Source organism: Chaetodon trifascialis, chromosome 17 (assembly GCF_039877785.1).
Source record: "Chaetodon trifascialis isolate fChaTrf1 chromosome 17, fChaTrf1.hap1, whole genome shotgun sequence".
NCBI lineage: Eukaryota > Metazoa > Chordata > Actinopteri > Chaetodontiformes > Chaetodontidae > Chaetodon > Chaetodon trifascialis.
Window position 1 is genome coordinate 19,210,301 of NC_092072.1, and position 244,188 is coordinate 19,454,488.

The 244,188-nt window shown below is 40.7% G+C and overlaps 4 protein-coding genes across 4 annotated transcripts; 1 reads left to right on the plus strand and 3 right to left on the minus strand.

Moving 5' to 3' along the window:
• Window positions 1-96,958: 96,958 nt before the first annotated feature.
• Window positions 96,959-148,816, minus strand: fam135b (family with sequence similarity 135 member B). Its single transcript, XM_070984457.1, has 20 exons — window positions 148,430-148,816; window positions 142,100-142,196; window positions 138,455-138,534; window positions 126,422-126,561; window positions 121,006-121,076; window positions 119,520-119,693; window positions 118,399-118,525; window positions 114,711-114,870; window positions 113,415-113,464; window positions 112,385-112,540; window positions 111,299-111,372; window positions 111,057-111,211; window positions 108,021-110,022; window positions 106,503-106,669; window positions 106,093-106,184; window positions 105,870-105,967; window positions 104,769-104,920; window positions 104,510-104,620; window positions 103,847-103,960; window positions 96,959-100,714 (listed from the first exon to the last, which is right to left on the minus strand). The coding sequence occupies exons 2-20, from the start codon at window positions 142,174-142,176 to the stop codon at window positions 100,509-100,511; spliced, it is 4,206 nt and encodes a 1,401-aa protein (XP_070840558.1). The 5' UTR covers window positions 142,177-142,196; window positions 148,430-148,816; the 3' UTR covers window positions 96,959-100,508.
• A 4,706-nt stretch (window positions 148,817-153,522) lies between these two features.
• On the plus strand, window positions 153,523-182,830 carry LOC139345858 (collagen alpha-1(IX) chain-like). Its single transcript, XM_070984719.1, has 38 exons — window positions 153,523-154,323; window positions 158,973-159,058; window positions 160,683-160,754; window positions 162,035-162,164; window positions 164,826-165,222; window positions 165,594-165,674; window positions 167,616-167,633; window positions 168,033-168,122; window positions 168,264-168,299; window positions 170,472-170,543; window positions 170,633-170,677; window positions 170,764-170,799; window positions 170,917-170,940; window positions 171,030-171,083; window positions 171,881-171,952; window positions 173,570-173,608; window positions 173,807-173,863; window positions 174,667-174,720; window positions 174,934-174,987; window positions 175,091-175,144; window positions 175,254-175,307; window positions 175,408-175,461; window positions 175,550-175,603; window positions 175,703-175,756; window positions 176,012-176,065; window positions 176,792-176,836; window positions 176,998-177,051; window positions 177,160-177,213; window positions 177,402-177,455; window positions 178,077-178,148; window positions 178,245-178,280; window positions 178,381-178,425; window positions 178,527-178,559; window positions 178,857-179,003; window positions 180,022-180,076; window positions 180,197-180,391; window positions 180,894-180,980; window positions 181,972-182,830. The coding sequence occupies exons 1-38, from the start codon at window positions 154,295-154,297 to the stop codon at window positions 182,172-182,174; spliced, it is 2,850 nt and encodes a 949-aa protein (XP_070840820.1). The 5' UTR covers window positions 153,523-154,294; the 3' UTR covers window positions 182,175-182,830.
• A 1,502-nt stretch (window positions 182,831-184,332) lies between these two features.
• col22a1 (collagen, type XXII, alpha 1) lies at window positions 184,333-232,063 on the minus strand. Its single transcript, XM_070985444.1, has 64 exons — window positions 231,973-232,063; window positions 231,310-231,876; window positions 227,464-227,544; window positions 221,929-222,040; window positions 221,173-221,296; window positions 220,562-220,837; window positions 220,299-220,379; window positions 219,237-219,353; window positions 219,078-219,122; window positions 218,915-218,977; window positions 218,644-218,682; window positions 216,942-216,995; window positions 216,785-216,838; window positions 216,636-216,689; window positions 214,282-214,335; window positions 214,145-214,189; window positions 212,540-212,593; window positions 212,372-212,425; window positions 211,799-211,834; window positions 211,155-211,184; window positions 210,694-210,747; window positions 210,495-210,548; window positions 205,903-205,956; window positions 205,214-205,267; window positions 205,041-205,094; window positions 204,854-204,907; window positions 204,220-204,273; window positions 204,048-204,092; window positions 203,890-203,952; window positions 203,486-203,539; window positions 203,230-203,271; window positions 203,047-203,079; window positions 202,809-202,862; window positions 202,125-202,178; window positions 201,982-202,035; window positions 201,837-201,890; window positions 201,640-201,693; window positions 200,924-201,028; window positions 199,988-200,032; window positions 199,360-199,437; window positions 199,231-199,266; window positions 199,092-199,145; window positions 198,724-198,768; window positions 197,970-198,005; window positions 197,772-197,885; window positions 197,408-197,461; window positions 197,044-197,097; window positions 196,840-196,893; window positions 196,609-196,662; window positions 196,380-196,433; window positions 196,204-196,257; window positions 196,005-196,058; window positions 195,870-195,914; window positions 194,230-194,283; window positions 193,376-193,429; window positions 193,153-193,206; window positions 190,454-190,525; window positions 190,321-190,356; window positions 190,190-190,234; window positions 188,105-188,284; window positions 187,911-187,977; window positions 187,596-187,778; window positions 186,737-186,814; window positions 184,333-186,645 (listed from the first exon to the last, which is right to left on the minus strand). The coding sequence occupies exons 1-64, from the start codon at window positions 232,061-232,063 to the stop codon at window positions 186,452-186,454; spliced, it is 4,869 nt and encodes a 1,622-aa protein (XP_070841545.1). The 3' UTR covers window positions 184,333-186,451.
• Window positions 232,064-240,430: 8,367 nt separating this feature from the next.
• Window positions 240,431-243,322, minus strand: LOC139346224 (uncharacterized). The gene is made up of 2 exons (XM_070985188.1): window positions 243,211-243,322; window positions 240,431-241,515 (listed from the first exon to the last, which is right to left on the minus strand). The coding sequence occupies exons 1-2, from the start codon at window positions 243,223-243,225 to the stop codon at window positions 240,712-240,714; spliced, it is 819 nt and encodes a 272-aa protein (XP_070841289.1). The 5' UTR covers window positions 243,226-243,322; the 3' UTR covers window positions 240,431-240,711.
• Window positions 243,323-244,188: the final 866 nt, after the last annotated feature.

The following is a 244,188-nucleotide window of genomic DNA, read 5'->3' on the forward strand; positions in this document are numbered from 1 at the left end:
AAAGTTTGACAAGGGTGCCATACATTTTTAAACCACTTATTGGCATTGCCTCAAAGGTAGCACCTCCCGCTGCCCTCCCCTTCAGCTGCTGTACAGCCACATTAGTGTCAGGCCCCGGCTCCCTGGAGGAGGGCTGCCGCAGTGGGCCGGCTGGGACTCAGGAGCCTAATTGGTGCCCGAGGACGGTTCCCTCTGCTGCTACAGCTGTGCTGCCGCTGGCTGACGGTAGGATCAAAACCCCGTGACTAGCCAGGGGTCAGAGGTCGCCTGGTGGCTGCTCAGCATTCAGGGCCAGAGGAGAACTCCGCTGTGACGGCAGGCGGATCAGGCGGTGCTGTCCTGCAGTCGGCATGAACTCTGACTGAAGCCCTCAGCTGCTCAGTCTGCCTCTGCCTCTGAAAGGAAAACACAAAGATAAGTGGTACTGACGCACGTATGAAGTTTGAAATCCCTCTATGAAATGCACACTGCCATCACTGTTGACTCATTGCTTTCTTTTTCCTTTGGATTTTGTCTCAAAAACTGTCACAATAATGTTTCCACCTGATGTGCTCGAAATAGATTCTTCCCGTTTGCTTGCAAAATATTGTTGCACCCTGCAGCACCTTTGAAAAAACACTGATTTTCATTAGGTCAGCATTGAACTGCCATGTCTACATGTTAATCTTTAGTCAAATGGTAAATACGTAGCACTTTTCCAGTCTTACCGGCCACTCCAACCGCTTTACAGCACAGGCCAGCATTCACTCATTCACACACACTGGTGGCAGAGGCTAGCAGGCACCAGCCCAACAGAAGCGATTCATTCACACGCACTCACACACTGATGGCACAGCAGTTTGCGTTTCAGCATCTTGCCCAAGGACGCCTCAGCATGTAGACTGCAGGGGCCTTCTGATCAGAGCGTGACCGCTCTTCCTCAGGATGAAGGTGCACTGAAGATGGCGTGAGAGATTGATGGAATTTTCCATTTCACATTTCAACTTGTGTTTAAGTTTAATCTCAGTTCCTGGATATCTGGACAAAGTAGGCCATGCCAGTTTACAGCATTGACTGGTGTTTCTTTTTATTTGTTCTTCACTGTTTTTTCCCTGTGCTGAGGAAGAACTGTTAGGATTGGCTGCTGTATCCTTTTTCTGTACTTTAAATCTAACAATTGAATTATATCCATTAATTTAGCAGCTTGACTGCTTAACATTTCCTGCACTGCCCACCTGCACAGAATAAAATAGTGATTTTAATGCACTTGGCAGCATCCTGCTGCAGTATGGTTTTATTTTTAACGCGTAGTTTCTCAGCACCACCTTTTTCACCTTGTTTGATTCTCCATTTTGTGTACCATTAAAGTCCAACAGGATGCCTCCCTATCTCTTGACAGGTCAGGTTATGGTAGGACTGTTCCAATTTTACTCCCACTGATTGTGTTGAATGGTGGCAACAACACAGTTGAATGAAGACATGGCCCGGCAGGACTTGTCTTGATAGTTGAACTGGCTGAGAATTACTCCACTCCTGCTTCCTCTTAAGTCAGGCTGAGGCCACCCCTGTAAGGCCGTATAGTGTCAAATTAAAGGTATGGGTATGGCCATATCAGCTTTGATATTGAGCAGTAAAATGATCCTGACAGGCCAGGAAAAGTTTATTTATTAATGAAGTATTTATCTATTAATTCTTCTTCAGCATTGTTATTCTGTGTTATCCTCATTCATTAACACCAGTTTCGGATGCTTTGTAGGAGAATATACATTGAACATACCGTTACATGTCATTATATCTTCCTATAACTACATTATGATGCTTTAGAAACGTTTTTATTGTTTATATACTAGTACAGGTATAAATGCTTCACAGTGGGCGTTAAAATAAAGTATTTCTAAATAGTAAAAAAGCATAGGCGCAAACATGATTGGATGGCAGCTTCTTCCAATGATTCTTGCTTTATTGATTATTGGGTTTACAGATAATGCATGTGCTGGATCAATACAGACCAGTGATCACATACATCATAATCCTGTTCACCTTTCAGACAGAAAAATCTGTTGTTATTTGGAACAATCAGACAGTCACTGGACAACATTTGTCTTTGTAAACCACATGGATCCACCAAAACCAACAATCGATAAAAACTAAAGCTGAAAAAGACGTTTCAGCCGGTCTTAAAATAATTTATTGCTGTGCTTAACAGTCAATGGCTTTTCTTGGAGTCAGCTAAGCCTTTCACTTACAGTGCATGATTATTGCATTCACTTCATGCAAGAGAGGGGGGTGATTAATTTTTGTTTATTCAAATAAACAGTGTCAGTGCAACGGTCTATGACAAACACTCAATTGAATTGCTATTGTGATAAACAAGTTACTGCTCAGACACCTTTTCTTTTTTTTTTTTTTAAATGAGGCTGGGAAAACAAATATCAAGTGCTGCGGTGACTTCATTTCCATAGAAAAGGTATGAATGAACTCAGCATCACCCCGACGACGACAGCTGCTTTCTCACTCCATTCTCCTCATGTGGAGAGAATATATCAGTTAAAACACTGAAATGATCAAGACAATGGCCTATAGTCACATACTGTAATTACATCTACTATGTACTATGTACATTTCTCATACAGTATGTCTATAACAAATACCTAAATGTGATGTTTATATTAGTTTTGGCATACCAGTATCCTATAAAAAACGAAATAAACTGTGCCCGCAAAAGATATCCCACTGTGCTCTGAATCCTCTGGAATTTAAATATTTCCCATTTAGTTGACAATTATGGGTAACACTTCTGACCTATGGGCAAACTTAAACTTTGGGGAAAAAAAAAAAATCATTCATGCTCTTTTAATCTCAGCTTTTTTTGATGCTTGGCCATAATAAATGAAGGATTAAACTACAAAGCAGGAAACAAGGATTTTGCTTTGGGATGTTATCAACTCCATATTTACATACTTCATATTAGCCACCTTAAAAAAATACCCACCTAAAATAATCAATCAGTTTAAGTGTAAGCTATATTTAGATTTATATTTTCAGTGCTTTACCTTCCTGTCAGATGGCCTTTTCCTTTGGCACATTTGCTCAGGCCTGTAACCATATTCCTGCATATAAGCACAAATGTGCCTCACACTGTATTATGCCGCCACAGGGTCAGACTTTGAGCAGTTTGTGGAAGAGACAACAAATACGAGAAAAAGACAGCAGCAATGACGGAATGCTGCTGACTGTGGAGACAGGAGGATACCTTAATGAACCAGAGTGTAGAGAAGAAGAGCTTCTGCAGATGGAGCCTGAACGAGCTTAGAGACAGAGAGGAAACCTCTGTGGAAGCTGCATGTCTTCACTGCTTGTTTGGTAAGTTATTTCATTTATTTGTAGGTATTAAGTGCTATTTTACCTGATGGCTGAGTACAGCAGTGCTCTTCAGCAAGAGCGGCTTATTTAGTGGTGCTCTGGAACAGCACGTGGAGAGTTGTTTCCGCCTGAGAAGATGTAGTGCCAAAGAAAAGAGCTGTCTGATGGAGAGGTGAGAATATTCGAAATATGGTGTACACTTACACTGATGTGGATTATTTTCAATGGGCCTTTTTATACGTGGCTAAAATACATTTTGCTCCTGACCTGTGGACAGCCACAGCAGCAGCTCATAGGTGAGGGAAGCCAAAGGAAAATCATACCTATTGATGGGAGATTCCATTTTGATCTTAGGCATCATAAGTACTCTTATTAATACCCCATTGCAGGAAGAGTGAAGTCCACCTGGTGGTTCAGCAGGTTAGAGGACGGTTGCTCTGGAAAGGGAGGGGACCACGACGATGATTCTCCTCTGGGCCTTCCTGGAGCTGACAGGCATCCTTAGGCCTTCCTGGGTGTGTTTGATCCCACATGGCGAGCCAGCTCCCTCTCTCTCAATACACATTCAGTTCCTAATGGTCAAATCAGTCTCTTCTTTCTTCGTATTCTGAGTTACAGTGTGCTGTGACCTTCCTGGCCACATCTTGGATATGTGGGAGTATTGACCGTTTATCAGATTAGTGGACGCCCATCCTGTTGTAAAGTGGTCATTTGTTAGCAGCCCTTTATTTAGTGTCATCTGTGAGTCCTTGCAGAGCCATTCCTTGACCCAAGGAGGGTCTTGTAAATGACCAGGCAGGGGAGAGAGTTCATTATTTCAACAGTAAAATAAAGGAATCTTGATCTCCACACTCCATTTTTCATTCATCAGCTGTGAAACATGATTCATTTTCTGCTGGAAGGGGAGAAACTGAATGAAAACAGGCTTTTCAGCCCATCTCACTCTTCTGCAGGGATAGACATGACAGTATGTTGTCAATTTGTGACACATTTTCCACAAGCCATATTATTTCATATTCTGTAATGAAACAATTTCAAGATGGTGAGAAAGACATTGGATTTTGGTTGAGATGCATTGCATCACTGACTTATGCAATTTCTGGGGATTGTGTTGCATACTGGACTGAAATGACAATGGAAATATCAAACCTATCGCCAGACAGGAACATCTGTATTGAATGAGTCTGAAAACATACAGGATTAGATCAGTCACAACTCTTTTTTTGCTTCCAGTGTTTTTAAAATGCTCACTTTCTACAATCTGTGCAATGTCTGTATGTTTGAGGCCGATTTCATCCTCCTCTGCTCTGTATCACACTGCTGGTAAGCCATAGAAGCCTATAAGTGATCTAAACAAATATGTGGGATTTGATTGAAATCCTTCTTGCAATTAAATTGAAAATAAGTAACATTAATACAGATAAAGACACTAACTTCTGTTCCACTGTGACTATAATGTTAAGGTTGACGTTAAGGTTTGACATTGTAGAGGAGTAAATTATGAATCGCTTTACTCAATCAAGTCATTTTGTTCACTTCAAAGATTCGCTGTTTCTGTAGAAACGCAAATGAACACATCACCATTCATCCAGTCTGATGTCCAGTGCTGCTGCAGACTCGTAACAATTCACATAGAAAACTGGATTTTAAAAATTTGTTTGCACATGTGCTGAACGCCTATATATGACCAGCTGAGTTACTCAGTTACAGTTAACATTAATGGTGGCTATGTGACCAGACACAAACTGTGATCTTCAGCTTAAAAGTCAGACATGCTGCACTCCAGTCCACCTCCCTGACTCTGCCATACCTTCCTTTTGGCTGCATATTGGGCACTCCACTTCCTGCACTGGCACTGAATGTTGGCCTTGGATGTAAATAAGGTGGTCTTGATTCCTCGGGATGCCGGCCTTGAATTACTTAAAGTGGCCAGAAAAAACTGGACGTTAAATCCATGACTAATTCCAATGAGAAGCATGTTTTGGCATAAAGTCAGTATTCAAATAAGTGTCAGACAACAGTTCCCCTTGTGTGCTGACTAAGTGTTTACTCTCAAGTTTTTCCTATCACACCTTTCTTTTCTTCTTTTTTTTCTGTCTTATTTACTATTTTCCTTTCAGTAAAAGCACAATTTCTACAGACAAATCCACTTCAACTCCTGCAAGGGCTTAATGACAGAGCAGGCAGACATCTGAGAGGAGACATTATCATCCCGGAGGACGAAAATGCTATTATAAACTGATTAGGTGGAGGAGAGCTGGATGGAAATCACTCTTGAATCTTTTTTTAACCATTAATTAGTGGTTCTGTCAGTGCGGTTCATTCTGCGGGGATGACTAATGTGTGGAGCTCTCCCACTGCTCTTCATGACCAGTTGGTACATTGCTGTCACATTTGCATATGTAGCTCTGACAGCAACGAAAAATCCCATGGCCTATTAACGTAGCTGGAGTTGTGTGTGCAGTCAGTGTGTTCAAGTACAGACTTTCTGATTCTCTGTCTGAATCAAGTTGACATAAAAGCAACAGGATAGCTGCTTTACATCAGTAATTAGCTGACTGTAAAGTCACTTACAGTAGGTTGTGCAAATGTACTGATGCTGACGAGGGTGCCTACATCCTCCACTGCTACACTGAGACATACCAAGTGTTATATCAGACTCTATTTCGTTTTAATTTAAGGTTGAAACACAATCTGCTTCTTATCCTCTCTGACAAACATACATTTCCCTCTGGACCCTGTCAGCTAAATTATGAGTCCGTGAGGGTTTGTAAGATGGCGCTTTACAGGCCGAGGCCCAATGAAAACATTGCTTAAGCTTACTGCACCGTATTCTCACTGCTGTCCAGATGTCTCATATAGAATTTTTTCACAGACAAAATCAGCAAACGGTGATTATTTTATGTCTGCAAAGTGTTTTAGTTGATTCATATTGGTAAATATTCTTTATTCCCTTAACTTTGACTTTAAAGACCCCTTGAACTCAAAAATGTTTTTCTTTTTTTTCTTGAGATGTTCAACAAAATATATTCAATTTTCAATGTTTTTTTTTTCTTTTCTTTTACATCCCTCTTCTCAAGATTGAAGGCTTCTCTACACTCTACACTTAATCTCAGTTGGTGCTGCCGTCACAAATACATGTTAATTACACCAGGGTGATGCACTCGTCACTGGCAGGCAAACAAAGGTGTTAGTGACACCATGAGGCGGCATGGATCAGTGAAATTAGATGTTGATCTCATGTGATTTCAGTAGGAATAATTTAATCATCCATTCGCATTCAGAAGCACAATTATATGTTTATTTTTCATATAAAACATGCTTCCAGACGCTATTCAATTATGAAATGTAATGTACTAATCAACAGCTATGTTTCTAATTAACTACACAAACTACTTAAAAGAAAAAAAAAAAGAGCTTGAAATGTTTAAAACAATATTTTTATCCATCTAATGGAAATTCCAAATCCAGAATTTCTATAAGTAACATAGCTTTTCGTTCGTAGCCTTCTTTGATTACCTCGAGCATCAGTGTGGCTCCTTTATATCTTATCCATTTTTACCTTCTTTACTCACACACTCAATTCAGTTATGACTCTTGAAATATATGGAGGTGCTGTTTTAACAAAAATTTGAACCAATCTTCAGTGCCGTGTCTCTACACTTGACTGTTTTCTGCATCATACTTGCTTAGTTTAAGGTAACATCAGTCTTCTTTTTGTTGTGTTTGATAATTGTGTCGAGCAAACTGAGAGAATAACCCTTCATATAACATCTTTGGTGATCGTGTCAACAGTACATTTCTGACTAGATTTAACAAAGAAAGGCTGATCTCTGACTCATAGTTCACCAGCTCAGACTGTTGTGCATGTCTATTACATTAGTTCTGTAGGAGCACTGTAAAGCACAACCAGCTGCTTTGAGTTTGAGCTGCTAATAGCTTCTCCTCTCTCTTTCACTGATACACTGCACCAAGTCACGAAGCAGTAACCAAGCTATTACAGAACTAAAGCATTTAAAACTTCTCTGATGACATGTGGTAGCACGACATTAAAATCTCTACTTAGAGCTGACACACAACTTCCGAATTTGCTCAAAATGTCATTAGTTGATTTAATTGCTAACACTGCGACCTGGTGAACATAGTTAAACATTTAGCTGCTAAACAGCCACATATTTCTCAGGAGATGGTGGAGACCAAAACGGAGCTAAATGGAGGGTGAATTATGAATTTCCATTTGTCAGCTGTCCAGCAACACCAAATGGAAGGTAATGCTGCTCCAAATACGCTGGATGTGGAAATAGTATACATAGTATAATAACATAAGGAGCAACATCATAAGGTGAAAATAAGTGGCTAAAAACTATGTATGATTAGTCTGTTTCTGTTGATTAATTGTGCTCTATATTGTAAAACTAATAACTAATTTAAAAGGTGAATCTGGAGTGACCTCTGTGTTGGTTGTTTCCATCTGAAACACTAGTTTCTAGCTCAGACACTGACTGGTACGTGACCGCTGTGACAGCAGAGCCCGGCGACCCCTGAGTCCCTGCACACCCTGAGTTTGTGTTGTCTGCGTGTCCTCAGCAGTCCCACCTGGCAGGTGAATGTAGCAGCATCTCATACAGGGACAGCTTTATTAGAAACCAGAGAGCTGTTTGAAGATAAGCAGGTTGCACATCATGGCTCTGCGCGCTGGCTAAGATGTTCCTGACAACCTGACAAATGAAACATGTTGCCTGGATCCTTGCAGTACTGTCTCAACATGCTACCACCACCGGAATCCAATGACACCTTTGGTTTAATATGTAAGGCATACACTGTAATACATCTGTGATGCTATGGTGGTAAAAAGAGATTTATGACACACAACAAGCTATTAAGGAGCTGTATGTGGTGGGGTAATCAGGGGAGGAAATGGGGTGGAAATTCTCTTCTTCATGCCACATTGATTCATCCTTCAGTGAGAGAAACCTCCCCATTATGCACACCTCATCTAAAAGGGCCCTAGGATGATCATTGCAGGCCCACAGTACACTGATCCCAGGTCTGCTGTGAGGTCAGCAGAGGTCCTCCCTGCAGCATCTGGACTCTCAGGAGGCTGCCATAACTGCTTGATCCATGGCGTGTTGATAATATCGCTGCATGAGCAAAGAGTGTGAGGTGCACCAACATGCATCATGTCTGTGTGAGCAGAGGAAGCACAATCTGCCTCACAAGACGAGGTTTTTGCATCATGTTGTATTGAATATGAACAGTTCTCATACAAGGTGCACAACGTCACACATAAAAGTCTTTTTTAAAAGATAATGTTTAGTGTTTTGTGTCTTGATTGCACAAAATGACCACAATATAGTTGAAACTGGGTAGGTTGTTCATCCAAAGCACTGACTGATTGCTTTGTCCAGTGGAGCCAGAGGGTTGGCCAAGGTGCTCAGTGCCACAGCAAATTCCTTTACAACGTAGTTTGCTGATTTGAAGAATGCTTTCACCCCCCTTTTGTCCATACTGGGTTTCCCATTCTCTACACATTTGACAGTGTCGACGGCTTTCGGCAGGCGAGTCTGTGGAGTGAGCAAAGATAAAAAAAATCTTGCAGGTGAATTTGGGAGTCCTGTCGGGCTCAGGGTTACAATAGCATTTGCTTTGATGAGTGAAAAGCGTCAAAATGGTTGAGAGTAAATGATCTAATGCTGTAAATCACAGTTTGCGTGCTGCACAAATTCCCTGATTCTGATTCACACATTGACATGGTAAAAAGCAGGATGTCCTTACAGTATAATTATGCACAATCGTATCCATGGTAACCAACACAAACCACGTAAACAGGTTAGCTTTTGATCAGTGGCAAACAACTGAAGTGAAAGGTGCCCTGCGGATTTGTCCTTTAAAAAAAACTTTTCCTTTCAGTTTTCCTCAGCAAAATGCATTGTGTGCATCCTTGAGACCTAACAGCCATTTTCTTCCCACTGAAACATTTGCAAATTCAGTTATTATATTTATTATTAGAAATCCATTGTTTACAATCCTTGCTTTCAATCCATGTTTCCTGGCTTGCAGTCTCTTCCCTGTCTTTGCTGGCACATCGCTGCATTTCTTGGTGCAGTACTTATTGCTGTGTTGGGGTATTACAATCTGTTCATTAGTATGAATATTTGAGTGCAGTACAACAAAGGTGCATTTTATGTCTTTAAAAACCTTAACATATACAACAAATAGGTCAGAAGTATATCTTTAAAGGTATCAGTACTACATGAGTGGTGCATTAGTCCTGTAGTATCTGATGTGTTATTGGTATTGTGCAGATTAATTTGAAATGCTGGTGGATGCTGAGTCTCATTCTTCATTAGTATAAAAAGTCTTCTATAGCACCAAAGATGATTATTCTTATCACAGGATGAACATCTTATTCAGAAGCTGGGTATGCATTCTGCTCATTCCATATTTCATTGACTCAATTTGCAGCATATCCCTCCAACGCAGAGAATAGCTGCAGTAAATACACTTTTCCATTTCACTCAAAAATTTAAGCCCTGTGGTAAAGACCATTCTCTGTCCTCTCTTTGATTTGACATTTCATTTTATTATTTTTTGCCACTGGGCTGGCTGCACTGTGATGGCAGGACGACATGGAGGGGTATTACTGACACAAAGTGGCCCTCGAGTGCATCAATGGCCAAAGCTCAAAGCAGAGCAGCCGCTGCGGTCAAGGTTATGATGCAATGAAAGCCATTTGCCTCATATTGCTGTGCTTTAGGCCACTGTGGAACAATTTCAGGGCAGTGCTGCTTTGTCCCAGACCCCTAACATGTCATTTAAATTCTGACTGTGAAACCAGATTGGTCAAAACCTGAAATCTACTGCTAATGCTTACAACCTCATGGGACTAAACTGACAATATCGATTTACAGTCAATTCACTGCCAAATGCGTCATTGTTGTAATTCTGATTAAGATCCTGTGGCTTAATTTGTTCTACTGTTGTTTCGTTCATCTAGTTGGGAGCCGTTTACTGCTTCAAAGTTTCTAATTAACTAGATCAAGAAGAGAAAAAACACTCTTCAAAGTGAATATCTTTAATTAATACTGGAGAATTAGGAGAGAGGGACCAGGAGCTTTATTGATCTTATACCAGTTTTAATTAACTAAGTGACTTATTTTGGCTGCTGTGTTACATTCCTTAAAGCAGCTTATTTATACACCACAACACGTGATACAAGTCTTGTTTTTCAGGTCAATCTCATATCTGATGAATGTCAAATGTATTTTAATTTCCTATTGTGTTCCATTTATGTTTACAGTGTGTTTTTTTTTCTTTTTTGATCAAAGCTAATGAGATTATGAGTGAGTATGGAACAACAGGGTTATATGGAAAAGTAATTAAAAAGTGTCTATTAAAGAAATTAAAAATCACATTGTCTCTTTATCTTACTCCCCATTTATATCACGACCTTTTCTGACACAGACAGGAGGGTCTCAACAATAATAGGCACCAGATATGTTCCATCAGTCTTACTGTGTGCACTTAGACTTTTAATGAGACATTTAAAATGAACCCAAACCCAGAACTCATAGAACTTTGTAGATAGACTGTCAGTCTTTATCCAATAAAAACTCATAAAAATACATGTGCACAATCTAATTTCACCCCTTAATTTCAAACAAATGGTTCAAACAAATGGTTAAACAATAAAACAGAGGTTTTTTAGAAGATCTATACACTAAATATGTCTCTTATGGATAAGGCTGGCTGTATTTTATATTCCTCTTAATGCCATCAAATCTCATAACGAGTCAGCAGCCACACTAGCACACTGAGACTGTACTTATCACCACAGTGCTTTGAGCTAAATACCAAACTCAGTATTGCTGACATGCTCAAAATAAGAATGCTAACATGCAGGTATAATGTTTTCCATGTTCACCATAGTTAAGCATGGTAGCATGCAAACATTTGTTCATTGCCATTAGACACAAAGTACAGCTGAGGCAGATGGAAGTGTCAGTAGTTGCGAAGGTATCTGGTCATAAACCAAAGTATTAGACACATTTGTTGGTACTAGAAGAAAAGTCAAGGGATCACCAAAGTTATTACAGTTTATCCTGAGGGGGGACACCAAACGTCAGGGCAATCCATTTAATGGAGAAAACAGAGAACAGTCTAACAGACTGACCATGCTGAGAGCTGCAGCGCTAGCATGGCCATAAGGCTCAGTAATTACCTGAAACAGGTGGGCACTTGAGTTTTTAGTGAATTGCGTTTGTTGGGGACTGTTTTCAGCTGTGGATTAGGACACATTTACTACACTGGTGAGTATTTTAAAGCAGGTAGATGTCACCAAGTGCAAAGATGCAGCACACTGATGTGTTTTTAATAGTTTCTGGACAATAATGGAGAGCTATGGTGCACAGGATTAAGATATATCACACTTTGGATGCACCTACAACATTTGTTAGTATGTGTTCATTGTTGGCTTTAGTCTTTTCATGGTATGTGTTGTCATTAAGAAAATGAATTCAATATCATGAGCTTTTTCTTACACATTTAACAACATGCAGGCAGAATGTCCTATAATATTCTTCAGATGCATGACTTGAGTGATTGTGATAGGTGGTAATGTGTGATTTTTTAATAAAAGGTCACCATCAGCTTTATATCTTACAGTACTGTTGATATGACACACATGGATAAATAGCAATAAGGTGATAAAGAGCATTTGTGGAACTCCTGTAATTCTGGTGGAGCGAGCTGTCTGAAGCTGCTACATTTGAGACTGAAATTGAATTTGTGGTCATGTTCATCATGTGGCTCCTGCAGAGATTCCCCTCTTTTTTAGGAGCCAGCCTGCTGAGATTTTTGTTAAACCAGAACGAGACATACAGCTGGACTCTGTGAGGGGTACCAAGTTGTAGCAGAACAACTCCAGAGATGTTCGTGTTTATTGAGTTTTCTATCATTTTGGGATTTGGGTAAATAAAATCAAGGGGGTGAACTGTAATTCTGTGGATCAGTCAGTGAATACCAGTAAGCATCAGGTCAATAATTTTCAATAACATTTAAAAAAAAAAAAAAAAGCATTTCATGATAATCCTATGAATGATGCAATTCTCATGTAATTTCCATCACCCCTTACAAGGGTGTATTGTGTGATGAAACTAAACTATGAAGTCCACCTGCGAATTGTAGTGTTCATTACATCCCTCAATATGAAAGGGATGGATGGAGTTAAAATATTTATTAAAAAATGCTTTTAGCCCCAAGAGTATAACCAGTAGTAGTGCTAAAAATGATTTGAGTGGTCATATTGTGTGATGAAATTCAAGAAGCTTTATCTCCTTGAAAGCATAAATGTTTAATGGCCTCTTCAATCATTAAATACTGTATTTTTTCAGCAAGTACACATCAAGGGTGGTTCTAAGCTCAGGAGGAGTCCAAAAAGAAAAGTGTTTATCATCTGAGGAGCATGAATCTGAATTTAAGATTTTGAATCAATTAGAAATTATGACCAGATGGTGATACAAGGGGTAACAAAGAAACAAACAACAACAAAAAAAAACAAAACAGAAAAACTATGGGGACCATGACTCTATTTAAAATACGATTTTCCAAATGCAATTTGACCAGTAGCTGTTGGAATATCTTGCTCTAGACCAAATTTTGTGCATGTATGTAAATCTGACCAATTTATGAGTATTCATGTTAGTCATGTGTTGTCTCACTGGCAGCAGGACAGTGAGTTTAGGGGGATTTACCTTTCACTCCCATATTGTACTTTTAATGTAATTAAGGCTACATTAAAAACTAAAGTAGATTTACTTTCATTATATTAAAGCTGCTGTAACTGAGATCTTTAGCAATGTATCAAATGACAATGTGAAAACAGTATGAGTATGTGAAAGGGATCGAATGCAGTAGTGAACCTCTACAGAATTACCACCTGAATCTGCAGCTCCTCCTCAGCTTTAGTGAGCTTTAGTGTTAGTTTCTGTTTTTTGGGTAGCTGCACAGCTGCAACTAAGTTTATTTATATAGCACCTTTCATTCAGGAATAGCAGCTCAAACTATTTTACAAGAAAGAAATCACATGCAGCAAGTGAGTGCTTTACATAAAAAACGGAAAGTACATAAAAATGGCTAAAAAATGAATGTAAAATAAAAAGGGGAAAAAAATCACTTGATAATGGTAATAAGGATACAATGAAAATAAAGGCATTGCATAAAGCCACAGAATAAAATAATAAAATATATTCAAAGCATCAAATCACAGCATAAAATTATTAAATATGGGTAAAAATGTATTACACAGAATGCAACATTTTACTTGATGTTTCTTGTGTGCTGTGTAGAGGTGTGGGGCTTTGTTTCCTGTCTTTCCTTTTTTGGCAGAGGCTGGGCGTGGTTCTCCAGGCGGCTCCAACACAGCTGGGACTCATCATAATCAAGCACAGCATAAAGACTGTGGACTGCAGAGGACTTGTTGCCAGATTGTTTCTGTTGCTTAGCACCATGTGTGCTCAATGCTAGTACTCACACCACCTGAGCTCTGTGTGTTCCAGCGTATATCTGAACGGCTCTGCACCTCAGTACCTCATGCCTCACCAGCTCTTCCTAGGATTCCTCAGATACACCTCAGAAAGCCAGTGCAGAGCAGCTAAAACTGGACTAATGTGCTCTGTCCTCTTGGTTCTGGTTAATATCTCTGCCACAGAGTTTTGAATGAGTTTTTAATGATGTTCACATCAGCAACAATGCTAGCTCTGATTAAGCTTATTTTGTTAGTGAAGAACGACACAAGTTCTTCACAGTTTCATGTGAAGAGAGAGAGAGCTGTGGACGGGTGGAGCCGGTCAATAGTGGAGAATGATGTTCCAGAGTTCAGTGCATTCTCTGTAATAATCTTGGAAAAGTGATCCTTTCTTCCTTGATGTATGGCTTTGTTATAGTCATGGCTTCTTTGTATATTATGAAGAAGAAGAAGAATCCCCTTTATTTGTCACACAGTTACATACATGCAATCACACGCTATGCAAATTGGTGAAACTTGTCCTCCGCCTTTAACCCTTAACGCCTTCCTCCGCGGCAGACCAGGAGCAGTGGGCTGCCATCCAACTGGTGCCCGGGGACCCAATCGCTTTCGTCACCATTGGTCAGGTGGTGATCTTCTTGCGTGTTTTTAGTGGGGGTATTTTTATTGAGGATACCCCAGGTGAACACGGGGAGAACATGCAAACTCCACACAGAAAGGCCCTTTTTCCTCGAGCAACAGGCACTGAAGGCATGGTGGAGGACACACCACCCACCCACAGCGGGATTCGAACCGGGACCTTCTAGCTGTGAGGTGATAGTGTTACCACTTGTGCCACCAAGCCACCGTGTGAACTGTGAGCCCATTCATGCAGGTCCCCTAACCCTAACCCTTTTCACTTATTGGATCACTGACAAAAAAGGATTTGTCAGCCAATGATTGGACATTAGAAAGAGCTCATTCCAGCTGTAGGGATTCTGTGATAGGAGACGAGACTGACTGTGGGTGAACATTGACAAAGTTCTACTATGTGATTGACCGTGCCACCAGCTTTAAGATCAGCATGTTTAAGAAAGCGGCATGACATCTGCCTCATTTCTGAGTGATGATGTCTGTGGCTACTGTTGTTTAATAGTTCACCAATTTGACTGAGCTTCAGTGTGGCAGCTTCATCTAACTCCTTGATTGTGATTGTTGTAAAGGCTGTGTCCCTAGATAATGTGATGAAAATGGGGACGAGGGGCATTGGATCCCTGACTGGGACATCCTCTGGATGCCTTGGGTGATGTGAAGCAGAGGGTCTGATGAGGCTTTCTGCCTGTGCAGGCTGACCTTAGTGCTTATCTGTGCTTTCTTGTCTTGGTACAGCATGCCAAGAGCATGGCGCAGGTTGGCACTGAGCAGCCTCCAACCAGTGATGTTTAGATGTACCCCATTAGGCCTAAAGCGTTCTTTACTCTTCCAAAAGATATTGAAATTGTCAATGAACCTTATCCAGTCACTGAGGCATTCTGATGTCAGCCATGTATTCAGGCCAAGGACTCTGCTGAAAGATTTGATGCCTTTCCCCAAGGTTGGAATGGGGCCCTATATGAATACACTTACTTACTCAATACGATCACTTCCTCCAGTAGCAGACAAAAGTCTTTTTTAGGACCTCAGAGCCAGGTTTCTTGATCCAACGTGAATAATAATGTTTTCTGGTCAGCTGGATGAGTAGAGAAGATACCTGGCAGCAGCTCTCTGAGGTCTCTGACAGATGTGTCATTTATGGTGAGATTTTCAGTCTTTGCCATTCTTACACGCCTGGTTATAGAGTCCCCAATCAGAATGGTGTCTGGCTTATGACGCTTGGGTTTACCATTATTATTTCTGGTCCTCGGCTTATCAGATGGGGAGTTAGCAAAATTGCTTGTGGCCTTGGGCCTTGCAGTGGTCAAGGGGCTATTTCTTGGGTTTTTGGCAGCCTTACTGCTCATGGAGTGATTAGTTTAGATTAGTTAGATTAGTTTCAGTGGCCTCAACATAGTTAGTGAGTCAGTGGTTTGGGAGCCTCAGTAACTGATTCAGTGGTGTTCGGACATGTCCGGGGCTTTATGTGGGCCAAATCTGTGCCAGGATGCTAAAGTAATACCAGTCTGTCTGTTTTCAGCAGCATGTATAGAGGCTGCTATTTGATGCACCGTTTCAGTCTTCTTTTCAACCCGTGCAATTCTCTCAGTCAGTTGATCACAGTCTGTGCAGCTCCACAGATTTTGTCATATTCTCTGTCCTGATCCCAGGTTTCCAGTCACAGACACAGCAAAAAGGCTCGCGCTGTTTGGAGGTCACGCTCACACAGTACCGAGAAATAATAAAAGTGATAAAAAATATGGTGGTAGTCATTCAAGTCTCTGCCATATACAAGTATCCAGGATCCACTTTCCAAAACTTGTGGCTGAGAAAAACAAGGATATCAGCAAAAGAATGTAAGCAGTGCAGGAAGGAAGCAGGAGAAGTGTCTGCTCTGTAGAAGAACAGGAAGTAAAGCAGCTAAAGAGCCAGATGTTTTCCACTGGAGTTGGTAGAGACCAAAACAGAGCTAAAAGAGTGGATATGATGTGAATGAATGTTGCTCCGTCACTGCTAAAACTGTAAATAAGTAACTGTTTGCTAACAGGTTTGCCATATCAACTCAATAGGTCGTGATAGGCCTATGTCAGTGTCCAGCTGATGATCCTTAAGAATTTTGTCTATATTGGCTCACAATTTACATCCAATACTACATCACTCCCAACTTAGTGGGTATTGTGCCCTTTATGTAGTGAGGCAGGTTGTAAGAGTTGAGGGTGTTGATGCTGAAGTAAATGTTAAGAGGTGAAAAAGCAAACCAAAAGATTTTTCCACCCCTGTAGTTCTCGTTACCTAGTTTGGGGATGCCTAAAATGTGAAATTACTGCATTTATTTCCTTTTAGGAATGAACAATGCTTCACAAACTCTTTTGCCTCTCCCTCCTCTTCAAACCTTTCAAACCATGTAAAATATGAAAAGGAGCTGCGTACTTTGAAATGCTTTTAGTACACGCAGGGGTAAACAACAATTAGGTAAATAAAGAGCATCGACAGTGATTGGGCTGACTCAGTGATGAGTGGTAGAATATCATAATCAAGCACAAATCTAAGCCATTTCTTATTTGACTTATTTCTTGCTCATATTAAAGGGGTTTGGTGTAAAGTATTACTGTTACTGCAGTTTTTCTTTTTGCTTGTTTTTGACTGGCAGTGTAAAGCTATATAATTGGATGCACTGTATTTACTTGGGCTTAATGAAGACCATATTGTCATGCAGACACAACTGTCCAGCTGTCCTGTTTATTTGTCATATCTCAAATCTACCTCCAATCACAGATGCTGGCATTGTGGACATCCATTAAATAGAACATCAGTAGAAACTGAAGAGAGAGACACCTGGCTCTGTTCAGAAAACTGAGAATTTTGAAATGTATTTGTAGATTTAGGTCACTGTGACAAGCTTTCTTGTCTTCATCCCTACAGCTGCCACACAGCAGTTAGCACACAAACAAGCTTGTGTAGTTTGTTAGATAGTTAACTGGCAAGCAGGTAGTGGTTGAGTGGGATTTGAGGGGCTCCTCGTTCAAACTGTCAACCATAAAGCTGCAGCGCTATGTTTTCAGTGGAGCTGTGATAGAATCTTTTGTATGTTCATGTTCTTCAACTAGTGCATCAGTGTTTTATCAACTGTGGAAGCCAAATTGCAAACAAGTCTCTTCTTTTGGAGAACCTCTTGGTTGGACACACAGCCTCTTATGCAAAACATGAAAAGAAAAAATATATAGGTTTCTATACATATCAAGTGGGCCCTCAGTCTACTGAAAACATTTGAACTTAGTTTGATTAACATAGCATTGCAATATTATGAAAAGTTGGATAAAGTCACTATAAATACTGTAGGTATGAATACCAGCAGTCTATGATACAGCCAAAGGAAAACAGAAGTTAGACATAGTCCAATTACACCAATCTCATGTCTGTGCATGAACTAGGAAGCTGGAGTAGGGGAGTTGATTAGCCTAGTTTAGCGTTGAGGCTGGACACGGGTAGAAAAGCTTGCTAAATTTGAGAAACATGCCTACTGAAACCTCTGAAGCTCACTAATTACTATATTGTTTAATCTTTGTTTAATCTGTACACAAACAGAAAAGTTAAAAGTTGTGCTTTTCCAGGGAGTTTCAGGCTATACTACCACTTGCGGCTGTTTGCCTAGAAATAGTCACAAAACAGACCTCCCCATGAAAGCACAATTTGTCATGTCATAGACACGCAGCTTTAGAGGTGCTGGTAGGTCTATTTTTTGAACAGAGCCAGGCTAGCTGTGTCCAGGCTTACGTTGTGCTAAGTTAAACTAATCACATGGCTTCATGTCCATACCGAACACACACTGACGGGAATATCGAGAGTATCAAACAAAATATCAAACGGCTCCTTTAGTGTAGGGACATGCTAGCATAACACAACTATGTTTAAAAAAAATGTAAAAAAATAAGTTCCCTGTTTAATCTCTGGGCCTTATCAAGTATATTACTTAAGTCCTAACATCGATACAGGATTTTGCTGTTTTTGTCTACTGGTGTGTTTGTTGCATATGAAAGACAGTCTGCTGCAAGTGTAATGAAGCTCTGTGTTGTTTCTCTTGTGCAAGTGTAAAAACACAGTGTATCTTAAAGCTGTCCCGACACACAGGGGAGTCCTCCATTATGCGTGTTGAGGTACAGTATATGATAACCTCCCCATGCTCAACCTGACCCTCTCTGCTCCCTAGATTGGTTATTGATCCTGTTCTCTTTCCACATATTGCCACATGCACGCTTTCCCTTAGTCCAGTCTTTTATGTGGGGACAGTATAGCCATTGTGTAGTATCTTGTTGCATGAAAAATGCTTAACAGGATGAGCAATGTCATCTTCTCCACTGTGTCCCCCCCATAAATAATGGTAGTTTCAGAAGCCCGTCAATTTAGCTTTGTAAAGCAGTATTTTCATTTATTTTTCCAATTCAATAGATCCTCATATTTCATTAGCTGAAGCAACGAGACATGTGGCTGTAATCCACAGCACACCGAAACCCAATCAATGGACATGATAAAGAGACTCTAATCAATCAATACCACTTTTCCTCTGCATCAATCAGATTACTGGAGTAGTATGTGATGGGGTTATGGTATTCTCTCACTCTTCTACAGAGGGGGTGGGCACATAGTAATGCAATCTGGTACAAATTCTACACTAAACACTGCATTTATTGACACTATATTGCATAATATTTTTAGCATTTCAAACTTTAATTATAACACAGTATCTTTTATTATCATCCAAAGGCAGCTATCTACAGTGCTAACCTTTAATGGAGTGTAGCTCTATTGTGCTTTCTCCCTCTAATGATTGTGTCTGTACTGAAAATGAGCTATGAGATTGTATGTGTGGGAGTATTCTTGCATTTCAATATCACTCTGCGCTGCACTGTAGTCACAGCACCCATTCAAATAAGGGAGGATATAGATGGTGATTTGATTTTGAGGGGGTTCATTCTCAGGCAAGCTGAAATTAAGATCTTCAGTGTTTTATGACTGAAGGTATCTGATGAGCAGTTGGACTTTGATAATGTGAGAAATAATGAATGATTTGGGATTAATGGATGTTTGTTGAGTAGCAGAAGCAGGTCTTATCCTTTAACCTCTCTGGCTCTTTTTCATAAGAGCAAAAAAAACAGCTGAAACATGTGAATGCCATCAACAGTCGTGAGGAAAAAAGGTTTTATCTGGATATGCTTCACATGCTCGGATAATGAGTGAACACAGATACTAGTGAGGGCTACGGTATCACCTTGCAAATGTGGGCGGTTTTTGCTTTGTTTTGAGCGAGAATACTCATATATCATTCAGCCATCCCCTCTGACAGGCAGCCAGCTGTGTCCATGTCAGTATTCTGTCAGAACAGCACTTCTCTTCAATCAATCATCTGATTACTCATTCCAACATTTCATGGATGAAAATGACGCAGTGAATTAGATTGGAATCGGTGACTCTGGTAGAGTTATCTGGCTCTGAGGGTCCCCGGGGGGGCCCGCAACTGGCCTGGCAACACTGGCTTATTACAAAAACATAATTGGGCTACTGTGACACTTCATGGTGGCCCCCCTCTGTTTGTTGGCGCCTCACTAAGACGATCTGTGATGAGGCGAAGCCTTGCCTTGTGTCTTTTGCTGTTGTACAACAAAATCAATGATTCGTAAACAGCACTCAGTGACCCGAAACACAGCCGCCGCGCTGGGTGTCAGATAGGCACCCCTGCCACTACGTTCAATATGATTATACACAACCAAATGAACACTGAAGTCATTCACTTCAGTGGAAATGTGTGACTTGAAACACACACTTAGGAGCCTCGACAGTGTTCAGTAATTATTTGATCTTGCAGTTCACAGCCTTTGGTAGCATACAGGCACCCAAAGGGTAAATGATAGCTCTACAGCACAGTATGGAGTTTCACACTGAGCAGCCACTGTGCTTCGTCTCTCCTCCTAGTGACTCTCAAAAGTCCTTCGCACATCCTAACTTGCCCTAACTGACAGACCTATAGACACACACTCACACAGACACACACTCTCTCTCTCTCTCCCCCTCTAAGACCCTGGAGGAGCAGTGGTCTGGCAAATGCTGCTCTATGTTGAAAGGGATTAGAAAGATTTGTAAGTGCTCAAGCTGACTCCTTCATGTCAGGATTGCAGCAATAGCTGGAGGGCGGCGGTCGAACTCTTTTTTGAAAATGGTGCAAGCAACTTTTTATTTTTTTGCCTTGCTTTTCTTGGCCGTCCTGCTGAGGCTAATGTGAGGCAGAGATGCAGGCTCTCAAAACCTCCTGGCGCTGGCATTCTTCCGGTGCAATACAGCTGTATTTGCTGTCATTGGCAGATTATTTTCTCTGTGGGGTTATGATGTTGTTAAGACACTTTTCGAGCCGTAAAGTGGCTACGCACAGTGGAAATGGCCTGTTCAGTTCTGACTGTATTATTCCTCCCTGAGGAACTTTGCGTTCAGTTAAGCTCTGCATATATTGTGCAGGTGGGGTAAAGTTTTATATCAATTTTTCAATTCTATGCAGGCCTGAAATAGTTGTCAAACAGGTGTGATTGAAATTTTCACTGCTCCCAGAAGAAATGCAGGATGTTATGAATGAAGGAAAAAATATATAATCTATCTTGCAATTGCAAAATGCAAGATTTATCTTGACTGAAGATCTCTGGTCTGCATCCAGCCTAAATCAAATGATTATACGTGCACCACAAAACCTATTTGTTTCCACTCACTCTAATGGTCCTACCCATGGCTCTTTCCAGCCCTGTGATCACAACCTTCAATTTCATACATGGCTCTCTGCAACAGCACAGGTTGTATGAATAGCATGGGTCAGGCACATCCCATCCAGCGTTTCATTATTCATTGTTCTCATTTTCCGTGCGAGATTCATTTCTTTCAGGAAGTCATCTAGAAAGCATTGAATGCCTATTTCCTGCTGGCCGTTGTGAGAGGGGGCAGCGGGAACAGCAGGGGTGGGGGTATGGAAATCCAGCAAATAGAGCAGACAAAAAAAGGCTGCCTCTACACAAATTGCCTGCATTTTCTGTTGACAGGAATCACAGCATGTCTTTGTTGACCATGGTTGTTCATTTATACATGCAGAGATATCTGTGCACCCTAATACCTGAATTACTTCATTCCCCCTTTACATTCTTCCACAGAAAACATCTATTTCTATATTTATGAAAAAACCAAAACAGGGTTGGTAATAATACATTGGCTTGGTCAGCATGCTTATTTTGTGATTGCTTCAAGATAACTGAATAGTATTAGGCTGATTTGCCACTTGTGCATGCTTGTCTACAGTAAAACTGATGCAATGTGGGGACATGTAGTTCAGATGACAATACAGGAACACATCAGCAGGCAGCAATGCGACAGTTTTATATATAACCCATGAATCATATGATTGTTTAATCAGTGAAACTTGTGCATACAGTGCAATTCAACTACTGTACAGAGATGTAGTGGCATGTTGTGTGCAATGTTGATGAGCAGCACTTGTGCCGTGGTGGTTGCCTAATAGGTTTAAGTAGCTTGTAGGTATAAGGGGCTACATTAATATTCACAAGGCAATATGGTCTGAACATTTCTGTTGAACCTGTTTATTATCAATTAGCTACTTCTGCTTCTTCAGTGCATTGATCCATGCACAGTGCTTTCATTGTCTTCACACCATCTAAACAAACCTCTTTTCACAATCAGTCTCTGACCTTAAAGAATGCTAAAACATCAACAAAAGCCACAAGATTTTTCTTTCAATCTTCAGTAATTCTCAGTTGTTTCAAATTTGAAATAAGCTTTTCTGATGTTTCATTGGAAACAGCTGAGTGAAGAAGTAAAACCATCTTAATCAACCTATACAATATGAAGTATGTACCATAAAGCTGTTATATCCATGCTTCATAACCTTGCAGTTACAGTAATGTGATTACTTAGGACTCTCAGGTATTTATCCTCTTGCAGGATCATACCTCCACCCAGGATCACACGAGTCGTTAGAGTCACATGAGTCAGGGTGTGGCTGACACAATAGGTGTTGACGGGTGATAATGGTTGGGTCATTGACCCGCCCACCCATCATGTGACACGATACGGTCATTTGATTCCTGGTGTGAATGGTTGTTGTGCTGCCTGGGGAGAGATCTCAGGACTGCATTGTGGGTCGTGTCTTAGCCCACCTCCTCTGCTCAGTGAGGGTCTTTCCAGTTTGAAGAAGAAGGCGAAGAAGAAGACATCTCTTTATTAATCACAACACAACATGCAGAGTTACAGGGGAAACTGCACACGCCATGCTTAAGTGAAATTGTTTTCTCCGCTTTTAACCCATCCCAGCAAGTCCTTCTTCCGCGGCAGACCAGGAGTGGTGGGCTGCCAACCAACAGCGGCGCCCGGGGACCAAGTTCCTTTTGTCACCATTGGTCAGGTGGTGATCTTCTTGCATGTTTTTAGTGGGGGGTTTGTATAAAGGATACCCAAGGTGAACTGGGGAGAATATGCAAACTCCACAATCGACCTCCTCGAGCAGCAGGTACCGAAAGGCGTGGTGTAGGACATAGCGGGAATCGAACCTTCTAGCTGTGAGGCGACAGTGTTACCACTGTTCCAATGTGCCACCCAACATGGATGGCTTCTTTCATTCCTCTTTCAAACCATCAGTCTTCCCTGTTCAAAATATGTACATTATGGTCCACAAAAGGAATGTCCCTTGTCCTTGAGATGTGGGTGGACTGCTGAGTCTTGACCTGAGGTGTTGACTTTTCTGTGTTGTGCCATGCACTTGTGAAGTGCTTGCTTGGTATCCCCAGTGTTGTTCATTGTGTGCTCAGTTTGAGTAAATCCATTTACTGCGGCTGTGGCTCAGGAGGTAGAGCGGTCGTCCACCCATCACTGTCAGTGGTTCGATCCCTGGCCTCGACAGTCCACATGTCAAAGTATCCGTGGGCAAGATACTGAACCCCAAAACTGCCTCCAATGCTGTGCCATCAGTGTGTGAATTCATATGTCTGTCACTTTGGATAAAAGCGTCTACCAAATGGCTAATTGTAATTGTAAATCACTCCAAATTGTGACACTGCCTGCTTGCTAAACCCAAATGTCTAGTTTGATATTTCTTTATATGAAAAACTATGATGCAATGTGTAATGACAATGAAAGTTAAGTAACAAGCGTTAATTTTAACACTTTTATTGCTGAGAAATTACTTAAGTAATGTAATTATCTTTTCAATGTCTAATGTGTAATGAGTAAGTAATTACAGTTTCCAAGTAACTTGCTGCACTGTGCAAGATACAAGCAGCCTGAGGCTTTTGTCCAGTCATCCTGTACTGTACAGATACTGGCTCAGGAGGTGGAGCGGGTCGTCCACTAATTGCAGGGTTGACAGTTCGATCCTCAGCCCCCACATGTCAAAGTGTCCTTGAGCACTGAACTGCCCTGCCCACAGCACAGTTCCCTAACAGCTCCACTGCCATCCATGTGTGTGTGTCCATGTATTTCTCATGTGGGGACATCAATCTGTTTACACAGTCACATTGCAGGGACTCGCCTTACTTGTGGGGACAAAATGCAGGTCCCCGTAATGTAAATCATTAAATTTTAGAGTGAAGACTGCGGTTAAGGTGTATTCAAAGTTCTTTCTCCTTTTACTGTAGGTAGAAATGCACTATGCTATACTGTAAGTGGAGTCCATTTACAGTCATTTACAATTACAGACTATTTGGGTTTATAATTCAAATGTAGCCTGGATTCTAGTTACTGCAGGGCATGATCCACATATGGGCCAAATGTAACTACATCAAACAAAGTGGACTACTGAAGGTACTGCATGTCCTTCAAAAAACAACAGGACATTATTAAAAAATACCTGACTATGTCAAAAATCTAAGCAAATGGCTCTCTCATTTTTTTGCTGTTAAAAATGAAGAAAAGGTCTTATCTGGGTTAGTAAAATAGGAAAGGAGCCATTAATGGACATTTTACATTATGGTTTTATGATTTTCTTCCTTCTAACCACCAGCTTCCCCTTCTAAATGGGGATGGGAAAAATGTCAGATGAGATGGAAAATGTTTCAACTATGATTTGGAATCAGTCCCATTGTTTTCAGGCCCGCCACCAAGTCAGACAGCAGTGTCAAGGTGAGAGAGGTTGACTTCCACTGTGTATGTAAATGTATATTTGCTGCTGCTACTGTAGTTGATAATTTGTCAAACCTTTCAAGCTTACTCGCTGCTGACTGTCATGTAACAAGAACAACCATGTTCAGCTGAAGGTAATATGAGTCTTCAGCACTGTGAGTTAGTCAAACAAATCCCGTGTTTGTCCATAGTGACACATACATTCATTGCTGGTCAATCCATTGTCACTCCCAACTCATCACCTGCTTGGACAGAAACCTCTTGGCATCTCTTTTTAAGGCACTGGGCAGCCCTTTAGTCTCATTTTTCAATGTGCATGGCTCCACAAATTAACTTAGCAATAATAAACAGGCAACATCCGGTTAGATTTTCAAAAACAAAAGCTTGGTGAGAGCAGTAACAAACATGTGGTTAATGTTACGAAACAGTCACACTTTGGTTAGGTTTAGGCGCAAAAACAACGTTGTTAGGTTTAGGAAAAGATTAGTGTTTAGCTATGTACGTTACTTCACTTACAAAACAACAGAAATCAACCTTCACCTTTGGTGGGGACAGGGGACAGAAACCCTGGTCTCTTGGGTAAAAGTGCCTAACACATCCAACCCCCCCAACATTCTCCATAGGTGGACTTTTCTCTCTCTTTATGCTACATCATTTGATGCATTGGGAGTGAGAACAGGCTGTCTATTGTCTAATACAGAAGTCTATTGGACTACGATGAACATCAGAAAATGATGTTAAAGTGTGCCCAGTTCCTTTAAAAGAGATGCCAAGGAGTTCTGACCTAGTGTCCGTATGTGAGGTGTTGGGAGTGAGAGTGGGAGTGTATTTTGCTGGTGTTGTGTCCCAAACCTACATGCAGCTACCAGGATAAATCATACGACATCAGCTCACCAAGCAATCACTGTCCTGGAAAGCACAAACAGGGCGGTTACAGCTGGATAAAATGCAAATGTTGATTGTCAATCCATGTTGGAACACAAACTTACACATCAAAGTGGGACTCCACACGCCCATGACCTCCATGTCCTTATGATTTTCCTCGCTACACAGGGCACGTTACCTCCTGCATTGGTACTGAACATTGGCATAGTAACATTTCTGTGGATACTGGCCTGAGAAAGCAGCGTGGTAAAAAGTGTATTGATCTGTCAAATCTGAGTGAATCTATTCACTTCTTTTAAACTACAGAGCATGACACAGCCTGCCTGGGTAGATGGAGCAGATGTGGGGTATTTTGGTGCCATCACATGTATGAAAGTATAGTTGTAGGAAAGGTAATGTGGTGACACGTAGGTAACTGATACCCCTTGAGAGCCAGCTTCTGGTTTGTGAACTAGACAACAGCATGGCTCTGATATCAATCAAAGTCACATTGAAAACAATCAGCTGATATGATACACCCTGTGCAGACCGCAGAGGAGATCGGAGGAAGAGGCTACTGACATGCTGCTGGTATCAGACGTGGTGTGGGATCCATTATCACATCTCCCCTTCAGAAGATGTCACCTGCCATTTTACACTACTCAGGATATTGATCATTTTGCACCACATTTAGAGGAAATTCCACCCAAGGTGACACTAGAAAACACCAGAGAGGGGCTAAGACTTAATCTTCTCCTTTGCAAATGAGCTCTTAGATGAGTTAATTTAATCCCTGGACTAAACAAATTACAGTTAGGATGTATCATGTTCTCTGCCAAGTCCTAATGGCCTCATCGTTGCTGAAGCGCCATGTGAGAATGGGAGAGTCCCTTAGCACTGCCTCATAAAACGCATCCACAAAAGACAGGTAAGCTTTCCATCCATTAGTCACACAGCTGCTCTGTCTAATGGATACACTATGAATAGACAGGAACTGCCGGTAACCAGTGTCTAAGAGTAAACACGCTTGATGCCTGTTTATCTAATGACTAACTACATAAAGATTATTTTACTAATCAGTAAATTGCTATATCACGGGGATGCCATAAACTACTACTGCCAGTCAGATAATGTGCTGAGATTCCTTCAGTGCTGACAGGTTTATTTTAGAAGCTGACTTCTCTCTCTTACAAAGTTGCTGTTGGTAATTGCAAACTATTATCCCATTAGTCACCAAAATGACACTGTGTTTTGCACACAGAAATTTTATTTGGCTAACCCACACCAAACCATGCTTTTATAATTGTGTTTTTATGATTTTGTCCTCTCCATAGTCCATACAGAAATACAGCTGAAAGTACAGATTGATTGAAATGTCTGCTAAAATGGTGCATTAATGTGTAAACTGAAATGTCTTACCTGATGCACAGTGAGATAACTTAAGGACTGGTACATTTTTTTTTTTCCCTCACACTGACAACACCTAAATCTACATTTCCATTAAGTGTATTGCATTACACAAGAAGCAAATTTAAAAGTCTTCTTAACGGTACCTTAATGTAATTCCGAGGCCTCCTCTACTCAGTATGTGAAAAGTGACTCTGACAGGCAGGGGTGGAGCACAAATATCTGGCCCCCCCTTACCCTCTTAAAAGAGTACTCCACTGATTTAGTAATGCACCCATATAGCACTGTCAGTCAGGATGGACAGTTAAAAAGAAAGGTTCAAAATCGATGCAGCTGAACCAAAGATATCATCCTTTTTATTCCATTCTTCTTCTTTCTTCTTCCTTGTCAAAATCTGGCGCCTGCATTACCCACAATGCATCTCGGCCATTGAAGGAATGGTCAGAGATTTGAGTGTATTATGCAATAGTGGCTAATGTAACCTCAAACTGCTAGGCTCAAGCAGAGATGAGGAGCTGGCTACAGAGGTTTGGTAGGATCATTTCTTTCTTCTTTCTAGCTCTACACATTCTTTTTGTTTTTTATTTTCAAACATGTGGCCTTCAGACCAGGCTGATTTTCAGCGACGGACTCTGTCTGGCCTTGATTCCCCTCTAAAAAAATTGCATGTCCCTTGATGCCCCACCCTTTCACTTATTTTTGAAAATTACAAGAATTTCTTTCTTTCTTTATTTTTTATAAACTGTCATGACTTTTATCAGTAACTGCTTTGATGCACTTCTACCAAGTGCACGCTTCTCTAACATCAACATTACTGTTTGAATTTTTCCAATACCAATACATCTGTTTTGGTTGCTAATATGTAATTAATATAGTTTACATAATGTTTGAATAAGAAGTAATTACAGTTATTTAGTAGCTTCCATGTCATGTGATGCAGTGACTTCAAGTATTACTACACTGGATAAGTAGGACACTTTTTACTGGATGTTAGTGCTTCTCCTGTTTATTTATTTTTTGGAATATTTTAATCAAAATTCTGCATTTTTCTTATCAATGTCTCTCATGTTATTTGACCCACCTGTTGGTATCTGTTCACTGCTCACACTGGAATGCTCCTTTTCTTCTTCTTTCTTGTCTTGATTTTGCTCCATGCCCTTTTGTTCATCTCTGTCCCTTTTCTTTGTCTGCTCTCAAGTTGGTAAGCAATAGTGAAATTGTGATTTTTCACAGAGGCACGCAGCACTCTGGGGTGTATGCCGTCCATCCCTTGCAGTCTCCAGCCTTTGCCACCTTTGTTTAAAGAAAACCTGCTTTCCCCACCCTGCCCCTCTGCCCTCTCCTGTAAAGTCTGCACCAGCAACGTGATCAATCAGCAATCGGCATGTGGGGTGTGACTAATGACAATGCAACAGTGAAAAAATTCTCGTTTTAAAGTTTCTGGCAGTATTGGGAGAAGTGACAGTACTGACGCTACCCAATCTGTACATCCTGCCCAACTGGTATTGCACTTGTGCAACTCTCTAGTTAGCTACTTCAGCTGCAGAGAGAGATGACGTGTTAAAGTCACAGTATTATTGATGAAGTGTTGTTTATGCTATTCATTACTGACTATTTCTCCATAGGAACAATTCCATACATAAATCTGATATTTGACAAAATATGTGAACTACATGTCCTGGCATGTGGCCTTTGCAGCCTCACAAAAAATGCTCCATGCAAGTCAAGTGGCCTTACCCCTAAAATTATGAAATTCCATGCCTGCTTCAGACCCAGCCCATACTGTCTCATGTGACATCACTTGGCAATTTTGTACACATAAGACTTTAAACAGCTTTTGTTTGGCATGCAGTCGTACTGTGTTCCACCTGTTAATGGACCTTAATGTGTAAAATCAATAGAGTTCCCCTTTAAAACAACCATACTCACAGACATACAAATAAGTGAATCAACAACTAAGCACATGCACCTATAGTTGTTTTTAGAGTAATTAGTAATGAGCAGTGCATACTACACTGAAGCAAAAGAAACTCCGTGACACTCTATGTTCACTGTTCCCTCAGATTGCTTTGTTTCTCCTTTTACAATTTTTTGAGCCTCACTTTACTTTTCTTGAGTGAACATGTTTGCCTGTAAGTTCTCTTCCTTGTAGGCACAGTGCAAAATGAGCACAATTACCACATTTGGAGTGGATCTGTTTTTGTCTGAACCTACTGGGGTGAGTGGACTAAACCATGTGCACCTTTCATGGAGAGGGGGAGCACTCAGTACTTGAGAGCACTCAGAGACAGCCACAAGTGCTCTAAAATCACCGATAACTGCTTTAAGATGCTGGCAATCTTGTCTTTTTACTGTCTGTACAGTAAATATGGCAAAGTAGATGAGTAAACTTATGCTGATTATTTGAATTGGCCACTTCAAAAGGATCTGCTGAGGAAGTGTGATGCTGCTGAACTTATAGATGGGTTTCTTAGAGGTGTCATCAGTGAGATGTGTGTGCACAAGGGGAGTAGAAAAGGAACAAAAATGACTGAGAGCTTATGGGTAGATCAAAATGAAGCGTTGTTTTTGTTTCTTAAAAGGCACAAATCACAAAGTAATGGATGAAAAATATTCATTATCTCAAGAAGGAACCGTCTTGTTAGCTCAGAGTGCAGAATCAGTTACCTCTGGTGATCTGGTCAGAGTAAATGTTAAGGTAAGACGGCTCATACTGCCTAGTGCTACTGTGCAGAGATTGCTGGTATGTGCTGCCTCAACGTGTCCTGATTGGACAAAGTCCACACACCAAGTACATCGTGGTAGAGGAATGGATCACTTGCAAGACCAGGAGACTAGGGTTCATCTCCTGTCTGAAATCAAAAATCATCAAGCTAACATATTATTGTTTGTCTTAGCTGACAATTGTTTTCAGTTTTTTGTTGTTTCATTATGTTCAGCATTTCAGTTAAAATAAGATTTTTTTTATTTTGTCACAGAAAAAAGCTTTGCTAGAGATGTGAAGAGCAACTGGAGGATTTTGACTCTATTTTACATGTACATGTATATGACATGTATGTACAATAGTACAACTCACTGGGCTCTCTGCTTGGCTTGGCCCAGACCCATATCCCATGTCCTCTTCATAGCAATAAATGACCTTGAATCTCATACCTGAACTTTTGTCTGTGTCTGCACCTGAGCTCACTACCATAGCTGCTTAACAGTACGATCTGGCCGCAACATGAATCCAGCAGACACAGCATCCCCTCCTCTGATGCCCCTGCCTCTGGACTCCCTCCAGTAAACTCTCACTGGAAAAGGTGTCCAGCTCGGACACCATGATCAAGACATTGTTGAGTGAAGTAACAGATGCTACAGACGCTACTAAGCCTGCAGAACCAACTCATAGTCCAGAGCCCACAACCAGCCTCTAACTTGTCACTGCCAGTTAGCAGCCCCTGTCTCCACCCTGTGAACCCTTTGCAGTTCCCTACAGGGGTGATTTAGGAGCCTGCAGAGCCTTTATAGTCCAGTACTCAATCGTTTTCAAACAACAACCTTTCCCATATGTCAGTGAAAGAGCCAAGATTTGTTACAGTACCTGATGTCCTGCCTCTGTGGAGCTGCACTTAACTACTTAACTGGGCTGTGTGAGAGAAGCAATCAGCGCTTTGTTTTTCTTTGCCCATTCCCTATTCATGATGGGATGAGACAGATTTTTGATTTGGTAAGGATGCTGCCAGGAGTGGCAGTTGAGTTTTGTACTCTCGCCGCTAAGAATGGCTGTGTACCATGACTTGGCCCTACAGTCAGCAAAGACCATGCCCTGTTGCTGCTGCCCCACAAAGACTACACCATTGACCTGCAGCCTGGAGTTGCTCTTTCTAGCACCTGGTTGAGCAGTCTTTCTCATTCTGGGATGAAGCTATGGATAAGGACAGTCAATACATGTGGCTGCAGGTATTATAAGACCCTCCTCACAGGTGTGTGCTGTATTTTTTATAAATTTTTTATTGGGGGGATGGAACTTTGAGACCAATGCATTGATTTCTGTGGACTGAAAAAAAAAAATACCCCTTGCCACTCATCTGTTTTGCTTTTGCCCCTCTCCAGCCACAAATTTCACCAAACCGGACCTCCTCAATGTCTATCATTTTGTATGCATCAGCGAGAGTGGGCTGAAAGGAAAACAGTGATCAACACACCATTAGGCCCCTCAAGTATCTGGCAATGCTAATTGGTCTCACAAATGTCCCTGCGTGTTCCAGAAGTTGGTGAATGACATATTAAGGGATATGATTGTGTTTGTCTATTTTGATCTGATCTTCTACAATGACCCTGAGGTCCACCAGCAACATATGAGTCAAGTCAAGTTGTTGTTAAAGCAAGGTAATGGTCCATTAACACACTGTTTGTCCCTGTCTCTGTCATTCTGATGTTCTCCAGTGGGCTCAATCCACCCATTTGACCTGTCACCATCCTCTTTCCCTACCTGACCTTCACTAACATCATTGGTAGTTTTTCCAAGGCAGCTCACTTGATTCCCAAATCCTCCTGAGAGACTGCTGACCTGCTTATTGACCATATCCTCCACATACATGGCATCCCCACAGACAAAGTCAACCACAGAGGACCCGAGGTCACAACCCAGGTGTGGAAATCTTTTTGCTCAACACTTGATATCAGCCTCTCTTCTGGATATCATCCACAGTCCAATGACCAGACCATCTACAATGTGCGACTTATGCCAACCCATCCTCCTGGAGCACCCAACTTCCCAGTGTTGAATATGCTCACAACACCCTCATCAACATTTCCTGAGGTATGTAACCTTTTGAGTGTACTGTTGGTTATCAACTCCCCTTGATCCCTTCTCAGGAGGTAGAGGTTCCAGTTCTCTCTGTCCAGGATCATCTGTCTTCTTCAGGCTTCCACATGGTCCCACTCCCAGGCCAACTGTCATTGCACCCCTAACCAAAAAGTATGGCTGTTTTCTGAAGACCACCACCTGAAAGTGGAATCTAGGAAATGTTCCCCTCAGTTCATTGGTCCTTTTGAAATTGAAAGCATCATCAATCCCTCTGCTATTTGTCTGAAAGGTTTCCAGCCTTTTTCTTGTTTACATTTGCTCATTGCCTGTTTCCTGCAACCAACCCAATTTCTTGTCTCCCTGCAGTTCTCTCTGCTCTGCTCTGCTCTGCTCTGCTCTGCTCTGCTCTGCTCTGCTCTGCTCTGCTCTGGACCCTGTCTCCTGCCCCTTCATCTCATCTCCCCTGCTGCCCTGTGCTAGACTCAGCAACTTCCCAGAATCTGCTCTGGACCATCTTAGCTCTGCTACCACTCACTGGTTTCTCTGCTTGGTTCGACTCCAACTCATATCCCACTGCCTTTGTACAACATTAAATTACCTTAAATCTTTTACCTGACTCTTTGTCTGAGTAGCTGGGTTGACTAGCTTAATCCCATATAAATGTAGGAAAAACACGTACAAACCATCACTCTTAGTGCAAACCCTTCTGAATAAATACTCTCGACACTGTCAGAACAGATGTGACCTGATGAGCTGATCAACATGTCTCAATAGCAGAACGCAGGGAGCAACCAAAGCTGTCTTTGATCATACTTCTCCATACAGCTGGATATATTAATGATTTAACATTTTAAAGACATTAAGAGTACCCAGTTTATGAAATAATGATAACATGGGAGAGCATTTTCTTCAGATATTCTCACTGTGGAATGATTTCCATCTTGTGATGGAAGCAAGACCTGTGCTGGGAAATGTATTTCTCTCACTTTTACTGCAGAACATATTTGCATTTAAAGAAGTTGGGCTCATTTCTAATATCACTCCTACTTCAGTAAATTTGAAGTAAGAGCACTTCTTCAGACTTCTCTCCTCCCCTGGTCATGAATGATGGAGAGGTTTTCAGAATGTGACGTATAGTCTAAATGGTTAAACTTTAGAGCATCTTGAAAACCAGAGTACAGTATGTAAGGCCCTCACCTGCACCTTTACCCTCAGGCAAGAATTCACAAATAGACACTTCACACCTCAGCCTGCTCAAAATGTCACCATCTGACAACTTTAAGCAGCTTTCCGTGTCTTTTTTTTCTGAACTGAGCTGACACCTGTCGCCTTGATTAAAGAAATAAATCAGCCTCTCATATTCTAAAAATATGCCGAATGAATGTAACTGCTGCTTCCCAGGATCTATAATTAATGTGGTCAGATCCAGCGCGAGAAGAGGAAATCTGATGTTACCCTCTCCTCTCCTCCCTCACTCCAGCGCCGTCCTCAGCAACCCAATAATCCCTGAGAGAACAAAGCTAGCTGTGAAAGCATAAATATAACCGTAGTATCAAAACTTCCAAATCTCTGCTGTTACTGTTCTGACAGCTGCCTGCACTAATTAGCCATCAAAGGTCTCCCTCTTCCACCAACAGCTAACACCAGTTCAGTATCATTGCTGCTGTCAGAGCACGTTTGCATGTCGGTGTTTGTGTCCCTTTACCAGTGGCAAAATGTAGGTGAAAGCAAGAATAAAATGTTATGTAATGATTAGCAAAGTTTGATTTGACTGTGCAGTTAAAATCAAATATGGACCACAGCCTTTGGACAGTCAGGAAGCATGACATGAACAAAGAAAGGATGATGAACGGTTACAGATGGTATTATTACAGGTCTATTGGGCATTTGTGGCAACAATGATATGTGTAACCACTATCTTTGTCATGGATTATTAATCGCCAAATGTGAATCACTGTCAGTCCAAGCAAGGCTAAAGAATATTATTTGTTTGGTTTGACTTTATCAAAGTGTCTCCCACTGTGACAGGTAGACCATATCCCTTACATTTGTCACTGATGATAAATATGGCCCATTTAATCCCAGTCGTCCCAGGGAAACCAAAGAGGAAGACAAACGACAGCAGAGCTCACTCACTCTGAGGCTGAAATCATGTTTGATGGGGTACAGGTGGTGATTCACCTAACTTGATTTGCTCATTAAGACCTCTGATGGTCTCAATGCCATCCAAGTCTGGGGCCAAGGGGGTGGGGGTGGCGTATTAAATCAGCACCGACTCAGCTGAACCCACCATGTCTCCCTGCGAAACCTCTCATCTTAAGAACTGTCACTTTCTATTAATACAGCCTGCAGACAATCTGATCAATTATGTAAATGGTGAATAACATATTAAATTCAGCATGAATTACTCATAAGTATGTCATGTTGACAGAGAGGCCCCTGTGTAACTACTGTAGACTGCTACTATCTAAAGCTAATAAAAGCATTTAGAGACCAACTTTGAATATGTCCTGTGTGATGCAGTCCAACTTTCAGAAATCAGAAGAAGCATTTCAAGTGTTACTTGTGTGCATTGGTGCCAGAACCACCGACTGGCCAGGGTGAAACACAGTGGGAATATTTTACCAAATACCCTTTGATAATAACAAGAATTGTAACATTATTCTGTGTGATTCAAGTACACAAAATATGGGAAATATGAGGGACAAACATATATTTGGTTTTCTACTTAAGTGTCCTGAGATGAGTGCCTTGTTCGCCTCAGGTGAAACATTAGAGGGGCTGCTCAACATAACTGGCCATAGCAAAATAATGGCACAGAAAATAGCCTACAAAAACAACAACTAAAAAACAGGGTCTATGGGGAAAAAAGGAGATGGGGTCCAGTATTGAGAGAGAGGCTGCATGTTAGGAACACCCATGCAGAATTTAGGCTTTGTGTTGCATGCTGCTCTTTATCCTGTAAATCCAGAGTTTTCTTATTTTGTTGAAACGGAATCTCTGTGCTCTATTTTGGTGTCAGCAGAGGCGCGCTGAGGTTATTTCCTCATCTGCACTGGTTTGGTATTTTAGTGACTCACCATGCGCCACAGTGGGAGGAGAGGCATGGCAGAGGGTGTGGTGATGCCACTCTAGCTGTGCACTACAGTCTTGGTGCCAGTAATGAGTGGGTCTCATTCCACCTGCACAGAGCAGGCCAACAGCTCAGCGCTTGCTTGTGTTCCACACTTTTTGGTCCCTTTATTTGCCGAAAACAGACTTGTAAATACTTCTCTGAGAGTTTTCCAACCAGTTGGCATGCAATCTTGAATGAATCCTGTTACAGGACTAATTCCAGCAATGCAGAGTGAAAAATAATGAGCAATTCTTACCAGCTGTGTCATCTAAGATCTACTCTGGTGACTGCCTTTACAGCCATCTGAAGGCAGCAGGTATCTGTTCCATCTGTGGCTTCTAACTGAATTGATGTTATGCATGGTCCAGCTGCTGGACATACTAGATACATTTTGTGCAACCAGCACCAGGACTGTTCCAAAACAACCACAGAAACCCCAAACTTTTGATTTGATTAATTATTCTACAGTCTAAACTGCAAATCAACAAGTTAAATGGAGATCCAGCACACTTCCATGAAAAGTCATAGGTGAATGAAAACCATGCGCTCCAGCCAGTCCTCCCCATCGTCTCCATCCAAAATGTGCATGCATCCACAACAGCCCTCCGCTAGAAATGTTTCCATTGGCACATGTCTAACTGTTGCACTGAATGTTATCCACCACCTTTTATGAAACCTGCTCAGTTTGCTCGCTGTTGGCTGCCTGTGCACCACCTCGCTCTTTCTTGATGTCAAGCTGCAGACAACAGTCAGTGCAATTAATGGATGGGTGAGTTAATGTCCCCCTTGGCCCACTATTATTCTCATGCATGTCCTCCCAGGCCTCATACTTTTATACTTGGCGCATTACAATGTGTTGACATGTCAACTTATGAGCGCTTAATGGCACACAACAAGATAATGTCACACATAACAATAATGTCAGCCACAGTGAAAAAAATCCCACTGAAAAATAGCAGATCCTGAAAGGGTTCTCAGCTGCATGGTGTAGACGGTAGAATGTCTCAGCAGTAATGAAGCATTTTTATTGACGTGCATAATAATAAAACACCACAAATTAACAGAAACCAGATCCAGAACGTAGCACATACATTTTCAAAAGATACGACACAAAACAGAAGACAGGTTAGCTGTGAGCTGGTGGATGTACTTCTACATTGAGGAGGTAAAAAAATATAATTTGTACATCTAAATTTGCCATACAGCCACAAATATGACTTTGTTGAATGCTGGCATATGAATGAATGTTGCCTATTTACACATACAGTAGTCACTGAAAAATGTTTGCATTTATTTGGAGTCATGTCTTTGGCCACCTGGCAAATGGAAATATAGTATTCACTCTCATGCACTCTGCTGTAATTTGTAAAAAAAACAAACAAAAAAAAAAACACGCAGCTTTAACAAGCATATCCTTTCTATTTTTTTTTTTTTTTTTTTTTAAACTTGGACAAAAAGCTCACTTTAAATGGTATTCTATACAACCTCTGTTATGAATTGGCTTATGGCTTTAGCCAGGTCCAGGTAGTCTTACCTTTAAGCTGCAAATTGAACTGAACGGAGAAAAACATAAATATTCCTGCTTGAAGTAGCAATTTATTAAAGTTTGTTGTGAGATTTTTTTTGCCTCTATAACTAAACTACTGATGAAAGCAGACCGCAGGAAAGTTTTTAAAAGATCATGTTCCGCAGCCAAGACTCAATATTGTGCAAGTTGTTCCATTCCAGCATTTTTCACTGCAGCTGTAACAAGATTACTGTGCAGGCTTAGTCATTGGCAGAGGGCACACACAGACACATATTCTGCTTATTTACAGGTACACCAACACAAATGAGATAAGTCTGCATCTGTTGGCCTGCAAATTGTGCCACTGACAGTTTGGCATGGCTTTGAAAGAAATCTCTCTCTCTCTTAAGTGATATTTTATATATAAACTGCATGTGCTCCTTGAATCGCTGACGTAGGTTTGATGGTGATGTGTCAAATAACTACAGCTATGATTACACAAAGTATAGTTAAACATCCTTGGAGAACTCTAAGAAGTGTGAGACTGTCCTCGTCAGAGAAGCAAGAACATTAGTCATTTGTTTGAACTATTTAAATAATGTACAGTGTATTTACCTTTGCCACTGACACCAGGCTGAAACAGTTAAAAATCACTGTTAAAAGATTCATGTGTTTTAAATGACAACATTATGGTTTGGGTTTGTTTAGCTCTTTATATTCACATAACAGTGATAGATGGAAATACACAGTAATTCACATTTTCTTGTACCAAATTTCTGGAGGAAGTTAAGATGTGAGCTACATTTGGATGGATGGATGGAAACCTTACTAAAGCCAGAATGTATCTACTGATTCCTGCAAGGGTGGACCTAGACCCCAGGGCTTTCTGCCTTTAGCTGGGTTTCCAGCTTTAGGTAGGGTTTCCATGCAAATAGAGCACATTTTACCGTCCAGAAATTTGGTACAAGAAAATGTGAATTAATGTCTGCATGAAAATGAAGATGGCTGGAATAATTCAGTGAAAGTCAAGAGTTGATTCATCAAGATAAACTGCCCCCAAAAGACATGTGTGCATGACATGTGAATGACGTCACATCTTGTGTGTTTTATTTTAAGTCTGATGCTTCACTTCAGCCAGCATCTGGCTAGCTTGGTTTACCACCAAGAAAAGCACACCTAGTGACAATGGTCACTCGGCAGGTTGCAGCTACATTACAAGAATCAGCTGTGACTTGTAGTTGCGTAGGTTCCAGTAAAGAAATGAGAGCTAGTGTTGAGGTGTTGTGTATCTGTTAGCCGTCCTTCTCCCAGCCCTCATCTTGGAGAATAAAGTAATTCCAGATGACCTCAGGGTGGATGAAGGCAAACAGGTACTCCTACTTTTTGACTATTCTCAGGGAAGAAACACACTTTTTCCAGTGCATTGTAACACAGTCACATCAGTGGTATCATTTTTGTAAAAGTTGTTTTCCTGATTTGTTGTCCAGCTTTCAGTTGGTTAAAGATATTGGGTCTTTTCAGTCTGTGTTTGCCAGTATTGAGTAATACATACAGTATGTGAGAGAGTACAATAAAATGTCTTGTTATGTAATTCATATATTATGGACTGAACTGTCTGAACTGAAGTGTCATCATTAAAATATGCTGTGAATAGGCATCATTTTATGGTATCCTTTCATACCAGCATGATATTGAGCTATTCAATAAGAATCCGTTCTTGCATTAAAAAGTCATTGCCTTTGATCAACAGCTCTATCAGCTACTGCAACTATCCAGCACTGTTTACTTTGTGGACATAAAAATGACACTTATTGCACATTTAAATGTTCTCTGCATTGTTACAGGAATATCTGTATTTAAGGTTGTTTGCATGTTTGGTAAACTAAGGTTTGCTTTCTGCTCAACGGCGCGCACGCATCAGTGAGAAGCTTCTAATCTTCCCTTCAGAAACCAAGGTGAAATTGGACTGTAAAATAAAGTAGTGTTGTTTTTTTCCCTTGAAATTACAAGGTTATTGGCATATCTTTTACAAATCCACAGCTCGAACAAATAAAAAAAAAGATCTACAATAAATAAACAACTTGCTTATTCCTTCCCAGTGAGTAAAATGTTTTGGTATAAAGTTGCAGTATCTGGAGTATTAAGAGCCTGAACATTAGTTCACCAACTGGCAGGCTGAAGTGAGAAATGTATGTGTGTTACTAACTAGTGAGACAAGGGAGTGCTATTTTGTCTTATTAAAATCAAAAGTAAACAAAGCCCAAATAACACTCAGCAACAACTACATCCTCAGAGAGCACAGATTTCCATCAAACGTGTGAAGCTTTTTTACTCTCTTTGGCATTTGCCCTTGTATCCAGCAGGGCTCCAGCAGCTCCTGTAAAGGTCCAGGGATGAACTGCTTTCCTCAGAGTGTGGATTCTGACAGCAGGATGGGGCTTTTGAGAAAATAAAAGCCATCACATTCAGATGTAAGATGACACTGTTCTCATTTGCTTCAGAGGTGAGAAATACTCAGGGCCATGGTGCTGAATGACCTTGGCAGTTGTGTCCCCAGGGAGAAGAGAATTAATAGCTGACCTTTAGATTATATCCTCTACTTCTTTCTCTTGGTTTTTCCAGGAAAGTATTTACTTCCTATGCAGCGGTTTAATGTAAAGGGAAATATGTTAGACACGCATTGAAATAAGCTTTCAAAATGATCCAATCACATGACAGGACAGTCTTTTTCTCGGCTGCCAGGATACTGCTGCGTAACAATTACAGGTGTAACTGAATCTGCTTTTGGATTCACACTTAAAGGTTTTTGAAATCGTCTTTATTGCCATTGACACTCATTGCACATAACATATTAACCAAGCAGCTACATACAAGATACATTTGACAAAAATGGGACGTAATAGCTTGTTGTGTCATATTGCTTTATCCTGCTTTGCCCAAGAAATCTGGTGAAAAGGGATGAAAAGATATTGATGGTAATGCCACTAGCACTGTTTGCTGTCATCACCTGTATTGTTTTGACATTGATTTCTAAATGATTTATGGCCATTTATCGAGGCTGTATGTACACTGTAAAGAATAAATTCCACTGATCAAATTTTTAAAGTTTGAATTGGGCTGCGTTATGACTCGAGACATTTGTGTTCAAAAAATCAGATGCTGTTTTGATCTGTTCAGAGCACATTATCTGTCCATGTCCAAAAAATGTATTTGTATTTGTTTTTATCCCTAGTAGCAATGTAACTTAATGAATAAGAGCTATAAAGCTGCAGTGATTCATCTTTTTTTTTCTCCTTTCCTGTTGGGAGTTTGGCTGCTGACGGCCAACCCCGAACCATAATGCTTCTGTCACTCACCACACTGATTCAATTTACTCTCATTTCCCAGTGTCTGGATGCCAAGGGCATAACAGGGATCAGATCAGTCCAGTGGCAAGTGTCTCAGAGCATAAAAGAAGCAGAGTTAACCGTTACAACATCAACTAGGAACAAAATACAGGCCGAGGCTGTTGCTGTTAAATGACATGATATGGTAAAATATGGCATCGAGTGACATTTATGTATGTGCAATATCATGTCAGCGGTGATAAAAATCGTTCTGTGAAACATATTTTCAGACTGGGATATCAGGCATCCTGGCCTCTCAAGTCCTCAACACTTCTCCCTCACATGATGTCAACATCACACCATGTCCAACACTCCACCTGTAAATATTTAACCATGTAGTTTGCTCTTACTTTCGATATTTTATTGATGCTATAGTGGTTAAAGTTGTGATGGGGTTAATCCTAAAATGGGGAACCTAGTGACACTGGGGTGAAACTGAGTTCACCGGCAGGTTTACACACAAAAAAACCCATTCATTATTTATCAAATACATTGCCTTTACTGCTTAGCTGCTTAGTCATACAGCCATACTTAATTTCACTTAAGGGTTTTTTTTTTTTTTTTTTTTTTTTTTCTTAATTCCCAGAGCTGGGGTGATTCAACTTTTTTGTTTTTCACTTCACCTTGTTGCCCTGCTGGTATTTTTCTCGATCTAAATTCACCTTCACTTAGCTAAAGATGTTTCATTACAGCCTCGTCTAGGAAATAGTTTGCCCTTTAAAAGAGAACTGGTGCACGGAGTGGATAAGGGTTCTGCTCAAATATGCCTCCCCTCCTCTCCACTTTTCACAGAGCACGGGAACATTTGCATAACATTTCTCTCGCCGGCGTGGGGCTCTGATGAGTCGGAGGTCCTGCTCGGTGAAGAATATGGCAAGTGAAGTGTGAAATAAAGCAGCAGATGAGACCTTGTTCTCTCGCGGTGGTGGAGAAGGCGAATGGAGACCACGAACAAGGGGATCTTATGGCGGTCATAACAGGTACCTAGATTACAAAGTGAGTAAATATCAAGGCATGAATTTGTTTGCAACAATATATCACACTCGCTTTAATCACACACTCCGTCTGAAGATAGAAATCTCATCAGGAATATGTTGTGGCTTGTAGAGATAAGAGCACACAACAAGGAAGACTGAATTTAATAGGTCACTGTATGTTGAGGGTAATTCATCAATTTGCACATTTTGCAACATTAGCAGAGATGATGTTAGACAAAGAGTGGCGTGACTTGTATATGAAATGAGTAATAAAGGAAATGAGAAATCTCAGCATGTTGCACTGTGTAATGTTGTCTGTATGAGTCACTTGACGATCATTTCTTAGCAATTATATCAGCAACTACCCACTGAACCCCTCAACTCCACTGTACTGCTATAAATATGCTTCTGTCTTCATAACATCATCTTCATTAAGCACATTTCTCTTATCTTCATCAAAGACCACAGTGGAAATAAGTTTTGGACTTTTTATTGCTTGTCCTTACCTAAGGTTGCCAACGTCAATGTAAAAATAAATAAATAAATTCATAAAGGACACCTTGCAAGTGGATTCATTCTTGGGGAGAACAATTCAAGCAGGGGGTCTGTGGGTCCTCCCCCAGGAGATTTTAAGCATTTCACTTCATTTCCTGCATTTTGATGAATTTTCGTGCACCAATTTGTGCTTTTTATGCATCAATTTCAAAGTGCTCAGCTGCTCTCAAGATGAATAAAAGGAAATAAAGAGTCAATACGAGTGAAGTGCAGTTGCATCAGCTATACTAAGGATTAAAAGATCAGATCATAGACATGGGCAGAATGTTTTTTTCTGTCAAAATGACTCCGTCGTGCTGCTCAGACATGGTAATCCCCTGCTGAATGTTGCTTCAGGTCTGACAGTCCGCTATGGGCAACGGGAAATACTCTATGGCAAACTGTACTGTTTGCTTTGTGCTCATTCCCGTTGACAGGACTGATCCACACGTGGTCTGCCTCCCACTCAGATCTGTATTTGGAAAGTATTTATCTTTTTACAGGTGGACTCGAACTGGACATATTCACCACAATTTAAAAAACTAAATGCACATCTGAGTCTCTGTAATCAGGGCAACAATGGTGATGAGTGACAGACAGCATGGCTGTCATTTATTTCTGCAAATTTAATACCACTCTGCTATGTCTTGTGAAACTCTTTAGGTTTTATTATTTCTCATGTCATTCCAAGCATGTGGAAATTATGTGTATGTTCTAAGAATGTTTAAGTTTAACTACGAATGTTTTCAGGTAAGCTTACTCGCCACATATTCCTGCTCTGCTCCACTGAACACACATCAAATAAAGTCAAATACAAATAAAATTAGTCACTGAAGGACAAATAGGAGAGTGTCATGAATTAAGTTTAACTCTTCTTTATCAACTGTTTGAAGAATAAAGATAAAGATAAAAAAAATTACACTAATTTAAATAATTTTTCTATGTTATTTATTTATGTTTTCAGTCATATTTTTGACTAAATTTAGCCATTTAGAGCTACCTATAGCTTATAGCCAGGCTCCATCAAGAACTGAGCTTTCTGATACAGTCAGCTCCAATGAAATGAGGGTGGAAATGCAAGGAAAATAAAAGTCTTGTGACAACCCAGGAGCCATTTGACATGTGATTGACCACATTTGTGCACCATAAATGAAAATTATGATCCCTCATCATTTGTTCTTTGAACTGAGAGGAAAGAGGTAGAGATTTTCTAACATTGTATAAGTGCAAGGGCCTCTTGAATAGGCACTGCTCTCTAATTAGTCACTGGTATCAATCACCCAGCAGTGGCAGGCTAATTTTTTCTTCATCAATTACCTTGAACATTTTAGACGCTGATCAGACGAGACCCGTCTTAAACCCACTGCCAAGCTGTCATTGACACTAATGGAATTTTAAATCTTCCCTCACAGTGGAGTTCTACTTAAGTGCAAGTTCCAATTATGGGGAGGGTAATTTAGCTAATCTCCTCGAAAAAGCGACGAGGCTGCAATCAATATCAAAATATGTGCCCTGGTTAGGAGCGAGAGATTTCCTTCCATTCTGACACAGCACGTTGCCACTGCAGAGATCAATGCAGACCACAAAATGACAGCTTACCTATACCGAGGAACAGATTGAATCAAATATGTTTTTTTGTCACAGATTTTTTTTGTGGTTGTTCTGTATTAGAATAAGGAGTAAATAATTTGAAAACAGCTTTATATCAATCACCACTAACGTGATGGGAAAAAGAAAGTCCCACAATGGAGTGGAAGGAATAGGACTTTTACAAACTGACACATTGCCTTTTGGTCATTTTGCTTACCCTCTCTTCTAGCAGCATAATCAAAATTTCCCCTGAAAAAAGTAATACAGCAAGGCACTGTATCTCAATTCTGAATTCTGACGTGTCCAGCTGTGACCCTGTAAACTTTCCCTGTAGCACTACCATCAGGCCAAAATTTCCACTTGTGCACAAGATATCTCATAATCTAATAGACAGATTGCCATGAAATTGCCTCCCAAGGGGAAAAACCCTTTTTATTCTAGTAAATCAATTGTCTTTAATCTAGTGCCGTCCTCTGAAAAACCATTTTTATCCACACTGGTGGTTCAACATTGTGTTGTAAGCCCAGACAACATACTAATTGATCATAGTATGTACTATTTGATGTTAATGCTCATGCCACACAATTAATTTTCCACATAACGGGGCACAGTGAAGCTGAGGAGGTGGAGGTGTGCAGCCTGAAACCCTTCATGTAACAGCCCACAGTCACAGTAAGAGTCCACTGACAGATCAAAAATATCATGCAAATGACCACAACAACCAGAGTGAATGCTTTCCATTTCCTGTGGCTTCTCAACAATAAAAGCCACTTCGGAATTACAGTAGGAACCACAGCAATTTAAGGCTAATATGTGTGCTGGTCACCAATCAGTGACAGATAGCTAAAGTTAGAAATGTTGGATGCAAAGATTCCTTTACTACACCTCGACACAGTCAGTACATGTGTGCAAGGTTGAATATTAATGCTAGATCTAAGCTATTGTTAAGCCGCACTGTAATGGCTCATAGACAATATTGCTTGCCTTAATTTATTGCTCTTTAGTGCAGCCTTTAACAAACGACTATGTCTCCATCTGAGTTTGAGCTGCGTGCTCTACAAGCTGCCTTGTCTCCTTAAGCAGAGCTCAATCATCAGTGTGCAGTTCCCTTTGTCTCGTGCCTTCGTATTGTCTTGAACATTGTAGCATGTCACAGACACTGCAGCCTTTAGGGACTGTTAGTAAGCCTTTAGATTCCTAGCCTTGTTAAATGACATTTTATATCATGGTATCAATAATTTACAACTTTTGGTAGTGAAATTTTATAGGCTTCTCAGCTATTATATTCCTTATTTCTCAACATGACAGCTACTGTAGAGCTTCTCTCTATGAATAGAAGCCATATCATCTCTCATCTCTATTTCTGCTCACCTCTTAAATTTAGCATCAGGTTCTTCTGATACGTACTTTGACGAGTGACTATCCTGTCAGATTTTGACGTTTTGTTATCAATAACCTCAGATAATGCTGTGACTTATGAATGTTTTCAGTTTCTGTCCACGGATGAACTTTTAATGAGTTATTCCAGGCTCATCCCGCTGCCCCCTGCCACACCATAATCTGCTTTAAATAAGTCCAGCCTCAAGTAGATGAACCTTAGTAAAGATGCTTGAATGTGACCTATTGCTGAAGTGTGAATATTTTGTGGAGGAGGGAGCCAATAGAAAGGAAATATATATATGAGATGTCGTTTGCTTCTAGAGGGGAGTCATCAGCTGTGTTTACATGCTCAGAGTAACTTAGCTACTGGCGTCATTCCACTGAAGGTCTTATACAGGTTAAGCTGTTTACGTAAACTTTTGATACCCTGCTATGGAGTGTCTCTGTTGCCATGAATAAACCAATGAGCACAATATACCCCTCTTCCTTTCTGACTGACTGATAGCAGTGTTTATACAAGAGATCCTAGCAGTAACAATATGTACAGTGTAACTTACTCACATGGTTTTGTCTGCCTGAGCTCGGGCAAAAAGCAGAATTGAATGTATGTTTATATGTTTCATAAGCCAGTTTATTCCAAAATCTTCTCACCACCATCTCCTTATAGTAGCTGCTCTGGAGCTTTCAGTCATATATAATCTTCAGAAGCAGATAAGAAAGTTGTTGTGGAGCTGTAGATCTTCAAATTAGCTTTTTCTGATCACTTTAAGAACATCTTGTCCATGCTGGCGCTAAAAGTTGAGCTTCAGAGCTCATTCTTGGTTTTGGAAAGAGCTGTTTACCGGATGGAGATTATGTGATATGATGGAAATCTCCAGAACAGCTAGTAAATGGACCTTCTGGTGGGATTATTTGTCAGATGCTGTTATCAAGAATGAACTTTGAAGCTCAAAAATTACGGTATTAATGGATTGTAACTGACAAGACAACAGCTATAACAGCTGTCTGCTGCTGGAAACCACACTGATGAGAGCAGCGAGACTCAACAGTCATACACAGATCAACCACATTAAGTGTCTCTTCCTGCTGGATGATTTTTTTTTTTTTTTTGCAGGAAAGGCTTACAAAACAAATGCAAAAGCTTTCATCAATATGTTCAGAATTGAGTGTGGGATTTGTTTATATGTGTGTGTATGTGTGTTAATTAAAAGATGAAAATCCATGAATTTCCTAGTCCTCTCCTGTTTTTTCTCCTGGCTTGCTGATTCTCTTTGTACTGTGGAGGACATTCACTCAACACAACCTAATAAGGTTGGGCAGCCTCTCCAAGCACGTCTCACCCTCACCTGGCTTGAGTGATGGCAGTCGGACTGAGGAGAGATGGGAAGCTCTAAAAGTAAAGTAAAGAATGTGAAGGGAGCCTTTCTTCAATTTTAAAGAAGGATGTTTTCTTTGAGATACACCAGCATACTTTATTATTTTACTCTAATCACAGGCATTTATATGCATCAGCAAAATTAATTCTTCTGGTTTATCTTCATGCAGTCTATATTATGCCAGCTCAGTGGCTTTGGTTGCTTGTATAATAGAAAAGCCAACATAAGTTCAAATTTAATTGCAAAGTCATCATCATTTTTTACATATTTTAAAAAATAAATACAAGGAAGCGTAGCTTTTATTCTACCTTCTCGCAGCCATACACATGAAGTAAAGTCATCATAATGTAGGAAATAAAGAATCTTAACATTCAAATTATTCCATTTAACAATAGGACCATAATAATAGATACTTAAGACTCTCTTGAAACAAGGCATCGTATGCAAGAGAACTTCACTTTGCGTCTATAGATGCAAAGTGATTTACATTGGAAAGGATAAAATGATCCTGCATCTGAGGATTTCAAAGCAAGCTTCAGTGGATGAAATGACAGCAGTCAGCTGGATGAGGTACACATTCTGTGCTCATTCAGGGGGCTGAATGGTGATTGAGTGCAGAGTGAGGGGGGTCCAGCAGAAAGCGTCTGCCCCCGGGCTCCTGCTGGGATAATCCAGCCTCGATAACAGGAATGAATTTTATTCTAATCTCCTCCTTATCTGTGCTCACTCCATTTGGATGTACGCAAGGCACATTTTCTCCTTTACGCACATAAGGTTCAATTCACAAAGTCAACATGAATGTGTTTAAAGTTGTTAATTAAAAACACACACACGTCGTGCAACCATGAGTACACACACAAGCATGAGACAATGCAGTTTGCCCTCTGTGTGGCAGAATTTCACCTGATTCTCATTGATTGTTAAGCTACGGAGGAGACTTATTTATGTACTTAACTATTGATTTGGCTGTTGCAGATCACAGACATAGTGAATGGCTTCATGCATTACTATTACTCCCATTTCAGTCACAGTGACACACATTTTGATTGTGTTCCCATTAGTAAATGTTGCCATCGTCATTATGCAGCCCTCACTAATTACCATTGGAACTGTGAAATTATTCATGAATTGAAGATGCCATAAATTAATAGCTCAATCTCAATGCAGTCTTTTCAAATTCATCTCATATTCTGCATTGCAACACATTATATCAACAGCCCTTATGTTGTTAACAGTGAGTGGCACTCCCTGAAAGCGGGATACACGGTGCTGCCCTTCTGTAAAATACACATGCAGAGAGAGAGAGATCCAAATAAAAATGTTCCCCATGACGACCCTGCTTTTTGTTTCTGGAAAGATGGATATATTCACCGGACCTGTCTGTGCAACACACTTGCTTTACAGCTCAAATGTATAAGTGTGCATTTAGCAGGACCTCGGGCCATAAATTAAATGCTGCTGAACTCATAGTCACATCTATGGGAGGTATGTCTCATGCTGGGACAGGCAGAATACAGAGAAAAATATCTCCTCAGTGTCAGCCGAGCAGTGACCGATGCTGGTATATCTCACAGGTGGATTCCAGAGAACAAAAACAGTGAAAGCCTCACTCACAAACGTGTAAAGGTATTATTACACAATGCCTGCTATCATAATCTCCATTATTCTATTAATGGAGACTTGGGCAGACTTCTGATTAAAATGTCAGTGCCACGAAGGCAAAACCTCACCGTGACCTCCCTGAATTTGAATTAATGAGATATTTAGAGTGTGGTTTTCTTTCCATACTGCCCCAAGGGCTACGTGATTATCCTAAGCTGTGGAGTACATCTGTGTCTATTAATTTTCATCTGACACTAAGTAGGCAGGCACATATTCGGTAGACATGCTGGTCACACATAGTGGAGTTCTGAACCCGCACGCTGTGGGTCAACAGTCAGTTTGTTAAAGCTGAGGAGCTCCTGAACTGATGGCTACTTTGACATTTCTGCACCCTGAGCATGGAGAAGTGTTGTAGCTTCAAGCTGACTTAATTAAGAAAATGTCTTGTCACCTTTTGTGGATGGGATTACTTGGCTGTCATATGACTCTTACTTGTGTTCTTAGGCCACAGTACTGTGCTAAATTAATGATATGAAGAGAGGCTTCAAAGAAGTTGCTCCATACATCATAGAAGAACTTTTTCACATACAGAAGCCCGTATAGCGAAGGAGAATACTGATACAGATCAATGATGAGGTAAAACTGAGGCTATGATGTGAATCTACAAGAACCCCAGTGGAAAGCTCAATGTCTCCTCCCTGGCACTTATAAAAATCACAAATCACTGGAAACAGGCTCACCAAAGGAAATTGATCACAAAGTGACATCGTAAATTTATTTCTTGGAAAGAGTGACATCATTAACTCCTCCATTTGTCTCCCTGCAGTGGCCCTCCTGCATAGCAAGCCTGCAAGAAAGCACTGAATTCAGACTGCCATCAGGATGTAGTGCCACTTCTAAGTCTTTACGCTTCTTTGTGATTCTTCTAGCATACTACAATTGTAAATGTTAATAACATATTAATGAATGCCTAGTAACAGAAATAAGTGCTGTGTGAGGAGATTCTTTTTCTGGGGATTGCTCAAAACACTTACTGTTTCTCTGGGTTTTTGGCTTGTACAACACATGAACCTATATATTGACTTTTAAAAGCATAATTTCCCTTAAAATATAAATTCAATGGGGAATTCAAGCTATACATTTTTTTTTTTTTTTTTTTTTTCTGACACTGTTAATAAATTGATTTTGGTCCAGAGGCACCACATCTCCTAGGTCTTACCCAATATAGAAGACAGAGGATGTGTCACACTGGAGGATATACACCCGCCAAAGCATTAGTAAATGATTTATAAAACAGCGTTCGAATCATCATAACATAAACCCTTTACTGAGTTTAGCACTGGGTACCATAATAAAATGAGAGAATCATGAGCCTGCAATGCAAAATGGCAAGCAACATCTCAAATCAATGTTCATTACAATCACATCTAGACTGATCTACAGCCAATAAAGATATAATTTTTATATCAATTACTCAACCCCATGATGAAAAAATTTCATTACTGAAATCTAAGCACCACTCTGGTGCAGACTGAGATATCTCAGCAACTACTGCATGGGTGTTTCATCCATGGTCCCCAGAGGATCAACCTCCTGACCTTTCCTGCCTGCAGAATGACAAATTTGGACTTTACAGAAATATCTCAACAACTCTTGAAATGATTGGTTTTAAGTGTTATGCAAACATTAATGGATCCCAGAGGATGAATGTCTTTATTAATGTTGCTGACATTTGTGGTTTGTAAAGGAAACTACTGCATGGATTGCTATGAAATTTGGTACAGACGATCATATTCCACTATGGATGATTTTCAGTAGCTTTGCTTTTCCTCTGACTTTGAAAATTTTAATTTGTTCAGCACCTTAGCTTATGACCAAATACATTCAAAACTAATGACATTCCCACCATAGACTGTAGTGGGTCATACTGAACATATCTACAAAAGGTTAACTGTCCAAATCACCATCTTTTGTAGTCCAAATCTAACCCCACACGGGACGCCCAATGCCCACCATCCACCATCCACCTCAATCACCTCCCAGCAAATTAGCATTTCACTGACTGAGGTTGTGTGTGTGGGTGGAGGGGGTTGTCTGTGAGCATCATTTTTTTTTCCTCCAAACCACATAAAACACAGCGCTTTTTTTAGTATGTAAAGGTATTTTTCAGGTTTGTGTAGTGAAGTCAGAAGTGGATTCTTGCTACAAACACATGTTAAGTATCAGATCTCTGGGGGTGTTAGTTACTAAAGTTAATTTCATCCAGGAGAGACTTAAAAGAAGAACAAAAGAGAATGAGAAATTTTGAAGTAAGAATAGACTTTGGTGCTTACACCCTGGCAGGAAGGAGATCATCATGGGAAGCGGTCCGATGGATTAGGTGCTTCCAATATGAAGGAAACTTCCCCAGAGCCTGAACACTGGTGCTGGTGAAGAGAATGGAGCTCATGACAGGGAAACCTTTGGTTGGAAATGGCCAGACATCCACTGCTGAGGTGGTGAAGGGGTGGAGGTGGGTTATACCAACATCACGGTGCTGACTTGCAGCTGAATGACAGCAAAGAGAGAGAGAGAGAGAGAGAGAGAGAGAGAGAGAGAGAGAGAGAGAGAGAGAGAGAGAGAGAGAGATGTTTAAACTTTGACAGCCTAGAGATGATTGGCTAAAGGTGAGCATGTCAGGTTGTGATTGGATGAAGACAAGAATGAGCTAGGGAGCTCAGAGGCAGTGTGAGACTGAGCAGGGTGGCTGAGGGAGCATGTGGAGAGGAGAGAGTTTAAGCTTTACAGAGCTTAGTTTACGTTTCAGTTACATTACTTCTAAAACTCTTTCCTAAAGTTATAAAATGTAACTTGAAATAAGGGATATGGCCTAAAAAGACCAAGGGTGACAGTGCCTTTTTTGTTACTCTGGAACAACAGCTATGAACAGCTCCTTTAAATCCCTCTTAAAAGCATATTTTTGTGTGCTTTCATATGATTTGTGAGTGAATTCACTTTTATCCGTTAAGTCACTTCTTAGAAAACTATTTTTATAGTCTCTTAACTTATTGATCATTGATTATTTTAATAATTTGATATTGTTTCATATTACTTATTTTGCTGTCATATCTGGCTCCTTTTGCTCTACGTACTACCATTTTTTGGTCTTGTAAAACACTGTTGAACTGAATTATACAGAGCTTCTTCTGATCATTATTATTATTACAAAAGGTTAACAGGATCATGTGTTTTTCTTTTGAACTGTTCAGCCTCCTCACATCACTGCAAATTCTAATCCATTAAACTTGTAAAATGTAAAGCAGCACAGTAAATGGGCCAAAACATGAGATTATGGTCATTTAGATAAGAGGGCTACTACAAATCAAGTCTTAAGTGGGCAGCACCACACGGTCATAGCAGAGATTCTCTCACTGTATGTTGTGCAAAGAGCAGAGTCCTGTGTCTTGTAAAATGCAGCAGTTCATCAATTTGGTATAGAGCTACAACACTGATGCGTGCCTGTGCTCACTTTCCTCATACCTATCACATCACATGGCCCTGATACCTTGAACAACCCAGTGTGTGTGTGTGTGTGTGTGTGTGTGTGTGTGTGTGTGTGTGTGTGTGTGTGTGTGTGTAAGAATTTTTTCTAAACTGCTCTGGATTTGAGCAACTAATTGTGTCAAATGTAGTGTGTGTGTATGTGTACTTTTACACTACGAGTTCAGTTTGTTTAATTTGATCTACAAAGAAAAAAAAAGAAATATTGAGAGGTAGAAAATCCATAAAAGCAACACAACTTTCCCCCGTTCAATGAAAAAAATATATATTTGGGACAGTGACGTTATACAATCTCTTTGTCTATTGATTTCTCTGTGGATGCCAACTCAGTTAATTTAATACAGTTCATTTTCTGAAGTGAGTCAAAGAAAGAGAGATAAAGAGCAGGAACGAAGTGGAGGGAGTGAGAGAGGAAAAAAATATAGCTACATAGTGATGAAGTCGGTTGCCACTGGTTTTCAATACCATACTGTGCATTTGATGGCAACTGCTGCTAGTTTGATTTAATACAGACTTCCTTTCAAACACATTGTTATTCTCCCAAATGTGTCATATTGCCAAAATGGCACAGACCAGAGTCAAATGCTTGAATTACAATGCACCATCGACCTGCTTTTCAGTTTGATTGAGACCTTGAATGATGCAAAGGTGGGAACAGTTCAAAGATGAATGTATAATTTGTGCAGAAATACAGATACAAGGCAAAAATAAAAAATAAAATAAAATAAACAAGGAAAAAACGATTGTAGCATGAAATCAAATGGGCAGCTCGATCCATTTACCTGTCTGGCTCACAGAGGGAGTGGGAAGAACGTGGAGACAACAAATCCCTATTGAGTTTTACATCAGTGATGAGGGAAATTAAATCAATTTTGCATTGCTGATTTGACTAATGTTCTGAAAATCCTTACTGGGATTCTCTGTACTGAATGTATGATATGTGTATTTCTACCATAATTATTTGTGTAAACATGCATGCATGCAATATAATGTCTATAAAAATGTTAAAGCTGCACAAATCAGGGGCACCCAGGTACCCCCCTCTCTCTCCTCCTTTTCCACACTGTAACTGTACTGTTACAATAAATAAATCAACAGCAACATCTCAAATCATAAAAACCTGCTGCACGAATCACAAATTTTTAGCGTCTTTCAGCTCATTTTTTTTTATTCACGGCTGAGAACTTAACCGCTTTGGTTGAGTCTCTCAGCTCTCATCAGCATTGTTTCCGGCTGCATAAGGTAGCTGTTGTCAGGAAAAGCTCGGACCTAAAGGTGGAGGGAATATGGACTTACAGTTTTGAGGTAGCCATAAACACGACTCCAAATGAATGCTAAGGTTGCTTTATGTCTGCTTGCTGTATACTATTAGCAAACACATTTTCACATTAACCACACCACAAGTCTAAGCATCAACAGCCATGCTTACATCTTTATGAGGTTCATGAATTTAAAAATGGCAATGACTGGTATAGTTGCAGTTACATACCATATATATACATTTTGAAAATGACTATATGTTTATCTTTAGTATGTTATGTTTGCCATGCTCATCATATTAGTTTAGTATGTACACATGCTAATATTGGCTGACATGCCTGAGGCTGAAGGGAATGCATTTCTTCAAGTTTTTGCTGTTCAACCGAACTAAAATTTTGATGTGATGGTGGCCCCAGAGGAAAAGTCAGGGAATCACAAATTACAATTCAGCCTGAGAGGAAGATGAATGTTCATACCAAAATTGATGGAAATCCATCCGGCAGTGAGGATATTTCATCCTGCACCAAAGTGGCGGACGGACATACCAACAGACCTGACCAACTGCCATCCCTAGAGCCAAACTAGAAAATATGTTTTTGGTTTTGTGCAGTAGTGGGTTGTGGAAAATTTAGGGATAGGGGCTGTGCCACATCCAATTAATTATGGTGCAATAATATTTAATGCAAAAAAGTCAAGGTATCAAAAATGCATTATTGCATTTAAATATTTCATATTATTTAAATAAGGCACACACAATACACACATCAGGAAATCCTTTTTTGGAGGCAAATTCAGTATGATATAAAACATGCAATCAAAAATGTTTATTGAGATGCCCCTATGGACCTTGTTTTGTCGGGGAAACCAATACGAAGCAATAAGGAACATGAAGCGCAGTTTAAAATAATGAAGTCCATGCTATTCAGACGCTTCAATGGATGTAAGTCAAGTGCTTTAAGGTGTACATACAGTAAACTACAGCAAATGTCTGCTTCAAAACTCTCATCTTACTGAAAGGCACATCCTGGTGGTGGAAGCTGTACAACACTTCCACAAATATTACATTCTACATAAAGTCCTCAATCATGAGCACTGGATCTTGGAAAACATGTTAGATCAGTCAGGAGTGCAAACTGGTGATGGGCAAAGAAAGTGACAACATTTTATTTATTTATTTGTTTTGCATTAAACCAAGAAAATGATCAATACATGGCAGCCAGGCCCCTTCCCATGATGCATGCTACATTTTTAGAAACAAGCTCTGTTCAAGTGATACATACAGTAAAAGCCTGTCAGTGACATTCAGACATACTATATGAGGCACTGCTAAACAACAAGAAAAACAAAGTCGCATCTATTGGAATTTTAAAGATGTACAATATACATGCCTACAACAGCAATGCCACCATAAACTCCACAATATCTCATTGTTCACAAGAATTAGCTACATCTTAAGATGTATGTCAAATTTAGCTAAACAGTTCAGCTACATTTACTGTGTTCATTACCTAGGGTTATGTTGTTCATGTTGGGATGGAAACATTACCTGCATAGAAATGAATCTGAAATTAACAAGTTCAGTGAATTAAACTGAATTACGCTGAAAAAGCACCTGTCTAGAGATGCAGTAATCACCCTTTTGGGATTAGATTTGAGGATGACGATTGATAATTTAATATCATACATTTGTATATCTGTATATCTGTCACATCTGTACATTATTGCTATTATTGTTAGTCGTAGTAGTAGTCGTAGTCGTAGTAGAAGTAGTAGTGTTGTGCTTTTTGTTGCTTAAGGATGTTGGTACCTATTTTTATTAATTTTATTATATTTCTATCAGCATATAATGCTGCAATTTGTCTTTTAAATGATACTTTTCATAGGCAGTAACTGCTTCTTACTACGTCTTAACAAAGCCTATATATACTTATGTATAAAACCAGTATATACTTACACACTATGTCTCTTATTAATTTAATTGCTGGTATAGCTGATAGCTGTCAGACAGCCAGTCATTGTGGAGTACAAGCCCATTGCTTAAATCTTTATGCAAGCGGTCAAGCTTTATTTTATTCAGGGTGATGATTTCTCTCAGCGTGCAGGATGTCCATAGGGTTCTGATTCGGTCAGTTTGGTTGTTAGATGCAATGTGAATGCAGACCTCTGTTTTCACATGTCATTGAAGTTGGAAAGGAGGAAACAAACATCCATACAGAGAGTGGATAATTTGATTAAGAGCAAAGGGTTTAGCTGTTGCCATCTATCGTGGACAGGAGACGAAGAGGCCACAGAGGGTACAACCAATCTGATCACTAAACAGAGCTGTGACAAATAGCTCTGACAATCCTGTCAGTGGAGCAAACACTGGGCCAGAATGTCTGAAGCTGAATGGAGACCCGCCAGGCCCTGCGTGACAAATCGTCTCAGACTGACAATCTGTCTGTCAGCCCACAAACTTTAAGCTGTCAATTAATATGGAGTCAGATTATGGAATAAATACAATATTTGTGCTTCTCTTATTTTTATCCCTTCCTATTTCCATCAAGGGAGTTGCACCACTTGACATACAAGCAGGCAGGCTGACTCATGTATTCTTATTAACTGAAATAGAAAAAAAAAAAACATTATAAAAACATTAAAACATTTTCACATGTGAGTAATGTATTTTCAGATTTCATTTGTTAATGTGTGTGTTTTTGTACTTTTTTTATTAAAAAAACACAAACATACACAGGCATATACAGGATATATATATATATATATATATATATATATATATATATATATATATATATATATATATATATATATATATATATATATATATATATATATATATATATATATGGGTAACATTTATTTTAAACAAATATGCTCTCTCTTTTAAACGTTTTGGCAGATCTTCATGGAAAATGTGGAAAGTGATGAGCCTTAACCACACTCATACAGAAGAGAATATGGAAAGATAATCAGTGGCCACAGGCTGAGGCAGATAACTGTATCACTGCTAAATGCTTCTGTATTTATGACTGGACTGACTCTACACCTCTATAGTGTGACTGAGCCACTCAAAATCTGTATCGGTGCCACTGAAGAACCAGTGGTGCTGCTTGAGAAAGGGATAAAATGAAAAAGGATACATACATCAAACTTAAAACCAACATCCATCCATCCATTATCTATAACTGCTTACCCTTTGCAGCGTCACAGGTGGCTGGATCCCAGCTGATACTGGGCAACAGGTACCCTGGACAGGTCACCATTTTATCACAGGGCTGACACGCAAAGACAACCTACTGGCAATTTAGGGTCACCAATTAACCTGCCGGTTGATGGACTGTGGGAGGAGGCAGAAACCCACACAGACACAGGACAATATATGCATACTCCACATAGACTGGCCTTCAAACCGAGAGGCTTCTTTTGTAACGTTCATCATCACACTTAGTATAATGGTCACATGGTTGGGAATGGTCCTGGTCCTGGTTAAAAGAGCCCATTTTGTTGACGTACAGTATGCATCCATCCTGACTTCCTCCATCTGCAGTCTTTGTCGCTCTTTAAAAACAGCATACTATTCACTCCTTTGATCCAGACGAACAATAGTCATATACTCATGGCCACAAGACAGCTTTGTTACTACATAATAAACACATTGATTATGTAGGACATTCTCATTAAACCATATATCTGACCAGTGCAACTAGTCTTTACTGGCATTATTATTTCCTGCAGAGTAGTTGCATTAAATGCATTGCTCAAGGGAAATTGTCACTGGATGAAAGTGCAGTCTGATCCTCGTTCATTGACAATGTAAGAAGCTGCTGGATTTGAGCCATAAACCAGTAACAAGCCTCCCACTCTGTACTGCAGGCTACAACCGGTTGAATCTGAGAGAAGCACACTGACTTTATGCAAATAGTCACCTTTCTGAAGCAGAACTATGAAAAAGTTATCACTTTACACTGTCATGGTGAGACATAGTTGCTTTATAATGCGGCAATTTAACTGGAAATGCCAAACACTTTAAGTGCATACAGTTTTTAAAGACCAGATAAAACCCTGAATATGTTTGACATATACATCTTTTACATTTAATGACAACAGGATCAGACTTTATTAGATACTGCTATTGTAAAGAGGTTGTTTAACAAACATCAAGATGCTCAGCCTCTAAGTAATTATATTCTTTTTCTGTGACTGCAGTGCCATGTCAGTAGTATTGTGAGAAAGCACAGGAAGACTCATTAGACTTTTACAAGTAAAGCCAATATATTCAATTGTATGTACCAAAGGACTCTGTGCTGTGCTGAACTAAAACAAACCACATAACATCATTCAGCAATTGGTTGACATTTAAAGGTTTATTTTCCCATCAAAAAGTATAAGTGCATATTTGAATTACGTGACTTACACACTCTTCTTTTAGTACACACACAAAAACATGCAGAACTACTTTAACGGTCAGTGCCCCCAAGTCACAGCAAATGTATTGTTTTAGTCACCTCTCGTAGCATCTAGCCATGCAGGTAATTTTGGTTTGATTTGGTCAGGTTTTGAGAATATCAGTCTTGGAGATTTCTGTTGACATCTCAGTACAATAGAGGTGAATGTAATTTTGTTGGTGGTGCTCACAGTATTGAAAATTTAGAAAAATTCAACATCTCTATCTAGAAATAATGCCCCAGTTACTCTGGAAAATCCCATTCTTATTGGAACTACTTTCTACTGAAGAAATAGTCTGTATGAAAAATGTTGGCAGCAGAGTGAACTTAAAACAGTAACACTATCTGGCTGGTGATAATCTTAAGAGACATGGAATGAATGAGATTAAGCTCTCTGCTCACAGGCTAAACAATGCCTACATACTCAGTCTTGCAGGACCAGAGGCTATTTAAAGAGAGTGGCCATTCACCAGCACATTTTTTTAGGCAATGCATGTGGTACATGAAAAGAAAACCCAAATAAATATGTATTCCAGATAATGGAGGCACAATCTAAATACAAGTTATCAAAAACTTAGCGAAACAATTTAGACATGTTGAGCTGTGTGTGTAAAATTAAACTATAAACTGTAATTCTGGTGGAACACAGGATAAGATTATTGTAGACAGACCAATTTGCGTAATTAGCAGTGACAGTGTCAGATGTTTCCTGCTGAGACCCTGATCGAACATAAGCCAAATACATCGACCAAATGCTGTAAGTAAAATCACAGAAATATATCAAATTTCAATCTGCTCCTCAACATGAAGCATATGGCCTCAGTACAAATGAAACACAGCAACAAAACTACAGGTAAACTGAAATGAATAGCAACAACTATCATCATCAGCAATGATGCATGCTACAATGCACAAGATGCATCACATTATCAGTAGAGAAAAATGTGAAAGGAGAGCTTGAGAGAGTGGAAGCTTTAGTGGAGGATCCTATGGAATGGGCTGATACACATTGACATGAGACGAAGGTCTGCCTTTGCAGAGACACAAATGACACCCTGTATGTGCTGCAGCGGCAGTGCAGATATCAGGTGCTGTTTTTTCTTGAGCAGATCAGATGATGCTTCATCATTCTGCATACCCTGTTGCAGAGTCAAGTTCCGAAACAACTTCTGATATTCACCAAACAAATATCAGCAGGGATAGCTCAGTGGATGATTTTGTAGTTAATGGAAAAAGAGCTGGAGAATGTGATAAAAAGAGTGTTAGGTTGTGTTAGATGAGTGAAAATCAGCCTAAACCCACTGAAATAGTGTTTATTTGTATATGGCATGAACCAGTGCCACGTACCACAACATTTATAGCCTAAGCTAATTTGCAATGCTTGTCTGTAGGTGATCATCTAAAATACACAAAACACAACAACATTTATACTGAGCACCACAAGACAAGCAATTGCAAACACTAAGACAATATAATCACCATAAAACTCAATGACAAGCAAGCACGTTTTGAAATTGAGTTTGAAATTATGCCAGTCATGATCAATTTTGAGTTTTGTGGATAAGAAGTTCCACGTATTGATCACCTGAATAGAAAAAGCAGTCTGTCCAGGTGAGGATTCATGAGAGAACATCTTATAGTTCCTCATAGATGCACCCTGGGTGACTGAGCCAGAAACCCTGAGAGCCACGATCCACCTAAGGAGTCTGGATATTTAGGCATTTATGAATGAGTTAAATACTGACAAATTTAATGTGAAAAGATAAAAGTGTAATGGTTCAATTATCAGACTCACAGAAGTATGGACTCACAAAAGCAGACGACAGACTGATACAGTTCAAAAGGTTTAATCCAGGCAAAGGTCGGTACACGGGCAGGCAATCCAATAAGGCAGAGGTATCCGAAACAGCAGGCAGAAGAATGGTCAACGAACAAAGAGAGGGTCGAAACACACACTAGGAATTCGGATATAAAGAACGCTGGAACTCTCACACGAAGGCAAAGAAGATCTGGCACAGGAGGAAGGGAAGACACAGACTAAATAAACTAGGAGGGAGGTAGCACAGGTGAAGGACATTAGGGCGGGGCAGACAATCACAACGGCAGGAAAATGAACAAAGGGAGGAAGCAAATTTAGGGACAACACAGGGGAAAACGAGACTATCAAAATAAAACAGGAAACAAGAAAACAGAGACATGACAGATCCTGACAGTACCCCCCCTCAACGGCCGGCACCGGACGGCCCAGGTTCTTCAAGATGGCAGCGGTGAATGTCCTGAATGAGCGTCCGGTCCAGAATGTTACTGGAGGGCACCCAACACCGTTCTTCAGGACCGTAGCCCTCCCAGTCGACCAAATACTGGTGGCCACGGCCCCGGCGATGCACAGCCAGCAGTCGTTTGACCGTGTAAGCCGGGCCCCCATCAATGACCTGGGGGGGTGGAGGGGGTCTGGAGGGAGGGACCAAGAGACTTTCTCTGGCAGGCTTCACGCGGCTGACGTGGAACGTCGAGTGCACTCTCATGGAACTAGGCAGTTTTAACTTTACAGCCACAGGGTTAATAACTTTGGACACGGGGAAAGGACCAATGAAGCGAGGAGCCAACTTACGGGATTCCACTCGGAGAGGGAGATCCTGGGTGGATAACCACACCCTCTGGCCTGCCTGATAGGATGGGGCAGGAATCCTGTGCCGATCAGCAGCCTTCTTGTAAGCCCCGGAGCTTACAAGAGGACTTGTCGGGTAAGGTGTTATGTGCATATTAAATCCAGATGAGATTCTTACTCCAAGTGGTTGGGTTTTGAGAGGTGAGACACCGTAGTCCGGTCTCCAGCTCCTGGTTGAGTCTCTCCGTCTGTCCGTTGGTCTGTGGGTGATGGCCGGAGGAGAGGCTGACAGAGGCACCAAGGAGATTGCAGAATGCCTTCCAAAACTGTGCCACGAACTGTGGCCCCCGGTCTGACAGGACATTCCTAGGGAAACCATGGAGCCGGAAAACATGGTGCAAAACCACCTCTGCCGTCTCTTTGGCAGAGGGGAGTTTAGGCAGCGGATGAAATGAACAGTGAGTATGGTGGTATTACCTTCAGAAAGTGGTAAGCCTGTGACAAAATCCAAAGAGATGTCAGACCAGGGGTGGTGAGGCACGGGCAGTGGATGCAGGAGGCCTGAGACAGGTCTTCGGGAAGACTTGTTCCTGGCACAAACAGGACATGCAGCCACATATTTAGTATCCTCCCTCCTCATGGCTGGCCACCAAAATCTCTGCTGAATCATAAAGATGGTTCGGCTGACGCCAGGATGGCAGGACAAGAGTGACGAGTGGGCCCAATGAATAACCTGAGAACGCAGCTCTGGGACAAACAGATGGTTAGGGGGGAACCCCCTCAGGGGTGGAACGGCCTCGGTTAGCCTCCATCACTCCGCGTTCAATCTCCCAGGTAACTGCCCCAATGAAGCATGAGGGGGGCAGAATGGGGACGTTGACTTTGGGTCCCGAATCTGGGGAGAATAGTCTTGAAAGAGCATCAGGTTTTACATTCTTAGAACCAGGACGGTAGGACAGATTGAAGTTGAACCGATCGAAAAACAATTTCCACCTTGCCTGTCTTGTGTTCAGTCTCTTGGCAGTTCTCAGGTATTCCAAATTCTTATGATCAGTCCACACAAGAAAGGGTTGCTCTGCCCCCTCCAGCCAGTGCCTCCATTCCTCCAGGGCCACCTTGATGGCTAGCAGTTCTCGGTTGCCGACATCATAATTCCTCTCTGCGGGGGATAATTTCCTGGACAGAAAGGCACAAGGATGTAACTTATTGTCAGTTACTGACCTCTGCGACAAGATGGCTCCAATTCCCAAATCCGAGGCGTCCACTTCAACCACAAACTGAAGAGAGGGGTGGGGCAGGGGTCGGGCAGAGAACAGGTGCCGTGGTGAAGCTTTGCTTAAGTCTCTGGAAGGCTTTCTCTGCCTGTGGGCTCCAAAAGAACTGAGCTTTGGAGGAGGTTAGAGCATGCAAGGGGGCGGCAATGGTGTTGAAATTTCTTATGAACTTCCTATAAAAGTTAGCAAACCCGAGAAAGCGTTGGACCTCTTTCCTGTTGGAAGGGGTAGGCCAGGTGGTAATGGCACTAACCTTCTCCGGGTCCATCCTCACCTCCCCCTCGGAGACGATGAAGCCCAGGAAGGAAACTGTAGAGGCATGAAACTCACATTTTTCAGCTTTGACAAACAACTGGTGGTCTAGGAGTCTCTGGAGAACCTGATGAACATGATGTACATGTGTGGCCTCATCCAGGGAGAAAATGAGGATGTCATCCAAGTACACAAAGACATAGTGGTTTAACATATCACGGAGTACATCATTCACTAGGGCCTGGAACACGGCTGGGGCATTGGTTAGGCCAAACGGCATTACGAGATATTCATAGTGTCCACTAGGGGTGTTAAACACCGTTTTCCACTCATCCCCCTCCCTTATCCTAACCAAATAGTAAGCATTACGTAAGTCCAGCTTAGTGAACACTTTAGCCCCTTTTAGCAGTTCGAACCCAGAAGAAATTAAAGGGAGAGGATACCTGTTCCTAATGGTGATGTCATTCAGGCCTCTGTAATCAATACAAAGCCTGAGCGTTTTGTCCTTCTTGTCCACAAAAAAGAACCCTGCCCCGCCGGGGAGGAGGACGGGCGGATAATACCTGCTGCCAGGGCAGAGTCGATGTAATCCTTCATGGCCTGTGTCTCAGGGCCTGAGGGGGAGTACAGACGCCCCTTGGGAGGGGAGGTGCCCGGCAACAGATCAATTGCACAATCATAGGGGCGATGAGGAGGCAGGGAGGTGGCCATGTAGCAGGGGGGCACATTGGAGAGATCCGGAAAGTCTGTTTCAGGGCCCTCACTTTGGGCCACCTTACCAGTGTGAGCCGGACTGCTGGGGGGAGCAGAAGTGGACACAGGGTTAAGTTCGGGAAAACAGCAATGCTCACAATCGACACCCCAAGTCTTGACTTCTCCTGTAGATCAGTCGATGAGTGGATTGTGGTGAATGAGCCAAGGATGACCCAAAATCAGAGGATGCAGAGGGGCTTGGTAGAGATGGAAGCAGAGCTCTTCTGTGTGAGAGTCACTGAAGGTGAGGACTACTGGAGAGGTGTGGTGAGTTACCGTACAGAGCAGACACCCATCAAGGGCACTGGCGCTGATTGGTTGAGGCAGGGGCAAAAATGACAGACTTAATTGTTTGGCCAGGTCATAGTCCATAAAATTGGCGTCAGCTCCAGAATCAATGAAGACTGGATGTCTAAGGGACAAGGAAGAAGACTTAAGCGAAACTGTAGGAAGCTGACGAGTAGATTTGGTCATCAATGTGGTCATGCTCACCAGTTTGCTCTGACTACTGGATGCGCCTCTGGTCTTCACCGGACAGTTAGCGAGGAAGTGCCCCAGCTGTGCACAGTAGATGCAGCAGCCCTCCTTCATACGGCGCAGTCGCTCCTCTGGGGAGAGCCTGGTTCTCCCAATCTGCATGGGCTCTTCAGGTAGAATCAAGGGGGTTTCGACTGGCTTAAAGGATGGGCGCTGACTCCAGGAAAATGGGGCGACACCAGGTGAGGATCTCTGACTTGTAACCACAGGGCTGGAAGCCCTGGGTCTAGCCCTTTCCCGTTCAAACAGTCTTTTATCAATCTTAGAAGCTAGGGCAATGAGGGAATCAAGTTCAGTGGGCAAGTCAAGAGGGGCTACGTGGTCCTTAATTGTCTCAGATAAGCCGTTAAGAAAGGCGTCCGACAGAGCGGACTCGTTCCAACCACTCTCAGCTGCCAGGGTGCGGAACTCGATGGCATAATCTGTGACCTGTCTCTTCCCTTGACGGAGAGCAACAAGCAGCCTGGCCGCCTCCCAGCCCGGTGATGTGGTCTGAAAAATCTGGGAGAAGGTCTTAGTGAATCCTCTGAGGGAATTACAGGTCTCTGACCTCCTGTTCCACTCAGCAGTGGCCCAGTCCAGAGCCCTACCGGTCAGGTGGGAAATGATGTAGGCTATCTTGGACTGGTTGGTAGAAAAAGATGTGGCTTGAAACTCAAAATGTAACTCACATTGTGTTAGGAAGGCTCTGCAGTCGCCCGAGTCACCAGAGAAGCACTCCGGACTGGACAACTGGATGTGAGGAGGCGAGGAAGGGGACACGGGAGGAGATGTGTCAGGAACGGACTGCTGAGAAAGATCAGGAACGGCGTCACTGGGTGGTGGCAGCTTCTGGAGCCGCTGAACCTGCTCCACCAAAAAGTTCATCTGGGAACCAAAGGCTGACAACAGGATCCCCTGCTGCTCAGACATTGCTCTCAATTTATGTCCAAGAACACTTATCTTTTCCTCCTGACGTTGCAGTCTTTCTTCCTGCAATTGGCAGAGAGTATCTGGGTCTGCGGAATCCATAATGTGGCCAGATCTTGCTATCAGACTCACAGAAGTATGGACTCACAAAAGCAGCAAGGTTTAATCCAGGCAAAGGTCGGTACATGGGTAGGCAATCCAATAAGGCAGAGGTATCCGAAACAGCAGGCAGAAGAATGGTCAACAAACAAAGAGAGGTTCGAAACACACACTAGGAATTCGGATATAAAGAACGCTGGAACTCTCACACGAAGGCAAAGAAGATCTGGCACAGGAGGAAGGAAAGACACAGACTAAATAAATTAGGAGGGAGGTAGCACAGGTGAAGCACATTAGGGCGGGGCAGACAATCACAACGGCGAGAAAATGAACAAAGGGAGGAAGCAAATTTAGAGACAACACAGGGGAAAACGAGACTATCAAAATAAAACAGGAAACAAGAAAACAGAGACATGACAGATCCTGACAACAATCGGTTGTTTGGAGTGCCAGTTAGGTCAGGACCTAACGATATTGTTTTTTAAGTTTATTTATTATTATTATTATTATTATTATTATTATTATTATTATTATTAAAGTTATTCAGCCACACACAGGACTGAGACATAGAGAAAGATAAAGCACAACACTCATATGTCAAGTCCTCCAGAACACAGACATGTAAAGAGAATGAAAAATCAAATTAATTCAAAATAAGTAAATCAAAATGTATTTCTCACAGATTTTACCAGAGTTGTGTTATGAGAGTCATGTGAGTCCACTCATGCTGTCCATGATGCCAGAGACATGAGTTTTCAAACTAATCTGCTTTAGACTGTCAGTGCTGCAGCAGCTGGGAAGCCGACAAGGTAGTTCTACTGGGAGCATATATAACCATATCATCTGCATACATCTGAAGATCTGCTCCAGGGCATGATTCCATTAAGTCATATGTATTTAGCGGAAGACAAGTGGGCCAAGAATAGAAAACTGTGGGACTCCTGTATTAATCTCTGAGAAAGATGATTTTTTGTTGTTTGTGATAACAATGTTCACAAACACAGTAGGATTTGAAATTTTATGAATTAGAATATCATGTTTCCAATGTGTTGCTTGCTTGTCGAGTGATGTGGTTCCTTTGCATGTGTAGTACTCTGTATTTAGTTGGTGTTAGTCCACCACGAGTCCATAACAAACCATTTCACATGTTCCAGACATGCTTGCAGCATATAATTTAGTCTAGGGCAGCACTGTCCACCCCTCAAATCTGTTTGGCCACCCCAAATGTAACCCCATTATCCTAAGGTATGATTGACTATCTGCTCAGCAAGAGGTCCTTTGTTTGAACCAGCTGTCTGATGAGTGTTTGAATGTAATTATTTTCTTTTGTATGTAGCCTTCTTTAGAGGTACAATTTGTTTTTGAGAAGTAAAAGAATAAAGTATGGAAGCTTTACATTATATTTGCATGGTGCTACTATAATGTAATGCGAAAAAATAAATGAAATGTAACACGGAAAAGTTAGAAACAGTAAGATGCTGTAATATTAGTCATTACAGCAGATATGGTTAATGCTTTAATGCACTTTATGGGCACCCCTGGATATGTCCATGCCCCACAAACTCAATCAAAAATGTGTGGACACGCCACTGTGTGCAAATACACTTCTGCAGAGAGCAAAAACAATTTCCACCATTCAAGAAGGAGGACCAGCAATGTGCATGCAGCATCCCAGATGTATTGAGACCATTCTTTGGTTTCCCTGATGGGCTCACTATTGAGAACAACAATATGCTGAAAGGAAACAGAGCAGGTATACCGAAAACAGTGCTCTCAAAGTACTTGACAGTGTTACACAGTGTTACACAGAGGAATAGGAGCAACAAAGAAAAGGCAGGAGAATGTCTTCTGGCCATCAATAAGTGATGACGTTGTGTGGGCATCCACACTTTGTAACAGCCAGCACCTCCATCAACCAAAGCAAATGAAAGTTTAACCAGCTCCTGACCTGCACTATCCTGTGCTTCTTGATTCATACTTCCGTGTCCAAAGAATTTATAACGGCACTCAATACATGAGGCATGGCACAGGAGCCTTCCCAAGTCCTTTGCAGAAAGGGTGTTGACATTATTCAACCAAAATGTTTCAGTACATCAGCCTGTGTTTACACCCCAAAGTGGTTGATTCTTGAACCATTATCTAAGTACTTGACATCCATCCACCAAGGATGTTACAGCACCAATGCAGAAGTTTAGACACAAAAAGATTTAAAAGAAATTGCTGTCAAATGAATAGTCACAGCACATACAGTAGTTCATTTCTATTGGATCGCCTTGAAAAGTAGGTTTGCATCATGGATACTAGACTGGTTAAAAAATTTTATAAAACCAAACTTTTTCAGTAGTGGCAGGTGATGCCTCCTCTTCTGTGGCCACTCTGACCTACAGTATAGTGTTCTACAGAGCTCCATCCTTGATCCCCTGTTGTTCTCTGTGTACATGCTGCCAGTGGGACATATACATAAACCCTAAAATGCCATTGTTATGCAGATGACATGAACATTTAGGCTCCATTAAAACCAGTGAAGAAGGCAATTTTCATTAGTTATTACTTTATCAGAAATAGTGTCGGATATTCCAAAACTTTCTCAAAATAATTATCTTATTAATTATCAAAAACAGCAGGACTTCTTGGCTACAAATGTGAAACCAACTTTGATTTGAAAAACATGTCACAAAAATCATTTAACAAATGTTTTTCTCAGTTGAGGAGCATCTCGTCTTCATTCTCTGGACCTGATGTCAAGAGGGTCACACATGCTTTTATATCATCGTGCTTATATTATATATTATATTTCTGCCTCCCCTTCCATGTCTCTCTCTGAGTTTGTCCCTGTCCTCTTGTGTCTTGTGAGTCCTCTCCTTGTGTTTTTCGTGTGTGTGTGTGTGTGTGTGTGTGTGTGCGTGTGTGTGCGTGTGTGTGTGTGTCTGAACAGGGCGGTTCCTCCTCGACCATGATTCACCTTCACCTGATCCTCATGCCAATCAGACATCACAGCTGCATCCATAATCACCAGCCAAAGGATAAAACACGGTTCTCCTCACCAGTTTTTGGGAGAGTGTTGTACTCCAGCCTGTTAAAACATCTCAGCCATTTAGCTCTCTGAGTGCCTTGTCCTTTGCTCTAGTTTTGTGTTGCCTTTCCCAGTGATTAAACCGTGCTCTCCTCATGTCTCAGGATCACCTTCCTCATGTGTCTACCTGCCCAGCTCCAGTCCACCACCTGAACTCCTGCTCACTCACCTCACCTGCCTGCCCACTCCTTCCTGGATCTGCACAGATTGTCTCCCAGTGATCAGTTTTAAATCCTTTCTTAATCCAATTCATCTGAATCTGTGTCCTGGAGTTCAGCTTTTCACTTGGCCCATGACAAATGCATTTTTTTATGTAGCATTTAATGTTATATTATTTATTATTAATAAGTTTTTTATATTAGAATTGTATTCTCATGACATTGTTTTTCTCTAATGCTGATGAGAGAATATTATGAATTTGATTTTGTAACACTACAACATCTTCCGTTCTCCTGTTCCCTGGTAACTACCTCAGCCTTCTGTTTCTGACCACAAGTCTTTCCCTGTATTGGGTCTTTGTGTGCCTTTGTGATTGTTTGGTCTGTGCTTCACCAAACACTGAGAGAGACTCTGAAATTTGATGTTTGCACTTCCTGGATCTTTGCCTGTGACTATTTAGCGTTTGGATCACCAAACATTTCAAGAGACTTTAAACTTGTTGCTGCTTATCTGTTTCTGTCAAATCTCAGATTAAAGTTGGTACCGGTACATCCGTGTTTGGGTGGTGCTGCATTTGGGTCCTGAAAACCCCTGTTCTAATACAATACAACTGCTTTAAGTTATATATAGTTAATGAGAGCACAGTTCTTTATCCTTAAATCTGATCTGTTGCAGCTTATCCTTTCAGAGCAACTTGAAATTTAGTGTAGTGGACAGATGTGTTGGGTTTAAATGCAGCTGGATTTTAAACCAGTTATGGATATTCATCATTCATGCATTATTCAGTTATTTTGACTCAGAAATACATTGAGGTACAGACCTCATTTACACAGATAAATAAAAAATTTTGGCAGAAGATCGTAGATATCAAGAAAAACAAAAAGGGGGCTCAAAAAGTCAAAATAATAAAAAGCCAAATCAGTAAAATAATAATTAAAAAAAATAATAAAACCATGACAATAAAGCTAATGAATTAATTAAGAAAATTAACAAGAACAGAGGAAAGTGAAATAAGTTATCCTCTCCAACAGATTTCTTCTATAGCCTTCTATAGTACTGCACATCACCAGCAGAGAGAAGCTGTAACATAAAACAAAACCTCGGCACTACATGGGCATCAAGATCAGCGCCGAGCTGAGGGGTTAACGGCTCATCCAACAGGTTGTCACACAAATCACACAAAGGCTCTCCAAGGCCACCTCAGAATCACTCACAGTGCATCTTAACTAATATTCATAACTTTGACATTTTTGGGGGGGGTTTTTTTTGGGGGGGGGGGTCTCCCACTTGAGAGCTTGTGACTCTCCCTCTTGTCCAGGAAGTCGAGCAATTATAGAGTTACTTAAATAAAAATTGAACAAACCATCCTAAATTGCCGTGAGATGGACTTTACTGAAGGTCACATTTGCATACAATTTCCCTCTATTGACTTGTAACCTGAACAACCGTGGCTCAGAGAGGTGAGTATTTCCACTGACAGCAGCAACATGCTTGAGTGCCAGCAGCGAAGCCCTTCGTCGTGTAAAGGCTCCCAGCAAAGTGTTTGTCACACGTGCTGAAGCTCATTTTTCCCAGACAACAAGCTTTCCCACTTCGTCGGAGCGCCACAGGCACACACATCAACAATGACAAAACTCGCCTTTGGTGCTGAAATGTCATGCAAATTGACTCCTTACTGAATCTGGAATGTGGCGCCACGGTTGCTCAGGTAGAGTTTAAAAAGGAGCAGAAAGGCAAACACATTTCCAGCACGTCTCCACAGATGGAAAATGGGGCACTGACGGCCGCTGCCCTCCATCTCATCTTGACACAGTTAGAACCTGAAGTGAAACTCCTCAAACGTCTTGACTTCTGAAAAGCAGCACATAATGATTTTAATTGAATTCTCAACAATGCCCCAATCTCGCCCCCCACAAGCAACATGTGACCAGCTTCCACTGTTTTAATCATACACTTCACCCATGGTACTTATCAGTGGGTCATGCCCCATTATAAATACAGTTTTCTCTATTCATGCACACAGTGATTCCCAGTAGGGCTGAAGAGTATGTGATTAATTTGATTGGCTTTCCCCTCCGGCTGTACAGCTGCAGACTTGGCAAGAGTGTTTTCATTGTGCTGAGCAGATGGGAGTTGCTACTGAACACCTCTTGAAATTGTATGTAAATCCCACCTCTGTGCAGCACTTTGATAAACACCTTGTCTAACAAATTATTTTCTCAAATAATGAAATGCAACACTAATATTTAAGGTAACTGCTTTGTATAAGGTTAATAATAAAATTGTCAACATATATCTTATTATTGGTTATCTGAAGATTAATTAAAAATAACTTTAAATCCACATTCCAATCCCACATCATTTCACCAAATTATTTGATTTAATTAATAAGAAGATTAATATGTCCTGATGTGGTGCCATAATGTTTTATGGTCATTCCGATATTTTGTCACCTTCGTAAAAGGGAAGAGTTTCCACATTAGTAATGTTCTACACATTGTTGTAAGGGCAGAGGAGCAGACAAAAAAATATTTTAAGGGGAAAAAAAGGTTGAATTGTGACTTTATTTGCACTCCAAATAACGAGGAAAGTTTTACTTTTGTGATGCCCTGCTGTTGCTAAGGAACATGTGGGAAGTTTGAAATTCTGTCAGCATTATTAACCTTAATAAATACACCGGTGCTGAAGAGCTTCCAGGTTTTCCCGATAACTCAACAGACCTGATTCTTGGAACAGTTCTGAACTTACAGGGCAGCAGAAAATACAGACTGACCTTGGCGCATAAATAATCAATGTCCAGCAGCACACTCTTCTCTAGAAAAAAGAGGGATGGATACACATGCTTGATATGATTATTTAGGTCAGTGATATCCTTATATCTTACCAAGATTTCATGCGTCATAAGCATTACTCAGTGATTGTGCGCATGTACAAATCCTTTATAAGTTATAGTTTAGAATTATTTAGAATTAATCACACTCAAATAATATTTATAAATTGATTTATAACAATTATTGGCTGTTTTGTTGTTGTCTGATGTTTTATACAATGATAAAATGATTAACAAATACATTCATAAACATTTTAAAATGTCTTTTTATGTAAAAATATATAAACCATTAATTTATTCTTCAAATACTGCTTAGAAATTATAAATAGGAGGTTGAAATAAAGCGTTTTTTTACGATTGAATATTTGCTCTTTATTTCATTTGTCCTTTGTCAGCTTGGTGGCCAGTTCACTTAACCCACAGAAATCACTAAATTAAAAATGCAAAGGGCTGCCTCATGTAACATGACACCTTCAGTGTTAACCCGAAGAGAGAGAGACACCTGCATCTCTGCATATCCCATTAATCTTGTTATAGTCCCATCCTCTTTCTTACTGTTAAATATGCATTAAAAAGAATGGAGTCATTGAGTATATTTGGCATATAAAAGATACGGGCTCATCATTAAAAATCCATGTAAGCCCTTTAAAGCTGAAGAGAGGTGATTTCATGCTTGGCTGCATCATTTCGTAGGTGCTACACTCCACCGTCACCACAATACAAAACACACACACTAGAACACACACAGCATCAGACAGTGACGTCCTTGGTTCTGCCTCCCCCACGCGAGGCTCGGCGGGATGGATGCGGTGTCTGAACTAATGGAGCAGGGAGAACACAGGCTGGCTGTGAATAGGAGGAGGTGGAGGAGAGATCAGGGTGCTCTTGAAGCGCCTCTTTGCATTTGCACAACAGCAGGTTACTGTCATCATGGTTTTTTGGGGAGCAGAGTAATATTTAGTGGTGAGAGCTCCCTGCGAGTTTGCACTGGAGTCGCTCCCCCTGGACTGTTTGGGCTTCAATTGAAAGGCCCCTTCCTTTTGTTTACATGCGACTTCACGTTCATACATCAACTCATTGCAGAAAATATGCTGGTAAATCAGACTTGTGTGCTAATGATACAAATGTGCCAAAAAGTCCCCTGAAGAACATCTGCGGTTCCATAACCATAAAAACATTTTGCCTCTGATTAATGTGGTATTCTTAGGCTCATGGCTCTCCTTAGTAGACCACCAGACGAGATGTTCAATCAACTATGCATGACTTGACCTTAATGGATTTTTCACTGGGAGGCTTGGGTTGGTTATTAGGGAACCAGCTCATGTGGAACAACCTTGTCCCCTTGGGAGGGGAATTACACCAGTTCAGAGGAAACCCACATTATGGCATGAGGGGAATACAGGAAAGCACCATTTCCTCTTGGCTCACATACATCTCTCAGTTTAAAATGCGCCAACTGTGTGATCTCAAAAGAAAATGTTCCATCTGCTGCTTGATTATGAATTCCCCACCCTTTCTCTTTACCTGTTCATTTGTCTTTGCAGTGCTTAATGTCACCTATTGTGATATACTTGCATACTTATCACATACTTTACTAAATATTTCTGACAATAAAATCATCTAGTCATTATATGTAATTATACAAATGTGCTCAGATTGGAATGGATAGTGTTTATTAGTCCTTGTGCATTTTTAAAGTTGCCGTGGAAATTAAATGGCTGCATTGGGCGTCTGGTTAAAACAATGACCGTTATTGTGGCGCCATCCAGAAGCCTTGATCATCGAGCTCTGTTTACCCCATTCCAATACGCACACATCGGTAAATAAACAAACAAAATGGCCCGCCGTTGAATTAATTTTCTCCTCCAGCTGTGTACTCTAATTGGGATAATAAGCTGAAAGGTTATCAACACTCCACGAGGCATTATTCAAGCACCTAGCTCATTCTCTCCTCCCCTCGCTTCCTTCATCAGCATTAGAGTGTGTCTGTGCTACAAAGTAGGAGTTGAAACAACATCTCCAGATATAACCATATCAGATGCAATACAACCCTACAACGCATGTTAAAGGGGATGAAAAGATGACTGCTTATTAATTGAAAGCTGGAGATTCAACTGCACCTATGGTGTATTTTAAAAGTGTGAATTAGTTAAAATCAATTAAAAATACATTAATGAATAACGCTACAAGCCCGGTGTCATTCCCAGAGCATCAAATACATGTCCCTCAGCGTCTCATAAAGATGGAGCAATTATCCTTTAGCGTCTGTGTGAGACACACCAGGCTTTCAGCTTAATCCACTGCAGTATTAGACGTGAGAGCAAGGTGATGCAGTATAAAGAGCAAGAAAGGCTGCAAATGGAGGAAGGTGGAGTGGATGGATGAGTCAAACACACAACATTCACCCAGGGGACCAATGTTCATGTTTTGGTCTCTAGGAGACCAAAAGTCACCAAGGGGACATGAACATTGAAAAGATTGTTCACATTTGGTTTCACTTTTGGTCTCCTAGAGACTAAACCTCAGCAAGCCGTTTTCCTAACCAAACTGTGACTGTTTCACAGCATTAACCACATGTTCGAACGGCTTTCTGGCAGGAAGGGCTTGTGTGTCGCTGGGATGAGTTGCTCTGGGTGTTCGTTGAAAGCCTGGTGCGTCTTATACAGATGTTTAAACTGATGGGCGTGACAAAGCATCAGCATTTGCTCTAGGAATGAGAACGGGCAAACACCATCTGCTAATCAGAAGCATAGATGATTTTAGAAGTCGTGGGTTTGACTGGCTCATTCCTAGAAAACGTATATGAGCCACTAATTGTGCAGTGTGGAATAGCAGGAAAACATATTTCCGAATTCACAATAGTTGATGATGTCTGAGGCTGAAGTTTGGACATTAACACAATCTTTTTTTTCTTTCCCTTGTTTTTAAATCTTGTGTTTAGGTGTGAGGATCACGTTCTAGTACTCAAACTATGTCATTACTCCATATAAAATTCTGACAGTTTCACTTTACCTTTTGAGTGAACAGGATTTTTCATGCCCTGCAATCGACTGGCGACTGGTTCAGGGTGTAGACCGCCTTCTGCCCAATGACAGCTGGGATAGGCTCCAGCCCCCCCGCAACCCCGAAAGGGATGGATGGATGGATGGATGGATGGATGGATGGATGGATGGATGGATGGATGGATGGATGGATGGATGGATGATTTTCATTCTCTCATATTTCCAAAGTGGTGTTGATCGGTTCTTCACTGAAATTTGGAAATAAATGCAGTGTGTCCTGAGCTGTCAACTCCGTGTCCTGAGTTGTTGGTAGCTCCTGGGCAAACAAAAATGGAAGACAGTCTGCTTGTCTTTGCGATAGTGGTTCCAACCATAATACGATCTGGAAACACGAGGGGAAGTGGAGATGTAAAGTTGTCTGTTTCTACTTTAAGATTACACATTTAAGATTACTCTTTGAGATATTGGTCAGTACAAGTAAATATGACTTGAACTGACTAAATTTTTGTTGAAATGGTGTGAACACAACTTTTTCCCAATTAAATGTGATTATCTTGTCGCAGTGTTGTTGTTTTACTGGATTTGATGTGTCTCTGGTGGATTTCTCCACACAAAATGTTGCCATTTGGGTTTTTGCTAAGTGAAAATTAAGTAACTGGGCAGCTGATTCCAACACACTGATGAAAACATCAGTTGAATCTTGAACTTAATGTCAAACATTGTTAATCATAGCTTAACATGCTAATGACAGCATGCTAATATATTCAACTTTTCAGCATATTTAAATCTTGATTTAATATGCAAACCTTTTAAGCATTGTATTACAAAAACAGAAATTTCCCACATAATGTTATATTAGTCATTTTTTAGTTGTAGCAGTAATAATGCAAGACAACACTAAAGGTCTGTAGCCACACAAGCAACCCTGTGAGGCTGTATTTACTGACTAGAAAACAAAATCATCACATCACAGTGGTCAGTGTATGACATTTCAGACTCAGCTCTTCAGGCTCAGCTCTGCATTGAGATTTCAGAGTTCTAAACTTTCATTTGTCAGCCTCAAATACACCCAATTGCTTTAATTAAACAATGAACGATTGAGCAATGTGGACATTTCTCTAGGAGCAGCTACACCAGTTCAGCAAGCAATATGTTCGCTGAGTCTTGTGAGCAGCTATCGACAACACATCTGTTTGATGAGGAGATACTAATATGATAACAGACCACACAAAATGAGGTACATCACTTATGAAAAGACTCTATGCTCAGTTGCATTACACGATACAGATCAGAGACATGGCATCCCGCTGCCACTGTAATTATGCACCACAATGGTGCCAATGCATTCAAAGCAGCCACATTATTACAACTGACAGTGGACTCATCTCTTCATCACTTATTCAGTGTGAGGCAATTTTCCAAGGCTTCCCCAGATGGTTGTCAATTTTATGCAAAATTGGAAAGAGATTCAGTCCAGCCAAGCTCAAATTGATATCTCCAAGTCATAGGTTGGATAGTTATTTGAAAGCCTTGGAATAAAGTATGGGGTCTTGGTCTCATATCTGTCTGACAAAAGTGACAAAGAAAAATACATGTTTTCCAGAGATATTTTTCAGGAAGGATGACAAAACATCCTTGCTGGCTTTTATGGAACCATTTATTCCACTTTAACATCGCCCACACTTTCAAGGGTCACTTAGGTTGCCTTAAAAGTGGCCATTAGCACAGCTTTCAGAGACTGGGACCTCTTGTAGGAGGAGCACCACTTGATACAAAGAGCTTTGGTCCCCTGATCTTTCTGTCTAAATGCAGTGCTTCAGCACTAAAACAAACATATCACGCAGGGTTAAATTAGAATGTGTCCAGATAACAAATCTCAACTTGCTGGAAATTCATTAACACTGCACGTATCAAGTGTATTCTCTCTGCTTATATTCAGCAGCCTATTATTATCAAATAGAACTGGCTTGCACAGTGCGATGCTTGATGATTTGTGTGAAAACCTGACACTGATTCTTGCTGTGCTATTCATGCTCATATTCTCATTGTAAATACATAAAGCTGTGATTTGTTTTTTGTCTCGTTTTTACTTTTTGAATTCATTTGTGTCAGCCTCTGTTGTTTAAAAGCGTATGATGAATAGGATGAACTTGACCTGACTGAACTGCTGCTTTACAGAGTGTCAGCTGACTGACACCCAGTGCTGCGAACTAAAATGCACTGAAATAATGTTATTGCTTTTCTTTCTCTTGTTTGTTATAACAAATACATCAATTTGCAACAATCCACTGAGGCTCATCATCTGGATCCCCAGGTGTCAAAATGTACTCAAATAAAACACTGTTGGGTGAAACTGGGCTTATACACTTATACACTAAAAGAAGCAAGATTTATCGTTTTTGGGGCATGATAGAGTCACTGATGCCACTGAGTAACTTGTAATATATCAACATATATGACCTACAGTAGTTTGATTAGCCTTAACAAAGTGTTAGCTGGCTATTAAGCGAAAGCTAATATTACAGTAAATAATTTTAACATGTAGCAAAAAGCCACGACTAACAGGAACAAGACAGATAATGTCAAACAAAACAAAGCCAAGAATATTTGAAAAAAAAAAAAAAAAAAAAAAACTCTGTTTGCATGTGGTAACAGGTAGCTAACGTCTTACAAACGTAGAATAAAAACAAAATTACATTTAATTTAAACCGTCACCCATCACCGCAAATAACCAAAAAGTGATCAAGTCCACACAAGGAATGATGGATGAATGGGTCAAACATAGGATTTTTATTCAGGAGCTTATTATTTTTAGACTTGATTCACTTATTATATTCAGATTTCTCTTTTTTTTTTTCTTATTTTTTCCAGTTTTCTATCACAGTTTGGTGAGGTTTAGGCAATAAAACTATGTGGTTAAGCTGACGAAAAGATCATGATTTGGGATAAAATAGACACTTTCACAACATTAACCATGTGTTATACAGACAAACTTCTCCCACTCTAATTCTTTTACACATATTTTTCTGGTCTGTTTTCCAGAGTCACAAAGCTCAAAACATCAAAACACTGCGATTGGTCAGTTGCAGTGATGGTCTTGGAGCAACATAATTATGTTGCAAGAATGACACAAACATGTGACTGGCTTGCACAACAGTTTGTTGTGCTAATGTCAGCACATGTTGCTAAAAGTTTCTGGGCAGAGCTTGCACTCATAAACTTTGGTTACACATTACATGCATCATTATAAATATTGTGTAGCCTGCTAGCGGCTGTGTGTACTGGACCATGACAGTTCAGAATGAATGCGTAACTGTTACAGCCCTACTGTTAACTAGGGTACATTTGTTAGGTCAAATGTTGGCTAATAACAGCAGTAATCATGTCTTTTAATGTTACCTTTGGACTTACTGGTGTTAAGCTGACTTTCAAAGCTTAATCCACTCTTGACAATTAACTAGATTTGTTTCAGCCTTTGGATTTGGAAAGAAAACAATGTTGCTCACAGTAGCATGTAGCATGAATGTAAATTACAGTAAAGGATTGGAGCAAAAAGAGATTGAACACGTTTATGTTTAGCTGTGATTGGTGCATTGATGGAATGAGGTGGTGCAACTATATGAATGAGAATATGCAGACAAAGCTTTCCCTGACCTGATAAGATTTTGGCTACTGGCTGTTACCCGAAACATGTTCGTCTCACAATAAAGCTATTTTTATCCTGACCTCTCCAGTCATGTTGATGACGTGCCCCATCGAATAAATGTAGGCTAACTGTCGTCCCCTGAATTTATGTTGATTATTATTCTGTCTTACATCATTAGAAAAGCAAGTCAATGAATGCCAAATAACAGATTTGATTTAACTGGACAGTTGGAATATCATTATCATTAGTTTCCAGTGGAGCAAAACTGCCATGCATGTGAATAGGAATATTTATGGTCGTTGAACAAATGCAATTGTTAGAAATTTGACATTCAAACTTTAATCAGGTATTATTATAGATCACGAACAGTAGCCAATCAGAAATGCCAAACAAGAAGCATTCTTATGATTTGATCCAAACATACAAGAGTACAAGAGTAGCCTTACATGGAAAAAGTTTGAGGCTACTAGAAAAAAAGCAGAAGGATATGTATGCTATTGTAGCCTATTTAGTTTAACTTTTGAAGGAAAGAAGCTAAATTGTTTTGAAGTGTTAGCCTGCTCTTGGTGGTTCTCTGCCTGTATCTTCAAGCTGGCGCTGACAGAGAGGTAATTTTTGGGTTTGTACGACCTGAGGCCATCAAATCCAAGGGCAATTGTAAGCGTTACTTGGAGTTGCTGTGACTTGTGACTGAGATGTGGAATGTGGTGATTTGCTTGAGGTTTCAAGTCCCCATGCAAAAGGTAAGGCCTGTTTTAAACCAAGATTCGAAGATTCGCCAATCAGCTGTAGAAGAACATTTATTGAACATTTCAGAGAAACGTTGTAGTGGATGTAAACTCCCCCTTCTCCGGAATGAATCCGGCTTGATGACGGCTGGTTGGTATTGCTGTAACTCAGCTTGTGAGGTGGCAGGTGTCTGGTTTTAGAACAGTAGTTGAAGGTTGATTTATACCCTCCTATACCTTGAGTATTTTTGTTATACTTCCTATGCGTTTCCAAACAATGGAGACTGAAAATGAGGCTGATCATATCAGAGTCGGAACAAAGAAAACTTGGAACAGCAGTTCATATTACTGAAATTACACAGAAAAGAGACAAGACGGCAAAGCAGATGGCTAAAGGAAGGTTAATTTCTGTGCTTGTTTGGCCACTGTGACAGACTTGGAGTGGGGATATGCATTTGAGACATTTGGATGTCTGCAGGTAATTTTGTAGATTTACCATCGGCAAGCATGTATCATATATCAGTGTAGGCACAGGAATGCCTATAGACATTACTCAGAGACAGGCAATCAGCATGTAAGTTTACTTAGCATACGCATTATCTATTGAGGTGCATACAAGGCCTTTGCAGAAGTCCGGTAGTGGAATATCCTCTTTGTAAATTTTGGTACAATTGGCGAGAAACACGTTGTATCCTCAGGAGAAATTAATGCAATCAGGAGGAAGAACCTCTTAGTTTCCTCCACAGGACAAATACCAAGGATGAGAACATCCATTTTTCTGAGTTGACAGTAAATGCCATGTTGGTGAAAATTTTTATATGATAGGGAATCGACATCTCCTCTCGTGAAGCAGCATGAGGCTGAGTCATTGCTTTGGATGAATACCAATCTCATCTAGTCGCGTTGGTGCAAACTGTCAGTGATGTAGAATGTTGCAGACTGCGTTCTTCTGCAAGTTGTCGCAAGAGTTCAATATGTCGCTCGAGTCGTTCAGTAATCTTGCCTTAAACAAATGCAATGAATGACCTCGACAACCCAAACTCTTCTTTCAAATACTGCTTTCAGTACCCTGTCTCTGACGCCATCTGGGGGATAGGTACCACCCAGTTGAGAAAAAAGACAATCCTCTGCATACCTTCACATGAAGTATCCAGTGAAGACAGGGACTTTGTTTTTTTCCAGCAGTACTTCATGATGAAAGACTCTGCTGGACACTCTGCTGAGAGCAACACAGGTTTATATTGATGCAATGACTGTAAAAGATGCGGTACCCTTTGCTTTGATTTATTAGCTGCTCTTCAAGTGTAACTGTACCCACATTTGAAAGGTACATATTGGTCACAGCCTGCTATCGATTCTTCTGCAGCTAAATGGATGGCTTTGTTTAGCAGCGAAAAAGTGAGCAATTTTAGCCACACTAGCAAAACTGTTTAATAGTCCCAAATCTATATTTCATTCAAATGATTGACACAATTGCAGCAGCACCTCTAGACCTCTCCTAACTATTGATCTATTGATCTCCAACTGTTTTGGCCTTGTAAAGATAATAAATCGTCCAGCATCACTGGCACTCTTTTTAAACAATCACCTTCCATTATACATGTAATGTGAGAGGAATTACACAGCGATCAACAGAGGGAATTAGGTCACTTCGCCATGATCTTTATGAATAATGGTTACATGAAACAATGGTTTCGTCCTATGATTGCCATGACACATGATTGCATGTTTTAATAGAACAGTAGCAATGATCCATTATGCAATGTTCTCTTAAATGATATATGCAAGATTTTAAGAAATAGAAATGCATAGTCTCATCCAATTTTTTGTGGTTAACAGCCAGGAGACTCCAATCAATAGTATTTTCTCTATTTTTCTCTATACTCATACACACTCCTGCTCATGCGTGCCTCGATCACAGGGAAAATCCCTGCTTTATAGGCTGGCAATGTGCCATCATTCATGAAAAGATGACCTTTTCTGTCCCTAAACACCTTGTAGCGTTTAGCTGGGAAAAACAGCGCTGGACTTTTCCTGCGTCTCTTTTCTCTCATTTTGTTTTCACACAATTAAACGTGAGTAACGGGACACAGCAGATCAAAATGGGATGAGAGAATGTTTCAGTAATGGGAACCTGTTGTGTTTATGATGAATACTGGCCAATCTGTCTGCCTCTGGAGGGTAAACACGTTTGACATTTGGTGCTGACCTTATCCCTTCTATTAGGCTGCTTGTTTTTCTGACAGAGATGGATAAGGGTGCTTTTTCTCATTTCATCATATAGAATGATGCTGGTTAACAAGGTGTCCTTGTTAGGTCAAAACATATTCACATTTACATGTTTCCTTGGGACTGTCACATTTGAGGTGAGTTTATAATGAACAAGAGCTGCTCTGACTGCTGGTTTACTGAAACAAGGAGGCCATACTATTTGAAATGTCAGTGCATAATGAGTTTAAGTGATAGTATGGGATATTTTCAGATAAGTACATATCTACAATTACTGCTTTTCATTAACATAAAACTGAATCAATGCATAACGATTTCATGAATTATGTTGAATTATGGTTGGCTTTCCTCAGATGCACAAAGAGAAAGCCAGTTAGTCTGAGCAGCAGAAGCTTCTGTGGCTGAACAGTGAAAGACAAGAGTGCTGCAGCCTACACAAAGTCAAACAGTAAATCAAAGAGCCATCACAGTACTGCGAACACACAGCTTGATTGACAAGTGACCTCTGGGAGGTGCAGTGCAGAAATGCAGCAGCAAGATGCTAATCAGAATTAGCACCTGGGATCTGTGGCGTGCAGTGGCAGACTGTGATAAAAGAATCGACGTGGAAATTTGAACCAGACATACTCCACCCACAATCACGCACAATGTGCACATAATATGGAACGAAAAGGTATAAAACTATAAAAGCTTATCTGGATTTTGAATTTTATAGCAAAAAAAAAGAAAAAGAAAAAGAAAAAAAAAGAAAGTCATTGTCATTTCAGCATGTGAGAGGTGGATAGTACCAAAAAAAAAGACTAAGCAAATAAAACTGAAAATTTTATTATTCATGATTTCCCTCACAAAGAAACAACTAGCCTACAATACAGCATCTCTCTTTTCTGTCTCTGTGTAGCTGGATCACAGGTCAACCAGTGCACCAGTGACTCTCCTCCTCCGTATGACCTCTTGCTCTAATGTTAACCATTAGTAAAGAGGTCAGCTCAAGTTTTCTTGACCAGATGTGTGGGTCGCACATTGCCTGGCTTTTGTATGCAAGGTTGGACAAGGGTTCATAAGACATAAGGTTATTTCAGTGTTATATTATGAGTCCTAAAGATGATCTCTTTATGTTGGTTAGACATCAGCTATGGGCAACAGCAGCACCTTGTTTTAATTTCAGAATGGTTGAACTGGGACTGCAGTGAGAGTTTCTGCTAAAGGAGTATCATCAATATTTCTAAAATAAAAAAAATGATTAGAGCAGCTTTAACGCATCAGTGTCATTCACTGTAAATTTAGACTTTAGTTAACTGATTGTGATGATATGGACTATATCTACACCGTTCCAATCAAATGTGAATAATCTGTAAAATGTTTATATTAGTGGGATGACACAGTTGGCATTTGTTCATTATCATCCAGCATTCAGCCTCATTTCATGCTTATATCATGTACTTAAGCAGCCTAAACAGTGAGAACTCACAAGAAATGAACAAAGCCAGTTTTCAGAGCCTAAGGTCACAGGAGGGGAGGCATTTACGATGAACTGTGCGTTTGAAATAACAGCTCAATGACCTACAGCCAATGATTAAATCATTTACGAACAAAATATTTTGTAGTGAGGCCAGTTGTATAAGAAACCCTTGCTTGAGTATCACTGCTGGCTATGTTCATATTGTATTGGCCAAGGTTAACATTCCCAATCCTCTTGTCATTTTCCAAGCTTGTGAAGCTTTCTGAATCATAACTATCTTTCTCTTGTCAGTTCACAGACTCTGGGCCCTATGAGAACACATTACAAGGCCTGTGCTTCCACCTGAACCCTGGCTTTGATTACAGAAAAGAGCAGGTGTGAATTAAGCAGGTGCAACAGGATAGCTTCCTGTGAATAAATGCATTTTGATTATGAGCAAACATTGCCCTCCTTTGGCCCTCATTATGCAAATTAGGAATTGTATTTTAGGGGAAGGGGAAGGGATGGAGGGCGAGGGTGATTTGTTTGCAAGAGGATTTTGTGCAGCCTGGCAGTCATATGCTGTTGATTAACAGACTAATGGACAGGCAGCAGAGTGGGGTGAAGTAATTTCATACCAATCACTATTCATTACTTAATGAGAGATGATGACTCGGGGCACTCTCCAGCTCCAACAGCAGCAAAAAGGCAAAGTTGATGAATCGTAATAAAAAATCATATCATTATTTACCTCTTTAAATTCACCGAGGCCAAGGAACATAATTAAGAGGCACACAGGACAACAATGGAACACTTTTTTCACAGAAAGACAATCATTTATTATGACCTAATAGGATTTTTGTTTCCAGCTCGGGCCATCAGAACAGAGTGTTTACCTGTTGAACCAAACCATAATCAAATCAAATTTTACTTTTGTAATGCTGCTCAGTGATGTGCGGTTACCCATTGACTTTTGTAGATGAATGAACCAGAAAGAGTCATTTTATGAATTTCACTTAATTAAATTTTATTTTAATGACATGTTATTTCTGGAGTTGGTGCAGTGGATAATGAAGTGGCTGTAATCGTAAAGCAATGATACATGGGAACTTTTTTTTTTTTTTCTGAGCTACTGAAATTGACATTTTTTCCTTGGTTAATGGTTGGTAAATGGAGCAGAGCTGAACTTTAGGTCACACAGTTTTATATTAGTATAATGAAAGCATTCTCTGTCCTGCAGTGGCTGTATTCACAGTATACACAGAGCATCACAAAATGTAAATTATAAGCTGTATCCTATCTTTTTCTTCTTATGCTCTACCCCATGCCCACGGACTGCCAGGGGCCCTGAAAGCCCCAACTCCATATTTCTTCTAATCTTGATGCCTTGCCTCTTTTGGACACATGTTTCAGGTTTTGCATGTTGCTACTGTAGGGATGCAACATCCGATCATTTTAATACATTTATTATTCAGTTAATGGCTTCGTCTATAAGATCTCAGAAAAAAAAAAAAAAAAATGACACAAAAGTGTTACAAGAAGAATTCATGTTATATGTAGCTCTGACCATCATATCTATTAACTGTGATAATTGTCTCAAAGTGGGAATGTGGCAACGTGGCCAACAAGAAATCACATGGGGAAAGAAAACACGAGCAGTCCAACAATCAACCATCAGTTCTAAACATTTATCACAGTTTGCAGACTGATTTGTTGCTTCATTTGTTACTAATTCTGTGGGAATGTTTTGGCATTTTCTTTGATGGAGGATTTCAATAAAATGATTAAATAATGATTTTCGAAACTGTTGACAATTAATTTGGGATCTACACACGGATAAATATCTGTTAAGAATAAATTAGTTTGCTTGGGGGGCCAAAAGTTGATTTTTGCCCCAGGACCCCCAAGCAGAGAAATAAGGCCATGACTTAATTTATTTTTGAAAACACATTATCCATATAAAGTAACATAGTAAAAGATATATATCAATCAAAAGACACAGAGAGTAAAAGCAAAAGTACCTTTTCCTGAAGACATTTCTAATTTCACCTGCTTTCCATTTTCCTGTAAAACTCAGCAATTGATGTGCCATAACTCACAGTTTTTGTTTGTTAAAGGTCTTCAGGCAACTATGTGGTGACGTTTGCGGGGTTTTAAAAAGATACTTGTTTTATGTCCCCATTTTTATCTTTTTCTTATCTTTTTTTTGGGGGGGGGGTGAAAAATGTGGTAGATTTTATGGGATTTGAAGCAGGTTTATTTCTTTTCCACAGGTTTTTAGTGTCGAAGTGCATATGGTCCAATAATCTTATCCATATGGTTGAAGTTATTCCTCATGTAAACATCCAATTAAATATGCTCTCTCATTTTCCTTGCAGTGTTGATCTGTCATTACTGAACAGGTGCTGTTTGAATAGTGAACTGTGTAAATTTTGGAGCTTGCCAAATCTCTCCTCTCCCCTTGGTGTGCATGTGTGTGTGCACATGTTGGTCTGAAAAAGAGAAAGAAAGAAAGGGAAGTCACATTTCAGATCATCTCATCAATGTGCAATATTCCAGAGTGGGAGGGAGATGGTGATACGCCCACATCGGATTGATTTTGGTCATCACAGTAGATCACATTGCAGCCTCGGTAAATCTCAGTTATGCTGCTACAGTATTAGCCTCACAGGACTCCCAACTCTGTGACCGCCAGCTTTGCACGGTTCAAGTCTTTTATGTCTGACTGTAATGATGACCATCATGCTTCATCCCCGCAAATAATGTCAGTGTTCTCAGTTTTTACTAACTTTTCTAGCTAAGGAAATTGCCCTGTGTGTGTGCAGGTACAGTATGACAGACTTGTCCCATGGCCCCACAGTTCAATCCACTTAGTAAAGACTCTGTTTTTCCTTCTAACCCCAGAACACTTCAGTCGAATTCAGTTCACAACCGCAAAGAGAGTCTGCTCTGGTTTTTACAGCAGATCCCCACAAAATCACTCCACCAAGACCAGCAGCTCCTGGAGGAACTGTGACAGGGGAATGCACACATCCACCAGATTATTCCTCTTCCTGACACAGATCTTATGTTTTACCATGAGTAAGTTGTATAGTTGTGTATTGCAATGTCACAAAATCCCACGCACACCTGCACTTGCCTCACAGCATGCCATGGCACACCATTTGGGAATCACTGGAGTAGACCAGGCATGTATTGTAGGAGCTGAATATCGGACTCAAACCCCTTCTGACGGAAAATTGTTTGCCAAGTGCATGAACTAAAAAAGTTTTCTGCCCTCTGGGTTTGCCTCTGAGTTGTGTGGCCCACTTCACATGAATATTAGTGTTTCTCCCACTCAGCCCATAGACTTTACGCTGGGCTAATAGCAACCACATACAAATAGTTTCTCCAGGCTCTGGGAAAGTTTTACAGATATAAATTCGTAATACATAAGACTAATAATTGACCCTTTATGCAGTTGGTGGTGTCCTCTCCACAGTTTTTGCAATGGTGGTCTCTGAGGAAAAGGCTCTTTGGGCGGAAGCAGTTTTTGTTTGTTGGAGTACCAAAAATTGCCACTGGGAATGCGACACTCCTGTCTAAAAGGAGAAAGTCACCACTTTTTGTACAGATATCCAATCAGTGTTGATGGTAAATGTAGACAATTGAATCTATAAACTCCTCAGTTACTGAAGTGCCCACATGTACCAGGATGCATTATGTGCGAGCTCTTGACGCTCAACCCCCAAATACTTTCAAACTGAACAAGCACCTCCACAACAACGAATATCGTGAGGGTGACGATACAACAGAATTTCTTTGGGTAACAAGAAGCCATGCAATTACCGCAAACGTGCTGAGAAAACAGCTTGGTCATTGTTGCTGTGTATCACCTCCCTAGCCTGCAGTTTTTACTTTGTTGGCCAAAACATAGCATAAGGTGACTGAGTGGTCATCTGTCCTCTCAGACCTGCTGGTCTTGGTTGTCTTTTCCAGTTTATCTTCAGGATCCTGAGAAGCACACCGCTGTCCAAGTGAGGATCAAAACTTTAATGCATAGTAATGCTCATCTGGGTCCTTAGGGGTTGGCATTTCAACATAAAGTGCCCACGCTGAAATTCAGTGCAGTACAACGATTCAGTTTATGTTGGCATCAGAGGGCAATTTGAGCACCAGCAGTCATTGTTTGCTCTCAGCAGGTCAGGTTTGGCTCCTCACCACCTGTAATGCAGCTGCACCCTTGGCCTCTCTCTGCTGGATTGCTCCGTCCATCTCCGCTGCATTTCTTTAACAGTATACTCTGGCTTGAATATATATCCTCCTCCATAACATCCTCGTATTACAACAGATGCGCATCTGCTGTTACAGTCACACTATCACTAGTTGGATATTTAGAGATAATGTTGGAAAGCTGCAAATTGATTCTTTAAAGTCACAGACCATTGAGAGCATTCCTGACAGATACTATCTGCATTGTTACATGAGACTGAGAAGATTTCTTTAGTGATTATAGTTGGTGTGTGCAGAAAGTCAATTTACCACATTTAAAGATATCCTTTATATTTTCTGATAAAGTAATTGCTCTGTATTTATTTATTATGTACCCAGCATTTGAAAAGTGCTTACAGTGTTATTTACTCCATATTTAAAAATATTGTCACCCTCTTAAGCAACGCTCACGCTACAAAGTGACATTCATTCCTCCACGTGAGCCAGAGGCTTGGGGACACAGTGCCTGCTCGCACGGCTTGCTGATGAACCTTTCGAACTTCCTTGAGTTTCATTTAACTCTCCTTCATACATTTACCTCCTCATCCCTCTCTCTGCCCATCCCTATTCACCCTCTCCTCCCTTCTTTTATTCCCTGTTATACAGTCCTGTACATCCTTCACACATCTCTCCTTTTCCAGGTATCTGGGGCCCATAATTGGCTTGGGTGACTCAACTCCCAAGATGGATCACCCACACTGAGTCTCCTCCTCCCCAGCCTTCAATATATCCATCTCAGACTGGCCGAAACAGACAACTTCCTCGCCCGCACTCACCCCCTTCCTCATGTACAGTCATCCATCCTCAACATCCAATACCTCCTCATTTCATTAAACTTTTACAATCTCACTGTTGTGGTTTGGTCCTTGCTAGTGAATTGATTTCACCACAAAACTTTGCTGTTTTAAATCCTCGTGTGACTAGGTCTTTAGTTACCCAGTATGCACTTTGTTTGTAGCCAGCATGTGTATGTACACTTCTTTCTATGCTGCAGTCTAAAGCATCCCATCCTCTAATTCAATCCCTGTGCAGATAATATTTGATAGCAAACAAAACAAACCTGCCGTGCAGAAAACACTGCATCACATTTAAGAACCGAGTGTTTATTTTAATGTTACTGCACTGGCACCGGCCTGCATGTGCTCAGTCATCCACACTGACGTCCTGCTCTGCGGCAGGAGAAGTTTCTGACACCCTCCCACTGTTGGATAATGAAAAATGCATCTCCATTGATACCCTCTCTGTTGCAAATCTTGCATAACGTCGACTCTCCTGAACAAACCGTCCTCATTTATTTCTGTTATTCATTCTTTGTCCTACCTGGTCACCATTAAATTGTAATGCTGACAGTTAGATACCTCAACATCAAAGCTGCTGGCACCGCTTCTGCCCAAATGAGATGAGGCCTCCTTTCAATTAAAACTGACTCCTGACTGCTCTTTGTTGGGCTTCCTGTGTTCATGAATTCCCTGTAACCCTTTCATCACCTGCTCCTCATTAATTCACCTCACATGGATTTTACTGCATTTTGTCTTCCTTCATTCTCTGGTTTTCTGACTCAGGGTTACCTCATGTCACAGTATGGCCGCAAGGATAATGAAACAGAGTGGTCACAACGGGCGTCGTCCACATCCCATGTAAGAGTGTGTAACGTGGGCTCCACCTCCACCACCACCAGTAATCCCAGCAGGTTGCTTTGCTTTGCAAGGATTAGCATCAATATACAATGACGACTGCGCTGAGGACAACACAGCTTTCTGTGTGCATATTTTTTCCCTCCTTTCAAATTCACATCCATCTCTCTTTATTAGAATCCCTGTTGGACGTTTCCACTGAGGTGGACTGAGGCTTCGTGTTTAAAAAATCATCAACATTTGAGCCGATCTCTATTTGATTCGTCTTGCAATTATGTGCCAATAATGCAAACTGTTCCTTTCCAGACCAGCATCAAATGGCGATGGCCAAAGGTGACATTTAAAAGTAATCCCTGATAAGATCTTTTGTCTTGGCTACCTTTACAAAGAATCCACATCTGCTAGTGATTAAACGGCTCAGTAGCTTTAAAAATTAGCTCAGAATTATATTACTTTTTATTAATAGACTGCTCCCCTAGTCGCGAGAGAAAGCTATATCTCTGTAAAATGAAAAGGATGAATAGCCAACTTCTCAATTCAATTCTGAAATTTAATCAATTTGCCAATTAACTGTATTAGCGGGGGGGGGGGGGGGGGGGCTACATGTTTAGAATTGATGGATCCCAGTTGCTCCTCTTCCTCAGTCTTAATGAAATGAAAGGCAAGTGAAGTCTTTTGAGAATGACCTTCATCTACTAATCTGCTAATTAACTTTGAATTAGACTTTGATGCCTAATTATTTACCTGCATATATACAGCTAAATATTCACTGATTATTGGGGGAGAGCATGGATAAAGATGAGCCGATTTGTGTACCGTGTCTTATTGAGAGGTCCTGCAGACATGACCACCTTGGCACAGCTACAGAAACCCAGGCAGCTATTACACCCATCCTCCCCCATCTGTCCCTCCATCCATCTCAATTCACCCATCCCCCACTTATCTCTGTGGAAACCCCTGTGTCAAACGAAGGTGGGGGAAAAGCATTTTGGAAGAAGATGAAGGAATGGAGGGTCAAGATTTTGCATCTACACGTTATTTTATATACGGACACGCATCACATCACTGCTCATCCTGTGATGAGCAGACTAAGACATTTGATAATATCACGCCCACTCACATTCACATTGCCCTTTCTCTCATGTAAAATTGAATTAAATCAATTTATGAATCAATTTGTAACTATTTCATATTCATTTTGTTTTCTAGATAGCATATACATCTAATTTTCAAATGTCAATATTATATCAGTGAATGTGAAAAAGTGAAGTGTCTCCTGGCAGCAGATTGATTTTCAACAGACACATGTGACATTGGTATTAATCTTCTCATCTGACATTAAGTGATTAAGCGTAAAGATCATGGTTTGGGTTAAAATAAGCATGTTTACATGAGTACATTACATACATCATGTAAGTTACAAACATTACATATGTGGAGTTGCATGCGTGACATTACATACATGAGTAGTATGTTGCATGGTGCATGAATCCTGAGCTCCTGATCTTAAGACAGGCATTCACTCGCAGTTTAATTTGCTGTATTTTATACACACGTCTGTTTTGCTGACCTCTTTTAGAGCCAGATTAATTCATATTCACATTTGCTTTGTGTTTGCTCATTTTCTTGGCAAATAAGAACCCACTCTTTTGAAATTGTAAACCTGGGTCCCTGTGTCTACCATCCCATCCACACTGAGTGAGATGTTGCAGATTGGTCCTTTTATACAAACGTCTGGTGTCAAGATTACCTTTATTTAACCAGGAAGTCCCATTGAGATTCAAAATATCTTTTACAAGAGAGACCTAGCCAAGGTAGCAGCCAGTCAGAACATATTAAAATGTAAAAAATACGACATATTATACAAACAAACAAACAAAAAACATACAATATTCCACAATAAAACAAGAAGAACAACTATTAAAATATAGCGGAGCGGACCTCTCAAGAAAAACAACCGCATGTCTCCGTCACCACATTCTTTATGATGCCCTTAAATGTATTAATTGATATGAGTGTTTCTAATCCAGGGTCCTTCTGCAGATTATTCCAAGCCAATGGGGCATAGTAGGAAAAGGAAGTTTAGTTTAGTTCTTTTTCTAATCAGGAAGCAACAAATCAAAAGCTCAGCAGAAAACAAACTCTATTATAGAGCAGTGAGCAACAACTGTGTCCAGAAAAGCTGGACTCATCAACATTAGATCTGTTGTCTCTTTCAAACCTTTGTCATCCTTACTGTGTGAAATATAAAATAGAAAGAAAACAGACAAGCCAGAGTTGGTGCTTTGAAGTTTGAACTTTTCAGTCTCCTCTCCTGGAGTTCTCTGCATAAGCAACTCTCCCAGAGGATACAATATAAAACACCCACCAATACTGTTATTTAGTTATCAATTTTTCAACTTAAGTCTTCATTTTAGTTTTGACTTTCAACTGTATCCCTTCATCAGTGTCTGCAGCCTGAGGCTGGCCCTCGGGGCTGGAGAACTACAGGACTGCTGCAGCACCACATGAGCGGAGTTAAAGGAGCTTTCACCTTTGCAGCTTCCACATCGCTGGAGAGGAAACAGGCTGAGACTGCAGCGAGAAACACAAGTAAACAAAAATCCATCTGGAGGACAAATGTCGTGCGAGAAAAGTGTCTGATTTTGCCTCACAGGAGTTGTGTGATGTTCAGAGGGGGATCACAGCAGCCCCTGACATCTAAAGATGGCGCTGTTGATTCCCGAGAGTCCTAGCACTGCTCCAGATCAGGAGGCAGATCCTGATGGGGGGAAAATGAATGCGTATGAATACATGTGGCTGTGATGTTGGATTTGGATGCATTTCAGAAAAGCACACCATATGCACTTGTCACTGAGTGGATAATCCTGAGATATGCGGGATCAAGGTTAATCTGTCGTTAAAAATGAAATGGATTCAGAACATATCAAGACACAATATCTCTCGCTCAGCATGTTTGTGGTTTTGCCAATGCAGCACATTTTGTTGAAGGGCGAAAGTCATGATGACTTACTTGGGAGTCCAGACATAAAGTCCACATGGATATTTTTTCCAGCACAGTATATCCTCTTTCACCTTTCTTTCACAGCTCTTCTTTTGAATGATAGAGTGGACCTTTGTAAGGATCATCTATCATTACATGGGATTACCATTTCTTTGCATGCTGGGATCTCTTAGGATTACAGGGAGATTACTTCATATTTTTAAAACCCCCATGCCAGATCTGCCTTTATCTTTTCCATCCGGCAGTTTTTGGTAAGATGTTGAATCTCCACCATCCTGAATCCTTGTCAGAGAATTCATTTTCACTTTCTCAGCATTAGCAAAACTTGTCCTTCTTCATTCCAATGATTACAGAGAACCCGCAGCTATATTTAAGGACCAAACGAATATAATATATGTCACTGTTTACATTTTTATACCAGTTAACCAAACAAGCTTTGGAATTCCCTCAAGTCTCACATGCTGTCACTTGTTCTGTGTCCCGAAGGCTTTGAGGGAGCTGTGCTGTGTATCATTAACAATGCAGCAAGCTATAATGGGTAAATGTGAAGGTCATGTTCTGATGACATTGTCACTATAGAATCTACATATTACATGGATGAGAAGGAGGATAAAATTATGCATGAAAATCTCATCACCAAAAAGGCATGTGAAGCAATAATATAGAAAAAACTGAGATAATCTATTCCATGCAACTTGAAACTGCAGATTGGAGACTGTGCAAAGCCAGCCTAGCCTTTTCTGCTTGCTTCCAAAGTGAATAAACACATCGATGCCTTTAAAGTATAAAGGCCATACTAAGGCAAGCAGTGCAAGCCCTATATGCTTTCCAACATAAATCATTTAATCAGGACCATAGTCAGAACAGCCACAATTATGAGGATGAAACCTGGGTTAAAAAGATTGGTCTTCTTCTTCTTCTTTTTTTTTTAAATTTATAAAGAGCCAGACTGGCTGTTATTGGTTTCCCTCATCCTCCAGTCTTCACGCCACATGAGGCCAGCTTTGTACTTGAACCTAGGTTCCTTTAAAGTTGACTGCTCAACATTTATTTCAAAACATATTCATTTTAAGCAAAAACTGACATGTAAAAGTTATGTGATGGAGCTCAGAACAGCATCCACAGGAATTCTATGCAGTATCTACATCTGTGGCATGGGTTACAGAATATGTTTGGTGAGCATGAAACTTCACAACAAGGCTTTGGTGCGCTACACAGTCACTGCACCTCATTGTTTTGCATCAAGAAATATCCACCTAAAACCACAATTTTATAAATTTATATTTAAATAAAATTTATAAATTTAAATAAATTTATAAATTTTTAAATTTCTGTTTATATTCATATGAAAATAATAAATATTACATGTTCCTTAGGGAGCTTTGCAGGTGTTTGCAGGTGTTTACTTTGTACAGAGCTTGGTTAGCTGTTTTCCCCTGCCTCAAGTCTTTCGATAGCAAAAAGGCTTATTTCCCAAAATGTTAAATTATCTCTTTAAAACTGCATTGTTCGACACAATATTTAACCATTTCCTTTTCCTCTTTACATCTCCCCCCCTCTGTCTTGATGGCCTATCATCTCCCACAGATGTATCTGGTTTCAGGATTCACTGACCTCTGCAGTTTCATCCCGCCACAGCTGAGAGATGATATAGATGTGACTGGTGAGGTGTGTTCACCAGCAATGTTGCAAAATTGGTGGGTATTGTCAGAATCACTTTTGGGAGTGGACTTGCTATTATCCAGCACCAGAGAAGGTTGGTCACCTTGAGGAAAGGTGAAATGAAAAGTTCCATTAACAGACTCTCGCTAGCTTCCTGGTGCTGAGATGAATGGATTTTATTGTTTTTGTTGCCTTTTATTTTCACTTTTGTTAATCAGAAGTTTTTTTCCTTGTCCTCTAACCACTTACTGGAGAGACAAGGAGGCATCTTGACACTTTATTGTCAGCACGGATGCTACAGTAAATGTTAAATGTCTCTGGATCAATATTGTTGCCCATAGCTCTGCACTGTACCAGGTCTCTCACACTGCTCCGCTCATTAGAGATGTGTCTGACCTATAGGCTTACATCAGCTGACTGGCAGCAGATGGAGATACCTGTAAGCCTGTTTTCAGCACACATACAAACACACACATACAGAGTGCTCTGCAGCTCATCAATCCAGCTCGAAAAGTGCAAAAACAGGCTAAACACAATGTAATAAGACAATCTATCAGAATTTAAAGGGCGTAATGTATTTTTTATTTATATATTTATTTTTTGTCTTATTTTACAGACAAATTCATATTACTGATAAAATGGCTTCATTGCTGAACCTTTTAATAACTGCAGCCTGTGTGACATAACAGGCAGGAACAGAGAGTAGTAGCGCCATCTGCAGGAGAGACCCCTCATAACAGAAAATGGCCATGGCAAGTGAGGAACGGGCAGAAATAATGAAAATGAGGAGAATATTTATGTCTAAATATAGAGATTAAAGTATACGTGTGAACTGAAATATATGAAAGGTGCCACCATCTAGGCTTATTGCTCATTCACAAGGAACTCAGCCTGACTGACCCTTATTTCAAAGGAAAAACTACAACAAATGATTGATAGAAGACATGACTTCTCTTTCATTTGCAGAAAATTTTCAGGCAATTAGAGCCCCTTCTGAAATTTTGCTTCTCTTTGAAAACAGCGCTGATGGATTTCCTGATGGATACTAGACACTAATTGTGGAGTAGACATAGACTTCTGTCTGAGAGGATCTCAACCCATCAGCGAGGAGATGGATGTCCTCAAGTCCAGAACAGGCTGGAGGCGTGCTGCATGAACAGCAGCACACTGCTGACAGCTAAAGTAAGGACACGCAAGGTTTTAGTTTTGTCAAAAAGATTTCAACAGCATGACATCTGGTTCTCTGAACAGGTAGAGTGCTGGTAGGTAAATATAAAATTCCAGCATTGTTTTAAGTTAACGTAGAAGATCTTTTATATCGAACTTTGTTTGTGATACTTTTCATGACATGGGTAGTTAGCATGTCACTTTATTTGTCATGTGTCAGTAAACATCAGTCAGCCTGTCTTGTGGTGCTCTGTAAGAGCTTCAATTCTGAGAAAATAACCCTTGTGATGTCACCAGAGTAATCTCAGTATTGACAATAATCAGAGATCGAGAGCACAATTAAAAAACAAAAAACATTACCCAGATGCATAATGGGAAACGTAGACCCAGTGCTTTTTGGAATTGGTCCATACTAGACTACGTCAGCGTATCTTGGCCTGGGTTGCTGATTAGGAGCATTTTTTTTAGCTGTTCTAGTTCCATGGCACAAGGGATGAACATCGGTCTGTCAGTCCACCAGTTTGGTCCAGTCAAAAATATCCCAATAATTATTGGATGCATTCAGTTCTAATGACCTCAGCAATTCGACATCTGTATTATATGGATTGCCATAAAAATTGGGACCACAAATTCATGTCCCGCTCAGGACGAATTGGAATAACTTTGGTGATATTTGACTTTTCATTTAGTTTTTATTAGTTTATAATGACATCCTTACCTGCCTTAGTTGTACTTTGTGTTCAGTGCTAATTAGCAAATATTAGCATGCTAACAAAATAAACTAAAATGATGAACATGGTAAACATTATACCTGTATTTTTTCAGTGTTTTGGTCGATGGTGTTCAAATTGAGAATGTAGATATGACGTTTCTGGCCACCAACTTTGGACTAAGAGAAAGAGACACATCGTGGAAAAAAGTTCTACATGAGAGGCTTTTTTTTCTTTTATTGTGCAGTATTTGGAGAAATAGTACAAAAAAGGAGAGTGACTGGCCTAGCCAACATGGTGTATTTCTGGGGCCTATTTCTTGAAATTTCCATCCAAATTGCAGCTTCATGTTTTCAGCTTCATTCGGCACTGTCTTGAAGACAATGACTAGACAGAAAGTGAGTTTAGAAAACCAAAAATCAGTTATTTGTATTGAATTACAGCCCTGTCAACCCCAATTATGGTCACTTTGTAAAAGGATAAAATGGAGTCCTAACTGTCTGCTGGTCGTAATAATAGACTACACATGTTTAAGAAACAGCCCGTCCTCACCAGAAAGTGGCCATGTAGTTGGTCTGTGCAAGTAGGCTACTACAATCCATATTTACATTTGTTGAGTGGCGACAACCTCTGGTGGCTGTAGTAATTATGACAGGAGCAAAGGAGGAATCAGGTGACCTTGTGTAAAGAGCAAGAAAGTCTGCATTTGGATGAAGGTGGAGTGAATGGACGGCTCAAACAAAGACAGGGCTTTCATCCAGAAGACCGCAGTCAACATTAAGTTTTTAGCTTACATAATGACTTTGTTTTGTTACACTGATGTACTTATTTTAAACCAAGCGTAATGTTTTCCTGAACCTACTTAGTAGTTATAGTAGTTATAGTAGTTATATTGTCTAAACCTAATCAAACTGCTTGACGACGAAGGTCTCTCCAGCGGTCATATGTATTATATTGTTTTAAAAACATGTACTTTGTGCCAAGGTGTTCTTCGCTGGAACATCCTTTAAACAAAAAATTCTCCAAGCAAACTGTGCAAACATGATTGTGCAGAAAGATCTGTAGCCATTTGATTTCTCTTGTCGCAACTTTAACTTCCAGATTAAAAAACATCAAGATAGAGGGACATTGTTCAAAGTGATGCTGCAAGTCCAGTTCTGCTGTATGTGTGCTGCTTTATCTTCCTGGTAGTTAGGTGTGAAATCCTGCTCATCAGTGTCATGGGAGATAATGAGACCATGTGAGATCTTATTACCTTCCAGCACCGACAGTTTCATGCAGCAATAATTACTCCCACTGGCGGCTTGCTTATTGACGATGCCTGCCCAAAGTATCACTCTGGGACTAATGGTTTCCCTCCTTCACAAGGCAAACAATGGAATGAACACCGCTTCAATCAACTCCAAGTGATGGATTTAATGACAAAATCATTTTTCCTCCAGTTTATGGCAAGGGAGGAGCGACACATGCAAAATAAGATAGGTCTCCGAGGGGATGTGTTTGTGCGAGAGCCGAGCTGTAAACAAGTGCGCTGCTTTTATTTGCTGTGATTTCATTGCATTTGATGCTAAGTGAATGTGACCGAGCAATTGCTGTTAACTTGCAGCAAATGAAATGCATTACTATGTGCGAGCGCAGGTCTCTCATCAGTTTTCGGCGACGGCGTGATGTCTTTAGGGTCGGGGTGGAAAAATGAGCTCTATTGATTTCAGGGAGCGAAGAAAAAGGGTAAAAAAGCAAGTAGAGGGACTCCAACTAGCCTCAGTTGGATCATGAGTTCAACATGCAGTGACAAATGGACGGTGGAATGAGAAAGAACACCCTGAAATCAAATTGAGTATGGATTGTTGTGGCCTGGATTTATAGCTCCGGGGTATCCCAAACCTGGAAGTCATAAATTGATGCAGTTGAAATGGGGCGTCAGTGGGGGATTGCTGCTATGATTCGTTTACTGCGGGTGTCACCGACGGACAATACAAATGGCGAGTCATTGTTGTCCCACAACAGGGCTCGTTAATAGAATATACACAGACAGAAGTTAAAGGCCGTGACAAATCTGCCTCTGTGGGCCGTGTGGCTCGGGGAGGCAGGAAACAGCCACATATCTGCAACACAGCACAAGCACCACTCAGGGACACTGACACGGACACGGCGACAGCCTGAGTGCGACCAGTATGCTCAGCACGTAGAGCATTGTGGGTCTGCATTGGTCTTAGAGGAAAAATTAGGCAGTCAGACAGTCAGCTGATTTGTAATAGGCTGATCAAGTTTGGTATTTGATGCATAATTGACCAATAAAATACACTGGCTGTGTGTAAAAGATATTACAACCGAATGTACATGTTTTTATTTTTGTTGTTTTTAATGGACAATGTTAGCGTGCCTTATTTTGAATAATCAGCATGGTGATATTTTTCTTCCAATGAAAAGACCAAATCAACAATGCATTGATCCTACCAACACATACTGCCTGATATATCTCATTCCTCTTGGCCACGGTGCACCATTGTTGTCCAAAACCTATTAAAAACACATCAATAAGCCACACTGTTGCACTGATTGACGTGTTCCATTATTAAGATGAACAAGGGCACTGTTGTTTATTTTCAGTAGATCCCACTTACAGTACACTGTCCAGTACTCACTAGAGCACTAAATGTGTATTTATCTACAACTGAATGCACAGCAAATGCACTGTTTACTCCTGTTTGAGTGATGTTTACTAAAACCTACAGTACCCAGCTGTCTTAGACTGAGTCTTTTTTAAACATGAAAGTATATATTTGTGAGGTGTTTTCAAAGATTTATGTCTTTGGTAGGAATCAGTGGACTTGGCGCTGAGATGTTTTGTTTCTTCACAGAAAATCACCAGCCTTATACTTACAGCCTTTAATGTTATTTCACTTGGAATATCTTGAACATTTTCACAAAACAGCGTCTTTTATTTTTTCTATACCACAGAAAATATGAATCAATGTATCTTCAGATGTTAGTATTTGCCAGTTCTGTTCTCTTTCTGTAGTTTCTGGCCATAAAGCAAACTGATTATGATAATATCTCATCTCAGTGCTACATTGATACATGAAGTCTTCCAACTGAATCCAGCAGAGGTGATTGAACAGGTTGAAACCAAATCTCCAGTTTATCTAAAGCAATTTAGTTAGGAAATAAATGGAACTGAATGCAACAGAATTGTGTCCTACGATACTTCACTGTATTTTAAAACTGCATGGCCTGAGAGCTGTAATAAGCATAAATGGACACATTTGGACCAGAAGCGCTGTGAAATCAAATGGATACTTAAAACAAAATACTGGGTGATAATATTGTGTATAGTAGTGCAGGTATAGCTGTAGAAGAAGGCAGTCGGTGGACCTGAGGATTTAAGTTTTGTTAAATTGGGTGATAAATTCACTGTTCACTAATGGTTTCACTTGAAATTATGGTTTTTAGAGAATATGCTAAAACGTGGGATTATTTTAAAACCTGTTTCACACAGAGGAGGATTAACCCACTACAGGTGTGGGTGCCTACATGTTCCCCCAGGTCGTTTTGCTCAGACACCATCCGGGTGTTTACTGTATGTTTGTTATATATGTGTGTTAGTTTGATAGTTTGATTAAACACCATGTATTCAACTCAACTGATTTTTCTGCGGCTGCACGGTGGAACAGCAGGTAGTGCGCGTGCCTCACAGCAAGAAGGTCGCTGGTTCGATTCCCGGGTCGGGCCTTTCTGTGTGAAGTTTGCATGTTCTTGCCGTGCATGTGTGGGTTCTCTCCGGGTACTCCGGCTTCCTCCCACAGACCAAAAACATGCTCATTAGGTTGATTGGTGACTCTAAATTGCCCTTAGGTGTGAGTGTGAATGGTTGTTTGTCTTATGTGTTGCCCTGCGATCGGCTGGCGACCGATTCAGGGTGTACCCCGCCTCTTGCCCGTTGACAGCTGAGATAGGCTTCAGCCCCCCTGCGACCCCGAAAGGGATAAGCAGCATAGAAAATGGATGGATGGATGATTTTTCTGCTTTTTTCATCTGCGTTATGATGAATGTTTTGAAAGTCTTCTACAGATTTTCCCATTACTGGTTGTTGCAACCATCTATGTTTGAACTATAACAAAGTATTGGTTTTACTCACATTTTGTCCCTTTACAGCCAACAGATCATAGGTATACACTATGATCATATCTGTCATCTACCAGGTCAAATATCCAGTTTTTAACACATCATAATACTCATATGAGTTCAGAATGTGAGTGGCTTCATCTTAAATGAACATGGCCTTCGACAATGGCCAACCTCTGTACCTGTATACTCTAAAAGTACAATATTAAGAACTGCCTTGAATATTAACTTGATACCATGGAAGATCATTGAAGAATCTCTTTAGTTATCAGATTTTTAAAAGTGCCTTTTCATTGCCTGAGACCAGTCTATTACAATGGACGCTGAGTCTGAAAGGGTTCATTTAGTTTGAACTGGGGAGGGAAATGTCATAACTGAAGGCTAATATTACAGAATGAAATCAAGTGAAAAATAATTTGAAGAAAAAAGGAAATTGAAAGCCAGGGAATGAAACAGTAATGCAAAAGGAACAATTTTATTGTAACATCATATCTGTTATAATAATACTATGCTATATATATATTTGTATTTATATTTTTACATGGGACACAAGCTACTAAGGAATACATACAGTACAGTCAGCAACATAGAAAAATATTAGAGTAGTATTGGCACAGATGAAGTAGTATTTACTGTACTTTACATGTTATACATTCAGCAAAAGAACAGGACAGAAATGATGATACATGTTCCTCACAGTGAAGTCAAACATTTTTTACATTCACTTCAAACACATGAAGAGTGCTCTAGCAATGAGCAAATTGATATCACATCACTTTCGAACACATCCTCCTCCACCTGCCACACACACACATGCACGCACGCACACACACACACACACACACACACACACACACACACACACACACACACACACACACACACACACACACATTCTCACACTACACACCAACAGGACGCTCAGTAAAGGGCAATCAAATACAAAAAGGTTCAAGTCAGCTAGTTTTGAAGGTTGACAGCACTTGCAAGGATCTATTGGATTTATGGATCACCTCTGAATTCACTCTCACTTATTACAGCAGCAGAAATGCACAGATACATTTAATATTAAAAAAAAAACCCACAATGCTCTACCGAATGGAGTAAATACAATTCTCTCTGATCTAACACTCCACCTTCAAATGAAACCTTTTAGAGGACAGCCATCCATCTCACGAAACAATTTCAAACCTGTATTTGCCCTTGAAGAGGCCAATGTCAGTACCACAAACACTTCCCTCCGTCGATCCCTGCTGACCCTATTGAGTAAACACACATGGTCCTAAACGCAAACAAGCTAAAGCCTCATCCATATACAGTATGTGCATGTGTGTGCATGTGTGTCTGGGTGCTATGGGGAGGTTGAGAAATGATGCATGATGCATAGCAGCTCCTACAGATTGCTTACACAGCTTTGCTTAGTGGCTTTTTGAGAACGATCTTTGCGCCCTAAAGGAGCCCATTTGATTAGAGTCAATCACGGTGACACTCTGCTTACCAGCGCCACAGTAACAGCTTGGAAACAAAAGAGAGCACTTTGCGATGTCACCTTTTGTACTCTTTGAAGACGACACAATGCTTGAATGGCCCCAGCCGACAACCATGGTGAGTTTTAATAAGGATGCGACCTTTAGATCTAAAGAAGCAGCACATGTACCGCAAAAAAAAAAGAAAAGAAAAAAACGCTTAATAGCTGTTTAGATTTTGTCAAGCTAGTGGAGGTTGATTCAAGGTTGTCAATAAAGTGCACTTGCCAACAAACCAGTGCAAAGGTTAAATATAGCTCTCTGTATATACATAACTACATATGCAGCAGATGCAGAACCATCGCTGAATATGAGACGTCTGTGGCAACACTATGATAACAGATCTTTAATGTCAGAATGTAAACATCATTTGATGGACAGCACAGTGATGAGGAAACAGTCCTCACCAGTTTGCTGGAAAACGACATCTCTCGCGTCACACTTGAATGTGACAGCAAAGGTTGTGAAGAAACATATATATATATATACAAAAAACAAACATTTATTTGATTTAGCCGATGAGATAATTAAAACATGGCACTGTACAAGTTCAAGAACATAAGAAGCCTATGATAGAGGCTTCCCTGCTATCACCATGCATCATAATGAACTTGGTTTATACAAAATGACAGTGTGTGAGGGAGAATCTTGGCAGTGGGTCCATATTATGCAAAACCATTCAGTATCCCAGAAAACAAAACCAGTGACACCCTGATTTACACCGTTGGAAAAAAAGAATGAATTTCAAAGTGTCTTACAGAATCTATCCTTGTGTAGACAATTTTAATCTACAATTTGAAATGGCTCATTAAGAAAGTAAAGGTCATTAGACCATAAGATTGGACTGTATAGTCATAGACAATGTGTTTCTTTTTCATTTATGAGTGCCTATTTTCTATCAATTATATGAGTAAGCCTGTTTTCTGTCTTCCCGTCACGCGATTCAAAGAGCAAAATGGATATAAGTCATGTAGCTTAATTGTGTTACAATGGTAGTTATAATGCTGTAGATTTGCTTTATTACAGTTACTAATAAAGAAAAATAATTGGCCATTTGCTAAACCACCTCCCCTGACAGCAACTGTCCAATCATAGTGTAGCAATTGTAACTATGCACAACAAGCCTCTCACACTCTCGATCTGTCCTGCTCTTTATGGGATTTGATGGAAGTTAACAGTCCAGCAACCTAAGCAACTCAACCAAAGATTTTAGCCTGCAGTTGCAAAGTCCTCATCCAAAGGCCTTTGTGTTTTTAACATTAAAGTGCAAACATTCTGCTTGACAATACAAGTACATATGTTAGCAAACCAGCAAAATAGGGCTATGTTACAATGAAATCTTACATTTTTCTGTAATGTAGTGCAGTCAGCTGGAGAAAGCATTTCCAAGCAACATGTGTAGCTAGCATTAGCTAGCTCGCTACAGCTGATAACATCTGCCAGTGACAGTTGACAAATCAAGGGCCCACTGTTTCAAGAATTACTTTGTATTCTGCTACAGTTTTTATTCTAAACTGTACGCTGTATGTGCCATGTGGGAGTCTGGAAAGATTGAGGCACAGCAACAGTGACTTAGTTGGGCAGGGTTAGGTAAATGATCAGTTCATGAATCTAGTCAGTCAAGCCTTTAGTCAATCAGTGCAAACAATTAAAAAGTGAAGGCTAACACAAGGAGAGCCATTTGATATCAAGATCCTGTATTGCTCAGTTATGCTGTAGCCTTATGCTTGCTCTTCATGGTCATTGAGTTAGGTTTAACTGATGTACAATTAAATGTAAGTAAATGCATGAAAGAACAAATATCCACTATACTGAATTATAGGCTACATGGGGTAACACTGTGTCTTTATAAACACTCTGATTTTCATTTGATAAATTGGTTAACAACACAACAGATCACATTTAGATGGACACTTACACTGTAGACACACATAAGCAGATAAAAAATAAATAATTTAAACAATATATTCATTTCTGTATAAAGGAACATCCATGTTTTGTACAACAAAATACTTCATGTACATTTAAGGGGATAAATGCTGCACATCTATTGCCTCGGTTCTAAAGATAGTGTAGGACTATCATCAACTCATAAAGAAGAATTCAATCATCCAGGCTCTAAACCAACTCTAAAGGGAAAGTAGTTAAATGCTTTCAACCACAATTAGCATCTGTTAGTGTTCTGGCTGAGAGGTTATTCATAAGGCCAACAAAACATCTACAATCAATTCTGTGATAGATGTTTTGTTTTGCATGGCTACACGTCAAACTCAGACTTCTGAGTTAGCAGTTTAAACAGTCAAAATACACTGATCTTTTAATAACAGCTGCTAACAATCCTAACACATGGGATATACAGGCCTTGCTTCTTGGATACCAGGGATTATATACATTGAATATACTGTACAAAGTGAAGGTAAAGACCTTATCCTCCAAATCAGCTCTGTTAGCCATCAACAGGTTCTGTCCTGTAAGCACCTTTATTTGAAGTAGTTCAGCCCTGCCACTAAGAAGAACTTCTCCAGGAAAAGCTCAGAGTCCAAGACAGCAATGTGGGCGGCACGACCAATCAGAGTGTTGGCTGTGTTGGGCAGAGCGTGGAACACATTCTGGCGAATGAGTCGACACTCTTTAGCCTCCACAAGTGGCTGCAGGAGGTTGTTGATCATCTCAGTGTACACGGGCCCTTCAGTGCAAAAATGAGGAAAGTTCCGGTAAGTCCTACTATGTACGTGATGCATCTTTGAATTCAAATGCCAGCCAAGAAATACTGTAGTTTGTACATACATTAAACAATATATAATGTATTAAATAGTGAACTTTAGGTGCTAGCACCAGCATAATATTATGTTAAGGGAATGTCAACCACATGCTCACATATGCCTAATTGGCTAGAGTTATTTACGTTTGGAGGAACTTGATCGATTACTAGCTGTGATCAGCATGTGCCCTGGAAATTCACCAACTCAATTATGTAAAAACTGAGACATATACTGTATGTTCTCTTCACTTATCAGGTGTGCTGATCAAGAGGACTCCCAGAAATGTCCAATCCAATTGAATCCACTGAATCATTTAAAACAAAATAGTAAGGAAAACTGTCAAAAATGTAATGAGATGTATTATCAGTGACACACTGGTACAGTATAATAAACTGATCTGTTTCTGTGTGGATTCCTTATTTAGTGGAGTGATTATTGGCCAGACATGACTAATCTACACTGACTACAGTTCCTTTGTTCTAAATTTGTGTTGTCACAAAAATGTAACAACACAATTTTAGAACTCAAGTGTCCTCTTATGATGTGGTGCTGTAGTTAAGAAATGGTGTGTCACTGTCTGCAGCCTCATCCATGTTACACTTAAAATGAGCTGACTTAACTTTTGTTGAACAGCGGCCACTGTGGCCACATATGGCAATTACAGGATAATGGTATATGCTGAAACAAGGTTGTGCTACTTTGTTTGCTTGTTGGAAAGAGCCATTCTACTGACAGACTACTGAGTCAGCAGACTGACTTACTGTCAGTTACACAGCAATATCTATCTGAAGCTCATGGCATTTAATTAGTCTCAAAACCCCTGCACATAAGAATCAGGCACATAACTGAAGTGCACAGAACAGTATCCGCAAGCGGAAAAGCATCCTCATGAGGGAGCATTTCTACTCCTTATGCACACATAAGGTGTCACGAGCACAGGGTTGTGACCAGTGCAAGCTTCTCTTCAACTGATCAACATTCACTCAGCCGTCAAGTTGAGCTTTGAGACTTTGGAGGCGAGGAGGGAATAGATGCTGGCTGATGTTTCCTCTCCTTTGAATGGTGACTTTCGATACCCACTGTCTCTAGCTTTCTTAACATCAAATACTTAGCTAGCATTAGGCCTATAGTGCAATACAATAAACCAAATCAGTACCTTCAAACAACAGTAAAATGGGATCTCTTAAAGATGTTCATTTTGAAGGTTACTTGCCCCAAGTGAAAATGGGGCTACGTGTCTCTCAGACAATTGCATGTTTTTATCTGTGTTAGTGATCAAGCCAAGCAGCCAATCAAAGTTCTAATTATGTGTACATCCATATTGTAGAATATAATAAATAATACAAAAAAATCTGTCAACATCTTCAATCAAAAGTAAGGGGGTGGACTGACAGTGCTAATAAATAAGTAAACCTGGTTTGCCCTTTATATAGTTGTTGATGTTGCATATTAGCTTGCTGGTCTTTTGCTGGACCACATATGTAATGCTGCGCTACCACCAATGGTTATTCAACTTAACCTTAACTTAGCTGGTGCCTCACTGCTGCATTTGCCTCTTAATGGTACACTCAGACACTCCAAGCAGCTTTGAACATAATCTTCAATGGTGCCAGCTGGCAAGTCAAATGGGCAGGTCATTGAGCGTTGCTGCTGCAGCCCTCCATCACCCTGCAGCCTCAGTGCTGTACTACCTCCTTACAGATCGTGAATACAGCTTCATTAATTTCTGTGTCAGTCAGGGCCAATATCATTCCAATTCGTTCAGCAAATCACTCAATCTGATCTAAAAAAGCATTGGCGTTTGACTCCATCTGTTCAGCTACAGCCAACATATCTACCATTGTAGCACGCAAGATTTCATTAAGATCTGCACCGGGTGCTGCCATCTTGGCTCAAGCAAAAGCCGCAGATTCAAGTTCAACCACCCCCCTGACTGTTGATGGAGTCCAACCCCCTGACTGTTGATGGATGAAGCTGACAGATTTTTTTATATATTACACTATGGATAAATGACATACGAACGATATATACGAATGAATACAATTCTATAATCATTTATTTATTCATATGTCTTGTTTTGGCCCTTAAAACCCTCCACTGTCGATATCCTACAGCCTACAGTATAATAAAGTGCCTGCTGAAGAATTCTGCTTCACAGGAACAATTGCCTACATCTAAAAACACAGCAGGTCAGTTCAATTAAGGCAGGGAAGACAGACACATGGCAGCAAATGATTAGCATAAGTTATTATTCACCATTGTTTGGTGTTTTGCCACTGTTGCCATCAATGCTGCTGCCGTGTATTATCTTCATTTGATTTGAATTTTATTCCTATGCTTTTATTTCTTTATTGTATCTCTGCACTTCTGAATGTTTGTTTGTTTCTATATCTTTATTCTTACTTATTAAAAACATAAACCATAAACCATGAACATGTTTGCCACACAATTTAAGTGTCCTATAAAGTGAAGACATCAGTCAAGACATGATATCAGACTTTTAAATTTATACTGATACTGGCAGTAATTAGTTCCACAGACTGTGTCTATACCCATTCAATAATAGTGCTATTTATATTTCATCCTCTTCAGCAATGAGGAACGTTACTTCAGCCATTGCAACTCAGAGCTGTTCCTCGAGATACCATTCTGTGCACTTATATTATATGCATGCACCTGGCTTTTACTGTATGTGCGTGGGTTTTAAGAATAATTGAACACAATAGAAGCTTGATAAAATTAGCAAACATTAGCCACCACTACATGTCATACCAGAGCAAAGAGGGCTGTAACAGTAAAACCAAAGAGTGTAGGAACTGAGCAAGGGTCCGCTTTATTGCTTCTGATTTAACTTAAATGTGTTAATTCTTTGTTCAAAAATGACATACTGTCACTTTAAATGATCCCAGTTCCACACAATGATGTTTTCAGGTGCACTTCTATAGGATTGGTACTCGGTATTCGCGCAGCTATTTGAAGAGTGGAATTGTTGTTCTGCAATATTAAAAAGAGAAGAAAAAAGCATCAAATATAGCAGTAATATATGCACTTCTGACCTGTGGTCCTGTCTTTCAGAGCAGTTTTGCACATCTCTATTCTAGCAGAGTGGAAAGGAACATAACGGTCCTGTGGAGATGCCACCAACACCACGTTCTTGAAGAACTGCAGCCCTAAAAGGACACAAAACAAACGAGTAAATGAGGCGGCAGTGTGTATGTTTGTGTGTGAGAGAGAGAGAGATGTGAAGAGGGAGGAAGACAGAGTAAAGGAGTGAATTGGTTGTAAAACGCAAAAGTACAATCACAAAGTACAAAGACAGGCTTGATACGATAAAACTGCGTTTTTTCTCAAGTCTCCTGTCAGTGCGCTTTTAAGAGAGTGCAGTGGTGGGTTTCCAATGACAGGGTTTGGATCATTTTGTCAGCCTGCCACAGCGCTGGAGGGGTAAAAAAGTGTTTTCAGGCTTATCTTCTTCAAGCCTGTGTGACAAACGACTGCTTTGTTCCACTCACACAGTGGGGAGGCCTCACAGGCCTTTCTCAGTGCGCTGGCAGGGGTTTGAGTGTTAGCGAGCTGACACATACAGAAATTTGACAAAAAAGACAAGATGACAACATTTTCATGAATATTTGAATAAACTGTCTTTCAAATAATGGTCTTAAAAGTGAGGCAGTCAATATACTGCCTCTGTTTCAAATTTGCCCGCTTTCAGTTGGTACCTGGTTTCTGACTCAGAAGATAAAGGAATGTTTTCCGTGGATCAGCGTGATCTCGGAAGGTGAGCTGCAGCAGGGATCCTGATTTCTTCAGCTTCTGCATTAACCACAGACCTAAGCAACACACATATAGGTGTTATTCTCAGAAGAAAGACCAGATGCTGCTGAGAAGCACAAAACATCGAAATGCAGTGCTGCACAGCATTGTGAACGCAGCACATCTGCACTGTGTGTTTTTCCCACAGCTGAACGGTGGCCTCACCTGTGCTGACCAATGTGCTGTTGTTGTACAGCGTTCCCAAGTGTGGGCCTGACAGTGAGAGGAAAGTGTGCAGCTTGGGCAAATAGCAGCGGAAGCGAGGCCTCGTCAGCACAGAGCGGATGATGATGTTCCCCAGAGAGTGGCCGATGAAGCTGTTGGCCGAAGACAAACAACTTTCAGAGAGATAAACTTGCAACTTGAGTGGGTGGCTGGAAAAACAGTGCCTCCAACGCTGCTGACCTACAGTACGACACTGTACAATATCTTATTATAGACTCTTCTGTGAGTAGGAAACAGTTCCAATGAAGGCTATTTGGTGATTTCGCTACAATATTGTTAATTACAGAAAATTCATTAGCTTGTTTAATGTTTAAACACTGTCAGAGGCAATGACAACTTAATGATACTAACACAGAGGACATACCATACAAATTAATAGTATCTTTCCAGCAGTGGGAAATACTAGATCCATGAAGCTATGCCTGTCACTTAATTTAATTACTGTACTGTTACAGCTCTACCCAAAATCCCTCATCACAATGTCTGCTCCTTCTCATCTGTCTCCTACCAAACTAAATATAGAAGAAACGTGGAAAGAACCAGATGCTTTTGTGGCAGTCCGCTGCTTTTGTCTTTGATGCACACCCTCTAGAGAATATGCCACAATAAAGAAAGATAACTAACTTGGGTATAAACTCTTAAAAAAAAAATTCTAAATTGGCACATTGAGGGCAATTAAGCAGCAAGATGAATAGCTTAATTTGATCAGAACTAGGCAACACACTGCTGCATAAAAGAGGTCAGTCTGTGAAGTGAAAGTCAGAAACTTATTGGCGCTGTATGATAAGAGCCTTTCATCAGTTTTGTGCTACTTATCCATTCTGAGTTTGTACAGTCCATGTATTATCATGAAACGGTGATTCGCATATGTTCAGGCGCTCATGCTGAATCCTATTATCAATGTTCAGTCTCTGCTGCCATCTACTGACCAAAGAAAATGCTGCTTCAGTTGATAATTGTCCCTGTTCTGACTTTACCAAATCAATCACAAGTACAGTTGTTAATGTGTGTGTTGCACAGTATTAAAGCTGAGCACCTGACCTTATCCTGCCGATGGTGAGATTGTACAGCTGGATATGCTGAATGATCTCATCCAGCAACCTGTCTGTCATGGTGTCGAAATCTGCAAACGTGTCGATCTGCAGGGAAATGGCAGAGAAAAGCACAGCAGTCAGCACTCTTCCAATTTGCTTAAAAGCACTTTCAGAAAATGTGACTGTACAGATTATCAATTTGGTCCCATCACCTTCATCTACAAATGTACCTGGTTCCTTTCAGACATGAGGAAGTCCAGCCTGGATCCTGGCAGTCCTAACTCAATAAAAGTCTTCACCAGCCGAAGGTCTGCGCTGTTTCCTGGAAGCAAAGAGGAAATTACACACATGGTTTCTGGCTCAGCTCTTATGAAGACTGCCCATTAATCATTTAAGAGACACCTGGAACTAGTTTTGAGGAATTAGTATTCACAGACTACATAGTGTAAAGTGAGATTTTAATTTTGTAGGACATACTCTGAGAGACTTCATTACATTTACAATGCTAATAATACACTAAAATCTAAAATAATAATAAAAAAAAGATGTACAGTTTCATGCTGTGTCAATTTAACTATTACATTCTGGCAGTGGGATTGGTCTGCAGTGAACCAGAATATTCAGCTGTATGCAGACTCACCATCAAGCCCGTGGACACACACCACAAGGTGTATGCCATCATCAAACTCCTCATCGTCCTCCTCAGGGGGGAAGTAGGGCAGATCTGATGCCAGGAGAGGAAGGTCGCTGTACAAGCTGGCCTGAAAGCTCAACTCTTTGAACAGCTCCTCTTTGGCTTTGTAGAAACTGGAAAGAAGGGAAATGGCATTTGGATAAAACACAAGAGATTAGAAATAAACTGAAAAAAATCTTTCCAATAATGTGCAATGAAAAGCAAATAATGCACAATCTTAGTTACATATACAGGGACAAAATGCTACTCTAAGATTTTGTTTTACTTAAATAAGTTATAACACAAACAGTACATCTCTCAGAGGTAAATCTCTCTGACACTCTTCTCTCTTTGTTCCAATATATAATGGAAAACCTGCCATGCAATTTTGTATTTGATTAATTTTAGTTCACACTGCCCACCTCCAAGCCAACCAAGGCTTCTACAGAAGTCCCACAGACCTACAAGTAGCTTCTCTAAGTTTTATTACCCTGTCATCCTGCCAGGTTACAGATTTTAGCAGCGGAGAAGTCAAAACAAATCCGATTTCAGTTCTTGTACTTTCGGCTAATCATGATGGATTTGTCTGCACTCTTTGATGTGATTTAATACACTCAGGAGGCATTTCACCTCGTCTTGACTTCCTCGCTTCAAATTTGCCCTCACTTCAGTTTGTTATGCTCGGCTTTCCAAGTATGAGAAACTGCCAGCTTCTTGCACCAGATGTCAAGAGCCGTCTCCACATACCCATAAAACCTTGTGTTTTGGCCTGATTTCCTGTAGTTGGTGTGGATTATGATCTCACTCCTACAAAGTTTTCCTTGGAAGAGGGCTTGGATTTCCTGAAACATTAGTTACTGACTAAGTCTAAGTCAGAAAGGCATTATTCTCACCTGCCTGTACACAAATACATAACACATTTGAACATGCATGAATGCATTTTCAATGTCCAACAGAAATTACAAGGGCCACCCCTTTTTGCTGTGAAAAATCAGTGAAAAGTGTTGCTGTTAATGTTTTTTAATTACTGAATGGAGCAAAAGTCCCAGGAATACACCTTAAGCCTCCAAACCCTTAAGTTGGCCTGTGTAGGTCTATGTGTTTCTGGTCTGAACTGACCAATATTGATATTTGTGGGTAAGTTTAAGCTGTTCACAGCTACAGTTGATTAGTTGTTTTGCTATCTTGTCTGCTACAATCAGCACTTTCCCCATTGCAGATATTTGAATGATAGCTTGTTCAGCAAGATGGTGCAACAAAAGATACATGTCTTTGCTTGTATGTAAGAAGGACGCATTAGTTAGGAGCTAATGTGGGCTGCAGTCTGTGGCTCTTTTTGTGTTGTGAAGCTGTCTGCTGGCTGTTTCATGTTTCAGTGTCATGTTCTGTCAATGCAGATAGAGATATAATGACATTCTGCCTGCTCATGCACAGAAAACAATTTGTCCTTTACTAACACTAAGTTTAGCTAAAACATAAACTCACTTTAGCATCCGTTCATTGGTCTCGTCATCCATGTTCAGGAGATTGAGCGAAGACGCGGAGATGATGCCAAAGGAGCCCAGCGGCTGATGGGTGATAGGTGAGGTAGCCTGGCGAGCGGACATTCCACTAATGGATGGAGAGTCTCTCAGAACAGAAGAAAAGGGCAGGCAGGTTGGTGCACAGGACACTGACATATTCACCACCTCCACCATCTTCTTATTGACGAAGGCCAGCCCTGAGTTGGGGATCTTAGAGGGCTTAGTCTGGCAATCTAAAGGCTCTTTCTCACTGGCTGATATCTCATTCAGGTCAACAGGTGATGTGATATCAGTGACTATCAGCCCTGTAAGGTCACTCGGCCTCTGTGTGGTGGTGGCATTGTTGGGCACATCATTGGAGTGTTGAAGCCCTGAAGGCTCTACAGGTGTTTGGGAGGCATCCAGACCCTCCTGGTCTTCAACAGTAAGCAGTTTAGTCTGATGGAAACTTTGGCACTCATCTCCACTGTTAATTCTCTCCTGATCTGCTGCACTTTCATACACACATGGTTTGCTTCCACAGCTGCAGGGCGCTGCTTCCATTTCAACGAGATGCACATCGTCCACTGAGGCGCTTACTCCACTGATGTGTGTTTGATGGTTCATATTCTCCCCCTGGCTGCCAATAACAGAGCTTTCCTTCACATGAGGGCTTTCTACAGACTCTTGTAAAAGCAAGACTTCAGACGCACCACTTAACACTGACTCAGTTTTGTATGTCTCTGACAGGTACTGTGAAAAGTTTGACTTTTCAGAGTTAGTATTATCCTTGAGATTATGGCCATGACTTGTTGTTAAACTTGGATTTAATTGAGATGATTTAGATTGCTCTGAATCCAGGTTACTTTTTAATGAAGAGCAGTTCATTTTAAAGGAATCCTGGTGTTGCACTGAGCTCCTAGTGTCTGTTTCCTGGTTGAGCAGCACATGGTCCTCCTCAGTGTCTTCAGGGCTACTTATCTGTGGTGCAGAGACTGACTTGGTCAGCTTGCTGAGCTGCCTCTGCTGCTGGTCCTCCTCATAGGGCAGGGAGCTAATAGAGGTGAGTGAGGCCTGTATACCTGCACTTGGAAGGCTGCCATTGCTCTCCATCTGCAGACCTTCCAGAGAGCTGCGGTGGACCGGGTGGCGACACACTATTTGCTGTGGAATCTCCCGTTCGCTAGAGAAGTCTAGAGGAGGTCGGCCTCGCAGTGCAGCCTCCAGGGGCCAGGCCACCGAGCTGGGCTCACTCTCAATACCTGAGTCAGAAATAACAGAGGACGAGCGCTTCATGATCTTAGAGCTGACCAGACCTCCACGGTGAGTCATATCTTTTCTGAGATCACCGGGAAAGGAAGGCATAACTGGATGCGCATAGGCAGTGGGTAGGCTGCTGAGAGGAACATCCTCACTCTCATCATCCATGGAGTGATTTAATGGCATGGCAATATCAGATTCCTCTTCATTGGTTTCACTAACATTGCTGTCATTTGTGGCATCTTGAAGTTGGATGGTATTTTCTGTATTTTCTGTTCCGTTTTTCTGAGACTTATCACTGCTCTTATTACAGACAATGAGGGGATTGTGAATGGAGGAGAGAACCAGGACTTCCTCTCCTCTATCTGGATCCACATCACAAGGCTTAACTGTGATGTGCGTCATGCCAGAATTGCAGTTCTTTTCAACCTGCCATTGCTTTTCCTCTGGTTCCTTCAAGTTTACTCCCCCTGCAAGAGAGGATCCAGCGCTGTCCTCAGTATGAATGAGGTTCTGGGTACTTCTGATGTTGGTGCTGGTCTTACTCTGCTCTGCTATGAGTGAGACATATGTGGGCAAGTCCATACAGTCATCGCTATCCAAGGGATCCTGGGGTATTGCTGGTGATCTAGCTCCTTGGCCGCTTTCAAAAATCCCAGTGGCAGAAGTGGTGGCAGGATCTGAGTTGGTCTGCCCATCAGTGGTTGGCACATGTGATACCCACTCTGGAAAGACAAAAATATAGTAAACCTTTAGTCTTGAAAAGCAACAATCAGTGATTAGGTGTAAGTTTCCCAATTTGATACTATCACAAAATTTGGGGCCAGATTTGATACAAGTACAGCAATTCAATATTATGATTTCTTGTGATTTTTGTTAACTTTTTTAGCACTACATGATGGGAAAAGTTGAATCATATTGTTCTAGTGACTGTGTATTATGAGTCATATTTACAAAAACAATGCACACCACATCAGTTAATCTCACTTTTATTTCAGCAGCATCATTGTTATACTGCATATAAAAGAGGTAAAGAAAATACTAAACTGCTTTAGTTGCTCCTGTTTATCAAGCTAGCGCCATAAGAAAATAATTTTAAAAAATATGATGTTAGACACTGAATAGAGCCCCTGAAAAATGCACACAGCACAAATCTGAGACTTTAAATTAACATCCTTCACATATGAAACTGAACTTGGAACTGTCCTTTCAAAACCCTGGGCATGACAGTATATAAAAGTGGTAAATAAAGTGGATAATAAATTAATAATACATATATTCTCTTTGAAATAAAGTGTTCCATTTAGCATCAAGCTTGAGCTATACTTCCCTCTCCTGCCATGCAATGTCTGCACGACATGGTGACTGTATTTATAAACCCACTGGGAATTTTTGAGTTTTGACCCTTTGAGGTTCCTGTAGCTGGTCATTGTGTAGTGTTTCAGCTGCAGAGTAGGAGATGGAGTTAGCAATTTGAAGTCAGCAGCTATTAATTTGTTTCTGCAGAGCATAGGAGATGTATACTGTAAAGCATAAGCAGACTTGCTGTTTTATGATAAGCATGTGAAGTAGAACATATCGTTTGTTAAGAGCTGGCTCTTTTCTCTTTGTTATTATGTGTTAGCTTGTTATTTATATATAAAATCAGTTCAGGAATCAAAGAATTGATTTAGGAATTGCACTAAAAAAAAAAAGAAAAAGGAAAAAAGAATCACGTCACTACCCTATCCCTGATATTCTTTGCCACACCTTGTCTTACCTGTTTGTGGAGACTCCACATATCTGTCTTCAAAGATGATGGGCAGGCTGTTCCAGTCTCCATCAATGTCCAGGCACTCAACAGGTAAAGGAGGCATCTTGGTCAGGTAGTCGGAGCTCCTCACTTCTGCAGCTATCTGGCCATGTCTGTTGATTCTGAATCAGCAGAACAAGATAATAAATACTACAGTTCTCGCCATTCATAGAATAAATGTTTCTTCTTCTGAGAAGGCTGTCACTTACAGTTCCTCTTGAAAAGTCAGAGACATCTCTTTGGGGTGCTCAGTGAAGAAGTATGCCTCTGAAAACCTCCTGACCTGGTGTTTCCAGAAATAAACAAAGCAATTTTCACCTCGGTGGAGCCTCACTCTCATCTTTAATCTCGTCACAACACAAGATCCACAAAAAAAGATTCAAATCACTTCTTCCAGTCTGTGACACAAGCTTGCCCCAAAAGCTTTTTCCTTCTCCAGCACCGATTAGGGATGCATCATCCTTGAACGTCAGCCACTGTGACATTCACATCACCAGGAACACTATTTCTGGTGTATTTTCATCCCACAATAATTACAGAATAAGTGTTAATTGAAATCCTAACTCCGCTGGTGGGTGGAGGCATGACAGTATCCCCTCAGGGTAATCTAATACCAAAGCAAACATGTTCATTATTTTCAGACAACTGAGACGAAACAGTGCCTCATAAGAGAGCCTTGAGAGCTACTCCACTGTGAAGCTCATATTCATATTAAACAGCCCAGTGATTAGATAGAAATTGCATTGGAAATTACATTATCTTGCTCAGCTGGGTTTAAGCTACTGAGGCCTAGAATGGCATCTTATCATTTTGCTAATTCCCTGTGTAGCACTCACAGATCACTGGGATTCTCCAAAGCCACAATTCTGACCTTTGACTCAAAATTCATTATACCCTTGTCCTGGTCCAACGTGGAGGTGTCTTTCTCATAGCACCTGGTTTAAATGTTATTTTTACTATACATGTATACCCAGAGATCATTTTAGTGTGGTGCAAGAAAATTGTATTCAATAGCTTTTAAAACCCTTAAGAAAATTGGTCCCAATATGCCTTCAGGAGCTGCTTACAGACCTAAAGTGTCAATAGTTATGAAACCATTGTGATTGCTCTGTAGTATTTTTGTATTTTAGTGTGGGTGCTGGGGACGGAAATGGCTAGATTTAAACATATCAGCACAAATCAGCATCATTGCACTCTAATACGCAGACTGTCTGGGTGGTGGCTCAGACAGCGCACAGTAAATGTTGACGTTGGAGCATTGTATAAGCAAGCCTTTGAGGCGCTGCAGCTCTCACCCTGAGCGTGTGGTGCTCCTGGGCCAGGTAGGAGAGGATGTGGGGGTTGAGCACAGCGGCCTCCAGGAAGCGGCTCCACAGGGAGGCCAGCTGGGAGCAGAGCTGGCTCACATCTCTGCTGATCTGCTCCGCCACCTTCTCATGGCCTTCCTGCAGCTGATTGGGACAGAGAGGGGTCAGAAAGAAAGATGTTCCTACAATAGCAGGCTGAATGCATTAGCGATCACAAAATACATTTTGCATCATTCTATCATAGGATTCTTGGTTTCTCTGCTAACATATTTATACCGACCAACAATGGAGCGTCTGCAGTCTGCCTGACTTTGGATCATTGTAGAAAACCCCTGTTAAACTCATTAATCAATCAACCCCTGCTGTTCTCTGTATGAAAGGCTGATAATAAAAGCTTGCAACATGTTTCAAGGCTTGTTTTAACACTTGAAAGCCATGATTATTTAATGTCTCATTCATCTATTTCTGACTTACAAAATAAATTGTTTTTTAAAACTTTTTTAAACACCAAAGAAAATATGGTAATCACATCCATCATATAAGCTAATGGTTCATTATCATTATCTAAGATAAAATCTGCTTTCTTACAGTCTAGTAAAAACAAAAGCTCCTTCCTCAGCATTCATTTTTTGAATTAATCTGAATTCCTCTTCTCTTGATTAGCACAACAACAAAAAATAGATATTTTTCAGCCACAAACATCGAGATTAATCCATTACAGTTATCATCATTGGTGCACAGAACTCACAATATGGCAAACACAACTGAACTTTTTTTTACATACATGGTGCAGCAGGTAGGCCCAAAATAATGTTGTTCTTTTTTTTAAAATGAGAACAAATAACCTTCAGTAACATCAACATGGAAAGACACAAACACATGCCAAGTCCTAACAATGGGGATGTAACAATAGTGTTATATTACATGCGGTGAAAAAACTATTTAACTCATTTTTATCACAAGACAACAGAAACTTATCTTTGACAATATGTGGATGTAGTTTGTTGAAATAACCTACCTGTAACTCTATTGTGAGCTGATTCAGAGTTTCTTCTACAGGCACCACCTCTGTGGAAAAAAAAGTTATTTGCAGAGCGTAATGCAAACTGTACACTGTGTATACTAGTGATAAGACAGGGTAACTACAAATTCACAAATTCAGTGACAGTTATCTCATTTGGAGCATCTTTTCAATACTAATTAGGACCAAACATAACAATAATTTAAAATCTTGAATAAAAACAAACATGTAAAATACTCTGAAGGTTTGACAATGGACAACTTAACTAATTAAACTTTAAAATAATTAAACACTTAATTAATTTTATTGTTAAATCTCCTTTCCATCCATTTTCTATACCCGACTATCCTATCCCAGCTGTCAACGGGTGAGAGGCGGGGTACACCCTGAACCGGTCACCAGCCGATTGCAGGGCAACCATTCACGTTCAAACAAAACCTACTGTAAGGACAATTTTAGAGTCACCAATTAACCTGATGAGCATGTTTCTGGTCTGTGGGAGGAAGCCGGAGTACCCCGAAAGAACCCACGCATGCACGGGAAGAACATGCAAACTTCACACAGAAAGGCCCTGCCCGACCCGGGGATCGAACCGGCAACCTTCTTGCAGTGCGGCACGCGCTATTGTTAAATCTCATAAAATCTAACTGTGTACTCTTAACTAGTGGTGGAAAGTAAGACAGTAAATTCATTCAAGTACAGCACAGTATTGGGGTACTTTTACTCCCCTTAACAGTACTTCCATTTCCTTGCAACTACAACTTATACTCCACTATTTTTATTCAACAGCATTCTTTTACATTACATATTACAGTTTTCGCCCTGCAATCGGCTGGCGACCGGTCCAGGGTGTACCCCGCCTCTCGCCCATTGTAGCTGGGATAGGCTCCAGCCCCCCGCAACCCCGAAAGGGATAGGCGGTATAGATAATGGATGGATGGATTACAGTTTTCATCCAAAATATATGATGAGCTAAAATATGAAGCACTGCTACAGATGAAACCTCCCAACAGTATATTAAAATGTTGCTTACATATTAATGTGTCAGTAGTAATAGTACAATATTACATATTTTGTAATAATATGCAGAAAAGGTTCAATATGCATAATGAGTACTTCTACTTTTAGTACTTTAACACTTCTTCTTCTAACTGAGCAAACAAAAAACATACTGCTCCAATAATGGGGTTTCACACATTTTATTTCTATCATCTCATCATTATGTTCGACATTATGTTACATATTTTTAAAAATAAAATTCAATTTTGAATACAGAGCTTTGCATATGCTCACCTGGGTCGAGTGAAGTCTGCTGGAGCTGTGGGATTTCCTTCATCAGTGCAGTGAAGTAGGTGTGCAGGCCTCTGTGTGCGACCGACAGGAGGCGACAGAGCCTTCGGTGCCACGTATGAGCTCTCTGCAGGCAGTTTTCACTGGGCACATAAAAGCTTCCCTGCAGAGAAGGAGACACAGAGGAAATGTCAGCTACTATGTAGGTCAGTAGTCACCTCTCAGAAATTGGCCTGCCTTAATAACGGACATGGACTTGAACTTTATAGCTGCCACTGCAACAGTTGTATAGACTTGTCACCAAACATGTGTTAAAAGGAGGAAAGATAATTCCTTGGAAGATAAAATACGATGTTAGAAACAAACGGCCCCTAAACACAGCTTGGTGTGAGCTGTAAAAGCAGATCAGTACGTGTATGTGGCGTGAGGAGGATGTAACACATCCCTGTTACGACCTTTAAAGCTTCACAAGTATGAGAAGTTGTCCCAGAATCCAAGGCATCAACATTTTTCTGGGGTTTGATGAGTAGAAGCAGCAAGGAGCAGTGTATATTTAATGTGTTGAGCTAAAATTGTACAAGAAAACATGCCAACAAAACCAAGCAAGCTGCAAAAGAAGCAAGCAGTTTGATGAGGAGGTGATGTTTCACGAAAATAAAGATCCAATCTCCCCAGCCTTTGAGTGTCAGCTCAATATAAGCTGTAATATGGACCATGTTTCCAGTAGATGGCTCTCTAACAATGCAGCAGAAATATTACCAGTCGTTCATTAGTGCAATGTACAATATGTGTTGAGTATAACACACGATTCTGTCCAAACGTCTACAATCACCAAAGCCTTCATGCTAGAAAATTGTCTCTCATTTATCTTCCTGAGGAACTAATGGTTCAAGACCCTAACAACTATCATTGCACACATCAGCCGTCATAATAACATACAGACAGACTGACCGTGACCAGTGACTGCAGTCGTCCACTGGTCTCTGACCTGAAACAGGCTGCTACCCAGCGAGTTCTTCCCATGGCTGGGATGTTTTGGTAGCGCCAGTGGGGCTCTGAGCTTTGAAAGGCATGTAATGCCTGAGTATCTGGGGATGTACTGTAATTTGCCCCAAGCTAGCAAAGTCTCCGGCCCTATCATCATACCTGTGCGCGCTCTGTAATTGCAGCAGTGCAGTTTACCCGAACCAGGAAGGAACATCTGTATGTTTACTTTCATAATTCTTTTTACCTTTATAGAGGCCTGCCTGGATCAGCCTGCGAGCAAAGGGCAGAGAAAAATAGCTATTTTTCAGTATGAACTAGTCATTATCCTAAAACCATAGATTCTCTCTGGGCTGACAATGCTTGGGATGTACCCACGTTCAAAGTCACCTGACATGAGAATTTATGACAGTTGTTTGTTGCTGTTTGTGCAACTTTTGCAGTTCCCCATTGCAGCATGTAGTGGTAGCTAAGCGTCCAATCGCGGCTGCTGTTACAGATGTTTTGTACTGGTAAGGAAAGATTCTCAGGTGTGTCACTTCAAACACTCTAAATCTCCTTTTATACCACGGAGGGAACTTTTTCCATCCCTGACATCAATGGAAATCTACAAAATATGATTTTTCTTAGAAATAACAACATAGCACTCAGAGGAAATGCCGTATTGTTAAAGGGGAAAGTGTGAAAACGTAGTGTAGCCGCAGGTGAAAAGCTTTAAATTAATAAAGGTGAAGGAGGAGGCGGCGTTCTGTGCAGATTTCACCTGCAGCTATGTGGTACGTGGCGCTTGTGAGCAGAACTCATTACCGTGATCAAACGAAACCCCCCTGCTCGGCTAAACGCAGAGCTTATTAAAGTGCCCAGCCAGGGGTGGGAGTAAAAACCAGGAGGAGGAGGGTGGGGGCCAACCAGGGCGCTCATTAACATTTACAGTGTAGACTGTGACGTCCACAGGGACATGAGAGATGCATGTTAGAATAGGATGGAAAAAATGGAACCAGCAGTTTTACAACTGAACACAAGTTGGGATGTATGTATGTAACACAAGTAACACAAGGGAAAATTATAGATAAGAGATAATTTTGATTAAAGACAATAGCGACATCAAAAATCATTCATTCTGTTAATTGTGGAAAATTCAATTTTTTAGGTTAAATAAAAATGGATGTCATTTCTGTGTTCTAAGGCCATACTACATGTACATTTTAAACAGGTTGTGAGTATAATATGTTGGCACTGGAAATGGGATCAAATTGTATTGAATGGTGTCAGGATGTGTACTACATACTAACTGTCATAGTATGCTGTTTTAGCATTTAGTGTTCAAAAAATCAACATCCTTTGCCTTTTTATACTAACAGGAAATGCTTGTGCATTGTTGCATTACATTGTGGGTGGACACTGTACATCAACCAAAATCAACCGTCTGCACACCGTCTGGTTTACATCTTCCTGAGTGACTTTTACTGCGTGACCACACGACATACTCAGAAAATATGATTAGAATGCTTGTAGCATCTTTTTGGGACACGCTGTGTTTTCCTGCAATGCAATGCGCATGTAAGAATAGAGGAGCTACTCACAGCTGCAAAGAAATTCAAACAAATTGTGGATAGATATGAAAATGATCCAAGAAGACTAAAGAAAACTAATATTTAAGAAGTAAATCTTGTTGAACTGAAGGTCCACTTACTAGTTTTTCCCAGAGGTTTTCAAATACAGTCTACTGTACTTTTACTACTGTATATAATATGGAATCGGGATACAGTTCAAATAGATTAAATGTAAAAAAGATTAATTTAGCCAAACGTGAAGACAAAACCTGATCATGAAAATATAACTTCACTTCCTGAAATAATGATCATTTATCACTTGGAGAAACTTTGGTTTCATACCGAGTGCAGTCAAGATCAGACTGTTTGATTTGCAGCTTTGCAAAATGATAAAGTTGTTAATTATTTATGTATTAACGATAAGAGTGACAAGATTTTCCAGCTGCTGCCACTTGAGAAATGCTGCACTGAAACTGTATGTTAAGGTGATTAAAGGGTAATACAATAATTAAATTCCTGTAAAGTAAAAGATATACAATCAAGATTAATAATTATGATAAAAGTAATTGGATTATCATTTCTGTCATCATGCAGTTCTGCATCTAAACTGTGCTGTGAATGAGTACAGAGGCATGAGAGGGAGGTGACAACACTACACCATCATTTCCAGGGGGAGCTGCTATCACTTCCAGATGCTAAGCCTGGAGCCTACATGCCTGGGCAGGTGGGTTAATCAGATATTATGAAAAGCCATGGTGCAGCAAAGTAATAATCTCTGTGTTGGCCTCTGGTCTTAAAGCCTAAAGACTCCATGGAGTCCAAACAAATGACTGATTCTGACGGAAAGACAGGTCTAGGATCAGTAATCCAGATTGGAATTACTCTGGGCCCAGCGCTTGGGCTGAATCCTGTTGCTTCTGGATGACATGCCAAAGCAAATCACAACCAAATCCATCAGCCTCTGTCCCTAAACTGAGATCATGTTGACGTCATCACTTGGCACTTATCTGCTTGCTTACAAAAAAGGGAACAACCAGCCGAATGGGAACAGCTCGGCTCATTTTGAGCTGTTTTAAGCTTTGTGCGACAAAATGGGCTTTCACTGCCTGCGACTTTCTGTTTGAACGCAGCTGAACTGCTAAAGGTTTACATACCTCAGAGATGACAGGCTTGCAGTAGCCAGCTCCGAACACAAGGTTCTCCACAGACATGGCAGATGGGTCGCTCCCGCTCTCCGGCGAGCCCTTCCCCAGCCAGGAGCCCTTCCCTGTACGTGCAAAGCTGCAGAGAGAACAGGGAGGACACATACAGGGACAGGGTGAGTGTGTTTGTGTGTGTGAAGGAAGACAGATAAGCTGAGAGATGGGAGCTGCTACTATTCCAATCAATCAAGTGCTGCAGTAATCTATGTAATGCATGGCTAAACACCGAGTTTATGATATTGACAGCTGAATTCATCAGATAAGTGTTTACACTCTTAATTGTGACTGCCAAAACGCATACTGTGCCAGCAGCCCATTCTCAGGACTTCTGTTCTTGATATTCTGGATGCGATTGCAATTACAGTTTTCACTCAAAAGCTCAAAATCTCCTCAGTATAAACAGTTCAACAATTCAATCATCTGTAAGAAAGACTAATTCCCTGCTCACTAAACCCTCTCCCTGAGCAACATTGTCCAATCATAGCTTAGCAAACGTAGGTAGGCACAGCAGGTCGGCTGAGCTTTGGATTTGTCCAGTGAGCTGCCTAGCATGTTTGGCTAACATTACTTCAAAGACCAAGAGGCACATCATTAACCAACTAAGCACAACCATAAGTGAGGTTACAGGTTACTAAAGACAGTAACCTACTGTAGCACATCCATGTGGCATTTCCCTAATGTGAGCGGCTTATTACCCATGATAGGGTTCCATTTGATCAGCACATCAGTTTTCAATTTTAAATTTGCCTTTTATCTTTCATTATCATCATCTTATCATTAGATGTGAAAATATACTGTTTCTTTAGTTCCATGAATCATCAACTGGACTTTGCGCCAACATGAAGCTTTCGCCTCAGTCTTTTAGCACATTATCATGTGTCAGGTTTATATTTGACTCTTTTACAGGAAAACTCCAGAACTAAGCTGCACTTTCACCCAATTCACCAAACTTCATAGAGCTAACGTTAGCTTAGCATAAACTTCATCGTGATGGTATAAGAAAAGCATTTGTGCTTTGTGTGAATTCAATTTCTGCCAAATGCAAACGTTTGCAAAGCCCCTCTGACCTCTACCTGATTAGTGGCTGATGTAAGGCAACCAGTGAAGCATGTATGGAGACAGAAATGACGGACAGGTGGAAGTAGTCGAACATGACAGGGACGTGGTGGTGGAGGCCTCTCCGCGGGTGGAAGTGGAGGCTGAGGGTCCGACTGCTGATCAGCGGGACAGTCACTATCTCTGCCAGCCTGATGAATGAAAGAAGGCACATGATGTTACACTCATACACTAACGGCAAATACTTTTTTCTGCTTGAGTGTTTCTTCGTATTGAACAGTTAAACAGACACATGAACTCAAACAATAAAATTATTAGAAAAACAGCAATAGATTAACAAAAATAAAACAAAATGAAACCAATAGATTTAAAAATCAACTGAAAATCAGCTTAACTGAGACTGTATTTCAGTTCTACTGCATAATGCTGATGCAAAACTGCAGATTAATTAAACACAAACGAAGCAAGTTTAGTGAACATTGTAAAAAAAGAAGGGGGGGGGGGTACATTTTTGCTTTATTATGATAGCGACAGCTGGAGAGAGACAGGAGAGCCAGGGAGAGGGAGGGAGAAAAGGGAAAACAAGGGGTGTCGGCTGGCTGGATTCAAACCCGGCCACTGCAGTAAGAACATTAAAACATGGTGTGCACTCAGCCGGGGCACTGTCTAACATCAGCATTAACAACATGTATATTGTTATTGCAGCGATGAAAGAAAGAGACAGAGAGAGAGAAGTCTGCATTAGGGCTAAACAATTAATGGAAATATGATCAAACTCGCAGTAAGGCCAGGTGCTATATGCACACCACAGGAGCTGCAACACAAAATATGTCACAACATATCATTATAAATGAAGCGCTGTGGTGCCACAGAGATGCCCCGGCCTATAAATCATATTCTCCAGACGGAGAGGAACATCTTCGTTTGGCAGAGACCCCAGCAAAAATCGCATCATCATCATTTTTATGTTTCATTCAGTGAAACTGAAATGCCAAAATTTCCAGTCCCACTAAAATCGGGACTGATTTCGCAATCGTCGTATTTAATATAATGATGTGATTTTTTTTTAGCATATCGCTCAGCCCTAGTCTGCATCTTGACTGGAATGGTAATGGAAACCTAGTGGATATGCTACAGTCATACAGGCTCCATAAGTCAGTCCTGTGTGGTGGTGAAATGACCATTTAAACACACAAACACAACACAAACTACTGTCTGATCACACGAGCAGTGACCCAACAAAAATGACACCTTTTGTTATGCATGCTAATGCAAAACCACCAATTTCTTCTTCTAGATGTCCCAAACAAACAGACAAATCATAGCAATCATGTTTTGCTGGCAGAAATGTTGTGGTCAGGTGCTTAAAGAGATGACTATGAGCCAAAGGACATAATAGCCCTCATTCATGCAGAGTGTGCATTCTCACTCTTGAATTAAAAACTGCACAAGGGGTAAGTGTAGCATTCTCTCTCTCAAACACAGACACATAAAGAAACCTACTGTTGCTCATTGTCCGTGAAATGAAGATCCAGCTTCAACTGAAAGTCCACTTCACTCAAGGCTTCCTCCACCTGCAAAAAAAATTGGTATGGTAATCAATGAAAGACCGTTACTGTCTCTCCTCAATTTTCTGATATAGACTGCCAGGTAACGTTTGCAGTTTTGTAGTCATTTAATGCTTTAATGATGGTTGTGGAGTCTCCCATAGATGTTTGATTGGGTTGAGATCTGGTGACTGTGAGGAACATAGCATATGATTCAGGTCATTTTTAGAATCATCACACCTTTCAGTGACCCTTTGTATCAGATTTGCCAACCCTACTGCCTTTCCTGGGATTGTCCTTATTTTACCCATCCCTCCCTCTGTCCTCCCATTTAAGTACTTTCCTGTAAATCTCCCAGATTTGAAACTTTCTAAATAAAAAAGAGAGAAAAAAATAGATTGACATTGTGTTGACACGAGTTCTAACCACCTTTTTGATGTGTTTACTGCATTTATGTATGTAGAGCGTTAGCGGTAGCATCTATACCATCTATCAATGAGGAGTTATTCACTCAAATGGCACCCACCAACAAAACGAGAAGAAGAAGAAGAAAAAGTAGGATGAACATGAGAGGTATGTGCAATTGTCATTTTTAAATTACCTAAGTGTGTACATATTGTATATATTGTAAATTACCATTGATTATATAACATTTGTGCAATTTTTTTTTGTCTTCTTGTCCTCTGACTTCTTGCACTCTGTCTTGTTGCTGCTGTATCATGTGAATTTCCCCCATTGTCTATTTTATGTCAATGAAGAGAAACAGCGACCAACAAAGACATGCTGGATACTTGCAGTATATATGTGTATGTCTATATGAATGCTTTTGGCATGGATCCTGTTTGCAATGCTGATTTAGTCACTTCAAAGTTCTCTTTAATGATGTGTTTATGTTCTCTGTGTGCTCTACAAACACTTCTTTTAATCTGATGTAGGTCGAACAAGACTAAATTACTCTCATGTTCAAAGTGTTATAGACCATTACGGCTTGTGGAGACGAGGAGCACCTATTTAAATTTGAAAAACAAATTGGAAAAACAAAAGGTATCAGCAAGCTACAAAGGCGGTGCCGCAAGTGGAGTCGTTTGAAGATTGAGGTGCAGTGTTGCTAATTATAATAAAGCTTAGACGCAGTTCTTCCTCTCTTTCTCCTTTTATATATCCGAAACGTGCACACACACCTTGTACAGTTCATGTGCAGATCTTTGCAGTTCTGTCCAGTATTGATGTTCTGATTGATTAAGCATTCATATGGGTGCACATGGGAAATAAGGGGCTATTTTTGCCTGTGCTATCTGTAGCTGTGAGCGGCAGATAACCTCTGGAAGGTTAATGAGTGGGGAGCCTGCGGGAGAGCTTACAGCTGAAATTTGATATGCTTTAAGCTCCTCTGTCTCCACACCTCCACATGCATGTCTAAATTTAATGAAATCTTCTAAATTTAGGACTCATACAGAGTCATGTGAAACAGAATAACCACATTCTGACTGAAGCAGGGATCCTTGTGCAGGAGTCCAGGAATGCTGTAGACATATGTCAGAGCGCAGCTGTGGTGCGGGGTAATGTCAGTGTGTGAGCTATGCCTATCATATGGACGATTAGTTTTGAGCAGGGCCATCTTAACTCCCCCACACCGCAGCCTCGGGCCTGTCTCATCGCTGTCACCGCTGATCAATTTGAGCTCCGGTGGCTCCCAACAACAAAAACAGGCAGAGTGGATTTTCAGGGTCGCGCCCACGGTGAAACCATAAAGGACAGTACATCAATAACTGTCTGGCAGGTTTACTCGCCTGGTCATTCCAGCTGAACATGGGCAGTCTGGGGATCAGGCAATTTACATTTGTCTGTGAATTAAAGCACATTAATTCCAAGGGGCAAGTTGTGGAACTTGATCTTTATCAGTGTGTTTCAATTTCTACAAGTAACTTTGCCACCTTGTTGCTAAAAATTTATTGAACTTATTTTTGCTTGTTGGGACCAGCCTTGGCCCTTTTGGGGCACCGGGCACTATTTTGCTTTGGGGGCCCAAATTCCATGCAATCATTTCATCACCGTGTCAAACACTGATATCTCTGCTTAAATAGAAAAGCTGAATTTTAAATTGAAAAGATTTGTCCCCTATTTAAGGCTGATGGGCTTCGCTTTTGTTAAGAGCTCACCAGCTCATTACCAAACGGCCTATGCCTGTATTTGCTACAGGGAGGGGCCACGCTATGTTTGTGAAGCACAGCAATCGATAGACTCTGAACTCCTTCCAGAAAGCTTAAAGACAAATCTGATTAATTCTTTTTTCATGCCAAAAATTAAACTCTTAGGTTGAAGCGCTTACGGCAGCACTGAGAGCCCAACGCACAATTGCTGCAGTTGCATGTGTAAAAAGGGAGATAATAGATAGAAGAAGAGGAATAGATGCTTAATATAAACTATATTCATTATTTCCTGAAAATCTGCTAAATGTACAGCAGCAGATTGAGCAACAGTAGAATCTATTACAGTTTTTCTCAGTCACTTTGGTACATTTCTCCAATCATCCTTGACATTTGCAAAACAGTAAGTGCATTTCTCAAAACAATTCGTACAAATAGCAAAACACCATGGATTTCCTGCAAAAGGCAGTTACTTGTTCAAAATCCTGAGGTCATCTCTCAAAAGTAAATATCCGTGTCGATGAACATGTCAGTGCCGTCAGAATGACAAGTCCTTGGGCTCTATTTTGGGCTCCGTCGCTGGCATGGCGCAAAGTCAGGTCCGCTGCGCCGATGGGGCGTGGCGGCGCAGATTTTGGTATTTTTGTGCACTGCGCCGCCGGCGCATCTCCTCCCCCTTCTCATCTCAGTCCCACCCAGCAGCGCAACTCGGAAAGAGGGAGGGGAGAAGGAGTGGAGTGGGTTTGACACAGCTGAGTCAAATCTTCACCAATCACACCAGCTCCTCGCCTCACCTTTAAAAACGCCGCTGGCGAGGCGCATGGCAAGTTTCAAGGATGACTGAGACCCCACAGGAAAGTGTCCGATGCCCGAACTTCTCCCAGGAGGAGACTGACGTCACTCATGTCTCATGACATGCCTTTGTATTTATTATTATTTACACACCCGTTTGTATATACTGTTTATTTTTTCTCAGTATATATATATATATATATATGTGTGTGTGTGTGTGTGTGTGTATTGTTTTAGATTCTGTTCTATATTTTGTGGTATATTTTGTTTATATATATTCTCAATATAAATATTTTGTTTTTATATTTGCTTTTTTATATATATAGTTCTCTCTCTTTTCTTTCTTCTCTAATTTTATTCTAATTCTATTCTGTAAGGAGCACTGCAACAAAAAGTATTTCCCCTCGGAGATAAATAAACGATTTGTGATTCTGATTCTGATGTCTAAATATGAGGTCCTTAGATGGTAAATCCTCGGCCTCCTCCTCCTCCTCCTCCTCTTCCATCTTTGTAGATAACGTTAAGCATTACAATGATTTGAATTTGGAATGAAATGACGTGGGTAATAGCGGACAACGATCATCATTTGTGTTTTTTCATGTGTCTGTCTCTGTCTGTCTCTCGAGTGCTCTGAGATAGATGCAGTATATATGCTCTGTAGGATGTCACGGCTGTTTCTGGTTGGCACAGTGACGTTAATTGATTAGTTCACATCCCTGTTTCACCTGTGTACATTCGGTCAGAGTGAGTGATCATTACGCGTGCCGAACGCGCTTTCGATGTGGTCAGATGAGATGCTGATCAAAATTTAGGTCTGACTGTATGTGCTGAATCAGATAGCTGCATTGAATCATGGCTGTTGCTAATTACTGATCGCAGTGTGCGTTTGATGACTGACCGAGCACCGCTGAAAACACCATTAAAACCACGCTGCCGTCTTGTTGACGGTGTGATATATGGCGTCATCAACCACGTTTTCAGTGGATAGCCGTTATCACCTAGCAGCCACCCATCCAGAGGGGTGTCCCCCTGAAAGACTGTAGGGATGCTAGAATTCGCCACGATGAACGAGTCATGTGCCGACCCGGGGAAAGTGGCATTCACGTTTGTCACCAGGCAATTTGAGTCACAGATCACCAGACATCCATTTCACCTGTGTACATTCAGTCAGGGTGAGTGACCAATATGCGTGCCGAACACACTTGCGATGTGGTCAGATGAGATACTGATCAAAATATATAAGTTTAGGTCTGACTGTATGTGCTGACTCAGATAGTTGCATTGAATCATGGCTGTTGCTAATTATTGATCGCAGTGAAATGCCAGACACTGTGGAAACCTGCCTGTGAGGTATTGGTGACTCAGCCGGTTTACGGAAATCCACTTGCCCGTTGACCAGGTCTGAGGTGGCGAGCTTTCAGCGCACTTTTACGCCGCCGGCACAGACCGAAATGGATGAAAATCCAATTGCGCCAGCTCATTATGCTGACACCTCCCCCTACTGCGCTGCAACGCCCATCCTGGCTCACCTCTGTACGCCTCGGTTTACCAAAATACCAAGTGCGCCGTGCGCCTGCCTGCACTGCACGAAAATACCACTGCGCCAGCGCCACTGCTTGACATATCATGACAACTTGTTCAACCATTTTGCATCTAAAGACTTATGTGATGAACTAATGCCTAAAAGTTGTGAGGGGTGAGACTATTCAACAGAGACCAATTACAATACATTTTGATCAACATGACATAAGCAATTGATAATGTAGGAAACAGCAGAGAATTGTACATAATCATTTGCATGGATGTACCAAAGCTTGTTCAAAGAAATGAGAAACTGCTTTGTTTGATGTATACAAGTGATACAATGATGTATGATGAAGACTGAAGTAGTAGTAGAATTTCAATTCTGATCTGAGAAATGTACAAAAGCGACTGAGAAAAACTGTAAACAAAACTGTCCACTGACTAACATTTCAAGCCACTTGACAAATGACAACACTGCATTACTATTCCATTATTCCGCACGATTATATGACTCCTTCATTAATGTTAGATCTCTGTTTTAATTAAGTGCCTTAAAGCTCTTTAACAAAAATGGAGTGTTGTTTGTGTCAGGTGGCAGGAGGGGGGCAGAAACTTGTGTAGGAAGGAACAGAGGATGATAAAATGCATTAATTAATGGACATTTAATTGAACTATTATACAGCTGCTTTCACTGCAGTCATCTGTCACGCATTTCAGAGTCAGGCTACTGATAATATGCAAGCAGCCAAATGGCATCCCCTGTTCTCTCTGCTCCCTTTTTTTTTTTTTTTTTTAGCTTGAGCGGGGTGTGTGTGTGTGTGTGTGTGTGTGTGTGTGTGTGTGTGTGTGTGTGTGTGTGTGTGTGTGTGTGTGTGTGTGTGTACAGAAAATGTCACCAGCATGACTCACCCTTTCTCCATCCAATAGCAGGTGGACTTTGAAGATCATACAGTCGTTCACCGTAATCTCCTCATTTCTGTAAAGGATCTGAAATATCCGGCTGAACACGGTGCCGTCGTAAACCCCTGGAGAGGTGAAGCTGCATTCTCCTAATGTGCGACACAAAAAACATGCACCATAACATTATCACTGATGCACTGCAGCGTCACAGCACGCACAGCTTTTATACTACACAACAATTCTTGAATGTTAAATTTATTTTACATGAGATTGTCTCAGGAATGTGTGTTTTTTTAAACCAGAAATAAAACTAGGCCTTTGATTTGCAAATGCTTGACCTGATATTTGCAGCATATGCGCAGTATTGTGAATATGTACACAGATTTGAAAATGCATAATGAGTCTTTTGAATGCTTTTCCTGACATTTGCAAATGTTTACTGGACTGGTGAGGGATCTGGTTCTGTATATTCAGATCTGGAAACATATGCTTAGATTTGTGAATGTGTGTCCAGGTTTGAGAATGTGTATTAGTATTACCGTAGCAGCTCATGTCTCCTCTAACTCGTTTTTAATGCCTCTACAGATGGAGCGGCCTCGAAATTCCCCTAATTTCATGCTGGGGCCCTGGCGGGTCCGTGACTGGTCCCTGCTCTGCAGTAGGCGGGTTCGTGACTGTAATGAGATCCCCCGCGATGACGTCATCGGCGCGGGGCCAACTCGTAACGCCCCTAAGCTCCATTTGCGGAAACTACCTGCACTCGCTCGATCAGTCCACCAGGAGGAGCAGTCATTACTACCGTGTCAGCTTTGCTGAGTCGTTCATTAGATCTGCACCTAGCCTCCACTGCTGTAAGAAAAACTGCTTGTCTAGTAGAGCACCCTGTGCAGTTTTTTAAATATAATTATGCTTAATCATCCACATTATTGTAGTGCTCGTTCACAAACTTCTTGGATCTGCTCATCTACCCATCCTGCCTTTTCCTCCACATCTCTCTCCACCTTTGGAGAGGCTCCCAGCGCATCTCCGCGTGCCGAGTGATTTGTGCCCAGAAAATTAATCATGAATAACAGAAGTTGTGCGTCGCGTTTTTCTAGCATTCTGAACTGCTAAACAGTTAAATGTTTAATACTCTGCCTGATTCACGGAGCCACTTTCAGTTGGTGGGTTTCCTGTTTATAGCGCATTTTAGATTTGCGGGTCGCTATTTGATGCGGCGACCAGCAATACGCAGTTTCTGTATGTGTGTGTACTGTATATTACTGGACAGAAATCATTTACAGTGCGCTGAAGAGGGAGGGACGGGAGGATGAAATGCCAATTTCAGCCTGTGATCTGTTAATGTCTGACTGAACAGCCTCATGGAAGTGATATTTTACAGTTCTACATATTTTAATCTAACGAAATTCGTTAAAACTTGGTGCTTTCAAAGCCATGTCATTGAGCTGAAAGGTTCCAGATTTCGTTCGCCTTCACAGGCGGCTGCAGAGCGCAGCAGACGGCTCACACTGCGCACTGCGATGTTTAACATCATAGGCTTAATATACTGTAGTTAATTATCACTGATCTTTTTCATCACTCTGTCTGTGTGACTGTCTGTGTCCTCCTCTCTGTGTCTCTTTTTTCAGACTGTTCACGCAATGAATATAAACAGTAACTATTAAAAAAAAAGTTATAGTCGCGGGTAAACATAGTACTCAGAAGCACACCAAGAATGCATTTTTTACGTCAGGCGTTGTGCACGCGTGTTTGATATTAATATTGTGCCGCTGCACCTCAAATAAATGTTTTTTTGGGAAACGGAAATGTTCAACATGACTTCATCATGTTAGACCAGGCAGACGGGTTCTTACTACAACATCAACTCTCCCTCCACAGCCAGCGAGCCTCATCCCCCGCACGACACCTACATTCAATCATCAATAATCCTAATGGGCCAATCAGACCAATGAAAAAAAACAATGTTGTGGGGCATAAAGGGCCAATGGGCCGATGTAGATGGGCCAATCTACTTGTTTTTATTGGCCAATCAGTTAACACACACACATGAAAACGGCCAATAAACTAGAAATCAGTACCATGAGTATTTCTCAGATGATGATTTCTGTATCTATCTAATCCGTGGCATGCAATATTTCACCCTGATTTTGGATAAAGTATAAATCCAATTGTTTCATTGTTTCAACTGTCGTGGCTAAATCTCTTGTTAACTTATTAAGCTCTTCCGCAGAGCTGCTCTAATGGCCACTGATAGACAGTCCATCCTATTCTATAAACTGTTGGTGGTTTGTGAACTTCACTGCATTTGTGCATTTGAAGCGATTAACTCCCGGCACATTTCAGAGCTGAGTAAACCTGTAGTTTCACTGACACATCGCGCATCATCACCACGGGCGTCATGATGTTCTCCTGTCTGTCACTCTGTCAGGCATGTGTAGTGTCGAGCCGGCCGCGTTGTTGGCTGAAAAGTCATTATTTGCATTACAGTGTATCCTTTGTTCTAACTCAATGGATGGTCGCCAGCCAAACAGGCTCCCAGCCCCCACTGTCCCACAGACTCGCTATGGCCAGTAAAATAGGTGGAGGGCTGAGGGGAGCGCGTATCTCCAGTAATTAAAAATCAATTTGTGCCACAGATATTAATATTGTGTCGCTGGCTATTTTATAGACTTCACTAAATGTTTCCATTACACTTAATTACATTTATGGATAAGCCAACTTTCCCACCTCCCTCATGCATCAAAATGTATATTATCAGTCCGACCAGGAAATCTTGCGATCGCAAAAATTAGCGCATATGCAACCAATACTAATATGACTGTCCATTGGCCGCTTCCTGGTCTATTTTTGCCGAGAGCCGCGCTCCTGTTGCGGAAAACATAGGCGAGCCCTGGAATCTCCAGATGACACGCTCTGCTCCTGCAGCTCTGTCTCTGTTCCAGCGCATGTAAAGTAAAATTAGGTCATCATTTTTGTTGATAATTATCAAAAGCAAACTCTATGTAAACAGATGGAGCCTGTTTATTCTTGGAGTCACAGGCTGTTTTGTAAAGCTACATCACTTTTATGACTTTTGTAACTTTTTTTTCGAAGAAGAAGATAATATGCAGCAAAGGGCTGAAAGACGGAATCGAACCCGTAGCCGCTGCAGAAAGCTTCATACATGGGGCGAATGCTCTACCAACTACGCCAAATCTCCACCACATAATTTCGTAACTTTGAGCTGATACTTCGTATTCTCAACTTAAAACTTCTTTTTTTTTAAGATGGGAACTGAATCTTTTCGACTGTTTCTGTAATGTGAAGTATGGTTATTATCATATAGGAAGTGATTATATACAACTTTTTTACATGAGTTTGTTTTTTTTGATCGCAACAATCACAAAAACATTCATACAGTATATTGTAAGAGAAAAACTTAGGAATTTCCTGTTTCCAAATCGAAAATATGCATTAAAACAGGCTGATGGAAACACACATTTAAGACTTTTTTAAGACTTTGTGCGAGAAATATTTTTCTAAGTTGATCTAAATAATCAACGTAAAATAGTTGAGTAACTGTGACTGCCTAACTACAAATAAGCCTACTAAAGCAGGTGAATGTAGTGGAGTAAAAATCTTTGCCCTTGAGATGTGTTCCTGTGAGGGACACGTCATCTCCTGGTGACACCCTGCAATTGAATGAAGAGGCGTGTTTATAGTGGATTCTGGGCACACCCCCAAGAGGAGGGGGGGACTGGTAGCTGGCTGGCAGCCGGCTGGGAGCCGGCTGGGAGCTGGATGGCCTCTGGCCTGGAGGGGAATTTCGAGGCCGTTCTCAGCTCGGCCTCTAGCTTTCCATTTTCCCGATTTTTCAATTCAACAGGTACTACGATGAAATAAGGCTAATATCCTGTAGAGTTAAGAGCATTTCATGAACCATCTGAACTGTTAGATGACAAGATCCATGCCACTGCAGCCTGCAGCTGTTAGCTCAGCTTGGCATGATGACTGGAATCATCACTGGCTCTGTTCAAAGAAAAAACAACTTTGGCTATTAGCACTTCTATAGCTCACTAATTAACATGCTATATCATGTTTGTTTAATCCATGCAGAACCCTTTAGTATGAAGTTGTAAGAGGAGTTAGAATGTCTGTGTGCCCCGCTGAGAAATAGTCTGGTACATTACTCCCTGTGAAACTGCAAGTGCAACTTCATCATATTTAGTTCTGCTATTGCAAGGATTAAATAAGCAAGATATAACATGACAATTAGTGAACCTGAGTGCTGGTAGCTGTTTATTCTGTTTCCAGTCTTTAGGCAAAACTAAACCGCTGGCTGTAGCTTCATAGGCTATTTAGCATACTGACACGAGAGTGGTATTGATCTTCTCCTCTAAAGGCCTGCTCACAGCAGCATGAAAAAGGTGGACATTTTGCAGCGAATTTCAGCCATTGCAATAATGATCTCAATTAGTGAATTTGCTCATAGGAGCAATGCAATCCACACAAACTTTTAAGGCGGAGTTCAACTTCCATGACCTCTGAACTGCAAATTGGAAATGCTGAATGGCAGCAAGCCGTCTTGACAGTGCTGAGCTGTTAGGGGAGAGAGGGCTGGAGAATTCAAAATTGAGAAAGCTATTGTGGTGATTAGCTATGTGTCTCAGTCCTCTTTTATTTCATCTCCTCATTCAAGCATAAAAGTCTCCACAAAAGAGTTTGCAGAGACTTATGAGACAGGAGTCAATAGGATACATCTTTTGAATAAACTGAATCTAATTATTTTCCTGTTCGCAACTGAGCACAGCTATTGAGCTAACGAGTTTGCTAACTGATTGTAAGATTGTCCCTGTTGAGAAACTTTTCTATTGCACTAAATAGTGTGCAAGAGTGGGCAAAAGGCCAGCCTAGAGAGGAAATAGAGAGAATCTGTGGGAGCTGTTGTGACTGACTAGCACCAGACCAGCCATCTAGTGAGGTAAGGTTGCAGTTCATCATCTATACCTGCAAGTAGATTTACAATATCACGCAAAGACATGCAGACTTCATACCACTCTTTAGTTTGAGCAGGTATGTCCCAAAACATTGAAATATTCCTCTGGAGTTACTTGTTGCAGACATACAACATTACAGCTAATGAGGTTAATATCCTGTAGGGCCTCAGGGGCTTTTTAATTGGGTTTTTTTTTTACTGGTTGCAGCACAAAAGAAATAAATCTCTTAGTTAATGCAGTTAAATCAAATTTTCCCAAATGTTCACAATACTACAGCCTAATTACACTACACTAACACATGCTCTGGATCTCACCCTCTCAGCCTCCAGATCGAGTGCTCAGTGGTGCAGTACAAAAGAAAAGACAGAATGTACACTGGGGTTTTTAGGTCCGCATGGCCACATATTTTCAAGCACGGGAAGATTAACTGGATTTTATGCACAAAAATGAGCACAATTATGCACACAGCTGTGTGTAGTCATGATTGATAAATGGGACCCCTGGTGTTTCGATTGTCACCATCTCGCATGTTCCAACACTTTTGTGTGCGATATGATGACTGTTTACTCTATGCTGCTAGCGCGTTCTGGCAGGGCCGCAGTCACTGAGGCAGAGCTGCTGTCCAGCTGCGAGCCGTGAGAGGTCTTTGAAATCCCCCGCTGAGGTTGTGCTCTTTTCTGTCTCATTCTTACTCTCCCTCTCTCCGCAGGCCTCCTCCTGATAATGCTGTCACTACTTGCAGCATCAAGCAGCCCCAGCCAGGATGACAGATGTGTGGGAGCATGACTGTTGTCAAAGACTTGGTGGATGTATGACAGAGACAGAGTAATCCCTCTGGGTATGTGCTGTATGTAAGAAGTTGTATCTCTGTGTCAGCACTGTCGCCTCACAGCCACACGAATGTGACTTTGATGTTTTTGTTCATGTCTAACATGTCTCCCTGCGCTTGTTTGGCTTTCCACCCACTGTCTAAAGACATACAAGTTAGGGGGATCAGAGACTCTAAACTGTGCGCAGGAATTAGCATAAATGATTCTTTCTGTGCGGCTGACCCGTGAAGGACTCACGATCTCCCACAGGTGCTTCCAGGCCCTCTCCCCAGTGCAGGGTGGCCCTTCAGTGTGGTCAAGTTACTAAATCAATGAACTGTGGCTGCTGCAGCTGCCCTCGCTGCTTTCACACACACACACATACACACACACACACACACACACACACACACACACACACACACACACACACACACACACCAGTTTATTTAACTGGATTGACTAAGCAGTACATTTTGTAAGGAAGTATACAGTATACAAGTAAACATTATGGAACACAATTTCGCTGAGCTGTCGTCCTGCTCCGTGCTGGAACGTGAGGAACCATGCAGGACACTCGCCCTCTTGGAACCAAGACTACAGTGCACATCTGGATTAGCCTGGATTGGCAACCATCTGTAGGAAAATACCAGTTTGCTAAAGCTTGTTATGTTATAATGCTGAATATGTCGCTTTAGAGAGCTTTCAAGAATTTAAAGCGAGTCCAGCTGCCCTTAACATAGCACCTCCAGACATAGATGAATCTTATAAATGACAACAATAAAGAATACTCCCAAACGTATAAGATACTTGTTCAAAATTTTGACTTACTACGTCAAAACTTATGACTTTTAAAGTCAGAATAATGACATAAAAAGAAGACAGAGTTCATGTGTCTTCTTCTGGTCCTGGTCCTGGTTTTCCAGAAATGTCAAAGTAACATACAATTTGCAAAAAGAGTTGACCCTATGTGCCAGATACCAAAGAATGCCAACACTGTGAAAATATTTATATGTATGTAATATTTGCAATTGTTCATATTATTTCCACACTCTTCTTGTTGTTCTTGTTGGCTATAAATGTGATTAGAATGCATTTTAGTGCTTTCACTCATGTTTACAGTGAGTTACATCTAACTCACAATGCATCAAACCTGCCCAGTCTGTGCATTCTGGTGTCCTGTCCTGTTCTTGCAGGTGTTGAGGAGTTATCACTTCCTGCACATTAAAACCCGCTGAAATGCCCTTAAGCTTTAGCCAAAGTGAGTCTGTGCTGGAAATAATCTGCTTACAGCCTCTGGTGCTCTACATCTGCTGTGTGTGAGAGTGCACTGTATGTGTGCCTGTCACTCAGTATTAGTAAAACACACAAACTGCAGAATTTCTCTTCATGATACTAAAATGAGGGAGAATCTCAGTCCGTGCAGTGTGAGACACCTTAAACAGCAAACAAATTCTCCCGGTTAAAAGCCTGACTTGAAAATCACTGTGTTATTGTGCATGAATCACAGTCATTAAATACTTCAGTCGAGTATGTGGCACGATCCTTCCCACAAAATTCATTTGTCTGAGGGGCACAGACAATTGAAATGTCAAGCATACACTTTCCCACAGAACACAGTAAGGGATTATTTCCCGTGTCCTTGTATGATGAATGTATTTCCTGTCTCTGGCTGGAGCACTAGCTGGTGCATTTATGCTCGGGATTCAGCCTCGATGTGTGCAGGCTTAATACATGACCTTGTGGAAGGAGCTCGGCGGGGCGGCCTTCAAATTGCAATATGGATATGATCTTCACTATAATGCACACTGCTGCAGTATTCCTTATTTCCACTTACACTATTTCCTGGTATAAGAAAACCACAAACTGTTTATGTATGGGTTGAACAAAAGGCATAGCATGCCTTAAGTAGTGTTTGGGAGGCTTTTTTTTCCACCTTGCACAAAGCCAGACCCCTGCTTCCTATCCCCCTGACTCACATCCTGAGTTCAACTCAAACCTAAACCTGCATTTACTGATTTTTTTTTGACAACTTGGGGCCAGCAGAAACAAATTGGGGTGATATGGTGTAGTCTTTAGTAAACACTTTCTATTTGCACTTAGGGCCGACACAGAGCAGCCTAATCATTCATTGGGTGTCACGTTGCTGTCCACCTGCTAAGTCCAATTTTTACTCTCCAGTTAGCTCTGCTTTGGTCTCCACCAATTCATGAGGGAAATATATGGCTCTTTAGCAGTTGGATACACCAGCTAGTGGCTTACTTTATCTGTCTGCGATTTGGTGCAGTGTTTTAATCATAGGTTGACCTGAAACAATCTGTCGTATGAAAACAAAGCTGATGCCACCTTTGAGAGTGAACCAACACAAGTAAAAAAAATCGAGATAATGAGATGACCCTAAAATGCTCAATAGAGCTGAGGGAAACTATGAGTGATCCCTTTCATGTATATTAGTTTCATATTAGTTTATTATGTTAATTGAAACAGATGTGTCTGTATTTAACAATACTATATTAAGGCAATATACAGACACAAAATTCTGTTTTACTGAAGCCTCCTCTATCTTCTTATGCTCACCTGACATAATGTAAAACTGCACCTCCTGCATTTAGCACTCTAAAAATAGGCTATGAAGAGCTAGACTACTGAACTGCTATTTTTGCCACTTGGAATTTAGTCTATTATATGTTGGCCATGAACTAATGAGGTAAAGGAAATGCTCTTCCCCGCTGGTGTTCCTGTGTTTCTGGAGAAAACACTCCAGTGACATGAATCACATCTTAGAGACACATCGCCTTCACGATTAGCCGCATTCTTGCCACCACTTGGGCAAACACACACACACACACACACACACACACACACACACACACACACACACTGGCGTTGCTATAACTGTGAGAACATTCAAGCTGACACATTATCTGCTCATGAAATCATATTCAGGGCCTAAATGTCCTCACACTCCAAAAAATGTCCTCATAAGAACAGTGGGCTGCATTGTCCTCACAAGTACAGCTAGATGAAATCATGCGCACACATAGACACACGCACACACAGTGCTCCAGTCTTGACAAGCTAAAAATAGCCATTATTATTGCGAATCAGTATTACCAGTGAAACTCGTTCCTGCATTGCCAGAGATTCAGATTTTAACGCTTGGGTTGATTCAGAAACACTGTGTCACAACCTATGCATGCAAAGGAGGACAAGACGTGAGGATTTTTATGATGGAAACCATCAGCAAGTAATTGAATTGGAAGATGTAAAACAAACAGGGCATGTTGTAAAGTGCTGTTTTTTATTCAAATTTCCTCATTATCTACAGTATCTGAATAAAGAAACAAAGCTTTGATGACAAGACTTTCATTTTAAAAGTGAAGATTTGTACAACTTCCATGTTCCAGTCACAGGTTACTGGAATTCTATGAAGAAAGGCATTTTAAGATTTGCTGTTCCATCGTGCTCTATGCTGCACTGCTTTAAAGGTCCAGTGTGCAGGACTTATTGATATGATATGAGCTCTTTATATCTACAGAGGGAGAGGGTCCTCTGCTACGGAGCCCACTATGTTTCTATAGTAGCCCAGAAAGGACAAACCAAACACTGGCTCTAGAGAGGGCCTTTGCCCTTTCTCAGTTTTTAGCAGTAGTCACTGTAGGGGAGGGTGAGCAAAGGGTTTTCATTTGTTTGCAACCTCACCTTTAGATACCACTTAAGCCTACACACTGGACCCTAAAGCCTGATCTGTCAAATTCAGTCTTAAATCCCTCATTATTAGACAAAAGCAAAATGTTTCTCCTGTGCACAGGAATTCCAATAGTTTTATTCATTTCACCAAGTGTAAAAATCCTGAGACACAACTGAAAACAGAAAGCCCAATAATTATGAAGAAAATGATATTGGATTTAAGAAAGCTGAAACTGATTTACATTCTAAACAACTGAAATCATCGTATCACCATTTCGTTTTGGAAGGCATTAGAGAGACAAGGTTTTCTGCAGAGTGTGTCAGTCAGTCTTGAAGCCATAGTCAGCCAAATATCATCAATCACTGAGACAAGGTAGAGCCATAAAATTCCAAGACACCACTCCCATTCTCTGGTGTAGAACTCTACAGCTGAGACAATGGCTGTGTTAAAAATCCATTCGGTTATTGTTATTCTCTGTCTTTTATCCACAATTAAAACTAAAGATTCTAGTGCATTCTGAGCTAAATCCACAACATCTCAATAAGCAGATGTTGAACTATACGGTTGCTTCCCTCTGGCATTTGTGGATTGCGTTATTTTAAGAAAAGCCTTCGTCATGTCTCTAATTGAAGCTCTTTGAATCCACAGATGTCAGAAAGCTAAGACAGCCAAGACATGAAGAAATGACGCTGTGAGATGACAACAATGCAGAGAAGGAGAGAAAAATCCTTATTTGACATCCACATGCTGCAAAATTATGCTCTCTAGTTCCAGGAAAGGCACAGAATAAAAGCAAACCCTGCTCAGACATGAGCTTAAACACCAAACACTGAAAAATCAGTGTTTCAACACGGACTTCAAAGACAAGCATGAACAACACAACATGACTAATTCAATTCCCAGTGACAAATGAGATATGGACCACAATCTGTTCAAACAAACAAAACTATAGCATCAAGCTAATATCATCATTTGTCAGTATTTTAGGTCCATGATGATAGTTGATTAAAATTGAACTGTTGGCCAGTCAGTATTAACAATACAGGACAATTTTAACTGCTTATATGTAATTATATTTAGACGGCTGTAGTTCATGTACGGCATATTGTCTGTGAGATGTTTTTGTCCCAACAGCAATTTGTTTTGGTTTTTTATTACATACACATGGATGGATTACTGAACAGGTTTTTGTGCACATGGGGCAAAAAGTGGTCAGGGGGTCCCTGAGCCAGAATATCAGTTTGAAGTGACAGTGAACATTATTTGCAGAAAAGTCAAATGACCGCAGAGCAATGCAAAGCATCAAAGCATGCAAAGAGAGACAAAACATCCACAAAGAGAAGTGAAATGACCAAAAGAGACACAAAATGACCACAAACACCCCATTTACACCTCGCATTAAAATGTGTCTCATATCCAGATTTATCTTGATATGATTTAACTTGATTATGTTTACACCTGGGGCGGCACGGTGGAGCAGCAGGTAGTGCGTGTGCCTCACACCTTTCTGCGTGAAGTTTGCATGTTCTTCCCGTGCATGCGTGGGTTCTCTCCGGGCAACTCCGGCTTCCTCCCACAGACCAAAAACATGCTCATAGGCGGTATAGAAAATGGATGGATGGATGGATGTTTACACCTGGTATTAATATGTGTCTCCATTGTCCACACTGAGACCTGATTCTTCACACAACAAAAAGTAAAAGTTCTGAAGCTGTGCTATTGTTTGGACTTTTGATTGCTTTTTGAAGTAGGAGAAGAAGCTGTCTTTCTTCAACAACTGCAATGCCAAAGAGCGAAGCAGAGGAGAATGCTTTGCAGCTGCCTGTATTTCAGCTGCGGTCAGTGCCAACACTGTGCAGAGGATGATCTGGATAGGGATTACAGTCAAGACTGGTGGGAGAGGATTGTGATGACCTTGATGAAGACTAGGTGTCAAACCTACATACGCGCCGACAGACATTTGATTTTATTTGCAGAAGACTTTGACCAGTGTTTTCCAGTAGAGACATGCACTTGCACTTAGCCATACAGCTGGAAAAGAGGGTGACCATTTGGTGCCTGGCAACAGGTTTTATTTCCACCCACGTAGTTGTTGTATGAGGACTGAAAACGCATAAATTGCATTTACACTTGTGTTCAATTCGGTCACAATGTGTCCTTGACTGCCTCTGGAGGTGGTATGGCCAATCAGATAACAATCCGTCCTCAATGCATTTCGGGTGCATTTATAGCTTTACTTTTATGTGGTCAGGCACTATCTGATCATCCAAAATGCATTTTAATGCGAGGTGTAAAGGGGGTCAAAGAGATGCAAAATGAACACAGAGGTCTGTGTCCATTGTCTCTACATCCATCCATGACTGAAAATGAATTCTGGACTTTAAAACCTAAAATCCTCAATCTCCTGGGGTTCATTCTGCATAAGTGCAAAAACAGACGACTACTATTGAGAACCAACACAGAAAATTGGGAGATTATCTGCAGATGAGGACAGTGTTATGAGACGGCTGTCTATGAGATGTCTAAACAGTGCATTTGTGAGGACGTGAGCGTCACCTCTCCTTACCTGTGTTGTCTTGTGTTGTCGCTATCAGCCTGTGGGGCACTCGAGGTGAGACCTTCAACCCTGCTCGTACCTGGTAGAACCTGAGGGAGAGGATACAAACATCACAGTCACATTTGCACTAAATAAACTGGCACACTCTCATGTCTGAAGGGCCTGGAGTGATCAAGAAAGTCCCTCATTTTTATGCCATCACTTGTGAATACTAAAAGGTGCTGCTGCTCCATTCTGTCCTACTTAATACCAAGGTAAAAGAGAGGGAAAGCAAAAGGTTTTTTCTACACTGACAGTTGTTTGACAGCTATTTCACTTTCTTTCACTTTTGCTGATTCACTTGTGTGGGTGGCCATTCTTTACTGATGACTATATTCGAGACCAGAATTTTATTTGAGCCAGTAGGACAAATTTGTGGTGTTCAAGTAAAAAAAAAAAAAAAATGTCATGATATGCTTTTCCTTTTTAAATGTTTGAAGTGGTACATCAACAGGAGGACATATGACTGCAAATAACACAATCTGCTGACCGAGAGAGATGAGCACAGACATATTCAAATTTCTTTTGGCTGAGAAGGAGAGTTGATATTTCCATGGCTACTTTAAACGCCCTGTTAAAAATGGAGCAGTCCCTACATGGCATAAGGTAAATTAAAGTGTAATGTCAAAGTGTTTTGGGTGCTATGACCTACATCATATTTGTGGTTGTAGTGTTGCCTTGTTGCCCCCCTTTGTGTGACCTAACTTCAAATTGACTATGGTGGCCTCAATGGAATATTGACAAGACAGGTTTTATCTCAAAATATTGTCAAGTGCAGCTTTTAAGTTTGAGGAGTGCTCTTCACGACATGGATGAGAAGTTAACAGTGTCATGTTAAACAAAATCAGCCATGAATTGTACAAATGTAGCTAAATTATTAAAGGATAATGGGCAAACGGTTATTAATAATGAAAAAGACATGCACCTCTATTCAAAGGCTGTAAAGTATACTGTACATGGTGTCAGATGAGCACTGGTGCTACAAGTCTACAGCACTGGCAAACATTTAAGGTAAGATGAAAATTTAAACTCAGTTGGGAATTTATTACAGCTTCAATTTGATTAATATAACCGCAGAGTTCTAAAATGGAAATTAGAAGAGAACAGTCTTACTGACTTATAAAAGGATTGTTTGCATGACAGTCCAGACTATAGGCAGCAATGGAAAACATGCCTTTGAAAAGGTCACTCTGACAGTTCAAGTCAGCACAGTTTTGTGTAAATGCACATCTCAGCTCTCCGGGGACACATTGGCAGTCTGAGAGACCAAAACCTGGCTGTGAACACTGTCATCACATCAGTTTGTTAGTGGCAGCGCTCCTAAAGACGGAGGCTTGACAGAGAAGAGCACAGAGACGGTTTTGAAGGTCGATAAATAAATAAGGGATGTTTATGGAATGAAATAGGTCAACTCACTGGCCAGTAACTGGTCGGAAACTATACACCAGCAGCCATTTATAGACTTGTGGTCAATGTATTAGTATGTCGATGCTGGAGGACAATGGTACAGTTTACATTGTGTTTGCACAATTAAACCAGAATAAATGACATTAAGAAAATGCAGCTGGGTCTTTAATTTGAGTATCTGAAGCAATTTGAGAGTCTAACTTTACCTCTGTTAGTGAAAGCTAAAAGTGTCATGCTTATCGTCTTCTTTACAAATCAAATCAGATTTAATCTGAATTTTTAATGTAATCAGTGTACAACTGGGCCTTTCAAAGAGTGCAGCTGTCTGGTATTGATTTTAGCAATTATAGTGTTGTGTGGTGAGACACACAGGCCCTGGTGACTAAACTACTCCTATTCCACAGTATGTCTTCTTTACATTTGGATCCAATTCTCTCGTGTTCACATCAGATCTCTGCGGCTATCTGAAGCAACATGGCAATCAGTAAAAACAAACATATTAGTGCACTCAGCTGAAGGGATTACTATGATAAAGCTTTAGCCCATCCCATTTAGAGAGAGAAAATCATTTTGATAAAGCTGCTGTTTCAGCGAGCCAGAGGCCGACCAGATGAGAGATTTTAATCTTCCTGAGACGCTTCATTGGATAAACATAGCCATTTTTCATGCTATAGAATATAATGAAAAACGCAGCTACAACAGTACAAGTTCTGATTTTAACTCTTCACACTTCTTATTAGTCCTTTTACTGGTGCAGCACATTATATCTAAATTTGTTGTTCCTGTGTTATAATGTACATGCCTGTGTATTGTGTTTCCATACTTCCCTTCTAAAGCAAAGCATTTTTGGTGGTTGGTGATTTAATAATCACCATAGAACCTACATAATGAAAAAATGTAGACATTACACTCTACCGTTAATGTTCAGGTTATGTTTAGAGAAAACACAGAGCAGACAGTATCTATGAACAACATGTGTTTGCTGTTTTCTTGTGAGTGTAGCTCCTTCTTCACTGAATTTTTTGGAATAACAAACTGAATTACCAAGATTCATACAAATAGCTATTTTTCAAAAATCAGTATTTAGCTTTAGCTTTAAAGTTGTTTATGTCACATCTTACTGCTAGCTTTAGCATGATAAAGCTCTCTTGCTTTAGCTTTTGCCCATCATGACATCAAAAAGTCAGATTCTGGTTTCCATTCAGTTGTGACCAAATAGGTAGCTTCTGTGTTTTGCTTTTTAGGGCACAGCAATCTGCTGCTCTGAATGCTGATGACAGGTGCATTCACCCCATGCTGACTGTAAACCACTTCAATGGACCACAAGATGTCCTGGCATACAATTTGAGGGGATTATGGGTAGTCAAGTCAAATCAAATCAGACATGATGGACAGACATGATGGACGGACAGACATGATATCAAGTGTAGAGAATAGATCAGAAAGAAAATCACAATATCTACAAATTTTGACGACAAAAACGCAGAAATATGGGATTGTAAACATATGTGTGTGGTACTGCAGGGTTCTTGCTCAAACATGCCTGCCAACATCCAGATAAGATGGAAGTCGTTCAGCATGTTCTTTTTTTTTCTTCGGATGTTTTCTGAGTCAGTTTTACAGCGTAATCTTTGTCCAGCAGAGGGGAAAGAGGTGGACGGGTACATCACCTCAATTTAGTCCATAAATTAAATTCCACTTTCAGCATTCCAGGATGAGTCATATGCTCATTAGTATTCACCCATCTGTTTCAACATTTTCATATCACAGTGCACACACAGGTATTAACCATATAACCAATGGTTTAATGAAGGGATGATATATTCCTTGCAAATGTCAAAGCAATTTGTCTTTAACTTGCAGTTATTCAATTAATTGACCAAGATGATCTGAAATGCAAGATGCAATTCTCATATTGAAATACTGAATACAAGACAATATTTTGTGACGCCTCTCAGTTATACTGTAGCTGAGTAAAAGCCACTGGTTTCTCATACAATATACAGTCTGTTTCACTTTGAAACCATTTGTACAGGGCTGTTATGAAACATACAGATTTAAGTTTTTAATTCAGTTCATATTCAATTAAAGTACATTTTATGTAGAGGAGAAGTCAAAAGAATTAAAATCGGTGATCAATGTGAATATGTTCTGTGAGTTTGCAGAGGTGCCTGTTGTGAAGCCAGTTAGACGAGAAAAAATGCTTACCCCCTTTGAAAGAGATCCACATTGTGAAACTTGTGCAACTCTACAGAAAACTCCAGTGTTCCCTGTACTTCAGACATGATATAATCCCACTCATCACCTGTCAAAAGAGAAGACACCCAGTAAATATGACATATCAGACAAATAAGCAACAATAAGACTACTCACTGAATCCAATGTGAAAGATAAAGACAAACGGTGACATTTCAAATACTAGTTCACTTCTCATTTCTTGTGTTTGCTGAGGTGATGTGACTCATACAGTCCAGTGTGGAGAACTGACCAAGACCAACACAGACATGTTGGTCTGAATATAGCTATCACCATCAGTGTTCAAGTAAATGTTGGAAAAATGAACATGTGATGCAGGTGCCGATCTGCAGATCTGCAGATCTGAACTAAACTGCTGAAATATCCACGTTCAGTTCATACAAGCCCTTAAAATGAGGTTCAGCTGACCTTATGGGCCTAAGAGTTATGAATACAGGCCCATATAAACATGGTCATAGCTTCAGCTCATTGAGACAGACACAAGCAAATCCTCAATGTGTCTAAATGCATCAGAGCATTGAAGTCTCTGGATGAACCTGTGAGCAACACATCCCAGACTCACTGAACCTCAGTTCACACCCATATGAGGAGTGTTTTCCATTAGCAGCAATTAAAGCTCGGTGTAAATCCTCAATTTCTGAAACCATTAGAGGAACTCACATACATGGACTTTATACTCTGCAGCCCTCAGAGAAAGTGCTGTGGAGGCTGAGCTCAGTAAAAAGTGAGCTGCCACCAACTAAAAGGAGATGACACACTGACAGTGTTTACAGTAAAGTGTATCAGATAACCTCTCAATGACTGCTTTGAAATATAATCCTTGCATGTGTGCAGTATTTGGTTAGTGTCCTTGTAAATATTACAACTGGCACCAAGTGTCACCACCAGAAAAAAAGATGCACACACAAGTGTCACAGCATCAACAGAGTCAGTGCTGTGAAACACGTTTTGAAGTGCAACTTCACTTGTGCGTTACCACCAGTCCTCGGCGTAGCTGGCTTAAAAGCATAATACTGTTTCAGTCCACTTTCCTTAAGCAGTGAAGATTTATCAAGGCCGGTTTTATCACTCCAGAGCTTAGACGCTGGGGTACTGTGAAAAGCTAATTCGCTGCTGGTGCAACAATGCAAAAGTTCCCGTTAATTACAGCTTGCATTTATCCCGTGAATACCACCAATCTTCCTACCATGGCCTACAAAAAATGACAGCCTTGAACTTCATGTTAATTTATGAGCAGTTTACTGTTTGCTATCCCAGCACCGTTTGCTGCTCTAGCCATGACTGTCAAGCTATCGGTGCTTGCACAGCACATGCAGTTTATAGTAGTAAAGATAGCACATTTACCATTTTAATTCATAGTAGTAAAGAAATGGCAGCTGCTGCTGGCAGATTTGAGCCGCTGTAGCTAACAAGCTAATTAAGCTAACATGAGCTCCATTAATTGGTTGAAAACATGTCTGACTTTTCAATATTTTCAGCTGACTATTTAAAAAGAGAATCCTATAAAAGGAGTGTTTATTGTCTTTGATGGCTACATATGATATTGTGCTAGAAAACTGAGGCTAAAGCTACATGTCCAAAGCAAAAAGTCAGCATCATCATTTCATTCTATTGTAACTGCTTAGCTTACAACTTCCTGGAGTGTAGGTCTAATCAAAAAAGATAAAGAGGAACGGCTATAGCTAACGATGAGCCTCATAGTCTTGGACGTAGTGCTTGGTTGCTGCTGTAGGTCATAAGGTAGGTATGTTAAGCAGACATGCTAACAATTGCATCTTACGTTGAAGCAGATAAACACTGTTAAATGTGTTTTCCTTTTGCTTTTGCTCTTGCGTATTTGGTTTTGGAAGCCTAAAAAGATAAACCAAACTCCAAACTCCTTAAGTGCCAAGTACCCGTCTTGCTATAGTCCACTGCACATTGCTGTTCAGGGAAGCAGTTCATTTCAGTTGTTTATGTCTCAAATTCCAAATTCGAGGAATAAACAACAACTTTTTTTCTTTTAGGGATTTGCTCCCTGTGATGTAAAAATTGTCCTGATTAAATCAATAGTCGTTTTTTATTTGTCACTTCCTGTGAGCAGAAAAATGTATCCCAGTGTCCTTTCCCAACACCAGAATTTCATTACTGCAAATAGGGTGAGTCTAAGGTGTCTTTTTGGTTGGCAGGGAAACATTCTCCTCCACCTCACTTATGCTGATAAGATGTATTATAAGGTGCTTGCCAAGTGGAGAGAAAGAGGGACCAGTAAATCTTGAATAAAACCTCAACCTCTGCCTTCCAAAACCTGCAGTCTCCAGGAGGATACAATGTGACCATGTCCACATTAAAGCATGTGGCCGTAAAACAAGCGGCACAGTGGACAGTCCTTAGAGACACACTAACCTCCTCTAATGTAGTACATTAGTCGCTGCTGCAAATGACCTGAAGAGACAAGAAATGACACAACGCTTTGGCGTCTTCTTGCTGACTCTGCACGTCATGTCACTTTGACACACTCGCCACATCGGAGCGAAGCCTTGTGTGTGTCAGGATGACCACAGATGATGGCGGTCATCATAATGTCATGAGCCCATTATAGGTTGCTTGGTGTGAGACTGTGAGACACTGCAGTATGCACGGCCTGTGTTTTCTTCAGCACTGATTAAGCCGGCCAAAGCTGCTTCACTGCTTCCCTAATTCAAGCTAACGTCCTAGTTATCTGTTGTCTGCTGTCAAGAGATTCAAAAAAGGAGCTGCTCACTTCTCTAGAAATAAGTTAGGTGGGCAGTCAGGGGGAGAGTGAACACTGTGTGCTTGATTAAATGGAGGCTCACAGTCCAGGGACCCGGGACTTAACATGCTTCCTTTCCCACCAAAACAATCAGTATCTAGCTGAAGCACACAGACTGCATACAGTGATTATCAGCCTCTGCTGAAAATTCATCAATAAGTTAATCAAATCAGCGAGGCACAGACCCACGCTGAGAACTTCAAAGGCGTACAGCTGTCATTCAGCGAAGTAGGATGCATCGTCTTTGCTTTGATGGCCATGACAATGACGATCCCGATGTTAATGATGAAACTACTCATCAGCTGCAGCAAAAGGCAATGCCTTTAAAGTGCACTGGGGTTACTCTTACTTTCCTATTGTCAAGTCACATTTAGAGAGCAGAGCTAACAATATGTTTGTTTGTCTCCATATTTCTCCACTTCAAAGGTCTGTCTGTGACAGTCAGCCCTGGGCTAATTCTTGCCTACTAAAGTAAATATTTGATTTTAAAAATGAATCTCACATGTCTTCTTTCAGGTCTAGGGACAATGCTTGTTAGTGAGACAAATTCTTTGTTGGGTTTGGTCTTTTCATTGAATTTGTTGAGAGGAAACTAAAAATCCAGAATATTGGCAGACTCATCCTTATCCAGCGTCTTACAAATAAAACCTTTTCAGTCATTCAAGCAGGCCTATTTTTAGACTATTTCAACTAGGATCCAGTATTGTCCCACCACTTTACAGGCCTTTGAAATAGAATTTAGACCTTCATACAGGGATAGAAAGTGGTAACACTTTCCATTACATGTCTGTACTTTCCCAGTCATTTCTTTATAATTGTCAGTGATTTTTTTCTGGAGAGAACAGCAGACTGAGACAAAGAGTTAGAGTTTAATTAGTTGTGATTTCTTCTTTGAAATAACCTCTCCAGTTATATAAATCTTGCAGAAAATGGAAATGAATTCAAATCCAAATCCAAATCACTGAAACATTTGAGAGACTCTTAAAGATTTTCATGAAATGAAAACCCACTTTTGATGCTTACAGTTGACTTTTTTTTCTTTTAGCTTTTTTACATTTTTTTTTATTATGTTTTTAGCAAAAGCCATTCCTGCCGTTTTCAATTTGCCTACCCATGCTTACCTACAACGTGACTTTGTTTGGCTTAAAGGTTACAGCTTTAAATCTTTACCTATTTCTACTGATGATGGCATGAAAGACAGCTGAGCAACCAAGTTGAACAGAAAACATTAAATATGTGACTGCTGACACACTGACCTGTTTCAACAAAATCATGATGTTTCCAATTTTAGTACAACACCAGTGAAGTTTATGTAACCCCTTTTTTTTACCCCTTGTTTGAGCCTTGTTCACCTTCCTATTCTTATAAAAAACTATTCAAATACACACTGTGCTCAAGCTGCAGCATGCTGTTGTCCTCCACTCAGATCCTGGCAACCTGTAGACTAGCTAAGGCTTATCATTTGCTGCTTGTGCACTTTTACAAACTATCTCCTGATTTTGTACTTGCTGCGAATCATTAAACACTAATCATTACAAAACAGCCATCTGCTGTCTTATTACTATTTAATGCAAGCCACACACACACACACACACACACACACACACACACACACACACACACACACACACACACACACACACACACACACACACACACACACACACACTCCAGCTTTCTTGGAGGTCTAGAGTTTGCAGCTCCGGTAATTCCTCCACCTTAAGGACAAACCAAAACTGCCCTCCTCCCCTTCCAGCCGCTCCTGTCGGTGTCAGCTCAGTTGGGAATGCTGACTAACATCTCCAGTCTCAGTTTGGGTGGGATGATGGGGCAGCTGAATGTGGAATGAGCAGATTTTGCAGGCTGCATAGGTGTCATTGTAGAGTCATTGTGTGGCACGAATGATAGTCGCTGTATGTGTGCACAGCTCAAAGGGCCGGAAATTAATCCCAGGCATTATTCCATTCATTAACATTCAACTCCCTCTGCAGACCACAATAGCAGAAAGAGGACCATGACCAAACACACGGATCTGATACATAGAACCAGTGAGCATCTCCTTCAAGCAAAGACATGAAATGACACAATGCAAATGTTAAGTATTCAAAGTATTTGAAGGCTGTGTCAAAGAAAAGTGACTTTAACAACACTTCTTCTTCTTCACTATGTCTGATTTTAATGAAAAAGAATCTGCACCCTGGATATGTGAGTGTCCTTTACAGGAAAGCACTGAGCCAGCAATCATGTGATGGCATAATCTAGCATTTGCTGAAACCTTCCCTGGTATTGTATTAGCTTCTTTGTTGTGAACATTACAATGCCAAATCCCTGCAAAGGCAAATAATGACGCCAAGTGGCACGAGTTATCGAGTTAAATGGGACAGAGTATGACTTTGAGAGGATGTGACTGGAATCTTTGCTATCTCCAAATGAGATTTTCTCATGATCAAAGAGTTTTTCCTCCAAAAAAAGGCCAATAAAGTCATCAGCTGGAAAATCCTACATTCACCACATCAGAAGTCTTTTGTAGTGTTTGGAGAGCTGCTCGAGCATGGAATCTCTGAGGAGGATCATAAATGGATTATATATGTATTCACAACACTGACTTACCACTCATTTGTAACCACAGTGTGTACATGTGCGATCCACGCAAACAAATGTGCATGTGCTCTTCAAAGACCTGGTCAAGAAGTATGAAGGTGGACGTTACACTGAATTACTTTAGCACAGTTTGAAATGACGGGGTCTATTCCTGTTACACGGTCTTGTGATTTTCAGCACAAATGAAATGTTTACATCAGTCACATGAGGGCCTGAACTTGTGATGCATTACAGTATGGCCAGCCTTCATCTATTTAACCTTGCATCACTGTTTACTTGTACTCTGATCTTTTAGCAGCCACTGTGACAACTCTGCACTGTTTCATTTTGAGGTGGGGGCTTTGCTTTGTTCCATTGAAACGGCGTGTAGGACTATTTCAGACTACAGCATCTGTGAAAAACTGATAATAAACAGCACACACTGTACTGTGGAGCAGCTCTGACAAACACGCTCGCTCAACATAAAGATACAGAACTGCACCGCACACAGTTGCCAAATGTAAATTCTTAGCATGAGGACACTCGAATAGGTTTTGATTAAAACCTTTATTTTTATTTTGAAAGGCTACTTTGATGAAACATTGTTCTTTATTTACTTGTCAGTGTGGAGCGTCCTTGGGTCTATTTACAAAAGGACACATGCTCAATGACCTCACACACAATAGGTCAGACAAAGACCCTCAGCTGCCATATGGAAGTAGCACATACAATGTGTGACTGTAGCGACACTCTGCATTGGGCTCCAATAAAAACCATCCTCTCTCATCGCTCTCAGCAGCCTGCAGTCTTCAGTAGCGGCTTTCTCTGCTGTGATGTACAACAACGAGCTTCCCAACCCTCTCATGTTCCACACACATGCAGCGGCAAAGCGGACGGAGCGTGTCACATGTAGAATAAACCAGCCTCACCTTAGCAGTGATGAAGCGTTATGTCCGCAGAGGGTTCGGTTCCAGCCTTCTCGGAGTAAATGGCAATGTTTATACCACCGCTTCTCCTGCTGCTGCTGCTGTTGCCATGGTTATTCATCCAGACCGTGTATGTTCTGCAGTCCCCCCTCCTCTCTCTCTCTCTCTCTCTCTCTCTCTCTCTCTCTCTCCTAACGGAGATTTCAATTTGGGAAAGTGCGGCAGCGTCTGTCGCGGAATCTGTCTTTGTGTTTATCCTCCGGGTCCGCCCGGTGCTTAGCAGACAACATATATAGACTGTGGGCAGTTTGATGAAGGGAATATTAATAGGCAGCACCCAGGCAGTGTGTGTCCTGCTGCACTACAGCGTGTGCGTCCAGCGGGCGAGCTGACGTCAGAGCCTGCCCCCCTAAAGCTGAAGTGAACGTGCAGTCGGAAATTACCATGCTAAGACACACAGGATGAGTGTTATGCAAACAAAAATGAATTCAGTATCGCGCATCACGTGACTCGGACGCCACGGCAGGGTATTAACAAGCTCATTTCTGGTCAATTGTTGAGTTTCCTGCTTCTTGTAACTGTAGCTGATGGGAAATTGCTCAGGCAACATTGTGATAAAATGTTTTTATCCGTGGGAACCTCATCTGAAAAGATATCTATATATTCCCAAAGTGGACAAAATCCATGCCAGTGAACCTAAAAACCAAAATGGCCTTAAGTCACATGGTGCAAGGTGGCTGGCAACTGCCCCTGTGCTCCAGAACTCCAGGCGCCCCAGAAGCTCCCAACTGATGTGTGTCAAGTAACATGTGCAAATTAAAAAAAAAAAAAGAAGAAAAAGATCATGAATATGCACCACCCCAAGACAATATCTACTGACATGATGAGAACCTTAAACCTGCATTAATCATATTTTTGACCACTCGGGGCATATGTGGGCACAATAGACACATCAACACCTTCTAACATTTATGTTGACAAAGCTGTTAGCAAATCTTTTGTATTCAGACATCCAGCAGACACAGAGCAACTCAAATGAGCATTTGTTTAGTCACCTGTCTAATGCTCTCTCCATTTAACTCTGGTCTCCGGGAAGTCATGAGGGAAATCTTTGGCTGTTTGGCACCTGAAGAGTTATCCATATTCACCAGTTAGTTGCTAAGTTTGTCTTTTAGAGCTGGGCAGGTTGTGTCCAGTGGATTTATCCAAGCTTTTCCACTGAAACACCTACTGCTAGAAACAAGGTCCATGAGAGCAGTGAGACCGAACCAAAACAGTAAAGCTGTGGGCCATAAAATCAAAACAATGAGTTGAAAGACACTAAAACTCTCTGCAAAGCTGCAGGGAACTGTGGAGTCAGGTGATGATTCCCTGTGGGTCTGACACAAGTTTCACACTCCACATTTCTCTATTATTAATCCAAAAATATGAGTGTAGCTGTAATTTGGATCCTGCTTTATTTAATCCCTCATCTTGAAAAGAGTCTTCGTCTCAAACCTATCTGGAAGCATTTCATAATCTCAGTTTTGTGTTTAAGATAAAAACACAGTGGGAGGAACGAGGAGTTAATCATGACTAACCGCTCTTTTTTGTCCAACGGCCCTCCGGTGGGTTAATCTGGCCATTGTGGCCCATTGCACCAGCTATATCTAAGTTAATGTGCTTAAGTGAGGGTGCAAATAGTTAGTTTGGTACTAAAGCTGTGTCGATGTTCAGTTCAACCACAGAGACATAAGGTTCATCTTAACTACGCTGGTGTAAAATCCAAAGTAACCAAAATTTTGTTGCAGACAAAAAAATGGTTTCACTTCTTGTGGCGAGTCAGTCAAAAGCTGTATTCATAATGCTCAGTCGTGGACACCTTGCTACACAAAAATGAAGAGGCGAATGGCTAAAAATAGCTAATGTTACTCACCAAATAACAGCAAAGAGGGACAAGGACAAAGCACGATGATCAAGTGACAGATACAACCTTTATCTAGTTAGTGTAAAATAACAACAGTGACAGCGCTGCTTGAAGTTAACTGTCAACTACAGCACAGGTTCATTTAACGCTATCCTCGTTTTAGGCAGAAGAAATTGTAATTATAAACATGTAAGGATAGCCTTCACTGGGAAACTGTTATCAGTTAGTGGATGATAATTAGAGAGTTGTAAACATTATATTCGCCTGTCGACACAATAACATTAGTATGTAATATCAGCCTTAGGCTACATTTAAAATTACGCATAGCTGGTGCAGCACAGTGCGGGTGTTATGTTGCCTTCTTTTCAGTCAGCGAGGATGAGGTCAAAAATTGATTTTCCCACAGACTTTTGAAGGTGAATATGCATGAAAGAGCTGTAGAATAAGTGAATTAAAAGCAAGAAGATGACAGAGAGCGTTAAACACACTGATACACATACAGTGTGTAAGCCAGGAGCTCAATGGAAACAGTGTATGATAAAAGAAAGCTCAAACCTGAAGAATAAACATGGTATTTTTGTTTGACCGTAAGGATTTAAGGAGTAAAACAGAACAGATATCTAATGTAGATTTTGTTCTTTAAGAAGCTGCATATCAGCAAAGTAACAATGGATAGCAAGCACTAACCAGCACTGTCTCATTTGTTCCTGGCAGTCAGGTACTGCAATTAAAATGCCATCTGTCCTGGTTAAACAACTCCTCACAGACTAATCACTTTTCAGATAAGGGGGAGCGTAGGATTATGTAACTACAAATGAATAAAAATGTCCATGACCCATAAGCTGGTGGAGTTAGTAACTGTGTGTTTAACAGTTGTCAACAATAGGAAATGATTTCTCTCTCTCTGGGTGTTTCTCTGCTGCACCAAGTGAGCGATGCAGGATGACTGTGTTCCCAGCTTCACCTTCCCCTTCAGAAAGCCAAAGTCAATTGCTGCTTTTCTCTCATGGCGTTCTGCCATAAGCTCCGAGCACCCTTGATTAAGAGAGAAGCACTATTGATTTTTTTTTTTTTTTTCTTTTTCAGATTTTTGCCAGAGCCCAGATGACCATATAGTCTGGGAGAAAAAAAAAGGAAAAGACAAAAAAAATTAAGAGAGGTTACACCGCAAGGACACCAATTTTCACACAGGTCCAGATTTGGATGATTATTTCTGGTCTATGAAAGTATAACTACAGGGGATAGCAATGGTTATATCCTATTAACTGCATTTTGCTTTTCACTTGATTTGGCAGAAAAGCGCTCTCTGGTGATGTAATCTAAAGGCGGGGTGATCACACACACCCACCTCATCCTCAACTCAGTGCATATTGTCAGTGAGAACTATGACAAACTGATGTAGTATACAGACGTGTGACATACAGAAAAAAATAATGCAGACACGCAGGACACAAAGGCTCACTGGATGGTTTGATGAGTATGACAGCGATGTGAATCTTACTATAGTCTTCACAGTCACCTGGTGTCAGCCCAGTTTAACACCTATGGGAGATTCTGAAGTGACATGTTAGACAGCGCTGTCCACCGCCATCACCAAAACATCAAATGAGGGAATATCCTTTGTCAAGTCAAGATTCTCCGAGCATGAGGAACTCTTCTGGAGAGATGAACAGCATCATGCCTCACGAAGAGTCCCACACACTCGGAGAATCGATAAGAGCGTTTCCATCCATGTTTTTTTTTTGTGCATGTTGAATTTGCACAGGCTTAGCGGATACATTATGATATCCATGAGGCATGTGACTTAAACATCCACCGAAGCTTCTGCTCTACTGAAGGGAAGGAAATCCGCATCAGGACAGTGATATATGAGACAAGTATAAATGACATCTTTCCATCAGGCTTAACCATTTTTCATTCATCTGAGGTCTGCCTTGTGTTCTTTCAATGATGTCAAATGGTTGCACCATCTTACTCTGCAATGCTTTACTGGCACATTAGACCAACCATTTGTCTTGATGAACTAACTCCTAACGTTTGCATCCACAGTTGTGAATTGAAACAGGCATTAATTTGCATTCTCTTTTATTGATTTTCTGGAAATTCATGTCTTGATATGTACTAAATTTAAAGCACCACATTACCAGAGAAACTTTATGTTGTTTTTTCCTTTAATTTGTCCCTTTTCTGCATCTATCTACTTTAATCTGTGCCAAAGAATGATTTAGCAGCAATATTGGAGCTCTCAAGCAACACTAATCTGATTAAATTTCTAAAGCAAAAGCTGAATCTAAATGAAAGTGCTTCATGAAAGTGAAGATAGTGTTATGGGGCGGCTGTGGCTCAGGAGGTAGAGTGGTCATCTACCAGTCAGGAGGTTGGTGGTTCGGTCCCTGGCCTCAGCAGTCCACATGCTGCAGTATCCTTGGGCAAGATACTGAACCCCAAAAACTGTCCCCAGTGCTGCTCCATCGGTGTGTGAATTCATATACACGTCACTTTGGATAAAAGCGTCTGCCAAATAACTAATTGTGTTGTATTATATCAGTTACCTTCAAACCAACCATTACTGTCTTGTTACATTACTGCATCCAAAACCTACCAGGGTGCAGAGGTGTCACTTCCACCAAGCCTAAATTTTGGGGGACCACAGCTTGTTTACTGTGGCTTTGTGACCACAACCTTCCTGTTTTTATAATTCCAATACACTACCAAGCTGTTCTCTGACTGGAGGGCCTTGGTGTATGTGACTCCTGGTCACAAGTCTACTAGTCATGGGGTCTGCCGCGTGGATGAATAATCACAAACTGTTTTCTCTTTTCCTCTGCCCGCACAGTCTGTCCCTGCTCCCTCATCGAGGGCATGAGCTCTCAATTATCCAGGCTGGACACATGATCTCTCCGCCAGATCTCTGAGGAGGGCTGGTCGCTCTATCTAATTTCCCTCTACAGACGTGCATCGTGGTGTAGGTACAAAAACAATCAATTCAAGCAATATGATACAGTAACAAATACTTTATTCTTTACCATAGTAAATTGCAGAGAATCCAATGACTGGGATGTAATTGATCCCAAATATCATAGAGGGATAGCAACTGCCAGGATCAATAAACCAATAAACCAACATAGACATGCAGGAAAACAGTTTTAGATTCAAAATACTGGAGAAATATTTATGTTTTACATGTGGAATGTACCCTCAATCAGAATATGTCCGAATCAGTGTAATCATCATGCTCCTGGACATCAGCTGTTATCACTTTTCACATCACACTTGCAATGAAGAATGTCACTGAGTACTTTCTGATGTGGGATAATGTGATATTCCTGCAAGGAACAGGCACATCGCAGCTCGTTTTAGGCCCTCAGATCTTCTGAAGTGCAACAAAAATCACAGATCAAACACCATAGAATCAATTACATAACATGCAGGATACATAAACAGCAAGTCTGCCTGAGGCCCTCCAGGTAATGACAAGGTTTCTTCACGTCAACACTGCAGGCTAACATGCCTTCTGCAGCTATGCTGATGAGTACACGTGATTATGAAATCCACATTTCATCACTCACTGGCTGCTTCTTCCCTATCCTGACGATAATTATCAAGAGAATTACATAGAGGCATACGTGTCATTAGGAGGCACTGCAAAGAAAAGAAGCAGAGCGGGGGGTTATACACAGAGGCCCATGGGCTTCTGCATCTTCTTAAGTGTTGGTAATAAAAAGTAGTAACCACCTCCTGAAGAACTGCCGGCCAATGGGAACCCATTGAGCAAACTTTTATGTGGCCTCAGAAAATGCTTGAGCATCCTCTGCGCTGTGTCTCTCAGTCAGTCCTCAACATGCGCAGGTAGGACTGACTTCAGGGGGAATTTCATGTCTGTGGATCCTTCTGCTCCTGCATCTCACCACTGTGTCTCATTGCTGAGCCTGTCTGTCTCTCGTCACGGAGGGGAGTGAAACATGGCCTTCCACAGCTCTGGTTTGACGAGGTAAAAATGTTTGATTTCATCAGCAACCTTTGTCTTTGAGCTTTTTGTGTCATTTCCATGATAACGAAGGCCCATTTCAGGCTGGGTGTTCACGAGTAATGTATTTCTAATCTTCATGTCGAACACGGGCACATTTACATTTTCCAGCATTCTGATAACTCAGTGACTTTATGGGTGCAAAAGATCTGTAGCTTATCATAGATTAACGAAGCTGGCCATTTGCCTTTTAATCTGGGCCACACACGCACACATGCAGCCTGTAAACCTCTACTGTGTGACATTTCAACAAAGTAAAAGGGGAAAAAGCTCTTAAGTGATAAACACCAAGCTTCCGGTCTTTAGCCTTTCGGTGTTTCCATTTAATTTGTTGGGACAAAGCCTGAATGACTGAATTAATATTTGATAAACGCCTACAGCATCGCCATCTGTTAAGACATTTTCACACATTTCTCACTCAGTGTCTTTGTACTTGCATTTTCTGTGACAATCAACTTTAACAAGAGTGTATCGGACAGCTGATTGCTTCATGCTCAGCAGCGATCCATTGGACTAATTAAGACAAATGAGAGAGCAGAAATCACGCCAGGTGTGTTGGCTCACTCTCAACTTTTTTGGAGCACCTATGGGACATCACAACATGGGTGGCAGCGAAGGGAAAGTCCCATCAAATGTTGATGAATGTCGGGAATTAAAGAAGATGACATGTCATTACCTAATTGACTTGACTGATTGCTTTCATGATGGGATATTTACTGGAATATATTTGGGGATTTTTTTGTGTGTGTTTTCGTCACATTTGAAGTGTGCCCACACTGTGTGTTTGTGTGTGAAACCGCATCTCTAAAATAGGACCTTTCATCTTGTAGGATGCACATTACACACATGTATACATCTATACTTTTATAAATGTGATGTGGGTGCTTGTTTGACAGCATTTCATGTTAGTGTGGTGGCACATAAGCCTCCGCGAAGACAGCTGACAATTCTCTAAATCCACCTAATCTTGGCTTTGATGTCATTACTTACAGTGAAAACGTACCCCTGACAATTTCTTTGCCTGCTATGCAAACCATCAAGCAGCGATTGTTTTTGAACAGTCGTCATATTAGCCTAAGAGTGAGTGTACATATTGCCTGAAAAGAACTATATTAATTTTATACCAAAGAAAAAAGCAAGGCATATGCTTTTCAAAACTTTCCTTTTCATTTGTAAAACACTGAGCTACAAGTGTGACTTAATATAGTGAGATAAGCGCATAGTACAATTATGAGATTATTTAAGGACAACAAAATACAAAATACAAATCACAATTTGCAGAAAATAGTTTTGATTTGGTCCATATTGGTGTTCATTTGCTTCATGCTCATGGTTACCTCTCTTAAAGTAAAGAGTCTGACATGCTGTGTCAAGAATTAGATGAGAGGATTGATACCACTTTTATATCTGTCCATTGAATATATGGTTTCACAAAGATAGGCTTTGACTATGGCTTAAAGTAAATTAATAGTCAGCTTCAGATTTCTATATTCATCTGTTGCTGAAAGCAGTCTATCTCTTGTCATTATCTTATGTTGGACTTGTTTGCCATAAATCTGGAGTCAGTGAAGACTTTTTTCAAATTAAAATATGGCTGACCAAGAAACCGTGTCAAACCACTTAGCCCCATTCATTCTGTCCTGTTGGCCTTCTTGACTAATTCAACAGCCACAAGGACATTTCAATTCAAAGAAGAGTGCAACCATATAAAAGCCTCAAGCCAGCAGAGCTAAGAGTCTGAGTTCTCAATGTGCCAAAGCTCAGAGCTGACTCGTCAGTCAGGCTCAGGATAGTTTAGTAGTATTGCATTCTCTAAAAACTACTTTCTTTCTCGTTGCTTGTTTTATTATTGTTAGCAATCACAAGTTATGAGCCACGTTTTCCTCTTTGTGTCACTTTCTGCCACTGGTCAACAGGTGTCACTGTTTGTTACTGTGTTCACAGTTAGCCTGGGGGTAGGGTGGCTAACTTTTATCACCTAAAATAAGTCTTGTTGTTGTTGTTGTTGTTGTTGTTATGAAACTGTTCAACTTTCTTTATTGTTTTTCAGAAATGTGTGAAACACTGCTGGCCTAACACTACTGACCAGTCTTAAATTTCTGAAAATGTCCCCATTAGCTTAGCCTAATAGTCTATGAGGAAGCGGGAGCAAAAAAAATTCTGTCCACCCAAACTCACTAATTAACATCTCTAATCTGTACAAAAGCTTAATCAAAAAATAGACAACTGGTGGTATATATCGTGGATATTTTTACCTCTGCTAAGTTATGATAACTATATCCTTCATACAGTATTCAACAGAAAATACAAGTGTTATTGATCTTCTCGCTTGACTCTCAGCAAGAAAGCCGATTAGCTTATTTCCCAAAATATTAACTTATTCCCAAATAACTATGGGTTTGTAAATATGAAGGCTGTACCTGCAAAAGTTTCCCTTTATTACATTTCATCAGTGACGTGTCGTTGCGCCAAGCTAGACTGTAGATGGATTGGCGTGGAGGGCAGACAGCCAGTTCCACTGGGGCTCTGAAGATGCTCCTTTAACATGAAGGGCATAATGTTAGAGCCCAGTGCCTCCTCTGAAGGCAAACCTTGCTGACTTAGCCATTAGTCATTTCTATGACAGTGAACTCACACACACACACACACACACACACACACACACACACACACACACACACACACACACACACACACACACACACACACACACACACGCGCGCTCCTCAAGCAAGCACGCACATTTGCAAGTGATCTGACACAGTGAAGATGGGTTACGCCCTCAGTCACACCACTCCTACCTCATTCATTTCTCAGATTGATGAGGAACAACCTTTGCCTTTCGAAAAGAGTCCTCACTATCACTATCAGTCATGTTCATGATGGATTTGGGATTTCCACGGCTACCTGTCACATCTCAGGGCACACATAAAAGGAGGAGAGTGTGCTAATGCTGGTGAAAGTGTGGACAAAATGTACCACTGCTTTGCACTGCTGTGTAAGATCACCTTGGAAAAGCTGCAGGGCCATTGCTGTCATTTATCATCCACCTTCTCCACTACATAAAAGTGCGTATACAGATATAAGCCTACTTGAGTGGAGCAGAAATCCACACCTCCACTTAATCTTTCCACTTAATAATGAAGTAATAATAGCCATGTTCATTGATAGATTCAGTAAATGTATTTCATTTGGAAGGCTTGTAGTGATTAATGTCATCAGCAAGAAAGCTGTGCTGATGACAGATCAGAGTTTTGCTGAAAACCCCAGTCTGTCTCTTACCTGAGTGCTCGGAGGGCAGAAATGATCTGACTGGTTTAGACCTGAATGGGTGGAGCCAAGGTGCAACAGTCTGTCTTGCTAAGTAACATTAGATGGTGCCCAGTTAAAGGCAAGCGGTCAAGAGGTTGACAAGTCTGTATGACCTGAATGATGATCTGGTCTCAAACCAGTCAAACTAGGCATGAGCTAGCCTGCTTTATAATGAGCACTATAAGATGTAAAAATGAAAAATTAATTAAGGCTTAGCAACTTTTTGAAAAATTAATCTTAACTCAAGGTCCACTTACTAGATTTCTCCAGGGCTCAGTTGCTGTGCATATATATGGTTACAAACATATTGCTGCTGAGAAGCTTGAAAGAACTGGAAATAAAAGCTCAGTGGACCTTGAGTTGGGACTGTTTTTTCAAAATTCTGTTTTTAAAGTAAAGAATAAACTTCCATGTTTAACTTAAAGTTTTGTTAAAAATGCATTAACTGATTTTTAACTACATGGGTGCAGCAGAAACAAGCTGTGAACACAACATTGATATATGTCCTTTTATATTAACATAGCAAATACTAGTAAATATCTGCTTATTTACATATCCAGCAGACACAGAGCTTTCTTGATGAAAGCAAGTCTTTAGTCCTTATAGTTTAGTTTTTGGTCTCCACCAACTCCTGAGCAAAATATCAAGCTCATTAGCTTCTAAATACTCTACTATGCTCTCCAACTGTGTCTGTCTGCTGTCTGGTGTTCTGCAAGCTGGTGAGAGTGAACCAAAACAGTGAAGTTGCAGGCCATAAAACCAAAAAATGTCCTAACACAGGTTAGCCCATTTGAAAATTATTACAGCAACTGTGATATTTTGACCACAGATAATTGAAATATTTGAAATGACCAGTTTAGCAAAGTAATGGTAGAATGCCATTTAACAGTAGTTCTATGGCTACATTTCATCAAATATAAAATGAAGTTTAGCTTAAATGAGGATAGACCATGTGGGATCTGTATCAGAAACATGTAGAAATGGAGTAATAATCCATATTATTAATTTCAAAAATGTATTTTTCAAACAACTATTCCACCTCTATGTGATGTTGTGACATTCTCACTTGACTGCATTGATTGTCATATTCCACTTAGGGTAATCTTTTATTTTCACTGGATGAGTTTGAAGGAACGCTGTAAACTTTTCCTTTCTGTTTCCGTGCTCAGGATGGGCATGGAGGACACAGCAAAGTGCTTCATGTCATCCCTGTGGTGTTTCATTGATTCAGACTCAAAGAAACTGTCAAAGAGAATTAGATGCATGACTGAATGCTGATTTTCTCCATCATTCCTGAACAGAAAGCGAGCATGGCATCTATCAATGTCGCCATGCTCCCCTGTCTTGATGGCTCTGCTTTCCCTCCTCCTTGCTCCAGCACTAGGACGTAAGTCACACACTGTGCAACGCACAATCACTGACACATCACAACATCAGTGTATTTTGCATGAATGCCACCATGACTGTGAAACTGTTTGTCTGGTAAACACAGACAAAGAAGACTCAGGTTAATGTTACCGTCCGCATGTTGACTGTTGCTAGGTCATTCTCTTTATCACAACTCACAAAGCAAAGGCCAGAAACAGCAGACACACCGTGCTGGTCTGTGTTGTAGGATTAAATCAGATTAAATGTCCCCCTCTGATAATCACAACGAGTCCATTCTGTGTTGTTTGGGGACACAATAAAGCTAACCTTGACGCGCAGTCAGTGCTGGATACAGTAGCTGTGCTGCTTTTTGAAATTTTACCTCGCTGTCCTGGCGCACACATGCAACTGCATGTGACACCTTAATTGTGGTTCATCTCCCGCTCATTGCACTAATGACAGGCTTTCTGGGTGTAATGCTGCGGCAGGCAGTAACTTTAACAACTTGAGGCCGACACGCACAGTCAGATAAGTGTTTAGTGGTAGTAAATACGGGATTATAAATACCGTCTCACCACTTTATCTCATTTCTCAGCAGTTATGTGCGATCTGGGAACGGCTTCCAGATGTGCTGTGTTCATGCCATTCACCGTAAACGAGCTGACTCAGGTTATTGACTGGGGAGGCCCTCTGGCTGTCACCAGCCTTGTTCCATGGAGTTTTTTCAGAGGCTTTTCCCCTTCATAACAGCAGTGCAGCGACTCAGGAATAGTGCCCTCTTCTGACACATCTCAGGAATTGATTTTCCACTGTACGAAATACCCCAGTGAGGGTGAAGTCTTTGAGGGCTGTTTTAAACACATCTTGGGACCTGCAAAATGTGAACCAAGTACTAAACAGTCGAGTGTTACAGCTGACCAACAGAACGTTGTTTTCTGAATTGACACATGATTTGTATTATCGTCATTTTATTGGCAATCAAAAAGTAGGCCACTAAGCTACGCTTTTATTTTGTAGATTAATAAAACAAAATCTCTGCTGACATTAAAGTAAAGATTAAAAAAAAAAAAATCTCAGACACAGTAATGATGAGAGCTGAAATCAAATGGCAGTGTGATGTATTGCAGGTTGCAGTTTGCACCAAAGGAGCGGTCCATCTTAATAAATCATACACATAAATAAAAGGAAAGTGGCTCACCTGCCATATTGACCTTCTGCAGTAAAATGTTTCTGATGACAAATGGCTTTGGACACAGTCATGCAACAGTAACTGCGATGTTCATCATTATTATGTTTCTGTCTCTGATGTCGTATTTAGACCGCAAGAGGTGTCTAAACAGTCTGCATCATAAATCTCAAAGACTGTGTTAATTAGTCTGCGTTTGTGCTTTGGAACATGTGAAACACTGTAAGTGTAGTTGTAAGAGAAGCTCACATTAAAAATGCATGGCAGTGCATTGTGATGTTAATTCACTCTGACATTAAAGATCTTGCTGTTTCCTTGTATCTGTCTCCTGGAATACGCCAACTGAATTAAACTGAAAGGTAATATAGTGTTTTTGTCAAATTCAGCAAACAACAGGTCTAACAAGATTTTTTTCTCTCTCTCTCTTTCTTTCTTTTTTTTGTTTTTGTCCTGTCAGAACTGGATCTCAACCGATTGGATGGTGATACCGTCTGCCCACCAGTGAGGAGCGGACAAGATGACCTTCCAGGTAATGACGTGCAGTTGGGTTGTATTCAAACGAAAGTGAAGGCAGCAGTGTCATAAAATCACAAGCTTAAGCCTGTAGAATCCCTAGAAGAGAAAATGGACTATACAAAGGAAGGTGGTAAGTTTAATTAGTTGAAAAGGGTGGGCTGCCTAACGCCTCAAGACACCTTTAGATTTCAAATGAGGCAAATAAAATGTTCCACTTGGGCTTTACAGATTTTTAGTTGGAACAATTCGAACTCAGCAAGATTGTAATTGCTCACCACTGCTCTGTTTCAAACAGTGCACCTCAGTAACACATCTGCACACGTTCTGCTCTGAACCCTTTGAAAAAGTAATGCATTGTTAAACTGAAAGGTTGTTTATTTGCCATTGGATTCACTTTTGTTTCCTCACCTCATCATAAGCTTTATCATACATTTCCTATAACTGTGAAATAATGATATCATTATGATAATAAAATGCCTTAATGCTATGCTGGTTGGTCCACCCCTTTGATCCAGACTGAAATCATCAACTAATAGATGGATTACCATGAAATTTTCATGGTATCCCGAGGATGAATTCTAATGACTTTGGTGATCTTCTCACTTTTCCTCTAGCACCAACATTATGTTGAGATTTTTGGTTCAAAGTGAAATGTCTCAACAACTGTTGGGTGGATTGCCATGAAATGCACTACACACATATTCAAGTAGCCTCAGGATAAATTGTAATCATTTAGCCTCACTATGGGGTCAAAATTCTAATTTGTTCAGTGACTTGGTTAATGATTAATTTATGAGTAAATACCTGCAAACTGAATGACCTTCCCATCACCTTCACTTGTACTTTGTGTTTCTTGCTAATTTGCAAATGCTAAACCAAGATGGTGAGCACAGCATACGCCTGTTTAACATCATGTATGTTAGCATTGTGTTTGTGAGCATGTTAGCATGGTAACCAATGTTGCCATTTAACTCAAAGCAACCTCACACTAGCATGGCTGCAGACTTTTACTCTTGCTCCAAAAAAAAATAAATTGTCTGCTTTGTCAAGATAATTTCTTTTATCAAGGTCATGTAATTAAATGATCTCAATGCAGCAAGGTCCTTGTTGTATACTATGATTCCAATAGCTTAAAAATGAATTATTCTTAAAGATAGAAGCATTTAACTTCCTGTGATGTTTGTTCCTATACATGTAGTAGCCCTTTGTTATTGAATCACAACACTATCACTGCACAATACACAGTAGATGATAATGATCATTATTAAATGCATCACATATTATCCTTCATAGGTTTTGATCTGATCACCCAGTTCCAGCTGGATGTGATCCCTCTGAAAGGTGTTAGGAAGGTGGACGGCTCCACTCCCCTCCAGGTGGCCTACCGCCTCGACAGGGAGGCCAACTTCCAAATTCCAACCATGTAAGTACAGTAAAGAGGGTTTAAAAGAAAACATAAAAACACACACATGTGGAGAGCTAGCAGTGGTCTCCTGATGCAGGTGTTGCATTATTACAGGTCCAGCACAGATGTTACTGCATGGCGAGCAGCATATAATTGGTAAAGAAAAACATGTCTGAACATATTGGGCAGAAAGGCAGAGCAGAGGCATTTTGTGTATGTGTGTGAGTAGTGTGGGATCGTAAAAGTAGCATTTGGACCTTGCTTGAAGGAAATGTATAGTGAAGGCACATCCATGCCTTTTTAGTAATGATTTATTGTCTGTTGTACAAGCTGCTTTAAAGGTTTAGACTGAAAAAAGACAGCCCTGGCTTCCTGTTCAGATCTTCTTTAGTTTGTAATTAAAGGTTAGTTGTTGCAACGTGGCTGGGGTGAAAATAAGCTGTGAGCCCCACTGAGACACCCCACACCCTTGAAAAAAGTCATGGTTTTTGAGACAGTAAATAAATTAATCAAATAATCCTGAAAATTGATAGCCATTTTAATAACCATTAACTGATCTTATAAAGGGTTAATCAATTTAAAAGGGAAGTCGAGAACTCATTTAATATTTCACTTAAAGTCAGGTGACTTCCAAGAATCAGATTCTTAAAAGGAGGCCAATTAAAAATTACTATTATTAAAGTTATTAAAATTATAAATTTCTAATTTCAAATCCAAGCTGAGATTGACCTGGTGACATCACAGTGACATCAACAGGAGGGCCACAGGAGTAATCATACCACTCTTTACAGGCTGAGTAGTACTCCTCATGGCAAGTTAAATGAGCATCATCATCATGACATTTTGTAATCGAAATAAATCATTTAATGTACACGCTAAAAGGTCCTTCTGATTTGTTGATATTATTATCAAAGATGTACTGCAGCTATTTTTTTGACAAAAGAATAGTCAATGTTGAAGTAGCAGAGGCTGAGCTATCCTTACTTTAGTCATTAAGATGAGTCAAGTTCTTAAAATGCCTGATCCTGCATTTCCCATAATGCATCTCAGTAGTATCTTTCATTTGACCCTCAGCGCCTGGTAAACGTCCAGTCTGACAGACTGAGTAGATGAGTGAAATGAACCTCATGTGTACGATTGGTGGAGTGGCCCTACTGTATGGTTTCAGTTAATCAAACTGCCGCATAACAAATGACACACAGTGAACCTGCGGGGCCCTTTAAGGTCTGTGGTCCTGGGGTGGCTTCACACTTTGCCCAGTCTCAAAATAGTATCAAATAGAGCCATTTTGCATTTTATTTAACACACAAGAAAGACATGCTACCCAAGACATAATGTCAAAAAGCTTGAGTACAGAGAGTGCAGGTTAATGGCTTTACATAACCAAATATGTCTCCCAGTGTTTCCCAGTGTGCCTGCTCCAGTCTGTTTTTGCTAATCTGTTCCTGCAGACCAGCTTTCCTTAGAAGCTGTTATGTAACTCGCTGGCACCCTGCATCTACACCACTCAGGCCTGTCACTGAATGTAAATACATGTTTATTTCCTCAGCAGGACCAGTGGCACAGACTGTGCTTTGAAGTCGGTCCCTACCAGCAAGCTTTAGGCCACACTCCCTCCCTTTTCGCTGCAGGCCAAAAGCAGCACATACTTGAGACTTTTTCACCTCAGGCAAAGCAAGAGCATGGTCTTCGTTTGTTTTACTGGCTTACAGGAAACACTTTTTTTATTGCCTCACCTTGATCGTTTACAAGACGGTAAAAGTTTGGTCGCAGCGCCCATCTATTAATGCACCACCTACTGAGAATCTGGCTTGTTAAAAACACAGAAAGCACCAGACTGTGGACGCTAACCAGGACTGCATGTTGTAACTGAAGCAGTGATTTATATGCAGAGGCAGCCTCTTTCATAGTATCTCATTTGTGATATAATAGCATGCTTTAAAACCTTTCTTTGAAGGATGTAGCTTAAATTTATTTGTATTTGACCTTCAAAGACAGCGATGGCTAGCTTTTAAGTTATTTTAATCCACGTCTTGTTCTTGATTTGCTGATTGCTCAGTGGTGGGTTTTTTTTTTTTTTTTTTTGTTCTCATTTTTTGCTTAACCTTGACATAAAAGATATTTTGAGAATATAACCTGGCTGGTTGAGAGCTGTCTTTGAGCTTTTCCTTTGAACGTTATTCAGTAAAAGCATATAAAAAGCAAAGAGTTTGACGAACTGGAACATTCTACCCAGACACCCTGTATCTGCTGAGACGACTCTTGTGGAGTGCAGGGGGCTCCACCTTTTTGACTCTGTGATGGCACCAGCCATCTTCTATGGAGTGGTCTGCTGGGACAGCAGCATTTCAACTGCTGACAAGAAGAGACTTAACGGACTGGTTAAGAAGACCAGCTCTGTCCTGGGATGACCCCTCAGCCTGATGGAGGTGGTGGGAAAAGGGGGATGTGACTAAGCCATCATCTCTGATGGAGAACATGTCCTCATGCAGGACTCTCTAACAGCAGTTTTACTTTTTTACCTATTTATCATATCTTCCTGTTTTTACTGGTGCTTTTGCTATTACACTACACTTATTGCTATAACACTGCAGTTTTCCTGCTGTGGGATTAATAAAGGATTTTATTTTATCTTATCCCTGACCTGATTGGAACCTCTGTGCTTAATATCCCCCTCAGGCTGAACTTTCCTCGTGGCTTCCCTGACGAGTACTCCTTCATGGCGACTTTCCGCATGATCAAGAACACAGTGAACAAGGTATGGAATGTCTGGCAAATAATGGACGAAGACGGCAACAAGCAAGCCGGACTGAGGCTGAACGGCGACCAGCAGGCTCTGGAGTACTTCCTGATGGGCGCCGATGGCAACCTGCAGACCGTCACCTTCCCCGGCCTTTCTGTGCTCTTCAACACCAAGTGGCACAAAGTGATGATTGGCGTGGAGCGCGACCAGGTCACTCTGTATGTGGACTGCCAGCCTGTGGATCAGAAACCCATCAAGGGCAAAGGCCCAATCAACACAGAGGGAGACACTCTTATTGGCAGGCTGGATGCTGATCCCGACGCCTCCGTGGTGGTAAGCAAGGATGGAGTATTGCCTGCTGTATTTAATCATGTTCACAGACTCTCCTTACAAGCTCTATCATCAAATAGTGCTTTCTGCGAACAAACACTCTAGTTTATATGTGTGCTGAGCTCGGCTATAATTCTCAAGTGCTGCTGTCACAGCAAAGCTGCTCAGCTGGGTTCCAGTGGGGGAAAAAAAGCAAAACTTAATCCCTGCAGAAAATAGCATTGGTGTAAACTCACCCACAGAGGATTGCTTTATTCAAAACTACAAAGAAATAACTGTTGCATGACAAGGTGTCTCAAGATTATTTGTCAGTGTCACTTCTGAAAATTAATGCATAGTAGTCTATTTGCTGTAACTTTAGCGTGTCCTTTCAGTTTGAACTCCAGTGGATGTTGATTCACTGTGACCCAAAGAGAGCCCAGAGAGAGAGCTGCAATGAGCTGCCTGCCACCGAGGTACAGTAACAAGGACTGGGATCTGCTCAGCATCTGCTGTGGTTTGTGGTTTTCTTCAGGTTGATGGGCTTCCAACATGCTGGAAGAAAACAGGGCAGAACTGCTGAAATAGAGTTGCAGAACTGTAACAAACACTTGCCAAGCAGTTTCCTTTAGTACATCCAGAGGTTGCAGTTCATCCAGAACAATTTGCAAGTTGGACAATTTAGAATTGTTTTGTCTCTCTCTCGCTCTTTTAATCAAACAGCAGGTTGGAGTTGTAGTTCTACAAACATTTCTTGGAGGCAGAGCTGTTAAGGACCAGGCAGACATGATCTCATTGACTGTGTTAAACCTCAGTGCATGGAGCCAAAACACAAACGCTTGTTAGCAAACTGACAAACTTAAATAACAAAGTGGAAGTTTAATCTAATGAAAAGTGTGAGATCAGAAACCCAACCTGCACAGTGCGCACACAGCCAGATTTTTGAGGTCACTGTTTCATTTCAGTTCAGCACAGAATACAGCATGAGCAGGCCCACCACATGTGGCCCACAAACAGCCAGCAACATGGTTTTGCATGATTACATCTAAGCTGCAAAGTTTTTGCTCACACTAGATGTGGATAAGTTTTTTTTTGTTTTTTTTTTCCAGACTTCTTGATTGAACAGTATGTTGCCCTGCCTAAAGTCACTTTCTTAGTCTAGGCACACATGTGCTGCTTCTTGATTATCAGTTTAGCATTCATTTTTTTTTTTAGCTAGTAATGAGCAATAAGCCTCAGAAGTTTGTTTCATCTTTTCTTACCTTTTGCATTTTTCACAGGGTTTCTGTTCTTTAGCCAGAAACAAGTGTGACTCTTTAGCTTCAACATTAAAGTTAAAAGTCAGACATGGAATTCTTAAGATGTATTCAAACACCAAGCGATGCAAATGTTCGCCATGGCACATTTGCCTGAATTTGACCGCTGGATCATTAATGCAGTCCAAACAGTAGACCACCAATAACCACAATACACCACCTGCACAGATATGTGCTGTAATCTAGCTACAGGAAATGGATGCACCAACCGTATGTGTGGGAGACTGCTTGTGTGTTTGTGTTCAGCTCAGAACCCACCAGGATCTCCACTTCTATCCTTTTTCCTCTCGTTTCTATACTGTATGAAGTAGGATCCTGAATTGATACACAAATTTGCACTACAATGGGCAAATTTGTGTCTTGTATAACATTGCATTTGTGTAATGTCCCTCACTCAAAGATATAACACCCAAATTTACTTGATATAGAGCATTATTCCCGTCACACAGCATCAACCATCTTGTCCGTAGATGATTGCTCACAAGTAATAAACACAGGAATTGTTTGGCATGGGTGTGGTTAGAAGTCATTCAACAGTAAAAACTAATTGGAAATCAGTGAGAAAGCCTTTGACTGCTGGTTAGATTGATTTACAAGAGAGCTGGGACAATGTTATATTGAAATGAAAACACACACACATTGTGCAAGGGCTGTGCAAGGTTTATGACACTCATGACTAAATATGATCTTTAATTTCAGCGTGGCTTTAACTCAATTAATGAGATTTCTGCCTGAAAGAATTACTGGTAGCCTAGGATGAAAATTCTGCTCTGCTGTCTCATATCTCATTCTGTAGAAAGTCTGCAGTGTGATTGCTTTTATTCAGTTTCTTGTATCAAGATGCAAATATTCCTACCCGCTATAGACAGAACTATTTCCTGGCCTGGTGCTCTCTATTAGATTTCAGGCTAACATTCCTGCATCCAGCTGTGAGATGGTTCTGTACATGGGGAGTGTTGGTTCTGTGGGCTGTATAAATGACAGCATGATATACTCACTACTATGATAATGAACAGGTGCGCTTCTGCTGACACTTTTGGTGAGGGTGGTGTGACTACTTTCACTAACTCTCCCTTTATCTGATTTCTCTTGCTTCTTCAGATGTATGCCAATGCTGAGGTATTTATTTATCTACTCTACTTCCTTTTTGCTTTTTGATATTAAGCTATAATCTGTTTCAGTGCTTTGGTTGCCTAATTACCTCATTGCTTTGTTCTAAATCTAATTCATGGTGGTGGTTTTATTTGTTTTGGTTTTTCAGGGTTGTGTAGGTCAGCCATTCATACATTTCTACACCAGTTCACATGTGAAAGACTTTTCATCAACTTCGTTAAGACTAGATAGAGAAAATTATATCTGAAATGTCCCAAATTAGAACCATGTCTGCAAACTATCAAAAGACACATGTACCTAAAGAATGAATTCCACCATTTTGGGTAAATCATGAGTCTCTTTTTCATTAAAAACTATATTCATAGTTTTTACTGTCATTTGCTGACTGGTTGTCTCCACTCTCAGCCTGACAGATCAGTCCAAGGCCCTCCAGGAGCCCCTGGCCCAGAGGGCCCCAGAGGGCCCGCAGGAGAAAATGGCAGAGATGGAAGAGATGTAAGTATTTGCTCCTCAATAAAGCCATTCATTCTACAAACATTCTTCAACATTCAGTCATTTCTATCAACACATGGCAAGCATTTCTCTCTGTATGTCTTTATGAGTTCTTTAACTATGCCGTTTTATTCATCTCTGCAGGGTCTTCCTGGTTCTCCTGGCAGTCCAGGTGTTCCTGTAAGTATGAAACGCTAAATGATGTTCTGACAAAACACTGTGCAGGCTTCTGATCCATTCTATGTGCATTTGTTTGTTTGCCATGTCATGCCTCAGTGAAATCATTCACTTTACCTTTTCAAGCATCCACAGGATTTCTAAACAGATTAACCAAGACACTATGATTGGTCATTATTTATTATTTATTCGTTCTAGAGATGACACTGATTTATAGGCCAACCCAGAAATATTTACTCTGGAATTCAGTCTTGAATTCAGACAGTTGGTAACCGAGATATTTTTAACACATCAATATACTTTTTACATATTTTTCAACAACAGTAGAAATCTGCAGGAGCCTATAACCCAAACATGATCCCACCCCATAACCAAAGCCATATTTATGTCATCCATCATTGAATGTTAGCTTGCCAGACCAATTCAACCCAGAGGTTAAAGTCTGCCTCTTCCCCACTGGACATGACACGTCTGTTGCCGTTGTTGGTACAATTGAAAATAAACATATCCAAACCCTACCTGCGCCCGAAACTTTGTGCAACGACAGGTGTCAAACCCAATCTGAACCTGGTGGGTCGTGAGTATCAAATTTTGGGTTGGGTTTGGCCTCTTTCAGGTAACAGAACTCTAAACCACATTACATTTAATACAAACAGTACTATGGAAAGCCAGCGTTACACAATTTCAGATTTCTACCTTAACATGCGAACAGTTTATGTCAGAGAGCAAAATGTGAGTCTGCTTTAGGCTTAACCACCTTTAATTTCTGCATACAAACTTAAAGCCATCCATTTATTTTCCTCTGCTCATCTGAGGCCAGGTCATAGTGATAGCTGGCCAAAATCAAAACCCACTGAACATGATGCAGAGTTTGCCCAATTTCATTTTGTGTAAGATGCAAATAAATTGCGTCTCAAATCATTGTGGGATCGCAGGGAACACCAGACTGACTGACTGACTGACTGACTGACTGACTATGAGGGGCTGACAAAGAAACACTGATGCAGTGTGGGCCACAAAGTGCAGTCCTTACTTCCTGTGGATACATGTGTATGGAGAAAAAGAACACTGTATTTTCCTCTTTCGTATATATCTGTCTTTCATTGTCTCTCAGGATTACAAAAAAGACACAAAGTCATGTAAATTGCCACACACTGCTGTTATTGACAATGTTTGCCAACAGGCAAGCTACAAGAGGTGGAGGTTTGAAGCCATTTGTTTGCTTCTGAACCACAGGTCTATTGTAACAACTGCCATCATGTACTATTTCAACTGAAAAGGCATTCAGTGTGTCTGATATCACATGCTAAAATACTGCCTACTACATACTCAGTCAGTGTGTTTACTGCATACTGCCTACTAAATGTATGATCAAGTATGCTATTACCAGCAGACTAGTTTTCTGTCTTCTCTGCATCACATGTAACAATGACAACATTACTAGTCTAAGCTATGAATGAAACTTTACTGTTTGTCAGACCACAAAAGAAACAAGAATTAGATTGGAAAAATGATAGACATCAGTGTTTTTTTGGCAGAACTGAACAAAAACACAATTTTATAACTTTAGCTCTGATTTTGGTGAAACTGGATGCTATTTTATGGAGAATATGTTTTCTGATATCTGTCTGATGTCCTCCAGCTGCTCTGTCTCACCTCCTGATGATTCACAGAGTTTCCTGATATGCAGATAACTTTACTTGTTGCTAATGTAACAACTAACTGCTGCTGTTAGCAAGTTAGCCAAATTAGCTGTCTAGTTAGCAGTGCTAGTAGCTGACTGTGTCTGGAATTGGAGCTCAGAGCACTGGGAGAGTGTTGCTGTTTACACATTTTGTCACACATTAACTCTAATAACACCACATGGTGTGCTTACACCGATGCAAAACACACCTGAAGCTTTTCAACCACTCTGACTGAGCCTGAGGGTTAACTGGAGGCAACATGTCTACCAGTGGCGCAGTCATTTATCGTTATTCTTTTCCCAGCCACCCCATTTGTTATCTGCTTAGCCTTACAGGAGCTTGGGTTGTCGTTCATCTAAGAAACAACAAGAGCGGCCCACCTTTCATTGATTAACTGTTGACTGTCACTGTGCCGTGTATCTTAGCAACAGAGCAGAGAGATGCAGGAAGAAGATAAAACTGTTTTATTCCTGTTGTGTCTGTTTCCTAGGGCAGCAAAGGGGAGCAGGGGGAGGTCGGCCTTCCTGGACAGAGAGGCCTGCCCGGTCTTCCAGGAGCTGCTGTATGAAACATCACTTCATCCACTGACACACTCTTTGTAATACCTGCCAGTACTGTCTGTGTGTGATTGTGTGTTATTATTGCCTGCAGGGTTCACCTGGCCCATTGGGTCCCAGAGGGCCAGTAGGGGAGAGAGTGAGTAACCATTCAGATCTCTTTGAAATCATTTTGTTATAAGAATTACGGCAGTGCCAATCATTTTTTCCCCCTTATGATTGCAGGGACTTCCTGGCTTTCCGGGACCTCCTGGTGCTCCTGTAAGTGGAAAAATCTTTCATCAAAGCAACATGCATGGAAATTACACTTTGTGTACCTATGAGGAAACGGCCAATACTTTCTGTTGATCTAAATCTGATGTGTCTTTCCTTTCACAGGGCCCAGCAAGTGAAGGACCCCCTGTATGTGTCTGCTACATCTTCTATTTTATTCTGGATCATGGTTTCCCAGTGAATGTGCTGCTGTGTTAACTGCTGTGTGTGTCTAACAGGGACCACCAGGAAAAGCAGGAATCCCAGGAGATGAAGGAAACATCGGGCCTGAGGTCAGACTTCAAATTAAGAAAAAAACAAGAGATTCATTTCATTTGACTATATGTTGATATATGAAAATAGTCAGTGGTGGAAAGTAGCCAAGTACATTTACTCAAGTACTGTACTCACAAGTGAAGTTCTTGTACTTGAGTATTTCTCGTTCATGCTACTCTATACTGCACTACAGATCGTAAATGTGGCACAACCCTAGTTAACTAAAACATGATATGAATATAAAATACAACACATTGTTGAAGATTAAACCTGTGGTTCCCAACATTTTTGCCTCATGATCTCTTAGAAAAAAAAAAAAAACTGTGTCTATTTTTGGATGCTTGTCATTAATCAGATGTCTGTTTGTTGATAGCAGTTCAGAGTGGTTTCTTATTCAGACTTATCACATGGTTTCATGTAAATAACAGCTTGAGTTCCACAGAAATCAAATTATTCAATGTCATAAAAAGCAAAGATTAGAGAAAAGTCCCCCCGTAAAAACTATACTGGTTTGTGTTACAGAACTTCCTCTGGATTGGGAATCACTTTACTAAACTGTATATAAAGTAGTTAAAGATAACATCACCTTGTTTGTATATAGCAGTAAAATTCTGCTCATACACTGATGTATCAGTAACAGTTAAGATGCATGCATCAACTTTTAGACAGTTCTTTCAAACATGATTTAAATGTGATTTTTACAGCTTTCTAAAACTGTTTGCTATTTTTAAGATTTTGTTCTTGGTTGGATATCAAAGGCTTGCTTTTATATGTTTGATATCAAGTGTTATGATAATATGTCCTTTACTTGCAGGGTCCACCTGGACCCAGAGGAGCAATTGGCGTCGCAGGGCCTCCTGGCCCTCCTGGTCCACCAGGGCCAGTGGTAAGAACGAACCCATGCTCTGCTGACATATACTTCATCCTAGTTTTTCATAAATTTCATACAGTACACATATAACAATGTGTACTGTATTTCATTGTATGTATTTATTTTTTAATTTGTTTTTATGTAGGCATTTCAAATATTCCATATTTTAGAGCCTATATGCAGATACTGATATTTGTCTGTAAAGATTCCGTCATCCAGGTCATGGTTATCAAAGGAGGGTTGAATCCAGCACAACTGGACTTGGTTATAGAAACATTTCGCCTCTGATCCAAGTGGTCTTTTGAGTTCTAACTGACCGGTGGGTAGTCCCAGGTATTGTGTGTGAATGACAGTCAATGGAGATGTCACATGAGGCCAACTGTGAATCGAACTGATGAGAGGACAACACTGTTGGTGGTGATAAGTGGTCATAGACCTCTTCTGTTGAGGGATGGTTTCTCTATTTTTACGTAAAAAGCCTCCGTCACTCCTCTTCATATCAACTGTCCTCCCTCTCCAAAATATGTACATTGTTGTCTGCGAATGAGTGTCCCTTATCTTTCAGGTGGAGGTGAACTGACCCTCCAGTGCTGAGCCATGAGACTGCTCAATCGTTGTTTGCCTCAGTTTACCTACACTGGGGTAAAGATAAGGGAAACTCACTGAAGGGCAACAACATACATATTTTGGAATGAAGAGGAATGAAGGAGGCTATTTCTGAAAAAAAGAGAAACTATCTTTCAACAGAGGAGGAGGTCCACAACACCACCACAACACTGTCCTTTCACCTCTTCTCAGGGGATTTAACAACTACTCACAATTGCTCTCATGTGTTGGCCTCAGCTCCAATGACTGTCATTCACAGCTGGTCCCTGATAACTCCACCGACTGTTATGACAGCCGTTATACAGCCAAGAGAACTAATGACTGAAATGGTATCAATGACCTTGATAACAACCCCTCAGAGGTTAAAAACCTCCCCACCAGTCAGCTTTCAAGTTTCTAAGACCAAGCCCAGTTGTTGCTTGATTCAACCTTCCTTGGATATACTGATATTTTGGATTACAGCTACTGATTGTCAATATAACCTGACGTCATTATTTTCTTAATTAGACGCTATTCATGCCAACAATTACAAGTATGGTGTAACAATGCATTTATTAATTTCTTATTGTTGTTAAAAAGCCTCTGAAAGAAAGTCTAGACAATGAGATGCAAAATTCCTCCATCCACACTCCAGTTGAGACCCTCATAGACCTAGAGCATGTTGGCCTGGTCAAATCTAAGATACTACAGTGTACAACTGATTGTATTATGCCAAAGTTGACAAAATTGAGTGATCAGTGTCTGCATGCTTTTTGACGAAAGCTCAATATCAGCTACATGCTGCATATTGACCATCTCCTGAACTGGTGTAACCCCAACAGCCCTCATACTAATGTGTTATCTCTATTTGGACACACATACATTTCCTCTTGAGCTCAGATTTTCATGAGAATTCCTCAGTGCAAGATGGTGTTGCATGTTGCGGTCTCTTTTCACGTTACCTCTCTGGGAATTTCTGCTGTGGTGGATTTATGTGGACATCTAAACACCCACGGCTGTTTTAGATGTCGCTCTGCTGTGTTTTAGGGACCGCCTGGTGCCAGCAATGAGGGAAGTGGGGAAGCTGTGAGTGTTTTACTGTCTTACACGCTGCCAAATGTTTCCTGGATGCATGGCAATTGGAGTGGTGACAGTGAATTTCTGATCAAATGGAGTCATTGAAGTTAAGAGGCCTTGCAGCAGCCATGCTTGTTGGCTATTTGACTGTCTTTGTTGACTGTCCTGTCTCTCATTTCAATCCCGTCTGTTTGTACATGTTTGTAGTGTCCTGCTGCCTGTCCTGCTGGACCACAGGGAATGGCTGGGCTACCAGGCATGAAGGTCAGGAATGTCAATGTCAAAAAAAGACAATTATTTTTGGACTACATAACACTTGAGATTTAGTTTAATATCGTCATAATTTCATTGTGAGCGAGTCAGTTAGAGATTTAGCTGGGAGTGAACCCACGTTAGTAACTGTTCCTCTGTAGCTTTCACATGAGGTGACTTGCAACAGTGAATTCATGCAGTAAGGTATACAAACAGCAGAACATACCTGGACCATAAGCAAAAGTGGACCTCATAACAAAGATCATGTGAATATCGTAGCCTTTATTATCTAAAACTACAAAGTCATTTCTGAATAACTCTGTGTTTTATGTAATGGACACAAAATAATTAACAGTGGTACAATGTTCACAGTGATTGCTTATGTTAGTCAAATTATTTTATATATATATATATATTAGAACTCTGGCGATCCCTTAAAGTCGAAATCTCACTTTGTCCAATACTTTACTTCATGACCAAATCAATGGCAGTAAACGGTAAACGTCAACATCAGCGTGTTAACATTGTCATTTAGAGCATGTTGATGTGAACATTTAGTTCAAAACACTGTCATCTCTATCTACAGCCTCACAGGAGCGCCATATGGCTGTATTAGTCCTGTATTATAAAAAGAATGTAAAACAGCAGCTGCTTGGAAGGCAAGAAATAAACACCGACTTAGGTAGGAGAGGGAACTCTGGGATATATTTAGACATTTCAGTTCAGAATTAATACACAGGAACCTTAAGCTTTGACAGTAATAAGCTCAAATCTAATAATATAAAATTGTTAATACAAATGATTGCTGCTTTTAGGGACACAAAGGTTTGGCTGGAGAGCCTGGAAAAGATGGAGAACCTGGAGAGAAGGTATGTGAAAGAGTTCATAATATCCCTCCCCTACTGTCTCTGCACCAACTGTATAGATTCCTGTTTCCAGTCACAGGTCATATCTCCAGAAAGAGATTGATAGCAAGAATAAGTAGCACGTAAATGATTTGATTGCAGCCTGTAAACAGCTTAATATGATTAGCTCTGTTCCCAGAATTTAATTAATTTTTTTCTTGTTTGTTTTTTCCACAGGGAGAAGCTGGAGCGCAAGGTCCTCAGGGGCCACCAGGTCGCATGGGAGATGATGTGAGGAAGCTAATTTCTCTGTCTCAGTATGCTCTTACAGACCTGTCTCTATAACAGGAAGTGATATATATATTTTTTTGGAAATGCTCTTTTGTCATTTTAGGGGCAAAGAGGACCAATTGGATTCCCTGGATCGACAGGAGAAAAGGGAGACAGAGTAAGTTAAACCAAAGATTTAAAATGAAAATAAAATTTACTGGCATGTGTTGATGATATAAATATTTGTAGCATTACATTTGCAGATAAAAGCTCCTCTCTGTTCATAGGGTCCCCCTGGTTTCAATGGTGTCCCAGGACCTACGGGCCCACCTGGAGCTCCTGTAAGCGGTCTTATCTGGAATTTGCTCTCAGAGCTATAGGACAGGTTGCAATTGAAAACTAAGTGTCCAGATGTGCCTCTGATTGAGTCTCTTCTTTCAGGGTGTGGAGGGAATCCGTGGACGTCAGGGTTTGGAGGGGCCAAAGGGGGACGAAGTGAGTTCTACACTTCAACTTAGATTCTGGACTATATTGCAAAATATTATCCGAAACTGTTTGGATTAAAAACTTGGATTTTGATTAGGGAGCTGTGGGACCTCAAGGAGAAAAGGGTCCTAAAGGGGACAAAGGAGACACTGTAAGTACGCTGATGGAGTTGAATGAACTTTCCTGTGGCTCATTCATTCTTTATGTTTTAGAACATGACAGGATATAACTGTGTGATGTGACATTACAGGGAGAGCCTGGCAAAGACGGCTTGGATGGACTTCCTGGAGCCAATGGAGCCAAGGTGACCTGATCAATACATTTACTGACTTTTACCAAAAAATATCCACATGTTGTGTTTTGATCCTACACAGCCCCCATGCTAACATTATCTTTATCCTTCACCTTGATGAACAAAAAAATGTGAGAAAGCTAAAATATCAAATCTCAAACCATGTTTTCTTGTCCTTTCTATAAGACATATACTGTATGCATAAGAACTAAAATATACTGATCTAACTCTAATCATTATTTGTATGCATGCACTTCAACTCAACAGGGAGAGTCTGGTACTCCTGGAGCTGTTGGTGTCAGGGGGATTGTGGGTATTCCAGTAAGTCCAACTTCATTTTCATTCGCTGTATTTCTACAGTCTTCACAGTGATCATGAGTGATATCTTCTATTGGTAATTATGTTTCTGAAGAGTTCTATTTGTATTGCAAAGTGAGTCAAAGCAAGGACAAGCTGTTCTCTGAGGCCACAAAGCAGGTCAGATAAATAAAACATTAAAGTCGAACAGCCAGCGGGAAGGAAAATCTAATGTCAAGAGCACATCGACCTTTGCCTGGAAGTGTGTGAGGAGAGAGGCTGCAGATATGGCTCTAATGCTCAAACTGACACTACAAACAGCACAGTAGAAAAAGAGCAGAATGTTTTTATATCCTTATCTCCCGGTTTTCTGACAGAAGCTGTACAGCCTCCTGTATCAAACAAATATTCATGGCTTTCCAACGATGAATGTCACTGCTGTATTAGGACATGGCAAGTTAGATATGTTGGAGCTTTCAGAGGAATTTTTTCCAATCCTCATTATGACTTGGGAATTGATGTGAACGCTATTTAAAAGTTGTAAACTTGTAATAAGTACATCTTCAAGAGCCACTAAAATGGCTGTGGACTCTTTGTCTTGTGAGTATTTAAGAAATGTTGTTTATCTTTTATGCAACCTCTTTGACCTTTTTCCTGCCAATAAATAAAAAAATAAATTCAGAGTATGACAGCAGTAACACATTCATTTTCTTTTAAGTTCTTTTTTACATGATGTGTCGCTGTTCCTAGGGGCTGCCAGGAAAGCAGGGAGTAGTTGGGCCCCCTGGTGCAAAGGTAATTGGAATCGTCCCCTATTTAATGAGGCATGTCCACACTGCACATCCAAACTTTTATTGCTGCGCTATTAAACTTCAGCAGAACTCACTCACTGCAAGCAGACTGAGCTGGTTGACATAAAAACTTGAAGAATAACACAATTCCTGTTATGGATTTAGGGCGAGACCGGTGCCGAGGGACCCATCGGACCAGTTGGACTTCCTGGAAAGACTGTAAGATTCTCCCATCAAGCCTCCTGTTGCACTCTAATTATATTCCTCTCTTTATCTGTTTGACTGATGCAAGTCATATTCTATCTACACCCATCTGTTTTCATGTAGGGTGAGCCTGGAAAGGCAGGAGAAGATGGGAAAACAGGAGATAAAGGAGCAACCGTGAGTTGACATTTACTTTTCAGCTGTGTGTAGGTCATGCCAGTGTTTCAGTTCCTGATTTTCTATTGATGTTGGCATGTAATGGATGTTAATTGCACTTTTTATAGGGGCTTTAGGTGCATCATTATAACTAAATTGATGTGTAGACTATAGTTGATGGATTATATGTATCCATAATCAATTTCCAGGGTGAAACAGGAAAACAAGGGCCAGTGGGGCCTGCAGGTTCCCCCGGCATCCAGGTGAGACATTAATATTATAAGGCTCCATATACCACTGGTGGAATATAGCTGAGTATATTTAGTCAAGTGCTGTACTTGAGTTGCTGAGTATTTTCATTCTATTTAATTTTATGTGTCTGCTCCGCTAAATCTCAGAGGTACTCAAAGATTACTTTTAAGATTTTTAGAGGGATACCCTTCCTGTCCAGTGAAAACAATTTGTCCCCACATATGGTGATTTTGATGTTCAGTGTTTGAGATTACATGTTGCTTTACGGGCTGAGAAAATTCTCCTACTTCTTTAGATGAATACATTTGTTTAAAATTAATCTTGGATTAGCTGGAAGATGCATCATCACAAAGCAGAAAACAGGGCTGTTTTTCTGAGCTCATGAAAAGTTGACTTCGTAGAGATATGTGAATCTCACAGGACGATGACGCCATATGATGATGATCTTATAGAATATTATGTATTGCTGTTGATTAAACTACTCAACAGCATATAAAGTAGTTAAAATTAGCTCAACCTTAAACATCTACAACAGTTAAACGTAATATACACATGACCAACATCATGACCAGCATTGGAAAACAATGTTCAAAATGTATAGAACAGATTTATGTAAAATGTTGGATTTCCAGGGTGACAAAGGAGATAAAGGTGACACTGGTGCCAAAGGACTGAAGGGTCACACTGGGCACAAAGGTGATCAGGTAGGCAAATCTAATTTTACCATTTATAGATTTTAACATGCACAGTGATGAGAACCTCTAGGTAATGAACAGTATGTTGTTTCATGTGTTGTCTAGGGGCCTATGGGACCAATGGGACCAAAAGGAAGTCAGGTATGAACTATTATAATCTTTCCATTTGTTTCAATGTGTGTGTGAATGATCTGTAAGTGGTCCAATAGATACACACTCACCAGGCTCCTTCTGTGAACAGGGGGACCCAGGTCTAGCAGGAGAACTTGGGGTCAAGGGAGACCAGGTAGGTGGAGCTACGTTTTGTTTTGAGAACTCATGCCTGCCACGATCTTTTTGTGCGTTGGTTTGAAAGAAGTCACCTGATCTTGTGTTGTGTACTTTCAGGGCCCTCCTGGTGTTACTGGAATCAAAGGAGAGGTATTATAAAACTGCTCCCTGTACTGCAACTCTCACACTGCTGGTTCTAAACTGTTGCCTAAGGATCTTTTCACATAGAAGTCAACAAATGCACCATTTTGCTGTAATCCTTGCTATTACTCGTGGCTTGCATTGTATATGGCCAAAATAATGCGAACTAGTTGAAACTGTACCCTACGTTGCTTGATGGCACCCCCACACATATAAAAGGAACAAGGAATTAAGACGCACCAGTCATAAAAGTTATGATTTCAAGAATGTCAGAATGCTACATATTAATTTTTTTTCCATTGTAAGCGTGGAGAGAAGGGCCAAAGAGGAGCTACAGGAGACGATGGCAGACCAGGACAGCCGGGTCATGAGGGTTTGGCTGGTCCAATCGGAGCTCGAGGACTGGAGGGAGAACCAGGCCTTCCTGGATCACCTGGGCCCAGAGGTCTACCTGTAAGTGTTAAAATTGCCAATATACAACATGTAAATACTATGAGCAGCAGTGACCATCAAGAGCTAAGATCAGACAGTTCAGCTAGAGGGGAGATAAATAGCTGAATAACTTGAGAACTAATTAAGAGAGAACATACTTGGTACTATGATCTGTTCTTACAATTAATAAACTAATGACTGGGATTGTACTAGCCTTGCTAGTAGTGTTGCTGCAGGGAAGGCAATGTTGGTCTTATAAGCAGCAAATGTTAGCATGCAAACACACTAAACTAAGACAGTGAGCATGATAAATGTCATATCTGCTTTAAGACGAAGTGAAATGAAAAATGTGTTCATTTATCTCTTGGTGTATGCTAAATATGTCAGAAATCATGTTTAATAGTCTGATAACAAAACCCTCCCTTAGCCCTTCCTGTTAAAACATTTTTGATGACTTGCTCTGAACTTTCGGGCAGTTGCATAAATTTATCCAATCAAATGTGGGATGACAAACTAACACCGCCTATAATATAAAACCACAGGAGCAGGAGTTTGGTTTTTGTAATTCAGCTGACAAAAATGTTGTTTGCATGTGTTTGAGATCCAGTTTTTCTTATAACCCTTCCTCCTCTTTCACCAAGTGAAGAAGGTGAAGCTGTGCTACGGCTCAGCATAGGGCTACATTTGCTGAGACACAGCCATTTTTGAATTATCCAAGTATTTAAGTCACTCTTGTAATTAAACATTAACATGTTAGCGTTGTCACTGTAGCATGTTAGCACTTGGAGCAGTGCTGTGCAGCCTCACAGAGCTCCTAGCATGCCTGTTGACTGATGCTATTGTTACTGTCAAGCTGTGCATCTGACACTTTTTTTTCTTTTGACAGTTTTTTTAATCTCTTGCCTTTAAGCCACCATGATTCAGTGTGTGTTTTCTGCTAATGCAGGGTGGATGCCTGATGAATGATACCCTATCTACATGAACTGAAATTGTACAAATCTGTGTCTCTTTGTCTAAATGTTTATTCATTAATTCACAGGGCCCAAAAGTGAGTGATGAGAGGCTTCGGGAGATGTGCTCAGCTGTTGTTGAAGGTGCAGTTTTTTCACTTTAATACGACCTCATCATAACTGCATCTTCACATTTATTAAACTCATGGCCAAACTAATCATGAGAGTTGTGTTTTTAAGCTGATTTTCTCTTTGTCTATCTAGAGCAATTAGCAGAGTTCATGAAAGAGTTTCTGAAGAAGCCAGCAGCCATTGGTGCCCCTGGTATTGCTGGACCAGCAGGACCTCCCGGCCCCCCTGGACCAGCTGGAGTGGCAGGAGCAGCAGGAGCCCCTGGTGTGATGGGTCCCAAAGGCCATCCAGGCTTCTTTGGACTTCCAGGCCTCCCAGGCAAGAAAGGTCAGTCAACCTTTTCACTCCACTCCTCAATGCTGAACTCCAACAATACCAGTCTTAACATAACCAAAGGAGCTGGCTTCAGCCTTAAGTGGTTTGCAAGTGCTAAATGTGTTTTACCTGTACTGCGACAGATAAGCTGTGCCGTTGTGATAGTTTTTTGCTTCTCCCTTATTTTCCTGAGGAGCATCCAGAACTAATACAGTGGACGTAGTGGCAAGAAATGAAATGAAGCTTTTACTGAAAACAAGGCTGTGGGTCCTGGCAGTAAGCCTTTGTCTTCACACTGCTACAGCATACTGAAAGAAGTTATGTAGGGCATTTTGTAGATGGAAGGCATTCACCCATGCATAACATTATACAATCAATGATTCACTAAACAACGCTGAATCAGAGTGGAGTCATTAAGTTTCCTAATTACATTGGCATAACTGTGAAAACAGTATACCTCTCCATTTCATCTCAGCATTAATTTGAGTCCTCTCTGTGCTCATCTGTTCTGCAGGCGAGGCTGGAGAAAAAGGAGATAAGGGGGACAAGGGAGAGGACGGTGTAGGAATCAAAGGAAGCCCGGGCGCACCAGGTGCACCAGGTAAGGTGTCATAATTAGAGCATATTGCTGCTGAGAGGAAAAATGGCCACATTCTTCTTTATTTATAGTGGAACTGAACATTAAGTCCTACTCACTTGGTGTGCATGGAAATATAAACTGTAGTGATTTTACTGCAATTGTGCACATTTTCCATTTTTCAAAAGAGAACATGTTTGTGGAAACAGTATCCAAGTTTCATCCCTTTATTTGGGCATTTCCCCTAAGAGCACTTGACCGACTTTTTAGGGCTGACTGTTAGCAAAAGTGTTGTTAAAGACGTCCTGTGGTGTTTTCCTCTGAACAAACAAAGTTTCTCTTTACATTGAGTGTTATTCACCAAAAAACATTGCATATTACAGCTGTAGATCAGTGGAATAGTGTGAAACCATTGTTAGCATTGTGCGTTGTGTCATCCGTGCACACATAAGCATTCATGTCCCAATGTCCTAATCCACATGTACAAGACAAACTAAACAGTTCTGTTAGCAGTTAGCAGTCAAAAAGTCTATGGGGTACCTTTAACTTCAGTGGTGCACTACTGACTGGAACATATCATAGCCTGATACAATGCTTTTTTCCGTTCTTTCAACAAGCATGCCATTACCATTTACCAACGCTAAACGTCTCAAAGCCATTTAAGATGTCTTCCATGTGATCTGTACCTGTACAACTTTAAACATTTGGGAGGATTCTTCATGCAGTTTATTTGGTATTTCAGTGAAAAAGTAAAAGTTAGCAAGCTAGCTAAACAGATAACATACTGAGTGCTGAAATCAATGGAGCTGCAAAGTGGCAGGAGCTATTTTGGTTCCAGAAGTAAAAGTCCCATCATTTTTGCCATCAGCACTAGCAATTCAGCAACCATGGCACTGTCTTTTGTTCCAACTGCAACTCTGAAGTGTTTTGAATTCTCGACTTCTCTGGTTGGTGCCTTTGCCTGGCTAGTTTGACTTTAGCATTTCACATGTTTTTTTCTTTACACCTCCCTCAGGTGCACCAGGCGCTCCTGGTATTGGCAAGGATGGCAAAGATGGAGCACGTGGTGAGACAGGAAGTCCTGGAGTCCCAGGAGCATCTGGTCCGAGGGGACCTTCAGGGGCACCTGGGCTTTGTGATCCATCAACCTGTATAGGCAGACTTCCACCTTTATATATGGTCAGCGGAAAGAAATCTGCAGGCTACAAAAACCCATGAGACATCAGCTCACTAAAACATTCCAGATCTCATCCTGCGGTGACCATGTTTATAGACTTCTCAGAAGTCCAGGCATGGTGATCTTTGGGAGTCTTCAAATGTCTCCATCTGAACCATGGATCTCAGAGATGCAAAGGGAAACAGAGACATGGCACAATTGTAGAATACTGTATAGACATTTTAACTTGTATGTGATCTTAGTGAGAGCCTATCTAATGTTCAAAGATAGCTGCTACTGATGCCAAAGCAACTTCCTCCAGCTGACGACAGGCACGCAGGGCCCTGAGGTGAAGGTACATCTCTCTGGTTTCTGCTTATGCATGTACTTTTCAGTCCTTGAATAAGCTCCCTGAAAACATTGCTTCTACTCTTTCAGCTACATGTAAAGCCTACATCATACCAGGTGCCATTTTGGTCCACTGAATCTTCACTGCAGTCATGAGCCAGTTAGAAACAGAATTTGGTAAACGTGGATATTTTGCGTCCAAATTACAAAAAATGTTCACATTAACATCTCTAAATGTCACTACAAGTGCAGACCTGAACTGACATCTCCAACAATGTGCTTTCTCATTAAGGATCATACACTTGTTTTGCCTGATTTTGTCATATTAATGTTCTTTTCAAGCAATGTAATAAAATGAAATGTTTTGGAAGTGCGTGCATAGTACTGTATTAAGGTCTAATGGAGCACAAAATCTTAGAGCTGCTGAAGCATCCTCTATTAGTTTTGAGTTTCACAGATATGCAAGTGACAGTCACATTATTACATAGCTCAATTAACATGTGTGGTATGCACATGGAAAGGTGGTCGATCAATCAAATTCCATTGCTGCTCCACAGTAAAATGGTTTTGTACTGAAAACAAGTTCCCCAGGTTGTTATGGATATAATCTGGATTCAGGAGGGCATTTCACTGTTGCCTGGTTACAAAGAAGAGTCAACATCATCCCTACCTCTGTCTACACAGCACAAATACATTCACAGATCAAACATGACCTTTAGCAAGCTGCTGGAAAGAGTTAGCATAGCGGTCATCCAAAGGACATCCCTTTGATTTAATATATCTTTTCATGGCTTAGAGCCAGTGGATTTTAAGTTGTGTGCATAAATGAAAAGATGCACATGGTTCATAAAATTTGATTCAGCAAAGACGTGAATGGTGGCAAATGCTTTATATATTCAGATGAACAGACGCAAAGAGTGTTACTCAGGGCGACCTTAGTTTAAATGTATAGTGAGCAGCATTGATTATTCCAAAAAAAAAAAAAGCAAAGCCTGTATTATAAAATGAATCTGTTCCAGTCTTTATTATACAGTACAGTACACGTGTTTTTCCAATACTTACAATATGCTACTAATAATATCTTAGCACCGATTCATCAGGAAAAATGGGTTAATACATGTTTTACTGCATTAAAACACATTTGTATTGGTTGAAATCATGAATAATTTAGCAGTATAAGTTAAAAAATCTTTCAATCTGCAGAGACAGCTAATTTCAATGCTGAAAGATATTTGGCTTATATGCGTTACAAAATTTTATGCTTTGTGCCGCAACTTACCCTGTAACACTGTCTGCTGGTAACTGTGACTGAAGCGTTTACAAATCCATGAAAGGGCAATACTGATATGGTATGATTGTTCAATAAAAAAATCACTGACAGTGAAGCAATAAAAAGATACATTAAATGGTATGACAATATTGACAGAGCTGGTAATTTGTTCCAATAACACATTTATCAGAGGACCAATCTTGATTCTGAACCTCATGTAGTGTTAGTGATATAAGAGCTGCTCTGAAGGCAAAAAATTCCAAATCTTTGAGTTAAACCTCTGAGGTACTGTGACAGCGACAGTTTTTTTAATACAACATAATGCTACATTTAATAGAGCTAGTTAGCATAGCTGGTCTGCTAATTTTAAGCTATTTTTAGGTATTAATGTATGAATTCATAAAAAATTTTCATTTCAAATTTTCATTTAGATATTTAGATCATTTAGAGACCACACTTTCACTTTGTGACTTTTGATGAACAGAGGCAAATGTCCACATGTGGAACAACGTGAAAATTGCAGAATAATGGTAAATGTTCAATTCAACCTTCTGCAAACATTAGCTAATATTAGCCACCACAAGCTACTGGTCATAGCAGACCAAGTGAAACTAACAGCACAACCCCTGAGTGTAGCAAGGGTGCATTTCATTTCTTATGAATTCAACTTTCAATTTGGAAGATGAAGAATGCTATTTCCTCTTCCAAAAATTACAAGGCTGATTCAAATATTAGCATCTACAAATTAGATTACTCCTGCCTCCAGAGCAGCTGAGACATATTTTTCAAACTAAAACCTCCATAATGCTTTACCAACATCTCCGATACTAGTTGTGTCTGAGCCACAACTTCACATTCTTTATGAATGAGCTTCCATTAGGTAACCTGAGCAAGAGATAATAAGCATTACTGGCCAATATCATGATAACCTTTGACCTGCAGGTCAGACTGTATGTCTTAGCAAGCTCAGACAAGATTTCTGTGTTCTCTTCTTGAAAATTGCTCCCCATTTGCTCTTGTGTGTACTGACGTGTCTGTTCATGTTTTTGAAAGGAAGACAAATATGAAACCTTTTGTGGAGTAATAAGATGACCAGTACATCTGAGGTTGGGGAGAGTATAATTGGTCCATGAGGGCCGTAAGGCAAAACATCTTTCAAATGGTTACCACAATGCTCTGGTCATCAGGATGCAGGGAAGCAACTCTCCAATTTCAGGTTCCAGGGGACGAATAAGAAAAGCAATGTCTTTCAGAGCAGGGCTGAGCTGCCCAGGCACTGCCACAGCATAGGCACTTAATAAGCCTCACCGAACAGAAAGGAAGCGACACATTTAAAGAAAGCAGTGTGAAACAAGCAGCTTTTCAAGAAAGGTGAACAAAAGCTGCAATTATACCACCTCCTCAAAGCTGTTTACTGCTCAAGTCTATGCATACCTCAAAGCAAGAATGACCAGAACCACTTCATTAAACATAGGAGTACAAATCTAGCGGTGACATTTCTTCTTATCTTGATGTCTCTCTTTTTAGATTCAGCTTTAAAAGGCATCCTGTGGGTGAGCCTGGAACAAATTACATGGCATGTATGAATTATGCATACATGTCATGTTTTTAATATTTCGGACAGATTTTCAGGCAATCTTAAACAAGTTTCATTTCAAAATGAAGATATCCACCTTTACATGATACAAATTCATACAAGCTGATTGATAGTGTGGGTACTGTGTTACAGTTTCTAGGCAAATAAACAGAATTTTGGAATGAAATCCTTCAAATCTCTCCAAAAGCTCAAAACAACAATGCCAAGGCTCTAATTTATGAGTAATTTCTGCAACCTCCGGTTTATTCCCAGAATAAAATCTTGTTTCGTTTCTGTCGAAATGAATCAGACACGGTCACTTTTACAAATTGAACAAAATTCCACTTTGTTTAAGGGGGATTTTTTTCTAACGGTTGTTTTTTCTGCCTGTTTTGGGGTGCCAATATCTAAAACAAGGCTGCACAAGAACAATGCCTCCAGCTTGAAGGCAAGAAGTGCACAAATGTGGTCATTCATCACTCTTCACGCTAACTCATTAACACTCCTACACAAAATCACTATTGGTATTTGAGATTGTGCCTCACACTGTCTGTCCTCCCCCTTACCTTTAATGACAATAAAACAGATAATTCCCTTGACTGAGTAATTAATATTAAACTAGAGGAAGATCCCCAGTGAGAGATCGATTCAGTGAGCAGTAACTGACATCTTTTGCTTGACACAGGACAGTGTGGGCTGTGGACCGTAACTGATAGGAGAGATGACTGTGGTGCAGACATAGTCCTGCAAGACAATGCCTAACTGAACTTTTGAGATAATTACTGATGACACTATACAATGTCAGACTGCCAAATCTTTTCTCCCGTTGGGGCGGTTAAGAGGAGGGAATTGCATCATCCTTTTTTATCTCCCTATATATTTCACAGGAAGCATGCAAGTCAGGAAAAACTGTTTAGCTGCCCTCTACCCCATATTAAATCTAACATTGTCCCTCGATACTTAATCCCCCATCCACCCAAAGCTTCATACCAAAAACAAACAAAACAAAGACTCTGACCGGCAGCACATATTGCTTCAGCCCTCCATACTGAGGTTATCTTGAAAAAGAAAAGTTCTTGATTCAGACTGACACAACCAAGTTCATAAATATAGCTGGACTTCAAGCTCTTTGTGTTTCTTCTGTCTTAAGTCCCCTTTACGTTTTTGGTGTGGGGTCTGTGTGCCAGGCTGGCGTAGTAAGCACACTGGCTGGGGTCACATTGGCCAGGAGGACCTGGAGGTCCAGGCTGGCCGTGGGGGCCAGGGTTTCCTGGCTCTCCCTGAGCTCCGGCTTGTCCTGGACTTCCATCTTTACCATAACCAGGCAGACCAGCGGGACCTGTAGTGGGAGGAGGAATAATTAGGGGCTCCATACTGGGTGAGACCAACTTATTAAGAGCAAATACAGTAAATAAGACACTGGTTGTTACCTATTGGGCCAGGAGGTCCAAGCTCTCCTCTTTCACCGATACCAGGTTCTCCCTTTTCTCCTTTTGCTCCTTTCTCACCTGGACGGAACAGGAAATTAGAACAATCACCATGATTTCTGCAGATTATCTGCTGTTATGTACTTATTAATTAACAACTTTGAAATAACATTTTAGGGAATTCCTACAATGAACAGAAAGGTTAGGGAGTGAGTGAGACACACGCAGTCACTCGCTTTAGTTCTCCAGTCAACAGGAACGTATGAGAACGAATGTAAAAGTCAGTTTCATTAACGTGTTTACAACTGCAGGATTGGAAAGTATTCCGGTAAAAACAGTGTTCTGCTGGTTACACGCAATTTGTGACAGTTACTAGTCACCTCGTTTTATTGATTACTCCCAGCAGACATGTTACTATGATATGTAACGTTTTCTTTTACTTTTTAAAGGTCTAGTGCTATTGGTAATAGGACTGTGCCATACAACCAAAATCTCATCTCCCAATGCAGGACATTTCATATTCAGGTAACCATACCTACAAGAATACAGCACATTTTCTGTCAATTCATTGAATAAATACTCCTGAATACCACATGAAAAAGCCCATTTCTTATTATACATTTTATACTCAACTATTGTGTTTTGGAGTTCTCCCCTGTGTTTAATGTCATTACCTGTCGGTATAATAGACTATGGTAGCTTGCTCTCCTACTGAATATCGAGAGTAACAAGTCCATTTGCATTTCTGTAATTGGGACTGTTAATTGCATTTCTAATTATGGAAAAAAGTAGTGAAATTCCAAATACTGCTTAAAAAGGACACACACACAACCAATTACACTGCAGTGAGTCATTGTCATACCTTTAGGGCCCATGGGTCCTCTGGGTCCTTCTCCTCCACTCTGTCCAGGCATACCGGGCTCTCCTGAGGGGCCAGGTCGTCCAGGGCTGCCATCCTTACCCGGAGGGCCTGGAGGTCCTGGACGGCCCACAGTACTCTTCACATGGGCTGGCTGGAACTGAGCCATGAGGTAAGCCATTTTGGCTTGACAGAAAAAGAAAGTTCTTTTAATCCCATATAAGTCTATTAAGATGACCTTAAATTTGAACAACTAAAGCAAACATCTCACTGAGATATGCAGGCAAGATGAGACTCAAAAGGAAATTGCCTCCTCACCATCTAACTGTTTTGCCAGCTCCTCCTGGATGAGCCGTCTCATCTGTTCCAGTGATACTGACTCTCCCTGAGACAACAAAGATGTTGATGATTAGCTAATACATACATCTAAACCATCTGCCATGCATATTACTGTGGCATGAACATTGTTTCAAAATTGAATGAAGTTAAAAGCCTTCAGGAATATGACTCACCCTTTGGCCTGGGAGACCGGGGTTTCCAGAAGGCCCTTGTGGCCCAGGAGGTCCTATTTCTCCAGGTGGTCCTGACATGCCCATCATCCCTGTGTGGCCCTTTCTGCCCGGGGGTCCAGGGTTTCCAGGCATACCTGGTTCTCCTGAATGTCCTTTATCTCCTTTCATACCATGGTCTCCCTGGATTAGATGCCATTGATTATAGTAAAATTATAAGAGCGCCTTCAAAATAACTAATGGACTAATGGACAGTAAGGAAAGTCATGAGGGAAGTAGAGCACGTAGCCTGTGTACTCACTGACGTATCAGTACCTGTTTATGGCACAAAAACATCTGAATTTGGAGCTCATTTAGAATTTAGAATTTAGAATTTGGACCATAAACTGTGAGAAATTGTCTTGATTGCTTCATTTTCTGTGTTACCATTTACTCCTCATACATATTTATGTGTGTTTACCTGTCAAGGCAACATACACAACAGATCATCAACAAGAACTGTTCAGGTAGAAATGAATAGTGGAAATAGAGCAAGGATTCCTGTAGTGAGACAATACGAGTCTGATCTGTATTGGACCACACTGAATGACTTTCTTTAAGATCTGGTGGTCGTATATGTAATGTAAGTAGGACCTCAGTAAAGTCAAGTTGGTCTCTATGCAAATGAGAAAGCTATTGACAAAAATCTGAAAAGCTCTTCTTGCCATTTTGCATGCAAATTTTGGAACGGTCCCAGCTCATTTTACTGTTGACTGTCAAGTTGGCAAACTACCAGGCTTCAATATCAGATCAAGATGTCTTAATTACACATCAGTCAAGCTTCATGCTGCACAGCCAGCAAAAATGTGGGAAGGATATTGATGACAGACCTCACTGAATGTCTAGATTTGAAGTAAAATCCATCTACACCAGTGTCTTTTAAGTGTGTGGCATAATCGTTTTCATTTTGGCAAATCTGCATCATGAAAAGTCCTACTAACAGCACTGTAATTTTTAATATAGAGCAAACAACAATCACATGGATCACTAAGGTATGGGTTGTATGACAGTGACCATGAACTGCAATGCCCTCTCTCTTGTTCCTGTCATCTCTCCATTATCGCTGTGTAACAAAGGCATTATATGCAGGGACTCTTTCTGTATTTGGTTATGTTCTCTGCTCGTTTCTGTATTTGCTTGTGCTTCCTCATTTTTCAGCATTCTTTTTCTAAGTGCTGTGCATTTATAAAGATGTTCTCTTCATTTGCTTGTGTTTTGTCATGTGTTTCCTTAAAGCTGCAGTATGTATAATGGAGCAGAGAGCAGACTTAGCCTGAAAAATTGAGCCAACACAAGTTCCACATGACTCCCCCTCCCTCTCCACTGCACTCATGCCCGGCCTCCAAACCCCTCCTCCCTGCGGCATCTGCGCGACTGCCGTGACAACCAGTAACATTAGCCTTAGCATCGGAAACAAGCTAACTCTGCCCAGCTGCTACATTACAGTCGCTAACATACCATACGCGCTGCAGTGTGTTACTGTAACAATCGCCATATTAGCTTTATGGTTATTTGTTGTCTTAGCCGTATATGCTGTTGTTGGCAGCGGCGGTATGGACAGGTTCTCCTTTGCAGGTGGCTGTTGCTCCACCATAGCTTCACTAGCCTCCTGACGCCGCTCACAGAGCTGAGCGGCAGCCGGCAGCATGAGCGGAGGGAGGGGGCAGTTCGCAGCGTGTGTGAGTAGTGATTGACAGATGTCAGACACTCCCTCAGACACTCCTCTGGCTCTGATTGGTTGTTTTGTGTCGGGCACGGTGGATTCTTGCAAATCACAGTAGGAGCAGTAGATGGAGCCAGTTTTTTTCACAGATTACATGTTTCATGTACTGCTGTCTGGGCATTGGGACAGTTTTAGCAAATATGACAAAAAATTACTTTTATACAAGTTACATACTGCAGCTTTAAAGGTACCCAATGCAGGATTTTTCTAAAAAACAACGTATAGATGAGAAGTGATGCAGTCAGTCAGGTGACAGGTTTATATCTATTACCAGCATTTTCCATTAAAATTCAAAGGGTGTATTCGTTTGCATCTCTCGTACTCACCTTGTCTCCTTTGATTCCCCGATCACCAACTCTGCCTGGAATCCCCTACAAAAAACAAAAATAGCGGATGTGAGCAAGAACTCTGTATATTTTACATCATGTTATTCATCAGTGGTCTTGTGAATGTTTACCTGTTTTCCCTCTGGACCAATGGGACCAGGTGGACCCTGGAAATCAAGGTAAAAGTCAACATTATCCTCAGCTGGTCATATTTATGAGCTGCAAGTAATCTTTTAATCAGAATATGTCAAATCTACCACTCACCGGGGGGCCTTTAGGCCCACTAAAGCCTGGTAATCCTGGGTTGCCGGCCTCTCCCTTGTCTCCTCTTAGACCCTGTATGACAGTAGAGACATGGCTGTTCATCACATGGCACATCCATGACATACTGTACTGTATTCTAAAAGCCTCGCTCATTACGGAGGATTCAGCAAGATTAACATTTAGCCGTAGTTCTTATCAACATGCAGCAGTGCTGTGGATAAAAATCTCATGAACCAATTTTGTGGTGGGACATGCCAGTTTGAAGAGATTAAAATTCATATTTACGGGGGAACACGTGGGCCTGAAGACAAGCAGGGCATGGCAGCCAGAGTGAAGGAATTTATTCATTCTTGCAGAAAGAAGAGAATATTTCTACTCTGTCTAGTTAATTTCCACTTTGTCCAAAATATTCTTGAATAGACACACAATTGTCTCTGCTTCTGTCCACTCAGGAGACCCTCCTTTCTCTTCATGGTAACTTTTGCGATCTGATAACATTTTTGTCAATATCTGATCTTACCTCTCTACCTTTACCCTTCACTGAAATCACTTTCTATCTCTTCCTCAAACCATCCTGCATCTGGTACCTGCCCTCCTTCCTCCTCTAGGCTATTCCTGATGATCTGCTCCCTCTGCTGACTGATATCATCAACTCCTCTCCGATAGCTGGCTGCATATCATCCGCCCTCGACTTAGCAACACTTACTCCTCCTCCATGGACATATCCTTCAGCCCATGGACCAGTGTCCTGCTCCATCTATTTCTTTGCAAAACACATTTTTTTTTGGAAATGAAATTAAAAATTCCCCTCTGTTACCGGTCTCACAAGATCTCACTATCTTGACCTCTTACATGTGATGTCTGTCACATACAGTAGTATCAGTAGTATATCTGTCATGACGACATCTGTTGCTACCCTGGTGTGCCCATGTCCTACAAAAATGCCTTTTGGATGTCCCTATGCCAGATAGGAAGGTCAGTCGTGGCCCTCAGCGTGCAAGAAAACATAATGTGCTGATGATAAAAGTAGAAAATGGTTAAATAGTTCAAAGTTCACTGTGTGTTTTTATTACAGAGGCATAGTAGTAATTACTAATAAAAACATAATAAAACTATTTTATGTATTTATCTTTAAGCATGGTTTGGAACTGTTTCACCATTAATGAATCATGATTTTCCCCACACATGTAGCTGGTGCCCTTTTTATTTTTTCGCCCCTTCCCGTCAAACGAGTCCGCCACTGGGCCCCAGTGGCGTATACACTTTGTAATCACTGAACCCTCACAGACTTTAATTAACCTCATCTGTGTGCCCAGTGATATTGTGAGAGTACATAGAGTACAAGGTCTCCGGAAGCTTTATGAGGACTGGGACAGCATTTTAAAATGACATGTTACCAGGGTAGTAAAGTTCACAGCTCATACATCATAAGTAGCTTTAAAATAATTAATATAATTATGCTTTTGTGGAACAAAAAACTGCACACAGTGCCTGCTGGTGTGTGTAAACTTTCCTCATATCTTTCTGGAATTTGTTCCCAGTTTCTAATATTTGCATATTATTAATTGTGGCCAATTACCACAAGGGAAAGCAGCATCATAGATGTAAAGAAAGTGTGCATGAGGGCTAAGAACATGCACTGGGGACCGTTCAAGCACTTTCTGATTTCAAGCTAGAGCAGTCATGAGCCATTGCAGACTTATCAGATCATGCAGCATGTGCAGTCCCTGATGCTAGTCTAGTGGGCTTGGTTAGATGCGGCTCTACAATACAAGACAGAAGATAAACAGGACATTGTTCTCCTTTCAAGCCACTTTTTTGTCTCTCTTAAGAGGCATTAATGCCCTCTTTCATAGTCATTGAGGCTGAGCAGATCTACATTTTTATTTGAAGATATTTACCCTTGAATTTGCATGGAATTTTCCATCTATCATGTTAATGCTAGTTGTCAAAGGGCTTCATAAATATATCTACAACGTTCCTGCCCGTCCTTACACACTCAGCATGACATGCTCATCTTGGCTCACACCTCTAACTCAAGAACCTTGACAAGTCTGAGTTTTTTTCCCTGATGCATCCTTACATGACCTTGTTTGCATTCTGCATCATCAGATGATTTGTCACCAGGGACTCTGCCTGAGTATTTGTCCATAGATGCTTGTGAAATTTAAAACCTTTGCACGGCACACAAATCTGCTGAGGGAATTACAGGCCTTGCGCCTCTAGGAGATGGTGGTCCACTCTAACCAGCTGCACATGCTCTGATATTACTTGGAAATCACTTTTCTTCTAATGGCAGCAACCAGGTCAACTGCTTTCAATCCCAGCTCACCCAGGGGAAAGTGGTGTTTCCTGCCCGGTCAAGACAACATTTACTCCACTCTTCCATCATAATCTGACAGCTTGTCTCCTCTAGAAATACCTGACATCCTTTTCTGGCCTTCAGTTCCCATATACAGTAACTGCTTGCTCTATTAGCTCTGAAAATGCCACTTTTTCCTTATTTTCCTCTGTTCCTCTTATCCATTCTGTTAATACTTTTCTGTTAAATGCGTTTTTCAATCTAAATGAAGAATTCTTATTGAGCTGTGTGGAAAAGCATCCAGTGTTTCTATTGTTTGTTTGCTTTGTTAGTCATCCAAGAGCCTGTTGCAAATTGAATTTTAAGATTGTGTACAGTATAGGAACAGATGACTCACTGGAGTTCCAGGGAGACCTGATTTTCCTGATGGCCCCGGTTCACCTGGCTTACCCTGAGATTCAAAAGAAAAAATATAGAATGAGAAAATTGATGGGGAGAGACAACAAGACAAATGACTTGAGTGCCACTTTACGTCCATATCTATCTGTCTGCTTGACACTGTGCTGCATCTGTCTTCTCTTTGTGTCAGGCAGCCCTGCAAGTCATTGAAAATGACTCACCGGCTCTCCTCTTGGTCCACTAAGTCCTTCTCGGCCGGGAGGTCCCATAGAGCCCTGTGAAAAGAAAAAATAGGCAGTTTTATCATGTCTTACTCATGCTGAAAACAAATGAAAGTAATCATACTTCATCTTTAAGGGCATGCATAACTGCAGGCTTGATCATTTTCAGCTTTATTGGAATACAGCACCCACTGTAGCAGTGAGTTCAATCTGAAGACTCTTTTTTGTGGAACGAGTAGGTGGGAAAATATTCTTACTTCAGAGGACATTGTGTCTCCAAGCCCTACATCCAGAGGATGAGTTAGGTAAAAAAGCTTTTTAGTTAATAGTAACATGCTACAAGACAAAAGGGGGAACAAGAGTGCCGCAGCCTTTAAATGTGTATCTGAGAGCATTTTCAGTTTGTCATTTGATGAATATGAATAGGAAGCTGCTACTACTGGACCTCTTGCAATATAATCGACATGAATAAAGATTCTGTGGTCTGCTTGACATCTTGTTTTCTGTCCAAAACTTTTCAATCTTGAGAGTATTATCTGCATTCTATCAATCAGTGGAGGCTGGTTCCAGACATAATGATTATTCTCAGGGACTGCAAGGTGCCTCAGGATTGGCTCTTTGTCAGCACTGGGTGACTCAGCCAAGATGGGGTACTGCATATCAAAGAATGTAGGGAATAAAGGAACAAAGGAGTTTGTTTATGAATTTATGTATATATCATGGGACTTTAATGCATTGTGCATTGTGTGTGTGTGTGTGTGTGTGTGTGTGTGTGTGTGTGTGTGTGTGTGTGTGTGTGTGTGTGTGTGTGTGTGTGTGTGTGTGTGCGTGTGTGTGTGTGTGTGTGAACTTACCTCCTTCCCAGGTTTGCCATCACGCCCAGATGATCCAGGTTTTCCATCTTCTCCCTGTTTAGCCCATGAAAAAGTATCAAGTATCAATAGAAAGGCCTAATTCAAAGTAAGGTTTACTGTATTGCTCCAGAGAAAATAGTATTGGATCAGAGAGACAGTGTTTCACAATTAAACCAATTTTAGCCTGTGTTAAGTTATGGATATGAAAATAAACATTTTTGATTATGGCATCTTTCAGATTATTCTGATGGCTCTAGTGTGGTGGTCTAAATGAAAACTGGTGAAAACTGGACATACCTTGCTGTCTGTCAAAATTAGAAATATTTAAACATTACACACAGTGGCTTAAAAGCTATTGCTCTAAGCATACTCAAAATCTATGTTCTTATTGCAGGCTACTTAACATTTTCATTTTAGCTCAGCATATCAGCTGAATTGCATTACATATATTTATGAGCGAAAAGGCCCACAGTGTACTAGATGCTAATTGTAGCAGCTATCAAGGCTAATGCTAGAAAATGTTATGGGGACAGGAGTATCTATGAATGGCTAACTAGTGTTAGCAGTAGCTTGCCGCCTGATACGTTTTAGCTGCTGCTAGTTTATACAGTGTCACATCGACAGTATATGGTGACAGTGATTAACATTACCTTCTCACTGTCATGTGTTTTTTACCCATTTAAAAAATTTAACTAAGTGTAATAACTTATTTATATTCTTGGCTCATCTGATAAAATTTTTCTTCCTTTTGTCAGTTTTGCCTCTCCATAATATAGTACTGTATTGTCTACAGAATTTAGTGACAGTAATTATAAGCAGTGGAGGGTAATTCTCAGTGCATCTATGGAAACACATCGGAGTTCCTCTAATAAGTTGTCTGCTGTCGGGGTGGCAGCGCGAGCTGCAGGGCTGAGAGGCTGCCTGCCTCACTTTGGCTCGGTCAGAGCTGTCTGTAATGAGCCATGCTATTGGTCATGGCGCTGTGGCAGAAACCTTTCCTGAGGGTGTGTGCTGTGTGAGAAACAAAGCAGCAGGTGTAGTGATTCTTTCAGAGAAGGTGTGTGTGAAGTGCCAGACATATCTAGACATTGCCGTGCAGCACGCCAACAACCCACGGTGGCTATGTATCATCCCTGAACTTCAGTTCCAGTCATGGTTGTGGAGCAGAGGAGGTTTACAAATGCATAATGTAGTGTCCTTTACCGGTTTTGAACGTCTCTTTTCTCTTTAACTCAGCAGTTGAGTGTGTTTTCACGTACAGGAATACTGATAAAGAGAATGTAAGTTCAAATTTGTTGTGTTGCTTTCTTTTCATTGCATTCTGGTGAATTGTATGAATGTATGGTTAGAATTTGTTTTGACAACAAGGTAAGAAATTTCACTCTTTAAAATTGTAAGAAAAATAACACGTACAGATAGTAGCTTGTACAGTTATACATTATTAGGCCACCAATGATATGTCCCTTATTCTCCAAATTTCATTATAGCAGTAGGTATGCAGACAGAAAGTAACAGTGGCTCCCAGCAGATGCTGAAGCTCATTAGGCAGGGAAATGGTGCTGAAGAAAAACAATGGCATCGTTGTGTTCTTAGATGCAAATCTGTTCAAATACATGAAAAACACAAAGTGGCACACTGACCTTAGCTCCTGGTGCTCCAGGTTCTCCTCTGTGGCCCTTAAAGCCCTGTATAGGAAGACAAACAGCAGTGAAACAGTCGCGGCAATTTGTACAGTGAGCTTCCGTCACCTGATCCGTTCACAGGGGGTTACTTACCGGGAGTCCCCTGAGCCCAGGGGGTCCTGGTGGTCCAAGTTCACCTTGCTTGCCCTGAAATTAAAACAGACATTGTTACAGGGTCATTGCCTGGCCACACTATCATTTTTTTCTAAAAACAGACAATGTCTTGTTGTTGGTCTTCATGCTTCATTTACTATTTGGATCACTGAAAAAGTAAACATCTCCATCTACTCACGGGTTCTCCTGTTTCACCTGGCCTGCCATCTTTCCCCATTTTTCCAGGCTGACCCTGCAGATCAATGAAATTGATCACTTAGCATCTGTACAGTAACTGTAAAGTCATTTACATTTATAATACACTGCTGCGACTATGTATAATCATGATGCTGTGCATCAAATCAGTATTCTTACGATCAAGCCAGGAAGACCTGGTGGTCCCTGGATTCCTTTGAGACCTTCTTTGCCCTAGTGAAAACAAACAACACAAACAGGTCACCATCAGCAAAGGAAAAGAAATGATTAATGGCCACTATTATCACACAGGCTGGCTGACCTACATGCTACAGGGAAGAGGTTTGTACAATAATGACACGTGGGTAATAAGTTTTCTGAGGGAAAAGTACATGGAGCGCAGTCTGACCTTTTCTCCAGGGGGCCCCGGGGGGCCAACAAGGCCAGGCTGTCCATCGTTACCCTGAAGGGAAAAGAGACAGTGTCAGTGGAGGTCAACAGAAATAGAAAGCCTGACTGTGAGCTGAAATCCCCCCCCAAAAAAAATAAAAATAAAAAAGCCCCATTTACACAAAGCTTAAGTTGTTACAAGTGCATCAAATGAAAAAATGGCCAAAATAAGTCCAAAATAATAACTTACAGGTGAACCCATCAAGCCAGGAGTACCTGGATGGCCAGGGGGTCCTGGGTGACCCTGTTAATATAGAGGAAAGTGATTCAAATATAATTATGTGGTTCATACCAGATAATATTGTAACCAACATTTCTTTAAACATAGAGAGGCGGGTGAGGGCGGAGCAAAGGATAAGTGTGAGACTCATGACTCATAAAACAACAAATACACCTTGTCTCCTTTGTCTCCAGGGCCTCCGGGAGGTCCTCGATCACCTTTAACACCCTGTGGTGAAAAAGAAAGAAAGATCATATGAAATAGATTTCGAGAGGAAAGCATCCATCTGATAAACTCTTTGTCAACAGAAAATAGAACCTCAAAATGTTCAAAATATCACCAAAGAGGAGGATGTGACAGTAGCCATATCGCTATTTAAAATATGACTCAATACTTTTGTCGAGTGATGTTTTGATACTCAACTTTTTACCCAATTAACTGAACCTTGTGTGGTTAAAAAAAAAAAAGTTGACAAAAGCAATTAATTTGCATCAGGACCTTTGGGAGCCATAAGGGAGCAGTTACTGTGCAAACTTGCCTTTCCACCGTCAGCTCCAGGGGGCCCTTGAGGTCCGGCTGGTCCTGGTGGGCCCTGTAATGACAGCGGCAGAGCATCAGTCTCTGTCCAGCAAACAGTGCCGAGCACCGTCACCAGGTCCTTATCATTCAATGCTGCCCCCAGAGGAGGCCGAGCTAATGATGCAGACAGAGCCTCTCCATCCATCACACCAACTGTGATTGATGATGACAAACATGCAGCGAGGACCTCATGCCTCACTTAGGGCTAATACAGTGGAGGCACACACTTTATAACACTCCTTTAAAGATGAGCACAGGTATCATAATAGTCTTCACAGGAGAAGTGAGGTTACGATAGTTGAATATTGATAAGTGTGTCTTACTTGGAAACCATCTTGACCTTCTTTCCCTGGAGGTCCCTGGTGTCCTTTGTCCCCTGGGACTCCTGGGAGACCGGGTGGTCCAGGTGGACCTGCAGGACAGTCTGAGCAAACATCCTAAAAGGTGGCAGAGATGTTTGTGATAAAGTGAATCCAGGCATCAAGTTTTTGTCACTGAAAAGTGGTGGAGATGAACCTTACCTTCAGATTTAGGTCAGAGAGGTCTGCTGCCTTGCCCTGAAAGACAGTATAAAAGAATCATTCAGGGTATGTGAGATTGGGGGTCTCTATTCAGTGGGCAACATAGGCCATTCCAAAAATGCACTCATGCATTCAGTGAATGCTACATGGTCAAAAGTATGTTAGCACCTTTATGCAACTGCTGAACATTTTACTCTGACACAGTGGGCATCACTGTGCTGCTATAACAGCCTGCACTCTGCTGCATTTGCTCCCATTCAGCCGCAAGAGCAGTAGAGAGGTCCAACACTGATGCTGAATGATGAGGTCTGGCACGCAGTCGGTGTTCCAGTTCATCCCAAAGGTGTGTGTGTGGGGGGGATTGAGGTCAAACCTCAGTGCAGGCCAGTCAACATGGGAAAACCAGCACCAGACTCAAGAGAGCACGTGTCTGCATACTTCTGACCAACGAGTGTATGTGTTATCCATTGAATCTAATTCAGCAAGTCAAAAAAGAGGGTCCTTGGATTTAAAACATCTACAAAATGGTGAAAAACTGCACCGTATCGATGGTGTTTTGGTTGAGACAGGTCTTGGAGGTTTAGATTTTAACTTTGCAGATAAAAAGGGAAGAAAGCTGCATCATTTGTGTACACAGAAAAAGTTTATGTTTATAAGTGCAGGAGTATTCTTGGACATGTTAAATGTAAGGCGAAATGAACGCTGTCTATATCACAATACAGTGCTGGTTGTTCCCTCCCTGTTCTTTACTTACAGGCTCTCCTGGTGATCCCTTCTCTCCCGGCCTTCCTGGTAAACCCTGCATGTGAAGCAAAGACAAGGAATAATCATAAAGCAATAAATCAAACAAATAAATAAGAAATAAATAATCATATGAATTAATGTAGATAAAATGTATCATGTAACGATGTTTTAGAAATAACTAATTGAAAGATTAAAACTGCTAATTCCAAACAATTTCTACAAACTTTTCCTTCACAGTGTTACTTTTTGTCCTACAGTCAAGCCAAGCAGACCTAACAGTCACTTTGGGTCTCCATAACGCTGGATTCATGGCTCACAAAGCAATTAGACATGTACATCAGTTTATCTCGTTATGCATTTATTCACTTTTGGACTCACATTATGTCCTGCTGGTCCCTGAGGACCAGCAACTCCTGGTGGACCCCTCAAGCCCTGGAACCAGGACAAACAGATATTAGAGGAAGACGTCTTTTATAGATGTAAACATATTCAATATTAATCTTTAGAAAATATTTACCGCAGATCCAGGTTCCCCATTTTTTCCTGGAAGACCCTACAAAATAAAGGAACATGGCATATTTAAAATGTGTAAGTAATTTCACTGGTGGAAGATGATGTAACACTCGCAGGATATTAATGCTCATACCGGTGGTCCCACTCTGCCTTCTCCTGCAGGACCCCTGTCCCCTGGTAACCCTGGTTCTCCTCGAGGCCCTGTTTGGCCCTGGTAGAAAAAAAAAAGTTTACTTGACCATCCTGCCTCTCAGATAATGTCAGTTCAGTCATAATGTTTGGCAGAGGGCACAGAAACTGTCACATTCAGCGATGCTTGCTGATCCCAAAAATACCACTCTGTTTTTAATCTGCGTTGGGGAAAAAAATACAATCTGCAGTTGACATTTTGGTACTCAGACGAGAAAACGTATCGGTGATGAGGGTGAGCGATTTGACACCATAAATCCAGCAAATGCCCCTGTCCGGCCTCGCCCTCGACATCAAGCTCTTCACAGCAAAGAGACGCTCATAATCAGAGCAATGGTCACAGTGCGCTGGACATAGAAATTGCTTTTGCTGCTTTCAACAAAAATGAATTGTTTTTCTTATCCGTGCCAGAAAGCAAAGTTTTTCACATCAACGAAAGAGCACCTGTGCATGATAAAAAAAAGCTCACCTCAGGCAACCTACTAAGCTTACACACACATACATACATACACACACACACATACACACACACACACACACACACTTTTTGCACACTTCTAAAATTAGATTACCTTTTCCCCCGGGGGTCCTTGAATTCCCTGTGGTCCTGGTTCTCCCTGTAATACCACAGTTGACATCAGTCATATTTCTTGCAACTCAAGCACTGGAATTAAACCTCTTCTGAATAAGTCATTTAGAGTAGAAAGTGTGAGTGTGTGTTGCAATTGGTGCATGTAAATCGTAGCGAGGCCTCGGGGCCGCACCTGGCAGCTGTAAAAAACAGAGCTGCTGTGAGCCAAATCTGTTGTGCTCCCTCGTTGCTTTAACGTGATATGTGTTAACAATGTTTTTCCTGTTTGCTCATGCCCCGTCAGCAGGACGGCCACATGTCTGGGGTGAAAAATGATGGAGAAACATGTTGAGTTGCAGCGCAGAATGTGCCTACTCAGGCTCATTTTCTTCCCATTCGGCCGCTCATATTGTGTTGTGGTTCAACATGTATTATAGACATGGACCTGTTTACAAGCAGAGCACGTGGAATACAAGAGGGATGAATGGAAAGTCAACTCATAAACATGCATTTCTACAGTACTATCAAAATATTGTTTCCAGGACTTATAATCATACAGAGCACTGCTTAGAATAATTTTCCTTTTAATACATTTACTAGTGACATGTCTTAAACCCCCACTGACCGTAGGGTATCTATATCCAGATAATGGTTGTTTTTAATGGTAAAACAGTGAACCTGCCCCTTTAAATCAAATGGTAGTGGTGAATTAAAAACATCACAAGGTGAATAATAACTAAAAAAAACAAAAAATATGGTTCATTTTTAATAAACTAATTTCCTTTCAATTAGCTGACTGTTTCTCTTTAAATGTCTGAATACCATATAACTTACACACACATTAAAAAACATTGTTTGTCACCGCAGCTCAGCGTTAGTCTGCAAATCCACAGTATGTTTGAGGTATACTCAAGTTTTAAGTAAAAATATGTCTTACACTTTGCCCATCTTTCCCCTTCCCTGGTGGTCCAGGAGGTCCAGTCACACCAGGATCTCCGGGTGGGCCTGCAGGACCCGCTTGCCCTGGTTTACCTGGATCACCCTAAAATAAACGTTGAAAGAACTTTATTGTCTCTCAAGGCTACAACAGGTATATCATGAGGTGTATTAAATACTCCTGTATTGTTCAGAATTCTACATTGTCTACAATGGACATCGACATTTCGAAATTTGACGCTAATTAAAATGCTGTTCTATGTGTTATATGTGCATGGTGATTGCACGTGCCTTCTTTGTGATCACATCATCACATCCACTGAAAACATCCTGTGAATTGCTCCACTATCAGCCTCTACTTGTTCTACATTGGTGAAGGAACACTAATGACATGGTGGGAACAAATCACACATCATTTAAAAGAATGTCACTGCAGCAACTTTTGGGAAAAAGAGAAAACTAAAAAAATGAAAAAGCCACAAGTGTTCTAATAAAGTGTTCTGAAAAGCTATTGTGAAACTTCACAGCCACATGTAGCTGCAGCTGCAGGATGAAAATGAATTCAAAGATTTCTGTGCTGAAACAACAATGGTAGACATACAAGGTCACTCTCCTCCGCAGTCTTTCACTCTGCACTGCCAAAACCATTCTGAACATAGTCTTTCAAAATAACGTCCAAAAAAATATACCCATAGCTCTTAAAAATGGGTGACCGACCTTGTCTCCTCTCTGCCCAGCTGGACCAGGAGGCCCAATGATGCCTGGTATTCCCTAGAAGACAGAAGTAGTAGGTCCACACTGAAGGGCTACAGTTTATATTACACACACATCTGTCTTGTTCAGAGATGCTCACAGGAAATGCAAGCAGGGATCAATGACTTACATCTTCAATTCATTTCAAATTTAATACATACCACATTGCCCGGCAATCCACGAGGACCCTGAGGACCAGCGATGCCAGGTGGACCCTGGGAAAAACACATCAGCCATTACAGTTGGCACTACGCCTTCCCATTTGGTGTAAAAAAAAGGTGTATTACATGAAATCAGACAACTTACAGGGTCACCAACACGTCCTGTCTCTCCTGTAACTCCAGTGTCACCCTTTGGACCCTGGAATAAAAATGGCAAATTGGTCGTTTTCCACTTCAAATGGCTCTACAGCATGCTGGCTGGGAGGCAGACGATCATGAGCGTCTTACCGCTGGTCCAGGTGGTCCCTTAAAGCCTTGTTCACCAGGTAACCCTCTCTGACCCTTCAGAGAAAACACATTAACTCGAAGTTTAATAGCGTAGGTCAACGAGCCAATGTTATGCAAGGTTTCATATATTCTTGTCAAAATTATTATTTGAGGCTTTTCATAAAAGACAATTGCTGTAAGCACTATTAAGGTGTTCCACATGACAAAGACATGAAATTAATGAGGGCTGTGCAATGAAGGTTGTCGCTAATAACGACATCCATGCATGAAGAAGTACTACAATAATCTGTGATTAATCATCTTCATGGGGTGCTTGAGAAAGTCAAAGATAATGAAAATATATACCTGCGTTTTGAAGGGTGTGTTTTAATTATTGTACATAATGTGTTTGTGCAGATAAAGATTTTATCACTGCTTCCAGGCCCAATATATTCTGCATTCTATTCTAATCCACGTAATTTACTTTACACCTATAAACTGAAATCAGGCCAGTGTATTGCTCTCTCTTATATTTTAATTTACTGAGCCAATCAAATCAAGTCCCCTGATCTGCCATGTTGCAGCAGCAGTGCTTCACTGTTGAATCTCTACTGACATCTAGTGGACTCCTCTGTGTATTGCCAGGTGTACTTTGGTAACGTTCAGAGGAAGAAGATAAGACAACAAAAGGAGAGAAAAACTCACCGTTTCTCCTGGCTTGCCTTGATCCCCCTTCTCTCCCTTCTCTCCAGGTTTTCCCTAGAGGCAAGGACAAACAATATAATTAGAGGTTTTACTGAATAAGACGAAGTAGGTGAGAACAGAAGTAGATTCACTGAAAACCAAACATCATCCTTTAAATCACCAACTAAGAAGAGAAATTATAAAATTCCATTGAGCTTATAGCACAGGTTGGTGTGTGTAACAAAAGTAGCCTACTCACAGGTTCACCAGGCTCTGGGATGACATTTGCCACCTGTGAAGAAAAAACAGACATGAGATAATAATTGACCTGCATCACTGTGTAACAGTATCACTAGCTCCACGGGCTCCATCATGGGTACGTGATACAGTGGCTGTACAGTATGTTAACATGCAAACTAGAAACAGCAGAAATTTTACTTACATTTCCTGGAGCGCCAGGCGGTCCCCGAGCTCCCACTTCACCCTGAGGCGAGAGGCAATATGTTCATGTTGTCTGCATACTAATAACCTTATTACAGCTAATACTGCAGAGTGGCCATTACGAAGAGGATAACTGTAACAGCCGTAACACAGTCGGATACGCAGGGAGACTTCAGCATTTGTTTTTGAATATGCTTGACATTTTTAGCTCATATAGTTGTACAGCATACGAAACGGATTACTTATTTCTTATTTACCTTGTCGCCCTTTTCACCTTTTGGCCCAAGTGGTCCATCCTGTCCTCTTTCCCCCTATGAAAGAGACACCAAAAACAAAATTGAAAACATTTCTACAGACCACAGAACATATATGGACATTAATACAGGCAAATGGGGACTTTTTTAATTGGAAGTAGGAAGTCAAGAGCGGTGAGTCTCAAAGTGGCATTTGGGGACACCCAGCAGTCCTTGAGGTTATCCCAGGAGGTTCATTTTACTAGTTTATTTTACAAGAAATGTTTTCTGTTGCATTATAATATAAGGGTGGACTCAAGAGGATGTCTCCCCATGCACAGTTGTAGATATTGTTATTATTGTGAATGAACATACTCTTGCTGATGCTTGATTAAAAGCTTTAAGAAGCATACAGTAGTCCCACCTACCGGAACACCCCTGTCTCCTCTGGCTCCATCAGCACCTGGTTGTCCAGGGGAGCCAGATTCTCCCTGTCACAAAAAAAATACATATGACATTATTAACTAGGCGTCATTATCCTACAAAATATCATAAACCAAAGAAAAATCAACAGCTGCGAACTCACTCTGTCCCCTGGAGGTCCTCTTGGTCCGGGAGGCCCATCGTCACCCTGGGGAGACGACACACAGCCATTAAAATGTCAGATTTGCATATGGAAAATACACTTACTATCTCATAAGCTGCATATGTTTTCAGTCGTGTCCAGTGTGTTCCTGAGTACGATTAAGTCACAGTACCTTAGGTCCAGGCTTGCCAGGAAAACCATCGGCTCCACGCTCTCCCCTGGGCCCCTTCAGAGACACAAGATTTCGATTTCATACTTTCAAAAACCTGTATTTGCCAGATACTGAATGTAGCAAAGGTAAACACACCACAACTCACTTGAGCCTCCACCTTCAATTTATTGTGTCAACAAGCTATGTTTCTTAAAAAAACATTTTTCTTAAACTTGATTTTTAGCCTGACAGTTGAATTGAGCTGCTGATTTTGCCTGACTTGATTCATATATGAATCCTTCCAAGAAACAGAGGTTCAGCTTCTAACCAGGCTAGCAATCGCTAGCGTCACGTTGAGTTTCCTAGCAAAATTCTTAGCTTACATGTTTACGTTAAAGTTGCAGGCCATGAAACCAAAATAATGAGTTAAAAGACACAAAAAATTTCAGTAGAACTGAGAAGAACTGCACACTGGGTAATAATTCTTTGTTTCTTCATCACTATAAGTGACCCCTTTCACATTACACTTAGTCATTACAGCCATTGTTTATATAAAGGATTTGAATGGTGCAGCTTTAAAGTGTAAAAATTTTCGCTATGTATGGGAAGGCAACAAAAGAAAGACCAAGAAAGTTATTCTAAAGGTCATACTAACCATGGTACCGTCATTTCCAGGCAGACCATCCAGACCGTCTTTTCCAGGAAGACCCTTTGAAGATCAGTGACAAAAGGTTGACATTTAGTGACGTGAGCAGAGAAATGACAACAGAGATCAAACACCCATGATTGAGTACCATCAAAAACAAATGATGCTTCTGTTTTAGAATAAAAAGCCGACTCACAGGCTTTCCAGGCTCTCCAGGTTTGCCAGAAAATCCTATTTCACCAGGTAGACCCTTCAGAAAGAGAGAACATGTCAACATGCTGTTCATTCTGTAACAGAAATGTATTCTTTGGCAAAAGGAATTGTGATATTTAAGAAATAGTGTCCTGATTGGTGTGTTTGGTCACTTACAGGAGGTCCTGTGTGTCCTTGGTTTCCTGGTGGCCCAGGTGAACCCTGAGGACCCTGAAAAATAAGAAAGTACATCAGTGATAGTGCTTTTCTCTGGATCATTTCACAATTGCATTCATATATTGTGGGGATTTGAAGGCGTCTTTATTTTTTGGATAACAGTAAAAGAGACATTGTGCTGATAAGAAATAAATTCGGATTATCCTTTTGCCAAATAAAACAAACCTCCCCAAGAATTTCTTTTCATACCGACCTCTAAAGGACAGTGTACATTAGTACCACTGAGCAGCCACTAGAGGGAGGTATAATAGCACTATTTACAGCCCATTCAACCTTGTATACCACTTGAAGCCAGGTGCATTTCTATTTTGCTCCAGGGAGTCATTTAGAAAATTAATTGACATAACCTGTTGGTTTTAATCTAGCCTGTTTATTTTCCCTCTATTAAAACACACAGTGAAGACACCTTTGAGAGAGCAGTAATTTTGTGCTTTGTGGGTCACATCAAATATTGAGCAACCCACACAATTAAAATACCAAATGAATTCTCCTCAGTTCTCCTTGAGAGGTCATTCAGGTGCAAGAACAAGCACCAGCGGTAGCTATACATAAACAACAGGTCATTTTAAACAAGTGTATTACCAGTACAGTATGTGTGAAATTGAAATATGAAATGGAATTGTTCTTACAGGGGGTCCAGGAAGGCCGTCCACTCCAGGCAATCCACTCTCACCTTTCTTTCCCTGAAGGACAAAAGTGACATTAAATGAAAAATTAAGCTAAAACACATTCAAAAAGGACAAGTGTTTCCAGGGCCACTGCAGACACTACGGAAACATTCTGAAGGCCTCTCTATATTTATCTATATGTTATTTTTTGCAAATATTTTGGCTTTATGAAGGGATTTACACATTTATAGACAAAATTTGTCTATTGTGAATAAGAGCAATATATGAGCTTTCAAGGTAATCCAGAGCCCCCCCCCCCCCCCCCCCCCAGAAGGTGTCAAACAAACTTAAGTATGCATATGAGACCTGGCCCCAGAGACAGAGAGATATCAGGCTCATCTTGCTTGGATATCTCACAGAACCTTTACTGCAGTAAGTGTCTGGAACACCATGAGTCTATGTTAACACAGACATCTTTCACACGTGTTTCAACATAAAAAAAAGGATTATGCCATAGCCGTAGCTGAAGCTAAAACTGAATTTACTTCGATTGTTTCCCTAGCTGTTGTCTGTAATTGGAAAATATCCATTCTAATGAACCAACGCCTTGGTAATTGAGTCAGTTATTGCATGTAGCTAAGTGGGGCAGCAGCTGGATCCAGAACAGTGAGGAAAAGAAGCAAAACTCCAGCCGAAGCTCACTAATGAGCTTGAGAGAGCAGCAGCAATTCATGTGATTTGGTTTGGTGAAGTAGTACATTCTAAATTATTTGATTCCGTTGATTTTGATATAGAAATTAATACCAGACAGACATACAATGGTCTTCAGAGCTCAACACACTGCAGCTCAATAATGAAAGAAAGAATACATGAAAATAGACTGCATAGTAGTTACAAACACATGGCAACCTTATCTGGGCATGTTCAACACTTTAAAATGTCCCTCTGGAAACTGTTCTGTTGTCATCTGCACTACTTGCACCATTTCTGATGAGCATGTGTTGTCAAATTGGTCATTTTTTGTCCTTTTGCACATGTTTTCCTAAGCTGCATTGGATTTTGAAGATAACATATGACATATAGACATATGGAACTATGGACTCTTGTCAAAATAAAGTTAATTTCCTAAAAGAACACATATATTCCACAATACTGTCACATACGACCGTCCACAGGAAAGTCCTGGCATTTGCTCTTTAATTCTTGTTTTTGTCTTATTTCTCTTTGTGTTTGTTGATGCCGTCCTCTGCAGGCCTATAAGACTCTTCATATTCCAGCCCAGGATGCTCTCAGCATCAGGGCAGCTGTGAACACACAGGCCTCAGCAGTGGTGACACACACCACCGATGACAGCTTTGCACCAAGTGAGGTAAGAGGCTCAATCTATACCAACTCAACCATATAGCACACTCTATCGAGCACTGGCAATAGTGGAGATCACCCTAATATCACAGCTCTCTGCCTACCTTCACCCCCTCCTCCCTGTGCATCTTCAGCTGAGGTATAACGACCCTAAAGCTGGGGGAAAATAGGTCAAGCGCCTCACCATCTGTTTGTTTCTTTTAGGAATCACTTGGAAAGCATCACACAGAGCTGTAAAAACGCTTCAGCGGGACCTCCAATAATATGAGAAAATAAAAGCAAAGCTGCCCAGAGGGAGATTTTCTGGATATGGAATCTGAACTCATGTGATCGCTTTATTCATGTTAACTATAAATCCCTCAATCTCAGAGAAGCTTGTCTGGCTGTGGACAAAGTGCATTCTGGTGGTAGAAAAGTCTTTCATCGCTGGCCAGAGGAGGTTTGCCGTGCCGCTGCTGCCCAACTGAGCAGCTGCAAATGTTGATTCCAACATATTGCTGATGAGAAGTTAATTGCTCTCAGTGGAGGAGGGGAATGGAGGTCACTATCTTTGTAAATGTTTTGGAAGAACAAATTATGTAGAACCACTGTGTCTGTTTTAATTACACACTGCTGTGTGATGGGACCAGTGTGGAGTCAGACAGCAGGAAAAGAATATAAGAGACAAGGGGCAGTTCTGCTAGATTCACTAAACAGATATATAAACGCAACATTTCTGTTTTTGTTCCCACTTTTCATGAGCTGAAATAAAAGATCTAAGCTTTCTCTGTGAACACAGCAGACTTCTTTCCCTATAATTTTTTTCACAAATTTGATTAAATCCACGTTCGTGAGCACCTGACAGGTGTGGCATATCAAGATGCTACATTATTGCACAGGTGTGCCTTGGTCATAATAAAAGTCTAAAATGTGCAGTTTTATCTTCAAAAAAGACATTTATGAGGCACTGAGACAGATATGCATTTCAGTATCAGCTGAAAGTATCACGCAGTGCGACACATCTCCTTCACAGAGTTGATCAGGTTGTTGATTGGGGCCTGTGGGATGTTGGCTCACCCCTCTTTAATGGCTGTGTGTTGCTGGATATTCGCAGGAAATGGACCACAGCATCCCAAACATGATCGGTGCAAGAACTGGGATGTTTTCAGCTTCCAGGAATTGTGTACAGATCCTTGCAACATGAGGGTGCATTATCATGCTGCAATAAGTGGTGATGGCGGTGGATGAATGGCACTGCAATGGGCCTCAGGGTCTTGTCACGGTGCCCATACCATAATCCCACTGCCACATGGGGCTGTCCGCTCACAACATTGATAAAACCAAACCGCTCGCCCACACGATGCCATACATACTGTCTGCCACCTGCCAGGTACAGTGAAAACTAGGATTAATCCGTGAAGAGAACACTCCTCCAAAGTGCCAGACACCATTGAAGGCAAGTACTCGGCCACTCGGGTCAGTTACAACGACAAACTGCAGTCAAGTCAAGACCCCTGTGAGGACAACAAACACGCAAATGAGCTTTCCTGAGATTTCTGACTGTGCAGCCTCTGTGCAGACTGCTGCATCAGCTGTCTGGGAGGCTGCTCTCAGATTGTCTTGCAGGTGAGGAAGCCAGATGTAGAGGTCCTGGGCTGCCATGGTTACAAGTGATCTGTGACTGTGAGTCCGGTTGAAGGTACTGTCAAACTCATGGAAAAGACATTGCAGACAGCTTATGGTGGTGAAATGAACATTGGGCGACAGCTCTGGTCAACAGTCGGCATTACAACTGCATGCTGCCTTAAAACATGCGACATCTGTAATGTTGTTGTGTGATAAAACTGCAAATGGCCTTTTATGTCACAAGCCCAAGGCACATCTGTATAATAATCATGCTGTTTAATGAGCAATTTGATATTCCACATGTGGATAATCTATCCACATGTGGAATATCAAGTTGCTCATCTTGGTGCACCCAAACACAGAATTGTGAACAAAATGTATGAGAAATAAGCCTTTTGTGTGCATTTCTATTTTTGCTCAGTGTAATTCCATAAACACATAATCATTAGCATGAAGAAAAAATGATCAGTTTCTTCATTAGATGATCCCAGTGGATCATGATAAATACAGTTATGGGAATACAGTATAAATGCCCAATTACTGTATATTAAAGGTTTGCTCGAGAACAGCTTCTCTGGGGGCATAATAGTCTCATTTTAGTCAAAACTCTGCATACAGTTTTTCTGCATTGCTAATGACAGACTAAAGCTTTAAAACCATAGAATTTCCAAGACACCATGGATGAAAATATTTCTGATGTATTTTTCTCAAAGTCACACAAAATTATTGTTTTGCAATTTAAGCAAAATGAGGCTTGGTTTCTCGTGCTGATAAAAAAAAAAAAATGTTATGATGAACTGGTTTCTATTCTTATCAGTGAAGTCAGTGAAGTCATTCACTAATAACGTTTACTTGTTATGTTGGTTTAAAAAAACAAACAAAAAAAACATAATCCAGAAACATCACGTTTCTCTCAGAATGTATTTTCTCTTGCAGTTTGGAAGTATAGAAATGTCATTTCCAGGACACCAGGTTGCATGCTGTAATCATGAAATAATGAAAGAAACTTGTCACTTAACATCATCACCTGGTGTGTCCTTCGTGGCCTTCCATAGAAAAGCCAAGATGTAAGAGAGGAGGAGGCTAAACTCTTGAGGGCAAGTCTTCCAGGCAGACTAGGATCAACAAATCGCCAAACTCCACAGCAACCACATCCTAACCCTAAACTCAACATAGCTCAATACATCGCCTAGGTTGTGGTAGGTGGATAGGACCATTGTTGGTGTGAAAGTCTGCCATCCAAGATGGTGTGATTTGTATGCAGGTGGGGAAGTACTGCCTGAGAGGCTGAAGTCCCTGATGTAATTTTCCATACAAAATTATAAATTAATGGTTCCGTCAAAGTTCAGTTTTCTCTATTACCCTAAATCATGAATGCCAGGTCCATAAATAAAAAGAAGGAATGATGGATTGCCACTTAAGTTTTTCTGCCAATCAAGCGGCCAATTAGCAAACCTGAACTCCTTTTTTTAAATTATATAGCTGCACCATTAAGATTCATTCTTTTTCTCCAGAAATGTTTCGTTTCTGAGAAATGTTTACAGCTTTGTTGAGAATCTCCTGGTACAGTTTATGGTCTCAGTGCTGAATTGATGAAGAAATGCAAAGACGAAATGTTCAGCCTTGTATCAAAATGAGAGTCTTACCCTCTGGCCAAACTCTCCAGGTTCCCCAGGTAGACCCAGTTGCCCCGGGAGACCCTGAGGAATGAAATGTTCAGCTTTTCATGAAATGCTCAGCGTTACATCAGGACAGGTGTTTTTTCCATGCCCAAAAAATATCAAAAGCTAAACAGCAGCAAAGAGGAAACATAAGAAAGGGGAAATAATAAATTGTGTTCCTTACTGGAGGACCTTGGGGGCCAACAGGTCCTGGAGGCCCAGGAGGTCCAGCATCTCCCTAAAACAGGTCAAAAACATGAATGAGTATATACGCATATGATATGTATACATGTTATAGTTAGTTAGTTAGTTATAAGTTATTATAGTTAGTTTATGTTGTTCTGTTGAAATTATTCAGGCAACAAATCCATTAAAGTACAGATAGAGGCCAATTTCTAACAAAACATAAAGAACTTTATAGTCCATAGTTGTGTATTTAGTTGTTGTGTTCATGCTGATGACTGCAGTTTCCTGACTGGATTAACACTGCATTAATAATCTGAAACCCAGTTCTTTTCCTAATATCTAGTAGTTCATTATACTATACAATACTATACTCATATAATTGCTACTATGAGGCATCTTTACATGTATATTTACTGAGACAGACATGATAAACTATTTCATTATTGAACAGTTACTCACCTTTTCACCCCGTAAGCCTTCTTTTTGAACCTGAAATAAAAAGACAAATTGTTTTTACGTGTGTGTGTGTGTGTGTGTGTGTGTGTGTGTGTGTGTGTGTGTGTGTGTGTGTGTGTGTGTGTGTGTGTGTGTGTGTGTGTTTCAAAGCATCTGTTATCAAAAACCCCTCTGTGGCTTCATGTGGAAACGATAATGTTGCTTCTCCTGTCAAATTATTTCTGGGACCAGCAAATATTTGTAATGTTTTCTTAAAAATAACTGAAATGGTTAAGCAGTTGAGCTTGGCCAATTTATTTCTGATTAAGTGAATCGACTAATTGTTAGCTTCCTGTGTCTAAATATGTGCTCTCAGTTAAAGAACAAGGTCAGTAGGTCAGTCTTCTTCATTATTATGCTTCCTGGCTTGTTTGAAATGATCATCATAAAATGCATAACTGATCATAAATGAAAAGTACAACATAAACTTAATTATATTACATCTATTACATAATTATGTAGCTTCTTGCTATTGTTTGCTTTTAAAACAAAAAAAAAAGTTCATCTTTCCATCTCCATCACTCCACAGCTCTTCATCACTAAACAAGCCTGTAATCCCTAAGAATATAAGTCTTCTTCTGTCCTTTTGGTCTACTTTTGGTACTTACCACATCCCCAGGTAATCCGGGAAGGCCTCTCTCCCCCTGTGATGTTAGCACACAAGGATGAAAACCCCATCATTAGAATCAAGAGACTTTCAGGGTAAAGCACCTCGGGCATTATGGTAATGATACGGCAACGACTATAATTTATGAGATGATGTGTGCTAAAGAGTGTACTTATTGTAGGCCTAAAGGAAAAGTGAATCTTGTGAGTAAAGTACTGTGGAAATTCTTTGTCCATATGTGTGTATGCGTGTGTCCCTGTGCATGCATATGGGTGTGGTATAAGCATCTGTGCACCGCTGGAAGAATCATCAAAGTCAGTAATTACAGTCAGACAAATGAACTCTGCATTTTATTTTCTCAGACAAATGAGTGGGCTGACTTTGATGGTGCACAGAGGAGACGGAGGAATGTCTGGAGAGTGCAGACAGTAGCTTGGGAAAATGATGATACCTCTTTGAAATGATTTATATCAGCACAGCTCCATAACATTGTGCTTACAGCAATATCCTCTTTGAATTGCTTCTAATCAAGTGAGCAGTGTTTTGCATACAGCGCAGGAGTGAGGGGTCATACCTTGTCGCCTTTAATTCCGCTGGGCCCGGGTGTACCAACCAGTCCTCTCAAACCCTAATCAGTTTTAGACAAAAGTTTCATCAGCACAAACATGACTCACCAAATCTGTCACAGATTAATATCTGCAGTTTGCAAATGCAAGATCTTTAAGTGAAGATCATGACTTACATCTTTCCCAGGAACACCAGGTTTGCCAGGTAACCCGTCCAAACCTGGCTCGCCCTAAAATGAAAATGGGAGGAAGAAAGTAACATTAAAGTAAGTTGCTAACTGTCAAAGACAATGAAATGCCATGGCTTTATAGATAAAGGCAAGAAACTTGAATGTCACCAACAGAAAATGCAAAGAAAATGACTTCTCAGCAGTGACCAAATAGAAATAAAATAAAATAAATAAATGAATAACTGACTAAATAACGACTTGAGTCAACAGCCAAGCTAGTAGCCCTGTGAAGCTGTACTGACACAGTGATCTCCTTAATGCATCCATGACAACGGTGATTTGAGCTAAATGCTAATATGCTCACAATGAAAATGTGAAGCTATCCCAAAGGATATGTGCAAACTTCAACTCGTGGTGGTGCTAGACTACAGAGTCAGCAGATCACCAAAGTCCTTAGGAGTCATCATCTGGGCACCATTTATATCTGGCCATCCATCCAGGGGAGGTTGTATTTTTGTCAAGACCAAAATGGTGGACTGAGGGGTCTGCATTACCATCCCTAGAGCCATGCCGCTACCATGGCTAATAGAGAGCAGATATCAAAGCAGTGGACAGTGCGTGAAACCCAGAACACATCCCTGACGTCAATCCCAGGAGCCTCGTCTGTACCACCTATTCCCTTTAGCATTTTACTGAGTAAAGTATTTCTCCAGTTTTCACCTACAGGAAATTGCATACTGACTGACTGACTGACTGACTGACTGACTGACTGACTGACTGACTGACTGACAGCTCTAAACCTGGCACCAGTATGTTTGAATGAAGCTTCAGTATACCTAGAACCTGCTCCACATCCTCATGCCATATGGTGAAGTAATCAGTGTGATTCTCTGTTTACTACATTATACAGATCCACTGTTAAAGTGCTTTGCAAGTTGACATGAAACCCAAGTAATTGCAAAGACTATTTCTTATATCATCTTGTTGTAGTTCAATCTATCACATGTAGTGTCACTGAAACCATGCAAAAACATCTGGACAACTTGACTTGAATTTGGAGCTCATTGTGATACTGAGAGACAACATTTTGCTCATTTATTCGCAGTCTGACAATCCAACTTCATCATGATGGCAAAAAGAGGAAGGTGTTAGCAACTGAGAGGAAACTTCAGACATCAACAAAGCTTTTAGTAGGCCTGAATGAGCTCCATTCTAGCCAAACGCCCCCACAGAATCCCAGACAGGAAGTGTGGAGAGTGAATCAAGGAAGCCACATCTGTTTACACAATCACGCCCCTCAGTTCTCAGTTCCTCTGAGAAGAATGGTCTCTCAGAAGTTAATCCTGTCTTCAGGATCTGCAGTATGAACTCCACTCTGTGCAGGTGCAATCTAACATGGTTTATACCTCAGGACATGTTCTGAAAACATGGAAAGTAAATGAGCAACTCTCTCTTGTCCCTCAGCAACTGCTGTTTTGCAGAAGTACTCTTGAGCAAGCTGCTGAACTCAAGCAGCTCCTATGTAAGTGCATGTGAACTGTGAGGTGGTGTCATATGCTGATCTGCCTTCATGATTCAAGCCTTCAAAGGAACTGCTGGAGTGTTACTTACCCTGGTTCCTGAATTTCCTTTTTCACCTTTTCCACCTGATTCACCCTGCAACAACAAAAAAAAAATCACAGTTGTAAATTGAATTTATTATTTACCATGTCAGATCTTAACCAATCATGTATTGAGATTATACTCACAGTGACACCTTTTGGTCCAGGCAATCCAGGAATTCCTGCGTCCCCTTGGACTCCCTGTATGATATAAATTGAACAACATTATATTAGTGGATGTTATTGACTTGGGACTATCCAAAGTGTCAGCAGTACTTACTCAGCAATATACAGCAGGCCAGCTGGGGAACCGCTGACTCAGAGCTCAATCAATGTAAGAAATTTAACTGACCAACTAAGAAACCTGATACCCCCAAAAAAGAAACAGCAGTTGTCATTGACAAGACCCCCCATGGGAGAACTTTGCCCTTTGACCTCTGACCTCACTTTCCTTCTTTCCTCTTGCAAAGAATGAAGGAAACATGTCTTCTCACAATCATTTTGAAGGTATCATTATTTTTATCATTTCTCTTATTTCATGTATGGCATCCTTCCCATCTCAATGATACGACTCAGCGTGCCTTGTTCTCTTTAATTGCAATGGTTCCTCAGAAAAGCTGTTGACTTGACTGATATTCAAAGCCAGACAGTATAATTAAAAACTTTTTTAACCTTTTAGCTCTTAATCGGGTATATCACGATAAACACGCAAAGGAAAATGACGCTTTAATCAGTACTGGCAACGGATTTTAAAATCTTTGTTGTTTCATTTGGTCTCTTTAGTTCTCCAGAGTGAATTATCACTTCACTATGTATGCAGCATAGAATAATTCATTCAACCAGCTTTCATCAGGAAAGATATTTTGACATGTCACGGAGGAAAGCCACAGGTATAAATAATAAAACTCATGATGGCTGAATTCCATTTGGCTCACTGTCACGATGTCATTGTTGATGTCATTGATAGCACCTGCGCATTTCCTGCTTTTGCTTCTGTGAAATGGGGCAATTGCTAAATATAAGTAAATCAGCTGTCTACCAGGTTCAGGCTAACAGCCTGCTGGCAAGAATGTTTTTGTCACTTAAAAGCTTCATTATTTACAATATTCTGTTGTAAGTATGAGAGAGCAGAGAAACTTCACTACAAACCACATCCTGTCATATTGACGCCTTATGCAGATGTATTGACTAATGAAGTAGCAAATGATTACTTATTTAGACATAAGATAGGTCTTTATTGATCTCACAGAGGGGAATTTTGGGTGTGAAAGAAGCACAAAGACAGAAATAAGGAGATAAATAGATAAACTTATACAATAAATAATTGTGTATAAAATAGAATAAAGAGTAGAATAAAATAGAAAGTATAAAAGAGCAGTTTCAAAAGAGCAGTGTCAAAATCCAATTACAAGCAAACCTGGCATACATGCAACAACATTAGCATGAATTCTGTCCCCCTGATTGTAAGACCAATATTCACTCTCCTTTTTGTTCTGGTTTAGTCTCTACCAACTCCAGAGAAATATAACTGTCTCTTTAGCTGCCAACAAGATGTCTTCATTAACTTACTACTGTTGGTCGCTGAAGTTGTCTGTCTGCCTTTTATGCAAGGTAGTTAGCATCCAAGGCTCATCAGAGAAATGGAACTTAGTGAAAGCAAAATCACCGTGCAGTACATGCCATGCAGTAAATGTGCCATAAAAACACAGCAATGAGCTAAAGAGGTGAAAATTTGATGATAATTCTCCGGGAATTCTTTCCTTGTGAGTGACTCCTTTCACTGACATTACACACAGACATTTGATTCATTGTATAACTGCAAGGCTAACCAACAATGGTTAAGCAGTTGTTAAAATGAGGTAATTTTCCATATGAGTGTTCAACTTCTTACACAATTTCTGTGTTTATTACTATAGTAATAATATTACTATTAAACTTTATTTGTATGGCACCCTTCATACAAGAATTGCCGCTCAAAGAAAACAGGAAATTGCATCCACAAAGTGCTTCACATAAAAGAAAGATGGATCTTGGAAGGGGATCTCTATTTTCGTATACAGTAGTCCTTCACATTCATATGCATTCCCATGACAGTAGCATTCAGCCGTGATTTAGATATTTCCTGTATTGTATCAAAAGGGGGCAATCATTCCCTCCTGTCTTGGGTCAAACAGCCTGTCACAGTCTATTGGCCAAACCTGAGCCAGCAACCCTCCCTCATCCCCTTTTGGCTCTTTCACCAGCTGCTGCTTCATCCAAGGGAAAGTCAACCAAACTGGCCTCTTTTTTCACAGGAAATCGATAACAGGCTGAGAGGTAATTGTCCTGAAAAACATATGTACGCCCACTTAACAGAACAAGTGCGTCTCTGAGATCATTGCCAAAACCAGAATGACTAAAGATATCCTTCTTACCCGCATCAATGTTATTTTAAAATCTTTCCAACAAAGAGCCAAACGCATGTGCACTGGATTGAAAATAGTAAGCCCATGTTCACACACCTTTAGTCCAGCTGGGCCTGGCAGCCCTGGATCACCAGCCACTCCTGCTGCACCCTGTTCACAAAAAAAACCCCATACAAATGAAAACATTCACATTCGGAAATGTTTTGCAAACCCTGCCTGAAATATCAAAAAAATGTGCTTCTTACTTTATCTCCTTTGTCTCCAGATAAGCCATCAATACCTGGCACACCACCAACTCCCTGTGAGATAATTGGAAATACATAATTAATACCAGTATCTGGACTTTTTAGATTCAACATCTGAAAGAATTCCTCCACACGTCCAGGTTCACAAGGGCCACACCTTCTCTCCTTTTTGTCCAGGAGCACCTGTCAACCCTATGCTGCCTGTATCACCCTGTAAACAGAAGGCAAGTATTTACTTTGACTGGTCTGTAACATAGAAGCATGCAGGATGGCCGGCAACACAGGCGGCGATGGCGTGCTGTCAACCTGGTATCATCACAGAACGTGGTTTAGTACATGGTGGTTGGAGGATTAATGTAGAACACAGTACGAATGTTAGATACGAACAGACTTGATTAATCAAACAGTGGAACATACTGTAAAATAGACATTTTCACAGTTAATGTTACAAACAAAACACAAAGAGTTACACAAGTGAAGATACACAAAGCGCACACAAACTTTTGAGTAAATGTTTGGGAGCCAGAATATGCTAACAGCTGTCCACAGCTTCACCAAGACCCACGATGGTCTGGTCGCACATCCAACCATAGATTCAAGGAACAATGGCTTCGCAGTGTCTTCAGAGTGTTGCGCTGTTGTTTTGTACACTGATGTCATACGCTAAGCCAAGGAATCCCATGGAATTCAAAAGCTGGACTGAATGAAAAGTAATGGCTGTTAAATTACACAGTACCACAAGGTCTTGTCCACCGCAAGACTTCCCTCTGCTTCATAAACCACTTTACAAGTCACAGAAAATTGCCCTTTAATTATTTTAGGAGCTTATATCATTTTAACACACGTCATTTCTTTCATCACACAGCTGAGGAGAAGGGCCCCTGTGCCCTATAACGAAAAAGACATTATCTATTACAACGCTGCTACATGGGGAATTGCCTGTTCTTGTCGGATAAAGATGCAATTAGAAGCAATCAATGCCGGATGAATCCACTTTCACCCCACGCCACTCGATGACCGAGCCATTTATAACCACAGCTTGAAGTTGGCTTACGTCATGTTTTTGCATCAACTTTAGAAGAGTTAAAAACAACAAATTGCTGCCTTCTCTCAGAGAAAGTGAAGACAGATGCTCATGCAGACAGTGAGAAATAGAAAAGCAACAGGGATGCTCTGCATTAAAGTTTGATTTAATGCAGTTTTATCAAGCCAGCGAGATTTCCAGCAGCAACAACTTCAAAATGAAAATAAATTTATCATGAAATGACTTCTGCTGACTGTCTGGCTGCATTACTAATGTTAAAATGAGAAAGTTCCCTCCAATGTTTTTAAACATAGAGAAAGGGGTCTTGTGGTACATTATTATCCAAAAGAACTGCATTCTCCAAACTATCATAAACAAAGCAGATAAAAAGGTAAAAAGACTGTGTCTCATCTTCCACACCTCTTTTGCAATTTAAGTGTCCCTCTCTGGACGGCTTGAATGATACATGCTGAGAACTTTGTCTCAAGGAATAAATTATACTGCAAGACTCCCAGCTGGCACTGCCAGGCAGTACAGAGGCTGTGATTTGAGCTGGGTGGGCGCCTGCATAGGCCTGCACTCTCTGCTACACATCCTCTGTGGTAACCTGTCCTGTAATTCTGACAATAACAGCTATGAGCATTTTCCTAGCCACTCCCTGGCAGAAAGGGGTTAGAAAACAAAAGATACGACAAAAGAAAGATGTGAAATAAATTTCTTAAGACAGAAATGAAGAAATAGCATTTAAGATTTACATGCATATAAAATATGCACAGGGACCAACATATATTTGACATGATGCCCATGCAGCATCAGTAAGAGCAGGTCTACTTACCTTCTCCCCTCTGTCACCTTTGACAGAGATTACTTTGCCCTGCAAATAATTAATCGATAAGGATCAATTATTATCGAGGCAGCAAGAAAAGCAGATGAAATAATAGCTGGAAGACATGCAATCTGATAAAAGTGAAATGTGTCTGACAATATGTCTACAGTACAAACAAAGCCTTGAAACTGTAGCACTAAATACAATCAAAGAAACTCAATCAATTAGCGATTATTAGAAAAACGGCAATTGTAAATATGCACACTTTAAGCTTTCATACAGTTTCTCCCTTTTCTCCTTTGATTCCATGTGGTCCGATGTCACCCTTAGAGCCAGTGTCACCCTGAAAACGCATGTTCACACAATGAAAAAGTAGAACAAACAACTCTGGAATGAAACTAATGAAACTGCAGTCTCTCTACTTAAAGGCAATGGTAGATGACCTTTTCACCCTTAGGACCTGTGACACCAGGTGCGCCCAGCTCTCCCTGTGAGAAATGAAAATACACATCTTTGGGAAGCCATCAAAGAAAGTATTCCCACTCATCCATCGGAAAATTAGACAGGGATAGAAGAAGTGTGGTGAGCTCAGGTGGCTTTACCTTCTCTCCAGCAGGGCAGGAGCAGTTCACTTGAGGACCTCTTTGTTGCTCCACAACCGTGGGTGTTGGAGTGGGGATCTCCAGAGGGGGGGCCTCTGTAACAACTTTCTTAGGGCACTGAAAAGAGAATGTTTAAGCCAACAGTCATCATCAGACCAAAAAATGAAAGCATGTTATTGTGAATGAGGTGATCTGATGGGTATGAAGTGACTCTGACATGACTATAAATGCCTTTCAGATGATGTCACACAACTTCGATGGTCATTAAGTCCACAGTGTCTCTTTTTCACCTGTCAGTAAGTTCAACACCCATCTCATGCCAGTGCTTTAAGCATGGCATGACAAAAAAATTGGCACAAACATCAGTGGCAATTAGCTTAGCAATAAATAGCTAGCTACAGCTGGCTACAATTGAAAGCTGAATAACTTACACGGGTCTTATATTTTTAATCCATAAAAAAATATGTTTACAGGAAATAACATGTAACTGTATCCCAGCTGACAATGACGTGCACAGTGACTATGGATCTTGGTTTCACCGCACAGTTCAACAAGCAGATGCTCCGTGACTGTGAACTCATAGGTTTGTCACTGATACAGTTCATTTGTTTTGTTTTTAAGTTTAGCGGCTTAGCTAGCAGCTAACAGTCGCTGCCTTGTTGTGAGCACATATGGGATTAGCCCTGTAGGTAGTAGAAGCCTGTAATAGTATTCAGTGGCTTTACAAAATTAGCTTGGTGGCATGCTAGCTACAGTGGGTAACAAAGACCGAAACTGGATGTTCTGAATGTTAACACAGCTGTGTGTTTTCATGCTAAAAATCAGAGTGTTTTAAATTAGAGAGGAGCTTGGGATAAAAAGAAGACAGCATACTGTGTTAAAGTAAGCTGTAATTAGAAACAAATCTACTAATCTGCCTGTAAGATTTATTTCTAACTGATTTTTCATGCATCTGTCTTTCACAACTAATAATTGTTTTAAATACTATAATTTTTATATAATAGTATATACAGTAGTTTTGTAGACAACCAGTCTTTAATTAATATGATTCTTGACACTCACAGGTCCATTGGGTAGATCGCAGCAGGTTTCCAGCTCTGCATGTTTGGAATCACAGTAAATCATCATCCTCTGGAGGTCAAACTGCATGGACACAGACAACAACAGATCACCCTCGAGAAAATGCACACATTGGCTTTCACAAGCTACATTATGGCCAGAGTGGAGGATATGGGAAGTTGAAAATGTACCAATACCTGCCTTCATTATGTCACATTTCACTACATGTGTATATTAATCTATTACACATACAGGTAATGACTCACATCAATTGGCACACTGTCATACAGCCTCTTCCCAATCACTGTCTTCCCCTGGATGTCAATGTCCTCCCTGTCTTCAATGGGCAGAGTCTGGATGAGTTTGCAGTCCAGGTACAGAGACACAGACTTGGCCTCCACGCTGAGGGCGATCTTGTGCCAGTTGCGGTCAAACAGGTTGTCAACGTCAGGGCTCTTGAATACAGCTCTGACAGCATCCTTTGTCAGCCCGACAGCGTTGTACTCCACCGCCTTGTTTTCACCATCCAGGCGGATGGACACCTGACAAGTCAGAGGAAAGATAATGTTGACAGTATGAGCTGGAAAATACAAGCAGTCCAGTGAATGTTTCCAAATTTAGTCTCAAATCAGAAAAAAAGTTAAACCTGCTTTAACATGCAGAATTAAAGTATTACATGAAATGTTACAATGAGAAAATTAGGATCATTTAATTTGATTCGGCTGTCAGAAGTAACTACAACATATACCATTTCTATGTTTAGCTCCCAATAATTTCAAAAGGATCTGAAGTGAGCCTTCTCTAAGTTGATGTTGTAATTGGAAAATCCAGACACATAATAGTCACATTTATTCCTGTTTACATTTGGCTGACCCACCTGTGGGATTCCATATTTGTCAAAAACCTGCCACAGGTACCAATCTTCACGTCTTGAGGTTTTTCTGAACTTGAATGTCGTCACAAAGGCATACTCATCTGGCAAGCCTTGAGGAAACACGTCTCTGCAGAATAGAAGCACATTGTTACTGTTAACATAAACTGTGCTGTATTTTACTCATGCACTCATATTTATTTCACCTATAAAGACACACTTGCAATGACCCCATTAATGCACAAAACCCAAATCAAAAACAATATCTATTTTTCACCTAGTAACCACCCAGAGAGCATTCCATTATTCTAATAATGGACAAAACATTTGCATACAATGTTATATTTTAACATACACGGTAAGAAGTGCTGATAAATCAGTTCGACAATATTTTATGAATTCTGTGGTAAGTTAACAGCCAGCCAGTTAGCCTAGCTTAGCATAAAGAGTAGAAACAGAGGGAAACAGCTAGCCTGGATCTGCACAGTGCACACAGGTGACAACATATGCTGACCAGCCTGGCAATAAAAGACACCAGCCCTAAAATAAAAACCAAATCTTTTTGTTTTTACACATCAGTTTTTGTACAGATTTTTACATACACAATGCATTCAGTGCGTAGGGGTCAGTAGGTGTCTAACATCAAATTTTAGTGCTATTCCCTACCAGATTACTCTGACCATGACTTTAAATCATGCTTCTGCAAATACTTTGAAGAAAATGGCAGTGTATTGTATGCAGTATAACATGACATATACTTACTCTGTTTGTTGTACAATGGGCATGGTGCCAAGGCGGACATAAGAACTTTGGCCATCATCATCTCTGGTTCCCAGAATATCTCTCACATTGAAGTACTCCATTAGGTCGAACCCTACAGCAACATAGTAATATAGCCTAGTTGGACTCAAGACAGTTTCTCACACACATAAATCAGCACACAGGGCTTTTGAGTTGTGAGTTGAGTTACAGTTTTATCAGATTTCTCTGGGTATACTGAGGTTTAATTGGGTCAGTCTCACCACACCCTGCAGCTACTATGTTTGTGGCTTTTTGGAGGAAGATTAAAATCCCAGCATTACTGAGTAACTGGAAAATAGAACCATTTGTTGGCAATTCAATATTTGTTAGTTTTGCTGCCAGAGGAAAAATCTAGTTGCCATCGCTGGTAAGGTCCTCGTGTGAGTCTGAGAGTGTGTGCACGTGTGTGTACGTTGCCCTGCAGTGTGTGATTTGATGTGGTGTAACCACAGACCATATTTAGGTGGTTTAGAAAGGACACTCCCTTGTACAACAAACAAGTGCTGTCGCTATGGCAATGCCAGCAGGATGAGAGCTTGAACAGCACTAATGCTGCCAGTTTGTCCAGCAGATCTCACTGAAAGCTTGTGGTCATGTTGTGTGGATTGAGCTCTTCTGAAAGCAGACTGTGCCATTAGTGAGTCAACGGGATGAGGACAGCCTCCTCCAACATACAGTATTCCTGCATGGCCTTCGCAATGCAGCAAAATCTATGAGATGTAAGATTTCTGCTGGGAATGTTAACACCAGCTCACTAATCTTCCAAAGAGGGAGTTGGAACACTGAGGTGGTAATGTGAGAGTCTGGCAAAAGCTTAGGCTGGAAACAGGTGCACACACAGGCTGCCCCTGTGCCATTAGCAACAGAGTATAAAATAACAGTTAAAACAAGAGCCCTCATAATAGACTGGATAACTGAGGGGATGAGGCCTCCAGCACAACTACTTTGTCCATCAGTAAAGGCCATCAAGTGCCTCAGATGCACTGTTAGTGATGACAGATTACTGTGCACTCAGATTACTCTTTGTGCAGTGGAGTGGACAGTGTCCCTGTCCTGGTTTGTACATGAGTAAAACCTTTTTGTGAGAGATTGTTCATTCATTTTCTAATGCCATTCACACACATCTTTAACAGTTCCTGCAGCTGTTCAGTAGACGGTGCCTTGGATTTCTCATTTTTTGATGTTGGTATGCTTTTGTCATCAAGCATCAACGTGGTAAATAAGTGAAGTTTTGGACACAGATTGTGTGCGTTTGATACTTTAAGATATAGTCAGTGTCACACATAAGCTGTCAAGCTTTAAATTTGGACTAAACTCATTTTCTTGGTCTAACTAGGATTAATGTTGAACTTTGTCTTTCAATTTTTCAAGACATCAGACCATTGATAGTCTCAATCAGGACAGTCAGACACATCATTATAGCTGTGTTTTCTAATATAGTCTTCAAGTTTACCCATGTTTAAAACCAAAGAGCACACTTAGAAAAAAGCCATTGAAATCTGCTGATAGGAGTCTGATTTAAAAGGGCTTGGCTTACTTTTGAATCAAAGTGGAAGTCTAGTATTTTAGCAAGTAAAAAGCTGCTAATGTTTTCTCACGCTCTATCTTTTGAGCATTGGTAGTGCTATACAAAAGGGATGTTTTGCTGCTTATCAGTCTCATTGAAGGGTTGCTCGAGGAAGCCATGCAGCTGTGACTTTTTCTGGCCTTGATCCCTTCTGTCACGACACTTGCACCGTGCACATTCGCTTACCACGCCGTTTCTTTGGCTGTTTGCGGGCCTTTGCAGCACAGAGCTGTAATTTGGACTGGCAGCGGATAGCGTATAATCAACCCAAAAAGTTATTTTGGACAGCCAAAAACGACCAATGGGGTGATCTGCGGGAAAAGCCAGATGAGTTCACTGACTGGGAAAAGCAAACGCATGCACATAGCATTCTTTTGATCAGAGCAGATGGCAACATTTGTGCAGCAGATAGTGAGTGCAGAGCCACAAAGACACTCCACAGCCTCCTGAGTGTGCTCAGTACCCCGAGGGGTCAGACTAGACAACCCATGATAAATACAAGTCTGACTCAAACCACAGGACTCTTGGCTGTCAAATCATAATCATTTGCAAATAGTCTTGACATTTCTCACGGAGGATTACACTCCATGCACCAGCATAGGGAGCATTTGTTGTGTAATTATAAGTGGGAGTGTACAGGGGCAGCTGTGTAGTGACGATGAAAACTGTTTGTGTAGAACTTCTCTGCATGTAAAGAAAATCTCTATGCGTTTAGCCACAATCTGAAAAAATATACTCTACTTAAGTAAGTTTGACAATGTATGTCTTAAAGCTAGGCCGCAGTTAGAGACTTACTGCATTGTGGAAAACCCCAGACATCTTTGTCATGTCAGGGAGCTTCAGACCTCAGACCACTGTCTGATAACATTTTGCCCAAAGTGGGGCCAAAAGCAGGTTTGGGCTCTTAGATCTTATGACACAGCTGTCTGTGCAGTGCAGTAGGTAGGGAAAACTGTCCTCACACTCTCTCACTGTGTGTACAATGAACAGCATTGCTGTGGCCTCTTAATGTACTGCTGGTGGTCCTTGGACCATACTGTGGGAACTGTCATGGTATTGAAATCCATTTCTAAATTGGGAATCTTACACCATGACAGTAGCTAAGGATTTAAAATGATTACTGTGACTTGCTCTTAGGGAGCACCATTTCATTTGTGGTGGTGGTAGCCAAATGTAAAAGAAATATAAATCAGAGTATTTAGGGTGTATTCCATAATAACCTAGCGTTTGGTTACAAGAAAAGATTTTCACATATAATTTTCCAGTGGAGCAAGACTTTTTTGGCTTTCTGGAGTTTTGGAAGACTTTAGAACTGACAGAAAAAGACAAACAAAATATAGGATTTATTCCAATTAGAGTGCTTACAGCACATCTGACAAAGTGGTACATCTGCTTAAGAAAACATCAGTGGTTTCAGTGATTTATCTTAAGTTTACTCTAATTCCTTTGCGGTTTAGAGGAAAAGCATAACCACATAATCAGCACTTGCCCAATGGAGAGGATCTGATAATATGTCTCAGCAGTGGGAAGTGATGCTGTCAGCTACGTTCAGAAGCACACACCGCTCTGCTCTATACTGCCAAGTCATCCTTGATTTGCTGTGTACTTCAACTTTGGCCAAGTCACTTCAGCTTTAGACTGCATCAGTTAGTCATATCAAACATAAAGCTTGTAACAGAGGAAACTCCAACACAAAATTCTTAATACTAAATATCACTCCACTGCATTTGAGATATTGTACCTCTTATTCCAAACTACATCTGTTTTAAACATTGAATATAACAGTATAATGGAGCAATGGTCGTACAAACCTTTGATAGGACCATTCTGCAAAATGAGTTCTTACTTTCAATGTTTAACTAGATTTTTCTGTTTTTACGTGGTGGTAGTGTTACTTTTACTCAAGTAAAAGATCTAAATACTTCTTCCATCATTGCTTGGCTTCAAGCAAAAGTATGCTTACAGCCGTTAATAGTTCCCTAATGTAACTCTTAGGAAACCCACTGAATGAAGTATCATTACAGGATTTGAAACAAGGCCCGAGAACCTATTAGACATCAAATATTGGCCTGTCATTGTCATCCATCTCTGCTGGTTTGAAGCTTGCTAAGAAATCTCATTCTCTTACCAAATTTTGCTTTATTTCTTTTATTATTTTATTTTTGGGGTCAGTAGTTAGCACAGCAGCCTTATAGCAATACGTTCTTCACAGACTGTCTGTGTGGGGCTTTTCTGTGTGGCGTTTACATTACGTCAGCATGGATTTCCTCCAGGTTCCCTGGTTTCCTTCCTTAGCCCGAAAACATGCTGGTTAGATGAACTAGAAGCACCAAATTGGCTGCAGGAGTGAATGCACTTGTTTTAGTTTTCATCCCTATGAGTAACCCGTCCAGGCTGGACCCTGACCCTCATCCAGTGCATGCTGAGACTGGATCCAGTCCTGGAAATGATTAATGGGTGACCAAAATGGATCATTTGATTTGTGGATGAATGCTAATTCCTTATTACTGTATGTTTGAAATGAATTGCTCACTGGACTGTTCACTTCCATCATTACATTATGATGCCTGAAGAGTTTCAGTGGTCTGGGTCTCAGTGAGTTTTAGTGAGCTACAAATGAGAAATGCTGTGTTATTGAGACTTTCATAGCCTGACGAGAATGCATTTCTTAAGAAACACAGACTACAGTATGTTGATTTTGGGAATGACATGGCTCAAATTGTCCAGCAGCAAAATGTCAGAAATTTCAAAAGCCATATGAGTTGCCCCCTTGCTTATGTTGGTGTCACTCTGCCAGCCAAATGTGTAAAGAGTCAAAGTTTCTACAACACAACTTTCACCACTCTGACATCTCTCTTTCCATGAAGTTCAACATAGCAGGAGTCCAAAGAGTCATGTCTGGGCATCTGTTTTTTCTCTTAGTGTGATGGATGTGGGTGGGAGACGTAGACAGGAACTCAGATCCCCCAAAAGACACCCTTGTAACAACATCCGACGTTTCTGGATAAACGCTATTCAAGAGTTCTGAGAAACCTTTACAGCTGCTTGGAACACGTAGGACTAGTAATGGGCTTCACCAGGTAGACGGCTAGTTCCACCACTGAACTTGAAAATCACAGCTGCATTTAAAGGAATATAGTGTGATTGCAAGCTCTCCCTCCTCAATAGAATAATATAATAGTTTCATACTTTGGGAAATTGGCTTAGTTGTTTTCTTGCTCAGAGTTAGACGACAAGATTATGTCTGTGTTGCAAATATGACCCACAGCCTGCTAGCGAGTAAAAAGAAGCTAGCTTGGCATGGTCCAAAGGTGAAAAAGAAAGTGAAATTATAATCTGTTGTCTTTATACTACAATTTTCTATTTACCACAATGTTTAAGTATTAACTATAAATTCTGTATTCATTTTGCTAACTATCTTTGAATGCGTGTTGTTAGAGCTTTGACAAAAATTAATGTTTGATGAAGACACCAGCAAGTTTGAAGGGCCTACCAATTGTTTCATATTATATGGAAATGATGGAAGCCAACAGCTGCTTGGACAAAATACATCTACATTTCTAAAACACAGCAACTTGGTTCCCAAAATGGTTAGCTGTTGTGTAAATCGGGAAAATGTGGGCAAAGTGCAAGTGACTTTTTATAATGGCAGCATAAAATAAGAATATGAATGTACCAGCAAAGTAGAACTTTCCGTGTCATGAATAAAACCAATTCAGTCTCCAATATACAGCTAGAAATTGAGAAACTGTGAGTGAAAACTGGCTAAATCTTTGCATATGAAAAAATAACTCTTTGTTTCTTTTGATGTAAAAAAGCTAGATGTGGGAGTGTAGGAAATGCTTTCAAAACTAAAGAGCTGACTTTGTGGTCGTCAAGTATTGCCAGTGCTGTGTGTTGATGTTAGAGAAGCAGCACTTTGCACATACCTGGAACTTCGTCAAGACCATAACTGGTGCTGTTGGGCTTGAAGCGATCAGGTTGAACCTTCATGTTTGGACACAGGACATCTGAGGAGAAAGGACAATAGCTCAGTCAGACATGCTGTAAATCAGGATGTGATGCTCTTTTGGGAGCATGGGGTAGGCAAAGAGAGCTGTTCAAACACTTTTACTGGTGACTTTCTATCTTACTGATGAAAATTATTAGCATATTTTATTACAAGAAGCATTCTGAAACTTTATGAGGGGTCTTAGGGGTTTTAGGAAATGATGATCTCATTGAAATGCAGCCTTTGGACTGATATGTGATCCGCAGAGCACCAGCTCTGACTGCCCTCCATCTCTCCTGTCTGATGTCTGGGGAGTGGTGTATGGGCAGGGTGGCTCTACAAGAGCAGGAGGCACATCCACAATGGTAAACAGTTTTATATTTCAACACACACATATTTCAGAGATGGTGATGACAGTGGAAAAGGCAACACTGTCAGGTTAAGTTTTTATTGGCAGGAGGGATATTTTCTATTTGCATCAACACGCCAGATTCATTACTAAAGAACACAGATATGGATCCTGTTTAGTTTAATAGATGTAAACACTGGCTGAGAGGTGAGATTGACAGTTTTAAAAGGCCAGTTCACCTAAATTACCAAAAATAGCAAACAGATTTTGTCACTTGGAGGTTGTGAACTTTGTTTATGGTTCTCAAAGCATTCCTCTTGACCTCGCCATCAACAGTCTTTATTAGAGCTGCTTTCTGCTAGAAACATGCTTCCAGTGGAATGGGTTTGTAGTGGTGCCATGCTCTGAAATTTGATACACGTTAGCAGCATGGCTGTAACGATGGCAATGTCAACTGGTGGCACATACATCCATGTCCCTATTATAATGAATTTTAATAGCTTTGACTTTTCATGCAGCACCATCATCAGTTCAAAATGTCATTTTATCCAATACTTACTTTGTGACCAAATGCCTGCAAAACTATGACATTCTTATCACCCTCAGCTGTAGCCTACTTTGAGTGTCATGCGGCTTACCAACTGCTAGCATGCTGACACACTAAACTAAGATATTGAACATAGTAAACACCATGCCTGTCATATCAGCATGTTTCCATTGTCATTGTCAGCAAGGGTTAACCCTAACCCTAACCCTATATCACAAAACCTGGGCAAATAAAACCAATGCTATCTGTATGTCAATACAAAAAGAGGCAAATGAGAAAATATGTTTTTTGTTGTTTGGGTGATGCAACGCATTACAGCTGCATTAGGCAGGGCTTTTATGTTAGACATTCGATTCATCGATCTAAATTAAATGGCAGGGCTGCAACAGAGAAGAATGTCCCATCCCTCTCGCTAATGCTGCAGACTGGTGTATTTGCACAAATGACATCTTAGTACTGTCAAGATAAATCTGAGCTCATTAATGTTTGATGATGGTGGTCTATGAGCTGTTCCTCTGCATTCATTTCACAACAAGTTGAAACCTTCTCACCGTGCAGCATGGTGAGAGGCATGTTCATATTGTTAATTAAGTGTGACAGCAAATGCAGGGGTCTTTTCATCAGTTTGCAATCAATCTGTTCAGAGGAACTTCTCATTAAACCTATTATTAGCCCAACTGTTTGTCTGTGTCCTCACTGTCAGTCCTAAATATTATCTGCGGCTGAAAATGTCACAGTGAGACACTCAAGCTTCCCCAATAGATCAAGTATCTGCCAAACATCTACTATCAAGCCCTGCAATTTTCTTAAATCACGGCTATAAAAATCATCATGTCAGAGTGGCTTTTAACCTATGCGCTGTTCATTATGAGGACAGCTCTCTTGACATGGCTTGTTTTTCTGGTTCATGCAAAGCCATGAGCTTGCCTAATAGGAAAATCCAAAAGGCTAATTTAACTGTCAGCACTGGCACACTTTTAAGTAATTCTAAGAGCAGTGTTATATCAATTTCACAGGGTTCACTTTTAAATTCAGCTGTATAGTCTGTCCTTGTTTGTGTCTATCATCAGTTGGTGAAATTAAAGGATTCTTTCTCGTCATTCTTAAAGTCATTTAAAAGTGATAATTGAAGATGTCAGAAAAGATGCTCGTTTTATATTGTTTATAAAGTCAGAGAGTCTACCAAAAATTACCATTCTGTGAACGAATGGAAGTGCGTCACTCTCTCTTAAAGATGGTGTATGTGCACAGTCCTGAGACTTAGCATGCTAGATAGATGAGCTACTCCCTACACTTGTGGCCCTAAAGCTATAATTTAGGGATCTGGCTGTGATTTAATATGGAAGCAATGTAAAACCTGACTTTGGGAATAAATGTCTGAGACAGGTTCATAGTACCAGCAAAAGCTTGAGCATAGCACACTGAGCAACTGCCATTTTTTGCAGACTGATACATCTTTAATCCTTACTATTACCCCTGTTACCTGTCATCACTTCAGCCACTGAATATTTGAAACACACTGTAGATGTCAGACCCTAGAAGATGTCTGATAATAGAGTTCTCTGTTCCTGGGTTCGTGTAAGGCAAAGTGTGCATTCTTATAGACTGGTGTTCTTAAGTGAGACCACACATGATCGATTGAATCAGTGCAGCACATAATAAGTAGTGTCCATTTTTGAACCTATACATTAAAAGGTGAAAACATTAAACATGGACAGTGGAGAGGCTGCAGTGGACCCACTTGAAACATTACAGCTATAATTTTCTGGGTGAAAATAACTTACATCGTTCAGGGAGCCAGTTGTGCTGACCACTGATATACTTAGAGACTTACTCGTGGTGATTTTAGAGATTACAGAAAGAAAACACTGCAACTGTATTTCTGTGTAAATTTAGCCTTTGGTTAGCTCTACAGAGCACTGCGCTCTAGACTTGCATGTACAGCATATTTTCACTATATTACCTGCATTATTGGTTGACAGATTGAAAATCTATGGAGTCAAGGAGCAAGGTCAAAGGTTAGTGGCTTTAACATGCCTCTGTATGTTGCCCTTGCTCTAGTATCCCTCTGCAAGATGATATGCCCTGAGAGTAGTGTCCGAATGAGCACTTTCTTGAGATTTTTGCTTCATCAAACTTGACAATTCAGAGCCAGATTAAAGTGAGAGTTGAGAGTTTATCATTGCTCATCTGTGTGCTAAACCATGTAATCATGTCATTTCCGTTTTTGTATTTACTGTTTGCGGCTAAGAGTTATGGCATCCTTTTCTTTCCTGTCTGGCTAATTTTAGGCAGGAATTTGAAGCGCTGGAGTGCAAAGCATCTATCTTCTCCATGAAAACACATGCAGACGCTTCACACAGCCACAGGACAACAGACTTCATTTTTTAACCTATTTGAGCTCATTCATTTGACTGTGTACAGTATAAGATACTTCCTAAGCCTGTGTGCCTGTGAAAGATTTTCTCAACACACTAGTGGAAAAACCATTGAGGTTAGCTTAAGACAGGCTTTCCAGTGCTAAACACCTCCACACCATAGCAGCAGTCAAAAAGGCAGCTACACCACAGAAATGTCTTGGGTAGAGAACGCTCATTTACAAGCCAACTTTGCAACAGCCCCCGCACACATTTCATATCGAGTCAAAAAGAAGCAATGACCAATGATGTGCTGCACCGTATGCATGTGCAGCAGCTCTTTGTGGTTGGGGTGGGGTTTTGTGGTTAGGGTCTTTCCTCTGTATAGTGCTTAAAGGTTAAAATAAGCGTCTACTTTGATTAAGTGCACGTTCAGGGTGAGGCAGCCTCTTCAAAGTGAGGCTTCAAACAGAAGCCATGAGGGATGCAATGTGAGTGACGTGTTGGCACTGAGCCTGATGGCTGACTTACTCTCGCACAGCCTCCTCCTCAGCCTGCCCCTGATCTTGTCAATGGCGTTAAAGTCCGTCACGTGAAAGACGTGGGCATTCTTTGGCTCGGCGGCAATCTCCTCCAGCTCCACCTTCAGTGCCTCCCCGATGCCCACAGCAAACATCCTGATACCAGCTTTGGCAGCTGCCTTAGATGGCTCCAGAACATAATCCTGGCTTCGGCCATCTGTGAGAAGGATGGCCACCCTCTGAATGCCTCTGGCTATGGGCCTTGCTCCATTCCGCTCCGTGAAGATGTTGGTGGTGGTGTAGCTGATAGCATCACCAGTCATTGTATTTCCTCCCAGGTAGCGTATGTTACGGGCAGCTCGCTTCACATCCTCCAGGGTCCTGTGCCTACCGAGGTTGAACTCAGTGGTGGGTCTGTCACTGTAGCGAACCACAGCGACTCTTGTCTTTTCAGGCGCCACATCAAAAGACTCTACAAGATTGGCCACCCATTGTCTGATCTTCTCAAAGTTCTCTTTTCCAACACTGGATGAGGTATCCAGGATAAATGCCAAGTCATAGTGGACATTTTTACATCCTGTCATTGGTAAATACAGAAGGAATTAGTCATATACAGTCAACATAAGCTCTTACACTGGAGTTAGATCAGAATATTTAATCTTAACTCTCTCACCTGCCCTCTGTGCTTCCACTGTCTCACCCAAAAGAGTCAAGGCCAGGATGACCAAGACCAGGGTGATCCTAAATCCCAGTCGTATTTTCATCTCCGCCTTGGTTTGTTTAGCTAATTACCACCATCAAGCTGTCCAGTCTGTAGAGAGGTCAGTGGAGACATCAACAATTCACTTCTACATGTACTCTAGCAGGCACTGCAGTTACTCATCCTACTTTGTAAAATCACCACTGAACTATAAGACATTTTAGAATCTAAATCCTATTTGGCAAGCTGTCCCTTGGCAAACAGGATTTTTGCAGTAATTTCTCTCCAACAGTGAAACCAAAGTGGGTGAAGGATTTCCTGTTGTGCAGGGAGATTGCTGTAAAAAGGCAGGCCTCCCAGAGTGGCTGCTGCCACATCTCTGTATTGACAAGGGACCGGTTGGAAAGCTGATTTAAGATTGAATTAGGCACTTTGTATGTATAAAGAAACCTGGGTTCCAACAAGATAAAAATGCTCTTACCCTCTTTTTTGAGCAGTATTTGTGGTTTCCAGTATTTGAATCTCTTTCTGCTATAGAAACTGTTAGGAAATGTTGTCCATTCTCAAGATGAGATAATTGAAACCTAAGGTTGAAATACACATCAATCTCCAGCAGTGAGTGGCTCCATCCAGAGAAAGCTGGACTCATCTAAGATTTTCAGAACTTGCTGCCAAATATTTATTTTTATCATCTCCACCCATAAGACAGTAAAGGAGCAATGACTGGAGTGTGCAGTTTGCTGATATTGCACTGCATGATTTCTCCACATTGATCGATCAAAGATTTGAAATTCAAGCAGATATCTCCACTTGTCATTTGGAGCCACTTGAGTAAAATTTGTGCAGCTTTCATTCATCAGCATGGTGTGAAGGACCAATTCAGGCCGTCTCTGTTGGATTCATTCATGAGGCTGTTGTCCCTGATGTCACGGACAGAAACCAGTCATATAAACACAAAACTATTCTTGCTCTTATTGTACACCAGTGGCCGTGATGCCTGCCATTAGGGTAGATGTGTGACTGACTGTAGCCATAACATGGATTCATCCTGACCAGGGGAGTGTCTCATTGCGGGGGGTCCCTGTGCGAGGTTGAGGAAAGTCTGAGTTATGCACAACTTGGAAAGCAATGATACCAGTCCCTTGTGTTGTGAAAAGCTCTTTACCATCCTTCACCACCTTTCTGTGCTGTTTCCATTGAATTATTCTGTAAACGTATTCATCTTCTAGAAGTGAATGCCTGCTGTCAGGAAGTGCTTCATGAAATATTTTTGGGATTATTTATTAAATGTGAAACTGGGAGATAGTTAGCGTAGCTTAGCATAGAGACTGGACACAGCTTGTTTGGCTCTGTCCAAAGGTAAAAAAAAAACACATAAAACACACTAATTGACATGTTTTATGTTGTTTGTTTAATACATACAAAAACTAAAGTGTAAAAATGGCAAGTGTCTCAAAACCCACAGGAGCAGAGCAGGGCTGTAAAGTGGTTTTGGTGAAGTGGCCTCAGCAGGTATTGCAACTTCTGAACTGCGTTCATCAAGTGACGCAAACTAGCCCAAGAAGCATGTTTACATATCATTTTTCCAATCATTGGGAAAGGAGCTGCTATGAAACGGTGAATACATCTTTCAGAGGATCACAAACAACTGAAATGATATTTTTATTATCAGAATTTGTTCTGTTCAGTCCAATAACATCTGGAAAGTTTAATCTAGTCTAATCATGTGAGCGGGAAAATCAGATGTAACAGGAAACAGGGAAATAACAGGAAATCAGCTGGCTCAGGCAATGGAGGTCTCAGATGTGCATGCTCTCAACCGACTTGGCTACAAGGACTCCAGTGTGCACACTCGGTGGGAAGTGGAAGCAGAAGTGTGATGTACAGTATCTACCTGAAAGAGCATCATTTTAACACATTGTCTTCTGTACTTGTTAAACACACAATAAATAATGTGCTAAAGTAAATAGGTGGTGGCTGGCATTTTGTCACATTCTAACCAAGGTGGAGTTGTGATTTCTCCTCGCTTCTAGTTTTTATGCTAAGTCGAGCTAACATTCTCCCATGAAGACTTATATTTAACTAGAGCTAAGAAGATATGTTATCAAATTGCTGTATTGTTATTAGCTGATGCAGGTTTTGATGTGCCCTTGACAAGGATTTCTCATGTTTTAAAGATAAATATGTTGTTGCCATTTGTAGCATATTTTAGACAAAGTAGGGTGTATGTAAGTGGTGTGTTTATACTGAGTATTTGCTGTTATGATTTTGAAATAGAAAATGATTTGAGGAGAAAACGACTTCAGGAAATGTTGTGGAGAGACGCAAATTTAAAAACAGCGATCTGAGGACTGTGGCTTGACCTATATAGCCTGTGAAATAGAGAGTGCATTATTTGCTGTGAGGAAAGGAAAGTGCTTTGGCCTCCAGATAGTTTTCTTATCTGATTTTCCATTAGGCTATTTCTACTACTTGGTTTCACTGGTGCTATTAATGAGGCAAGCTAGCTGAATCACACTAATTGCCCCAATTAGTGTGCATTTAAAATTTGAGAAATTCAGCCTAGCAAGACTTCAATTAAAAAAAAGAAAAAGAAAAAAAGAGAAATTAGACATCCTATGAACATAGCTGAATGAGATTTGTATTCATGCTCTTAATCCTCTTTGCCCAACTTTGTACAAGTCTAACATATTTTCATTTGTCTCCCTTTCATCTCTGATTGCATTTAAATACACTGTAAGTGTCTCGTAGTGCTGCATTGAATTAATCCACAGCTTTACAGACAGACACAGTAACCAAGATAAAGCTAAAAACAAGCTGGTTTGCCTCTGTCAACATCTGAACCTGAGGCCAGATTCCTTACAAACTGTGGGTCTGTATCATCAGGTCTGTTTCCACTTCCTCTCTCAATGGTAGACCTGGGACTGCAGTGTAGATGTCTATAACAGAAGTACCACGTTCATCATTCCCAAAATGTAAAAAACAGAAAGAGGTTTTTTTTCCATGTGCAACCCAAGAAGAAAAAAGGAGATCTGTTCTCTGATAGAGCATCTGAACAGCATGTGTACACAAAAAAAAGTACCTCTTGCCAACAATTCAAAACTGTGAAAGAATAAATAAGTATTTTAGAATCCATTTTTAGAGGAAGATAACAGTGACAGATGGATGATTTTTTTTTTTTTTTTTTTTTTTCTTACCTGGCCTGTCACTCAGTCAGCGTTACTGAGCTGTCTGTCTCTCTCTGCCTCCAGCACTCACAGCCTGAATCAGCACCGGGGCAGCATCATTATCAGGTGATAATAATCCAAAATATCCTCCTGCAGGTGCCAGAAGTCAAGATGAGATTATTATATAATCCAGGGTGGCAATCCAGTGTACAGTGTTGTTAAAAAGTGAGGTGAGGTGAGCTTCAGAAACCTTGTGGATGGGTGGACGGAGTGGGAGGGAACTGCGATGGGGGAAAGTGTAAGGTTTCACTGAGGGTGAAGTGGCTTCTACTGTTCTTGACTGGGCTGTGCTCACACATAAAAAAAACGGCTGAGAGGCGCAGCCAATTATAGACCCAACTTTCTGGATATTTTTGTCCCTTTTTTTTCCCTCTTCTTTATGGCTGCGCCCATCTGAAGTGTTGCCCTCAAAGAAAAGGCACGGCTTCTTGGCAACCGCCTCAACTGTCCAGCCTTTGCCACTGTGATAGCCACAGCGGAGCCGCCCTGGGGCTGGTGGTGGGCCGGGCCGCGTTGGCTTCGACCAGGCACACACTTATGGAGAAGGGCTGTATTTAAGTTGGGGAAATGATTACAGAATGCTCGTACTTGCAGCTTTGTGTTAAATGTCTGTCCTTTGCACTGGATTACAGTAAAGTTCTGTGATCTATATTACTCATGTCGTGCTGCTTTGACAAGTTTGCAATCACGTCAAGATGCACATGTTTCATGTTTTTTTGGTACATTTTCATGTATATAACAAACAAAATAGATGTCTTTTAATTTATTTCTGTCCTTGCCACGCTTGTTTCTGTTGTTCTTGGTCATGCTTAGGCTTGTTTTATTTGACTTTTCTCATTTTTTCAATTCTAATTGGGTCCTGTTTTCCTAAGCCTAATAGTTCACTTTATTTGCTTTTTTTGCAATTTCCTCAGAAATGATGAAAATGTAATTTTACAAAATCCACTTTGTAGAACTGATTATTTCTTTATGACAAGCAAACACACACACAAAAGACACAGTGTGATCAACTCATGTATGAACACCCTGCAATTTCTTCATAAAAAGGTTAGTATTGTTTGCCCACCTGGAAATTGATTTGACCTTGACTTGATATATGCATTTAGAGGATGACTATAATTCACTTTTCAGTGTACGTTGATGATCTTATCATGTGTGGTCATGCTCCCTGGTAGCAGATGTAGCTGCAGCAGTGAAATACACCAGTCCTCTGTCTCTGTCTGTGCCAGACATCCTGCCTGGCAGACATACTGTGCTTCTCCTCTAAAGTCCTCTGCAATACAAGTTTCATGTTGGCAGCTCTTGGCTGAACTTTCCTCAATAAAGTGCTCTGACAGTTGTCACCATATGTTTCCTCTGCATTAGAAAATACACCCAACTCTGCTGTGGAGCTGTTGAGGCACCAAAATTCTCTTGAACACAATGTCAATATTTGAATGTCATGGACAACAAACAAGTTAGCCATTACATCCAGGCCTATTTACAGTGTCTTTGTAGCCAAGGAAAGTGAGCACAGGCCAGGCTATGTATAGACTCAGTGTGAAGTGGATGGGAAGTGGGCTGACGATTCGGGGCAGATGCACATTATGAGTAATGGTGTCCGTCTGAGGAACCGTCTGTCGCCTTATGTGAGAGGGCTAAAGAGGTGACTGAGAGGCTTCAGGCACCATGTAGTGTTGGAGAATGCCATCTGTCATCTGATTGACAGCCAGCTTTCAACCTCCCACATCAGAAAGAGGCTCTTTTTCCAAAATATGTTCAAAATATTAAGGAGTTCATGTTGAAGCAGATCAGACTATGCTTTTTTTAAAGCTAAAACTTAGGTACAATCTGTAAGGTCAACCTGTTCTCACTCCCAACTTGCCACATGCAGACTCTAGGTCAAGACCTTGGTGCCACCAATGCCCATATGTGACGAATTGGGAGTGAGAATGCATTGTTGAGGTAGCTTTCTCACCATAAAACACTTTCAAATACATTTTTACACATTATTTTGCCAGAGGCCTATATGCCACAAGATGCTTCCCACCCAACTTGGTGTAAAGTCTGTTGCATTGCTTTGCAGCAAGACGACACTGTTCTTCCAGCAGCAGATTTAGAAAAGTTTTTGGTAATGGCACATTCGAAGTAGCAGCAGGTTACCAGTAATAATGTCAAGTTCCCTGTATACCTGCAGCCGTCAGCTTGAGTTAAAACATTTTAAAGCTGTATAAATCAATGTTTTTATTTTAATTGTGGATCAAATGGCTCATATGACCTTTGTAGCCTACTCATCATCTCTGCTAGACACGAGCACCTAGAGGCTTCATCAGCCGCTACTAGCATAGCATTGGTTTAGGTGTATTGTGGCCGACAGTGGTGCCAAATGAGTTTGATAGTGTTAGAGTTCAATGCTGCATTGGTGGAGTAGCCTACGTTTTTAATGTAAAAGGGGTCACTTGTAGCAAAAACTCTTAGAGATCCCACTATGGAACTTCCCACTATAATTTCCCAATATTTATGCATCATTCAGCTCCTTGTTTTGGTTTTACAACTTTACTGTTTTGGTTCAGTCTTAATGGTCTCATGAACTGTGTTTCTTGCAGCAGCAGGCATCTGTTTTCACTGAAAAATATTAACTTGAGAAATCTACTAAGATACCAGCCTAGTACTCAACAGTTGACAGACAAAGACGGTAATTACATGGTAAACAAAATGAAGAATTTAGCAGGTATAAGCAAGTTATTTTTCTAAGAAGCTGGAAGAGACCAAAACAGGCAATGCTGGACTGGAATTTGGACAGACACATGACTCCAAATGCATGCTAATAGGGCTCTGTTTCTGCTGTATGTGTTAACTGTTTGATAACACGTTAGCAACATCAATTTTATGAGGTGAAAAATGTCTGAAAATGTGTTTATTTTGTGTTTAAGGTTTGTTTCCCTGTCATACTGTAGAAAATAAGAATCATCGTTCAACTGCACATTCAACATCTTCTGAAGTGTGACCACCTCATATGATAACTATGAAGCAGATTTTGATGCAGGTTTGGTTTGAAAAGTTTCTATGAAAGTTTCTATGTGTTTTTTTCCTTACCTTGAACCTGGGTCATCACTGGAGTCCATGGTAACTGTTTCTGAAATCACATTGATGACAGTTTGCCATCATCTGTGACGGAGCAAGCTACACCTCCTCAAACCCACCTTAGAAGTTTACATCAAGTATTAAATCATATTTGTTCATTTTCATTGGAGTATTGTTTACTCAGGAAGATGAAAGTAACAGTAAGTTGTGAATCATAGCCTGGTGAAACGGAGGCTACATCTGTGTCAGTGCCACAGTTTTATTCCGCTGTCAAGTTAGAAATAATAAATATCAAACGTGCAGTTTCAACACACTTTCAAAATTAAGTTTGCAGAGAAACATTTCAATTGTTGCTCACAGATTGGTTAGGTTCAGGCAACAAAACCTTTTGATGAGGTTTAGGAAAAGATTGTGGTTTGGGTTCAGATCAGCAGTCTATGTTAGTTACGTAGTTTATGTTATGAATGTGATATAAGTTAACGTTACATGATTTAACTTACGTACATACGTTAAAAAAAAAAGTCAACGGTTGTGGTTTCACATAGGATACAAATCTTGGTCTCCAGTGTTTCACTCATCATCATCATCATTATTACCCCCCGCTGGTACTGCAAACAGTACTGAGGTGATTTACAGAGTGTCCTGATGGACAGATACAGTAGATTAACTTGTTGCTAAAGTAATCGCTAACTGCTGCTAACTGTAGTCATCATTAGTTAGTTAACTCAGTCCTAAACAGTCATAAAGACTCATGTTCAGAACATGCCAGTCACAGTTCTGATGGTGTCATGTCAGTCTCATGCACACATAAAGCGTTACCAGTGCCACTGAGCTAAAGAAGGGGAGGGGGAACTGTCTTCAACATGTTCGTCCTCTTAAGTGAAGTTTAGTGGTGCAGACAGAAAACCAAAGACAAAAAGATCCTCTCTGCAATAACACCAAACATCTGACAAAGATAAAGTGATGAATGAACCAGACAGTGTATAATGACACAGACAGTGAGATCATAAGGACTCATTTTATGCTGAGATATATTGCTAATGTTACCTTTCTGGCTAACAACCAAAGGTTACATCAAGCATCATGCAAGTTCCTTTTGAGCATCAGCCTAATCATCCAGAGTGCAGAGCATGTTGGGTGGGGGAGGAGGTCCATCAAACAACAACAAAACAGGGCTGCAGAAACAAGACATATAGACTCTTAAGTGGAGTAAATGGTGTAACTTTTCTTTTTATCTAACTTTTAAATATTAATAGCATTTGGCAGACAAAACACTGGGACTATATGTTTAATACATATACTGATTATATTACAGTATTTCATCATTATGCAGGATTCAAGTGATGTGCTGATCAATCAGTAGCTGTCTGTTAAATTGTCCCCTATTAGTGATCATACCGGCTTTGTTTCTGTTAGAAGTTTCTGTTCTGTTTCATTATCTTGGATCATCTACAGTGATTTAACTGTCCCTGTGATGTGCCAGCTTTGTGCTGTGCCTGCTTCACTTAATTGAATCAATGCATTCTCCGATCTGGAGAATGGCTTTTGGAAAGGGGACAATTCATAACTTAGAGCAACCTGGCATATACTTTTATGAAAGGTTGCTCATTTATTTATTTATTTTCTATTTTGGGAGCACAAGGGAAAGTACACCGGACCATTAATGAACTTCCTATTCGTCTGGTCTAGTGCCAGCAATATCTGCTACGCTGCTGTTTTCCTCAGAGATTCCACAACAATACACTGTATGGGACATTTCATTTAATAAAAGCATGGAAGAAAAATCTAGTATAAATAATATATCGTAATACTCCAGACTGACATTTGAGAATAAGTTTGAAATTAGCTTTATGTGCTTATGTGTGGATTTGAGCTCTGAAAAAGACTTATTCTGTAAAAACAGTTTATAACAGCACAACTTTATAAAGCATTTTCTGATTTCGACATGTTTTTCTTTTTCACGTGCTGAGGGCATTACATTATTTGGTTCATGTGTCCTTCATATCATTGTTTAGCTTCCAGACTGGGATATAAGCCTATTTCTGGTCTTTTTATGAGGGACACAACTGCATCTCTAAGCTTGACATCATTTTGTAAAGTCCTGAGCTGCAAAAGTGAAAGATTCGATCTAATTAGAGCTGAAGATGTTCCAGGACTGTATTGTTCTGCTTTATGATTAAGGTCTTTTTTCCTCTTTAATCACCAGTAGTAGAAACACCATCAAGTGTATGTTCACTGCTTCCACCTTCAGCCGACTGTCAGTTCTCACTCTAGAGTGCATCTTGCAGATTGCTGACTGCAGTCCTCTTGATGGCTCTCCCTGATGCTTCCATACTCCCAGGAGGCTGCTGGAGGCTCTTTGATGCCTTTTCCAGCACGCAGCTAGCCTCTAGGAGCCCTCTCTGCCTGCTGCCCCTTTGCCTTAGACACCTTGGGCCAGCTTGCCTTTATCTGCAGATAATCCCCCTGTTGACGTGTTTGAATTGCACTGATCCTCTTCTAGGCATTGTGCTCTCCTCAGCCTCAGTCGCCTCCTCCCTGTCTCCTGCTGGAGGGTGCTGGGGTTTTGGCGTGCTGCCTCTGCGCCACGTGTGGCCCGGGCTTTAACCCGGGGAGAAAGTAAAGGAGGGGCAGGCTTGTTGCGCAGAGGAGCTGGGGTACCTCGACACACCACCTCCTCCAGATGCCTGGCTCCATCCTGCTCTATGGGGTTGGAACGTATCAGCTGAGGCCTTGCAGATCTGTTTTGCTGTTGGGCTTTGAGTGGCTCAGTGGAGGCAGCTGCAGCTTTTACCAGTCTCTGCCTCACACAGGATTTCGCCTTTCTTGTCCGGGGCTCATTCACTGTCACATCCAGCTTACAGGAAGGAGGTTTGGCTTCTTGCTGGATAAACTTAAGTTTTTGCTTCTGAGCCTCCCTCACTTCCTCTGGCAGCTCCAGTGGGGCGAGCTTACGAGGGCGTCTGATGGGTTGATTCTCGACCTCCCTCTCTAAGTCAGGCCTGGGTGACTTGAGCAACGAGTCCAACTGTGCTGTGCCCTCCTGGGTTGACGAGCACGCCGTAAGCTGACCCGCTGGGTCCTTTCCATGTGTCGCTGACAGATGGAGGCCAGGTGTTTTTGAATTGCGGCCATTTTTAGCCGCCAGTTTGAGGTTTTGACCATTCAGATGCAACATGGTATTTTTAACTTGGATGGCCAACATTTCTTCTCGCTGGGGAGCCCCCTGAACAAAAGAGACACCAATGACTCATACTAATCATATAACTAAAATGACAATTTTAGTTATATAGTTATATCCCAGAACAACTCTATCTTGAAAAATGTTCACCACATTGTACAGCAAAATTCATAGCCATTAATGCAAAGCATAATTTATCCAATGTAGCACATGTAGTACTCTTGAGGATGAATCATTTCGACATCACTCACATAACAAGAGTTCAGGGTTAGGGTCCTAATTCTGGCCCTAACCCTATTTATGATCTATGCTCTTCACCTTACCCTAATTATGATTACTATACTAATGTAAATAAATAATTTATTCAAGCTTTATAGTGGGGCAGTAAGCCATTAAAATGACGACTTTGAGAGTGCCAGGTACTGAGAAATCCCTTTAGCTGTGCTTTGCTTTTTTAATATTTCTTTAATTCATCAGGAAGACTCCTTCAGGGAACAATTTGACCACTTACCTTCTGAAAAATAACTGCAAAGCACCTGTGCCATAGTCCATTTATTAACAACTGATTCATTCTTACAACGACAGACTTGATGGCTTAGTGAGAAACTCATTGCTTATTAACATTTAGAACTGTAGGCTTCATGCTTTATTATTTAAGATCAGCAAGTCATCAATACAGGTTCATAGGCTTCTTACTTTGTAAAAAAAAAAAAAAAAAAAAATTCTGTCATTATAAATGTCATTATGTCATTACTATGGTTCTTTCGCTACTATCGCCCATCAAGTTTTGGATTATAAATGCCAATAAGTTGTTAAGAAATTTGATTTGCATAATGCTTTGCAGCTCTCTTCTCGAACAACTTGGGGTTTTGACCCCTACAAATGGTCATTAGACAATTACCCAAGTAGGCAATGAGAAAAATCTATTCAGAATTCAATGTATTTTTTGTTTGGTCTAACAGACCAACAAGTGATTCAAAAATCGTTCTTCGATTAAACACCTTATAACTACAGACACGCAAACCTGTGACAAGGGATCAGAAGGAGATACTACTTCATGTTGAAGGGTCAGATTGGGAACTAATGTTCTAGAGGGTACACACTGAAGGGCTGTTTGTGGCGAGTTAAAGAGCTAGTTAAAACAACAAAACAAGTTATTTTGAACACAAGCCAAAGGGAACCAGCTGCTCTTACAAACTGCTAATTACTGCATTTAAAAGGGTTTGTAAAGGATTTATTAACTGTCACTGAAGCCATTAGTTAGAACTTCTACACCCTTAATAAAGCGTCTTGTTAGTAAGTGATACCAAACACGACTTGAGACAGAGAATACTGGAAGATGGCAGGTGTTTTCTTTAATGTCAAACTGAAGATTCAGTAATGCTCTAAATGTATAAGGTGATATTAACCAGCAGCTCCCAAAGTTCCCTGACTTCTAACAGAATTTTCCCAAGAGGAAAAAGTGAAATACAGATATCTACTATTTACTGCTAAATACAGACGTTAAACATTCCTTATGTCAGTCAAAAGCAAGCACAGTGTATATTTGTTTGTAATGTCTCACAGTGATGCAGTGTATGCTTGATGCAGTCGATACGGTTGCTGTTCACACTGTATTACAAGCACGTTCCTCACTTTCACTACATGTCACTCAAACTAACATCAGCTAGGTCCATGATGGGTAACAAAGCATTTAAAACTAGATTACTGTTAGCTAGTGAGATGGTAGAGTATACTCACAGGTTTGCAAAACATCTCCTGTTTGTTCCAGCGCAGCAAAACAATCTTGTTTTTGTGCTTGTGTTTGTTTGGTCCGTGCCACCTGACCAAAGGCAGTGACACTGCAGTTAGAATTAGCAGCCATAATGTAATTAAGCAGATTAGGGTCACCATGCAGCACTGTGATTTCTACTGATCTCTACCTTAATGGCAGGCAGTATGCACACGCATGGCGAAGCATTGTTGACAAGAGTTTGTTTTCATTATCCACAGTGCACCTTTATTTTGACTGAAAGGAATGGCAAGATGTCAAATAATAATGAAGTCAAACATAGCAGGAATTCTTGCATGCCTTTAGCCACTAGATGGTGCCAGAGACCTCCTTTGCATCACAAGTGGCGTTTTGTGCCCTTGTCATCATTATGTGTAGAACACCCAGCTGTCAAGGAGCTGGTGAAAGTCAGCACAACAGAGTCTCATGTTGTCATGAATGCTGTGAATCAATCTTTCATGAGCCCAATCTGAATTGCTGCCTTCAGATTTGAATATAATGTAGATATCATGCAGTATATGAAGCTATTTCTCCTATACTCCAGAGCATATCTGAAGTATTCACATGCATACCATATTATCCAAATGTGCTATATTTAATGAAATATTCATGCCATTTTTTTCTTGATTATTTTCCCTAATTTCTGCTTTTTTTCAGCAAAATACTAAATACTTTCCACTCTTCAGGCTTATGCAAATCTTTCAAATGAGACATCACTGTTGAACCACTCACGTCAAGAGCACTGCCTGTGAGGGGTCACAAATAACTAGACCAGAAAAGTTAGGTGTCACTGTTTTATGCTGTACATGCCAGGTATTTCCTCTTGGCAGCAAAAGGATATCAGCTGTTGTTTTCTTCTCTATAATACATAAGCATCAAATTGCTCCATAACAAAACATGCCAAATGAAGCAGCACCATAATGCATTTGTGTTGTTTCAGAGCCTTG

Excerpts from the sequence above, each read along its gene's own strand:
- fam135b (XM_070984457.1), bottom strand. The coding sequence starts at position 142,176 with ATGTCTGAAGTACAGGGAACACTGGAGTTTTCTGTAGAGTTGCACAAG. Across the intron at positions 138,535-142,099 it reads GTGGATCTCTTTCAAAGGGG|GTTCTACCAGGTACGAGCAG; the intron begins GTAAGCATTTTT and ends CCTCTCCCTCAG. Across the intron at positions 111,373-112,384 it reads AGGAGCACCACACGCTCAGG|GTCAGGAGGTTTTCAGAGGC; the intron begins GTGAGAGCTGCA and ends TGGAAACACCAG.
- LOC139345858 (XM_070984719.1), top strand. The coding sequence starts at position 154,295 with ATGGCCTTCCACAGCTCTGGTTTGACGAG. Across the intron at positions 154,324-158,972 it reads CACAGCTCTGGTTTGACGAG|AAAGCGAGCATGGCATCTAT; the intron begins GTAAAAATGTTT and ends ATTCCTGAACAG. Across the intron at positions 177,456-178,076 it reads CAGGTTCCCCCGGCATCCAG|GGTGACAAAGGAGATAAAGG; the intron begins GTGAGACATTAA and ends TTGGATTTCCAG.
- col22a1 (XM_070985444.1), bottom strand. The coding sequence starts at position 232,063 with ATGAAAATACGACTGGGATTTAGGATCACCCTGGTCTTGGTCATCCTG. Across the intron at positions 204,093-204,219 it reads CTGGCAAGCCTGGACCTAAG|GGTGACGATGGGCCTCCCGG; the intron begins GTACTGTGACTT and ends TCGTCTCCCCAG. Across the intron at positions 201,694-201,836 it reads GTGGATTGCCGGGCAATGTG|GGAATACCAGGCATCATTGG; the intron begins GTATGTATTAAA and ends TCTGTCTTCTAG.